The sequence below is a fragment of the Alternaria hordeiaustralica genome, assembly GCF_023758085.1.
Source record: "Alternaria hordeiaustralica strain BMP 2776 chromosome Unknown scaffold_42, whole genome shotgun sequence".
Classification (NCBI taxonomy): Eukaryota; Fungi; Ascomycota; class Dothideomycetes; order Pleosporales; family Pleosporaceae; genus Alternaria; species Alternaria hordeiaustralica.
The window spans coordinates 1-204,748 of NW_026056814.1; the positions used below are offsets into that span (position 1 = coordinate 1).

General features: G+C 49.6%; 67 protein-coding genes across 67 annotated transcripts; 36 read left to right on the forward strand and 31 right to left on the reverse strand.

Annotated features, from left to right (window-relative positions):
* Positions 1-45: 45 nt before the first annotated feature.
* On the forward strand, positions 46-944 carry J4E84_010489 (uncharacterized protein; the record flags this gene model as incomplete). The annotated part of the gene is made up of 2 exons (XM_049393044.1): positions 46-804; positions 855-944. The coding sequence occupies 2 exons, from the start codon at positions 46-48 to the stop codon at positions 942-944; spliced, it is 849 nt and encodes a 282-aa protein (XP_049239174.1).
* Positions 945-1,420: 476 nt separating this feature from the next.
* J4E84_010490 (uncharacterized protein) lies at positions 1,421-2,319 on the forward strand (the record flags this gene model as incomplete). Its single annotated transcript, XM_049393045.1, has 2 exons — positions 1,421-2,028; positions 2,097-2,319. The coding sequence occupies 2 exons, from the start codon at positions 1,421-1,423 to the stop codon at positions 2,317-2,319; spliced, it is 831 nt and encodes a 276-aa protein (XP_049239175.1).
* A 590-nt stretch (positions 2,320-2,909) lies between these two features.
* J4E84_010491 (uncharacterized protein) lies at positions 2,910-3,848 on the reverse strand (the record flags this gene model as incomplete). The annotated part of the gene is made up of 2 exons (XM_049393046.1): positions 2,910-3,219; positions 3,304-3,848. 2 exons carry the CDS (start codon positions 3,846-3,848, stop codon positions 2,910-2,912), a joined length of 855 nt encoding a protein of 284 aa, XP_049239176.1.
* Positions 3,849-4,569: 721 nt separating this feature from the next.
* J4E84_010492 (uncharacterized protein) lies at positions 4,570-7,326 on the reverse strand (the record flags this gene model as incomplete). The annotated part of the gene is made up of 5 exons (XM_049393047.1): positions 4,570-5,290; positions 5,338-6,661; positions 6,899-6,965; positions 7,015-7,085; positions 7,134-7,326. 5 exons carry the CDS (start codon positions 7,324-7,326, stop codon positions 4,570-4,572), a joined length of 2,376 nt encoding a protein of 791 aa, XP_049239177.1.
* Positions 7,327-7,833: 507 nt separating this feature from the next.
* On the forward strand, positions 7,834-9,219 carry J4E84_010493 (uncharacterized protein; the record flags this gene model as incomplete). Its single annotated transcript, XM_049393048.1, has 3 exons — positions 7,834-8,161; positions 8,213-8,987; positions 9,036-9,219. The coding sequence occupies 3 exons, from the start codon at positions 7,834-7,836 to the stop codon at positions 9,217-9,219; spliced, it is 1,287 nt and encodes a 428-aa protein (XP_049239178.1).
* Positions 9,220-9,700: 481 nt separating this feature from the next.
* Positions 9,701-11,494, forward strand: J4E84_010494 (uncharacterized protein; the record flags this gene model as incomplete). The annotated part of the gene is made up of 4 exons (XM_049393049.1): positions 9,701-9,853; positions 9,995-10,576; positions 10,636-11,370; positions 11,423-11,494. The coding sequence occupies 4 exons, from the start codon at positions 9,701-9,703 to the stop codon at positions 11,492-11,494; spliced, it is 1,542 nt and encodes a 513-aa protein (XP_049239179.1).
* Positions 11,495-13,089: 1,595 nt separating this feature from the next.
* Positions 13,090-13,496, forward strand: J4E84_010495 (uncharacterized protein; the record flags this gene model as incomplete). The annotated part of the gene is made up of 2 exons (XM_049393050.1): positions 13,090-13,255; positions 13,303-13,496. 2 exons carry the CDS (start codon positions 13,090-13,092, stop codon positions 13,494-13,496), a joined length of 360 nt encoding a protein of 119 aa, XP_049239180.1.
* A 989-nt stretch (positions 13,497-14,485) lies between these two features.
* On the forward strand, positions 14,486-15,864 carry DLH1 (carboxymethylenebutenolidase; the record flags this gene model as incomplete). The annotated part of the gene is made up of 8 exons (XM_049393051.1): positions 14,486-14,527; positions 14,581-14,772; positions 14,828-14,931; positions 14,983-15,119; positions 15,166-15,237; positions 15,287-15,505; positions 15,555-15,740; positions 15,797-15,864. 8 exons carry the CDS (start codon positions 14,486-14,488, stop codon positions 15,862-15,864), a joined length of 1,020 nt encoding a protein of 339 aa, XP_049239181.1.
* A 165-nt stretch (positions 15,865-16,029) lies between these two features.
* On the reverse strand, positions 16,030-17,555 carry J4E84_010497 (uncharacterized protein; the record flags this gene model as incomplete). Its single annotated transcript, XM_049393052.1, has 2 exons — positions 16,030-17,403; positions 17,460-17,555. The coding sequence occupies 2 exons, from the start codon at positions 17,553-17,555 to the stop codon at positions 16,030-16,032; spliced, it is 1,470 nt and encodes a 489-aa protein (XP_049239182.1).
* A 483-nt stretch (positions 17,556-18,038) lies between these two features.
* Positions 18,039-20,171, forward strand: J4E84_010498 (uncharacterized protein; the record flags this gene model as incomplete). The annotated part of the gene is made up of 2 exons (XM_049393053.1): positions 18,039-18,971; positions 19,020-20,171. The coding sequence occupies 2 exons, from the start codon at positions 18,039-18,041 to the stop codon at positions 20,169-20,171; spliced, it is 2,085 nt and encodes a 694-aa protein (XP_049239183.1).
* Positions 20,172-20,962: 791 nt separating this feature from the next.
* On the reverse strand, positions 20,963-21,356 carry TIM10 (protein transporter tim10; the record flags this gene model as incomplete). The annotated part of the gene is made up of 2 exons (XM_049393054.1): positions 20,963-21,161; positions 21,265-21,356. The coding sequence occupies 2 exons, from the start codon at positions 21,354-21,356 to the stop codon at positions 20,963-20,965; spliced, it is 291 nt and encodes a 96-aa protein (XP_049239184.1).
* Positions 21,357-24,182: 2,826 nt separating this feature from the next.
* On the forward strand, positions 24,183-25,877 carry J4E84_010500 (uncharacterized protein; the record flags this gene model as incomplete). Its single annotated transcript, XM_049393055.1, has 1 exon — positions 24,183-25,877. The coding sequence occupies one exon, from the start codon at positions 24,183-24,185 to the stop codon at positions 25,875-25,877; it is 1,695 nt and encodes a 564-aa protein (XP_049239185.1).
* Positions 25,878-26,320: 443 nt separating this feature from the next.
* On the forward strand, positions 26,321-27,270 carry J4E84_010501 (uncharacterized protein; the record flags this gene model as incomplete). The annotated part of the gene is made up of 2 exons (XM_049393056.1): positions 26,321-26,864; positions 26,918-27,270. 2 exons carry the CDS (start codon positions 26,321-26,323, stop codon positions 27,268-27,270), a joined length of 897 nt encoding a protein of 298 aa, XP_049239186.1.
* Positions 27,271-30,394: 3,124 nt separating this feature from the next.
* J4E84_010502 (uncharacterized protein) lies at positions 30,395-30,822 on the forward strand (the record flags this gene model as incomplete). Its single annotated transcript, XM_049393057.1, has 3 exons — positions 30,395-30,454; positions 30,506-30,624; positions 30,675-30,822. The coding sequence occupies 3 exons, from the start codon at positions 30,395-30,397 to the stop codon at positions 30,820-30,822; spliced, it is 327 nt and encodes a 108-aa protein (XP_049239187.1).
* A 288-nt stretch (positions 30,823-31,110) lies between these two features.
* J4E84_010503 (uncharacterized protein) lies at positions 31,111-32,370 on the reverse strand (the record flags this gene model as incomplete). The annotated part of the gene is made up of 1 exon (XM_049393058.1): positions 31,111-32,370. The coding sequence occupies one exon, from the start codon at positions 32,368-32,370 to the stop codon at positions 31,111-31,113; it is 1,260 nt and encodes a 419-aa protein (XP_049239188.1).
* Positions 32,371-32,604: 234 nt separating this feature from the next.
* On the reverse strand, positions 32,605-35,049 carry J4E84_010504 (uncharacterized protein; the record flags this gene model as incomplete). Its single annotated transcript, XM_049393059.1, has 2 exons — positions 32,605-34,871; positions 34,923-35,049. The coding sequence occupies 2 exons, from the start codon at positions 35,047-35,049 to the stop codon at positions 32,605-32,607; spliced, it is 2,394 nt and encodes a 797-aa protein (XP_049239189.1).
* Positions 35,050-35,908: 859 nt separating this feature from the next.
* Positions 35,909-37,689, reverse strand: J4E84_010505 (uncharacterized protein; the record flags this gene model as incomplete). The annotated part of the gene is made up of 4 exons (XM_049393060.1): positions 35,909-36,222; positions 36,284-36,769; positions 36,831-37,521; positions 37,579-37,689. The coding sequence occupies 4 exons, from the start codon at positions 37,687-37,689 to the stop codon at positions 35,909-35,911; spliced, it is 1,602 nt and encodes a 533-aa protein (XP_049239190.1).
* A 793-nt stretch (positions 37,690-38,482) lies between these two features.
* J4E84_010506 (uncharacterized protein) lies at positions 38,483-39,640 on the reverse strand (the record flags this gene model as incomplete). Its single annotated transcript, XM_049393061.1, has 5 exons — positions 38,483-38,744; positions 38,820-38,832; positions 38,882-39,213; positions 39,262-39,398; positions 39,458-39,640. The coding sequence occupies 5 exons, from the start codon at positions 39,638-39,640 to the stop codon at positions 38,483-38,485; spliced, it is 927 nt and encodes a 308-aa protein (XP_049239191.1).
* Positions 39,641-40,039: 399 nt separating this feature from the next.
* Positions 40,040-41,859, forward strand: J4E84_010507 (uncharacterized protein; the record flags this gene model as incomplete). Its single annotated transcript, XM_049393062.1, has 5 exons — positions 40,040-40,206; positions 40,251-40,544; positions 40,591-40,766; positions 40,814-41,184; positions 41,233-41,859. 5 exons carry the CDS (start codon positions 40,040-40,042, stop codon positions 41,857-41,859), a joined length of 1,635 nt encoding a protein of 544 aa, XP_049239192.1.
* Positions 41,860-41,933: 74 nt separating this feature from the next.
* J4E84_010508 (uncharacterized protein) lies at positions 41,934-43,018 on the reverse strand (the record flags this gene model as incomplete). The annotated part of the gene is made up of 2 exons (XM_049393063.1): positions 41,934-42,937; positions 42,988-43,018. 2 exons carry the CDS (start codon positions 43,016-43,018, stop codon positions 41,934-41,936), a joined length of 1,035 nt encoding a protein of 344 aa, XP_049239193.1.
* Positions 43,019-43,391: 373 nt separating this feature from the next.
* J4E84_010509 (uncharacterized protein) lies at positions 43,392-44,393 on the forward strand (the record flags this gene model as incomplete). The annotated part of the gene is made up of 2 exons (XM_049393064.1): positions 43,392-43,659; positions 43,711-44,393. 2 exons carry the CDS (start codon positions 43,392-43,394, stop codon positions 44,391-44,393), a joined length of 951 nt encoding a protein of 316 aa, XP_049239194.1.
* An 88-nt stretch (positions 44,394-44,481) lies between these two features.
* J4E84_010510 (uncharacterized protein) lies at positions 44,482-48,281 on the reverse strand (the record flags this gene model as incomplete). The annotated part of the gene is made up of 11 exons (XM_049393065.1): positions 44,482-44,810; positions 44,863-45,010; positions 45,061-45,257; positions 45,311-45,709; positions 45,765-46,301; positions 46,914-46,998; positions 47,046-47,504; positions 47,553-47,614; positions 47,664-47,920; positions 47,971-48,133; positions 48,185-48,281. 11 exons carry the CDS (start codon positions 48,279-48,281, stop codon positions 44,482-44,484), a joined length of 2,733 nt encoding a protein of 910 aa, XP_049239195.1.
* A 266-nt stretch (positions 48,282-48,547) lies between these two features.
* J4E84_010511 (uncharacterized protein) lies at positions 48,548-49,865 on the forward strand (the record flags this gene model as incomplete). Its single annotated transcript, XM_049393066.1, has 3 exons — positions 48,548-48,691; positions 48,739-49,376; positions 49,421-49,865. 3 exons carry the CDS (start codon positions 48,548-48,550, stop codon positions 49,863-49,865), a joined length of 1,227 nt encoding a protein of 408 aa, XP_049239196.1.
* A 294-nt stretch (positions 49,866-50,159) lies between these two features.
* On the forward strand, positions 50,160-51,587 carry J4E84_010512 (uncharacterized protein; the record flags this gene model as incomplete). Its single annotated transcript, XM_049393067.1, has 1 exon — positions 50,160-51,587. The coding sequence occupies one exon, from the start codon at positions 50,160-50,162 to the stop codon at positions 51,585-51,587; it is 1,428 nt and encodes a 475-aa protein (XP_049239197.1).
* Positions 51,588-52,036: 449 nt separating this feature from the next.
* Positions 52,037-53,751, forward strand: J4E84_010513 (uncharacterized protein; the record flags this gene model as incomplete). The annotated part of the gene is made up of 3 exons (XM_049393068.1): positions 52,037-52,331; positions 52,379-53,368; positions 53,420-53,751. The coding sequence occupies 3 exons, from the start codon at positions 52,037-52,039 to the stop codon at positions 53,749-53,751; spliced, it is 1,617 nt and encodes a 538-aa protein (XP_049239198.1).
* Positions 53,752-54,195: 444 nt separating this feature from the next.
* On the forward strand, positions 54,196-55,588 carry J4E84_010514 (uncharacterized protein; the record flags this gene model as incomplete). Its single annotated transcript, XM_049393069.1, has 3 exons — positions 54,196-54,204; positions 54,525-55,029; positions 55,083-55,588. The coding sequence occupies 3 exons, from the start codon at positions 54,196-54,198 to the stop codon at positions 55,586-55,588; spliced, it is 1,020 nt and encodes a 339-aa protein (XP_049239199.1).
* Positions 55,589-56,096: 508 nt separating this feature from the next.
* Positions 56,097-57,133, forward strand: J4E84_010515 (uncharacterized protein; the record flags this gene model as incomplete). The annotated part of the gene is made up of 3 exons (XM_049393070.1): positions 56,097-56,206; positions 56,260-56,430; positions 56,479-57,133. The coding sequence occupies 3 exons, from the start codon at positions 56,097-56,099 to the stop codon at positions 57,131-57,133; spliced, it is 936 nt and encodes a 311-aa protein (XP_049239200.1).
* Positions 57,134-72,079: 14,946 nt separating this feature from the next.
* Positions 72,080-74,795, forward strand: J4E84_010516 (uncharacterized protein; the record flags this gene model as incomplete). Its single annotated transcript, XM_049393071.1, has 4 exons — positions 72,080-73,258; positions 73,308-73,430; positions 73,480-73,530; positions 73,581-74,795. The coding sequence occupies 4 exons, from the start codon at positions 72,080-72,082 to the stop codon at positions 74,793-74,795; spliced, it is 2,568 nt and encodes an 855-aa protein (XP_049239201.1).
* A 408-nt stretch (positions 74,796-75,203) lies between these two features.
* Positions 75,204-76,706, reverse strand: J4E84_010517 (uncharacterized protein; the record flags this gene model as incomplete). Its single annotated transcript, XM_049393072.1, has 2 exons — positions 75,204-75,992; positions 76,044-76,706. 2 exons carry the CDS (start codon positions 76,704-76,706, stop codon positions 75,204-75,206), a joined length of 1,452 nt encoding a protein of 483 aa, XP_049239202.1.
* A 336-nt stretch (positions 76,707-77,042) lies between these two features.
* Positions 77,043-78,775, reverse strand: J4E84_010518 (uncharacterized protein; the record flags this gene model as incomplete). The annotated part of the gene is made up of 3 exons (XM_049393073.1): positions 77,043-77,845; positions 77,906-78,146; positions 78,197-78,775. 3 exons carry the CDS (start codon positions 78,773-78,775, stop codon positions 77,043-77,045), a joined length of 1,623 nt encoding a protein of 540 aa, XP_049239203.1.
* An 882-nt stretch (positions 78,776-79,657) lies between these two features.
* On the forward strand, positions 79,658-80,485 carry J4E84_010519 (uncharacterized protein; the record flags this gene model as incomplete). The annotated part of the gene is made up of 1 exon (XM_049393074.1): positions 79,658-80,485. One exon carries the CDS (start codon positions 79,658-79,660, stop codon positions 80,483-80,485), a length of 828 nt encoding a protein of 275 aa, XP_049239204.1.
* A 1,295-nt stretch (positions 80,486-81,780) lies between these two features.
* J4E84_010520 (uncharacterized protein) lies at positions 81,781-83,339 on the forward strand (the record flags this gene model as incomplete). Its single annotated transcript, XM_049393075.1, has 2 exons — positions 81,781-81,805; positions 81,853-83,339. 2 exons carry the CDS (start codon positions 81,781-81,783, stop codon positions 83,337-83,339), a joined length of 1,512 nt encoding a protein of 503 aa, XP_049239205.1.
* An 840-nt stretch (positions 83,340-84,179) lies between these two features.
* J4E84_010521 (uncharacterized protein) lies at positions 84,180-84,845 on the forward strand (the record flags this gene model as incomplete). The annotated part of the gene is made up of 1 exon (XM_049393076.1): positions 84,180-84,845. One exon carries the CDS (start codon positions 84,180-84,182, stop codon positions 84,843-84,845), a length of 666 nt encoding a protein of 221 aa, XP_049239206.1.
* A 90-nt stretch (positions 84,846-84,935) lies between these two features.
* Positions 84,936-85,994, reverse strand: J4E84_010522 (uncharacterized protein; the record flags this gene model as incomplete). Its single annotated transcript, XM_049393077.1, has 3 exons — positions 84,936-85,717; positions 85,773-85,842; positions 85,905-85,994. The coding sequence occupies 3 exons, from the start codon at positions 85,992-85,994 to the stop codon at positions 84,936-84,938; spliced, it is 942 nt and encodes a 313-aa protein (XP_049239207.1).
* A 527-nt stretch (positions 85,995-86,521) lies between these two features.
* Positions 86,522-87,175, reverse strand: J4E84_010523 (uncharacterized protein; the record flags this gene model as incomplete). The annotated part of the gene is made up of 2 exons (XM_049393078.1): positions 86,522-86,943; positions 87,040-87,175. 2 exons carry the CDS (start codon positions 87,173-87,175, stop codon positions 86,522-86,524), a joined length of 558 nt encoding a protein of 185 aa, XP_049239208.1.
* A 1,307-nt stretch (positions 87,176-88,482) lies between these two features.
* Positions 88,483-89,847, forward strand: J4E84_010524 (uncharacterized protein; the record flags this gene model as incomplete). Its single annotated transcript, XM_049393079.1, has 1 exon — positions 88,483-89,847. The coding sequence occupies one exon, from the start codon at positions 88,483-88,485 to the stop codon at positions 89,845-89,847; it is 1,365 nt and encodes a 454-aa protein (XP_049239209.1).
* Positions 89,848-90,954: 1,107 nt separating this feature from the next.
* J4E84_010525 (uncharacterized protein) lies at positions 90,955-92,666 on the reverse strand (the record flags this gene model as incomplete). Its single annotated transcript, XM_049393080.1, has 3 exons — positions 90,955-91,510; positions 91,563-92,522; positions 92,569-92,666. The coding sequence occupies 3 exons, from the start codon at positions 92,664-92,666 to the stop codon at positions 90,955-90,957; spliced, it is 1,614 nt and encodes a 537-aa protein (XP_049239210.1).
* Positions 92,667-96,389: 3,723 nt separating this feature from the next.
* Positions 96,390-98,023, reverse strand: J4E84_010526 (uncharacterized protein; the record flags this gene model as incomplete). The annotated part of the gene is made up of 6 exons (XM_049393081.1): positions 96,390-97,305; positions 97,362-97,479; positions 97,526-97,738; positions 97,784-97,863; positions 97,914-97,924; positions 97,970-98,023. 6 exons carry the CDS (start codon positions 98,021-98,023, stop codon positions 96,390-96,392), a joined length of 1,392 nt encoding a protein of 463 aa, XP_049239211.1.
* Positions 98,024-98,334: 311 nt separating this feature from the next.
* On the reverse strand, positions 98,335-100,410 carry PCN1 (DNA polymerase delta processivity factor; the record flags this gene model as incomplete). Its single annotated transcript, XM_049393082.1, has 6 exons — positions 98,335-98,352; positions 98,400-98,686; positions 98,751-99,180; positions 99,228-99,268; positions 100,055-100,232; positions 100,330-100,410. The coding sequence occupies 6 exons, from the start codon at positions 100,408-100,410 to the stop codon at positions 98,335-98,337; spliced, it is 1,035 nt and encodes a 344-aa protein (XP_049239212.1).
* A 2,867-nt stretch (positions 100,411-103,277) lies between these two features.
* On the forward strand, positions 103,278-105,277 carry J4E84_010528 (uncharacterized protein; the record flags this gene model as incomplete). Its single annotated transcript, XM_049393083.1, has 4 exons — positions 103,278-103,326; positions 103,386-103,567; positions 103,622-104,097; positions 104,149-105,277. The coding sequence occupies 4 exons, from the start codon at positions 103,278-103,280 to the stop codon at positions 105,275-105,277; spliced, it is 1,836 nt and encodes a 611-aa protein (XP_049239213.1).
* Positions 105,278-112,883: 7,606 nt separating this feature from the next.
* J4E84_010529 (uncharacterized protein) lies at positions 112,884-114,371 on the reverse strand (the record flags this gene model as incomplete). The annotated part of the gene is made up of 2 exons (XM_049393084.1): positions 112,884-114,257; positions 114,309-114,371. The coding sequence occupies 2 exons, from the start codon at positions 114,369-114,371 to the stop codon at positions 112,884-112,886; spliced, it is 1,437 nt and encodes a 478-aa protein (XP_049239214.1).
* A 590-nt stretch (positions 114,372-114,961) lies between these two features.
* On the reverse strand, positions 114,962-116,153 carry J4E84_010530 (uncharacterized protein; the record flags this gene model as incomplete). The annotated part of the gene is made up of 5 exons (XM_049393085.1): positions 114,962-115,154; positions 115,205-115,809; positions 115,861-115,940; positions 115,992-116,052; positions 116,109-116,153. The coding sequence occupies 5 exons, from the start codon at positions 116,151-116,153 to the stop codon at positions 114,962-114,964; spliced, it is 984 nt and encodes a 327-aa protein (XP_049239215.1).
* A 448-nt stretch (positions 116,154-116,601) lies between these two features.
* On the reverse strand, positions 116,602-118,554 carry J4E84_010531 (uncharacterized protein; the record flags this gene model as incomplete). The annotated part of the gene is made up of 5 exons (XM_049393086.1): positions 116,602-117,150; positions 117,197-117,754; positions 117,809-118,073; positions 118,270-118,400; positions 118,447-118,554. 5 exons carry the CDS (start codon positions 118,552-118,554, stop codon positions 116,602-116,604), a joined length of 1,611 nt encoding a protein of 536 aa, XP_049239216.1.
* Positions 118,555-119,132: 578 nt separating this feature from the next.
* J4E84_010532 (uncharacterized protein) lies at positions 119,133-121,173 on the forward strand (the record flags this gene model as incomplete). The annotated part of the gene is made up of 3 exons (XM_049393087.1): positions 119,133-119,290; positions 119,338-120,244; positions 120,304-121,173. The coding sequence occupies 3 exons, from the start codon at positions 119,133-119,135 to the stop codon at positions 121,171-121,173; spliced, it is 1,935 nt and encodes a 644-aa protein (XP_049239217.1).
* A 712-nt stretch (positions 121,174-121,885) lies between these two features.
* J4E84_010533 (uncharacterized protein) lies at positions 121,886-123,510 on the forward strand (the record flags this gene model as incomplete). Its single annotated transcript, XM_049393088.1, has 4 exons — positions 121,886-121,988; positions 122,044-122,101; positions 122,155-122,330; positions 122,381-123,510. The coding sequence occupies 4 exons, from the start codon at positions 121,886-121,888 to the stop codon at positions 123,508-123,510; spliced, it is 1,467 nt and encodes a 488-aa protein (XP_049239218.1).
* Positions 123,511-124,284: 774 nt separating this feature from the next.
* J4E84_010534 (uncharacterized protein) lies at positions 124,285-126,018 on the forward strand (the record flags this gene model as incomplete). The annotated part of the gene is made up of 1 exon (XM_049393089.1): positions 124,285-126,018. The coding sequence occupies one exon, from the start codon at positions 124,285-124,287 to the stop codon at positions 126,016-126,018; it is 1,734 nt and encodes a 577-aa protein (XP_049239219.1).
* Positions 126,019-130,122: 4,104 nt separating this feature from the next.
* On the reverse strand, positions 130,123-134,689 carry J4E84_010535 (uncharacterized protein; the record flags this gene model as incomplete). The annotated part of the gene is made up of 3 exons (XM_049393090.1): positions 130,123-130,602; positions 130,653-134,200; positions 134,251-134,689. 3 exons carry the CDS (start codon positions 134,687-134,689, stop codon positions 130,123-130,125), a joined length of 4,467 nt encoding a protein of 1,488 aa, XP_049239220.1.
* A 500-nt stretch (positions 134,690-135,189) lies between these two features.
* J4E84_010536 (uncharacterized protein) lies at positions 135,190-136,528 on the forward strand (the record flags this gene model as incomplete). Its single annotated transcript, XM_049393091.1, has 3 exons — positions 135,190-135,432; positions 135,480-136,084; positions 136,132-136,528. The coding sequence occupies 3 exons, from the start codon at positions 135,190-135,192 to the stop codon at positions 136,526-136,528; spliced, it is 1,245 nt and encodes a 414-aa protein (XP_049239221.1).
* Positions 136,529-138,981: 2,453 nt separating this feature from the next.
* On the reverse strand, positions 138,982-140,337 carry J4E84_010537 (uncharacterized protein; the record flags this gene model as incomplete). Its single annotated transcript, XM_049393092.1, has 1 exon — positions 138,982-140,337. One exon carries the CDS (start codon positions 140,335-140,337, stop codon positions 138,982-138,984), a length of 1,356 nt encoding a protein of 451 aa, XP_049239222.1.
* Positions 140,338-142,500: 2,163 nt separating this feature from the next.
* J4E84_010538 (uncharacterized protein) lies at positions 142,501-143,556 on the forward strand (the record flags this gene model as incomplete). The annotated part of the gene is made up of 1 exon (XM_049393093.1): positions 142,501-143,556. The coding sequence occupies one exon, from the start codon at positions 142,501-142,503 to the stop codon at positions 143,554-143,556; it is 1,056 nt and encodes a 351-aa protein (XP_049239223.1).
* A 1,832-nt stretch (positions 143,557-145,388) lies between these two features.
* On the forward strand, positions 145,389-145,857 carry J4E84_010539 (uncharacterized protein; the record flags this gene model as incomplete). Its single annotated transcript, XM_049393094.1, has 2 exons — positions 145,389-145,681; positions 145,731-145,857. The coding sequence occupies 2 exons, from the start codon at positions 145,389-145,391 to the stop codon at positions 145,855-145,857; spliced, it is 420 nt and encodes a 139-aa protein (XP_049239224.1).
* A 506-nt stretch (positions 145,858-146,363) lies between these two features.
* J4E84_010540 (uncharacterized protein) lies at positions 146,364-150,095 on the reverse strand (the record flags this gene model as incomplete). The annotated part of the gene is made up of 7 exons (XM_049393095.1): positions 146,364-146,625; positions 146,678-147,415; positions 148,142-148,373; positions 148,425-148,689; positions 148,738-149,919; positions 149,971-150,002; positions 150,071-150,095. 7 exons carry the CDS (start codon positions 150,093-150,095, stop codon positions 146,364-146,366), a joined length of 2,736 nt encoding a protein of 911 aa, XP_049239225.1.
* A 330-nt stretch (positions 150,096-150,425) lies between these two features.
* Positions 150,426-151,704, forward strand: J4E84_010541 (uncharacterized protein; the record flags this gene model as incomplete). Its single annotated transcript, XM_049393096.1, has 2 exons — positions 150,426-150,517; positions 150,573-151,704. The coding sequence occupies 2 exons, from the start codon at positions 150,426-150,428 to the stop codon at positions 151,702-151,704; spliced, it is 1,224 nt and encodes a 407-aa protein (XP_049239226.1).
* A 340-nt stretch (positions 151,705-152,044) lies between these two features.
* J4E84_010542 (uncharacterized protein) lies at positions 152,045-153,042 on the reverse strand (the record flags this gene model as incomplete). The annotated part of the gene is made up of 2 exons (XM_049393097.1): positions 152,045-152,570; positions 152,630-153,042. The coding sequence occupies 2 exons, from the start codon at positions 153,040-153,042 to the stop codon at positions 152,045-152,047; spliced, it is 939 nt and encodes a 312-aa protein (XP_049239227.1).
* A 435-nt stretch (positions 153,043-153,477) lies between these two features.
* J4E84_010543 (uncharacterized protein) lies at positions 153,478-156,984 on the forward strand (the record flags this gene model as incomplete). The annotated part of the gene is made up of 4 exons (XM_049393098.1): positions 153,478-153,565; positions 154,016-154,553; positions 154,610-156,144; positions 156,611-156,984. 4 exons carry the CDS (start codon positions 153,478-153,480, stop codon positions 156,982-156,984), a joined length of 2,535 nt encoding a protein of 844 aa, XP_049239228.1.
* Positions 156,985-157,667: 683 nt separating this feature from the next.
* J4E84_010544 (uncharacterized protein) lies at positions 157,668-159,923 on the forward strand (the record flags this gene model as incomplete). The annotated part of the gene is made up of 2 exons (XM_049393099.1): positions 157,668-158,154; positions 158,566-159,923. The coding sequence occupies 2 exons, from the start codon at positions 157,668-157,670 to the stop codon at positions 159,921-159,923; spliced, it is 1,845 nt and encodes a 614-aa protein (XP_049239229.1).
* Positions 159,924-159,966: 43 nt separating this feature from the next.
* On the reverse strand, positions 159,967-161,644 carry J4E84_010545 (uncharacterized protein; the record flags this gene model as incomplete). The annotated part of the gene is made up of 4 exons (XM_049393100.1): positions 159,967-160,194; positions 160,242-161,085; positions 161,136-161,404; positions 161,456-161,644. 4 exons carry the CDS (start codon positions 161,642-161,644, stop codon positions 159,967-159,969), a joined length of 1,530 nt encoding a protein of 509 aa, XP_049239230.1.
* Positions 161,645-161,899: 255 nt separating this feature from the next.
* On the reverse strand, positions 161,900-163,755 carry J4E84_010546 (uncharacterized protein; the record flags this gene model as incomplete). Its single annotated transcript, XM_049393101.1, has 6 exons — positions 161,900-162,059; positions 162,119-162,881; positions 162,927-163,176; positions 163,222-163,435; positions 163,487-163,614; positions 163,672-163,755. The coding sequence occupies 6 exons, from the start codon at positions 163,753-163,755 to the stop codon at positions 161,900-161,902; spliced, it is 1,599 nt and encodes a 532-aa protein (XP_049239231.1).
* Positions 163,756-164,616: 861 nt separating this feature from the next.
* Positions 164,617-166,109, forward strand: J4E84_010547 (uncharacterized protein; the record flags this gene model as incomplete). The annotated part of the gene is made up of 4 exons (XM_049393102.1): positions 164,617-164,680; positions 164,752-164,896; positions 164,983-165,515; positions 165,565-166,109. 4 exons carry the CDS (start codon positions 164,617-164,619, stop codon positions 166,107-166,109), a joined length of 1,287 nt encoding a protein of 428 aa, XP_049239232.1.
* Positions 166,110-166,796: 687 nt separating this feature from the next.
* On the forward strand, positions 166,797-168,178 carry J4E84_010548 (uncharacterized protein; the record flags this gene model as incomplete). Its single annotated transcript, XM_049393103.1, has 4 exons — positions 166,797-167,494; positions 167,545-167,615; positions 167,666-167,959; positions 168,018-168,178. The coding sequence occupies 4 exons, from the start codon at positions 166,797-166,799 to the stop codon at positions 168,176-168,178; spliced, it is 1,224 nt and encodes a 407-aa protein (XP_049239233.1).
* A 338-nt stretch (positions 168,179-168,516) lies between these two features.
* Positions 168,517-172,002, reverse strand: J4E84_010549 (uncharacterized protein; the record flags this gene model as incomplete). Its single annotated transcript, XM_049393104.1, has 3 exons — positions 168,517-169,962; positions 170,009-171,776; positions 171,845-172,002. 3 exons carry the CDS (start codon positions 172,000-172,002, stop codon positions 168,517-168,519), a joined length of 3,372 nt encoding a protein of 1,123 aa, XP_049239234.1.
* A 1,712-nt stretch (positions 172,003-173,714) lies between these two features.
* J4E84_010550 (uncharacterized protein) lies at positions 173,715-174,692 on the reverse strand (the record flags this gene model as incomplete). The annotated part of the gene is made up of 1 exon (XM_049393105.1): positions 173,715-174,692. The coding sequence occupies one exon, from the start codon at positions 174,690-174,692 to the stop codon at positions 173,715-173,717; it is 978 nt and encodes a 325-aa protein (XP_049239235.1).
* A 1,765-nt stretch (positions 174,693-176,457) lies between these two features.
* On the forward strand, positions 176,458-177,404 carry J4E84_010551 (uncharacterized protein; the record flags this gene model as incomplete). The annotated part of the gene is made up of 2 exons (XM_049393106.1): positions 176,458-176,571; positions 176,625-177,404. 2 exons carry the CDS (start codon positions 176,458-176,460, stop codon positions 177,402-177,404), a joined length of 894 nt encoding a protein of 297 aa, XP_049239236.1.
* Positions 177,405-179,216: 1,812 nt separating this feature from the next.
* J4E84_010552 (uncharacterized protein) lies at positions 179,217-185,109 on the forward strand (the record flags this gene model as incomplete). The annotated part of the gene is made up of 2 exons (XM_049393107.1): positions 179,217-179,753; positions 179,800-185,109. 2 exons carry the CDS (start codon positions 179,217-179,219, stop codon positions 185,107-185,109), a joined length of 5,847 nt encoding a protein of 1,948 aa, XP_049239237.1.
* A 1,204-nt stretch (positions 185,110-186,313) lies between these two features.
* Positions 186,314-189,062, reverse strand: J4E84_010553 (uncharacterized protein; the record flags this gene model as incomplete). The annotated part of the gene is made up of 4 exons (XM_049393108.1): positions 186,314-187,285; positions 187,352-187,877; positions 187,937-188,029; positions 188,083-189,062. The coding sequence occupies 4 exons, from the start codon at positions 189,060-189,062 to the stop codon at positions 186,314-186,316; spliced, it is 2,571 nt and encodes an 856-aa protein (XP_049239238.1).
* Positions 189,063-189,164: 102 nt separating this feature from the next.
* J4E84_010554 (uncharacterized protein) lies at positions 189,165-190,784 on the reverse strand (the record flags this gene model as incomplete). The annotated part of the gene is made up of 1 exon (XM_049393109.1): positions 189,165-190,784. One exon carries the CDS (start codon positions 190,782-190,784, stop codon positions 189,165-189,167), a length of 1,620 nt encoding a protein of 539 aa, XP_049239239.1.
* A 4,185-nt stretch (positions 190,785-194,969) lies between these two features.
* Positions 194,970-195,770, reverse strand: J4E84_010555 (uncharacterized protein; the record flags this gene model as incomplete). Its single annotated transcript, XM_049393110.1, has 1 exon — positions 194,970-195,770. One exon carries the CDS (start codon positions 195,768-195,770, stop codon positions 194,970-194,972), a length of 801 nt encoding a protein of 266 aa, XP_049239240.1.
* Positions 195,771-204,748: the final 8,978 nt, after the last annotated feature.

Below are 204,748 nucleotides of genomic sequence, written 5' to 3' on the forward strand. Positions count from 1 at the left end.
CTTCGAGAATTGACCACCCACACCAATGCCCAAACACCCGCGAAGATGTCGACCCCGCAAGCGAAACGTCGCCGGCTGAACGAAGCCACGAAAACGCTCCAGAAGCCGTTCAAATCGCCGTTCCGCACACCGTTGAAGCCCAGCATAGGCGACGACCCGCCATCCTCAGATCCGCCTGAGGTCCACACTCCTGCGCTTGATACACCTAGGACAACCACCGCTCCTGCTAGAAGTACCGCCCCTGCAGGCAATGGCGCACAGCAAGCGGCCACCTGTACCGCCTCTATGCAACCCCCCAAAACGCCAGCAACGTCTAAGGTGACACCACGTGTCTCGAAACCTCTCGTCTCACGTCCGAACCTATCTACCCCGTCACGTGTCGCGTCGAAGAAGGCACCGTCGAAACCCTCGGTCGCACGCGAGATCATGCAAATCCGCAATGAGATCCAGATGCTTACACAAGCTCAGACCCTGGCAACGTCTACAAAGGATGACGACCTGGTCGTACTGGTCGACAAATGGCGTACAGCAAGTCGTGCGGCGGCGGAAGAGCTGTTTGGTAGCACTAGAGACAGGGTTAACAGAATGGGCGGGGTAGGCGCATGGAAGGAACGTGAAAAAGAATCCAAGGAACGGCAGATGCAATGGGATAAAGAAGAGATGGAGGCGGAACGTGAGAAGATGGAGGAGGCGAAAGAGAGTGGTGAGGTCTCTGAAGAAGCGTATGATCGCTACGCCGAGATGGATTCGGAGAGGGACAAAGGAGAGGAGGAGAAGGAGACGTTTAAGGGAGCAGACGATGATGTGAGTGCACGGATGTGTACATGCAAGTCGTTATACTAATGTTGAAGCAGTCGTTCACGATGGACATGATGCTCAAGACCCTTAACATCGACCTCAAGCTCATCGGCTACAACAAAGAGGCGCAGAGGTGGGATGGTTGATGATTTCGATCGAACAGCCAACAACACTCTTCGATATGCCTCGACTATTTCAAGTCTAAAGCTCATAAGCATAAGCGACTGGAAGTTGCGCGCATCACAAGATACGGACTCGCGCTGCGATGGTAATGCCAGATACGAATTGTAAGTCAACGCCTGAGACCTTTGATTTGTTACATGACTGATGCTATCAGAATGATTGTTTACAGAGATACCCTTATGAACTATATTTACTACACACCCAATGCAACGTGTTATACACATCGGACACCATTCGTAGATGACAAATGCGATGCTGATGACGTCATTCTTGCTCCACCGAAAGCCTACTAGCATGTTCATCCTCCGCATATGTATTTCCTGTGTAATCATTGTCTCCTCACCGTCAGTCACGACAAAACAGTCCCGAGGTTTCACACGAATTGAACTATCATCTCAAACCATCCGTCTTACTTACCCTTATACAACTTACCCTTACCATGTCACTCAAAGACCAAACCGTCCTCATCACAGGGGCTTCGATGGGCATCGGCGCCGCTATTGCGCGTCGACTAGCCGCTGAAAGCGCAACACTCATCCTCTTTGCACGCTCAGACGTCAAGCTAAAGGCCCTCTCCGACGAACTCAAGAAAGAGCACAAAGACTTGAAGATCTTCACATCAGTCGTCGACGTACAAGACCACACATCCCTCAGCACCGCCGTCTCAAACATCGTCCAGCAAGTCTCCCACATCGATGTCCTCATCAACAATGCTGGTCTAGCTATAGGCGCGCCGTCACGCTTCCCTGACCTCAAGATCCAAGATATCATCACAATGACGAGCACCAACATCAATGGGTACATGTTCGCTGCTTATACGGTGTTGAACGAGGGAAAGATGAAGGAGCGTGGCAAGGGAACGATTCTGAACGTGACTAGCACCACGGGACTAGAGGTACCGCCTTTCCCAGGCGAGGCTGTCTATCATGCTAGCAAAGCGTGCCAAGAGGCTTTCACAAACGTGCTGAGGACAGAGTTAGTGGGTACTGATATCAAAGTTCTCGCGTTACGGCCCGGTGTTGTGGCAACAAACTTCCATGAACAACGGTATGGCTTCATTCCCTTCTTCATTATTTCAGCGCTGCGGTGGAGTTCCGAGCTGACAAAACATGCAGTGTTGGATACGAAAAGCAGAGCTACGACACTTTCATGTCGGGCTTCGAGCCTCTTGTTGCGCCGGATATTGCGGAAGCGGCTGCGTTCATGCTGAGCCAGAAGGATAGGGTTAGTGTGAAGGCGTTGGATGTCGTGCCTACTGCACAGAGGAGTTTGCAGGTTTTCGATCGGGAGTGGAATAGTAGGGATGAGGGGAGGAAAGAGGAGAAGATGGGGAGCTAAGCAAGAGTGGAGTTGGAATGATAGCTGGCTGGGTGAAGTCAACCCTGGTTTGGATCAGCTAAGAGTGTCTGATGTAGCGATTATAGCTTTGAGCTGGGCGTCAGCATCTTCTGAACGAGCTCAACGACGCGCTCGGCGGTGCCCCTGCAAGAAACATTAGTATCGTACTGTCGACACAGCCGAGCTTCAGGGTACTCACCACGAAGACTGGTATCCCGCACCAGCATGTCCATAGCAATGCACAACCGGAACCTTCCACTTGCCCATCTCCGTCTCAATCCTCGGACCGCCCTTACGTGACGCTAGATACTGTCAGCCAGCTCCCATAAAACCACTTCCACATCGATACTTACGCCTCAAGCCCACATTCCGCCCAATAACCTGCAGATCCTCCGGCTTCCCCAACTCAGGACACAACTCACAGCACCGCTTCATGATATCCTGACCGAGCTCTTCATCCCACTCTTCACTCCAATCGTTGTCCTGTCGACTGCCACCTAGAATCACGCCGCCGCCTAGCGGACGGGGGAAAACGTAGGTTGTCGTGGGATCGATTCTCTTCGGAGAGCGGAAAGACCTAGTTCGGTTCGTTAGTTAAATTGGATACACAGAGAATAGTCGGGTCTGGGGCGGAGGAAGGCAAGTAGAATAGCAGTTTCGTACTTGACTCGTTCCATTTCATACATTCTGGTGATTGGCGTTTTTGGTTCGGCGACGAGTAGTGTCTGACCACGTGTTGGGTACAGATTCGTGTCCTTGATGTCGGAGAGCTTGAGGGAGCCGAGACCGGTGCAGTTTACCAGGAGGGTGGTGGATGGGTGGTCGCTTAGGACCTCTGCGACGGAAGGGTAGTGTCGGCGCACGAGACTGATGCCTTTGCACAGGGCTTGAGCTTGGAGCCTGGTACAATATCAGTCTTGCGAAGTATCAATGGCACTGAAGCTAGGACTTTGCATCATGGGAATGAGGATCAGGAATACGTACCACTGCAGATAAACCTGGGTGTTGATCCTGAACGTACTTGGGAACTCGAATCCAAAGTTCGCTCCCTCGGGCAACTCACTTCCACCCAACTTCCTCAAACCCCCGACTAACTCATCATACCACACCTTACCCGTCGCCTCCGTCAAAACGCCCGCTTCTTCAATCGGCTCATCGAATGCAGCCCACATACCCATTCTCCCCAGACCCGCTTCATTCCCTCCTCCATTTACCCCATCGATGCCTTCCGTCTCACCAGCCTTCAGAGTCTGACAACCAAACACACTCTTCCCGTCGATAAGCTCACCGAATCGGTGGAAGGTGACCTCGTCGTATTTCTCAAGTGGCCCGTTGTCGTGGGCCATAGAAGACCAGTTGGCGCCCGCCCAGGGCGATGTGTATTCTATAGAGCGGTCACCGGGGAAGTGCTTCGCTACTACAGTTATCTTGGCAGTGGGGTACGTGTGGGATAGGACGAGTGAGGTTGTTAGACCGATTACGCCGGCGCCGAGGATGAGGATGTGTTGTTGGTCTTTTTGGGAAGCCATGATGGGTGGTTGGGTGAGAATAGATAGCTTGAATATGGGAGATGTTTGAGGGTGTTGATGATGAGATGCTTTGATGACAGTTAGGCTGAAGTGCGAGTTCTGCGTCGAACCTAGTTTGGATATCAAATGCTCAAGCGTTGCACGAAGCTATATACGAAGCTATATGAATGTCAATGACTCATCTCCATCATACATTCGGTACAGCGGAGTAAGATTCACCCATACCTTGTACGCTATCCCGAGTCTCACCAGCCTATTCCGACGGTAAACAGCGACTGTCTTATACACGGTATTGTACAAGAACCAAATCGACGCAAGCTCGATGGAGCATGTAAGTAGTCGCGTAGATCACACTGAATTGAATGACAGTATTGCTTGATCAGTGAGATGTGTTGTCAAGTGTCGATTACAGAGGTCGAGCGAGGATGCAGATAACGCACCGATGGCATTCCGATCGGAATGAGCGGTTCCGGACAAGCGTACACTACAAACCACGCCCAGGTACGGTCCTGAACGTCGAGCTGCTTGGACTCATTGCATGCATGGATCACTGGTGATGAGCTAGATAAGTCTGTTGGAGATAAAATAGGGTATCATTCAAAGTAGGGAGAGATTGTATGGACAAGACTATGAACAGGGTCCAGAACGCATTATTATGTACCGAAAGATCAGCCAACTTTTACAGTCCATTTTCCGTGCACCCAAGACACAAAAAGAAATATTATGCCGACTGCTTCATAAACCAATCTGAGCTCGCATCAACCATGTAATTGGTAATGTTCGACTCGTTTCCAAACCCGCCGTCTGGCAATTGGATGTTGCCGTCTGGCGCAGGGTAACTCATGGCTCCGTCTATCGACACAGGGAGTCGAGGCATGTTGAAGAAGTCGAACACATCGAGATACTCTAGCTCATTCGCTGCAGGTGTTCGAGCTGGAGTCACCGATGGTATCTTCAGATTTTGTTTGTTGCTGAGCTTGGGTTGGCGGGATATGAGGAAGTCGAGATCGAATGCACATCGTCGCATGTCGGCGAGGATCTTTACGGTTGAAGGTGTTACGCGTTCACCATTCGCACCAGCCGGAGTGTCCTGGCTCTCTTGATATTCGGAAAGTACGCGTGAAAGAAGACTTGCATAGCGCGTGCCTACTTCCCAGTACTGACCCATGTCCTGGAGAGTGCTGACAAGGAGGTTGATGGATTGATCGACTCGGTGATCGATGGTGGATCCGTGGACCAAGAGAACACGTGCGGCTACCCAGAGCGAGAATGCGAAGGGCGGGCCAAGTTTGCTCAGCAAACCGTTGTCGCGTACGGTAGCACACAAGGCTGTGATATTCTCAACAGCACTGAGACACCGCTGGCTAGCGCTGAAGGACGGTGTGAAGATGGGTGAACGATGGGTAGGGTACGCCGCAGATGAGTGAAGACGAATCACAGTGCTGCCAGAGTTAGTTTCTTCCTTAAGGCAAAGGGAAGACAAACTTACGTGTGGAAGGCCGCATGGAGCATCACCAAACCACTATCCAAATTCTGTCCCATACCCGGCTTTGCAAACAATCTCGCAGAGTTGCCAAATTCTTGAGGAAGATTGTACTTCCATTGCTCGATGGCATTGTCAAGCTCACGGTACTCGCTTTGCCAGGTCTCAACGTCGGACAAGGATGTAATGTCTACAGGCTTCTTGAGGAACTTGTGGATGCGTGTGAGAATCCCCAGGACTTCGACGTAGTATGAGAAGGAGCCCAGGTTTTCTGGTCTGTTCATGCTGTAGTCGGATCGTGTCGAAGTGTGGAACCATCGCGTCTCGACGGGCACGTTGCGCGCATACATGTCGTCGCGACACGGCAACCGACGGTCGATCTCCTTTTCGTCGAGAGCGAATTCGAAAGCCGTGGCAACGGTCGCGTATCGGTCTAAGACGTAGATCATCCAGAAAAGGCGGCGTCGGCTCTCTTCTTCGATCCAGTCCTTGGGCTCAGGCAGCGTCATGGCGCGCAAGGTGTATATTGACGCAAATTGTGGAGCGACGCTCGGTGAGTAGCTTTCGACTGATACTCCTAGCTGGACGACTGAGCGCGTAATTAGAGCCAGAAGGTTCCAGCCGGGAGGGCCATTGGAGCAGCCAACAACGTCCAGAGCGAGGATCACAAGCGCCTGCAACGACTTTACAGAGCTGTTCTCGATGCCATACAGCAAGACCTTCTCTTTGGAGTTCTTATGGTAGCGCGTGCGCTTCTCGGCAGTCAAGCGCTGGTCGGTAGAGAACTTGACAGTTGTCGCGACAACTGCGTGTAGTATGATTCGATCCGCCTCTTCTAGCGTCGCGTCTCCGAAAAGCGAGTTCAGGGTGCTCTGGCGGTGGAGGATGGGACACCAGGTGTTGATGTGCTTGAAGAAAAGATCGACGAGGCCATATAGAAGGTCGTACGGTGGGAAGTCGGCATCCGCGTGACCGAGAGTCCTCGATATGGCCGGCTGGTATTGCTCATTGTATGGTGTGTAGCCATCCCTGGACAAGCCACCGCTCATGCTCACATCCTCGGACTGGTAGCCATTCCCCGTGACCGAGGGGGTGGGTCTATTGTCCGTGACGCCGTTGCCATACTGGTTCTGTATTGCGCTCTGCGAAGGGAACGTGGGCTTCTGTATGAAGAGGGCCGTTTCGGGACGCGGTATATGGGGGGTTTGGATGACGGGCGGGCTTCGGAACGCGGCTACCTCTTGCGGTGACGGGCCGGACGTGGCGACTTGGGTGCTGGAGAGATGGTTGATTTGCGACTGCTGCTGGACGAGGAGCGCTTCGAGCTTGTCTGAGGAAGGCACGATTGTCAGCTGTGGTCGCGATTGCCCTATAGGGTCTCTGGCTGGCGGACAGAAGGAGCGCCCGCTTAGTCAAGGTGCGCGACAGTCGTGACCTCCATCAAGTCCCATCTGGGCACTGTCATGACTGTGGGCGCGCGAAGTTTGCCAGCGATAACGGCAAACTTCAGTCTGCTTATTCAGACCTCGGCTACTCCAGAACAGGGTGGTGAGGATGCGCGACTTACCAAGTCTCGACTCGAGCTCCCGTCCATAGCCAGCGCGCAGGCCGGGCTTCTTGCGCGGAAGGTAGACCTGATGCGATTGAGTATTGGGAGTGATGTCAGTGGATGGCGCAACTGACGCATGCTGAGTGGTTCTTCAAGCACCAGGAACAGGCAGGCGCGCCTCTGTCGCATTTGACTTTTCGCTGCTCTACGCATGGTGAGCCTCAACAGCCTCAATATGTTGTGTCACACTTACTGCATGTCTCACAACTCACAGAAAGCGGCCGCTTCCGCTTGTTCGACGTGCCGCTTTGGCTTCTGTCATGGGCTTCTTCGTCGCTGGAGCGTTCATCACCACTCCAGTCTTGCGCATCGCCAGGAGAGTGGTTGGAGAGCTTCGCAGTGCCGTTTGGACTTGCCGCCTGCTGGTGGGTTGTGCTGGCGTCCATGATGATGAATGCGAATGCGATTGGGGGCGTGCAGGTTCGGAAGAGCTACACCGAGGGTTCTACTCTTGCAGCCCCGCCTGCACGCTCTAGTTCCCTACCCCAGATATCGTAAATCGTATAGACCGGCAAGCGCGCCCTCCGCATCCTTCGATTGGTGGCACCGAGTGGGCCGCTGGCTTTTCGGTACAATACTCGTCAGCAAAAACACATGCTTCGGCCTTGTCCACATTCCGACCTGGGTGCCGAACGCCTCACAGCGACGCCTATTCACGCGTTCGCGCTCCACTTCTTAGCCCAGGTATCAATGGCTCTTCCAAAGTCGTCGCAAATCGTCGCAAATCGCAGCGAGATGGACCGAGGGACCCTCTTGAGCAGACGCGAAGCCTGGCACGCCGCTATTCCGCGGTTTAAATATCATTTCTGACCCTCCGTGCACTTATCTACCCCTCCTCTATACTCTGTGGTCTTCTGCTTTGTCGATTCCACACTCCTCTCCCTAACGTGATCATGCCCTCCACCGAAGAATCTGGCGCAGCGCGCTCCTTCCCGACCATCAAACACGTGCGAACATTCATAACACAGGGCCCCGGCAGCGGCGGAGACTACCATAATGTCGCTGGCGGACATTGGCTCATCGACAGCAAGATCTCCACCCCCATGAGCGGATATGAGCAGTACCGAAAGTCAAGAACTAGCTGGGGAATCAATGTTCTGGGATCTTTCTGTGTAGAGCTCGAGGCCAGTGACGGCACCAAGGGTTTCGCTACTGGCTTTGGCGGGCCGCCAGCGTGCTGGCTAGTCGCTGAGCACTTTGAGCGCTTCTTAATAGGCCAAGGTGAGTATCCAGTTGTGCGACGCTACGAGTCTTCATTCTGATCCAAGCTAGATCCCAGAGACACAAACCACATGTTCGAGCAAATGTACCGTGCGTCCATGTTCTACGGCCGCAAGGGTCTTCCGGTCGCCGTCATCTCAGTCATCGATCTTGCTATTTGGGATCTGCTCGGCCACATCCGCAACGAGCCCGTATACAAGATGCTCGGTGGAGCGACCCGGGAAAGGCTCAACTTCTACTGCACTGGTCCCGAGCCAGCGGCGGCAAAGGAAATGGGCTTTTTCGGCGCCAAGGTACCACTACCATACGGCCCTGGTGAGGGTGTCGAAGGCTTGAAGAAGAATGTCGAGTTCCTTACCAAGCATCGCGAAAGCGTGGGGCCAGACTTTCCCCTCATGGTCGACTGCTACATGAGCTTGAACGTACCCTACACCATCGAAGTGGTCAAGGCCACCGAGCACCTCAACTTGAACTGGTGGGAAGAGTGCTTGTCGCCTGACGACTCAGATGGCTTTGAGCAGATCAAGCGCGCTCACCCCCGCATGAAGTTCACCACTGGCGAACACGAGTACTCACGATATGGCTTCAGGAAACTCATCGAGGGCCGCAACCTGGACATTCTCCAACCCGATGTTATGTGGGTTGGCGGTATGACTGAGCTCATCAAGATCTCGGCCATGGCTGCTGCCTACGATATTCCCGTTGTTCCTCACGCCAGTGGACCATACTCGTACCATTTCGTCGTTTCTCAGGCCAACTCGCCTTTCCAAGAGTACCTCGCGAACTCACCGGATGGCAAGTCTGTGTTGCCCGTGTTCGGCAACCTGTAAGTTTCCCTTCCGCGTGCGCAAAGTGTTGTGCTAATACTGTGCAGCTTCACCAACGAGCCAATTCCCACCAAGGGATATCTCGACGTCAAGACTCTCGACCTTCCAGGCTTTGGTCTTAAGCTGAACCCCAACGCCGGCTTGATCGACGCCACTCGCATACTGAACCCAGCGCCGCAGAAAGCGCTCAAGCCTGCTGAGCCTGAGAAGGCGGAGGTCAACGGACATTAGTAAGATGGTTACACGACGTCATGGCGTTGCGGGAGTTGCATATGGCTTGCTTTTTGGATGGCCTGGTGTTAAGCATTGCGCTGAAGCGGCATATATTTTGCTCGTTGTTTGCTCAACTAGAGGCTTCTGGTTGGGATTGTGTAGTTACGAATGGCATTAAGCGACTGGCCATACTGCTAGCTTTACGATGTAGTCACAGCTCATGAAATACGAAGGGTACACAACAGGTCTAAAATTAGTGACGCGGGCGCTGACGATCTCGGGAGGCTCGATCGCACCCATGTGCAGCAGGGACGCACGCCGAGTGGGGCAACACGAGGCGTCAGTGCTATGCTGCAGTCGAATCTTCATAAGGACGCGGTGAGCCAGCAAGACTGTACCTTTCCACGAATTCAGTGTATATTCCAAGCATACACTTTCGAGATCAATTGCAACCTCTTTCTGCATTGCACGAATTACCCCGCCAATACCCCGCATCACCATGGACGCCATTAAGGATACCGTCAACAGCGCGCTCGAGAAGCTCAACATCACTGGGGGCGCACCCCAGGGCACACCGGCGAAGGAGCCAACAGAGGAGCAGCTGAACGAGCTCAAGGCCAAGTACAAGAAGGCTGGCCAAGAGCAGGTTTTCGTAAGTGCAGCCCGGGCGTTGGTGTTGCAAGTCTGGGAGCACCTCGCTGGACTGTGTGAGCACTGCATGGCTTGCTCAACCCCGCGACGTGCCCCAGGACTTATTCTCTTCACATGCATCTCTGCTGACAGACGCAATTAGGCCTTCTACGACAAGCTCTCCACAGCCGAGAAGGCGACCCTCTTCGAGCAGCTGAGCAACTTCAACCCCGACTACATCAACGAGATCACCGAGCGAGCCCTTCACCCCGCCGAGACCGAAGCCAGCGAGAACAAGCTCGAGCCCCTCCCCGAGAATGCCACATCCTCCGTCCTCTCGTCCTCCCAGGAGGATCTCGACAAATGGTACGACAGCGGACTAGACCTGATCGCCGAGAACAAGGTCGCGGTTGTGCTCATGGCTGGTGGCCAGGGCACCCGTCTGGGCAGCTCAGCGCCCAAGGGATGCTTCGACATTGGCCTTCCTAGCAAGAAGAGCCTGTTCCAGCTGCAGGGTGAGAGGATCAGGAAGGCCGAGATGTTGGCCGCCAAGAAGCACAACAAGGAGAGCGTAACCATCCCGTGGTACGTCATGACCAGCGGGCCTACTCGCGGCCCTACCGCCGACTTCTTCGAGAAGCACAACTACTTTGGCCTGAAGAAGGAGAACGTCGTCATCTTCGAGCAGGGTGTCCTGCCATGCATCTCGAACGAGGGCAAGATCCTGCTGGAGAGCAAGTCAAAGGTACGTTCGCTCTCATCCAGGGTACTGTTAGACCAGGACAACATACTAAGAATAACTAGGTCGCCGTCGCACCCGATGGCAATGGCGGTCTCTACCAAGCTCTCATCCAGTCCGGCGTCGTACAAGACATGGGCAAGCGCGGCATCCAGCACATTCACGCTTACTGTGTCGACAACTGCCTCGTCAAGGTCGCCGACCCCGTCTTCATCGGTTTCTCCGCCTCGAAGAACGTGGACATTGCTACCAAGGTCGTCCGCAAGCGCAACGCCAAGGAGTCCGTTGGTCTCATCCTGCAGAAGAACGGCAAGCCAGATGTTGTCGAATACTCGGAAATCTCTACCGAGGACGCAGAGGCCAAGGACTCCAAGGACTCCAGCCTGCTCAAGTTCCGTGCTGCCAACATTGTCAACCACTACTACTCATACAAGTTTCTCGAGAGCATTCCAGAGTGGGCAAAGAAGCTGCCTCACCACGTCGCCCGCAAGAAGATTCCTTTCGTCAACACCGAGACCGGAGAGACAGTCAAGCCAGAGAAGCCAAATGGCATCAAGCTGGAGCAGTTTGTCTTTGACTGCTTCCCCTTCCTGACTCTCGAGAAGTTTGCATGCATGGAAGTGAAGCGTGAGGACGAGTTCTCGCCCTTGAAGAACGCTCGCGGAACTGGTGAAGACGACCCGGATACCAGCAAGGCGGACATCATGACCCAGGGCAGGAAATGGGTGCAAGCCGCCGGTGCGACTGTCGTTAGCGAGGACTCCGACTCCTACGTCGAAGTTTCACCATTGATCTCCTACGTAAGTTCTCGAGGCTGTTTGAGATATGAGACTATATGCTAATCGAAAACAGGGTGGCGAAGGCCTTGACTTCCTCAAGAGCAGGACAATCAAGGCACCTGCGGTCATCGAGTCTGAAGACTAGAAGACCTACAAATCTCGATGCAACATGCAAACGCCCCGAGACTTTCTCTTCGGAACGGCACAGTAGAGTAAGGAATATGGCCACTCACTCTTACAACAGAAGCTCCACTACTGTTGGCATTGAATAATACATAGACACGAATACTTATGAATATATCGGCCACTTGCCTCTTCGGCGCCTCTAACATATCTGGACCTCCCAAAGGGTGATTACTAACTGACTTGTGGAGAAGCTAACTTTGTGTCCTAGCTCCAGACATGCGACTGCAGCCATGGTGTCATGAAGCGGGGCAGAGACATAGTTCACGAGCTGGCGGCAGCAGCGGAGGAATTGGAAAAGATAGGTCAGGGGCCGACGGCATGAGGAAAGCGCCTTTGCTGCACGAGGATAGGAGACAGAAGTTGTCTAGGGTGAAGAGGGTAAGGTTGCAGTCGTTTGAAACGTCGCATGATGCAATTGGGGGCCGTTTGGGACGCACTTTCGACCTCGGGAAGAACCAGATTGCGCATTTCGCTAGCGCACGGAGCAGGGACCACCGTCATGGGAGATGCATTTTGCCCGTTGCCCGAACATTCCACGATCCCCTCATTCTCTCACCACATACACCACTGGCAGGAGGTTGAAGAAGTGTTGCAGCGGGAAGAAGGTCTGGAAAGTTGAAAGAAAGTAGGTCGCGCCTGCCGAGGATTCCTCCGTCTCGAGGGTGCGCGCGAGGTTCCGCCCTGGCGCGTGCTCCGTCCGCAGTCTTTACCCCTCGACAACAGCCCCTCGAAAAATCTGCGACTGACTGGCGAACGCAGGTGAAGAAATTGAAGAAGTAAACGAAGCAGGTACGTGCGCCTATCAATCCTGCTGTTCGGCGCGCACTCCCTCGAGCAAACCAGAGGATCAAAGCACACGTCGCAGCAAACACACCACCAACCGCCCCTCATTCGCGATCCACTCCTCCTCGCTGCTCACACAACCACCGACTACATACTTATACGCTGCCCAGATATACGCAGAGAAACATCATCATGTCTTCTCTATCTCGTCGTGCGTGCTTCAAGTGCGGAAACGTTGGCCACTACGCCGGTAAGCGATATCCGCGCATCTGCTCGGCGCGCGCGCTGCAGTCGCATGATCGGGACATGTATCGCGAACATCGTCTCTGGCTGCGGTATCTGCATCGCGTGACCTCGCGCAACGAGGCAACTTCCACAAGATAATGCGACTAACAATAACGCGCAGAGGTCTGCTCTTCGTCTGAGAGGCTCTGCTACAACTGTAAGACCACACCTAACCACCACTTGCGACTATGGACTAACCTTTGCACAGGCAAGCAGCCAGGCCACGAGTCCAACGGATGCCCGCACCCACGCACCACCGAGAGTACGTCACCCCGAGTCCTGGCGCATGTCGAGAACAGAGGCGGCTATACATCCAGAGAATGAAGGACTGACAGAGAAACAGCCAAGCAGTGCTATCACTGCCAGGGTCTCGGACACGTCCAGGCTGACTGCCCAACTCTGCGCCTGAGCGGAGCCGGCACCAGCGGACGTTGCTACAGCTGCGGTATCGCCGGCCACCTTGCCCGCAACTGTCCCAACCCTGGAATGGGTCGCGGCGCTGGTGCTCCTCGTGGCGGTTACGGAGGAGGTTTCCGTGGCGGTTTCGCTGGCGGCGCTCGCCCGGCCACCTGCTACAAGTGCGGTGGACCCAACCACTTTGCCCGCGACTGCCAGGCCCAAGCCATGAAGTGCTACGCCTGCGGCAAGCTTGGTGAGTAAACTGAGCGCATCCCTAGTTACAATTCCTGACCAAACTAGGCCACATCTCCCGCGACTGCACTGCTCCCAACGGCGGCCCATTGAACACTGCCGGCAAGACCTGCTACCGCTGCGGCGAGACCGGTCACATCTCCCGCGACTGCACACAGGCTGAGGTCAACGGCGATGCTACCGCTGCCCCTGTCGCTGCTGCTCCCGTCCCGGCCGCTGCCCCCACCGCTACTGTCGCTTAGACGACTGTGAGCTAAGCCAGAGGTCCACCATTGAGTAACATCGCGGCGACCACTGGCCTACCCAGCATGCATCTCCATGCCTTCCCTTAGTTTGTCATTTCATCACAATCGTTTTCCTGGCCAATCTCAGCATCATATCGGCATATCTCACGCATTCACGAGTCATCAACGGATACGGCAAAAGTTCTTCACGATTCTTACACTGATACCCCACGAACATTGTATCCCTTACTTCAACCATTCTACCATTATTTCGACAGACGACGGCTTGGCGATTTGGACGGCGGCCTGTCTGTATGCAAGTGATTTGGATCGACTGCGGCTTCGGCAGAAGCGTTGTTGATGCGAATTTGCTTGGATAGATCAGGTTCGCTTATGGAGCTGGAGGCGGCTGTGGTGGTTTGGTGTGGAAAGAGTGCCCCCAGGGGTTGAGGGGGAAGAGTGAAGGAGACTGTGTGTTTGTCGGGAGCTGAGTCGGTATATCTGTCTGTTATCATGTTTATACTTCTTTGTGCTTGCATATGATAGATCTAGATTGTATCATCTATTTCGAATATATGCAATCTCATGAACAATTATTTTCAAGTTTTGACTTCAATGCCGACACTAGTCACGGCCGCAAGCATCTAAACTACCCAAACTTAAGATCTGTCGCGATGTCTGTTTATGAACATACCAGGCAGGGACGTACATTACTGTCTTTGTATTCGGACTCTTCCTACGATCGAGCCGGTGCAAGTTCAGCTATATCTCAGGGTTGAAGGCTATCGCGTTGGTGGTGGCTGCTCCTTCCTTCCTCTCATTCACACACGTGGAGTTGAGCCTAGTGCTCCTTCCCATCATGCCTTCCTTCATGATCTCACCTCCGCAGGATTTTCTCCGTCCTTTCCTCGCATTGTTCGCACCTTCACTCGCAAACGCATCATTCGCAATTCGCTCGTATCGTTTCTTTTCATCTCATCTCGCGTCAGTCATCACCAGCAGTTACTATGGGTGCTTCTTCAGTAGCCAGCGACGACTCGAATAACGATGTGAGTGACTGCCTCTTTCCACAGTAAGACTGATCTTGACTAACCTCACAAAGGACGGCTTCATTGTCGACATCGATGCGATTCAAGCGCACGGCATCGGCGCTGTCGACATTTCGAAGCTCAAGTCAAACGGCTACTATACGATCGCGTCGGTGCATTCGGCTACTCGTCGCAACCTCCTCAAGATCAAGGGCTTCAGTGAGATCAAGGTTGACAAAGTCAAAGACGCCATCGCCAAATGCCAGGTGCGTCACTGCAGTAGGCCAGCACTTGAGTGCGCATCACTGACATACGTCGCAGCCTTCTGGTGGAGGCTTCCAGACCGCTCATGAGCTCGGGCATCTACGCAAGCGTGTCATCAAGATCTCTACTGGTAGCAAGGCACTCGATGCAGTCCTCGGAGGGTGAGTGCACACCCAGTCGATTCTCTTTGGGTTGCCGCTGACGGTAAACAGTGGCTTCCAAACCATGAGCATCAGTGAGGTCTTCGGAGAGTTCCGCTGCGGAAAGACCCAGTTGTCACACACCATGTCCGTCATTGCGCAGCTGCCGAAGGATATGGGTGGTGCAGAAGGCAAAGTAGCATACATCGGTACGTTGGATGTCGCTCTCTTCGAACGCCGCTGACCACAATGCAGATACCGAAGGTACCTTCCGGCCTGAGAGGATAGCCCAAATCGCTGAGCGCTTTGGAGTCGACCCTGAGACTGGTGGGTACCGTTCTCACATCCCTATCGCGTCTCTACTGACCGTCCATAGCCCAAGACAACATCACCTATGCTCGCGCTGTTAACTCGGAGCATCAGATGGAGCTGCTCAACAAAGTCGCCGAGTTCTTCGTCAGCAACGAGTACCGACTACTCATCATCGACAGCATCATGGCCCTGTTTCGTGTCGATTATACAGGTCGAGGTGAACTGAATGAGCGCCAGCAGAAGCTCAACCAGTTCCTCTCCAAGTTAACGCATGTCGCTGAAGGTGCGCGATAGATTACTCCCAATCTTTGATATCTGCTAACATCACTCAGAGTTCAATGTCGCTGTGCTATTGACAAACCAAGTTCAGAGTGACCCTGGTGCGAGCGCTCTCTTCGCTGGCGCAGACGGTCGCAAGCCGATCGGTGGCCACATTCTTGCTCACGCCTCTGCTACGAGGATTCTGCTCCGTAAGGGTCGGGGTGAGGAGCGTGTTGCCAAGATCCAAGACTCTCCCGGTATGTCATCCTTCGTTGCTACTACTCTTGCTACCTCTACTGACAGACTGCGTTAGACATGCCGGAGAAGGAGGCGACGTACATCATTACCAACGGCGGTATCAACGACCCGGAGAAGGTGTGACAGATATGTAGTGATCTCGCTTCGGTGCATCTATGAGGGAAGATTTACGAACAGGTGGCGGTTTACGAGACGGAGTAATGTACTTCTATGATTCTCAATCATGAGAAGGCTTGAAGTGGATAAATTCCTTAGTAGTCGCATTGCAGTAGTCTACGAACAGCAAGTCTACAGCTTTATAGTAAGATTGTACATGTCTAGGCCCACCGCAACTGCAGTGACCGCAGCAATGTATGCGACGAGTATTGCCATGGACTGCACAACACTCATGTGCAAGGTCGGGAACGTCATGTTAACCAAACCCGTGAGCAGATTCGCCACAAGGAAGACTGCAAGACCATTGCGGTTGAAAGCATAAAGAACAGTGCTGGTAGCATCCCTGCTTCTCCGCGATTCCTCGCTTTTGGTCGTAGCTTTGTACAAGTTCGGAAAGAGGATACTTTCGATAGCGTAACAAATGGTAATTTGGTAGCTGTTGAACGACGAGACCCAGAGGAAATAGGGCAGATTGGCTAGGCGGCGCGATACAGGGAGTCGAAGACCGTAGTAGCTAGTTGAGAAGTAGAATAACCCTGTCCAAAGCATGGAGGTCATGATCAGCTTTCCGAATGTGGATTGCCGAAGCTTCGTCTGGAATGACGCATCCTTTGGGATCTGCTGTTGCCTAGGTAGTGCGGAGGCGCCCAAAGATTGGCCTGCAAGGAAAATGGCGAGATAGCCGAAGAAAGAGAATATGCCTTCTCGGTTCTGAGAGAAAAGATCCGTGCGTGGGGCTATTAGGATGAAGGACCCGAGGGAGGTCCAGTCCAAAGCGATCTCGTAGACGGCAGCCAAAGTAAACGAGAGGATGGCGTAAGAAGGTACCAAGTCAAAGGCTGTCTGGAAGAGGGCAGCGAATGGCGGAAGGAAGCCTAGGGTAAAGAAGAAGTTCCAGTGTACCCCATATTCCGTGACATGCTCGGCGTAGTCCAGTCCTTTTACAGAGATGAGCCTTATAACGCCTAGGACGAGAAGGGGAATCGCGTGTCTGAACGATGCTGTCAGGCGCCTTGACAGTGACTGACGGCCAGCTCCCTCTTTGAGAGACGCCCGGACAGACACTACACCAGCAGTAAAGACGAAAGATCCCACACCCATATCCATGAGCGATGTACCCCAGTTCTCCACTTTGGCAAAACGCCGAGGAAAGACGCGGAAGTCGACTGCCAGAATAGCAACACACGTTATAACCATCATCGCGCCCCGATAGTTCGTTATAAACGGCTTGACGGGCAGCGCATCGAGCTTCGTGTCCTTTTCCGACCTATCAATCTTCGGTGGCCTTGGAGCGTCCTTCACCGCGACCGGTTTCTCGAAGACGTATAGCGTGATTGCCGGGAGCAGCAGAAGGAGATTTAGGATCCATGGCGAGGAGGAGTATATGGTAGTCGCGAACAACGTGGCGCCGCAGTTGAGCAGGAAGTCGACGAGGAAGGCAGGCGGCGTGTACGGCGTGAAGAGGCGCATGCGCGACTGGATGACCGACCAAAGTAGAATGCTCAGCTGTGCATGCGGTTAGTAAGAGTGCATTGCTTGAGTAGTGGGTGTGTGTACGGTACAGGCATTGCGAGCGAGACGCTGTTCACGTCTGCTACGGAGCTCCCGGTGTGTCCGGACACCCAGGCCTCCTTCATTTGCTTGTATGTCTTCGCCATGATGCTAGAAAGAGCGTTGCGCGAGTTGGTCGTCTACTATACAGTGCAATGGTTGGTGCACATGTGTATCATGACGCGTCTGGCTGGCCTTTTCGCAAACAGAACATGGCCCGAGCTTTGATGACCTCACACATCGCGACTTCCACTCTCCTCTTCCATACGCTGCACAACGTGATGTAGAGAGTATGGCCAAAATCCAGGGACTAGCAGTTAAATTTGACACCGAAATCATGGAACGGTATGTGATTTTCACCAGGGATGCCAGAAAGAGCAGGAGTGCACTGCACGTGTCCGGACTTCCTCTTTCACCATCACTGCTCCTCCATGAGTAGACGCGTCCGTGCGCAGAACTCCAGATCTGGCAGCTACAATAGAAACTTCAGGCGCCTTCCCACCGCATCGCGACCGCCTCGCCCCGACACGTGCCGAACCTTTTTGCTGTGACCTCCTGACAGCTTGTCAAAGCTGTCAACACATGCTAACATGACGGGCGCTAACAAATCAAAGATACCCAGCATACGGCCGGCCTCGTTTGGCGTGAGAAGTCCGCTGCCTGAGAGGGCATTGTCGCCGGCAACGCGCGCGACGACGACGCCTACGGGCACTTCACGCCTCCCTCGTCGCCCTCAAAGCGAGAAACCGCTGCCGAGTCCGCCTGTGGCGCAGGTGGTAGACCCCAACTCGCCTCCCAAGGCTGCGCGCACCTTGGTGGATGCCTTTACGCCGAGCCCAACGCTGGAGAACTGGCCCATTCTCGCCCCGGAGAACATCCCCCCTCGCCTGAGTTCCAAGAGGAGCTCGCTCCCTACGCGAAGCGGGATCAACTCTGGCCGTCAAACCCCTTCCAATGGCAAGGAAGGCAACAGGGTAAAGCGACTATCATGGCATTCGACGGCGTCGGGCTCAAGCTCAGGAACCGGACCTATCCTCACGATCTCTGCCGATGCAGACGCAGTCATTCTCGGTCAGCGCGACTCCATCCCGGCAGTACCCGCCATCCCCGCGGTACTACCAGAGCGTACTCCTCAGCCGCGTTCTCTAGGTGCTCTTGCTAGTCGGCTCACTCGGGCGACAACGTCCAAGGCATCCTTGAGTATTGCGACTACATCGCCAGTACACAGCACGGCAGAACTTACGGCGAATGGCAGCCCAGTTGTTAAGATCAGCCCCATTCGGTCGATGCAGCCAGCGAGGAAGCCTAGTCTTGATGCTCATTCTCCCCAGCTGCCTTCGTCTCCGTCTATGATCTTCCCAGACGCGACAACTGTCGGTAACACACCTGAGGTAATTGTAGAGACTGAGCGCAGTGTATCGCCGATCTCAGATAGGTCTGCGACGCCTACACCTGAGCCCAGGTCTGTACCGTTGCTTCGAGACTCCTCTGACCCGCCTGTTGATTCCTGGGACGCCTATCAGGTATGTGAACTCGATTGCGTGGCGTGACGGTACTAACAATTGTTTCAGGAACAGCTTGAGGAGCTCTCTGAGCCTACGATTGTACCAGGACCCGACGACTCCCTCACCGTGAGCAAAGTCAGGCGGACAGCACCAGCACGCGAAAATGCGAGTCCCTCACCAAGCTCGATTTACCCTACTGTCGAGGACGACTCGACCGCAAACCCCAGTGCTGCCGAATTGAGTTCTTCGTCACTGCCTCACGCCGAGCCTTCACGCGAGACGGTCCGCACCCAGGCTCCTCCCAAGCCAAGGACCGCGGAGACTGCCAGGTCTATCAGTATTGATAACGCATTGGGCCGTGGAATACCTAAAGCCCGTCAGCCCTTTCGCCGCCACGTCACACCTGTAGTCTCTTCGTCACCTGCAGAAGATACACCCCCGGACAACCATGATAAGGAAACTGTTACGAGCAGGATCAAAGCCAAACGCAGCATTCGCAACCTGTTCAACCGTGAGAAGACAAGCCCAAAATCACCAGAGGCGGCGGCGTCCAAACAAGGATTCATGAGTAGCACGCGAAGCTCGCTCGCTAAGGTCTTGCGCGATTCCAAGAGCCTCTCGAAAGTTCATCTGCCAAGAAAGACTGAATCGAAGCTGGAGACTGAGTCTGATCACGTCTCTAACAAGAAGAGCTTTCAGCCAGGCATGTTCTCTGCATTTCCCAGCGGTAGAGCCACGCCGGCCGAGCAGCCATCGTCCGGAAGGCCGAGCCACGCAGATGAGATGCTTCACGACATCGTCGACCGTATAGATGCGCAACCTGAGAACTCACAAGAGCGTCTGCGTCACGTGGAGATTGCAGAGGTAAGTGAAGCCCTCCGAATCAACACCGTGGATGAAGCTCTCCGATTGAAAACCATTGCTGAAGAAGAGCTTGTCCTGACCGTACGAAATAAACAGTGTATCATTTCGGCCGCCGATAGTTCTCGAAAAGCCAACATCGCCGCGATGGAAGCGAGGAAGAGTGCTGTTGAAGCGGAATATCATGCCGATCGCGTCACGTCCGAATTCACACGCCTGCGCGAGCTACTCGACACCACGCCGATGGATGCTGAGTCCACGAGATACATCAAGAGTTTCCTACCTAAATTTGAACGCAAACGATCGAGAGAGGAGATTCGCCGAGGATTTATGCCGGGCTTTCATACAGCATGTTGAAGGTATGTTGGCATTTCTGATGTACCCACAGACCAACAGCTAACGAGGAATAGCGCGCCTTGAGCGACGCTTCGTATGCTCTGCTACCACACACACCCGGCTATTGTTCAAGGCTCGTTCTTTGCATGATCGACGCAAGATCATATCTACGACTTGATCTTGCTGCGTGGATCTGGGTTTTCCGGTTTTTACTGGATCAGATGACCTCTTGTACACTTCCATTTCCTTTTATCGACACTTCTTTCACATGAGAGAGACACCATGGCGCGACGACTGTACGATACCCAACGATTGCATGAGTTTACGGTTTCGCGATGCTATGAAAGCACACGCTTATGGACCGACCCGATGTCTTGCTCACTATTCAGCAAGGACATCACCTAATGGTTAAAAGACTGCACGACTGGACACTGAGTTACTGGATCGAACTGCACTTACATGCCAACACGTAAAGTGCAACATTGGGAGATACCCTGATACATAGACCGGTCGAATTGAAAACATAAACTTTGTATTGTACATGTCCTTCATGTCGTGTGATATCATTGCTGAGACCGTAACCACATCAACAGTCGCACGTCAAGAGGCTGGAGTGGAGTATGCAGAGAAACCCTCCAGCATCTCCAACTAGAGACACCTTCCATGCAATGACCCTATACAGCCATGGTCACCCGACGACATGGCGCCTCTGCTCCCAAATGCAAGAGCTATTGTGGCCCGAAGCAAAAGCCGCGAGGTTTATCCATATCATCCAGCCTCAGTATCCCGCACATTCCACATAGTATCCTTCTTTACATCCCACCACCGAACATGCCGCCGCCACCACCACCCTGCTTTCCTTGCGCCTCACCCTGCATCTTCTCGCTAACCTTGACATTGACCTCGAAGAACTTGGATACGCAGCGGTCGAGGCAGACGGATTCGCCCTTGTTGAGATCGGCTTCGCGGTACGATGTGTCTATGCATTTGGATGTGCAGGATTTGACGAGGCTGGAGCAGTGGGAAGTTAGTAAGTTGCTTGTTTCTTGAAAAGATTGAGGGAGGAAGGGAGGGTTGGGGGAAAGGGAAGGTTAGGGAAGAATGATGAACGTACCGACTGTACATGTCGGAAACCATGTCGATTTCCGCTTCGGCCTGTGCAATCTTTTGCTCCGAAGAGATTTGGGGTTTTTGACCGAAGAACATTGACATCTTGGGTGGTAGTGGGTGGTTGTTTTCTTTCTAAGATAGGTGAGAGAGGTGCGCAATTGGCGGGTTGGTTGGGTTGGTAGGTACGGTACGGTACGGGTAAGTGGTGGCTTGGTAGGGTGGAGTGGCCGTGGTGATGGATTTGGACATGGGTGACGGCGGGCGATGATGTCGCGCGAGCAGGAATTTGGAGCTGGGTGCGCGGTGGGGGACGTGCGGCGAGGAGGCTTGATGATGCGGTATGCTAACCACCAGTTTGTCTCTGCGTCTTTGGGCAAACTTCGCAGTCATGGCTACTCATCATGTCGCTTTACGTTTTCCATTCGCTCTTTCAGCCATTAGCCGCGTCTATCACTTCCTGGACCCCGGGCATCCGGCGCAATGACTAGATTCGCATTCGCTGTCATCAGCATGAGTATCCGGGATCCTTTCATCAAGGAGAGACACTGTTCATATCTCAATGAGATATCCAGAATCAACGACTTCAAGCTTTTCTTGTCCAGCTGAACGTATATTGCTGTTTGACAAACTTCAGATACCACAAAGCCCCCTCTCGTTGCTACTACAAGTATGCCTCCTCAAGATCGATTTCTGGTATCGTCTCTTCGTCTCTGTCACGATGACATCCAGATCACGTATTCGCAAGCAACTACCTTCGAAGAATCATGGCTTCCTAATAAGTTTCCCCCCTGAGGTGCGAAATCCGATCTACGAATACGTCTTCGAGGACTTTAATCATGCTATATTGGTCACGCACACGGCTGCTTCAACGGATGACGGAAGGCCAATGAACGCATCACCACGTATGGGAACCAACGATTCTGTGTTCTTTTGTAACATACCGTCTGTACAGCTGCTTCGGTGTTGCCGACAAATCTACCGCGAAGGCATGGGTGTGATCCTATACGGGACGACAGTCATGTTCAAAAATCGGCGTAACTTTTTGCCCTTCCGGGACAGGGACCACCTGCCATTTGTACGTTTCTGGCTGAAGTATTTTGGATCTGAGACTCCGCTCTTGCGAGCAGTCGTTGTTGATCTGTCTGTACCGACCCTTCCCAATCACGACGACCCCCACAAGCGTATAGATCTCCTGCCTTTACTAAGCAGCATGATTGGCTCGCCTCAAGAAATATTGTGGGTTGACTTCACGTTGAGTCCACAATTGCCGTCAATCCCATCGGTACCAGACTACACGAACGCTCGCCTACGTTTGGGTTACTCCAATTGGAGATCTCCTCCGGATCAAGATCCGGATCAAGACTTACTGGAAGGAACGTTGTACACACTTGTGAGACAAGATCCATTTGATCTTCGTAGACTTGGCGATTTAGGCCGCCGTCTTTCGTGCATCACCTTTAACAGGTCTGTGATCAAAGGTAACATCAGATGGCGCACCATCACTGGTTGTTTGGCGCCCAATATAAACTTCAAAGTTCCTGAAGACAGTTGGGCAATACACAAGAGACACATCCAATCGACCTCCAATCTCTTCTTCCTCCCACCAGATATCCTGGGAACAATTTGCGAACACGCACTAAGCTTACTTGGGAGCATAGTCATCGTCCTCGGCATGAAGACAAGCATATTTCCGGTATTTCACCTGCTCAACCTGGTCAAGAAGCGTCCAAGACTCCTCGGCGTTATCGTGCCCAGTATCTACACTTCGAACACGTTCACATTTATTACGAATATTCACACGAAACGCGCAACATATGGAGATATGTCACACCTGTTCTTTTGGCTGAGAATGGACGTGCTCGACATTCGAACGGCCGCCACGACAGCCCCAGAGGCGGTCCACAGAGTCAAAGAAGAAGCAAAACGGAGACCTGGCAAGAGATTAGCTAGGGCTACCGCCAGAGCAGCCGCCGGACAACGCAAACTTTTGTCGGTGACGTTTTCCGAAAGAGTGATCGATAGAAAGATGATGTCTTGGCGCCTGGCTCGCGAAGCTAGGCAACGACGTAATGACAATCAGGCGAAGGCGGCTCAAACAACGGCTACGAAAGACGCACGAACAGTTCTGCGGTGGATGAAGGCTGTCCAATTTGAGTTTCGATTCGATCTCTGCGAGAGAACGTCATTAGAGAGCTTACGGATCAGCATCATCGACTTACTCAAAACGACAACATGGGACGAACCTTTTGATGCCACCATCAAATGCGTACTCACTTGCCCTGGGAAAGATGGTCACACGGCGCACTCCGAAAGCGCCTTCACCCTCCGCCATGTACAGCTTAACGCTTTCATTATCCTGTCTCACGTACTGGAAGCCCAGCCCGGCAGGTTGAGATGGACTTGTCCAAACGTCTACATCAACGGCTGCGGCATCGCCGTAGAGATCACGTATCCAAACAAGCCCCGAGGGCCGAGGTTTCACGGCGCCACCCACGATATGAGCAACCCAACAAAAGCAGAGGAGCGCGGTAAGCATTACGCTAGGTGGCTCAAGCATTTAGTGCCTGTGGGCGGAAAGACTTGGGAGGGTAAGGAGATGACTGATGACGAAAATCGAGTTCCGGGTAGCTTGATCAGGGTGTGGGATGATCTGAGGATCGCGCTATGGGGTGAAGGTCTGAGAGCTGCGTGGTGAGTAAATGGGAGCCTTGACGAGGGCCCACTTCCCGACGTAAGAGCAGCGAATTTGCGTACGAGGCCGCATGCGGTAAGTCGCCGCCTGTGTACCTAGGTAGGTAAAGCGCAAAGCGCGTGACTTCTACTTACTATTTCTCCGCTGGATTACTACTGTTTGTCTTCTACTCTTCGTACTTTCCTATGCACTTTACACTCGATTGTCTCTTACGTTTCATCAGTTCTGCCATGGAGACACGTCTCGGCTCGAACGACCCCAACGGAAATTTTGGCCTTCAACAGCATACGGCCATATCAAGTCTCCTGTCAGCACATGACAGAGCCAAGCAATCAACCACCGCAATATCCAACAAGAAAGACAGGGCTAGGGCAATCCTAGAGACGTACTCATTGCCGGCGGACGCAAGCGCACGTTCTTTCATCTCGCTCCCCTCAGAGATCCGAAATCAGATATACGACCTACTGTATGTCTTGGATGAACAACTCTTCGTATGGGACACGGGCGCACGTTGGGGAGGTGTCGAATCAGAAGCGGCGCTGAATTTTGGGCTACTTTTCAGCTGTCGCCAAGTCTACTGGGAAGCTGCCAGCGTTCTATATCAACGGAACCACTTCTTCGTGTCATCCTGGTACGAACAGGCTTATTTCAAGAGATGGTCCGAACAACTAGGTCCTCGGGCGCAATTCCTGAGACATGTCACCATCGATTACACCGCTTTGTCTTCCGAGCTGGAGGAAGATCACGGCCCCACTTGGGTAGTCGCTCTCGACTTGCTGCCGCTGTTACGATTGCTTTGGACCGAGTCTGGAGCAATGCTGCAAGTCTCCATCGAGACTCCGAGTTATAACGATGCGCCCGCCATATTCAACAACGCTTTCAGATCCATCGCTCAGGAAGACCAGCTAAACCTCAGACGGTATTCAAATCTGCTTGCATCGGTGATCTTGAGGGTTGAAGGGACCATGGGCACAGTTACCTTCGCAAGCACTACCCCCGAAGCGAACGTGCAATCTACTTTCTCATGCTCAGATGAAGGGAAATTAGTCACTATGAGCCAAATTCCGCGGAAACCGGAGCTCTCAGCTTTACCTGCATCCGTTTATCATGCTATCATTGCATATGCAGTCCAGCCTACCGTAAAGCTCTTCGCTAGCCCGCTCTCTACGATACTGCCGCCGTGGAAGTCCCCTGTGTTCCGTGTCAATCGCAAGGTACGGTCAGACGCCCTATATCATGCGTATAGAACCACTTCGTTCGTCTTCATGCTCGCTTCAGAAGGTCTCCGACCCAATTTCGGCGGATTCTCATATATAGAGAGGTTGCGTATGGTAAGAGCCGACTCAGATAATGAAGCCCAACTCTGGCCACACGGTTTCGCCAGCGACGTCGATCTCTTGGCGAGAAACTTCCAGCTTTTGCTTGAAACTAGTGTTCGGCCAGAGGATCAAGATATGGATGATGTTCGCATCAACATAATCGAGCTGCTTCGAGCCACGTATCAATCGCGCCCTTCCATGGTCATAACTGTTCGGTTGCGCTCATCATGCGACGTTGTCAGCAGCAACACCCAGTCCTCATTCACACTCAAACAGCTGAGACTGAATGTATTCGTCGTTCTGTCGCAAGTCTTCGAGGACAAAGACTACAGAAAGCATGGGCGCTGTCCGGCTGTCTACATCAACGGCAAGGGTCATCCAGTGGAGCTCGTCTACCACGCGGATGATGTCATCAGAATGTTACCAGACCAGTCTCAGGTGTTCAAAAATCAAGAATCGATATTGAAGAAAGCGAAGAGATATAAACAAAGCTTGCGATATCAGGAAGAATTTCTTCACCCAGAAGGCTGTATATCGCTTGGCAAAATGTGGGACAGCTTAACACTCATGATTTGGCCTCGTAAGCCCAGCTACACCGAATGGTGAACGGATGCCAATTTCGCCTAACTTGGAATAGATGATGGATTGTCTTAAAAGAAATAGTAGCAGTAATCTATTATATTCAGGAATCGAAGGTACCGAACGCGTGACATCATCACCTCGCTTAGCGCCCCGCGTGTTTTCACTCCTCTCACCAGCTCGTACCCAAGTTCCATCATCAAATCACTAATTCCGTGCGAAACTATTCCATCTTGCGCCGCGCATCTCCGTGCCAATGCCCCGGGAAATGGATGAGTGGGGTTGCCGTTGAGGTTTTAATACCTTTCAGGCAGGTGCTGTCGATCTCCACCCAATTGGATCAAGACCCACGATGATGCGATGCCCAGCATCAACTATGTGATAAGATGCCGTCACTGACAGTGTACGGTATATGTAGTAAGCTTTCGCGTTGAGTGCTATCCATTCCGTCGGGTATCAACGTATTCATCATGCGGCTTACCACTTTCTTCTATACTGCCGCTCTTGCGGTTACGGCCATCGCGACTCCCATCTACGGAACGGATGGCACTAACACGACTTACGTCGGTCCAGAAAACGGCCACCTTGTAATCGTTGGAGGAAATCTGCAAAGCGAAAGCATCTACCAGCGCATCATTACCCTTGCTGGCGGCCCCAATGCTCCGATTGTTGTGGTACCTACGGCAGGCGGCGAGGAAACATACGACCAGAACTTCACGACCGCAGTGGCCTTTCGAAAGTATGGTGCCAACAACGTGACGGTTTTGCATACATACGATCCCGCGGTTGCCGATACCGATGAGTTCATTGCACCGTTGTTGAGTGCGAAGGGCATCTTCTTCGGTGGAGGTAGACAATGGAGGCTCGTGGATGCATACGCTGGCACCAAAACCGAAGCAGCGTTCCAGGACGTCCTCGATGCTGGAGGTGTTATCTCAGGATCGAGTGCTGGCGCGAGTATCATTGGCAGTTTCCTTGCTCGTGGTGACACCGCGAACAACACCATCATGATAGGTGAGTCTCTCGGATACATGTCACAGAAGAAAAAAAGCTAACGTGGTTTGCAGGCGATCATACTGTCGGCTTTGGATACTTGAAGAACTCGGCCATCGATCAGCACGTTCTTGTACGCAACAGGCACTTCGACATGTTCGAGATCCTGAACGCCTACCCGGAGCTGCTAGGATTGGCAATCGACGAAGACACCGCGCTGGTGGTCAACAAAAACGAGATGGAAGTCATCGGCAGCACGTATGCGTTGGTATACGATGGTGGTTTCTGGTCGAGAGAAGGAAGCTGGGAGAGGCCCCTGCCGCCGTCCAATGCGAGGTTTTACTTTCTGCGCGAAGGTGATAGGTATGATCTTGGGGCTAGAGCAGTCATCGAGCCGGAAAGCACTGGCAGTGGTGACGACGCATGAAAACGCTGGATTGATATGATGGAGAAGGCCCTGCCCATATCTATGATGGAACGTCTTGCGAGGCCCAAAGTCACGCTCTTCTTGGTAAAGCATACTGTTCATGGAGCTAGGGTAAAACTCGGTGACGACTGCGAAGGTGGATAGCTACCAAAGGGTGTATTCTTGCATAGGCTCGTCATCGAAAGCTCGAAAAATGGCCTCTTGAGCTTCAAATCCTTCTTCGTATCTCGACTGAATCTCCTTGTCTGACAAGCCATACTGCCTCTTCAGCTTTAAATATACGCGCGGCATGTATACCTCAGTAGCGGTACAATCCTCCTTGTTCCGGAATGGAAATTTTCCAAGGTGCAGTAGCCCAATCCGCTGCCATCGCTCTCCAGCGGTCTTGTCCTTGGAAATTAGGAGACATGATAGCGCCTCATCTGGATATGTATATGTAATCTTGAGTCCATGTTCAGGTATTGAATGCATCGCTACTCCATAGGATGTGATCTTCCTTCCAATTGGGACAATGATAACTTGCTGTAGAGCCTCCGCTTTGATCTTGGTTGTTCGTAAGCTGAACAGTGGACAAACATGATGATTCAAGCGAAGGGGGGCGTCGTCACCCGCACGGAAAGTTACAGTATATCCTGTCGGCGAGGTTGGGTCACGCTGGATGTTTGCGCGAACTCCTTTCGCTTTGATCCGGATATATGCAGAGGTCAGCTCCCCGTAAGGGTCCCTGCCCGCTGGTTCGACAACCGCTTCGACAAGCTCTGCAAGCGGCCGTTCGACCTCATGAAATTGAACCTCGTCTACCGATTGTGTAGACGCCCATGACCAGGATGGCGCTCTCCAGTGTTCTGCGATCATTTCTGCTTCTTCTAGACTCCTGAACCAGAGCAGATCTGATATGAGGAATTTCTTCCACAAGCCGGCTACATAATCGTCATCCATTGTTTTGCCGAAAACTTGAGCGATTCCAGACAAGGCTGGTAAGCAGTCTTTTGGGAAGGTAAGGTCCAGTGTGGAGTAGTCGGTCACGATAACACGCCACATCTCGTGGGGGTCTTTGGGGTCCATTATGTCAGAGAAGGGATCGCTGGAACCAATGCTGGTCTCATCGCTGGTCTCATCGCTGGTCTCATCGCTGGCCTCATCGCTGGCCTCATCGTTGGGTCCATCGGCTGCGGACTCTCTAGGTATCTTAGCTCGGGGATCCCAACCATGATGGCCTTCACATTCGCAATCTCTTTTCTCGACGCACTCCCAAAGCAGCTCCTCGCTGGTAAAGTAGATGATGCGAGGCGAAAGAAGGCGTTCCTGATGAACCCAGCCGCGCTTTAGCAACGGAAAAGAACCGTGCTCTAAAGCTTGTCTGCCAAATACAGGAATTTCGACTCCATTTACCGTAAGTTCGACAGGCATTTTCTCAAAATTACACCTCCGATCGCCGTGAGACAGGAGTCTAGAGTTAGAGTCCTCAGCCACAGCTGCTGCCAAGGTAACATAGGAGTTGCTGTAGATCTCAGCCATCGCACCGGATTGCTTCTGCCAGTCCACTGCATCGTCTTGGATTATACACACGCAATCGATCCATAGGTAATCGAGTCCAAGCCCACGTGTAAATGTAATCGCGTCTTGGAAAGTTTGTGGTATGGTTAGCCACGGAACATCCTGTTCAAACTTCTTCATTGTTACCGCGTTTGTCTGTAACATCAGGGTTGAGCCCCATCGGTGACTGAGACAAGCGTAGTGTCCACGCTTCCCCTCTGTTCGAGCAAGCCGTACTCTTCCATCGCGGAGATCCAGTAGCCTCTTCGGCAAAGGTGGGAGCTTATCGGTTCTGCAAGCATGCTCATTGTCGCATTTGTTGATCCAGTCTAATGCCATGGGTAGATTCGCCCCGAAACTCGGATCACATGGTTGTAGCATTCGCCCAACATCTGGCCCGTAAGTCCCCGTGCCACCGAACTTCACTTGTCTGTCATATATCTCAGACTCCTCGACCAGGTCGCTTTTTTCGACGACCCATTCGAAAAGCTTCTTATCAAACTCAAAGCTGTCGAATAGAAGGTCGTGATCATAAAGAACGAGGGCGGGCAAGTCCTGAGAGTCTTGAGACATTGTGTACCCAGAGTCCAGTACGATCTTGCGGCGTAGGATACATGCTGGACAGCCCGATCGAACGCACACCCCCCACGCATCCCAGCTCATGGTGAAGTCCGACCGCCGTCCAGCAGCCGGACAAACGTCAACATGACCTTCACCGACTGACGTTGTCACTACAATTTCATCTCCAGACTCGGCCCTTTCGGCTTGGGGATCTTCAAGCTGTGCGGCCCGTTCCTTGGACATTTCGTCTGCGAGCTGATCGAGCCTTGCTAAAAGTCTCTCTTTCTCGGACGACAACGATTCAAGTGATAAATCTGTCATGCTCATGTCTATTGTCGGTTTCGGTGTTTCAGACTGATCCATCTATCGAACTGTTATCGCTCCTGGTGACCTTGGTCAATCGGATGTAATTCGCAGAACAAGACCCTGGCACCGACAACAACCTTGGAAGAATAGATCGCGCTAAGCGTTGCCATATGAAAGCACGTACAAGTTCCCAGAGCTTATCTGAATACTATGCTGACGTATACAAGGATAATATGATTGTCAATGTATCTGAAAATGGTGATGACTAGAATCATAAGTACCTAGGTATTAGAGTGAATGATGCGGCACGGACTGGGTGCGCGTCTGCCCCGCACCTCGTGACCCCTCGATGCTTGCAAGCGAACTGCATCGGCAGAGGCGCGTGTGGAGTATGCAGCCGTATTGCCAAGCGGCAACTCTCGTCACAAAACCGCTATACATTGCGACCGTGATGTGACGGGTAGTAAAGTTAACGCGCAGTATGTGCTGCGACGCGTGGATGCCTCCTGAATCGTGCCTCGGCATCTTTCGGTTCGGCGCTACTTTGAGAAAGCGGAGAAAGTAAGCTGACGGCGACGAGCTCAACGATGCGACCTGTGGCTTGGCTGCGTTATCTGAATATCCCGTATCTCTTAATACTCCTGCATACTATAGCTCTTTTGCGCGCTCAGACATTTGCATTCTCCCAAGCCAACAATTGCGCGTCGAACATTACGTCATCATGTCTAGAGGTTACGAAATCATCGCCATCCTTAAGCCCAAGCCTGGCAACCAAGACAGGGTACGCGCGAAATTCGCACCCAGAAGTGTTCAAACCACTAACACCCTGCAGGTGGAAGAACTGCTCAACATTGCCGCCCAAGAAGTAAAAGCCACCGAACCCGGCACCACCCGGTATCACCTACAGCGCGAAACCAAGGGCGACGCGCCGAGCTTTGTCATCTTTGAAACGTATGTCATGCCGCGAAGTCTTGGGCAAGTTCAAAACTGATAGTCATCAGATATGCGGACAAAGATGCTCTGATGTTCCATGCCAAGAGCGCGGGATTGAAGAAGCTACAAGCGGCGGTCAACGGGGAGGACCTACTTAGGGAGCCGATGTCGGTTATGATTGTTAAGGATGTAGGCGGGTTCAAGAGCAAATTGTAGGCTAGGTCGAACAAGGCATATTAGACGATAATGAAGGAAGAGATTACATCACCAAGCATACGTAACGAGAGTGTGATCTGAGGGGATTCATGCTATATCGGTCGAGCTTTACTAACAACTAGCTAGGTAACGACCTTTCTCTAAACCATTGCTAACACCCCTGGAAACTGTGCACGCGTCGTCTGCTTCAGGTAATACAAGCCGAAATATGGACGCCAACTTCGACATGATAATTCTCTGAACGAGAAGACAAAGCCCACGTTGCCTGACGCCGAGCTCACAGCAGTACTAGAAGTCGTAAGGCGAGATGCGGGGCACCTCCTCTGAAATTCCCGACTTCCAAGTCATGTAGTACTCCTCGAACTTATCCTTGGTGATTTGCTCCATGATCCACGCCTTGTCGCGCTTCAGCTCAGGCTCCTCATCTGAATGCACACTCTCCCCCTCCGACTCGAAGACATCCATAAGACGATGCTGATGATAGTCGGCGAGGGCGAAGACATGTATAGGAAGAAGAGGTCTCTTGTCTTTGCGCATGACGACAACAGAACCAACGTCATTCTGCCATTCTGGTGGCGCGAGGCCCCAGTTGAAGGCGATGTTTGCACGCTCGGGCTTGCAGCCAATATTAAGGAATGTACCAGCAACATTGACCCAAGACGTGTTGCCCGACGGAGTCTCTGGTCGCTGTTTCCATTTGACGACACTTCCAGGAATGCGCTGAACAGTAAAGGGTTGTTCAATGTGCTTTGAGACATCGGTGGCTGCGTGGAAGAACGAACGGTAGGCCGAAAGTTCCACAGGCTCATAGCGAGGGCGGCCTTCAACTTCGACATCACCATCGCAGTTGATGCGTACGCCGACCACGCTACTCAACTCTTCTTTAATATCCTCAATTGTCGGACCAATAGCGTACTTGAAGTAGTAAGTGTTGAGCTTGTGCGCGATAATACGAAGGTCGGAAGGACCGAGATCTTGGCTGTAAGACGGGTCTTGACTGAAAGGAACGTCGTCGAAGGCATCAGTCCCATACGCAATCATCGGACCCCGCCAGGCGTGTAGGTGAGGAGAATGGGAGTCGATGATCTTGTCGATGGCCATGTTGTGCGTCGATCCATCGTGGAGAAAGTTCTCGCGGTAGGACAAAAACAAGTTGTACGGGAGACGACGGGCGAGCGCGTGATTATGTCGGATCTTCATATCTGTCATACCAATCTCTTCTGCAGACTCTGTTTCCTTCTCGTTGTTGGCGGCTAGCGCACCGGGGCAAGCTGTGAGGCAAGGGTGTCCGTACTCTCCATCTTTGGTCACGGTCTTGAGCCAAACGAATCGTGGTGCGCCCTCGTCGGGATGGAAATAGATAGCGCGAGTGTACTTCTCGCCAGGTCCTTCGGCCTCGGGGCGGTCTTGGAAGTCCTTGACGGATTTGCAGAGAATCTTGTGAAGAGGCCACGCCTTCTTCTGGCACTCTTTGGAACAGTACCAGCTTGAGCTGCAACCACTGCAACGCAGTTTGCTCTCGTTGTCGCATTCGTCGCAAAGCGTCATCGCTGTCTTGATCGGCCGTTCAGTATCGGGGCTGGGAAAACGTGTGGGAAGGAGCGGATGACAAAAGGTGGTAAGAGCCTCTCATCGTAGCAAACAAATATTGTGGTCCGAGCGCAGGTGAAGGTAAAGATGAAGAAGGAAGTAGATTCACGTGTTGCAAGGGTTTCAGTAAGAATTGCAATCACTTGTTAGATTGCTATATACATTTCATATGCATAGTATACGAAAGTCCATTTACATGGTGCTCTGGAACTCCGCAGGCTCAGCGCCATAGTCGCTGCCGTAACCTCCGTACCAGTAGTCACCAACGTACTCGACGCCCTGAGCGGTCTGGTTAGGGCGCTGGGGCCACATGTCTAGCATCGCATGCTCTCCAGTCAAGGTAAAGTTGACGCTCGCAAGCGGGTGGTTGTCGATCATCATGGTGTAGTCACCTGGGTACAGGACCTTGTTGCCCATCTCGTCGACCCTGGCAAGAGATGCGAGAGTAAGGTTGAGAGTGGCAGTGGCGGATGAGCCTCCAGCAATGTTGTGAAGACGCTTGTAAGAGACGAGCGACTTCTTGGGGTGGGGCGCAGGACCGAACTCCCCAGCAATGTAGCCAAGAGTAACGTAGTCAGAGCTAACATCGCCATCGTTGGAGACCTCAACATCGACGGATACGAAGGGGCAACGCTCGAGGAAACCTCCAGTGCTGTTGCAGTTCTGCGTGAGGGCAGAGATGGCGTAGCTCTGTTGAAGCTCGCTAGTGACTTCAGCGGAGAAGTTGGTGTAGTGCAGACCGTGACCGAACTCGTAGACGGCGGAACCGTTGTACCACTTGTAAGTGCGACCAGGGTTGTTCTCACCAGGGCGCATGTTCATGTCCATCATGGAGACCTGGGCAATATAGTTGGAGGGGTACTGAGTCGTAGGTAGACGTCCAGCGGGAGCAGTCTTTCCGGTGACAATGTCGATGATGGCGGAACCTCCATCCTGACCAGGGTATCCGGCCCAGAGGATGGCAGAGATGTTGGGGTTGTTGACGAGAGGAGTGTTGTCAATCTGTCCACCTCCAGTGACCACGACGATGACTGGCTTTCCGGTGTCGGCGAGCAGGCTGATAACATCAAGTTGGGCTCCGGTCCATGTGAGATAAGTGCGGTCGTCGTCTTCCGCCTCAACGCTGTTGTCAATACCACCAACGTACATAAGGACATCGCTGGTAGAGTATGCGCCGTAAAGGTTGGACCAACGGTTGGTCGTTGGGTCGCCCTGGCCACCAGGGTTTCCGCCAGCATAGTTAATGGTAATGTTGAGCTGCTCAAGAGCGTACAGAGGAGAGTGAAGGTATGTAGCAACACCGGCGTAGTTACCGAGGAGCTGATCGGTTGCGTTCGCCCAGTCACCGAAAAGTCCGATTGACATAGATGAATCGACAGAGAGTGGCAGCGTACCATCGTTCTTCAGCAGAACGATACCTTCGGCTGCGGCCCTGCGTGCGAGTGCCTGCGAAGCGTTGGTGGCAACCGCGTCAAAGCCGAGCTGACGGTAGGGCTGGTCGTCGGCAGAGTCGAAGTATCCAAGACGGACGAGCGAGGAGTATTGGCGGACAAGGGCCTGGTCAAGAACAGCTTCGTCGAGCAGACCTTGCTGAACGGCAGCGGGAAGGTGCTCCTGCATGTAAGTACCGCACGTAAGATCGGTACCGGCCTTCAGGGAGTCGTAAGCAGCGCCTCCACGAGATGATGACCATTGGTGCGGGAGGTAGACGTTCTGAACAGCATCACAGTCGGATGTGACCCATTGCTCTTCGTTTGTCCAGCCCCAGTGCTCACGCAGAATGGTCTGCAGCAGGTAAGGATCGGCACATGGTGGGGCACCATTGACCGCATTGTAGCTGCACATGAAAGCACCGACGTTCGCCTGGACACAGGCCTGGAATGGAACGAGATAGTACTCAACCATATCCTGCTGAGAGATCTCCACGTCGTTCTGGTAGCGAAGGTTTCCGTTCCAGTCTTCAACGTCATAACCTGCGAAGTGCTTGCAAGTTGCGACGACACGCTTGTACGGGTCAGACGCGTCACCCTGAAGACCGTGGATCAAGGCCTGGACGTAAGATGACAGATGGTAGGAGTCTTCACCGGGTGTCTCCTGTCCGCGTCCCCAGCGAGGGTCACGGAACGGGTTGATGTTGGGTGTCCAGAAGTCAAGACCAGTCCTGTTCGCGTTGTTGAAAGCACGCGCTTCGGTGGAAATGACCTTTGCAACTTCGGTGATGAGTTCATCGTCGAAAGCCGCACCCATCAAGATGGGCTGGGGGAACGAGGTGGAGTAGCTAAACTCCCCCTCATCGCTGAAGTTGGTGTAAGGGCCAGCAATGCCGTGAAGGCCCTCGTTCCACCACTGGTAAGGTGGTATGCCGAGACGAGCAACGCCTGGTGAGCCACTGCTTGTAGCATTGATCTTCTCCTCGAGAGTGTAGAGAGACACGAGGTTTCTCGCACGAGCTAACGGAGCTGGAAAGCGTTAGTATGGCCAAAATGTCGTGTGAGTGGAGATGAACGTACATGCCGAAGGATCGCAAATGGTCTCATTGCTCAAACGTCCACTGCTGCAGTCCGGGAATACGTATTGAGCATACGCTCCTGTCGCAGCGAAGGCCAACACTTGCAGCGCACGCGTCGAGGTAAACATGACGCCGGTTGTCTGGTTTGGTTCGGATGGTCCGGATGCAGCTCGTCGTCGTCCTCACTCCATGTCTTATAGCACAGTAAATAGCCGTAGTCACCGACCCTGCGTCAGCACGCGGTTGGTAAACACCATGGCCCACGATTCCTGTACGTCATGGTCTCGTCGGCCACGCGGTTGAGCAGCGGTCGCAAGTCCACTTATTTCCGAGCGCCGAGCCAGTCTTGTGTCCGAAGCCACTCCCGATGCTTGGCCCAGAGGCATACGGCAGCCAAGAGTGTACCCGAGCCGCATGCGGAGCCCCATGGTACTTGCAAAATCTGTGAGGGGTTCGCGCTATGTGGATCTCCCCGCCCTCCGATTGGCTGCGCGTGGCTATGCATTCAGGCTGAATGTAAATCTACGACTGTAAGCATCACACCCGAGAAGCGGTAAGTTTAAGGCACGGCAGCTACACGTACAAGACGTCGGTGAAATACTGGAATTGCAGGATGGTCTCGCATAAGCATCAGCCGAGCATCCGCAAGGGCTGCGCCAATGTGGGCTGACGGAAGACGGGATGGAACCTTGATGGTATTTGCTTATGCCTCAACAGCCATGCTTCCAACCTTGGAAGTTACCTACCCCAGGTTCCGTCAGTGTCGCGCGGCAGTTTGTCAACGTGCATCAGGCAACAAGACTTGACCGTATGACAGCCATGGCACATTTCCTAATTTCCCATGACACGTCGACCCCAATCCGCCATCCGCCCCTCCCGAGTCAATACATACACACATGCGTTGCGGAGCAGGAGCCCTGGGATGGTCCATACTAGCGACCGCCACTGATGTCGTCTATTGACCCGAACTGGCAGCCGTTGCCGCGCTTACTGTGGCCAGTTGGACTTCCTAACGGTCATCGGCATGCCATCTCGTGGTTTGGCCTCGAAAACAAATTCCTGGTAGGCGCGATCACCGAATGTCAGATCCAGATTATTCCACTCTGCTCGAGGCGTCTTGTTGGGTTTCAGATCCGCGCAAGTAAAGTCGAAATCGCGTATTGTCAGCAGGAATACGATCACAAACTCGTCCATAGCCAGCGGTTGGCCCAGACACGCACGCGGTCCTCTCTCGAACGGACGCCAGGCGTGCCGCGGATGGTCTTCGCGTGTAAACCGATCTGGGTCGAACTTGAGCGGATCTGGACGAAGCATTAGCCACCGGATGTGTGTTACAAAGAAGGATCGATAGATGTCACTTGCCTGGGAATATCGCTGGATCCATATGCATAGCCAGTTGGACGGGGCAGATCATGCGATCTTTGGTCGGCCATTCGCGACCCTGATACGTGAGAGTATCGATGCCCTTGCGTGCGGTATTTCCTATCGGATAGAACCTCAGGACTTCCTTGATGACGTTGTTCGTATAGGTGAGCTCATTCAGCTTATACGGCTCCCTCTTCAGCATCTCGTACGTCGCTTCGATACCAGGGGTGAAAACACGGTCGTGCTCTTCGCGCATCCTTTGTACCACTTCAGGGTGAACGCTAAGCAGCATAGCTCCGAAACAGATGGTATCCGACGTAGTTCCAAGTCCAGCGATCAAAAGAGTCTTTACTTGTGTGAGAGCATCTTTGGTGAATTGGGGGTCGAGCTCCTTTACGTCACCCTGTCGCTCTGCAATATAGTCTCGCAAGATGAGGTCCATGATCCCTAGTCCTCGCTTCTCCGAGAGATCGAGCTTGTCGCCTGCAGCTATGTGTTAGCCGCACGAAGTTCAAGTATGCAGGGACTCCATTGGATTTCTTACGTTTGACTATCTCGAATCTCTCTTTGATGAGCCCTTCCACAATAGCATCAAATTTTGCGCGTTCGGCGAAAACCGTCCGATTGACGAAGAAGTTGCGGATGTAGTTATGAGACTCTCGCGTGATCATAAAAGCACGGCACATCTTTTCAAAGTGCTGCAGAGCAGGGCTACCTTTGGTCTGCGCGTCAAGGGATCGGCCAAAGGTCATAGTCGATATGACATCAAACGTCATGCACAGGGTATGGTCCTCTAACCTGAAAACCTCCCCCGATTCAGCTTTCTCGGAAAGAATCGACCGAAATTTCATAACCTCGTCAGCAACCATCGGCCTCATCTTGGTGATGTGCGAAGTGGCGAAAGCAGGACTCAACATTTTATGGAGATACTTCCATTGTGGGCCGTTCGTTGTGACGATGTTGCCGCTTCCGATCAAGGGGTCGACCATAGTTGCCTCCATTTCGTGTTTGGGGTGGTTCCGGATGACTGTCATGTCAAGTGCAACATCCGGATCTGTCACCACAACTTGCTGAAATGAGACAGGCCACAAATCGAGGTAGAAGACACCTGGCATGTTGTACTTCCTGGCGATCGTAACCACCGCTGCCTGATAATGTACATCACTGGGTAGCGATTTGAAGGTCTCGCCGAGCAGTTTCAAATGGCCGAAGAAGAAGCTATGAGGCGGTTTGGGCTGATCTACTGTCAGTGCTGTCTTGATTATAGCCTGTGCCGGATGCTGCCAACGTACGACATCTTTATAGAAACGCCGAACTTGGATCAGTCTCATTACGCCATATGCGAGCGCCGCAATGATGCCAGAGAAGAGTATCGTCACCCATGGTAGGTCACGAAGGGCCATTGTGAAGGCTAAAGTGTAAGGTCTGCTAGGTGTGGAGGATCGAAGTACCCAGGTATATGAGGTTGTGCTGATCCAGGCCCCCCGATCGTGGTATCTTGGCACTTGAGTGGAGTAAATCAGCACTAGGCGATCCTGTGGCGCTTGGTGGTGGGATATCTTTAGCGTGTGTTGGAAAGGCGCATGTTTGTAAATTGCGGCCGTGGAAGCATCGATCCCGTATCGTCAGAGGCTTGCGGTGTTGGAGATGGACTTCAGGGTGTGACAAGATGGCGTTGCGTGCTTGAGCCATGGCCACTGCCGTCACCACGTATTCTCTATTGAACATCTCTTTCATCTCCTCCGTTGCCATTGCCTACCATGCGCTTTAGGCTCCTAGGTTGCGGTATTTCTTGTAAGGCTGGCGGGGCGTTGTCTGTAGTGTGGACGCTACAGCACCCTGCGACGCGAGACGTCATGATGTTGGTGTTCAGGGAGGCGCGTCTTTAGCGTGATGGCTAGGCACCTGGGGTGAGACAGCCAACTCACAACCTTGGAATAGACTATGCGCGAGCATCGCCCAGCAAAATGGACGTCTGCATTTACTTCTCTAAGCGACCTCGAAACAATTCACGTCTGGCTTGTTGCTTTACCGACATCTAGCAAGACAACGTTGACGCATCCCACATTCGTGCGTCCAACCTGCGGACAGCAATCGCGCCATGAAAAAAACGCGTAGCGAGCCCACCGACGCGTTTACTGATCATCAGGCCCCCAATATTCGGTTACTAAATCTGGTTCGTGTCTCAAACTCCATCTACGGTATCTCATCATACGGTATCTTTTCCTGGGCTGCAACTCGCATCTCGTCGTCCAGCAGTGACATGAGCACCTGGTCCGTGCCCTTCTTCAGCCAGCTAGCATCGTGTGCGAGCGCTGTATGAGCACCAAACTTGGTTTCAAGCAGTCCTATCTTAGCGATTGTTTCTTTCGCTGCAGAAAGGTCTGTATGCAGTGACATGCTCACTGCCCCTGGACCTTGGAACTCCGCGATTGTTCGCGTGCCGTCCAGCAAATCCCTGACCGGTCAGTAAACGCCCGATCGTATACACCATGCACGTCAGCAAACGCCTGGTGCAATCAATTCAACGTACCGCGAATGACAGCCTAGCATAAGATTAGCGCGCGCCAATAAAAATTCCAAGGGACAACATACAATCGCTGCCAAGTATTACCCACTCGCCATCTTGCAGTCTTGCTGCAGCAGCCAAGTTACCAGGCATATGGCCAGGTGCATCGAGGATCCAGAAACTGCCGTCTCCAAAGTAGTCCAGTGCTCTTTCGAACGGGCCAAAGGGCTTCCACACGCCATGTAGCTCATCCCATTTTTCTGTCGAATTCTCCGGATCAAAGAAGCGGCCGTCCCACTGTAGGTTTTGATCTCTCATATGCCCTGGCTGACATGCTGCTCTCGTGCCGGGACCAAAATACGCTATCGCATTTGGAAATAAATCGCTGATAGGCCTCGAATGATCCCAATGAGCGTGGCTGCAGGCTGCTCAGCGAACTTCATTCACGCCACCCTTGTATCCATACCTGAACAAGACAGTATCGACATCTTCCGCAGCCACGCCTCTTTGCGCCAACTGCTGAACGATAGTTCTCCTTGGTCCGACGTGATTGACGATATCCAACATGAACTTGTTAACCCAAGGGGTATAACAACTTCGGTCCTTCAAGAAACTAGTTAGAAGAAGATTGAGGTAGCCAAACCCGATATTGGCCCACGCACCTCATCCAACCCAAGATCCCAAAGTATGTGTCTTCCCTGGTGCGAGATGTAAAACGCCCAGTTGTACATGCGAAATGTGCCGCTCTCACCAGCATGCAGGCGGCTGAGATCTCCTAAAAAGCTGCCGCCATCGAGGAGAGCAAGACTGACAAAGGCATCAGTATGAGGGAGGCCGGCCTCCATTGTTGGTGTCATTTGTGCAAGCAACTGACTGCGTGTAACAAGTACATCTACCTAGGTAGCACCCTATCTAGCCGAGCACATGCTTGCTAATTGCCGAGCTCAGATATCGAGCGAATTACGATATCCTCATCGATGCGAGGCGCAGTCGCTGTAGTACCCCCACATCCCGCACGCGATGTTTGGTCGCGGGTGATTGCCCCACTACTGAAATGGCAGGTACAGGTGCGGGGTAATTGTCGGACCATCATTGCCCCCAACGTACCTGCTTCCAGAGAAGCAGCTCCAGGGATGCGCAACTTCCTTCGGCCAATCCAAACAGACACTAGGCAATAGTAAACAATTGTTAGTCTATGGAACGATCCTTTGCTTCCTACCATCCCATCCCACGCAGCAGCCAACATGTCGGAGACCCTCAAGCACCAAGACCTAGGTGAAATAGAAGGAAAGACAGTAGATGGCGCAGTTCAATTTCTTGGCCTGAAGTATGCTTCATTGAAAGATCGCTTGGCTGCACCCCAGCTCGTTGACAGCTATGGATCTGGAACTACGGATGCCACCAAATTTGGGTACGTCAACTGGTGACGCCGGTCACCATTTACTAATTGAATAGTCCTCCTCCAGTATCTCCAGTCGGTGCCATTGAACGCGAGTTCGGCTTCATTCAACATTCCCTGCCACTTCCAGAGGTTCCGACGCATTCCGACCTCGAATGTCTGAACCTCAACATTACTGTGCCGACTAACAAAGATGGAGCTATTGACTCCAACGCGAAGTTGCCTGTATTTGTCTTCATACATGGAGGCGGCTTTGCTGTTGGGAGTAGCTGGTACCCGCACTACGATCCAGCTCCCATTGTGAAGATGTCTGTCGAGAGAAAAAAGCCCATCATCGGTATCACTATCAAGTGGGTCTTACAACCTGAAGCACAAGTCGTCTACTAATAGATACAGCTATCGATTGGGTTTCACAGGGTTTGCGACTTCCGAAGAATTGCGCAAAGCAGGATACAAAGCGAACAACGCCTTTCACGACCAGCGCACGGCTCTACAGTGGATCAGGAAGTTCATAGGCGGATTCGGGGGTGACGCAGATGAGATCACAGTATGCGGAGAGAGCGCTGGTGGACGTATGTTGTTGACACTATTGACATAAGAGCTCGACTAACATATTCAGTATCTGCGACAGTATTGCTCTGCTCGGAGGAGCCGCTGATGAAGCGCTGTCTTAGTACTGGAGGAGCTGTGCTACTGTTCAAGCCCATCCCAGATTTTGTGGCAGAGTCCTCGTATCAAAAAGCCGTCGAAGCATTTGGGCTGACGGACAAGTCGCCAGAGGATCGTATCAAAGCCCTCCTCAATATACCCTTGGATGATCTATGGCAGAAGGTGCCACCCACAGCACCGATGCTGCCTTCAGTCGACAAAGATACCATGCCGGGCTCACCAGATTTCCTTACCGTCTCATCTCAAGAAGACAGCCCAGCTTTCATGATGCCGGGCAGGAAGTGGTGCAAGGCCTTCATGATCGGAGAGTCAAAGCTGGACGTAAGTTTCATATCGTGATTCTCGAAATGTGTGAGCTCATTCTTTTAGGCGAACATCATTGCATACCTTGGCCTCGATGCTCGCAAGCCGGGCGTCGCGCAAAAGTTCATCGACTCCTGCAACGCCACACTGTCCGCCAAGCCAGAGGTTGCGGAACAGCTTCTCACATCCTACAAAATAACCCCTGAGATTCCGGACGAAGAGGCTATGCTTTCAATACTGCGCTTTGGTTCCGAGATATCTTTCTACGCGCCCGCTCGTGCCTTCGCTCAAGGCTGGCCTAACACACCCGACTCGAAGTTCTTCCTCTACCACTTCAACGAAGGAATACCTTGGGAAGGTCGCTTCAAGGGCGAAGCAGGCCACATTCTCGATGTATCGTACCTCTTCCAGAACTACAACGAGCACCTGGACGATGCGCAACAGAAGGTAGCACGAGAGTACGGAGAAGACTTCATCAAATTCGTCAACGGTGAGGACCCTTGGCCGCCTGTAAAGGCCGACAAGTTGTGTGCCAAGGTTTACGGGCCCAGTGCCGATGGTGTCACGAGCAGATGGGTTCCAGATGGTGATCCAGCAAAGATTGGAAGAGATGAGAGGGTGCTTAAGCTGGGCGAGACGGCAGGCTTTGATGCTATCATGGAGGTCTTCCAGGACTTCTTTCAGGGGAAGTAGACGGTATGAAGACTACATGAGTGCATCAGAACGGGATCGCAATACCACTATGTATATTAAATATGACAGAAGCCTTACTCCGCAAACTCCCACGTTCCATCCTCAATCTTTCTCCCCTTGTCTTCGCATCCCTTCGGTAGAAGACCTCCAACATGCAAATATATACTGCTACCATCCCTATCCACACACCTCTCGTCTTTCGCCGCCTCTTCCCAAACCTCCAATGCCCTCTCCGCCATACTCGGCCTCACCCTAACCTGACCCGCGCTCTCGATACCCAATCCCAAATCTTTGAGCATCATCTGCGTCTTGAACCCCGGCTTATACCCACTGTTACTCGGCACCCAATACTCTTTCTGCACATTGGGAATGGGCATAACGTGATCGCACATCCAAGACTGACCAGTGCTGTTCTTGATCACGGAGTATAAAGCGGAGGGGTCGAGGCCGTGAGATACGCCTATCGCGAGGGCTTCGGCGGTGGCGAGGAGAATGGTGCCGGAGAGGTAGTTGTTGCATATCTTGGCGGTGAGACCGGCGCCGAGGGTGTTCAGGTAGAAGGCTTTGGATGGTGGGCCTAGCATTGTGAGGGTCGCCGAGATTCGCGTTTCCGGAGAAGCTGAGGAAGTTGGTGTTTGCTCTGGTGGTGGGTGGCCGATCAACATCGATAGTGTGCCTGCTTCTGCGGCTGGAACGCCGCCGGATACGGGGGCATCGATATATGTACCCATCCCCGCTTCTTTGAGCTTTTGGCCTACTTCTTTTGTGGTGTTGACGTCGATTGTGCTGCACTCTAGCATTACCCTGTCTTGGTCTTTCTTCGCTGCAATCACTCCGTCTTTCTCATCTAGATACACTTTCCTTACATCTTCTCCTCCTGGTACGATGGAGATCAGTACTTTCGCGTTTTCCGCTGCTTCGCGTGCTGTAGCGACGAATTCTATGGGGCCGTAGGACGAGTATTGGGTTTTGAAGCGGGAGCATGCCGAGGCGTTGATGTCGTTGATGTAGAGGGTCGAAGATGGGTCTATCTTCTTGCGGATGTTGGCTGCCATTGCGTAGCCCATCGCTCCGAGACCTTGTCATTGTTAGTAATGTCTACTAAAGGTACTGGGTAAGATTGCTCACCGATGAACGCGTAGTTATCTGCCGACGTCATGTTTCCAAATGATACCCTATCTTGAAACAGTAGTAGATTCAACCTTCTGATACTTTTTCCCTTCAAGACGCCTCAATTTACAACGCTCGTCGTCTTTCTTCCAATGTACTCATTTGATCGGCTAGCGTCATTCGCTCCTTGGTGTTTACCCAAGCCCCACATCATCCCCTCACTTCCCCAATTGCCTTTCCCCAATACAACAACCTCGGCGTACTACTCCGAACTCGTTGCCATTGAACACGCGTAACCTTGCATTTGACGGCATAGCATGGTAGTCATGTGAACGCGACGCGACATGTGCCCACCTGCTTCACACTCAAGTGCCAAAATCTGAGCGCAATCCCAAATAACTTCATTATTGTTCTATTCCATCATGTCATCAAAGCCCCTGCGGGTAGGCGTTATCGGCCCTGCAGGTTTCGGAGGATCCTATCTCACTGTCGAGTTGCTGAATCGAGGCCATACCGTGATTGGCATATCACGCAACCCCGAGAAAGTGGGAAAGCATCCGCGCTACATTCCTAGGCCAGTAGATGTCGACCAAGTCACCATAGAAGAACTTTCAACAGTTTTTGAAGGCCTCGATGTTCTAGTCAGCGAATTCGGGCCGCACACAGCTGGTCCTGGGGCTTTGTTGTACAGTACGTTTCAGTCTGACAAGATACCAGTAACCAATGATTGATCAACAACAGTGCCGTTCCTAGAATCCGTTCGCAAGATCCTGCTAGCCTACAAGCTACGGCCCGCATCGTACTTCGTCTTCGTCGGCGGCGCAGGCTCGCTTCACGTCCCTGGCACCAATATCTCCTGCGTCGACCACCCAGACTTCTTCCTCGCCTACCGCCGCGCCATCTCCACATCACTAGCGCACATTGCATACATGGAAGAGCGCCTCGGTATCATGGGTACCTCGCTGCGACGCTATCGTGAAGCCAGATTAGCAGAGAGCTCCGGAACCACCACAGAAGAAGACAAGACTGTGATAGCAGACTACGAGAAACAGATCCGCGCCAAAGACAACGCATCAGACTTCATCAAAGCAGGACGGACGGCGTACATGTTCTTCGAGGACCGGAAGAACTTCGATTGGAGTTTTGTTTCGCCGTCTGCTTTGTATCGTCCCGGGAAGAGGACTGGAAAGTATGAGACCAGCGTTGATGATATGGTGTTGCTGGGTGAGCAGCAGGAAGGTAAAGATGTTTTTGAGGAGAGGTTGACGGGGATTAGTGTCGCGGATATGGCGATTGCGATTGCGGATGAGATTGAGCAGAAGAAATTGGTCTGGAAACATTGGAGTGCTTGGGGTGATATTAGTGAGGATATGCCGGCGCCGGCGTATGTGTTTTTGGATGCTGTGGAGGGCGGTAGTCGATAGGCTCAGATTAGCAGAATCTTCGAATGAATGGGTAGAGATCTTTAGCTTGCGCGCTCAGTGTTGGTATCTTTTTTTTACTTCAACTCGCCTACACGCTCATCTCCTTCAGATTCTCACTGACTTTGAATGGCGCCTCTGTCTTGCTTCTGATCTCATCCACGGTGACGCCCTTGGCATGCTCCTTCAGGGTCAAACCCTCGACACGATCGCAGTCGAATACTGCCAGGTCCGTGATGATGGTGCTCACGCACTTTTGTCCTGTGAGAGGGAATGTGCATTGGTTCAGGATCTTGGGGTTGCCCTTCTTGTCGACGTGTTCCATGGTGATGACGACTTTGGTTTGTGTGGGGTTCGCGACTAGGTCCATTGCGCCGCCGATGCCTTTGACCTTTCCGGGAAGCATGAAGTTTGCGAGGTCTAGGGATAGTTAGTGGGATGAAAGGTATGCATTGAACAGTATAGTACGAACCTCCGTATTGGTTCACTTGCATGGCACCTAGCATGGCGACGTCTATCCGACCTGATCGGATCATGCCGAAGGACTCGTGGCTGCCAAACGTTGATGCGCCCTTGATGAGAGTTACAGTCTCTTTTCCGGCGTTGATAAGGTCGGGGTCCTGAGCTCATTAGCCACACTGTGGGCATCCCTTTGTTATCGCATTCTTACCTCCTCGCCAGGCTTGGGATACCTTCCCATACCCAAGATTCCGTTCTCAGACTCCAAAACGATCTCAGTACCCTCGGGCAGGAAGGCAGGTGCTGCCAGCGGCATGCCGATACCGAGGTTGACATACATGCCGTCCTTTAGTTCTTGTGCCGCGCGCTTGATGATCCGCTCGCGCTTCTGTGATGATTCGGTCGAGCCTAGTAAGACCGTTAGCCACGGCATTCCCATGCTGTTGTCTTCTTGAACTCACCACCCTCCAGCAGTGCCTTCTTCTGCTCCTCTGGGCTCTTCCAGAAGACCTTCCGCTCGATCTCCTTGCCCACTGTGCTCTTAATCACCCTCTTTACGTATATGCCCTGGAGATGAATGTCTTCTGGTGCGATCTCTCCATCCTCAACGATCTCATCGGCCTCGACGATCGTCATCTTCGCGTTCTTGCCCATGGCTTCGTTGAAGTTGTTTTGTGCTTTGCGGAACTGGCAGTTGCCGAGACGATCGGCTTTGGCGACTTTGACGAAGGCGTAGTCACCGAAGATGGCTTCTTCCATGACGTAAGATTTGCCGTTGAACTCGCGGGTCTCTTTCGGAGGGGCCATCTTCGCGATGGTACCGTCGGTGTTGTATCGTACAGGGAGTTCGCCGGTTTGCACTGGATGGTGTTAGCTATGCCTTGTAATTGTCCAATCATGGTGAGATCCGCATACCTATTGTTCCATAAGCCGCTGGTGTGTAGAAAGCCGGTACACCCGCAGCACCAGCAGCGCACTTCTCTGCGATGGTACCCTGAGGGGTCAACTGCAGACTCAATTGTCCCTTCAGGTACATTTGCTCAAACACCTTGTTGTCTCCGATGTAACTCGCAATCATCGTGCCGATTTGCTTTGTCTCCAGAAGCTGTCCAAGCCCGACACCTGGCATACCGGCGTTGTTGCTGACCACTGTGAAGTTTGTAAGGTCGCTTCGGTCGCGCAGAGCGTTGATAAGGGTGTTCGGCACTCCTGAGAAGCCGAATCCACCGACCAGAACTGTGGAATCTGACTTCATGTCCTTGATAGCTTCTTGTGCGGAGGAGACGATCTTGTTGATGGCTGGGCGAGAGGCGCTGGCAGAGAAGAATCGCATGCCCGTCGCTGGGCCGCGGCGGCGCGCCGAGAAAAGGAGAGAACGTTGCATCGTGGGGTTCGTAGTCGTGAGTCGCAAAGTATCGAGGAAGTGAAGTCGGAACGATGGGTTTCGGATCGCTTGGCTCAGCTTGAGATGGCACAGAGGTTGTCGATGGCGTTGTCCAATTCCAAAGTGTAAGCTCAGCTCAATCGACACCAGATTGAAGCGTCAAACTCTCCACAAACCTCAGTGCACAAAGATCGCGTGTAGAATTGTGGTGTACAGCGGAGATGACGCTCCCCACACGAGCACCACGAGGGCATGCATGACAGCAAATAACCGATTGGGTCAGACCGATGCAAATGCCGTGCCGATGGCGGGTAAGAGCAAAGCTCCACAATCGGAGGTGGATGAGGACTTAGCCGGCCAAGATGCGGAGGTTGCGGCCAAAACGCACGTTCATTGGGCGAAGCCACACGCGGAAAAAGGCAACGTGGAAAACATTTCCAAGGCCGAGCCATGATAGCTGGCTCACGTGCTGACGCGCCAACGCGTGTGCGAAAGGATGATGGTCATTGACGAGATGCGGGCACATTTGGCACGTCTGTATTGAAGAGTTGGTAGATATGTATTACTATGGACGCTACATGACAAACCCATCAAGTCGTTTAGTACAGGTCGTGCACGATTTGCTTCACTGCAGCATATGTCAGCTAGAGGATTTCCGGAGAAAATGCGCGACAACTTACGGCTAGCGAAGTCCTTGTGGTCTTTGCTGTGTAGCGCACGCGATGCGATAGCTTCTTCTTCCGCATCGCCAGTAGGCACATTGTACTATTGGACGTTAGCAATGGCCTCCTCGGCATGCTTCAGCTACTTACAGCTGTCAATGTGGTCTTGTGTCCCAGTTCTTCGACCAGTCCAGCAATGGCGTCAGCAACGACGTGGGAATCCTTCTCGTCGCTGCCAGTACTTTGCTTCCCGATGTATGGGATGATCCTAGCGATTTGCTTCGCTTCCTCTGGGTTGCTCGCCTTGAAGTGTACCGTCGGTGCGAGACTGAGGCAGCTGGTGATACCATGCGGAATGCTGTATGTTGCACCAATCGCATGGCCGATGCTGTGACTGAGGCCGACTCCGCCAGTGTACAGGAAGGGGAAGAGTGACGAGTAACAAGCAACGAAAAGCTTGGTTCGCACTTCGGCGTCATTGGGGTTGGCCTTCGATTGTGGTAGGTATGTGAAGAGATCCTTGATAGCTTCCAAAGACATGCGTTTTGTCGGGATCTCGGCGGCGAGAGGGTGGTACATCAGCTCCACTGCGTGGTCCAGCGATCGAATCTGCCAGTGTGTCAGAGACTTCATCGCCTGGGGAGATGATGAACTTACTCCTGTGCTTGTCCAGAGGTTCAAGGGTGTGTATACAGCAAGTTCACCATCGTATACCACAGCTGAATTTGATTAGCCTGAGTCTCTCCGACCATCCGACATCGTGCTTACCCTTGGGTACAAGTTCTGGGTTGCTCACGGCGATCTTGTGCTTTTCTTCGGTGGTGAAGCCAGCGTTTTGCGTCGTCTCAGCTACACTCAGTGTTGTTGGTACAGCGATACTAGGAATCCACTTTCCGGTCTCCTCGTGAATATTGTATGCAATGGCTTTGGCTGAGTCAATGGGTGAGCCACCGCCTATCGATATGAGTACATCGCATCCGGACTTTGTCATCAGCGCGGTGGCTTCTTTGATATCTTGAATCGGTCTTGGACTTGTCAGCCTGCGCTTGTCATACTTCAACAGCTCTCCACATACGCGTGTTGTCCGATCTTGCTGAATGTACCACCATGCGCAGAACCAAGTGTCTTCTCAATGTTCTTGATCACGGGAGTCTTCTCGTATAAAGATCGTCCGGTGATGATGAAGGCCTTTGTAGCACCGAGCTCGGCAATGACATCTGAAAGCTGGCTGCTCGTTCCTGTGCGAACATGTAAGTTTTCTATTCGATTCGTAACCGCAGTCTGCCTACCATTTCCGTATATCATGAGCTTGACGGGCGATGCCCTGTACACTCCCTTGGTAGAGGAGTCAATGCTGCCATTCTGGTACTTGTTCGGGAGCGCCATCGTGTAATGTCTTGTTGAGATCAGTTTGCGCGTGAAAATGTTCAAAGTAAATGGTCGCGTCCGCATGCAAGCTAGATTCGGCAAGAATCATTGCGTTGTTGCCCGAGTCGGCATGGAGGGGTCTCGCGCTCCTGCCCCACACATACACGTCGCCCCGCCACAGCTCTCGCCGCAACCACGATGCGGCACTTTCTCGGCCCTGTGAGATCATACAATAGGCATTCCTGGACCAATGCGACGCGTAGATTATCAGTTGTTGTGCCAAAATGGCGTCCTTTAGCAAAGCCGCGCGCAATGTGCTGCAGAAAAGCCCCAACGATGTAGTTTTACTTTCTGCGGTCAGGTCGCCAATCAATCGTAGTTCCAAGGGCGGTTACAAAGATGCTCATCCAGAAGACATCCTGATGCCGGTGAGTCTCGGCAGGAGAACGCGCTGCACTGTTGCTGAATACAACAGATTATGAAAGCTGCAGTACAGCGAGCTGGCATCGAAAAAGTCGACGTCAACGATGTTATGATTGGGAATGTACTCGCCGAACTGGGCTTCGCGAAGACAGGGCGCATGGCGCTGAATCATGCCGGCTTTCCAAACTCCACGACCTTCCATACAGTCAATCGGCAATGCTCGAGCAGTCTACAAGCCATCACCCACATCTCACACTCGATCATGGTGGGTCAGATTGACGTGGGGCTGGCTGGCGGTGTAGAGAGCATGTCGAGAAACTACAGCTCGCGGGGCATCCCAGCCGATGTCTCACCCACGCTGCTTGGGTCGACCGTCAAAGATGCGCGCGACTGTCTTATGCCTATGGGAATCACGTCTGAGAACGTAGCGGAAAGATACAAGGTTGACAGGAAGTCGCAAGATGAATATGCGGTGCGAAGTCATGGGCGCGCAAGTCGCGCCCAAAAGGAAGGTCGCTTTGATTGGGAGATCGAGCCCGTAACGGTTCAGAGGATGGACGAGGCAACAGGCCAGCCTGCAGGGCACGAAGTCACCAAGGACGACGGCATTCGGCATGGGTTGACCTTTGAGAAAGTGTCGACGCTCAAGCCTGTGTTCGGCGAGAACGGCAAGAGTACCGCAGGCAACTCGTAAGTAGACATGACTCAAAGCCCTCGCAAAGCTGACCTTTCAGATCCCAAATATCGGATGGCGCATCCTCTACCATACTCGCCCGACGTTCGTGGGCTGAAGAACGTGGATTGAAGCCACTTGGCCGCTTCGTTGGCACCCAGGTCAAGGGTTGCGCCCCCGACGAGATGGGCATTAGCCCAATATACGCCATACCAGCACTTCTAAAGTGGACAGGTGTTGAGCTGAAGGACGTTGATATCATTGAGCTCAACGAGGCGTTTGCAAGCCAGACCATTGCGTGCATTCGGGAGCTGGGTCTCGATGAAGACAACGTCAATCCGAACGGAGGTGCGATAGCTCTTGGGCATCCCACCGGCGCGACCGGGGCACGGCAGACTGCCACATTGTTCGGCGAGCTGCTGCGTCAGGACAAAGAGATGGGTATCGTCAGCATGTGCGCGAGTACCGGCTTAGGCGTTGCTTCGTTGTTCGTTCGAGAGTCGTAGTTCCATAGAAATGCGATAGGTTGTGTTGATGCAAATCACGAAAGTGTCGCGCGCATCACGTGCACAAAGAGTCTAGCCACTTCCAATTGCTAGCGCGGAATGCAGAGGCTGGCCGCTTCCGAGCCTGGAGGCCGGCATTGTCTTCCCCACACGATCCATGGATGCTGGCTGCACCCGCGTCCCACACGTCCACCGCTTCAAGGCCACTATGCTTGCATAGTGCTGGAGCTCCTTTTGGAGCTTCACCTCCCCTTCGTAACTCATTGAGGTGCTGCACCCACTGCAACACACATCATGTTCCTGTTTCGACGCGTCCCACTGCGTGCCATCCCCCGGCAAACCACCCTTCGTCTCCAACGGCGATCTCTCGGCAGCGTGAGCGCTATCGACTCAGTAATCTTCCGTACGCTGTTTGGAACCGATGAGATCAGAAAGGTCTTCGACGACAAAGCGTATATCAATCGATGCGTTGATGCTGAGACTGCTTTGGCAAGAGCACAATCAAAATGCAATGTCATACCATCTCATATCGGAGAGATTGTGACGGCCAAAGCTCGCGAAGTCGAACTGGACTACGATAGGCTACGCAACGAAACTGAAATCGTCGGCTACCCCATCTTTCCTTTGGTGCGACAGCTCTCTGCATCGTGCGGTGAGGAGGCTGGGCGATACGTGCATTGGGGAGCAACAACACAGGACATTATGGATCTGGCAAGCATTCTGCAGATGAAGGAGGGCCTCGAAATCGTTGAGCGCACACTCCGCTCCGTCATCAAAAACCTCGAAGACCTGTCAAGAAAGCACCGGGATACACCCATGGCTGGTCGCACCCATCTTCAACATGCTCTTCCTATCACTTTTGGCCACAAGTGCGCTATTTGGCTATCTGGGTTCCAACGACATCTCGAGCGTCTTGAGCAGCTCAAACCTCGCGCCTTGATGGTACAGTTCGGAGGCGCCGCAGGTTCTTTGGCTTCACTAGGTTCGGGCGATGATGGCATTCGTGTTCGAAAGGAAATGGCAAGAGACCTGGGTCTGACAGATCCTCCGATCACCTGGCACGTCGCCCGAGATGGTGTTGCAGAGATCACCAACTATCTCGCGCTTGTTGGTGGTACCCTCGGCAAGCTTGCCCTAGACATTATCATCATGTCTTCCAATGAGCTCTCGGAAGTGTCAGAGCCCTTTGTACCACACCGCGGTGCTTCCTCAACTATGCCTCAGAAGCGAAATCCCATCTCGAGCGAGGTCATCTTAGCCGCATCGAAGGTCCTGCGATCGAATGCTGGCTTGGTGCTGGATGGCATGGTATCGGACTTCGAGCGTGCTTCCGGTCCATGGCATCTCGAATGGGTGGCCGTCCCGGAGAGCTTCGTTATGGCTGTTGGAGCGCTATACCAAGCTGACTTTGCGCTCTCTGGTCTGGTAGTCAATTCGAAGCAGATGCTCACGAACCTCTACTCCACTAGAGGTCTTATTGTCGCAGAAGCTGTCATGATGGGTCTTGCTCCGCACGTCGGTCGGTCAAAAGCTCACGACGTTGTCTACGAGGCATGCAAAGAAAGCATTGAGAACGACACCAGCTTGTTGGAAGCTCTACAGACACGACCCGAGATTACCGATAAGATCTCCGGCGAAGAGCTGAGCTCATTGTGCGATGCAAAGAACTATCTAGGCTCATGTGGACTCATGGTGGACGAGGTCTTAGCTGCATCCAAATAGATCACATCCATGTCATTCATCAGGGAACAACAATCGCCATGCGTAGATATGAGGGAGAACCACATTCTGACTGGTTCATCTGAGTCAGCACTATATTCTCGATTGGTGCTCTTCTCAGAAGCAATGAAGAACCCCGCAAGTGCGCCACGTCCACATTACCATAACCTCCATGTGGGAAAGGCTATCATACTTTCATCTGACGAGTTCCACTAACCCGGTCGCGGCCACTATGTGGGCCTCTCACAGCTCCCGTAGCCCAGTTACCGAAACGGAAACCCCGCTATTATCAGGGTCGGGCCCCGCCACCACATACGATGCGCAGGCCGGACCACCCAAGTGCGGCAGATGTCGGCCTAGCATTCCACGGCCATGGATACTCCAATATAAGGCTGAAATCTTTACATGGTAAGCTAGATCACTCCTACAATCATCGTCATACGCTAAACACCATGCAAGACTTCAAAGAACGCCAGCTCGTTACCGACCCCCAAAAGGCATTTCACTTCACCGATCTCCAAAGACTGAAGCCAACGCGTGCAAACGATCCTTACGACTACCAAGCAGGATGGGGAAACCGACATCAGTCTGAGGTCATTCCTGGCACTCTACCTGTCGCTCAGAACAACCCTCAAGAAGTCCGGTTTGGACTTTACACTGAAGGCATTACGTATTCAGCGTTCGCAGCTCCACGTGCACACAACTTCAGCACTTATATGTACCGGTGTCGACCAGCGGCTGCTCACAGTACGTATTGCGGCAAGTTCTCGCAGATATTGGCTAACATGTGACAGAGGGTTACGTTCCTATCGAGACAAAGTCCAACATCACAAACTGCTTCTTGTCCATCAATCCCAAGGTCGACACGCTTCCCGAGCAAGCAGAATGGCGTCCGTTCCCACTGCCAAAAGACGACGAGAAGATTGACTTCGCGGATGGCCTGCATACTCTCTGCGGTAGCGGAGACCCAAACATCAAGGAGGGTCTTGCGCTATACGTGTATATGATTAACTCTAGTATGGAGCAGCGAGCGTTCTGCAATACCGACGGTGACTTCCTCATCTGTGCCCAACAGGGTAATCTAGATATCAAGACAGAGATGGGCAAGATTTTCCTACAGCCCGGTGAGATCTGTGTCATCCAGCGCGGCATCCGCTTCTGCCTCAATCTAGCCCCAGGCACGCCAGTGGCGCGTGGCTACATCACCGAAGTCTGGGGTTCTATGTGGGAGCTTCCTGATCTCGGCCCACTAGGCGGCCACGGTCTTGCCAACCCTCGCGATTTCCTCTACCCGGTAGCTGCTATCGATGATGATTTGCACGTCGATTGGCAGATTGTCAACAAGACGAATGGTCAGCTCGTCGCGATCCAACAAGACCACAGCCCCTTCGACCTTGTCGCATGGCACGGCAACGTCGTACCTTACAAATACGATCTGACGAAGTTCTCGTCACAGAACAGTACATCTATCGACCACACTGATCCTTCGATCTTCACAGTGCTCACAGCCAAGTCCCGTGATCCCATGACACCACTCGCAGACTTCCTCTGGTTCGGTCCAAGATGGGACGTTGCAACCAACACTTTCCGGTTACCATACTTCCACCGCAATTCCGCGTCAGAGTTCCTTGCCTGTTTATACGGACAAGGTCTTGGACGAAGCGACGACTTCCAGCCCGGTGGTGGTAGCTTCGAGGGTGGCCACACGCCTCACGGTGGATTCCATGAGGGATACCAGCACGGCATGCGGATACACGAGAGCCAGCCCGAGAAGATACTGACTGGTAAGCTAACCGCATCGCCGAGTGGTCGAATACGTACTAACAGCCTCTTAGAACAATTGACCATCATGGTCGAATCGAGCCGTCTATTCCTCTTTACTGAGTACGCTCGTAAAGGCTGCGGAACAATCGAGACCCACGGTACCGATTACAAGGTCTGGGATGCTCTTCCGGACCGCTTCTCCGCCAACAAGAGAGCCCAGGAGTTGCTTGCCCGGATCAAAGACGACAAGATCGCTGAGAAGAAGAGGCTTGCACCATACTACTTTGGTGGCTTCTCACATGGCGCAAATACCAGCGATACGGATGGTGTCCACGCGGAGGAGCTCAAGCAATATTTGAGCCCCGAGTCAAAGACCAACGGGACGAACGGCGTCCACGCATGATTGGGTATCTATTTTCAGGGTCTTGAGAGTTTGTAGGCGTTTTAGCGATGTAATTTTGCTTTCTCCGATACTACATGTACACGATAATTTCAATTCGACACAATGAGCATCGCAGGCTTTGGCATAGCGAACTAGAAACGTCTGTGCATTCACACTCCATACCCTTTGCCGACCCCACAAGCGTCATGTGGGGCAGGAACTTCAAGAAGTTATGCTCGTGTTCTTTAACATGACGGTGTGTTGGCATGGCAGGTCTGGAGTAAGATCATGTCGTATTCTTTTGGAGCTGTCGCGAAAGCGGCTCAACGCGCGCACTTTCGACACGCGGTTAATCGTATCTCAGGTCGAACGTCGCAATCATGGAGGAGGAACATTGCGACTAAGAGCGATGTAGACAAGCAGATGGTTGAGAAACTACCTTTGGCTGGCATCAAAGTGCTAGATATGACGCGGGTGCTTGCAGGTGTATGTGAATGTTTTCCCGACAGAGGTTCATGGTCGCTAACATCAAGTAGCCATACTGTACACAGATTCTTGGAGATCTAGGGTAAGCAATGAATGGAAAATTGGACATTACGCATGTTGACGAGCGTTCAGAGCGGATGTCATCAAGATCGAGCACCCTACAAGAGGTGACGACACGAGATCCTGGGGTCCACCAGATGCGCCCTACACCGATGGCATCGAGCGCCAATTCCCTGGCGAAAGCGCATACTATCTTTCTGTAGGATTTGCCGCGCGACCATGTCGTTTACACTGCTAACATGATGCAGGTGAATCGCAACAAGAAGTCTGTTGGACTCGCTTTCAACAATCCCACTGGTATCTCCATCCTCCATAGACTAGCCCAAGAGTGCGATGTCCTCGTCGAAAACTACCTGCCCGGATCACTCGCCAAGTACCAACTCGACTACGCGACGCTTGCGAAGCTCAATCCCTCTCTGATATACGCGTCTGTCACCGGCTATGGGCAAACTGGGCCATACCGCGACCGCGCGGGTTACGACGTGATGGTTGAGGCCGAGATGGGCTTGATGCATATTACTGGTGAGCGCGATGGGCCCCCAGTCAAGGTCGGCGTAGCGGTGACGGATATCATGACCGGGATGTACACTGCGATCGGCATACAAGCAGCGTTGTATTCGCGGAAAGAGACCGGCTTAGGTCAGTGGATCGACGCAAGTTTGAGCGACGTGCAGGTCGCGGGGTTGGCAAACATCGCCAGCAGCGCGCTGGTGACAGGGAAGGGCGATAGCGGACGATGGGGAACTGCACACGGTGAGCGCATACATGAGCTATTCGCCAGAATGGCGATGCTGACTCCACCACAGCGACAGTAGTACCCTACAGAGCCTACAAGACAAAAGATACCAACATCGCAGTCGGCGGCTGCAACGACCGCCTATACGGCATCCTCTGCGACAAGCTACAACGTCCAGAATGGAAGACCGATCCCCGCTTCCTCACGAACGCGCTCCGCGTCAAGCACCGTACGGAGATCGACACGCTCGTAGAGGCCGAGCTCATGACCAAGACAACGCAGGAATGGTTGGAGATCTTCGAGGGAAGCGGCATGCCGTACGCGGCTGTCAACGACATCAAGGGCACGGTCGAGCACGAGCACGTTCTTGCGCGTAATATGATCGAAGAGGTTGAGCACCCTGCTGTAGGCAAGGTAAAGCTTGTCAATCATCCGGTCAAATATTCGAGAGCAGAGCCGCGGATCAGGAGTCCGCCGCCGTTGTTGGGTCAGCATACGGATGAGATATTGAGGGACGTACTGGGGTACGACGAGGCTGGGATCAGAGAGCTGAGAGAGAAGAAGGTAGTCGCATAGACAGTGGCGTAGTATTCGCGTACCCAGTATTCCAAATCCCCCATCGCGAAGACGCGTCCGAAAACAAACAACTAGAGTACCAAGCGCGAGCACACACGTCCTCACATGATTCAGACACTTCATCTCCGAGGTCCGATTTTTCCGACGCATTGGGACGCAACTGTCCGAGAGTCAGCCACCGAAATTTCCTGAGCCGCGTGTCGACGGTCAGCAAAGTGACGTTTCGCGTAGGCCCCACATCTCACCGGAACGCCGAGCCCCACATGCGCCATCAGTATGCACCCCACAACGTCCTTCACGCGACACGCTCTTGGCCATATCGCGGGTGTATTGTGCCCTGCATGTGCCATGTGGTCTTGATATTGCAAGAGCCGTTCGTGTGGAATGATGGAGGTAGTGGGGATGGGAGGCGTACTGGTAGTGTGGTGGATGGTGGAAGGGCTGCATGGCTGGTAACGGCATGCTGAACGCGTGAAAGTCCAGATTGTATTGAGTACGTGTTTTCAACATGGCGACCAAGAAGGTTCCCGTTGGCAATGGCAACGATGCAGTACCACTGCCTTTTCGCTACCAATTTGCTGCCGGAGCTGTAGCTGGGATATCGGAGATCTTGGTAATGTGAGATTGTCTTGGTATCGGAGGTCAGAAGAGAGTGCTAAGAATGTAGATAGGTACCCGCTTGACGTAGTCAAAACACGAATTCAACTTCAGCATGGCAAAGTCGTTGATGGTGAAGGGTACAGTGGCGTTCTGGACTGCTTCCGAAAGATCATTCGCAATGAAGGTGTATCAAGACTATATCGTGGCATCACTGCGCCTATACTGATGGAGGTTCCCAAGCGGTACGACCCGAGTTCATGTCTTCGTCGATTGCGACTGATTGAAAACAGTGCTATCAAGTTCTCGGCCAACGACTCCTTCACGCAGTTCTATCAACGCCTCTTCTCAGCCCCAAGCCTGACCCAACCGCTCGCAATCCTCACCGGCGCCAGCGCTGGCGCAACCGAGTCTCTTGTTGTCGTTCCCTTCGAGCTCCTCAAGATCCGACTTCAAGACAAGACATCCGCGTCACGCTACAATGGGCTGCTTGACTGTCTCGTCAAGGTAGTCCGCCAAGAAGGTCCATTGGCGTTGTACAACGGCTTTGAAGCCACATTATGGCGACATATCGTATGGAATGCCGGGTACTTTGGCTGCATCTTCCAGGTACGGGCTCAGCTGCCTGCCCCGGCAACCTCGAGCAATCCAAGAAGGCAGAAGATGGGGAACGACCTCATAGCAGGGTTCGTAGGCGGTGTTGTAGGGACGACGTTCAACACACCACTGGATGTTGTCAAGAGTCGTATACAGAGCGTTGCCAAGACGCCTGGTGTAAGACAAAAGTACGCTTGGGCGTGGCCGAGCCTGGGGGTTGTTGCGAGGGAAGAAGGGTTCAGGGCGTTGTACAAGGGCTATGTGGCGAAGATCTTAAGGTTTGGACCTGGTGGTGGCGTATTGTTGGTGGTGTATTCCGCAGTGTTGGACATGTTCGCCAAGGTGGCATAGACATCCTCGTGTTCTGGAAATGGAAGTATCGGTGCGAATGATCTCCGACTTTCCGTTCGGCTCAAGATGATGTGCTTCGCTTGCCTATTTTTGATATTGATATTGGAGATTTCAATACACCGCCGAAGGCAGAGAGTATCTACCATACCGCTAAACCCGGGTTGCGCGATAGCGATCTGTGAGGCGGACAGAATAGCGACGTCGTTTAATATTAAATTGTAAAGTATAACACATTTTAAGAATTATAAAGCTTGTCTATTACTATAACGTTAAAAATATATATTATTTAGCATATATGTTAGGGTACTGTTAGATATTAAAGTATAATAGCATATTAGGCAAATATTAATATTAGATAGCTATTAGGCACATATTAAATAATAAAACGCGTCTAACGCCTAACTTACTACGCAACATTAACTACTAATATAAAAATATAATAAGTAAGTCTTATAAATTAATAAGTGTATAGTATATATTATTCTATAATATATAGCTATTATCTATAAAGTGCACTAATAGTAATTAAGGTTATAATACTATTTTATTATTATAATAAGAGCTAACAGATTTTAAAGTCTAATTTAATTTATTACATTACGTGCGTATTCTAGATAGCTACTTCTAGGCTTATTCTACTTAGAGATCTAGCCTATCTATAGGCGCGTATACCTACTAGCTCTTTTTTACTCTTATAACTATAATAAGAATAGTAATACTTCTATTATACTACTTTCTTTATATTCTAAAAGTTATAAAAGGCTTTACCTACGCTACTCTAGCTTTAGACTACACCTACTACTATAAACTAGCGCGTTCTTATTATAATACTATCTAACCTTCTACATTGCGTTGCTTTTATAATATTATATAATAATACACTAGTACTACTACGTTATACTATATAATTCTAAGTCTAGATAATTTCTACTTAAAGACGCGTAAGCCTATATTTACTCTTCTATTATACGCAAAGTAATATTATAGTGTACTTAGTACTAAACGCGTTATTAGAATTACTAATTTTATAGTAAGATTATAGTTATATCTTTAGTCTCTATAAAGCTTATTATATATATATAAGTAAAGGTTATAGTAAAAAATTATAAGTAGTAAACTATATAAGAATAGTAACTTAGCGTTAATATTAAGTGTGCGCTTTACTTTGTCTCTATTATTAGAGCTAGAAAATATTATTATACTAACTAGAGATAGAGAGCTTAGTGTACTGTAGCGAATATAAAACTAGTTTATTTAAACGTATTCTTAGTATAATTAAGCTAGCGTGCTTAGAATATATTAGCGTTATATAGTAGATTAGTTAATTTAAGATAGACCTTCTAGACAAAAAGAGGTTAGAGTAGTATTTTATAGTACTAATATTAATATATACAAATCTAGTATAGAACTATTAAAGTCTTAGTTTAGTTAGCTATGTTTATTATTCTACTATCTTACCTCTACTTACCTTACTTACATCTAAATAGTTACTAATAGCTACTATAGTAGCTAATTATAATAATACTATGCTTTGCTAAAACGCGTATAGTTACTATAGTAAATATCTACTATAGTAGAGCTTTTAGATTACTTATTAGTATAGCTTACTATTACTATTACTATTATTATAACGCTTTTCTATCTCTTTTCTTACTATTCTTATAGCTATTAAAATATCTACACTATAGTTATACTCTATTAGCTAGAAATATTACTTACTATCTAATTATTAAGTAACTCTATATATATTACTATAGCGTCTATAAACTATACTTACTCTTACTTTTATTACGTCTAGGTAATAGCTAATAATATAAGTATAGACTCTAAAGCGCTGTAAATCTCTACTTACTACTTACTTACCTCTATCTCTTTTACTTCTATATCTACTTCTACTAATAATAATAATAATAATAATAATAATACGCTTAATTATTAGATGCTTAGAAAGGTTATAGCTATCTAAAAAAGAAGAAGTTACCTACTTCTAAGGTTAAAGAGAACTTAGAGAATAAGACTATTAAGACCTATAAGTTCTTGCTCTTAATAACACTACGTGTATATACTAATAATATTTAGCCTTAGTAGCCTAGCTAAGCACACGCTAATAGTTTATTATTAACTACTAAATATAAGTTATAACTATAGAGTAGTAGACGCTTAGAAATAATATTCTTATATTATAGTAACTATAGCGCTTAATTATTATCTATCTAATATATTATAGTTACTTTAGCAGCTAAGGCTACTACTAATAAGAAGTAGTATAATATTCTATTTACTATGCGTAGGTAAGTAATAGTAATAATTTAGTAAACCTCTCTAACCTTTTATAAAGCTATAATACTTTATAAGTAAAAGGCTAAAACTAATAAAAATAGTAATAATACTAAGATTACTTTTAAGAAGGCTATAACACTTTATAAGTAAAAGGCGCAGCTTATATAAGCTTAATTACCTAATTATTATATACCTATATAAGTTGTAATTACTTTAGCTAGAGCTACTACTAATAAGAAGTAGTACCTAGCTAGCGTAATAAGAAGTAGTATAATGTTCTGCTATATATAGATAAGTAATAGTAACAACTTAATAAACTTTACTAACTTTCTATAGCTTACTACTACTAAGAAAGTAGCTACTTCTTATAAGCGTAAAGCTAAGACTAATAAGAATAGTAATAACGCTAAGGTTACTTCTAAGAAGAGTCTCTCTTCTCTAGCTTTATTCTTAATTAACATACTTAGTAAACTACCTTAACCTTAATAAGCGTAGTTTACTACTAGCGCAGCTATAAAGTCTATTAGTCTACTAGCTAAGAAAGTAAAGGTTTAAGACATATAGATCTATTAACACTTTAATCTTACTTATTAAGTATAATTATTCTTCTCTTTTTTATTAGTATAATATCTAATAAATAAATTATACTAATATTCTTTAGTTAGATTAATATCTACTTAATTAATCTAAGCTATAATTACTACGCTAAATTACTATTTACTTTATTAATATTCTTATTACCCTCTATATAAATCTAAGCTACACCTATTACGCTATTATCTAATACTTTACTATATTATTATTACTCTTTATATAAGTCTAAGCTATACTTATTACGCTATTATTCTATTTTTTATTAACCTATTTATATATAAGTTGCCTTTAGTATAGAAGCTATTACTAGATATATAAACTAGGTTAGAGATGTATAATATAAGATTAAAGTCTTAGGTATAAGATATTATAGTTAGAAGTTATACATATTAATAATATTATAGTAGAAAAATACTTATAGAAAAAGAATATTATTATTAATAACCTTACTTAAAGTAAGAGTTAGACTCTAGCTAGAGATAAAGAGATATAGAGTGCTTAAAGTTAGCTAGTAGAGTCTAGACTAGCTTAGAAGAGGTTAGAAAAGGTTAGAATTTACTATAAGATTATAAGTTTATATTAGTAAGAATACTAGTAGATAATAAGGTATATTAAAAGAATCTATAAGAGAAGTATAAGAGTTAGTAATAAGTAAGTTTAAGAAGACTAAGAAAGAGAAGACATTCTAAGCTAAAGAAGGTTTAGCTAGACTTAGAGAAGAGTAGCTTAGTTAGCCTTCTACTTAGATATTAAAATATCTATCTATATATTCTAGTTTCTAGAGACTTAGCTATTTCTATATTTTTAATATTTTAGCTATTTAAATAGACGCTGCTAAGTTAGACTTAGCTATTTTAAGCTTTATTTTTATAGGTTTTAGCTTAATAGTAATAGTAAAGGTGTATATTTTAGTTAATTTAAGCTATAGAAAATACAACTAATAATAGGTATTAAGTTAGACTTAGTTATTTTAATACCTATTATACTAGTTAATACGCTTATAGGTAGTAGTAAAAGCGCCTATCTTAGATAATTTAGGCCTTAGTTTAGCGTGTTAATAGCTATTTTACTAGATAAAGATCTAGATTTTATTACACGTTAGCTTACTACGCGCCTATATTTTCTTACTAGATATAGAATATTTTGCTACTTAGCGTAATAATTAGAATTTAGTAGTAGCTACGCTAGGTCTTTTACTCTAGAAGTAGTAAATTAGAAGAGCTAGGTTAATTAATATCTTAGCTTTGCTAGCTATAAAGTGCGTATTAGATTAATAATTAGGTATTAGCGTTACTATATTAAAAGATAGTAGATACATCTATAAGAAAAGAATAGAATAAACTTAAGTATCTAGAATATCTTTATTAGAGTGTACCTTTCTTAGCTATAAGGCATAGAGCGTAAGGTAGAATAGATAATAGAATTAGTATAAAGAAAAGAGTAGTAATAGATAGAATAGTATAATAGCACTAAATTATATGCTAGAGATCTAATATATTTAGATATATCTTCTAGTATTATAAGAATATAAATATACTAGAGAAACAAGGTTTTAGTCTTACCTATATAAAGTATAATACCTTATATTATATTACGTATACAAAAGATTGCGTAGCTATAAGTAGAGCGCGCGTTCTAACTACTACGCCTACTTTTCTTACTCTAAGTTAAGATAATATACCTAAAAGTTAACTAATATACTTTAATTATTAATTATTACTTTTGCGTGTAATTCTAGAGATGTAATAATTATTAGCTTATATTCTTATATCTTCTACTATAGCGCTAGTAGCGTAGCTCTTTCTTTAGCTATATATTATAGAGTTTACGCCTATAAAGCTCTAAATATTATAATAATACTATTATAATCTTAGAGATATTACGCTAATTGCGCTATAGTTTAACAAGTAATAATATAATATATTATAAGGTATTACGTATTTACTACTATAAGCTAAAAGCTATTTTATAATATTAGCCTTAGTAATAGTTTAGTTAGTCTCTAGTATTACTACTAAACCTCTATTATCTATAGTAGATTTTTAAAAATTAAAGGCTATAACTTTACATCTCTATTATAAAGACATACTATACTAGTTATATTAAAACTACTTTAGTGCCTAAGGCGTAACTATTACTAATAGTAGTTTCTTAAAGCTGTTATCTAGAGTAGAGAATAAGCACTTATTATTAAGCCTTTATTCTTAACTAAAAAAAGTCTTACTACCTAGGTCTATAGCTTATATATAGAAGAGTAAGATATTATAATAGATAATATAGCTTATATTAGCAGGCGCTGTAGAAGTAATTAGCTTAGTGTAGAAGGTTCTAGAAGAAGAGAACAAAGTTAAGAAAGAAAGATATATATTATATTAAGACTTAAGCTCTTGTATACTAGACTATTAAGTAGTATCTATACTTAGGTAATATTTAAGAGATACTATATATAGTAGATATCTTAATTAATTAACTAAAAGCTGTCTAGCTTAATTATAGGCGTTACCTAGATTAGAAGAGTATTAATACTTAGAAGACTAATAATTAGATAGTTTCTAGAGAGAGTAAAGGTTAGAGTAAATAAAATCTTATTACTATTAACGCTTAGACTCTAGAAGTTATTAATAATACCTTATTACGCAAAGTTGCCTTCTATAACGTTAAGAACTATAAATATCTAGCGCACGCCTTCTCTAAGATATATAAATATTCTAGTAACTTAACTAATTATGTCTCTTTAAACCTAGATAAACCTAGATATTATAGTAGTAACTATATAAAGGCGCTTTCTAAAGTAATATTAGTTTATATCTATACTATTATAACTCTAACTTATAAGTTATTAAACTTTAAGCGCTAAGCCTAGTAAAGTAGACTATAATTAAAAGTGTATACGTTTAGTTTATTATAGTTAATTTAATAAGCGTTTTATAATAGTTAGATAAATAGATATTTTAGTAGCAGCTTATAGAGAGTGTAGACTAAGAGAATAGAGTTAGCTAGTATATAAAGAGACTTTAGCATAATTTATAACTAAATAGTAGAAGTATTATAAGCTTTATCTCTTTATATATATTAACTATCTATATTACTATTCTCTTGCGCGCAATTAAGCTAAGTACTAGAAGTAGTTAGATAGTAGAGAAGTAATAGGTAATGCGCGTTAATATTACTTAAATAACTAGCTAGTTTAGAGTAGCTTATATTATATGCGCTGCTTAACACTAGATAGATAGTCTATCTACGCTACTTCTATTTAAGAAGCGTAACTATAGTATTATAATAATTTATCTTAGTAATTTTGTCTTTAAAAATTCTATTATAGAATATTAGCTATTATTTTTATAAAAGTTATAGTTATAACTATAGCGTAAATAATATAGCTAACAGCTACTAAGAATAGATAAAAGAGATAAGGTAGTAACTAAGAAAATACTTACTTATACTTATTCTCTCTACTCTATATTATTACGTTTCTTACTAAGCTAAACTCTTTAACTATAGACATAACGTATAGAATTATATAGATATTTAGTATAAACTTCTTTCTCTTAAGAGTATTAAGTTACTTTTTCTTCTAGCTAGACTTTATACTCTTTTTTCTTTAGAAAGTGTTACCTACTATAGTAGTGTATATCTCTTCTTTATCTCTAAACAAAGCATTATCTAAATTAATATCTCTATTACTAGTTACTATGTTAGAGTTATTATATTTATCTACGTATTAAGCTTTCTAGATTAGAGTTTACTTATATAAGCTATAGCAAGTTAGATTTAAAGAACTAAGAGATATAATAGTTAGTCTAGTAGCAGAAGTTATACTAGATATAGAGTAAATAGTCTTACTAGAAGTAAGAAACGTAATATTAATAAGGTTCTATATTCTCTGCTAGCTTTTAATAACTAGAGATAGTAGTTCTACTTAGTCTTTCTTTCTTATATATAGCTCTATAATAACTATATTTATTTATATAATAGTTATATAGTAGTAGATAATAAAATTAATACTAGTGTAAGAAGAAGTGTTCTTAGTGTACTTAAGAACCTACTTAATAGTAGCTAGAACCTTAGAGTAGAGATAAATATTCTTAAGCTATTACTATAGTGTAACTAGAGTAATTATACTAGCTCTACTAAACTCTTATATTAAAAAAGAGCTAATATACTAATAGATATTCTAGATATAAGTCTATATTAGAGGTAGAGTTGTAGCAGTAAACTGCGTAGCAAACGTCTTATAGAAAATAGGTTTTAATAAGTCTATAAAGAGAATATTAAGAACCTAGTAAGCTATCTCTTTAAATTTACTATAGGCTATATTACTAGAGAATATAATAGGTATACACAGCGCTTTATAAATATAAGATAATAAAAAAAGCTTATTATTAAGACTAAGCAATTAGAAAGTATTATTATAGTTTTTCTATAATATCTTCTCTACCTTATTACAAACGCGCTATGTCTTATAGTAGTAATAACTATATATAATAATATTATAGTTAATATTAATATCTTAGTTAGTCTTAGAGAAGATAAGACATAACTAGTAGTAGTACTCTATCTTCTAGTTCTTGCAGCTTACATTTGCCTACTATTATAGTATATTACTAATGTAAGTAACGTAGAGAGCGTATATTATAACTATTAACCTATTATTAAGTTTTATCTTAATACTAGTCTCTAGTTCTCTTAGATATATTATTAAATTAACTACGTTTTTCTACTTTATAGCAAAAGAGGCTAATAAGATAGAAAATATATTAATTTAATATTTATAGTTAAGCTTATTTATAAAAGTAAATTACGCGTAGATTCTAGATATTAGATAATATATATTCTAGTATAAACTAAATGCGTTAATAAATAAGGTGTATAGAAGAGACTATACTATTTTAGCTATAGTGTTAAGGTTTCTAGTAATTATATATTAGCTATATATCTTTAGTTCTAACTTTCTATAGAGTAGGTAAGTAAGTGCTAGAGATTAAATAGATATAAAGTTATATAAAATAATATATTAAATAATATAGCGCGTTAAGTAGAGAGAAGAATTACTAGGTATTAGAGTTGTATAGTAGTAGTTAAGATGCACAAGTAGCTTAGTACAGATAAGAGCTAATTATAGTATCTATATATTAGACTTATTCTTTATAAGAAAGATCTTATTATTAGTAAAGCTAATAGAGTTAGTTGTAGAAGCCTTATTTATAATAGCTTATAGCGTCTCTTTAAGTTAACTCTTAATATAGATTAGCTATATAGAAAGTTTTACCTCTCTATATATTCTATCTTATTTAGCGCTATTAGTTATATTAAGACTAATAAAGGTAACGTAGCTAAACTTTCTACTATTTAATATAGTGCTATAATACTAGACAAAATCTAAAACTAGAATAATCTATCTAACGTATTTACTACTTTGCACACAGATAAATTAACTACTTATAGTCTAGTTAGACCTACCTTAGAATTAAGAATACTAGAACTCTAATAGCTTATTAATAAAATGCGCTATACTAAAATACACGTAGCTTATTAAAGCCTAAAATTATAAAAGATATCTAAAGAAATACTTTATATTAAATAGTATTATCTTCTTTTTATTATTAGCGTAGGTTAGTAGAAGAGTCTAGTTAAGCTTTAGTTTACAGCTTCTTATAGATAGAAAAGGTAGTTAATTATCTAGTATCTACTTTATAGTATTAACCTACTTAGAGAGATAAGCTACTTTAGGCAGAATATTCTTAAGAAGACTAAGCATATTTGTAAGATTAACCTATTACTCTCTACTAATATTCTATTTATTAACGTAGAGAGTAACTACTACTTTAAATTTAGATATCTTAAAGTTCTTAGTATAATATAGAACTTTGTTTATTAGATTATTAGAGTATATATAGCTTTTAATTAGATTAGAGTTAATAAAAGAAGAAGTTTACCTTAGTGTAGCTAACTCTTTAAGTAGTGTTTCTTTACTAGAATCTTTATTATTAAACGTACTAGTTATATAGTTCTTGTCTTCTTCTATAGCTACTATCTCTATCTTATTAGTATCTAGCTTAGAATTATCTTTAGGTGTAGCCTTAAGTTTCTTCTTAGTTTTCTCTACTATACCTATTATATTAGAATCTAATACAATGTTACTCTTAATATAATTTACTAAACTAAGAATATCTTAAATAATCTATATAGCGTCTATAGTAACATAGCTCTTAGTTAATAGAATAGAATTATCTAAGCTTATATTAACGTCTCTCTAACTAAAACCTTTACTCTTATAACTAGATAAGGCTTCTAATTATTCTTAAATATTATTATATTTAGATTAATTAGATTTAAGGTTAGGCTAATAGAATAAAACTCTATAACGTAATAGAAGAAGCAGATTATAAAAACTAGTGCTAGGCATTATAAGAGTTTAAATATGCAATTTTAAAGGTTAGCTAAATACTTAGAAATAAAGTAAATAAATTATAGAATATAGGCTTAGAAGTAGACCTATAAACTATAATATAATCTTAAACTTAGATACTTAGAGCTAGAGTATAGACACTAGATTAGAGCCTAGAAATATAGATATAGATAGAGTAGAGAAGAGAGTCTAGTAGTTAGAGAGGTAGTTTAGAATAGATTTTATAAACTAGAAATAAGCCTAAAAAGGCTAAGTTATATAAGAGTATATAAGAGAATATTTAGCAATATTCTCTAGATCTAAAAAAAAAGAAGTAGAAAGATAATAAAAGTAGCTTAAGTAGAGAGTAGACTATCTAGAAAGACATAATATTCTAAGGTAGAGGTAAGGTAGCTAGTAATAGAGATAAGTAGCGCTAGTAGAGAAGACACTAGATATAGAAATATATTAGTATATCTTCTACTATAATTTCTAGTATTTTAGGCTAGCTAAATATCTCTATTTAGCTATCTAGTTATATTAGAAGTAAAAATATATGCGTATAGAGGTAGTGTTAATAAAGAAGTTACTAGTAGAGTAAAAGAGTTAAATTCTCTCTTCTAATATATATACTCTAGGCTAAATCTTAATAGCTAATTATAAATAAGATAGGTAACTAAGAACCTCTAGAGTATATTATATCTAAATAGCTAGGTAGGTGTTAAGAGTATAGAATAATATAATATTAGTGTAAATAGTAGACTAAAAGCCTAATTCTAGTAATCTTAATAGTAATAAGTAGCCTAGATACCTAGATAGATAATAGAAATATATAGTAACTTATAGCGTATAGTAAATAATATAGTTAGAGACTTCTTTATTAAGCTATATAGTATCTAAAAAATTCTATAAGGTTACGCCTATAACTAGAAGGTAATAGCTAGAGAATTTAGCTATAAGTAATAAAGCTAAGATATAAGAAAGAGTAGCGCTATATTACAACATGTAGAAAAGCTAAATATTATAATATAGAATCTTGCGCAGATATAGATTATAGATAGAGTACATAGTATAGTAATAATGTAGAAATACTAATAGTTTAAGAATTTAGAGTTAACGCGCTAGATAGAGTATAGAGCTACTAGCGCCTAGTTACGTTACGCTAAGTCTATATTTACCTCTACTACTTATAAACTTTCTCTACTTTTTAACCTTTAACCTTTTATCTTATTCTTACCTCTACTATTAACTCTATAACACTTTCTTTATATTTTACTAATTACTTTTTTTTATATCTTTTCTATATACTATAACTATATCTAGCTAAACGTATTTCTCTACTAGTAATACCTTTAAGAGTAGCTTAAGCGCTAATAAACTTAATAAGCGCTACCTACGCTATAATAATCTAGATAAACTTATAGAAGTTACTATTTAAGCTTCTTAGAGAAGTATATAATCTACTATACTATTAAAAAAGGTACGCAAGAACAGCTCTAATACTAAGCACTTAACTACTACCTTTAAGAAAAAGAAGAGCTATCTTAATACTTTATCTAAGTTAACTAAACTCTTATCTACTTCTACTAAGAAGCTTACTAAAGGTAAAGTAGTATTAAATTTAAAGGTACGCGCTTTATAGACTAGTTACGCAAAAACTATAGCTAAGCTAAATCTACCTATACTACGCGTTACTAAAGATAACTCTTAATAGATCTTATCTTAAACGCTATCTATAAAAGAGAAGCCTAGCCTAGAATATATATTTAATAATTCTAAGTAATAACAAAAACTCTTACCTAAGCCTATAGTAAAAGTTAAAAAGTCTAAGAGCTAAGAATATTACTACTTTCTAACTCTAGAGGTAGAAGATAAAACGCTATTTATTAAAGAAAAGAAAGAGAAGAAAAAGAAAAAGGCTAAAAAGAAAGATAAAGCTAAGAAAAAAATAGAAGAGCTTAGAGATAAGAATAAGAATAATAATAAGCGCGTTACTAAAGTTAATAAGTTACTAGATAAGATAACTAGATTAGCTAAGAGTAAGAAGAACTTTAGCGCTACTAAGAAGTTACTTAGACTATATAGTAAGAAGAGAAAGTTTTAGGCCTTTACTCTTAATAATCTTAAGAAAAGAGTAGTAGTAAGAATTTAAGCCTTTATTACTTTGTACTACTAACTCTATAGTAGTAATAAGTTTCTAGTAAGCGTAAGAAGCGCTTCTATAATAGAAGTAACTATAATAATATAGTGCAAGATCTTTAGCCTTAGATTAATTACCTAGCTAAGCTAACTAGAATCTACCTTCTAAATACTCTTAACCTAGATACTTACTAAGCGTTAGTAAATAGAGTATTTTCTAAGTACACGCAAAATTCTAAAGATACCTAGATTCTAAAGCTTAGAGCTTATAGAGTCTAGTAGAACACAACCTAGTAGAAATTCTACACTATTAAACAACTTTGTATAAGTTATAGTATTATATTTATTAAGTTATTACTAATTCTTCTAGGTATATATACTTAGAGTTTTTAAATTAGATAAAGAGAGCAAGCGTCTAAAGAGTAAGATTTTTAATACTAAGCGCGTACGCAAATTCTTTCTTAATATATATAGTATTAAAAACTTTAAGTTAGTGTTTATATTTACTTATTACTATATTAACCTTTAGCGTAGTACTTCTATAGCATAATAGTAGACTTATAGTAAGTTAGTATATATTCTATATATAGAACAATATTACTAATAATAATATAGATATTATAGTATTATTAGTAGCTTTTATAAAATGTATTATAAATATAGAGAATAACTACAGGCTAGCTTTACCTTAAGAAAAGAAGCAGCTTACTTAAGTAAAGCTACTAGCTACCTTCTATAATTAAGGCTAGAAGAAAGGCTTTATTAAGTATTAGCCTAGCTTCTATAAGTTCTTCTTTAATAAGAACTATATATCTAAGAAGTGTAAAGCTAAGAAGAAGTCTAACGCGCATAATTATAATACTAATTTACTTCTTAGTGTTACTAAGCTACTACCTAGCTTTAATACATTATCTATTAAACCTAGTATCTTTAATAATAGTTGCGCTATATCTAATAATAGAGTATTTATTATAAAGAAGAAGAGAAAGTAGAAGTTCTAAGACTACCTACTAGCTACTTAGTAATTTCTTCTTTATAGAGCTTTGTCTTCTTAAGTTAGCGCGCTTTAATTTAGCTCTACTAAAGATACTATTCTTATCTTTATCTATCTTTATATTTATAGCCTTATAGACTTTATTTTAGTGTCTAATTTACATTAATAGTGTTCTATCTACTTATATATACTAAATAATACTTTATTTTCTAGAGAGTAGAGGCGTTTAAATATATAGTAATTATACCTATAATCTTAGAGTAATATTTCTTACACTAGTAGGTATATTTAGTATATATAGATAGTTACTTCTTGTTACTATTTCTCTAAGTAGATATTCTGCTTTATTTTTTAGTTCTTTTCTACTATATAATACCTATTTACTTTAGATATATAGCTATAAGGCTATATTACAAGAGATAGAATACTAAACTTTACTAAGCTTATTTATATTAAGTGCTACTTATTTAATTAATATATTCTACTAAACTACAAAGTTCTTAGTAAACTAACTTAGAATTTAGGCGCTTAGAATATAAGGTTAGTATATAGAAATAGCCTAGAAACTACTTTTATAGTAGGCTATTAGGTCTTTACTCTATCTCTTAGCTACTATCTAGAAAAGACTTAAGATAAGCTATATTATATAGCAAATATCTAAGAAAGAAGTGTAGCTAACTAGAAGTTAAATTAATAGATTAATTACTATAGCAAAGCGCCTAGTAGATTACGCTATAATATATATATAATAAATAATTATAGAATATAGTAATACTCTAGGTAGACTAAAATGCAAAAATTAATATATAACCTCTAGCTACTAGTAGGTTAGAGCTATATTAAGATGCCTTTATACTTAAGCTATAATATTAACTAGTTAAAGTATAATAGCTATTATATTACAATATGTTTCTATAGCCTAGCATACATTATAATTAATTGCTAACGCAATTGTAATATATAATAGGCGCTAAAATATTTTAAAGGCTAATATTATATTAATAGCCTCTTAATATATAGGCAATATCTAACTATTATAGATAGATCTTAGTAGCTATAATATGCAACGCGCGTTAAAATATATTATAATTAATAGCTAATTACTATATATTTACTGCAATATGCATTAAGATTAGATATATAATGCCTCTAACACAATTATAGCATTTATTTTATCTTAACATCTATTAGTAATCTAGACATATATTAATTAATAACATCTAACACCTAGTAATAGCCTCTTAACATCTTTTAGTGTTTGTAAATACTTATTAGACAGCTATTTAACAATAGTATTGTAACATTACGTATTCTTAAAACCCCCATTACGCGGTACGGTAACCATGGCCGACTACATGCCCCTGCGTATTGACCAAACATTCAATACTGTACAGCCTCACAATCCCGTCGAGCTAGGCAAAGACATGTCACAAACTTGCTAGTACCTGGCGCTGTGCTTGTGGCGATTCAGTGTCGATTAGTTGATTACTTATCTGAGACGCCATTGTCTGATGTGCGACCCTCTAGCGGAAGATTGACGCAACGAAACGCAGCTAGCCGATATCCAAAGTAGCAATTGATTGATTATACGCACCAGATCAAGCAGAACTAGCCACCTTAATGAGGCGAATGAGACAGTGGATGATTCCAACAACGGTCAGCAGTCAGGGGAGGCCCCACTAGCGTACGCCTCATAGTCCCACATGCGAGTCGATCCGGGGTTGGTGTAGGACGAAATCCTTCGAGAAGTCTGGTAATTTGAGGGCGATTCAAAGGATCATTTACCTCGTCATCCAACGGCCGTGGTAAGGCACGGAGCGATCGGTGGTGCTAGGAGCTGGTACGGTGTTTGGCGATCAGATGAGGGTCCCGAGCGCCGGAGGTATCTCCAAGCGGCGACTATGGACCACCAACGTAAGGATCAGCTGTAGTCTTCGGATGCGCAGATGTGCGCGCGGCGCAATCTGCAGCAGCAGGATTGCAGGTTTATATGCATTTTGTAGATGAGTTGAGATGAGCCTATAATGCTTAGGCCGAGTCATGGTCTTGCTTTCCCCCGCAGCCGCGATCGCTTGGCGACCGACAGCACCTGCAGACTCCGGCCTGCGAAGGGTCCTCCGATCATCAGCCAACACATCAAATCTTTGCGACGAGCGACATGGCGTTAAAGCAGTGCAGCATGTGCGATCGCACATTCACCAAGTGTACGTGGCTGCCGCACGCGTGTAGAAAGTGTACTGACCCCGATTCCAGTAGAGCACGTGAAGCGGCACGAGCGGTCCCGTTCGTCCATCTCAAACCTCCATCATCAGCAGTGAGCTAAACACCATCTCAGACACACGAGAGCGCCCCTATGAGTGCCCGACATGCAAAAAGCACTTCTCGCGCAGGTGAGGCCCCCAATGAAAAACCTCCGTACTAGCGTCCAACCTCTTCATATAGCGATGTCCTGTTTCGGCACTGCAAAGGCCATGCGCAGAATGCGATGAACCGGATGAAGAGCAATGAACAACAAAACACCAACGACCAGCAAGAATTCCGGCACAACTCCATGGACGAGAATCAAACATCACGACCATCTGCCTCACGGAACGTAAACGGCCCGACTCCAGCAGCAACACCATTGATCCGCGAAGACTCCAACTTCTCACCCATGTCCAGGAGGAGAGAGTCGCAAATACCGCAGATCAATGTGAATAACCACTACAATGCGCATCTATCACCTCCCACGGATGGCCGTCATTCTTCATCGCGGTTACAACCGCCGTCACCCGGTGAGGACCGGATCGAAGCGCTGATCAACGCGGCCCAACATCTGGAGCCTGGAGCAGACACACCCTGGCGGTCGCCGTCGCCTATGATTATTGCGCGTGCCGAGAATGTCCAGATGTCAAATCGAAATCCTCATGAGAGTATGGGTCCACCCATTGACCCAGCTATGGAAGCCCTCTCATTCTCGCCAGCCGGCCATGTCTCGAGTTTGGACCAGTGGGCTTTCGAACTCGTTCAAAGCAACAACCCAGTCCCCAACCGCACTCCCGCCGATGCGTTACAAACGTGGCTGTTTCCGCTCGAGGGCGATATGAACACTCCCCAAGGATCGCATCACCTCGGCGTGGAAGGCTTTTTCGAGCATGGAGCATTCCAAGCACTCCCAGAAAACCAGGCCAGCCCATCGGGCAGCAGTGTTTCAATAGCAAGCAGAGTGCCGCGAGAACGATTCCAGCGAGTCCAAAGTTGTTGGCCCTCCCGGAATCGCAAATCATCCCGGCTTATGCCCGATCTGTGGCAGAACCTTGTAGCGTGTGAATGTACCAACATACTGTCGGAGGTCGGCTCTGGAGCTATGGAGACGCCTATGAGCGAAAGAGAGCGGCGGAACTCGCGATGGGGACTGGATGAGGAGTGCAGAGGCAGACTTCAAAGCGCCTTGCACAACTTACCGGCATCTAATCCACCAAGATCTGAATCATATGGCGACACTGCATCTTCGAGCGGGGATGCCGCAGGAAGTCCGAGCATCGAAGGCGTTCAATTTCCTCCTGCCGAGATCCTGGACATCGCTTTAGAGATGTATCTCTACTACTTCCACCCAACCCTTCCGATTATCCACATTCCGACGTTCTCTGCAAAGAACGCGCCACGGCCATTACTACTTTGCATGTGTCTCATCGGCCTGAGCATTCTTGGTACCGCAGGTGCAGCCAAGTTTGTCACTCGCACATTCCCGGTAAGCAATGCGATAGCTGCACATCTCACGTATACTGACCCTTGATAAGGCTGTGTTACAACTCGCGTTGGCCGAGCTACAGACCCTTCCAACAACAGATCATCCACCGCATCGGCAAATGCGGATCATTGCCACTAGCTTGCTAGCCTTGAATCTAGCGTCTATCACCGGAGTAGGTACTAATCATCGACCATGCAAGTCACGAGCTAACGTTCACGTAGCGGAAAAGTCGTATTGCGCAAGCTGAGAAGATGTATGCAGAGCTTATCGGGGTATGTGGCCATTTGTACTACGCTTTCGGACGTGAGACTGACATTCGTAGTTTGCGCAAAGTCAGGGTCTCTTCTCCGCCAACGAGGGCGTGAAGATAGACCCTCTCTTGGATGAGATGATCGATATCGACTCAAAGTGGAAGGCTTGGTCAAAGGTCGAATGCAGCAAACGCATCATCTTTGGTCTTATCGAAGCAGACTGCTGGTGGGCAGGCTACCTCTCGACAGCACCAATGATTCGCCCCGAGACAGTCCAGATTCTGCCGCCCTCAGATTACTCGCTCTACCACGTCAACAGTGCGGCGAAGTGGTTTCATCTCGTACAGCGCGGTGCGAGGATACACTCACAGAGGATAACACCATCGTTCCATCCGACCCCAGGCCTGAAGCTCGACGCGTCAAGTTTCCGATCATTATTGACTCTCCTCTTACTACGCATCTACGAGAGCAATGACAGGCTTGCTCCCGCGACAGGAAACCAGAAGCAGCTTGAGCCTTGGCGGATATACGCCGAAGATGCCCGGAGTCGAGATATCCTTCCCTTGCTGGTGAACCTCTCTGGCTCTTCAATCGACGCACTCCGCACTGCGGATCTGAACTCTGCCGTCCTTTGGCACGCCTCCTGTATGGTCCTTGGAGCGAATATACGCTACTTCGAACTCGCAGCTGGACGTTCCGGTCCTGAACCTGCCGTCAACGCCCTAGAAGATATCTCGATGTGGTGCCAAACACCAAGCGCAAGAAGGAGCGTATTGCATGCCGCACACATATACAAGCTACTCTTCGACCGCAAAGTCAGCGATATCGTCAACCCCCACAGCGTGGTAGCGCTCTTCCACGCCGCCCTCGTTCTAGGCCTATACATCTTCGCTCTCCCACCAACCGACAACAGGCCCATGAGCGATTCTTGCATTGAGCTGCTCGACCTTGTCGACTGGATCTCCGTCGGTCAACTCGGTTTCATCGATACCCCGCAATCTCCCATAGGCTTCGGCGACGCCACCCAAGTCGTCAACTTCATACACCGCGGCGGCAGCTTCAGCATAACGGGCATCGCACTGGAAGGCGGGTATCTTGCTGCTCGCCGCACTCTGCTGCATTGTTCAGACCTCATGGAGGGCATGGGCCGGTGGAAGAGCAGAACGTTCAGCCAGATACTACATATCATGAGCGACGATCTGACCGATTACGACGGTCGCGGCAACGACGATGGGGACGATGAGGTTGAGGGTGATGGGGAAGAAGGCGAGAGGAATTCTCGGTGACGGTTAGCGTCCTCTTCTCAGCAGTGTCTTTCAATTACTCAATTGCAAGGCCTGTGGGGAAGAGGATGATGGACATGACCGAAAAAAGATCTATTGGTGGTCTTTGATTGTGATCAGAGCTAGTGTGGGACGCTTCAACAGCGTGGTATAGAACAGTACGGAGGGTTTGTTGGTTCAGGAAGGTGTATACGATTTGCATTGGGTGGCGTTGAGTCGCATAGTAACGGTGTTGCACAGCGACAGGCAGAGTTAGGATGTGGATCCGAGGTCTCGAAAAGCAATGTGTTTCTCATGGCCATCTACTTAATATATCATACTTCATTCCAATCATGCAGCGCGCGATTTCCTCCTAGTGGTTCCTTTCTCTGGAAACACAGTAATCGTGTTGCACTGGAGCCCAGTGCCACTCTAGACCTTTAGCCCAGTCAGCTTCTCGATGAGCGTATCGAATGCTTTGCTACTGCAGTCGACGATTGATGCAGCAGTAGCCCAGAAGATAGCGGCTGGTATCATGCTGATGACAGTGATGAAAGTAGGGTATCGTGGGAGACCCGCGAGCTGCTGCTGTTCTGGATCAGATGTGCTATCTGACTCCTCAACATCGGCGTCATTCTCCTCATCCTGTTCGATAAGCAAGTTTGATCGACGTGGTGAAGGCAGCCTGGACTGCGGGCGTTGCAGGTCGATCCAATCTTCCATCTCGGAATCCGCGGGATCAGATGCGCTTTGGAGAAACAAGGTCTCATCTCTGGCCCTTGCAGGAGTTCCGCACATGATCAAGTCGCCAGCTGGTCCGCCCTCCATGACAGTCTCTATCGGTGCAAGATCCATGTCCCTAAATCGATCTAGATTTATCAGCTCCCTCTGCTCCGCCGCTTCCTCCTCTTTCACTCTGGCCTCCCGTGCTAGATCGACAATTTCTGTCGGCGAAGAGGCACTGCGGCGACTCTTGTGCGGCGTGTTATCTTTGACTTGGCGAGAATCAAAGTAACTGGGAGTGTTCGTCAAAGGCGTGTCTGGTGTAGTAGCTGAAGGCGCAAAGTCGATGTGTCTGCCGTTGGGAGTTTGCACGACGGCACGTGCAGGGGAAGGGAAGGCGATGAACGAGGTTGACACTGGTAGTGCATCTTCAGACGCACTGCGGACGTTGCGGGGTGAGACGTGCGCTCGAGGTCGGTCGCTGTAGGCTTCAAGGGACTGTTAAATATTCAGTATACGTCGATCAAGCTCTCCATGGTGGGTACTCACACCAAGCGCACTAGTGGCCACCTGTTCATCTTCCACAGGGTGCATCCCAATATCTTCTTGTAGATTTTTGAGATCACTGCCCTCATCGATAGCTAACGCCTGGCTTGACACACCGTGGTTTAGCGCGTCGGTGTCAAAGACGCCGTCTGTCGCAGCAATCGCTGATGCGCGCTCTTGCTGGCGACACTGCTCTTCCAAGTCTTTCTCGATCGAAGCGCGACGAAGCTGCAGCTTGCCAGGCTCATAAGGCGTGGGCTTATCGTGGGTATAGAAGCTGCTGTAGTCCTGGACAGGTACAAGTGGTGCTGTCTTACCAGGAAGATTCATAACATCCTCGATCGTGTCCCCATCTTTCTGTCCGCCTGTACTGAAAGCATCCTCTTCATCGCTTAGTTCCATACTGTCGTCTTCGTCCTCGTAACCTTGTTCTCGTTCATCGCCAGAATCGAACACCTTCTCCTTCTGGGCGACCCGCTCTTCCGCGAGGCTACCAGTAGGTGTCGCAGCGAGATTGAGCTTCCTTGCGGGTGTTTCGTCAAAGTATGACGTTGCAGAGAGAGGTGAAGGGCTGCGCACGTCATGGAGAATCTTTTGGAGGGTGCGACAATCGGCTGGGGAGAAGTTGGAACCCCGTAAGTTGGTGGGTGTTGAGCTAGAGCTCATATTGTCGTCGCCTTGCAGAGATTGGCTATCGTGTAATGAGGCTGATCGAGGTGGTGTCGAAGGCATCACGGTCGGCGGTGGCTGCGGATCATCTTGGGTCTTGCTGTTTGGTGACGACATGACAAACACGTGGAGTAAGATTCTATCTTGTTGTGGTAGTCGCGATAAAGATGGAAGGGACGGCGAGGTAGGAACGAGGCGCAGGACGGGAGAACGCTGGTCTAAGTGGACGCGACAAACAACGAACAAGCGCGATGACGAAATAAGGATAGGGCAAGCACGTCTGAACAAAGTTGAGATAAGTAATAATAGGCGCACGCGACAGCCAGATCATGCCTACAACCTAACACCTTCTTCACCAACGCGCACACCCCTCAACACGTATCCATCTCTCCTAGCTTCAGCCGCTTCTCCCGAGATCGTCTCTTTAGTCTCCTCACTACGCGCCTTCCATCTCACCATGTACGGCTTCGCCATTGTCGTGCTTCCGACAGCATCGAACGCTTTATCGCTGGTATCTACCAGCACTTCATTTCCATGTTGATCAAGCGGCGGCAGGATATCAAAAGCCCACAGCAGTTTCGCTAGCACGATGAACATACTATTCTCGGCCAGATGCACGCCCGAGCAGATCCTGCGGCCCGCACCAAAGGCCCAGTGGTCACGGTTTGAAGCTGGACCGGCCGCGTAGTGTCCACTTCCATGAGGGTGGTTGAGATAGCGTTCAGGTTTGAAGCTATGAGGGTCTTCGAACACGTTGGAGTCGTAGTGTATCGGGTATTGTTGTAGACACACGACTGACTTGGCAGGTATGTGGATGCCTTTATAGTTTATTGGTGCAGTCGTGTAATGCGGCGTACCGATGTTGGTGACGGGGCGTAATCGTAGAGTCTCTTTGACGATGGCACGAATGTAGGGCAGTCTTGGCTCGTCTTCGAATGTCGGTGATCGAGAAGGCGGAATGACACCTCTGATTTCGTCGATTGCTCTCTGCCGTGCGTCCGGGTTCGCGCTGAGGTAGAGAATAGCAGTGTTGAGTGCAGCGGATGTTGTCTCACTCCCCGCTTCGATCATGCTACCAGCTAGGAACGCCGCCTGCAGTTCACTTATACCTTGCTTCTCGTAATCGCTCTCGATGACTATAGGCGTAAGGGGTCAGGATATATCTCGCATGAAGGTCTCATAGCGACATCACTTACATTGCTTGACGAAGCATTCCGGGGCCTGTTTGGTCTCCATCTGAGTCTTGAGTGTACTCCAGAAAGACATCCACAAATTGGCTTGTTTGTCAAAGTAAGGTTTGACGCCCTTGCGCCACCATTGTAGTTGCGGGGGAAGCTTGCCGAGAAACGGAAGCGTGTCTGCTAGGTACGTCCCTGGTTTCGCGATCGTGGAGAAGTCGTTCATGATGTCGTAGATACCGTGCACTTCGTCGCAATCCTGCCACATGTCAGCATTGATATTCTCATGTGTTCAAATGCGCTACTCACCCATTCTGGAATGCGTCGCCCATACGTGCTAGTCATGATGACGCTCACAGTGTATCTTCGGATGGCCTTGTAGCTAACTCCATTCCCTTTCGCTGCATCTGCACCCTTCAGTATCTCTTCAAGCAACATCTTTGCCTCAAAATCCTGACTGGGCTTGAACGTCGCACTGACAGCAGGTGTCAAAAGCTTATGACTGATGCCTCTCAGCTTCCGCCATTCTGGTCCATATTCCATAAACAGAAATCGCATGCCACCACCAAGTGCATCACCAGATACCGGCAACGGCGTTCGAGAGCTTGTATGGGCAGATTGTTTATCCAGAATCTCCTTACATGCTTCGGGAGAACAAACCATGTACCAGTCGTTCCAGCCCAGACGGATTTTGTAGACTTCGCCATACTCGCGAGCCCACGCAGTGATTTGCTGGTGCGGTTGCTGGCCCAATTGATGGGCGTTCCCAAGAACCGGAAGGCCAGCGGGACCTGGCGCGGTCTTCGTGCCAGTTGGCGGTCTGTTGCTGTATCGCCTGTACAGTAGAAAGATCCAAAAGGAGAACAGGATGAAGGTGATGGCATACATGTGGGGCTGCGTGGAGACGATACTGCTCAAGGAGTATGCAGAAGAAATCTTGATCGGAAGTATCTAGACAGGGACGAGTATTGCGTCAAACAATACACCCATCTCAATGAACGGACATGCGCGGATATGCCCATAGTATATCAACGTATCGCGAAGCGCAGAGTGTTTGATGCATGATCATGCAGGTTCCCCACATGTTCGGGTGGATGAATCCTACCTAGGTACCCTTTGCACACCTAGAGCGGGAGAGGGGAATGCGGAGTAAGTCCTGGAGCGATGCTTGTGAGCTTGTTTGGACATGTACGTTACTCCAACTTCCGACGTATCCGGTCCGTGTACAAAGACTTTGTTCTGATGTTGGGGAAGCTGTCATGGCGCGTCCACGCGGTACTTCCAAGATCGCGCGCCGACGCAAGCTCGGTCGACACTCGTCATGTCGTCCTTACCAACAAGTAGTCGGGTATTGCTAACGTTGTCTGCACATTACCTACATTGCTATAACAAGCGCAAGATTATGTGATTCTTCAGAGTAATCAGAGTGCGCTATCGAGGCCGAGCCACTCTACGTCCAGAATTGTGGCAGTCCTTTAGTCAGCCGTCCCTGTCGGCTCTTCGTAGCCACCGAGCGCATCCATCGTTCCCCCAGGCAGCCAGAGAATCGTGATCCAGGCGCGCAACAAGCTCACGAGGCGCGTCATAGAGTCCATTCAGCTCTACGTATAAAGGCTTGCGCGTATAATCTCATAACTGACATCGTAGGATATGCTTACTCGTCTCACAGCTCGCACGCCTTTGCGCTTCCTCACATCCAGCCTGTATCTGTCCAGTCTACGCCCGTCGAACCTCCAATCGTGGAACGTCCCGAACACATTACCGCGCACGATGTCCACCTCTACTTTCTCACTCGACCCTGCCATCTTCAACAAGACACTGTACAAAAAGATAACAGACATATGGTTCCCCGGCGTCGACACAAGCGGCAAGGAGTTTGACATGAGCATCGCAAAGCGCTGGTTCGCAGGCAGTCCCGAAGAGCGACTTGCCCTCGACGGCCAATGCAGAGATGTCTGCGGCAAAGCCCTCGAGGCTATTGGCCCAGAAAAGTTCCCAGAAGCGAATGCGCAACCTTTCCTAGAGGAGATTGCGCGCGTTGCGGAGGAAGAGGACAAGGCAGATGGCGCGACAGGAGAAGACGCTGCGTGGACAGCACTCAGCTTCGCACTTCTGTTAGATCAGATGCCTCGCAATATCTACCGCACAGACGAAGGGCTGCGCCTGGTGTATGGGCATTATGATCGCATGGGCGATGCGCTCGTTCGCAACCTTCTATCACCCGCATCGCCTATTGGCCGCCCCGACAAACATCCTGCGCTTCGTTTCTCTGCCGCGCATAGGACATGGTTCTACATGCCGCTTATGCATTCTGAAGATCTGTCCGCCCACGATCTCGCCGAGGAAATAATAGCTGAGTTCGCGCAAGAACTCGAGGGGTTGGAAGGGTACAATGGCACGAAGATGTTGATTGAGAACTACCAGAAAGCTGCGAAGGAACATAGGGATCCAATAGAGCTGTTTGGTAGGTATCCGCATCGAAATGCTGCCTTGGGTAGGGTTAGTACAGAGGAGGAGAGGAGGTTTCTGGAGAACGGCGGCGCAACATTTGGGGTTGCGCAGAATCAGAAGGGTGATACTGCAAAGTCAAATGGGTAGTAGACAGCATAGTAGATTCTTTACCAGTGCTATCCTCGTCATGGCCTTTCAACGTGTGCGTATGCGTGTTCGAAGTTTTTCTAGATTAATTTCCTAGCAGTAAACACAGACGTAATACTAGATTCTAATCGCAGTGCAGGCATTCTCTCTGTCACGAGATAGAGTATCACATCGCTGCGCACCAAACATATCAAGTCTCAACACGTTATCGTACAACCAAGTTGATTTGCGTAAAGGGAGCATGTGTATCTGCCAACCCACCACTCCAACTATCTAACTAGTCTACCTAATAATGCAAAAAGAGTTTCTGCTGCCCTTCCTGGTCCTTCTGGCACTACCGAGTAGTGTAGAAGAGCAAAAAAGATGGGTCTTACCGCGACTCGAACGCGGGGCCTCTCGCAAGCTGTGCTTGGGTTTACCCCTAGGACTTGTTAGGATCTGAAAGTAGGGACTCATGTGTTGGTAGACTTACTAAGCGAGAATCATACCACTAGCTGTTGTATGTCAGAATTTGTTGGTCGGAAGACGAATGCTTGGTACGTACACCATAAGACCATTTTTGCTGTTACAGCTGTTGATGGAGAGACGAGCAATCAGTAGCTTTATAATCTAAGCACAATGGGTCTGGCCGCATCCTGCAGCCCCGCTCTGCATCAACAACCCACAATGATTATGAAGTAATTAGTTGAGTCACGGTGGAGCTACGGCTCAGTGTTGGGCGGCTGAGTTCGCATATGTGGGGACCACAACACGAACACGAACGATGGAGGGGTAATCTGACTAGCTTACGATGGTAGAGACGATGCACACTGATAGTTTTGGAGTGATCTGACCATTGGTCGTTGAGATGGTCGGAAGGTCAAGTAACTCAGGTTGTGAGCTTGACATGGTACTTTTATACACAATCTTCTTTTTGCCACTCCAAACAAGCAGCACACTAGGTTCAATCAACGATGCGTACAACAAGATACAATAGCCTGCAGATTTACAGAATAATTTCAAAACAATTTCACATGCCAAAAGCATCCTCTGGCGCATATATTGTTTCAAAAATCATCGCAGTGAAAACAATGGTAATGCAACGGTATTCAAGTACGATTGTCGCAGCGGATGCGCTATCGCAAGGGTCGCTGCATCTTCGCCTCGACATCATGGACGCGCTCCTCGGAATCTTGGAAGCGCGCGTACCTTCCAGCACCTCCATCTACGCCGCATCAACGTCGCAACATCAACCTCCGATGGCGACCACGGCTTTACCTCCACCTTTGCACACGTTGGAAAAGTCATAATCCACCATGGTGCGGTTGCTGGTTCCTGAAGGTGAGTGACGCGACCAGGTCTAGCTCCGGTATCCTAACATAACCCAGGCGAGAGTCAGCATGCCATCACCGGGAGACCACCTGGCGCAATTGCTACACAACGCGACCTTATCGCATCGCCATGGAGATCCTCAATCGCCGCTGCAGCCGTTACTGGCGGCTTCGCCCTTGTCGGCCGCTCACGACCTGGTGTGTTCCTCAAGTCCGCCGCCTTGATCGGTGCCGTAGACCTCACATTTACCGCATCGGGAATCTATGGGCAACATGAACTGCACCGGGGCGTCTTCAAGATGGAAGGGATACAGCCCAAGCCGGGAAAGCTATGGGAACGGACAAAGCACTGGACGTGGGAAGATGCGACACTTGGGGGAGGAGTGGTGGGCGCATTTTTGGCACTGAACCCGCGTGCTCTACCCGGCGTCTACGGCTTCGCCCGATTCTTCGGAGCGGCTACAGTTGGGTGTGCGCTCGGCTACAAGGCTGGACAATTCTACATTGTTCGCCTGCCCCCGCAACTCCTACAGCTCTTCGACTACCAGATCATGGCTAACAGGCAGCGAGAGTATGAAAAGTTGCAGGAGAACGAAAAGGCCAAATCGTCCCTTTCTCGAATCGGCAAACTCGCGCTCTGGTTTCACACGTCTCAGACGATGACTATTATTCGGAGTCCTCTACAACTTGGTGGTATAGGAGGAATGGGAGGATTTGGCGGTAGTCCTGGTGGTCAGCAGTCACCGCATGGTAGCCCGTTGCATGCATTGAAGGCTGAGATGGACAAAGAGACTGTCTTCCAGACCGAGTTCAAGGAGGGTGAACTTGCAGGACCCGATGTAGAGAACGGCTACCGCGCGTACAAGGACAATCTCCAGTCAAGAGATGTAAGCAAAATACAAGATTGGTTGGAGCAGGTTCGGGAGCTCAAGAACAAGATCGGTTCGGAATGGCAATACGTCTGGGGATACCTTGGGCAAAAAGAACACGAGTTCTATCAGCATGCAGAGGAAGATGGGGAGAAGGATCTGCTCCGACGAGAGATCCAGCTGCTGAACAACATGGCCGCTGATATAGTAACCCGATGTGCAATCCTTGAGTACCACGAACGCGATGCCCTAAAGCAACTACGGCAAATCGAGCAAACAGGATCAAGTGTTGAGTCCGATACAACATCCGAATCCATCACGGTGCCGTACGAATTTCCACACGATTCAGCCGAGGTTGCTCAGAGCAATCATCGTGGCCCACGCATTGCCACCGAGCGAATCCGCACCACCTGGTCAAGACAAAAAGAGTTATTGCGACACTTCGACCACGCCGCCGCCCGTGCTAGTGAGATATCCGAGGCCGATAGCGGTTTTCACGTCGCTGAGCACCTAAAGCGTCTGAAAGAGGATGCTGATCAGATGCGGAAGAACGTAGAAGCCACTGGGCGTTTGCTGCGACGGTTTGAGGATCGGATTCGCGAGGCTGATGAGGAGGCGAGAGAAAAGTCTCGCCAGAGCGGAGTTGATGAGGATAGTGAGCAGAAACCTACTTGACGTGGATCTTTGTTGCGCTTGGGTATGCTCTGCCTTTGCCATGAGCCAACTCGTTGAAGCCAGGCGTTATAGTCTCCTCGGTTGAATACATGCAACGACTGATATCATGAGACTATTGGTCTGTAGGTATGCATACCTTGCTTGAATACGGCGAGTAATGAACTATCAACCACGTCGCGAAGTGAGCCCGATGGCTCGAATACATCCGCGAACATACATAGCTAGAATAGCACAACAAGCCGTGTGGGCTGCGATACCTAGGCAGTAACGATGCTCTCTACGCGAATCCGCGGCGTTGTCTGTGGATGATCCTGTCAGTGTCGTTGAGACACTAGAAGGGGCTGCTCTTATTGCAAGAGACGCAGTCTATCCCTGGGGTACATTAATCAAGTCGAAGCACTTTGGAAGTTACTCTTGTAGTGAGCTTTTCTGTGTATGGTAAAATATTCAAAAGATCCAGACGCCCAGGTTTCACCTAGGCCGCGTGCAGACTATGACTCGAATTGTTCATAGTGCACGAAATGCCGTACAAAGCTCCTTGAACGTATCTAGTGCATATGCATCGGCATTCCTCAATATCGCCGTGGGTGAGAGACGGCGACGGATGACGTAACCATTCGGAACTCGACGCGGAAATCTCTCGCCGCCGCACTTCTAGAAGACTCACCCCGACCACGAAACTCACCACCGCATCGCGTATCATAATCATCATCCCATACACCTCCTAATACCTCAATAATGCGATCTATACGTTCATCTGCAGCGCGCAGAATCCGCGCATCCCTCACCGAAACCACCACTACTTCGCCATTCCGCACGCGACCAAGCGCAACACCGTGCATGCTCTGCGCACATCGTATACCGCCCCAGACGATATCACGTCGATTCCAGTCTTCATCTTCTAGCTCGAATAAAGTCGAAAAGCCATTCGAGACACAGCAATCCTCCACAGCGCAATCGTCCCAAGTTCCGCAAACACACTACTCCTTCTTCCCCAACTCCTTGCCATCCGGCCCGCCGCCAAACGGCCCCTTCGCCATCGACCTCTCCGCTCTCAAGAAGGAATTCCTCCAACTACAAGCCCGCGCCCACCCCGATCTACACCCACAAGCCGACAAGAAGCGCGCCGAAGCCCTCTCATCACGCATCAACGAGGCCTACAAAACACTCCAGAACCCGCTTCTAAGAGCACAATACCTGCTATCCTTGCGCGGAATAGAGGTAGCAGAAGACGAGACAGCGAAAGTAGAAGACCCGGAGCTGTTGATGGAGGTCTTGGACGCCAGAGAGAGCATAGAAGAGGCAGAAAGCGAAGAAGATCTGGTGGAGATGCGGGAGAGGAATGAAGAGAGGATAGCGGAGAGTACGGAGATTATTGACAAGGCGTTTAAGAGGGACGATTTAGAGGCTGCGAAGAGCGAGGCGGTCAAGTTGAGGTATTGGGTCAATATCAAAGAGAGCATTGAGAATTGGGAGAAGGGGGCGCCGGTTGTGCTGCAACATTAGATGGTGTGGTGGGAGGTTGGAAGGCTCTTGTACGATACTACGACTCGAAATGGCGAAGGAATACAGCCATCCATCGGCTGTTCATCTCTTCTAAACAGGAACAGTGATAGGGTTCATAACCCCGGCCCCGCCGTCAACCCTCAACTCAGCACCCGTAATATAACTACTAAACCCACTCGCCAGGAACCCCACCGTCCGACCCACCTCCTCCGGCCTACCCGCCCTCTCCAGCCCAATCGTCCTCTTCTGGCTCTCCTCTCCCTGCAGCGCAGCAGGCGGAAACTGGCCCTGCGCCATCTCCTTGACACCGCAGTCCTTCAAATCAACACCAACATCAATCTGCCCAGCTGTAATAGCGTTGATACGCACACCCGTCCCCTTGAGCACCAAAACCCCCGAGCGCACCACACCAAGCGCAGCATGCGACGCCATAGTAAAAGCCGGAGCCCAGCACCCACCATACGTCCCCGCAACACTAGTCACAACAATAATACTCCCATACGGAACATCCTTCGGCGCAGCATTAGGATAACTCCCTTTCGGCGTCGTCTTCTGCATAGCAGCCGGCGCGTACTTGAGCGCAAAGAAAGCCGGCATCGCATTCGTGTCGAACGCGGCGTACAGATCTTTTGGACCTGTCTGGTTGATGGATGGTGGACCGAGTAGACCGGTAGAAGACGTCCAGACGTCGAGGCGGCCCCAGGAGTTCAGCACGTCGTCGATGAGGGCGAGGGTGTCTTCTTCGGAGTTGATCTTGTAGGGGTAGCCGATTACTTTTGTGTTGGGGTATTGTGCATTTATTGTGTCGGCGAGTTCGGCGTAGGGTTCGGAGGGGAGGGAGGAGCAGGCGTATATGCATGCTGCGCCGTGGGCTGGTGGGGACTATTAGCAGGGAGCTGTGAGTGTGGCTGAAGGGGTGTGAGGTACCGGCGAGTTCAGCGACGATTGCTTTTCCTACGGGTTGTGTTGCGCCTGTTACTACACAGACGAAGCCGTACTATATCAGAACGCAATGTTAGCCAATGTTGCGTTTCGTCTCCGAGGATGACGACAACTTACCAATTTCCCATCTGCTCTATACGGAGAAAAATGCTCCGAATCCGTGATGCCCGCATCTCTCACTCCACTTCCATTTGTGTTGTTGGCCATAGCTGCAAATGTCCACGGTCTTTGATATGAATTCGCAATGAACGAAGGACAACGTAAAAAAGAAGACGCGCAACAGCGCGTCTATAGGACATCACATCATTGTCAATTATTGATTGACAGCTGCTTGCTTGGGCAGAAGGTATTATGTCAGTGTACATATCCACGGGGCGCGGAGATGCGGAATAGGCGTACGATTGCTGGCTGGGTTGGCAGCTTATCGGCATCTTATCGGGCTGCATGGTGGCTTCCGCGGGGCTCTCGTGGGGCAGGGAAGGGCAGGGAAGGGTCTAGGTAGCTTCGTTTACGGACAGCTCCAATGAGTATGCGCATGATAGGGATGCAATTGTGAGCAAGATTTTAAGATGTGCATTTGTGAGCTTTGAAGCTCTGTTGTATAGCATTCACCACCCGATTCTGACAGCCAGTCACCATCATATCCGTACACCTCCCGCCAACGCCCTTCAAGATGCCTAAACCCCTGGTATCTGCCTCACAACGCCGCCAATGCCTGCTTCCCATGACACACTCTATGCTGTCTTCGCTTTATCATCTTCCTGGTTCTGCCTCAGCTTTTCCCTCGGTGGCAGCACGTCAGGTCCAAAGCTGAGCGGGAGCAATTCGCCCATCGTCCTCACAATCCACTTTCCTTCCTTGTTGAACATGAAGATGGGTGTCTCTAGCGCCAGAAACTCGCGCAAGAATTGTCTGCACATCCCGCACGGCGAGCAGAAGTCGTCGATGTCGGTCGTAACGCCAACAGCCTTGAAACTTCCGATGCGGTGGCCTGCGATGACTGCGGTACCCATGGCGACACGCTCAGCGCATGTTCCAACGGGGTAGGCCGCGTTTTCTACGTTTGCGCCGATTATAGTGTGGGCTGCCGATGTGTCGGTTGCGGAGGAGGTGGTCAGGAGGAGGGATGCGCCGACGCGGAAGAGGGAGTAGGGGCCTAATCAAGCAGTCTATTAGCACCAAACTTCAGTCCGATAATTGCCAATATCCTCTACCATCATGCGCTGCATCATAAAAGCCTGAAAAAACATACAGTAAGCCCTCGCCCTCGCATCAAAGCACTGCTCGCCCAAAACCTGCAGCTCCTGCGCCGAAACGCCATGGATCAACCCATCTTTCTCGGTCACAGCTTCACCAGGGCTGAACTTTGGTACGGCGGTTGTTGACATGGTGGGAAAAGGAAAGGAAGAGAAGAGAAGAGTGCGACGCGACGCGGGGAGCATTTGGGGAAACTGGATGACGCCAGCCGAGGTTTGCCAGTGGGGCACTGAGCTATGGCGACAAAGGAAGGTTCGGCCACCTCCGATGCATTACGGAAGACATAAACATCATACAATGTGCTGACTGCTGTCAGATAACAAATATGCCAACCTATGGCACGAGCGTTGTGGTGCTGCTGATGATAGCAAACCTCGTGTTGCGCCCCTACCCTGGCCCATACTCAGGACGCTGCAATTGTCTCCTCGAGCTCGGTCGGTTGCCCTCTGCCTCACAAACGATTACAACACGCCGCATACACGCTGAGCAACGATGCAGTACAACAACAAATAATGCCCAGGTACTCAGTTCTCAACACTCAGCCATGGCAAAAGGTAACAGGGGCGACATTTCCAGATGCGTTCTAGAACGTGTTCAAACCACTCCACTTTCTTTGTCTCATTCTCTTTGTTAACCGTCTTCTCGGGAAAACCTGTTGTCTCGTACCATAGGAAGCTTATATCCGCTCTATAATGGCTCTAACATCCAGCAAGCATAAGGAAACATTTCCGATCCTCTGAATACCCAAGTCATACGCCATCCGAAACGTCGCAACTCACGCCCAACTCCATTCCGTTAGAAGTGTAATTCCATCTCTATTTTCGACCTTTGCCCTCCTTGTACCAAGACTCTTCTTCAAGTCTCTTTGCATCTTCGGTCTGCTTCCTCTGGTCTTGTCGCTGCTTGTGCTCTTCTCGATCCGCAGCGCTAGCTTCACCTATGCAGTGCTTGCATTTACCGTTGTCATAGTAGTCAACGTTGTGTTGTGGGCATCGCGCTATATGCTTCCGACACCGGCCAGTCTTACCGCACCAACAGTGGTGCGTTACCTTCGAGGTGAGCGTGCGTACCATATTCAGAATTGAGAAATATTCAATAAGTTATCCAGTTGACTGCTAGTGTGGGCTGGTATTCTACTGTTGTCTTGCTGAACGAGGGAGCACTTCACCCGCATTAAGTATTGACTGGATAAGCTGCTGGGCATTGAGTGAAAAGCAGTGTGCTCACTGCTGTCGATAAGTGCTCATTCATCATCTGCCTCGCATACAGAAAGCCTTTCGGACTCAACTTGGTCACAGCAACTACTCTGTGAAAGTCACTGTCCCGACATAATCGGCTTTCACACAACGTTCACGAAGACCTTTATATCGCCAAACTCAGCTATACCATTGTCTCCATCTGTCAGCTAGATCCAAGCAGACTCTCAATTCGAACAACTATGTCGGATAGTATTAAGTCACCTAGGGTCGTGGCTGAGCATGTTGAGCCTGCACCAGAGGCTGATAATGATGCGGCTTCCATCACGAGCTCTGAAAACTCGACCACTTCGACTGAGGAGTTCGAACACGAGCCCTTTGAGACCTTCCAGCTCAAGGCGGTGGAGCTATGCGAAAAGCAGTGGCCGCATCTCTCCAAGGACGCCTTCACAGTCACACGTATGGATGGAGGCTCCTATAACCGCGTCCTTGGCGTTCGAGTTGACGGCTCTTGGAGGCAGACGAGCTGGCTAAAGCGTCAAGCACAAATGTTTCTTCGCACGGTTTGCCCGGGTGTAATCCGCAAGACAGAAATCCGAGATTACGTTCTGCGTATACCACGCCAGGAGCATGCGTGGGTTGAACATGAAGTTTCTATCCTCAAGTTTCTCGCAGCGACAAATCTTCCGGTACCTAGGATTAAAATGTTTAGCCTCTCAGCAGAGAACCCACTCGGTAGCCCATACATGATCCAGCCACGTCTACCGGGGAAGCCAGTAACTGAGGTCTATCTTGAGTTGAACACACAACAACGTGTTTCATTCGCTAGAGATCTGGGTCGTGCGCTGAAGCAGATGGGCGAGATCCAATCCCCCTTTCCCGGCACACTGAATCCTGACAGCATACTCGCTGGATCATCAGACACCCAGCTGCTCCGCTTACAATGCCCGCCACGGAACGCATTTCGCCAATCTGAAGACGTCTCTGAACCATCTACGCCTCAAACTGTTTTCGAATTCTTCATGTCGCAATTCGCTCGTCAACGCGCATACGATCTTACCCTCCACCGCGACTATCTGAACCCATGGAAACCCTTTGAAGCTATCATCCGACATCTCCACACAATGGGTCACCTGAACCACAACATTTACGCACTAACACACATGGACCTGGAGCCCCGAAACATGCTTCTCCACGTCGTATCACCCACCACTGCCTCGCTGTCCGCAATCCTCGACTGGGATGAGACCGTCTTCGCCCCGGCTTTCACAAATTGCCGACCGCCATTCTGGCTCTGGGATCGTGAAGTCGATGAAGACGATGACGATGACGATGACATGGATGAGGCTGATGCTCATGTTACACCCAGCGATGCTGATCGCGCGGCTGTGAAAAAGGCATTTGAGGAAGGTGTTGGTGAGGATTATTGCAAGTGGGCCTACATGAAGGAGTATAGGCTTGCTCGAGGCATCGCGAAGTTGGCTATCACGGGCTTCTTCTCTAACATGGACTATGATGTCGCCGAGAAGATTATCAAGGAGTGGAACGAGATGTTCCCGCATTTGAAGGTGTGTGGAATATCTGATTTTGAGGAAGATGAAGACTAGAGTTGAGAAGTTGGGCGATATTGTCGCAATAATGGTATAAGGAAAGTTGCAAGAACTACTTTAATGACATACCACGTTGGTACTACCTGGCTGTTCTGGTAACTTTGAAACACATATCCTTCTTCTCTTGCCGTACCATTGCAAGTTTCCACCTGCAACTCATTCTAATTTATTTGCTGTCTGTTAACATTATAGATTTCGCCGATGTGGGCTATGATGTTAGTATATCTGAGTAGCATCACCATCCTCTCCAACTTGTACTGCCATATCGAATTCTCCTTTTCGCAAACACATGATGCACTTGATGCGTTGCAGATCAACCGTAGACCCACTGGATATGCTTTCTATAGTGAACAGCTTCAGTTCTGAAAACAGCTAAACACACGACCATCCTTTGTCGCACATATCCTACATGGATCCCCCTTATTAATCCGCAAATCCTTTGGCAGATCAAAAGTTACTCCATCGCTGATCCTGAAACAACGAGGGGTCATCACATGGATGTAGACATTCCACCACCCAAAAGCCCCATCTAGCATCTCTAGACAAGCCACATCCACTATTGATCACAACCTACGCGCATCTCCGCCGTCCATCACAATCGCAGATCAAACACCTGACCAAAAGCCATCGTATCTGATGCACATCAAGGTTGCGAGCGGCTCGATGCAAGTCCGCCGCTAGCTTAGCCGCAACACTAAAGTTGGGGTAGATCTGGGGAAGCGCGTGTGGCGCTGCGGAGTGTCTCCGGCTGGATATCGATGGCAGTTACAGTTGGGAGACGGCCCGCACGCTGGTTGGTCGCTTAAAGACATGCTGGGAAAATGGCGCACAAGTGGAGAGGGCCTATGCTAGAGCTGGACTATGAGCTATATTCGTTCTCGGTGGAATGGGTCCGATAGACACGAAGATGGAGATTGAAGACAGGTGGAATGCAAGAGGAAGCACGGCAAGTGGTGATGTAGACAAAGTGATAGTATCATAATTCATAGATGATGGATATATACAATGCTGCGCTATCAAGCGAAAATCAAACAGCTAGTCGGGTATTTACAAGTGTGGTAGGGAATCTCTCATAAGTCTTCATAAACTCCATGAAGTAGATGCTTAGACAACCGTCTTCTCAGGGTACTCAGTGTAGGTAGCGCTCCTCTTGCGGGAAGCATCAGCCTCGATATCGGTAAGGCTGGCACGGCGGTTGTCGGCATGCATGTCCTGGACGTCCTGGAAGGAGATGGAAGGAACGAAGCCGGGAGACTTCCAGGCCTGGGAGCACTTGCCGTAGAGCTCGTCGACCTGCTCGAGGGAAAGACCCTTGGTCTCGTAGATCATGGCCCAGACGAAGAAGATGCAGATGAAGCAGCATCCGCCCCAGACGAAGAAGACCTTGGCGCCCATGTTGGCGTTGCCGGGTCCGTCGTTGACCATGTAGGGGGTGGCGTATCCGATGGCAAAGTTGAGGAGCCAGTTGGATGCAGTTGTCATGGAGAGCGACTTGGCGCGGACCTTGAGAGGGAAGATCTCACCAGTCACGACCCAGGCGACAGGTCCCCATGAGCAGGCGAAGAAGAAGATGTAGATGCAGACGAATGCGATCAAGGCTTGCTGGGCAGCCTGGTTGTCAATACCAGCAACGGTACCGGTAATGGCAACAATGAATTGGCTGCAGAAAGTCAGTATATGTCTCATTTGCACTTCGTACATTCAGAACTTACCAGACAGCCATGCCGACGGCACCGAAGAGGAGAAGGTTGCGGCGACCCCACTTCTCGACAAGGTAGAGACCGGGGAAGGTGGAGGCGACGTTAACGCAGGAAGTAATCATGGTGACGACGAAGGGGTTGCTGATGCCCGAGTTCTGGAAGAAGGATGTTCCGTAGTAGAAGATGAAGTTGACACCAGTGAGTTGCTGGAGAGACTGGAGGGCGCAACCAGTGAAAAGACGCTTGCCCAAGTTACCACGGAAGCAGTCGAGGTAGGTGGCCTTGCCAAGAGACATCTCATACTCGTGGTTGGCAGTGATCTCAGCCAACTCCTCAACAAGAGCCGGGTCGTCAACGTTGAGGCGGCGAAGGGTAGAGAGAGACTTGGCAGCCTTTTCTGGGCGGCCCTTCTTGATGAACCAGCGAGGAGTCTCGGGAAGCCAGATGCAGCCGGTGAAGAGGATGATAGCCCAGGCGAATTGAACAGCGATAGGGATACGGTAGGAGCCAGTGTCGGTCCTGTCCTTTGTGGAGTTGTTGACGATAGCAGCAAGTAGAAGACCGATGGTGATAGCAAGTTGGTAGCAACCGACAATGGTACCACGGATCCACTTGGGAGCAGTCTCGGATTGGTAGAGCGGGATGGTGGCACTGATCATACCAACTCCGTAGCCAGCGAAGAAACGTCCAGCAACGAACATGGGGATGGCAGTGGCGACGGTCTGGAGAATGACACCAACACAGAAGACAATGTTGCTGACAACGAGACCGAGGCGGCGACCGAGGAAATCAGCAGTGGGTGCTGCGGTGAGAGCACCGAAGAAGGTACCGGCAGAGAGGATAGAGACGATCAAGGAGGTCTGCTCGGCGGTGACATCGAGCATGTTGTCCTTCTTGTTGACGTAGCCAGTGCTGAAAAGCTGGCGCCAGTGGTGCATTCCAAGAATACCACCGATGGTACCGGTATCATAACTATACTTGTTAGTAGAACTCTTGAGAAAGGATCAATCGTGCATACCCAAACAGAACACCACCAAAGGCAACGAACAGGCCGACCAAAATGGCGGGCGCGGTCGAGCCAGCTACGCCCTCAGGCTTCTTCAACATCAGACCCATGGTTGGCAACTGTCTGTGAAAGTAAAATGGGTGTGGAAGGAAGACTCAAGTCCAGAGAGATGGTTGAGTACTCGGATGAGGATGACTATCACTCCAAGGCGGGCTGCCCATCTTTAAGTACATTTGGGGAACTGTTCACCGAGCCTGGGGATCTCCATGGGCAGCTGTCTAGTCTGGAGACTGGAAGCATGGGGTCAGCGCGCTAGTCCCGCGGCTGGCCAGCAGGCTAGCGACAGTAGGTCCGAAGCGACTGGGGTAGCTTAGTGGGTGGTCTTAGCCACGATGGTGTTGGAGCTAGAGCTGACCAGACGCTGACCACTAGCACGTCGCTGGCCTGTGGATGCCATAGCGTTCAAATCATCGTGAGCCAATTCTAGTAGATTTGGAAATCATGGAGCCGAGATTCAGTTAGCGCAACGTTAACCAGCGGTCCCACGTTCGTGTTGCTGGAAAACGATGGCAAATATCGTCGGGTTACGTGACACGCATGGTCAGTCTGCTGGCACACGCACCCAACAGTGAGATGACAGTCGCGTGCCGGGGCGAAGACGGGGCGTAGGAGCAGCTAGCTGATAGGACACTAGATGGTAAGCGTCGCCTTTAGCCGTCATGACCTGTCAAGTCGGGTGCGTGTAAGCCATGAACCACTGACCTCATTCTGCGGGGATGCATCTTGGTATGCAGGCAGACACCGTTCATCGCCTCTGCTCGATAGACGTGGTTGCGGAGCAAACCATCAACTGATGTTCGTCTGCTGTTGATCGCCAGACGGGCACAGCACATTACTCAACGAATCCGTGATGTTTCGCTGGTCAATACGATCACCAATTGGCAACGCGTATGCAGACAAGCCTTTCCATGCGCGATTGCTTAGACGGACGGCATCCAACTGTTTGCAGTATGGTTGTAGAAGGATTCTGGAATATCGCGACTCCGGCGCTCGGTGTTGCTAACATTGGCCGAAGAGCTGGTACCAGCGGGTAGTCTGTGGGAAAGCAAGCGCATATCGAAGAGGTGGGGAGATGAGTAGCGTGCAGGATTTTGCTTCTGGCCGCGCCAAAGTCGCAGAAAGACCCCAGGGTAAACGGGGTGCATTAGTTCCCATGCCCTCCGTGAGGCTCAACAAGCATGCTAGAGCACGATAGCGTGGTCTCGGCCAACCAGATGGGGCGGCTACTGTAGCCTCGAACCATGCACCCAGCGCTTGGTCGAACTGTCGGGAGGATTTTCTTGGCCTAACCGATGTAGGGCTGGCAGTCCGGTAGTGTTTAGCTGCGCAATGCATCTGGAGGCAAAGATCTCGTATGCATGGAGTCTGGCAGCAACTCCGCTCAATAATCGGGGTCCACTCGAGACGTGTTCTTGGAACAGAACACGGCTGGTCATGTGGTCTGGATACCGAGATCCACCAAGGCGGCTCCGATATGGCGTGTCTAGAGAGAATCGCGGCACGGAGAGCTGGTAAAGTCGGAGTCGCCTCCACTAGGCATGGGGCGCGTCCCACCAGCGTGACTCCCCGTGGAGTACGAGTTTCATGGGGATCACGAGACTCGATTTCCAGCTGTCTCGTGACATTTGTGCCAGGATGATGGCGATTTTGCAGAGATGACGGGTTTGTGCCAAATTCGCAGGTCAGGTCAAGCTCGTCGGATCCCCGTTCAAGCTTGAGAGCCAAGACGGCTTGGCCGAGGCACGCTGGCGCCAGGCCGGATAGTCGCTTCCTCCGATCCGAGAAGTCGGAGGCACTGACCCGTAGTGTTCGCGGTATGAGCATGTCATGACACACTCTCATAAAGCACTCCTTGATGCATGGCTGGACTACGAAGTCTCAATCGAAAGCGATCTTATCGTAAGGGTCTCATGTCATAACCCTAGAGACATGACGACAGCATCTGCAGGCTGCGCAGTGCGAGCATCAATGCGGGGGATCGACGCAAGCCACAATGTTCCCGCCACTGTCTGCGAGGTCACGAGCGACACAGCATCAGCTGAAGGGCATGCGCACGCAGCACCAGGTCTACCACGGAACACAGTACGCGCTTGACATGTGAATGACGAGCCCTGCCCCCAATCTAATAATGGATACATTCAATGCGCATATACCCTCGCAAGCGACTGCGACCTTTCCTCGCCATTAGCAGAAAGCAATGATGGCCAGGCAAGCGACGTCCCTCGACCTGGCACCAATCGCATCTGCTCTTGGAGCTCTCTACTACCATTGTATCATTTCAAGCTCAATGTGGTACTCTGCAATGGAGGAGGATTCCGTCGACTTTTGAGACGTGTTCGGTACTTACAGGAGCGTTACAAGTAGTCCGAGGACCCAACACTTGATTCAAGCTCTAATCCAGGAAATGTCATGGTATCTCGTTCTAGCAAACATCAAGTTGATGCAGAGTAAGTCATAGAAAGAGAAAGGTGCTCACTGTCAACAGAAGCAAGTCGCACCTTCCTCGCCAACCAGCCAATGACAAAACACCCCAACGCGTCGTCTCTTCCCCACCAAACGCGTCCTTCGTCCACCCTCACCGCCCCTCCAAACAACCCAACTTCCATTCTCGAAAAAATTATGTCAGACACGCCAATTCCCATTCACGAGCCGCCGTCTCTACCATCGTCACCCCTCCCTAAGCGAACTAAGGTCATTGACCCCACTCCTCTCTCCCACGCCTCCACTTTACCACGAGGAACAGACTCGGGCGCCGCTACACCAACACCTCTAGCAGCTTCACACCTCCCCAGCCACGACAACATGGCAGCACTACAACCTTCAGCGCCAGTCGGTGCTTCGTCATTAGCTAGTGCAGCGGCGGCGGAGCAGCAATTGCAGGTACAATTGCTGAGCCCGAATGCCAAGGCGCCGACAAAGGGAAGCGCTTTTGCTGCTGGACACGATCTGTACAGTGCAGTAGAGACTATAATCCCTGCCCGGGGGAGGGGATTGGTAGCGACGGATATCAAGATCTCAGTACCGGATGGGACGTGTACGTGTTCTTTCCCGTACTCCAATCACTGAGGAGGCTGCTGTAGACATTATGCTAACCATGGTTCAATAGACGGCAGAGTAGCACCTCGCTCCGGCCTCGCCTACAAACACGGCATCGACACCCTCGCCGGCGTAATCGACGCAGACTACCGCGGCCCCGTCGGCGTCATCCTCGCCAACCTCTCCGAGAACGATTTCCCCGTCAAGATCGGTGACCGCATCGCCCAACTCATCGTCGAGCGCGTCGTCATGCCCAGCGTAGTCGTCGTCGATCAATTGGAAGACACAGTAAGGGGTGCCGGTGGCTTCGGCAGCACAGGAGGCTTTGGCGCAGCGGCGGCCGTTGCGACCCAGGCGGCGGAGACCGCGACAGAGGCTGCCGAGGTGGCAGAAGTAGCCGCGGACAGTGTGAAGGCTTAGGTGGCTGCACGCCAACTTACGAAAAACCTAAACACTCTAGAGCCTACGTTGACGTTAGCTCACCTACTTTGCAAGTTCTTGTTTTAATGTAGTCTGCAGACCTGTTCAGTTTTTATCTTGTTAAAGGCACGCCCACCTAGGGAAAAACTGAACACCCTAGAGCCTACATTAACGTTAGGTTACCCACTTTGCAGGTCTTTGTCTTGATGTAGTCCGCAGGCCTGTTCAGTTTTTTTTCTTGTATGAGGTGGTAGCCACGAACTGACGATGCTTTAGCATTCATAGAATTCAACGCGTAACGTCTATGCAACCAAATATCATGAATCGCCCGCCTCCTTCTTCTCTCCCTCTCCAACAACCCTGCCCTGAGTACCTGACTGAAGCACCTGCATCGCCCCACCATCCTTCGTGCCAACACCCAAATGCAGCACGTTCAACTCATCAGGCTTCCTCTGCCCAACATCCGCTGGTACACTCTGCCCCTCATACACCGCGCGTGGCCTGAACCGCTCCAGATCCGGTGGATCAATCATCTCCTTGACATACCGCGGAACAGTAACTTCACTCGCATTCATAAGCGCCAGATGCCTCTTCCTGCTAACCTCCTCATCCGCCTCATCACCCTCACCCCGCCCTTCCTTCGCAGCACGCGCATCATACGCAGCCATCTTCTCCTGACACGCAGACGTCGTGCGTGTAAGTATCGCTTGCATGGACGCAAGAACTTTCTGACACGCTTTCGCCAACGGCAAGTTCTCAGCTAGAACATCGTCTGGTGAGCGCCAGCTTGGTTTCGCATGCAGATCAAACTCGGGTGTAGACGCGTCGTGTACGGCTTCGAGCAACCGCGGGATCGTGAGCGCGGCAAACATGTCTCCTGTTCCTGAGAAGAAGAGCGGGAGTTGCGGGGTGTCGATGCGGAAGAGACGGGGTTTGTAGTCCGAGGTTGCGGTTGAGCCGATTATTGTCAGGTTTTCGATGGAGGAGAGGTCGATTTGGGGGGCGGGGAGTTGGGAGGCTGGTTGGGAGGGTGATGCGTCGGGGTGCTGGGGGTCTGAGGGGGTGTGGGTGCCGGTGCCGGCTTTGGATACTGGGCGCGAGGGTATGGTCTGGTTGTCGCGGGTCAGGCGGAGGGACGTGATGATTACGTGGGGGACTTGATAGGTCTTGTGGAGGACTTGGATGGCGGCGGCGAGGGACTTGAGGTCGGTGATGGGGGTGTCGGATAGTAGTCTGTGTCTCTGTCAGTAATTGCTGCGTGTGCTGGAGCGGTCTTCAGATTCACTCACTCGGCCTCGAACTGGTTCGGGAGTATGAGATCTGCCTCGCGCAACAGTCCCTTGTACTCTGGTACTTCATCCTCCGGAATGTATAACTTGCCGTTGTCGCCCATGACCGGATCGAGCACTGTCTTGGTCAGTCCTGCATCGTGCGACCTCGCACACGAACCCACCCCAGAAGAAGCTGCCCGGCTTCGTGCCAGCATTGAACTTGATATCTCTGCCAATCGTCCCTATCGTTTGTACGGCCTCGGCGCTGGGCATGTATCCGGTCAAGAGTACGTCGAAGTTGGTCAGGTTCGCCTGCTGTAGCCCTTCGTACAGTTCGAGGATTTCGCTCGCGGATGTCTTGGTGCCTTTGACTTGCTTGTATGCGGTGTGATTACCTGAGGTGTTAGCTATGCGCCAGTCGACGGGAATGGTCTACCTACTGTAGTGCACAGTGTTGATCGCAGAGACGTCGCAACCTAGCGATTGCATGACAAAAGTGGCCATTTTGTTCCCAACATAGCTCAGCTCAATGTCAGTGTACTGCATCTACCGCGACGGCACGCGACTCACCCATGGACCACCTATAGCATGTTAGCAAGAAATAATGTTCCGCGCGTGAGTCTCACATGACTGGCAATCGCGAGCACGCGCGTGTCCGGTATCAGCGTGTCAGAAGCCATGATGTATGATAGTAAGAAACAGTCAAGTAAGGAAGGTAGAATAGAGCGTGCAGGCGGGGTACGTTGTTGATTTACTGTTGATCTCCTTATCTGAAATTCCGCGACATGACGTGAACCCGTTGGTGGGGCAGTAGCTTTCCTTTTGTGCCTAGGGCGCGGAACACACCACGCGGCACCGCGTTTTCGCCAATGTCGCACGCCAGAACCTTGAACTAACAGACGCTCGATGCATATCAAAGCCATTGCGCCGCAAATCCCCCACATCTATCCTGGAAACATGCCGCTCGTGCGTGAATGAAGTCATGATGCGTTTAGTCCTCGTCGCCAATCTGTTCATATTAGCAATGTGTTGGTGTCTTACGGGATAGATACATACCTTGGGCGCGAGGTAGAACCTCAGGTAGCTGGACTCAAAGGGGTATTCGACAAGAAGGGGAACCTCGCTAGATAGACAGAGCTTGACTTGAGTTGACAGCCCGCTCGCCTTGCAGAAGTTGATCAGGTACTTGAGAGAGAAAGTGAGTGAGACAGGTTCATTCATCTCAACCGAAACGTTCTCCTCTGGCTTATCGACGCTGGTGGATGTCTTGAGGATGACGGAGCCCGAACCAATGTCGCCAGAGCATGCGAATTTGATTCCATCCTTGGTGCACTCAATCGAAACTGAAGCAAAGTTAGTTTGTTGTATAGTGTGCTGTCGCGCTGTCGCGTCTGATTCGGGACGTACCTGACTCTGACAATGCGCCTAGGTCCCTGCAGATGCGCTGGAACTCAGCCGATGGCATCGAGACTGTTGCCGCGTAGTCCGTCTCAGGAATACCGAGATGTTCCTGGTCGATATCCATGAGCTTAATGTCATACTCGCTCAGCCTCGATGTGGTGCTGGATTCGAAGAGCAGGTTGACGACATCAGGCGAGTCCTCAGCCTTGATGGTAAGGGCGTCATCGTTTCCAGCGGCACGAAGGACTTTTGTAAGAGAGCCGAGGTTGATTCCGAGCGCGATGTTGCGGTCGCAGCGGAAGGGTTCGAAGGCTTCGGATTTGAGCATCATGGAGACAAGGGCGACGTGCGAGTTGTCCATGGCCTGGAGCGCGATGCCCGAATCATTGCAGTCGAAGTTGCAGTCCTGTACGAGGTCCTTGATGGCGTCGACGACCTGTTGCTGTCAGAAGAGCTTTTGCTACGCTTCCTACGCGAACGTACCTTCTTGAGGATTTGGGCCTGGGGTAGTTTTGCCTCGAGCACTGCAGATGGTTAACTATGTTAGCCACATGTCAACGAAGATACATACTGTTGACTGTGGATTGAGATTAAGAGGGTACGATAACGCTGACGGGGGTATACAAAGCGCGGTGGTGCAGGAGACAATTGCGGTGGAGGCAACAATCAATGGAGGGGAACGCGAAAGTGGTTGGCGAACGCGTCGGCCACGCGCTAACTCAGCACAGGGCATAAAGTACCGCCAAGACCATACCCTTCGTGCTTGACTGGTTCCGGATTGCTGCTGTACTAATTGCTCCTGACAATGAATACATTCATTGTTATTTGAGTGTCTGACATGATAGTACGTTTCTACTAGAGGGCTCGCAACATTTCAGAACATGCGTTGTCATGTCAATTTGATTCAGATATCAAACATCGCGTCAATGTATTTAGGTGGGTGTCATGGTGAGGTGATGCAGAAACAACCCATCCGCATCCCGATGTTACTCCTCGCACCGTCGATTACTGCTCGCTCACTCTACCAGCTGCACAGCCTCTGAGCTGCCGCCGAATGCTTCATTCCATGGCCATGTGCTTGTTCTTCGTGCATCTGTCGCTTGCGATCATGTCCACCACACGAACATTGAAGTCCAGCGCTTCTCTAAGCCATCGATACCATACCATCCGTGGTATACATGCGCCCTCAGCCAAATAGTCCATTTATATCCCAACATTGCCTCCTCATGCTCTGACCAAACCATAGAACAGCGTCCAGGTAAGAACGAATCCACTCAACCCTCCAAACACATCGCCCAGCCACAAGTCACCCAGCGGCCGGTAAAAGTATGCGCCGGGCTTGCCATTTGTCTTGAGCGCAAATAGCAGCGCCGATACCACGAGCGATCCGAGGAGGTAGAATATGAAGCCTGTGTAAGACTCGAGGCCTAATGTGCCTGCGGCGACGCCGAAGAGTGATGCGGTGAGACTGCGGATGTTGGAGATGACCTGTATTGAGTCTGTGTCAGTACAAGAAGATCAAAGCGGAAGAGAGACAAGATTGATGTCGCGCAATATGGCTATAAGAGCTTGGCGGAGGGCGTACCTGAGTGTTGTGCTGTACGCTGCTTGCGACAATTGGGTGGATGGCGAGTTCTCGCTCTTCGTTCAGTGCCGATGCCGCCATTGTGTATGTCTTGTGATCTCGGACAATTGAAGCGTCAGATCCCGACTGGTTGTTGCGGAGATAGGTGTTCGGTCGATACACGGGCGATGAGTTCGGCCGTGTGATTGCTGCTTCGTCCGGAGCGCCTCAGTGCAGGATCGATTGTGACGTCGTGGATAGATGCAGGCGACGGAGAGGTCTGCGATGTATGTGGAATGCGCGAAGTGTCGTGTGAATGCGCGATGATGCTGTGCTGGCTGCTTGGGGTAGTCGCAGTGCTGGCTGGACCTTCCGACGGCAGTGGAGTTGAGTGGAGGGTGGCCCGTGCCTGGACCCTGCCTTCATCCATGGATGCGCCCGCGAGCACGAACGACCCACGAACACCTGTCACATCACCCTTTAATTTGTCTGACAGCACGAGTTCTATAATCTAGATTTCGCTCTAGTTATTCAATGATATTACTTCTCTCTACATGTACTCATATATCGTCATAAAGGGGACCATATCCCTCGAGATACCTTGATCTGTCAGCCCGATGCGCCGCTTCATCGTACAGGACGAGCACTCACCGTTCCAAATGTGGGGCCAGGAAGTAGTTTGGCATTTCTCTCGCGGCTCGTAGATACGCAATCGCATGCTGAAAATATCGACTGTTGGCTCTCGCTGATGTGACATTTCCCAGACTCATGAACGATTCGGCAGCCTGGTTAAAGTTAACGAGAGAACATATCAACTGTGGCTTTACTTATTGTAGACAGCAGGTAACCTGTAACCACTCCCTGTTCCGTCGCTACGTATACTGCACGCTGGAGATATTCGGTAGCTGGTAAAAGCAATCCTCTGGCTTCGACATAATCTGGCTCATGCAGTCGTTCTTCAGCTTTAACCGAAGCCCTCGTTGCCGATCCAGTGTTGCTTGTTTCGCTGCTCAAGGATGCCCTCTCCGCCCGAGAGATGCTTGACAAAGCCCTCTGTGCTCGCAGTAACCAGTTGCGGCCAATTACTGCAGCAGTCAGCGTTGCTCGATATCATCTGGAGAAAACTCACAAGCCTGGATGTCGACGTCGTCTGGGTATATTTGTAGAAGAACTAGTAGCTGACGCAGGCACCAGTCTGCTAAGTCTTTGACACCACCATGATCAGCATCGACAAAAGCCACACGCTGAAAGACGCTGATGAGAGGTACCTGCCAATGCCGGCGTGCTTCGTCGGAAGTTGTATCGTTTATCTCGAAGGAGGCAGTAATTTTTTGAATGGCTGGCAATTGGTCTTGCCACGAATCAGGTGATGTATCGAGATTGGTATTGATCAGGTCGACAGTAGTCAGTAAACGTTCGATCATACTGTTGTCCATGCTGATGAGAAAACGACGAATGCTAAGTGGGAAAAGCAACAATTGCTACACATGATCGTGACAAAGACAACACATGAAGTATAAAGTCAAGATACAGCCTGCTTGACAATCTGTGGCGTTTGTTACCCTGTCACGGTATGACTGTCCAGAGGCGCAGCCTTGTTCTTGACGTCCGGATAGACTGGAAGACGAATGGGAGTTGCCGAACGTTGTTCGTCATTGCATGTGTAGGTGTAGTGTAAGCTGACCGATTAGTCTGCAACCCAGTCACCCACCCGGACAAGTCTGCGCATCAAGCACCGAAGAAGGACTATTTCGCGACATTTTCATGCTCATGGCTGTAGCAGTTATATCCGGCCAAGGAAGCAGTGGCGGCGAGCGGTCAGAGGTGACATCTAGGCGATTCCGAGATGTTGTCGATACATCGTACTCAGCACGTTGCCTGCGGTTTTGTTCCGTCTGTAACGCCGAAGTTATCCACGGGAGGATATTCACCAGGCGGCCGTTCCATGCTTTGTAAGCTTGAGGCTCACACTTCCATTAGCTTCCGCGGTCAGCACGGAGAATTTTGATGCGACCTGAAGGTTGCTTTTGTGGGATCTGCAAGCCACATGCTTTTGTAGATGCGATGCTGCAGGTACGTCATCGATAGCGTTATCGATTATCCATGGAGAGAAACGGCTGTTTCTTTGGTTGTACCATACATTGCCGACTGCTCAGGTACCCGGGCAACGCTGTACCGATAAAGCATAATGCGGGTAAAGTTCACATTTGGTGCCCTATTCAGGCGGTTCCGCTTCTTCGAACATGGCAACGTTATTGTCGAAATGGAAGGCCGAGGGCATCGCAGCAACTGCGCAATTAGTGTACCGCCGGTGCCAATACAATGCGGCGGAGATGGGTATGGACAGATTAGTCCGGAGCATCAGTGCGAGGACTAGGATGGCATGTCGGAGGACGTGCGGCTGACTCGCAGCCTCGATATCGAAGAGCGAGTGAGCGACCCTTGGAAGTGATAGTTAAGAGTGCCATTAGATGAGTCGTTGTTGGTGTGTAGCCAGATGTTAGCAGGGAAACGACGATGCACACTGTGGCATGCACGCACATGCCATGGTCGTCATCCGCACGTCGGCCTCGAGGACAGAGCAGGCGCGCGTATGCAAGGAACCAGGGGCACGTTTGTCGAGGGGTGCGTAAACGAGCGAACGTTCCCCATGATTGTTTCACACCAATCACGAGTTCATTTCCGGACCCTGACCTATACCACTATTACTACCAGAACCACTCACACTCACCTACACCGCGCATGTGTCTCCCACGCTCCTTTCCTGCCACCAGCCGCCTCGTTCCCCGTTGACAGCGCCCACGATTGGATCCCACGCACAACACGCGCCGGCCCCTGCAGCAGCCATCCCCGCCATTTCCATATCACGGGCACCTTCCCTCCCTAGCCTAGAGCACCCGCAGTCATCACAAGCGTTGGAGCGGGACCCTACAACAACACTCGAAATCGCACCATGCGGCGGTAGCGACATGGAGAACATCATATCCGACGGCTCGCCTCTTGCGCAGTTACTAGAAGGTGCGACCCGCCGCACCACGACGATGACGATATTGCGGATGCTAACCGCTGTGGCTTAGGTCAAGGTACTGGGTCACCCGACAACTCCCCAGCGCAATCCCCATCGCAATCCGCCTTCCCCCAGAGCTTCGCGCCCCGGGGCCCTTCGACGCTGCAATCGCGGATACGAGACAGGCTGCCCCAGCCGCTGCGCATCCACGCCCGCCATGGCTCCATCGCTCGCATACACACGGCGTGTTCGGTACGACTGCGATATTCCCCCGGCAGCATATGGATGCTTATTAACGTGACTTAGAAAGCCGTCAACTCTCGCATTGGGCGCGCCGACAATGAGCGCTTTTTGGAGCAGTTCCGTTACCTCATCGTCGCTTCCCAGCTGCTCGGCGAGCAGGGAGGCCTTCGCGCATCCGCCATTCCCAGCTTCGCGGCCAACGGACGCCCTGGCCCTCACGAATTCAAGGTCGCAGCGATAAACCCCGTCGGCGCCGCTTTCATTGGCACGGCGACCTTCATACTGGCATGGCTGGTTCACTGGTCGCGACGCCAACCTGCATTCAGCAAGAGTAGGACCCTGCTGGTCATTCTCGTCTTCGCTGCCATTGCTACCGCCGGCTACACGTACCTGCGACGGCAATGGCTGCAGTATCTGAGGCAGGAGGCAGTCAAGGGCGCATCCGACCTGGTCGCGAACCTGCAGGCGTTCGAAGCCTCGACATCATCTGCCCTTGCATTGATCCAGGAGGTCGAGCTCGTCTCCCGCGGCTATCGATTGTACGTTCCCATCTAACCACGGTCCATGGTATCCACACTAACGTCGCGCAGGAGCAGTCCTCTGCCTCCCATCTCGCGCATGGAAGAGAGGGGACAGACCCGCCGTTGCCAGCGACTGCGTCGGAACCTCCGCGCTGCATATGCCGACATCGTCCCCATCCTCGCCGAACAGTGTCACAATCTGAAGCAATTGATACAAGAGGATGATCTGGAAAAGTACCTCGATGTGTACGAAATCAGCAACCCGGACATGCAAGAGGCCGCCTTGAGTTACAGCGAATCCGAATTCGATGACGCCGAAACGCTGAAAGCGCTGCGCATCCTGCAGTATCGATTGTCCATTCTCCGACGCGTATACCTGTGCTCTCTTCTCGCCATGGAGGCAGACGGCGGCAAGCCTGACTTTGCGCGGTGGTCCACAGTCGTAGATTCGATGCTCAATACGGCTCGTCCTGTGGGAGAATGGAGTGAGAAGTTCAACCGCGTGCTCGCCGAGGAAGAGCAGTTCGTACTCCCATCACCGGCCAAGGTTGCACCCACGCCTGGCCGAGAAAAGATACGCAATTCCGTGCGCAAACTGTCGGGCCTGTCGAGTGGCATCCGAGGATTACAAGCCAAGATGCAGGTACTTCGCGAAGAGACCAGCAAAAGCTTAGAGGACACGGAAGACGTAACCGATCTGGGCCACTCTCTCCTAGTGCAATACGACTCCATTGGCGCGGATCTCAAGAGTTTGGTCCAAGCTTGGGAAGCTGGCAAGAACGCGCTGGCTCTGAACATCGATCGCCACGAACGCAGAATCTCGCAGGCATCGAGCGGGTTGCGCTCGCCAGTTCCAAGCCTAGGCGGCCTGACTGCTGTAGATGAAGGCAGTCCGTCTGATGCTCTACGCGCCCTCAATGGTGACTTGCTGAGCCCCCATCAGAGTGCTCCGTCGAGCGATCAAGGCAGCAATTCCGACGACGAAGTGTTCGAAGCTATTGCTATACCCAAGACACGAGCCACTATGTCGAGAGAAGAGCGCATGCAGAAGATCCAAGAAGACCGCGTTCGGCAAGCTTCGCTACGTGAGCAGCGAGATGCGAGCACCAACATGCTGAGAGAATTAGAGTCTGTCATCAATCTCAGACCACATCGAGTCTCGGCGCCCCCGGCCGGCGCTCGAATTACGAGCCTTTGAGGCATCTTTTCCTTTTGTTTATACGGTTGGACTAACGACGGTCGCTAGATGCCGCGTTTCTTTCGCTTGCTCTACTTCTTGGCGCGCATCGGGTCTCAATTTGATTTTGGGCATTTACGCTATACCATTGCCGCGGTCGCATTTACTTTCCTACACATGTCTTGGAGTCGAAGGCTTAATGTCTATAACGCATACCTTGTGGTCAGAACATCCACACAGAATAGTAATGACAAATATCAATACCACCACAGCGAACCACAGCCGGGGTGCTCTCAAACGATCTGTCGTTCGTTCGGCACTTGGCTTCCGGGCCATGGAGCGTCGACGTGGCTGACGGGTGTTGGCCGCGGAAAATTGACCATCCCTGGACCTCACGGTAGCGAGATGCGGCTATTGGCAAACTATAGTATACGCCTTTTGGCACAACTTGCATATGCGAGGGCTTGCGAAACCACTTCATGCACTCAATACGTATTGTATTGACGTCAGGTACGTGGTACTGTATGACGATGCGAGACGCTGTCACTTGCTCTTGCGCAAATGGCATCCATCTTGGGCCAGTCTTACTCCACCAACATGGGAGGCAAGACGGATGACCTCAGCAGCGAAAGGCGTGATTCATCCGTGCGCAGAGTTGAATGGACAACGTATGACTCTCGGGTCGAATGAACATGAGATGCTTCGGGTGGCAGTTGCAAAAATGCCTGTGACATTCCGCTTCCAGGGTGATGAGGAGCAGCTGAAACTGGATTCACGATCGACTGCGACCCGTGGACTAACCGCTCTTGCCCAAGACGACCGGGTGATCCTTCCCGTTGGGCTGCCTGACGACTCAGTGCCCCTGCCATGAACCTCAGACGCCGTTTCTACTTTCCCCAAGAACCATCGTCACTTCACCCATCGCTTCACGCCAGTCATGGTGGGCCCCAACTGAGTCTGCCATATTCTACCATTGTTCTATAACTCTTGCCGATGACGAACGCCCCGACATGAGTGCCTTCTTCCGGGTCTCCGGCGGAAAGCGCAGCTAACGACCCTGATCTTTACCGATTACGCAGACCGCATGATTGCTCTTTCCGTCATCAACACCGACACATGCGCGCAGCAAACCCTCCAAGATATCGACAATATAACAGAAAGAGTCAAAATTGACAGATGAACACACAAAAGAGACGGATAATGAAAGAGCTACGACCAGCGAGCATACAAAATGTCTTCTTCGTGAATGGCTGTATCGGGCCGACTTAACCCTCCACACAGACGGCACCGCCAGGAACTCGTTCAGTCTTCATCTTCATCAACGACGCCATCGGTCCTCGGCACAGGTGGAGGCGCACCATGCCGTCTGCGCATATGCACTCTCAACCCATCCGAACGAGCGTACTGTCTTCCACATCCGTCGATGGGGCATGGATAACGAACCTTGGCCCGGCTGGACCCTGCGCAAGCCTGGGTTTTGAGGTGACGCGTTAGGTTTCCCAGCGCATGTACACCTGTCAGAACGGTTCCGCAGCGATACGGGCACGGTACGCTATACTCGGCGTCGATGTGGGATCCTTCAGGAACCTGTATCGGCGGTATCGGGTATATGGCAGTAGGAGGCGACGCCGGTACGCTCGATGCCGGAGCCACGTAAGGATATGTTGGGCCCTGGCTTCACAGCAACATCAGCATAAGCGAACGAACTTTGAGGAGACCACATACTAGCTAGCACTCATGGAGGTCGTCAAAGGCGCTTGGGTCGTTCCCATGGCATGGTATCCTTGATGCGTATTGTATCCTATTGGTGGAAAGGTACTTACGTAGCTATTACTCAGTCAGCGGGCGGGCGATATTGGACTTTATCCAGACACATACCGGTGCCCAACAGGGAAGGAGTTCGGTGGTGCGTACTCAAATTGCGCGATGGGACTACTCTGCGGAGCGCTTACTGCGTCAGTATGACCTTGATATGCACTACTCTCGACTGTATTGTGTCCTGGCGACAGAGGTTGTTGGTAACCACTGTTGGGATAGTGTATTCCATAAGGCTGAGGATACTCAGGCGATACCGGCACCCAGCGCTGAGGATATCCGCCGAATCCGGATGAAGGTGCGGTTACTCTCAAAGTCTGCTCAGCTCCAGTATCGCAAACTACTGTCGCTGGGAACGGGGCTCTTCTTCTATACGCATCGCTTCGCTGCGACCACGAGCCCTCGTCGCCACCCTGCGTCTGATCGTACGCCATGCGGCCAAAGCTACCCAACAACGTCCCGGACCAAAGTGGAGCAGGGTTTGGCCACGAAGAGATATGAAAAGGGATGATCTTTTCAAGAGAACGATCTTGACGACGCCCATGAGGTGACGCGAATTTCGTCCGAAGGCCTCCAAATTGTACTGAGTTCAGCGAAGCACCTCCGTGCGCTATGTCTCCGTCAGTTTTATCACGCTTCAACTAGAGACTACCCCACAAAAAACCAGTCTTACAAACCAGAGTCTTCCAGATGCAAAGAAACAGAATGAACGCAGGAGCGATTTCGTTAGTGACCTGGGGTCCGCACAGTGTTTATGCCGCTATCCGTATCCAACGGCGACCGATTCGATTGGGGAAGAAGACGCGCTGGAGCCGATGGAGGACCCTGAGCTGAGACACGACAGTCGGCAAAGTCGACGCCAGGGCATGTCGCGCCTCACCGCGTGTTCGAGTGTCGAACCGGAACGCGGATCAGCCCTGTCGACGTATCTGCGTCTCAACTTAAACGGCAAGGGATTGTGCGACATTCGTTAGTTTACAGTACACCAATCAGATACGCAACAGTAGCACCAGATGCGGCACAGCACATGACACCTGTTGGTCTTTATGCGATGGGCCTTGTCGCTCAATGTGTACTGCGGCCGCGGCTGCTGCAGCGGGACGCTTATCCTCAAAGACCACCCCAAGAAGCAGGCAGATATACCAGGAAAAGCATATACGCTTATTTTCTGCCGGGCTACCCTGAAGCCATGTGCGCGCATAGTCGTTTATCTCTGAACACTAGGCGTAGACCATCGGTTTCCCGCCACTAAGGCTCAAAGCGCATTGACAAGGCCAATGCTCATACGAGTCCAATCGACAAGCATATCCAGCTGTATTCTAGTCCTTGTATGCTCGTCTTAGCACCTTCTTGACTGGATAGGCGTAATGGAATGTCAGACTAGTACAAGATCTGATGGTCATATCACGGATATAGGTAACAGGACCCAGGACGGGCGGAACGGACGAGTATAATATACGTTCTAGCCTCGGTCGCCCGTGCCTGCCATCTGCGCGTCTTACTTGCAGCGGCACTGTGACGAATACCAAGCCGCATGGCGTTTCGCCAACATCTAGCGTCTATCAAGGGCTCTCCCGATCAGGTACGCATATTGCAGTATCGAGGACGGTCTTTTCGAAAAAGAGAGTGGGTTGACGGGACGGCTCGTGACCGGCGCAGCACCGGCTATTAGTGGAACACGTTCTCGCACAATCGTGCCTAACCGATCAGCACGGCCGGCCCGAGACCTTTCCCATTCGCAGGGAGCAACTTCCCGCATGATGAAGCATGTTTGCATTCACTGTCTGTCGGCAAAGGCGTCACTTCGAGGCACAGCAGGCGAATACATTTCTGGACCCATATGCTTACATTCACTGTCCCACTAGGGTCGCTACTATGGTGCAAGGAACTACGAGGATCCAGAAAAGGAGGAACGAGAGGGGTGCCCTTCTGGGAAAGAGTCAACCCATTGAAACAGTCTCTTTCACTGCCGCCGCGAAAGGTATACCCGGCTACTTGGCTCCATAGTAGTGGGTGCGACCCGGGCCTGCGGAACAAAGAAACTCTTTACGCTCTACCATACACCGACGTTTCGATTTGCCGTGCTACTAGGGCGATGACGAAGATGGCTACATAGCCACACGACCCGCGGCAAACAAGGTTTGGGAAGCGGGAGTGTACATACACCTGAGGCTTAGGTCGAAGAATGTATGACGGCCCGAATCACATCTCGTCGCGCTTTTGATCACCACTGCGTGCAGCTATTCGACAAAATGGCACTAATTGAACAGGGTTCTTACTAAATAGTGCGATATGTGCATGCATACTCTGCGCGCACTGATCGGCACTGGTCGAAAGGATTACACACACGAGCAGTAGCAACATGGCTGCATTACTCTTGGCCTTTCTCCGATGGTTCTCACCTACCAAAAGAGCCCCCACATTCGAAGTCCATAACCTTCGGTAAATTATGTCGGGGTGCGCATGCAAAGGACTTCGCGCAAGAAAAAGCGGTGAAGCTACGCAATCGTGGACATGCAAGTTTGCCTTCTCTGCAAGCTGCACTATCTGGGAGCTTCGTCAAATGCAGCAACTGCGAATCTCGAATGCTTGAAGATGGCGCCCCAACCAGCCATGCTCACCGATTAAGTCATTGAAGCTGTCAATGCGTCGGAGGATTTGGCGGCCTTCTGGCCCGAGGCTGCGCCCTCGCCACATTGGGCAGTAAATGCATGGGAAGACGAATCATCCATGCACGCAACGTGATGCACTGCATGTAGAGTTCGAGAGGGATATCAGCAAATTTACGAAGCATGGTACTCTAAAGCTGCTCGTAGCACGCTGCGAGATGGATTTGGAACCTTGCACACGCTGTCCGACCATCAGCATACGTCATCGCAGTGCCGTCGAAGGCTGGCAAGGCTTCTCCGCAGCACCAGCACGAAACGATGTCAGGCTTCGCGGATGGTATGGTTATGTCACATTCAAGACTTCCTGATATGCTGCGAGACTGTTCGTATATCCGCTATCGAGGTTATCGGCATGCAGTTTCGCAAGCTATGATACACAGCCCAAGGGAAGACCTTCTTACACGACAGACGTATCAAGTAGTGTCAAGTGCGCTGGTCGTACCATCAGTCGACAATCAAGAAGCAACGTTACGCTAACTTTATTCTAACAACGTGGGATTACAAAGTGGTAGTACGAATGACCAACTGTCCTGCGGAATCTATAAGCACGCATGTCTGTGCTTCGATGCTGAGATGCAAGACCAAAGCTTTAAAGAGCGCATGGGAACACTCTGTCTTGGAGGGACTTGATGTCGCCCTTGGACTTGACGAGAGATGGGCCGCTATTAGAGCAGGGCCGCGCCTTCCCTCTCGTCTTGGAGGCTCTTTTCCACCGCACCCACGAACCCGAAAGAAGGCCCCGATTGTAACGCCTATAAAAGATCTAATGAAGAAATTTTTGGTGGCGTCTTTTGATTTATTCTTCTCTCTTTCGCTTCTTCGCCGGTCGCGTATTGAGTTCTGGGTGGCTTCGCCTGAGATGAACGAGCAGTGCGTCCTCTCGTCCAAATGTCGACATGCATCCTGGCTGCCCGCAACGAATATGCCTTCGACTACTGGCTCCGGCGCACGGATTATGCTTTTCCATGTGGCGGTTTAAGTTCCGTTGCGCGTACTGGCCAGTAAAGGAGGTACCGTCTACGCATATTAGGCATCGTAGACTTGTCTTCTTGCTGTAGGCAAGTCAATAACGGACGTTGGGGAGGTAAGGCGGGCTGCTTACTTGGCTGCTTTTGTTTTGGCACATCCATGTCCATTGCCATGACCGGAAGCTGGAAGCCCAGCGTCGTCTAATGTCAAACTTGATCCACGATCTAGGGGACTCATCTCGAATACGCTCCCACGGTGTAGTTGACTCACACCATTCATCCATGACTGCACATGGCTCTGATTGTCCTCTCGGTGCGAGGGAACGATTGTGTTCGGTGATTGCCATGACTCTCCAGGCGGTGTCTCGCGATCTACAGAGGGAATATTGTGAAGTTGCCTCAACGTCAGAGACGCCGGATACGCATATTGCGCAGCTTGATATAGAGATGGCGGCCAGAGGTTGAGAGCGTACTCCGCTGATGGTAATGAGTCGGGATAGTAGTCTTGTCCGAGCGTGTGCTCGTCATGGAAGCCTGGATCGTCGAACGTCTCGTTTCGATCGTACTCATCTGGACTATGCTGCATCTGATTTAGCACAGTCACTAACAATTTGAGGTTTGCGTCGCTTTACTAACCATACCGCCAAAATCGGGAGACCATCTGTGCGGTCGATTTGTCCGTACAGGCATCATGGCCGCATCGTAGGCCTGGTCTACCTAGCAATCGGTTCAAGCTCAGGGAGTAAGGTCAGATTACCAAAGGTGAGGCGTACGATTGTAAGTACATGCAAATCCGAGGAGCCGGGCAGCCAACGATTTTAACCAGTCACATCAGGACCGCTGAACTAACTGTTGAAAGGGCACGAAGAGCCGCTGTCTTCGAAGAGACACTTCGGACACGACAGCTCATGCCTGCCTTGTGTCGTGGACAACTCATTGCCATTGAAATTTCGAGGCGAGTGATGTCTTTGCAAAGTAGCTGTCGGAACGGATGCCGCCCAACCCAAGCTGACGGCAGTGGTTGCCTCGCTTTTGCGATTAGTTGGCGACTAGTTGCCTTCTCCTTCACCGGTCCTCCAACCTACGTGGACGAATGACCGTCTCTGCTGCGCATTGCGGGGGGCGCTCATACCGGCATTCCGGACTCGAAAGGGCGGCCTCAGGAAGAAATGTCGACTTGTCTCGGCGCACGCTATGTGTTAGCAAGTCCAACGTGTCGCAAAACGATCTGATGTCGCCCTGAGGGCTATCCGGGATGACCCTGGATTGTCTGCCTACTCTTTTGCTTCGAGTCCACGTCGCACGAGTGCAGGTAGCGCTGTAAGTCCTGCAAGGCATACTAGATCGATCTAGGTCACTAGATCCATCGTTGTACTCTCAGTCAGCGAATAAGCATACTCATAAGTCCGACACAGCCAATCCGAGCGATGGCGGATAGCTCAACGCCTGACAGCTCCTCGACCGTGGCTGAGTGAATGTAATCGACGAATTGTGGCGGCGGTGCGACAGCACTTCGTTGCGCAAAGGAAACGTGCCCCACAGGGCACAACAGCAGCATGCGAGACGGGAGCTAAGGTGAACCAGAAAGCAAGACGATGCGCTATCTTGATATACGATTCGACCATGTTGGGCATCAGTTACAACTTGCCCTCGTCTCCCAAACAGTGAAGCGGACGATGCAAGTCAAAAACGTAAAGCCTTGCTATTCCTCCGCTGCAGCATCGAGGGCGACCATGAGGCCTGCTGCGTCACAGAAGACGAGGCGGAGTGGTCAGCCTGATGCGTGTATACCACTGCTGGCGTGCCACGTCTTTTGGAAGGCGGGAAATGAGAGCCTGACACGTAGGATACATCACGCACGATTTGGGTGCTTGGATGTTTAGAGTTCAAGGTGACTGACGTGGTGGTTCTGCCTGCTTGGCTTGTTGGCGTCAGTGACGATGGTGGCAGCATTGCGGCTGTGCATGGTGGTGGCGCTGATGCCTGCTCATAACAGACCCTGCAGGTTGTGGCGTAGATAGATACTTCTCTAGGCAGACACAAGGTATTTCGCAGAGACAAGTCAGTTCGACGCAAATTGGATACCCAGCGGATAAAATCTAGATGGTTTCATTACATACAGCTCTTCGTTAAACGTCGGCAATACGTACAACAACCCCATTAATCATCCGTAGCTTACAACACAGCCCTCACTTCACCATTACTTCTTGCCTCAGCCCTCGTCTCCCTCTCAAAATCTTTCCACTTCTTCTCAACATCATCTTCACAAACATAGGTGATGAGCCAGCTACCCACACCACCCCATCTCCACGCCAGAGGGTCATCACCAACCTTTAGTCCCTTTTCTTCATATTGCTCCTTGCTTATCCTTCCCTTACCATGAAACTCACCAAAAGCGCGAAGCGTACTATCGCGTTCTTCTTGTTCAGGACCATCGTGGACATGATAGAGATATTGCTGACGGTTGCCGCGCGAAACGACTCGTTCAGTGCGTTCGCGACGACAGCGTTCATAAACTGCTAATGCACGTTTCTTCTCTGTCGTTGACTTGCTCTTGATCTTACCCAAGCATAGGCCGAGAACATGTCCATCCTCCAAAGACATACCAGCGCCCGACGCGAGGTAGGGAAGAGTGGCATGTGCAGCGTCGCCGAGGATGGTGTATGCACCTGTTTCATGAGACCAAGTGGGATCGAGACCAGGCCGAATCATCAGCCGCCACTTGGCCACCTCCTGGCAGAGTGCAAGCAACTTGGGTATCCGTGGATCCCAGTCCTTGTACAGGGCACGCATCTCTTCGACATTCCCAGCAAGTGTGTTCGCGCCGGCGGGCATATCATCGGGCACCAACAGCACCATGTTGAAGAGCTTGCCGCCGCGGAGGACGTAGTTGACGGCGTGGGCATCTGGTCCTATCCAGTAGTTGACCTGCGGGTCTTCCACAAATCCCCTGAGCTCAGGATCCTTCAACATGTCCGCGGTATTGAGCAGTAGTCGGTAAGCCAGATCGCCAGTGAGTTGTGGGGGGTCCTCGTGGCCGAGCAGTATCTCTCTGCATTTCGAGTTGATGCCATCGGCGCCTACAACTAGATCGGCTTTGTGTCTTGTCCCGTCCTGACACACGGCGATGGCTCTTGTGGCGTTGTTCCCCACATCGGCCTCGTACTCAACGTCTACGACACGCGCCTTTGTCGTGAGCTTCGCGCCAAGCTCCACCGCTCTTTCCAAAAGTCCCATGTGCAGGTTCGCCCTGTGGAAGTCCCAGAAGGGTGTGCCGCATTCCTTCTCGTATTCGTGGAAGTCCATCTCGCTTATCTTATTGCCTTTCCAACCGATCATGTTGCACAGCCGTGGCGAGGTAGCGTGTTTCGAGAGGTAGTCTTCTAGACCCCAGGCTATGAGGACGCGCGAGGAGTTGGGGAGACATTGTATGCCGGCGCCGATTTCGCCTATCTCTGAAGTACACTCGAGGATGTGTACATTGTGACCGGCGAGGAGGATTGATATGGCAGCTCCGAGACCGCCTAGACCAGCGCCGACGATTATGACCTTGATATTATCATTAGCTGTCGCTCTTCTAGGCTCATCGGCGAATCTTACGTCGAGCTTGCTGGACTCATCTCTATGCTGCTTCAGGATAATCTGGGGTTTAACAACAACCATGATGTCACAAGTTTGAAGCTCTCAACGAAATAAAGTAAGTTCAGTATTGGATAACCAAGGAAAAAGCAAGGTCGATGCCAGCGTTACAGTCGATACGTATCGTCCATGAAGAGTGTAAACACTTCCAGCATACATTCAATACTCGAACCGTCATCACACACAGCCATGCTCACCCACCTATCGCGAATGATACGCGTGACAGCTAGTTGGCTGACAGTCACTGGACCGATGCAAGGAGATCAAGTCCATGGCGCTTATCGAGCTAGTCCGGCATCCGAGCTCTGGTGCAGTGGAGGTCCAAGATGGGGGAACGCTCGATTGGTGGGTATGAAGGCATAATCGCGTCTACGGATGGTCGTTTGGTGCATTGATGCAAGAGTGGGGGGAACGTGATGGTTGGAAGATGCACAAGTGGCTGGCGTGAGGGGTATGCAGTAACGCGGTGGCCATAGCTCCAACCCGCGGAATCCTGTTCCGATCATTCCGAGATAGGCATGCGGGTCTCATTCACAGGCATGGAGACGACGATGTCACGGTTAATGAAGGCCTGCGCATCTCTTGAATTATACAGCAATGGAACTTTCTGGTCGCTATTTTGGCATAGGTCCATCGTAATCAAGCAGAGAGTACGCCTTCCCTTCCTTCTGCAACTTCAGGATTTCACCGCGTGGCGACGGCATCATCGCATTCTCGGGTACCGTGTTATTCTTCTTGAAGTCGTCCGCCATTTGTTCCATGGTCACCCATTCCACGCCCTCGTGTTTGTTGATGTGCTCGATTATCCTACCACACTTGTCAGTGCACTTCATACTTCACTTGCTCACCGAACACACCTTTCATGCATGAGCACAACATGTGGTCTTCCACTGACGTCCGGGTGGATTGTCATTGGGAAGACAAACTCGTCGTACTCCCGATAGAAGTAATCGAAGTGATCCATCCATATCTGTTCCACGTCCCTCGGATTTACCCATCCATGGCTGTTCGCGCTCTTCTTCATGAACATCATTGGCGGTAGGTCGTCGATATACCAACTGCCCGGTATCTCTACCAGACCCGTTTCTTTCCCTTTCGTGAGAGGCTTCATCCATTCCGTCGCCTTCTTGGTATAGTCGATCTTGGTCCACTCATCGCCCGTACGTAGCCAATAGCAGCGATGGTCTTCGTGCGACATGGAGTGGTCGTATTCGATGCCGTAGCTGAGCAGTAGCTCGGTACCCTCTTTGGACGTCTCCCACCAGGGTGCGACGGAGCCTCGTGGAGGTTTACCATTGCAGAAAGCAGTGAGTTGTTTGTAGGTTTTGTCAAGAACGTCGCGTTGTTGCTCAAAGGTCATGTCGGCAGGGTTCTCGTGCGAGTAGCCGTGTAGTCCGATCTCGTGTCCTGCATCTCGTACGGCAGCGCAGTCTTCGGGGAAGGTGTCGAGAGAGTGACCGGGCTATAAACGATCAGTTCAGCAATCATGGCTTCGGAAACAGTTGAAGCTCACGATGAACCATGTTGCCTTGATTCCGTACTTGTCGAAAAGCTTCAGCAGGCGCTGAGTTCCTATTGTTCCAGCCCAGAGCCCTGCATCATGTAAGCAAGAGCCCGACCTCTAATGCCAGACAGCAAACATACCCCGACTGATGTCACTCGTGGAGTCTTCACCTCCATATGAACCAAGCCAGCCAGCAACAGCCTAGTATCGCCCAGTCAGTAATTGCGCAAGAACTTGCTGCTCACATCAAGTCTTACATCGATGTCAACTCCATAGCTCACGAGAACCTTCTTCTTTGCCATAGTGTTTGTTATTCCAGACGCGACAATGTTGCAGTATAATAGAAGTTGACGCGATGATTCGGTCAGGAAGAAAGACAGTGAGATTTACTGCAAACGCGCAGCAAGAGCGATCAATGGTCGCATAGCTCATGATAGCATGTGTAGCTACCCCGCTTATCCTTCGAACCGCCAATGCTGGGTAACCCGTCTGGTGGAGCTGATTGCTCGATTGGAAGGTGGGGTGATGCTATGATTCATCGTACCTGCCGACGGCTGCTGCGGAGCTTATCAACGCGTGCTCGCGTGGACACGTGCATTAGCGTCTATCCTGCGAACTCGGCAACTAGTATGGAAAACGCATTATCCAAGTTTGTACTTTTGCAGAGCAACGCACGTGAGTCGGACAGTTGCAATGTGAATTTGGACGAGTTATACGCGCAAGATACATTGGCGATAGCAGAGACCTATCCTAGGCTTGCTTCTTCAATATGCTGTCGATAACCGTGGCTGCACCTAGAGCCTTCTCCTCTTGTAGTCTTCTGGCAACGATTTGAATGCCTATCGGCATACCATCCATCGTGTCCAAATCGAAGGTCTTCCAGTTCCACTCATCTAGTGTATTCCTAGGCTCATACTCGCCCATCTTCTTCGCAGCCTCCCTGTCAAGCTCTTGCGAGACTTTGCCAGCTGGCAGGACTACTGCCGGGTAATCGACAAAGTTGAAAACTTTGGTGTATCCAACCCATCTGCATTTCCGATGAGGTACCGCCGAATGAGGCATGACAGGTGTGAGAAGGACATCAATCGGTTTGTCAGAGCTGTCAGACTTTGTCGAATTCCAGAGGTCGAGGTAGCGCTTCTGTAGCTCAAGCTTCTTCTTATTCAGCTGCCAGTAGTCGTAGACGGAGATGGCCTTTCCCCTGTTGACCAGAGCCTCTACATGCGGAATGAATGGCTCTCCACCCGCGGCAACGTCTCGCCTGATGTCTTCACCACCGTCTGCTGTGTAATACTGATCCTGATCCTGGTCAGCTCAGAGTATAGATTTCGTTCCGCGCACTTACCATGATATCAATACACTCTTGATGGAGGGTGCCGGGAGTCCACGATATAACCTCATGTCCGGCCTTCTGAAGCTTTACGGCGACTTCATCTAGAACGCGGGTGATGGGCGGATGGCATCTCACAACCCCATCATCTCGCATGATAGCAACTACTAGCGGTCGCGTACGTGCATCTTCGAAAATTTCAGATCGCCATGGTACCGGGCAGCACTTCGGGTCTTGTTCCCATGGTTTTGCGTCAATGACTGCTCTTGTGACTGCAGTAAGCGAACTCATATTGCGTGTCATCGGCCCAATGACCGAGGGAACGTGTTCTTGACCATCAGTTGATACGGATACGCCCTGGTACGGAAGGCGAGTGCTACTAGGCTTCAGTGCGTACAACCCGTTCATGTGTGAAGGTATTCGCACGCTGCCGCCAATATCAGTACCCCAGCCGACCACAGTGCCTTGGAGTGATAGAAGCGTAGCTTCTCCGCCAGTCGAGCCACCAGGCGTGAAGTCGACGTTCTTCGGATGAGTAGTGAGGCCCCACAACGGATTGTCGGTTTCGCACCACTGAAAGACATGAGTGTCATGCTATCATACGCGAAAGCTCATTGCAAGACGTACCATAATGCTCTGTGGCAGGTTGGACTTGGCGACGATGATCGCGCCCATCTCCTTCAAAAGCGACACCAGTACGCAGTCTTGCTGGGCAGGTTTGGAGGCGCGCCCAACATACCCAAGGGTACTATCGTAGCCTTTGACATCGAACTGATCCTTGAGGGTCATTGGCACCCCATGAAGGGGCCCTACCAATTGACCAGTCTTTTCGAACTGACCATCCAACGCTTTGGCCTGTCTGATCGCATTGTCAAAAAGGATCTCGGTAAGGCTACGTAGATCAGCAAGTACTCTTAAGCAGATTTATGAGTTGGACACGTGCCAGTTCGTCTTGGAGAAATGTTAGCAAATTTCCGCGTTCGCAGCTTAGGACACGGTGGTGGGGTCGTACTCGTTTGTGGGCGTCTATGGCGCTGGAAGATGTGGCGTGAGAATGGTACGATGCAAGAGCAAGCCGCGGACCTCACCGGTTGATGTAGGCATTGAGCAGCAGCGATGCCGTCACAGCACGCGACATTATGGCTTCTGGAATGAGTCGGACATCGTCGATGGCTGTCACATCTTGATTACTATGGGATCCGCCGGTTCCATTGGGTTGCTGGCGTCGTCAATGTGAGTCTTCGGCGCGTTCGAGCGTAAAGTACCTCGGGCAGCGGTACTTGTGCATCAATAAATTTCTGAATAGCGTCGTCCCGTAGCTTGCGCTTCTCAGTAGCAGTTTGCAGCCACTGCGGTAACTCAGATGTCGTCATGTTGGGCGTAGTTGAACGGCTGGGAGGTAGAGGCATGGAAGTCACTCATGTAGATACCCGTGGACACATCAACAATACCCGCATATCAGACGCATCGCACAACGTCAGCATGGTATAGATAACGGCGATTCCAGAGCCATCGGCTTTTGATCTCCCTCGCAGGCGCGTAGTGTTGCTGGCGTTTGGGCGCAGGTGGGGGAGATGATGCAGGGATGCCGAGGTGGACGGGCGCGCGCTCCCACCCGCCGGACTGAACGCGTCCACGGCGGAGTGCATGTGTCTGCTACTCCCCCTTGCCTCGCATCACCCCATCGCAGCAAACATTTTCGCGGTCAGCAGCATGTTGACGCACTCTTGCAGACGTCATGGCACTCTTCAATGGCATCAAAATGGGCAGATGTTTGCCAGAGAGTCAAACGATGCCCCTCCATCCTCCACACGTACATCCGGACCCCCATCTTTGCCCCTAGTGGCCCGTCATCAACGCAGACCATAGGCCTTATAGCATGGCTCCTTCGTTATGGAACCTAATGAAGCGCTCAACTTCCAACAGCCCGCCGTCATCGGTTAGACAGAAGATGGCTCCTGGCATCACGGCGCCAGACTCCGAGTCTCGTTCGTCGGGCAACAGCTTGGAGGTTGCGTCGCAGATCTCGTATACCAGAGACGATGACTACTCAAGCTTCATGAGTGATGTTATGGTTGTTGGTGCAGGACCAGCTGGTCTGATGCTTGCGTAGGTAGAATCAGGCCAATTGAGCAAACACCAACTGACAGTGACAGTGACAACCTGGTACGATATGGTATTAAGACGCGCATCATCGACGACCGACCCGACCGCACTTCGACCGGACGCGCCGACGGAATCCAACCAAAGACAATCGAAACTTTGCGACAGATGCGCCTTGCCGAGCCGCTGCTGCGAAAGGGTGTCAAGATCTATGACATTGCTTTCTGGAAGTCAACCGCCGACAAGTCGCTTCATCGCACCGGTCGTGAGATTCACTACCCGCCGGTAGTTGACTTACTCGATCCATACATCTTGCTGGTACACCAGGGCATGGTCGAAGGCGTCTTGGAAGACGACCTACGGGAAAGGGGCGTCGTCGTTTCCAGGAACACGGCTTTCGTCGACTTTGACTACACACCCATGTCTATCCGTCCACTGACGGTCAACTGTCAGCAAGACGTCAGTCACACCAAGAAGACCTTCGCCACACGGTTCGTCGTCGGCTGCGACGGAGCTCATTCGAAAGTCCGCCATTGCATACCAGGAGCGACGCCTATGGGCTCATCAACCGATGCCGTCTGGGGCGTGCTCGATGGTGTCCTCGAAACCGATTTTCCTGATATCTGGAGCAAGGTGGTCATACAGTCAGACGCTCTAGGATCTGTCTTGATGATCCCTCGCGAAAGAGGTCTGACCCGTCTATACATTGAACTGCGGCCGGATTCGACGGAGGCAGTGGGAGCCCAGCAGACTACACAAGAGTTTGTTCAAAAGCGGGCACGGGCTATACTGCGCCCATATCGACTCGAGTGGAAGACTGTTGAGTGGTTTGGACGCTACAAGATCGGACAGCGAGTCGCAGCGCGTTTCACTGACCACGAGCAACGAGTGTTTATTGCTGGCGATGCTAGTCACACTCATTCTCCCAAGGCGGCGCAGGGCATGAACACAGGGATGCATGTGAGTTCGAACTGAACAGAATGAACATGGAATATACACTTACTTCTCTTTCTGTATAGGACGCGTGGAACTTGGCCTGGAAACTCAACTTCGCGACGCGCGGCCTTGCGAAGCCTGCTCTTCTCGAATCGTACGAGCAAGAACGACAGAAGATTGCCAAAGACCTGATCGACTTCGACTACGAGCACGCCAATGCTTTCCACGACGGAGACCCGGTAGCGCTTGCGGCAAACTTCGCGAAGAACGTCGCGTTCATCTCTGGCTACGGTGTCAGCTACGACCTCAATACTCTCAACGTGCAAGCGAAGGGTTACAATAAAGGGCATCTGAAGCCGGGCTACCTGCTGCCACCTGCGAAGGTCACACGCTACATCGATGCCAATCCGGTCGACATCCAGACCGACATACCTGCCCTCGGTCAATTTCGCGTCTACTTCTTTACCCACAATGTTCATGCGTCCATGCCATTCTTGGAGAACGTGTGCCACTCGCACATAGGAAACAACTCATATGTCGGCCGCGTAACAGCTGCTGGCAACGCCTCATACACCATGCAGCCACCTCTCGCAGCACCCCACGATCAGTTCGTCTTGCCTGAGCGATACACTCCCGTCAGTGGTGTCTTCACGTATGCCTTAGTGACCGACGAGGATCGCAACAACTTCGAAATCCGAGACCTACCAGCCGTACTTCGCGAGTCCGCCTTCACATTATACCTTGATGATATTCCAGACAAGGATACTCGGAAACAGACATGCATGGACAAGTGGCTGGACGGTCTTGACGAGAAGGAAGTCGTTGTTGTCAACGTACGTCCAGATGGCTATGTCGGAACAGTGCGGAGATTCGCCGACGGCACCAGGGAGAGTGGGATGGCTGCTGTACAATGGATGGACGAATACTATGAGCAGTTCCTGCGAGATACGTAGAAGCAGACATTTTGGGTTATCTCGACAGTTTCGAGATTGAGGTGCATGGCTTTGGAGTTTGAGGGAAATTCTAGGTATCAACCTGGCAGAGATAGATTCATGACTATGATTACCGTTGTTTCCTACCATCATGGTAACAAATCACGTGTCGAATGTAAGTTTTGGCTTTAGTGTATCGCAACCATGGCTATGGTAACAAAGCTCCCGTCCACGGACACTCGTATACAACTTTGGCAAGCCCTTCTCTTGCGGGCTTGGCATTAGCCAGACGTACGCCTATCTCCAGCATATGTCCGCTGCACCTAGTCAGTCTTCTGCATGTGTCTCTCCCCCACTCTTATCAACATTTCCTCTTTCAGACTTCCGCTTTATCAATAAAGGTCGCTTGCAGCGCGATCCTTCGGGCCCCAATGTGCTGCGCGCTCGGTTCACACCGTTTATGCGCTACGCTGCTGATCTGTTCGGTGGCGATAGGCAAGATAGACGCATGTGAACTGGGAGCAAAGATGGGAGGCTCAGTGGCGTTGTACATGCATGAGTAACAGCTCAGACGTTACATGACAGGATGCTACTTAAAGCCATGGCGCTTTACTGAGCAAATACCGGTATAATAGCCAGCCATCATCTTTTATAGTATTTTCGACCATCTCAGGTCTACCCTTGCTTCGGTGCGCGCGTTGCAATGCCGAACGAGCAGCACAAGGACGCCACCATGATTGAAGAGAAGCCCCGAAGGCTATCCGGTTCGAGCACATCGAAAGAAGAAGCTGGTATAGTCATTGACACTTTCGATAAGAATATCGAGAGCGCCTATGGTATGTTCTGACTTGTCGTTACCAAACAATGACCACATATTGATAGATCATGCAGTCCAAAAGCTCGACTTCTATCTGTTGCCATTCCTCTCGCTGATGTACTTCTTCAACAGGTGGGTTCATTCACCTTGTATCTTGACCTTACGGCAGACTGACCCGACACAAGCGTTGACCGATCGAACCTGGGCAATGCGAAGACAGATGGGATGGACAAGGACCTTGGCTTTACTGGCGAACAGTATAGCTTGTTGATCCTGCTATTCTACATCCCGAACGGACTGTGCGATCTTCCACTCAATATGTTGACAAAGAAGTGGAGTGGGAGAGTTATGCTTCCGACTTGTAGGTCCATCTTCTTAGATCACGCAACATGAGCTGACGATAAACCACAGTGATGGTAGGGTGGGGCGCGATGGCTCTCCTCCAATGCGCAGCACACAACTTCGCAGGCATGCTCGTCATTCGTCTCCTTCTCGGTGCCTTCGAGGCCGGGGTCTTCGCTGGCGTCGTCTTCTACCTCACGCTCTTCTACACGCGCGGCGAACTCGGCTTCCGCATCGCACTATTCTTTGGCAGTGCACTTCTTGCCGGTGCTTTCAGCGGCCTCATCTCCTTCGGCGTCTTTCAGATCGAGCATATCAACATTCCCGGCTGGAAGTTTCTCTTCATCATAGAGGGCGCTCTTACTGTGGTCCTCGCTTTGATAGCGTATGCCTGGTTGCCAGCGACTCCTCAATCGGCGTGGTTCTTGAACGAGGCTGAACGCAGCGTTGCCGAACGTCGTACACTCCGCGATCTATCCTCATCCGGCTCCCACGAGTTTAACATACGAGAGTGTTTCAAGGAATGGAACACGTGGAAGATGCTTCCTTGGTGCATCATCGCCTTCACTTACCCTGTAGCTTTCAGCACGACCTCGAACTTTCTGCCTCAGATCGTCCAACGACTAGGATATTCCGTCATCAAGACCAATCTCTGGACCGTAGCGCCAAACGCGGTGGGCTTCGTCGTCTTGCTCTGCATAACGTACAGCAGCGACTTCTTCCGCGAACGCACGTTCCACATCTGCGGCGCTCTTTGCATTTCTCTCGCCGGACTGGTCGTTCTCGCAACCATTGACGTTCTCAACAACAAAGCCGTCGCATACTTCGCTTGCTTTTTGTTATGTGCAGGCGCGTACGTACCTTCCTGTCTCGTACACTCTTGGCACAACAACAACAATCTCAACGAGAACGCTCGCGCTGCTACGACCGGCCTCATGGTCGGACTAGGCAACCTTGGAGGCATCGTCTCCGCTGCGACCTTCAGACAGGAGTACGCGCCAAAGTATCTGCCGACGCTTTATGCAACTGCGGCTTGTAATGTTACGTGTATCTGCTTCACACTGTGGCTGGGAGGGTGGATGAAGCTGGAGAATCGACGGAGAGACAAGGTGCAAGGTGTCAGACTGAGGGCGGATGATGTTAGAACTAGCGAGTTGGGCGATGGAGAAGAGAGTGAGATGTGGAGATACTTCACTTAGGCAGTGCTGCATTCTTTCATGTCAGCGGATCGAGTGGCTTTGTGCGGATCAAATGTATATATGAATGCAACCTCAGTTCTACGCAAGAGTTACCACTTGGATTGCTGCGTTCCGCCCTCGAGCAATGGCGTAGACACCGCCCAATGCGGTAAGCGCAGCCACTAGCACGCACGGCCTTCTTTGGTTCACATTTTCCTTCGAGATAGCAGCCCCAACTGTCGTCGCGTTGTCATCCCCTCTACGCATTCCTTCCGCTGATTCATCGCAATTTTCTTATCATTGATGCATTTTGACACTCTCTGGCGCAGTCTTGCGCTCGGTTTGCACGCAAGTTGCCGAGCATGGCTTGCGTCACGAAGTACAGCAACGTCATCGCTCGGACAAAGCTGGAACAGCAAGGCCCTAGTTTCGCTCAGGCCAGCAGGCATACAATTCTCGTCGTCAAGGTGGTCGTCGCAAGGGTTGCAGAAGCGAGATGATGAGGAAGAGACGCGTGCCACCCAGCAACACGACCCATCAATGGGCGACGGGGCAGTCCTGGATACAAGTACGAAGCACGATGCAGATGTTGTACACGAAGTGACATCAGAGGCCAAAGCACGGCATGAAGCTGCAATTCAATCGATTAGCGCTGCGATCGATGACGACAGAAGCTTCCCGATCACGATGCCATGGATGCATTACGTTAAACTCTTGCCCACACCCTCTGATAAGAGAGCAGCGGCTCTTGCATTGTTGGAGCTTTTGCGGCCTCATATCATACTGACGAGATCAATGTACAAACGCACAGTGCCAGGACAAAAGGCACCACGGGATCGCTTAAGGCGCCGACTCCGGCTCTTGTGTAAGCACAAAGATCATATTGTTGAATTTGAGAAGCAGATCAAAGCAAGTGACGAGACTCCTGGCACGGATCCAGAGGGGGAGAAGGCGGAGCCCCGAAAATCTTTCACGGATTTCGTTGAGAGGTCGCTTGCCAATGATGAGTACATGGCAAAAGGTTGGTTTACGCGCGTTGCCCCAAGGCTACCGCGGGATGAGCAAACAAGGCTCTTTCGTGAAACGACCGCGATACTGTTGGCGAAGGTACGAGAATACGAAACTAGGGGCTCAGCAAAGAGCCTTCAGCAACGCGAGATTTCTGCACTCCTGCACCACATCGACCGATCGTACCGACAGCTTCGAATACTGGGGCATGCATCCATCGATACTGCGACCTTGGGGCGGCCCTTTAATCCGTTCACAAGAGTCTCTCACTCTACTCTACAACAGGAGATCAAACAGATGGAGCGTTGGCGCGCAGCTCAGAGTTCGTCCTACAATGAAACACTGGAATACCTGAAGCCAACCACAAAGCTTGATGGGATGTCAAAACATATCCTTGAAAAGCAAAACAAGGTTACTAGCCTTAAGCTGCTCTTTTCCGGCGACTATCTTGAGAGACTCCGTGCAGAAAAAAGGTCTGTATTGTCAATCGAGCCAGAGACAGACACGACAGGTCAGCAGTTGGGCTCTAGTCCGGAGTCCACTCAGACCCGTGGAGCTTCGAAACCCGTCATGGTCATGGTGCCGTACCAAGTCCAATACCACATTCTGGGTGATGTTCACGAACGGTTCAAACGAGCAATTTTCGTATTTGGCCGACGTCAGTTTCCCGATGTAATGCAAGAGAAGAACTTGAATGACCCCGAAGGTTTATCTATCAAGGACTTTGAAAAGCTCCTGGACGAGGACGAACATTGGCGCCACCTCTATAAGATCATCCAGAGAAGGCTTGAATCTCTTCGCTTCATCCGCAATGCGTATGCACACGAGTTCACGGAGGTGAATCTGGACCGTCTTGAGGAGTTGCTTGCTGATGCCCAGAGCATTGCTTGGCTTGTCGAAGATAGCTCCCTCGTCATTCTGACGCAAAAGTACAGAGATCTGCTAACAGTATATGGCAAGAGGTATTCAGATGAGTGCGCTGGCCCAAGGCAGTTGGCCGCCCAGAGATATTCGGCCGCAAACAAGCAGCTCAAGATTGCGAAAACTCGATTGTATCACTCCTGTACATCAACCCACACGAAGCGGTATCGGGCAGAGAAATCACGTATCGAGCGCATACAACAGGAGTCAAAGGCCGCCGCTAGAGCAGAGTACGTTCAGTTTGAGCTGAACTTGGCTAGCGAGCTAAAGGCCTTTGCGCTCGGTTCGTCCATTCGATATCGCTTGGGGTTAGGCGACTCGTCCTGGGCTGCTCGTCTGGTGAAAACACTCTATGAAGAATACGCAACCACGCACGATAGCCCGACAACTGAATCAACTGCCGAGGTCACCAAACACGCAGGGAACATGCGCACGTCCATCACTGTTTCGGGTACTTCAACCCCATCCTCGACCGCCAACGATGACAGACCGGCCAGACCAGCAAAGGTGGACAGACAGTGGCCATATAAAAAGCCTGCGAGGACTCTTGGTCACCGTCATAGATGGCTTGGGATTACACGGGGAGAAGGAAGCGACTAGGTGCCGAAGAAATAGATGTCGCGATTGAATTTCTCGATCTTGGCATTTCATAGGCCACCACTACCGCCAACTAAACGCCACTGTACAAGCCCTCTAAGAACCATCATACCATCATGCACGACAGCCCACCGCACCTTGCTCAAACACTTGCTTACTACAGCTGCAAGCCCATTCGTCCCCCTCTTCCCCATGCCGCCAGCGAAAACGCCTTCACTGCCAGCTTCGAGCAGCTTCTCAGGCTGAGCTACAAGAATGGCGCCAAGCAACGTCTTCATTTCCGCAGCAGGATCCCAGATAATCTCATCCTCATCGTCAAGATGCTGAAGATGCTGCGGCAACTGATCGCCAGAAGACAGTGGCGGAGTTGGCCGAGCATACCATACGCCCCATACCACCAACGTACCAAGGTACACGGCCCAAGGGTGGTGCCAAAGTCTCCCTCCACTAATGTCTGAACAGCTCAGGTCCCCGTCAAGAACTTCCACGCCTTCGCTGACGAGAGCGGCGGCGTGCCAGACTGCTTTCCCGGCTTCTTCTGTGTTCTCCGCTACCCATTTTTTGACTACACGCTGAGAGCGTGCGTAGTCATGGCGCGCGACTGGGCGGCCAAGAATATGCCGTGAGCCAGCGTAGATTTGGAGGTCCAGGAAGGGTGTGTGAAGCAGGATGTGGGCGGCATGATAAAGCGCCAGTGTGGCGGTGCGGCACACGTGGAACTCTTTAGCGAGGAAGAGTGTGGATGATGGAAGCGACGAAAGATATGCCGCACAGAAATTAATGTAGTCTGCATGCCACGCAGAATATGAGGCTGCGAGACGAGCTTGCCAATTGCCGAGTGGGTTTGACTCAATGACGCCCAGCGATGTCTGGTCGCGCCGTTGCATATCCCATGCTACAGACATTAGGCCATGTAGAAGCAACGACCGGGACAACGCGTTCAGGTTCTTGGGAATAGTCGCAGCATCGGGGTGCAAATACATCTTCAGGCACGACAGAAACAATGGGGTCGTTGGCTGCTTCTGTCGCAACTGATGCCATGTCTCGGCTGAGTCGGCCTCCCAGATTGCCTGATCGCAGGGCATGTTGGAACGGAGTTCAAAAGCGGACATGCAGAGCGACTGGCAAAAGAGCACTGCGTGTTGCGTATCCCACATGAAGCATAGGAACGCCAGCCTGCGCACTTTGAGCTAGGTGCCGTGAGGGTTCAATTGATGAATACATACCTCTTCTTTTGCTCTGCTTCGCACCATGTCCGCCAGTCATCTTCGAGATCATCCGTGGCTTCTTCCGGTGTTGGTGGTCGAATACTTTGGCAATCACTGCGGCGAATGAGATTGATGAGTAAGCCGTGGAAAAGATGCGACATGTCGTGTTGCTTTTGTCCAGCTCTGCTTTTACCGAAACACTCGACCAATAGGATAGTTTGAAGAACCCAGAGATCTGGCTTCGCCGAAAAGCCGGCATTGGCAAAGATTTGTGGCCGCAGCACGTCGTGGATACATACCTAGTTCGAGTCAGTTGAAGCTTGAAAACTATATTGCGTGTTCACTTACCGCGAGCTGGTGTGCGTCTTTCTCTCCATATGTTGCGCCTAACAGCAAGACTGATACAAGGAGAAGTGTGTCGACTTCTGATGGGTCAAAAGTAGACATATGTATCAACGGATATGTGGTGTTGAAACGCGTGAAAAATAAGTCGCAATATGTTTGCAGACATGATAACGAGAGCAGCGGATGGTCTCGCATGACTATACTGCCATCCGGTACAGTAGGCTGTACGATGTCAATGAGGTCAAGTAGCTGCTGACGAGCTAGCTCATCAATGATCGGTAGGCTTCGTGATGGTTGCAGCAAAGACAGTGGTCGTTCAACGTCGAGAGAAGCATTGTTGTCTGTCGCTGATCCGGAGGGCTCGTAATTAGACGGCGAACCAACCGTTTTGTTTGCTTCATCAATTGGCGGCGTGATCAATTGTGCAGTTGGTGAGTGATGGTGCCGGTGGTGAAGAGACTCATTTGGCTGGGACGGAAGTGAGCCAAACTGGCCGACTGTCGATAGCGGCCCCTCCATGTCCACCTGTTCCAATTGAAAATCTAAACCCTGAATCGATTGAGACACCGCATTATCCTCAAAGGGTAGGGCAGGGAATGGGTCTTCTATGATCGGTTGTTGGGCCTGATCGTTCCTCGTCCAGTCCATATCAAAGAGCCAATTGTAGTTACTCATGGTTGTGAAGGGCGCATTAAAAGAACTCGCTGTATCTGGATTGAATATCTCGTCAAATGGCGCATTGTCGTAAACCGCAGAGTTAAATGGCTCGGTTGATGACTGCGTGGTATTGGCGGACCAGAAGCGCTGATCTGTGGGCGAGTATGAACTAGATGAAGGAATGCTATTTGGATCGAGGTTTGTTTGGGGGTAGTTAATTCCTATGCCGGAGTCTCTATCGTCCAATGAATGGGGGAGGGATGGCCCATTCGATGTCGGTGGTGATATAGGAAGGCCCTGATGTGTTGCAAACTCGGCGAAGTCTGACATCGACTGCAAGAGGTCCTCGGTTTGCGATAGCGACAGCGACCCGTTCTTCTGACCGTCGTTAGATAAGGTGGGCTTTTTCGTTACTATCTTGCCCTCGGCATCTTTCCACATTCGCTTTCGGGTATTGAGCACTCCACAACCCTCAGCGCCGGCTTCTTCGTCTTTTTGCCGATGGCGACTGATGTGCCTCTCTGCGCAAATGGGTTAGTGACCACGATCAATACTAGAGCAACGACGCGATAACTACACATCCGATGCGAGACCCAACAAACAGGAGTCTAGATGCGGTATATGATAAGAAGCTCTTCCATCTTGTGACACGAAAGGAGCGCGGCATCTTGTGGGCATGTAGTTCCGTGCGTCTCAGCGAAGAGCAGCTCATGGGCAAGAACTGCCATGCATTCTCGAAGCCAAGGAAAAAGTGCACCATTCTTACCAAGAAGATCTCTCCGCTTAAAGTGAGCCCTGCATCGATCACAAGTGTATTCTCCCGTCGAATGATTCAGCAAATGCCTTTGCAAATGCTCGGCTCTAGTGAAAGACCGCCCACACCCGTCATTCGTGCACACAAACTTCTTGCCTTCATTCTTGCTCAAGTTCCTTCTCTTGCGCCCGCGGGTCCCTGAGCTCGCACTGTCGACAGTAGTGGATGCCATAGCGCAGAATCCGAGAGATTATTTCGATGATCTGATCAAAGGATGGGGGCACTGGAGATGAAATGGGGTGAAGAGAGGCTCAAGACTCCGCTTCACGGAATGCTATACGGTATCGCATCGGATAGAGGCCATGCTTATCGGGGTCGACAAGTCCGACTATCGCGGCCGAGTGTGGAGTTGAGTCGTGCCGCTAGTGGGCGGGGTTGGGCGTGGTGGCGTAGCTTTGGGAACGCATTTCCAAGAGTGGGGGTGAGGTTTCCCAACGCCATCAACATCCATCGTCAAGCGCGTTCATTCCATCTTGGTTTCCGTGTGCCGACCTTGCAAACGGCAGCAGATATGTGGATTGTGGCTGACGATGCTGCTCGATTGTCGGGCGCGTCAGCAGCAAGGCGCCGAGGATTTGCGGTTATCTCCGCCGCGCGTGGTTCGCATGGAGATAGACCATGGTGGCCTCATGTGGAGCTGCTGTCATATTGGAAGACACGGGAATTCTAGGAACCTGTTCAGGCAAGCTGCATTGATGCAAGGGATGCGGTTGGTGTTGGTAGCTGCTCTATCATGGCCCGACGCGACTTCCTTGACACACTGCCGCGCGACCATTAGTCATGCCACCGCTGAGGTCATCGCTACCGGCTTCGCTTTCCGATAAGCTTTGCGATAGGCATTTCTCAACCGACGGGATTGTAATTAAGGCTATCGGAAAAGGACCAGTGTATTCGCTGTAGGAGGTGTTGAAACGGGCGATAGCATCAACTTATGTTCTTGCCAAGCAAAGAGCAGCACGCGTGCGGGACGCGTCAAACCTCGCAAAAAGAGCAATGCGCAAGAGAGGCGCCGTGTATGAAAGAATACCTGCATTGAATGAAATTATACATGGAATGGTGAACGCCATTTCCTCATACCCGTGATCATGCTACAGCAACCAAGAAATTCGTCTCACCCTCTTTCTTTACCGTTCTTGCCCGGTCAATAAGGTCATCTCCAACCGCCAACCTCAGCCTCTCACAGGTTGCCGGACTATCCAAATTCCACCCCTCGTCTTTCTTCCCGTTCATTTTCCTCGCTGCCAACACAGCCTCTCTCAGTGCGAAGAAGACCGTTGATCCCAGGAAGAGCGGTGGCTCACCAATACCCTTGGAACTTTGAACACTCCTCAAGTGGTTCCACGACAGCGGGTTGCCGTCGTTATCGTGGCGAAGCATACTGGCGTTGAAGACTTGCGGAATGTCGCTGAAGCCGGGGATCTTGTATGTTCCGGGACCCCGAGTGAAGAGCTGGCCGTTTCGAGTCCAGAGTGTCTCCTCGATGGTGAAGAGACCTTGGCCTTGGATGAATGCGCCTTCAATCTGTCCGTAGTCTATCGCTGGGTTGATGGAGTTGCCGACATCCTGAAGCTTTGTTAGTATGTTGAAATGGGTGCGTGTGCAGTAGCGCTCACCATCATGATATCTGCTCGTAGCACGGTGTGGTCGCCAGTAAGTAGGTCAAGTTCGACTTCAGAACAACACGCTCCTTGGGTCCAGTAGTAGTACATGGGCTTGACAGTTTTCAAGTTTGTGTCGCCCCAGGTGTATCCAACCTTTGGCATCTTCCAAAAGCCATTCGCAGCAAGGTTGACGCGATCGACATAAGCGGCATGAGCGAGCGCCTTCAGCGGCGCATCTTTTCCCAACTTCTCGCGATACGGTCTCAGGCGTTCGTTGATCTGATCGCATGCATTCTTGACAGCCATGCCGTTCAAGTCGGATCCGGATGACGCGGCAGTAGGGGATGCGTTCGCAATCTGGTACGTCTGACTATCCTGGGTGTAGATAGCGTCGAGCGGGGTGCCAAGCTCTTGCGCTGCTATCTGACACATCTTGGTGTAGAGACCTTGACCCATCTCTGTTCCTCCATGATGCAAGAGTACACTGCCATCATGGTAGATCTTGATGTAAGCGCCAGCTTGATTGAGATGTAGAGCCGTCGCAAAGCTAAGACCAAACTTTGAAGGAACAAGGCAGATGCCGCGCTTTCTCCACCGATTGTTCGAGTTGAAACCTCTGATAGCAGCTTTCCGATTCTCGTAGTCGGCAGACTTGCTCAGCTGGTGCAAAAGCATAGGAACATGCCAATCTTCGTCGATCTTTTGGAAAAATGGGGTGTGCTCTCCAGGCTTATAAAGGTTCTTCAATCGTAGTTTGTCGACGTCCATACCCAGACCTTCTGCAATTTTGTACATGACGGTTTCGGAAAAGTACATGCCTTGAGGCGCTCCGAATCCTCGGTAGGCAGTGTTGCTGTGGATATTGGTCCTGCACACGTGACCACGCAGGAACACATTTGGACACTCGTATGAGTTGTCAAAGTGAGTCAGGCATCGATCCATGACTGCCCCGCTCATGTCTTGAGAGAAACCAGCGTTGTTGTAGACATCAGCTTCAAGCGCGATGAGCTTGCCTTCTTTCGAAACACCGACCTTCCAACGAGCCTGGAAAGGATGTCTCTGGCCGCTGAGCAGCATGTCTTCATCGCGGTTTAGCATGATGCGCACTGGCCGCTTTTCCTTCCTAGCAGCTATCGCTGTGTATACGGCGAACGGCACGCTGCGAGACTCTTTGCCACCGAAACCGCCTCCCATGCGCTTCACGCGGGCGTTGACGCGGTTGCTTGGTACACCCAGTACCGAGCTAACAAACTCTTGAGTTTCCATGGTGTTCTGTGTCGACGACCAGACCTCCATAGCCCCGTCTTCCCCGGAAGGTATAGACAGCGCTGCATTCGTTTCGAGGTAGAAGTGCTCCTGCCCACCTAGCCGGCTTACACCTTCGAATATCTTGTCGCATTGGGCGAAAGCGTCACCCATCTTGTCATCGATTGCAAGACCTTTCCTCAGATTCTTCCCATGCGGAAAGTAGCTTCGGGCCGCGATAGCTTCGTCGATAGTGAGAATGGGGGGTAGTTCTTCGTATTCGACCTTCACAGCCCGCGCGGCCGCTTGGGCTTCCAAAGCTGACTCTGCGTAAATCATGCCAATGACCTGACCATGACAGAGAACCTTGTCTTCAGCAAAGAACGCTTCATCCTTCTTGATCGAGCCCCAGATGTTGACATCCGCGGGTATGCTATGTCGATCGATGTAGCCAACAACACCAGGCAGCTCAAGCGCTCGCTCCCAATCGATGTTCAGGATTTTGGCGTGGGCCTTTGTCGACATGACGAGTCCACCGAACAGCTCACGATCTAGTCGTGGCATGTCGTCGATGTACTCCGCCTCGCCAGTGCACTGCTTCAAAGCAGATAGATGCGCCACCTGCTTACCTACTACGCGCTGCTCGTAGGGATTGTAATCATCGCGAGCACCACTGGAGATCTCCCGGTGAATCTCATCAATCACCTGCTCGTCAACGTTGCCAAGACCAAACTCAGCAGCAGACTCGTGCCAGAACCGAAAGAAAAGTGACAGGGTAAGCGTTTTCCGGTAGTCTGCCATGCCACCTGGAACACCGTATGGAAGATCATAATCCTGTAACAACGCCGTGAGAGCTGCATCAAGAGTTTCCGAATGAAACCAGGGCTTACCCAAGAGGGCAGTCTGGGTTTTGGGTGACTCTTTCGTCATAGGCGCCATGCCGCCGTATACGATCGAAGCATCCTCCACTAGGCCGTCAGGATTTAGACGCACTCGGAACGCAGCCGTGACGATTGCGATGTCGTCGTCTTTGCGCTTGGCTTGCTTGTAAGCCTTGAGAACCTCTCGTGATCCTTCCGGTGGCAAAGGGATTCGAATTCGATGTAGCGTTGCATCAGGCGGGAGTGATGTGGTTCTGTAGGCGATGAAGAAACTTGACATCGGGAGATCGACGATGCCATCTTTCTTGTTTACAGCTTCCAGGGTAGCACCAGCCGCAAGCAGCACAGGGTTGGCGTCTGAAATTGGCGATGCTGTTGCAATGTTGCCAGCTAATGATGCAACGTTACGAATCTGACGACCCGCGAAATATCGCAATTGTTTGCGAAGGGCCTCTAGCACCATCGCACGCTTTCCGAGCATTGTGTAAACCTTTTTACAAATCTCCTCAAGCTCAGTGAGCGGGGTGTTCGCTGCAACGACGAGTTCTTTGGCTGTCTCAAGCTCAGCATGCTTTGGTATCCGCGTTTGCTTCAGTTCTGGTATATCTGAGATGTAGACGGAAACAGCAAAGTCGGAGTTCTTGAATCGGACTTCCACTTGAACTTCACTGGCACCGCCGATGAGCTTGGCTGAGGGGTATGCGTCTTTCAAATGCACAAGTTGCTCGAGCTTTGTAGGACGAAACCAGATCTTCTTGTCGTTACCGTAACACAAAGGCTGCGGCTCGTATTTCCACAACGCAGGGGGGAAGATGAGCTCGGTATCCGGAACGTATTCAGAGAACTCGATCTTGGGGACACCCTTCTCTGAAGCGGCCGCCGGTGCCTCGATAGTGGATGTGACAGTCTTGGATTCGGCAGCCGCACCATGCTCTTTACTCTTCAGCGGTTTTGCGTAGTCTGCGCCGCTAATCTCGGGATCCGGTTGCGGCTGTTTTTTTGCATCCAAAACGGCAGTGATGTGCTCGTCTTCTGACGCCGATGTTGGCTCCGTTGGAGGTGACGAGGTATCTGACTTGGTGTCTGTTGAGCTGCTGTCGGACGGGCTATCCCTACAGCAGCCACCCGGTCGCCCGCAGGAGACCTTGGAAGGACCTGCACAGCCATTGCGAGTCAGATCAATAACATCTTTCTCAAAGTTCTCGGCATCGGCAGTCGTTGGCTCGTCTTCTTCTGCTAATTGACCTTTCAGATCCTCGGTGACGAATGTCTTTGCAGCTTGAAGTATTGGCTTGTAACCTGTACAGCGGCACAAGTTGCCATCCAAGTGACCTTCCATCTCGATCTCTCGAGCGCTGAGATGGAACTTCTTCGTCTCCGGATTGTACGCGTTGCGCACCACTGCGTACAGACTCATCACGATACCAGGCGTACCTATGGAGATAGTCAGTTTTAGAGCAGGAAACAACGTCAGGTTGACTCACAGAAGCCACATTGGCTGCCGTGTAACTTCGCGATCCTCTCTTGCAGAGGATGCGGTCTGCCAACATTCCCGATGCCTTCCACGGTGATGACATGCTTGCCGTCGATACCAACTAGAGGGAATAGGCACGCGTTCACTGATAGATGCTTGATTCTCTTCTTTTCAGAATGCCAATCTGCAACCTGCAGAACAACAGTGCATGCGCCGCATCCACCCTCGCCACACCCTAGCTTCGTGCCTTTGAGGCTCGGCTGAGCGCGGATGTAGTCCAGCAGAGTCCAGTGTGGGTTCGGATTGGTGATGATTGTTTTCCTTCCGTTGATCCACGTTGTTATGTCTGGTGTTCTGAATGTCGTCTCGATGAGAGGTGTAAGGGCTTCGGTAGCGGAAAGGCCCCGCGGCGGATCTGCACTGCTTTTCGGCGGAATCGGCAGAGACATGACGGGTGTCAAACCTGAGCAGACAGGTAATGAGGCCGAGGCGATAGAGAATGCGATGTTCTCTTCATAATATCCTCACCCAACATCCGTTTCCGCAGTATTCACACCCTTCTCACGTAATGCGATCGCTGATTGGCCTTTCTGCGCGAGACGACTGTTCCGATGATAGACGATTTCGCCTTTCCATTGGCCGGGCCCACAGTACCCCACTCTTGGAACAAAGCGCAACAGCGTCGTACAGATGGCTGTTGGTTCGTACTCCGCAAACACCAGCCTCGTCATACGCTTTGCTGTATCTGCCCCTCCCCCATTTCTGTATCTGCAAACACCACTCACCAACATGGGATCTGCGGCGATGGTGACCACCGTTTCTGGCACTAGCGCCAGGTACATAGGAGACCCTGAGCAGCAGCCATGTAGCTGTTACAACTCTTTTGTGGCAGCAGCGACTTCATTCTCTCCTTTTCGCAGCCATCATTGCAAGTGCGATACCAACAAATATGCCGAAAGCAGATAGTCCGACAGGCTTCAAGCCACTCAAAGAGACTGCGCTTTTCTCGCCGTTCAAACTCGGCCCTCTGGATCTGGAGCACAGAATAGTGCAGGCGCCATTGACACGCATGCGAGCAACCAAAGAGGGAGATGGAGTGTTCGTACCGGAAGAGCTACACGTTGAGTACTACAGCCAACGCGCAAGCAAGGGTGGATTGCAATTGACAGAGGCTACTGACATTGCCAAATACGTGGGTAGTGCGCGGCCAGTCGAAGCAAACGTGCTGACTTGTACTAGGCCAGCGGATACCCAGGTGTACCGGGTGTGTACTCGGACTCCCAAATCGCCGGCTGGAAGAAGGTCACGGATGCTGTCCACGCAAAAGGCGGGTACATCTTCTGCCAGCTGTGGCATACCGGGCGTGCTAGTCCACCGTCCTTCCGGGCCGGAGCGCCAACGGTTAGCTCGAGCGACGTGCCTATGGAAGGTAGTTGGCTTGACGGTGTTGCGTGCGCTGATCATCCACCTAAGCCATTGACGGTTGAAGAAATTCAAGGGTTGACAAAGACCTGGGCAGAAGCCGCGAAGAAGGCGGTTGGGGCCGGTTTCGACGGTATCGAGATCCACGGCGCGAATGGGTACTTGCTTGATCAGTTCCTACACGACAATGTTAACAAGAGAACGGATCTGTATGGCGGGTCAATCGAAGGACGCAGTCGCTTTCCGCTTGAAGTCATCCAAGCCTGCTCCAAAGCCATCGGTGCTGACAGAGTTGGCATTCGTCTCAGCCCATACAACTATTTCCAGAACACCAAGGATAGCAATCCCAACGATCACTGGGAGTACCTATGCGAGAAGATCGCGTCGCTCCCGCAGGGTGAGAGGCCGGCATATGTCCACATGTGAGTTGATTCACTTCAGTTCCCAGGCTGATGCTGACGATAGCCAGGGTCGAACCGCGCTTCGATGAAGTCCTCGACGAGCAAGCCAAGATGGACGCTCTGGCCGCTTACACCACACAAGGAGGCAAGGGCGTGGAGGCGGAGGCGACGGTCAAGGTCAAGGGCAACACGCTCGTCAACTTCCGAAACATCTTAAAGAAGGGTGGCGTGAAGTTCATTGCGGCTGGTGGATTCAATAGAGACAATGCCGCGCCCAAGGTAGAGTCCGGAGATGCTGACCTCGTCATCTTCGGTCGGTGGTTCATAGCGAACCCGGATCTGCCCAAGCGCCTCGCTGAGGGCCTAGAGCTGAATCAGTATGATCGCGACACCTTCTATGGCGCTGATCCGCCGCAAAAGGGGTACACAGATTATCCTTTCCATGTACAGACGGTGGCTGTTTAAGGAGGACTTGATTCTCGATGCATCAGCGGCGCTGGAAAAATAGCTGTGTTATTCTCTTCTTGATAAAATAAGGTGCAGATGATTTGACCGCGTCCAAAAGTGAGTCTCGTATCTACTGTTGAGTGTCGATGTCATGATCAAGTGTCGCCAAGATACGCGTCGCAGCGAACGCGAAACCGACGCGTCGGCGGAGCAGCCGGGTGGGGTCAAACTTGGTTTTTAGCGGCAACCGGAGCGACCTCGGGAGCTTGACCGCCGGGGCCCGCCTTCGTGCGATCCATCCCATCCTCTCCAGGTACATACGTCTCTACAACGACCCATACTTCGAAAGTCCCATCAATCATCATGGTCAAGGCGACGGACCGCGAACGGCCGACCACAAGGAGCCTTGCCAGAGGCGGCGTTAGGCCGTCAGAATCCCTCCCGCTTTCGAAGGACACATCGACAAACAAGGGAGATTACATCAGTGCACTACCGGACGAGATACTACTGAGAATCCTGGAATACCTCCCCGATGTTGTGCACCCAACGAGTAAATTTACAGTGACAGACCTCGAAGGCGACGCAATCCGGCCCCGACGGCCGATTCTCGACTACGCATCGGTAGCTCTGACATGCCGCTCTCTTAACCGCGCCGCCACAACCATGATGTATAGAAAATATGATCATTGCTACGATACCGAACCATCAACCCGATTCATCAGGAGTCTGATCACCAACCCTGCGCTAGGTGCGTTGGTAAAAGAGATGAAAGAGGTTGGCCAGGTATCTATCGGAGACGAGCACATGAGCTCTCGCATCCGCAGCTTTCAAGACATACAGATGATTTGCTCTAAGATTGAGAGTCTCGGCATTCCTAACGAAGAATATGCTACACTTTTACGCAAAGGTGAAGACGCATTCAGTGCTTTGGAGTCAGCCTTGATCCTATGGCTCACGCCCAACATCGAGACCGTCGCCCTGAATTGTTGTCCAGGAGCAGCACGTGCCGAAGGAGAGAATCAGAGTTGGGTCCAGCGCCAGCCACAGGCGGCGTTATTACCTATTTTCTCCGCAAGCCTAGGGATACCTTATGGTCGTGTGCACCAGTTCACAAGGCTGAAAAGACTGAGTATCCGAATGCTAGGATTGCACATCAACTGGCTAGCGCCCATCCTTCGGCTAGACTCTCTACGGGAAGTAGTCCTGTCAGACCACGATTATCTTGAATCCAGTCTCAGCGACCCCCCTTTTTCCTGGGGATGTCCCCCGAAGAGGTCCAAGGTCGAAAAAATACGACTGGAAAACTTCGAGTGTGATCTTGAATTGTTGGAAAATCTTCTTGGCTCATGCAAGGCACTTACATCCTTCTCTTGGGGGTCGTCAACACATGCCACAGGCAATACCCAGTGGCAGTGGTCTGAGGCTAAGGCCTTGTTGGAGACGCTACAACCCGGACTTCAAGCTCTGGAGTTGTGCGAACGCCGTGAATACAGCGATACGAGGTTGGGTACACTCCAAAAGTTTGCCAGTCTGCGGTATCTTGCTGTACCGTTTGAACTCTTGATTAGTATGCAATACCCGTCATTGATCTGTAACTTGCTGACCCACGCTAGGTCCTCTCGACAAGCCGGAAGAGCGGAGTCTCGACAAGCTTCTGCCAATGGGTCTGGAAACACTCGTACTCAGCAAGGGTTGGGACTCTTGCGGCGGGCGAGGCGTATTTGACGTGCGGTATGAACGACCTCAATGCGATCCACAAGTCCAAAGCCTACTTGATGCATGTCAGAGTGGCAGCATTCGTCTTCAGAAATTTGGCATCATAATGTATGTGCTGGGCGAGAATCATGACGTCTCAGAGAGGGAGATTGACGCACACTTCAACTTCCACGAATATGCCATCCAGTGCAGGCAATGCGGGATTCATTTTGACTTTGTCATCAAAGTTCGCACTTGTGGAGATAGTAAGGCCAACCCCACAACTGGCATGTCTCGTTCCGCGTACTGACTATACGCGTACAGTTCTACCAGCTTTTATTGAAGCATGGCCTACAGCGAATGAAGAGATTGCGAATGAGTACATGCAGCACCTCTATTGTCCAGATGGCTGGGTATCGAATGGCTGGCAACCTTGTGGCCACCAACTACAGGGTATCTCAAAACCCGCTTTCTTCGATACATACGACGACGCGTATGATCTTGATCACAGAACTTCTGTCCTCAAGGAGCGCGATGATGACTGACTGTAAGTATGACAATCTGAATGCCTGTATATGGGGTGGAAGCGATGGCATAGCGAACTCGTTGCAGAGAAGGAAGTCTCTTTGTCTTTGCTGCCGAGTCAACACCTAGTACAATCACAACGCGTTACTGTTAAACCACGAAATTGGGGGTTTTCTAAACGGCTACCACCGTATCGACGAACAATTTGACCCTACGTCACGATAGCTCCTTACTGCTCATCCAGACCCAGCCTACGCTGATGAATGTGAACTCTCGAACTCGTCCACAATCTCCTCCGCAAGAAAGATATCCGCACCATTCGTGAAACCATTAACCAGAAAACGCCACAACCGGCGCGCGAGAACCAATGCTGGGGAGTACGCCTCCTTCAGGAAGCTCTCGCCCACAACACCCTCAAAAGCGCGCTTAGCCTCCAACAAATCCGCCTCCTTCGGTTCGACCAACGCACCGCCTTCCTCGCCTTCGCTGCCCATATTGCCACTCCATAGGAAGAACGGGGCGCGCGTGCTCATGAAAGCCGGCGCGAATAGCGCGGAATCCCAGCCTACGAATCCAGTAATCGCTATTTCTGACTCCGAAGTGACAGAGGCGAGAAGATTGCGCGCATGGAAGTCGCCATGGTAGAAGTGAAACGGTGAAGAATCTGGGATGAGGCCGGACTCATGTAATGTCTCAACCACTTTGGCGATCCTAACCCAGACTTCTTTGCCACCAGGTTGTTTCGCAGCAGTCGCATATGCACGCTGGCGAGCACAGAGATCGAGTAAGAAGTCTTTCGTGCTTTGCGGCTCTGAAAGTGCGACGTTGAAGGTTACTTGGTGGGTGGTGTTTCGGAAACGGGGAACAGGTATCGGCTCCGTGGTGACGAAATCGCGTTTGAGATCGTAAGTAGTATTGCGGATGCCGAGGAGACCAGGGCACTTGTTTCTTATCTTCCTTACATCTAGCAGAACTGTGGAGATGGCTCGCACGGCACTGAGTCGCTGGGCTTGGTTCAACGTTGGCCAGAGAACGTCCAGGCGGTGGCCAGGTAGCCGCTTTTGGAGCATGTAGGATCGACCAAGCGCGTTATGTGCGGTCGGATCAAAGGTGACAATCTTGGGGACTGGATGTTCGAGCTTCAGGCCCAGATACGCTAGCATGACAGCTTGATGGTGCATGTTTTGATCAGGATTGTGTGGTATGCGGAGAACAAGACGCTTTCGCTTGTTTTGACGTGTCGGTCGACCTGTAAGACATGGCTGAAGTAGTTCGCGAATTCTCTGGGGAGTGTACCATGGCGCCTTGGGTGGGATCTTGCAAAGCGTGACGCTGAGGAAGCGATTGTTTTCTCCGTCTTGCATGCGCTCGATTTTTACGTCTCGGGCGCAGTAACCAGGAAAAAGATCGAGCATGAGCTGTGAAGCTTTGTTCTTAAGTGTTTCGAAAGGCTCATCTTCAGGTCCGCGTTCGACTTCTGGTGGTAGCGGGACATCTTTCCGCGCGTCATCGCCAATGTCTTCATCATCGCTAATGACGGAGACCGCATCAGCTTCAGTCTGGTCGCCTACGGCATGCTTGTTGGTCAAGGGTTCATCAGGCGCCATCTTTTCCACTTGATGGAGGCGTGTCGATAGTCAATTCGTCCAATTTCGAATCGCGCACCGCGAATATTGACGGGGAGAGATGGTGTTGTCAGATTTTGAGCAAGGCTCCAACGGGCATACATTGTCAATGAAATATGTATTGGTTTCTTTGTTCTGGCTTACATGATGCGAAACCTGAACTCTCTGTTTGTCGCACATGCAAAGACTATGCAGTCATCTAGACACAGTGAAGAAGGCGGTCTTGCTGATGTCTCGCAGCCGTGGTCATTGTCTCAATCATCTGAAGACATGGACTCAGATGTTCACATTGCTGCCCGCCTCACCTCATCCATACTGAGCCCATCATACTCGTTTCCGCGTGGACTCCAAACGTCACACGTTCGAATTCGGGACTGTAGAAGGGCATCGTGGTTTCTCCGGAATCGTCTGCCATCGAGAGTTTGGGCCAACCATGACGACTGCCAAGACACTAGACGTCATCTCCGCTTCGGCCCATGTCTCCCGAGATCTCAACACCAACAATCTTCACGATGCAAGAGCTGCAATTCAACATAGCCATTGTTCTTCATCGCCACATTGCCAGCAGCTTGTAAACTTCGTTGATATCTTTATATTGGTACCTAGATTTCACCACCATGCTTCACATACCCGCGGACGCAGCGCCTGGAAGTGCTACGCTAAAACGCCTCGTGGTGCAGTCGTGGCGCTGCCCAACTCACGCCTTCAAAGATTCCATCAACTTACATATGACTTGTCATTGAGCGACTGTGAAAGGTTTTTGCACGGTCACTCTAACCGCAGGCGTGACTTCAGCGCAATCTTGGGCTTGCTTACTGGTAAGCAAAATACACAGTACCTAAGATCCTTGTCATCTGCGCGAAGCGACTCACATTCAACTTCTACACATATACCCTGGCTAGCTGATCTTTTATGTCTCTAAAAAAGCTTACAGTGTCTATGAGGACAAGTGCGCTCAAGGCCCTGGATGAGGCGTTATACGGCTCCGAACATGGTTTCGGAGAACGAACACTACCCCTGGAGATGAGGTCTCGCACCTCCGGATTCTCCATCAAGCTGCCATTTGTCTGTCGATACGAAGATAACAAACCGACACTCTTACTCGACAAAGTGACGAAACATGTATGGGATCTCCTTTGCGGTCACGTCGAAGAGGAGCGCATCATCAAGATCAAACTCGATGATGGCGCTGAAACCTATGACGCAAGGCTTTCGATACCCGGCCGCGAACCGCTTGAACGTAAAAGGGCCGAAGTGAATCTTCAGTGGCAAGAGTACGAAGAAGCGAAGCATGTGCTGAAAAAAGGTCTTGGTTGGATAAAGGAGAAACTTGCATGATGAGAAGGAACGTCTCCCCGCTAATAAGACTGCAGTGTCTTTTCTCGAGATCTGCGATTACTTCCATTGGTTCTTGATATGCTAACTTGTTATGATGCAACTTCCGGTCACACGATCTTGTGCATGACAACCCCGGCCCTTTCTGAGAGATATAACAACCGGTAGCATTAGGCCAAGCGCATGAGACAATGGCATGAGGTGGGTTGTATGTTGAAGATGGCGCGCGTGTTCAGCTTGGCGGTCAACGCAAAGGGATATATCTGAGATGTTGACATAACAACACGACTAGGTCTAGAAGCATAGAAAGATTCGAACCGATTCTAAATCCCGACACGTCAACGGGAGCTAGATTAGCGCTGCGCAAAAGACCTTCCTCCTTGAGCTTTCCACGTGTCGCGGCAGATCGATGATACACGTTACGGGACTGGCCCCAGATTGACGTCTTCACCGCGAGCCTCGTCCGAGAGTTTTGCAGTCTTGTCGCCTCAGACCCATACCCTTATCGGACCGGTGAGGGCGGGTTTAACGGATATGCTGTGCACGTACCGCTTGAGGCTCAAAAACGTCGTCAAAGTGGGTCCGATGCCGTCGGCGTAGATCGGCGAAAGAGCAAAACACTAGGATAACGAAACGGCAACCTCATACCGTCTGTTGATGTATTACAAATGCTGGAAAACTTCTAGAAAACGTGTATAGGTATAAGACTGACGTGAAGTAGTAGTAGATTCTGCATCTCATCAAACCATCCTAACGTCTCTCACAACAATTCATCCCTTCCCCTCCATTCAGTAACGTCAACAAACAATCATGTCTTCCTCACCAGACTTCAAGGGATGGGTCGCCCATGACCCCTCCGCCGCCGATGGCAACATGCAATGGGGTGACTACACCCCCAAGAAGTTCGAGTCTACCGACATCGAGATGGAGATCAGCCACTGCGGTGTCTGCGGCTCCGACATCCACACTCTCCGCTCCGGATGGGGCCCCTCAGACTACCCTCTCGTCGTCGGTCACGAGATCATCGGAAAGGTCACCCGCGTAGGAGACGATGTCAAGGACCTCAAGGTCGGTGACCGCGTCGGTGTTGGTGCTCAGAGCGACTGCTGCGAGGGCTGCAGGCCCTGCAAGACCAAGCAGGAGAGCAACTGCAACAACTTCGTCATGACCTACAACGCCAAGTACAGCACTGGTGACAAGGCCATGGGTGGTTACGCTAAGAACTGGCGTGGACCTGCCGCTTTCGCCATCCCCATTCCCGAGGGTCTTCCTTCAGAGTTCGCCGCTCCCCTCATGTGCGGTGGTGTAACTGTCTACAACCCTCTCGTCTCATACGGTGCCGGCCCAGGAAAGCGCGTCGGTGTTGTCGGTATCGGTGGTCTCGGTCACTTCGCCCTCCTCTTCGCGAAGGCTCTCGGATGCGACGAGGTCGTTGCCATCTCCCGTTCCTCCAGCAAGAAGGCCGATGCTCTTGAGCTCGGTGCTGACAAGTTCATCGCTACCGGCGAGGACCCCGACTGGATGAACAAGAACGCCGCCGGCCTCGACATCATCATCTCCACCATCTCCGGCGGTTTCCCTCTCGACCAGTACCTCAACCTCCTCGACGTCAACGGTACTTTCGTTCAGCTCGGTGCCCCCGACGACCCATTGCCCTCTTTCTCCCCCATGGGTCTCATCTTCAAGAACTTGAAGATCGCTGGTAGCTTGATCGGTACCAGGCAGCACATCCGCGACATGTTGGAGTTGGCTAAGAAGACCAACCTCAAGGCTTGGGTTCAGGTCAGGCCTATGTCGGAGGCCAACGATGTCATCGTTGACTTCGAGAAGGGCCTTCCCAGGTACCGTTACGTGCTCAAGAACTAGGTGTTTACGATTAGATGAGACGATACCCTTTAGTTGTAGTTTGTGTAGTATAGACGAATTGAGCCTTTAGTTTCTCAGTTGTGCAGTGTTCAGCGCATGTGACAAACTTGAAAGCGCATTAGAGAGACCGGTTCACGAGATGCCATCATCGGATACATCACATTGAAGGCTGAACGCATGCTAGTCAGACCATCATAGGTATTGCCAAGTCTCGATTCTGTCCCTCAGCTGACTTCTACTCCAATTGTGCCCGGTCTGGGTGCTGAGATCTAATATGCCTGTTCAAATTGTCCCTGCGCGGCATACTCTTTGCGCACCATTCAACCGGACACACAAATTGCGATGTACCAAGCGGTAGACCAAGTTTCCTTCGATGAGCCTTGGTTTGCTTGTGGCGCTCCAAATCCTTTTTGGCATCCTTGCTATCTCGAAAGTATGCGTCGCAAGGCTCACATTTGTACGTCTCGTGTGTACGCAAGTGCAGTCTATCAAAGCTCAGCGCTAGTAATTGAAAAGGGTTTTGAGTTCAACCTGCACTCACCTTAATTTGGAGGGCTGCCGAAATGTTTGTCCGCATGTCTGGCAAGTGTGGTCCGCTTGATGCTCTTGGAAGGCCGCAGAAGGCTGAGGTTGATGCGAGGTTGACGATACCGCTTCATATTCATTACGCGATAGTGGAAAAGAGTGTTGTGGCCGTGGGGAATATACTAAGCAATCGGGTAAAGGAGGGAGTCCATCTGTCTCGGGTGGTTGCTGCTCTTCTTCGCTTTGCGGGTACTGGGAAGGCTGGTTCGCTGGCGGAACACAGGTCGGGTTTACCCGAAGGTCAAGCAAGCGCGGATCAATAAAAAGGTGATGTTCGTGTAAATCTTCGTCTCGAAAGGTGCTTGCTCTAGATCCGGAAATTAAACGCTACGACGAGAGTGTAGCGGTGGCTTTCCTGTGTTCCGAGGGTACGCTCCAGGCTCCCAGAGAGGCAGAACAGACGAAGAAGAGCGATGCGAGAAGATGGAAAGGAACAGGAAAAGAATGGACGCTCTGGCGGCCACAGGCCCCACGGTGAGGAAAGAAAGCAAAAAGAACTGAAGAGTTGAGGGCAGTTATATGTTCGATAATCAGACCGACTGAGCGCTGATTAGCTAAACACAATTTGGTAGGCCTCGAGTGATCAGAGCCTATCGATGATTTTCTGATGCATGCGACAATGCAGTAGAAGTGGGGTCGCCGTTGGACATCCCCGACCCCACCTTTCTCTCGCGAATCACAGCCCTGTCTCCGCAAGGTATCATCAGGGTTACTACACTCCGTGTCACATTTTACATTGTAGCCACAAAGTTCAAAGTATACATGATCTTGGGGATTACTCACTTCTTAAGGTTTAATACCGTGTATGCAGCATGTCACAGCAAGATCCACTCACATTTGATAGCATGGATGAGCAACAAGTACGCAGTGACGGAATGCCGCTAGTCGGACCACATGGAAGACCTAGTAGGCTCCATACATGGGGGCTTCATGTTGAATATCCTAGGTGTTCAGAGGAATGTGTCGACGCGCAAGACCCACCTGCAACCAAATCGCTCACCCAGAAGTTACCTAGGTAGTTTCAGGCTCAGTGCGACCAAGCTCATGCAAGATGAAGTCAAAGAATTCCTCTCAAAGGGTCAGAGATCAGTAGCGCAGGCGGTAGGCCTCAAGTGTGCATATATGTCGTTGATTGGTCCTCATCGAACACTGCACAACCATAAATGCAACAGGTTTCTCGCGAAGCTCATCATTCCACCACGGGCAAACACTCACCCACAATCTGATCGAGACTCATATTGCCAGTCATGTCTTCCATCTTCTGTTGTGCGAACACTCAGGGATACAGGAACCGCATTCTGTCCCATGAACCCAAGTTCAAGACCTTCATGGCGTGGGCCACCTACCCCAAGGAAAGCGACATCATGTCATCCGACACAGCGCCGTCTGCGACCGACATTACATTTGCAATTCAAGTTGTCAAGCAAACCAACTACGGCTCACTCGACAGCAAACGATACTTCGTCACTGGCTCTGATGGTGCTTTCGTCGAGGTGACTGAGCAGTGGCTTGTCGATGCGAACTTCGAAAAGCTGAACACGTAAGAACAAGGAAATAGGCGCAAAAGGCCATTTCTAACACTGCCATAGGTTCAAGAACTTCAAGTGTGCGGCTCACAATAAGTTCTTCGAAGTCAACGTCTACCAGAAGAACGCGATAAACGCGCACCACTGGCGTGCCAACATTGCTAGACCTGCGACTGAGATCGATCTTTGAAGTACTGCAGCTGTCAGAGAGACCACTGTAAAGTGCGACTAAGCAGGAGTGTTGATAATTTACATGTAGTGATCGGTAGCCGAGTGCAATACATGAAAGCCTTCGTTGCAAGACTTCGGCCCTACAACATACTTTGCACTAATACCGCTAAGCTCGAAGACTGTATGATTACTCCTCGAACTCCCAAACAGGCCTGTGCGTTCGCAACCGATCAAAGTAACACCTAACCCACTTCTCCACCCCATCCAAACGTTCCAACCAGCTCATTTCCTCCAATAAGTACCCGATGGTCAGTATTCAGACCGGTGGCCATAGCTATAGACCTGAGCTCTCAGTTGAGCGTGTGTGTGCGTAGAACTGGTGAATGTCAGGACTTAGCAAGGGGGTTAGCTCAAAAACACAGGCGAAAATACCCAACCAAGAATGTCTGTGCCAGTCGAAGTGAGCTCTGTACGTCACTGACTGCAGCTCATGTAGTTCGAAAGTCAATTCATTGTATCACCGCCCTAAAAGCTCTCTGTAATCCCGGCCTTGATACCCTCCAATTTCGCCACCAGCTCTTTCCAAACCCTCTCTTGATCTCTCTTACCCTCCTCACTCCGCACATAAGGACTCGGCTCCGTAATCTCACAATCACTGAGATACTTGCCGTGCGTCTCAACACCTGAAATACCAGCGTGCGTGAGAGTCCTCGACCCGACTTCCGTTTTCCGCGCAAGCAAAAAGCGTCCAATTGCGACGGCAATTCCATTTTCGCGACCGAATTCACTTTAACCGGTCAGCATAAGACAATTAGTGAAGGGGTGTACGGTAGACTTACGAGTGGCAGAAACCAGGGTTGACAAGGTTGACGGTGACTGGGATTTGCGACTCGGGGTATCGCTCGCAGAACGCGCGGACAAAGAGTACCTCGAGTAGCTTGCTAACTTGATACCGGTTGTTCAGGCTAACATCCTTCCCATTAACAACCTTCTCGTTCAACCTCTCGAAGAGCTTGCCCTCGGGTGCTTTCCTCTCGTCGAAAGTCGCCCATTCGTGGACCTCGGAGCTCACAATGGTAAGCGTGGGTCTGGTGTTGAACTTGCTTGCCGTCTGCTTGAGCTTCGGCAACAACGCAAAAGCCAACAGGAAGGTAGATACGACGTTCACGGTGATGGTAGACTCGTCTTGTTCGAAGACTTCCCACGCGGCGCGGGTTACGCCGGCGTTGAGAACTGCGATGTCCACCCTTTCTAGCTCTTTGCTTGCTTTCTGGGCGAAATCGAGAACGGACTGGTAGGATGACATGTCGAGTTGCATGACTTTGACTACATTGTTGCGGCCTGTGGTAGATTCGATGTCTTTGCGCGCTGCCTCGCCTTTCTCAATGGAGCGCACGGCGAGAATGACGGTGGAGGCGTTGAGCTGGGTGAAGTGACGTGCGGATTCCTTTCCAAGACCGACATTAGAGCCAGTGACGATGACAGTCTTGCCAGTTAGGTCGCCGGTGGGCTTGGGTGGCGTAACAAAAAGTTGGGAGTAGAAGAAGCGCCTAATACTAGCCATGATGATTGACGGGCTACGAGCGTGGGAGGTATTGGTCGGAATAGGTGATGAAGCTTTTCGATGTTGAGGGCGCTCTTGCGCTTTTAACGTCGTGATATCACGGTGGGCTTGAAGGTCGCGCTTGACTAGGGCAAGCGCGCACCTTGACGGCACGCGGGGGTTCGCTTTCAATCTCTCCGTCCCGCACCGAGAGGGTGTATTCTTGGGATATGATATCACCGAGTTCCAGACCTTCCTAGGCAGCATCCTTGAGACTCACGCCAAAATAAGCTACTGTGGAGTGCGACGAACCACACAGGACCGTGACGGACCAAACGATTCTGTGATCTTCAGTAGCGTCGGGCTTAGTGACGGCAGCTACGGCATTAACGCGGAATTAGCCCCAATTCATCATCATCTCACGGGCGGTCCAACAGTGCCCCAGCGGTTACGGCCACCACTTTGCTTTATCGGTAAACAGTGTTCACATGGCAAATTCATCGAGTGCAATAACAATGCGGTGTGATATCTAGGCAAGCTACTTTGAGCGCAACTGGCACTCTAGCCTAGGTATTCAAGATACGATCACATCCTCGTACCATCTCAGCGATGGGCATGCTAACATCCCCTGGAACCAAATTAGTGTACAAATGCTGAGCTTCACTCTCCCTTTTTGGTACTCCTCAACGCGGCAATAATGGCGTGCAACTGCACAGACCCGAAGAAGTCGAACGCGCAACTCAAACAATCTCATATCTACCAGGCATCAACGTCAAAGCCCTCCTCAGAGAACTCTGTCGCGACAACCGTTCTCCGGGAGAACTGACGACCGGCAAGCGCCTTGATAGCTTTCTGCGCAGACTCTGTGTCCTTGTACTTGATGTAGATCTTGCCAACACCGAGGTTGACGCGGGCACCAGCGGGGCGGGGGATCTTGGTCTCGATAATGGGTCCGTACTTGCCGCACTCCTCTTCGATGTCTTCCTTGATTTCTGTTTGATGTTAGAAGTGCGCAATGTTTCATGTGATGTTGCCGAGCTTACCTTCGTATTCATCATCGTTGAGCAGCTCGTCCGAGGTGACCATGTTCATCAGGCAGATGACACGGCTGTGCTCGTGGTTCTCAGCAGCGCTGGCTCCTGCCAACATTGAGATGGCTCCAACTCCACCGTCGAGACCAGTCGTCTGCTGAAGTCCGACAGTTGCGCGCGAAACCTTGAGGTTACCATCGCCGAGTGGGATGTCGTTGAGACCCTCGATGACGGCGTCGATGACTCCGTTGTCAGCATACTCGCAGAATGCAATACCCTGGGCTGTGTTAGTTCAGTAGGTTCAGTGGGTTAGGAGGATGCCTACGCGGTGCTGGTCGGTACCAGTATCCTTGACCAAAGTGAAGGCCTTGAGCTTGCCCATAGTCTCGACGAGCTCTCGAATCTGCTCCTCTTCGATGTATGTGGGGATGTTGACGATGCTCAGCTTGTTCGGGCTGTCCTTGACAACAGATGAAACCTCATCGCCAGGTGGGTATGCGTTCTCGTCGGCGGTGGGAGTAATATAGTCCTTGGGACGGCGGATAGACAGACCCGACCTATCAGGTGCGCCTCCGTCATCGCGCATGGAAATGCCATTCATAGCGAGCGCGAGGGTCGCATCTTCGGCTGCCTTGAACTCCAATGCAGCGTATTCCTTGCTCGTAGCGATGTGGGCAGACAGGCAGGGGTCGTTGCCAGATACGACATTGAGACCGTTGAGCTGGTTGTTGAAGAACTCCATAATCTCTTGGGAAGTGCAGCCCTGGGGCAGGTTGTGGACATAGAGACGCTTCGATTGCTTCGCGCCGGATGTCGCAAGGGCAGCAGCGGTGGCGGTTCCTGCGGAGGGCGAAATGAAGGCGGCGAGTTTGGACGGGTCCATGGGTGCAGCGCGAGGAGCTCCCGGCAGCGGGAACATGCCCGACAGCTTGGCCTGCTCGGCGGTGATGTTCTCGTAACCTGCAGGCTTGATGTCCCATTGCGTCATGCGACGCTCGCGCTTCTGGATGTTGGTGAAGGTAGTGAGATCGGGGGTAGCCTCGCGCGGCTTGTTGAATGGCGGAGACTCCTCTTTTTGCGCACGCATCCTATCACGTCCGCCGCCAAAGCCTCCATCGCGTCCTCCTCGTCCGCCTCTGCGCTCTTCGCCTCCGAATCGGTCGCCGCCCCTTTCGTTGCGGTCTCCGCGTTCCCGTCGGTGGCCACGGTCGTCGTCGCGGTCGCGGTCGCCTCCTCGAGGTCGGTCGCGTCGGGAGTAGGAATCGCCCCAGGCACCGCGCTCGGCACCACGCTCTGCTCCACGCTCGCCCCGGTCATCGCGACGCTCACGGCGGGCGTATGTGTCTTCGCGCTCGCGCTCGCGGTAGTCGCGGCTGGAAGAGTACGTGTCTACCTCGTAGTCGCGGCGGGAGCCTCCGCCATGGCGTGGGGAGCGAGAACGACGGCGGCGCCTGTCGCCACCACGGTCGCCCCGTTCGCCGCGATCGCGATGGTCATCTCTCGAGGACTGTTCTGTCAGCGTACGCTCGCTTTTGTCGCGACGAGTGTCGGCACTCACGTAGTTGCGCGATCCGCTGGATCGGCCACCGTCTGCTTATGTTAGTCTTGGTTCTGGGAGCTGTGCACTAGTCAGTACGTGTACTGATAGACTCGCTTACCTCTGGAATAGCTATCGCCGTTCATGGTGGGCGGGTGTGGGTGCTAGGAGCTCTTGCGCCGTCGGGTGTTCAGCCGCGTAAGATGCTGCTGCTGACGGGAGTGAGATGGCGGGAGAAGCTGCAATTAGCAGATCTGATCAAGGAACAGTGGATGAATCAGCAGCTCGCAACTGTCCGGGCTCTAGGACGCGATGCTTGTGCGGTGGTTGCGGTTGCCGTCGCGGAAAACGTGTGAGAGAAAGTCGGGGCCTGCCTTAGCGTGCCGTTCCCTTGGCGCGGCTACCCCTGTCATCGAGGCTAGACCCAGCCCAGGATGCATCATTCACTCCTGGCGCAGACCACGACTATAACGACAATGGCATTACGCGCCGCTGAATGGCACAAGTTGCCTACAAGCCTCACTGAGCTATGCATCAACACTACCTTGCGATGTGGGCAATCATTCAGGTATCTCCCCACGTCCCCAGTACTCGAGTCGCAACACTTCCTAACGTGCGACCAGATGGCGCAAGTCAGCTGATGACGTGTGGTCCATGGCCCTTCATGGTCGCATACTGTCCCTCCGTCAGGATGCCGAATATCTCCACTACCGCGCGACCTACCCACCTGTCACCACCGCTCTCCCTACTCCGCCTCCGTCTAAAGCGCCCTCAGTCGCCCCCGAAGAAGACGACACCGCTGCTCTCATAAAGCACTACTTCAACTTCGCGCCCAATCTTGGCCAGCTGTACGAGCAATGGGCAGCCTCCGACGCCAACTTCAAGAAGCGCGCACCCAAGTTCACGGGTATCAGGATTCTGCGACAAGACGCTTGGGAGGCCCTGATCGGCTTTATATGCAGTAGCAACAACAATATCAGTCGCATATCGGGCATGGTACACAATCTCTGCTTGCACTACGGACCACATATAGGCACCATCGACGACATACCCTACCACGACTTCCCCACACCCGATGCCCTCTCAGGCCCCGACGTCGAAGCGCATCTCATGAAGCTTGGGTTTGGATATCGCGCCAAGTACATTGCGAAGACTGCGCGCATGGTTTCCGAGGACAAAGGCTTGGAGTGGTTGGAGGACCTGAGCAATCCCGAGTGTCCGCAGTTTGGCATGGAAGAGAAGCCCGCCGGAGAGATGCTCGAAGGTGGTCGAGAAGGATACCGTTCAGCGCACGAAGAGCTTCTTGCCCTCCACGGCGTGGGTCCCAAGGTCGCAGACTGTGTGTGTCTCTTTGGGCTCGGCTGGTCCGAGTCTGTACCCGTCGACACCCATGTCTGGCAGATTGCACAGAAGGACTACAGGTTCGGCAAGGGCAAGCACAGCAGCCTGACCGCCGCCACATACGCTGCGATTGGAAACCTCTTTCGGAAGCTGTGGGGTAAAGAAGCTGGATGGGCGCATTCCGTCTTGTTCACTGCGGATCTGAAGGCATTCTCGGATAGGGTCGTTGCGAAGGTCGAGGTGAAAGAAGAGGAGGTGATGATAAAGAAAGAAGAGGAGGACATTGTTCTGCATAAGACAGTCAAGAAGGAGATTGTCAAGCGAAAGCGCATAAAGAAGGAGCCCGAGGAGGAGCAGCCAGTGGTCACGGTAAAGCAAGAGGCCACACGTAGGAGCAAACGACAACGGGCTTAGTCTAGCCTTCAATCGAGACGCCAATGGCCTCGCCATGGTGCAGTTCATGATTTCCATTTCCAGTGTCGCGTTCCACAAGTATCCAGGGTTACCGCTCCGGCGAAAAAGGACGTCTTGCTATCTACAAACAGAAGAGAACAACAACATACAACTACGAGGATTCGCTAGTGGTCACATATATCACTCTAATTGCTATCCCATTCACATTGGATCTAGTAAGACAGGGCGCATCATGGAGAAGAATAAGCAAGCTTGTATGATATCCGCCATTTCGTCCCGCCACCGAAACACAAATGAACACCGAAGCACACAACTCCATCATATTCTGATCGATGACACTCTATCCGCGACGATCCACCGGCTTGCCACCCAGCTCGCAGACGTCTTGGATAGGCGTGCTGAACCGAGACTGATTTTGCTGAGCTGTCGTTCGGTCCGAACCAGTAGGTAAGAAGCTAAGTGTTCGCTCGAGGTCAGCTGATGACATTGCCCCCAGCACCTGACTGGCATCCACGGCACATTTCACTCGCCTTGCCGTTAGCTTGCCGCCTGTCGTGGACACGATGATCTGTTTTCCTGCGCGATCAACGATCACGTCTTCATACTCATGGTCCCCAGCTTGCTTGAGACGCTCCGAAGCCTTTGAGCATACTGCGAGACAATCCTTGATGCTTTGAACCTCAGCGGACTGTCGTTTCTGGTCATCGGAAACGTCTTCCTCTGCGTTCTTCCCTTCGCTTGCGAGTTCCAGCCTCGATGTCATGATCTGAAGTGCATCATTGAGCTCGTTTCTGTTTTCCTCAATCATTCCCTCAAGCTGCTTCCTCACGTCTTGAACCTCGACTGTGGTCGAGGCAGTGGTGCGTCTGTCCGCCAAATTGTAAGTGTACGAATAATATTATGAGACCGATTGGAGTACACTTACAAGGTCTCGCTGGTAACAGCCATTGTGATGGTGCTCCTGTACAAAGCGAGCTTTTCCTTGAAGTCATGGATGGTATCTCCCTTGTATTGTAGCCTGGCCCAGTCTCTGACGCTTGATCTCGAGTCTTTTGAATGCTTGGAGCAAGTTTCGATGAGCTTTTGGTATTCTTGGCAAGTCTCACCGCAGTAAATTAGGGTGAGACTGAGAGCACTGAAACGCGATTCGTACGTGGATGCAATGTTTTGGAGGGTATCTGTGGCGTTCTGGAACCCGGTCAACTCTTCCGCCAGCTCGCGTATCTCTTTTGACGATCTTTGGAAGCTTTCGACAACTTGATAGAGTGAAACGCTGGAACGGAAAGCAAAAGCAGCAAGAGTGATAACACCAGATGCGATGCTGATTGGATCGGCCATCCCTTCAGTGCAAAGTCGCAACCTCAAAAATTGCGTAGGTCATCGTATGAAGGATAGGTGCTCAGACATATACTGATAAAACGGACCTTGGAGTGGCCTGATGACATTCACAGTTTTGGAAGCAGAGCAAAAATACGCCGCGCTTCACCGGTTCGGTGCAGAAAGCAGCCCAGGTGCGACCCAATGATGTTCGTCCACTCGACAAGAGGACAAAGAATGCGCCTCGCTTCGTCAGCCCGGTGCAGGAAGCTGCTCAGCTGCGGCCCAATGGTATACCTCATATCTCTGTTAACAATCACGCCACCCACCGGTGAATCAGGACGCCACTTCTTCCCCAGCTGATCATGAGATCATCAGCGCATTCTACAATACCAGCTTCTCGTAGACGATTTGAAACGCTGGCGACAACGTTCAACAGCTCACCAGCTCTGTGCAATGGCGGCGGCTGCGCACATCGAAGGTAACACCGCAGAGGCCAACTCGACGCAAATCATCCTTGTGTCACAACCGACGAAAAATCCAGGTAAGGCTGGTAGAGCATGTTAGTCCTACGAACGAAATCAGTGACTCGTCAAAGTTCTTTTCAGGAAGGTTATGAAATGGTTGTCTTCCGAGACATTCCTCGAGAAGCACAAGCAATGCACTGATCGCTACTGTGAGGGTACAAACGAAGACTTCCTCCAATCACCAGACTTTACGACATGGCTCTCCGCCACCGGTTTATCCTGGTCTCGAATCTTGTGGTGTTATGGTAATCGTAAGTCGTCTAATCTTATTCGTTTAATATGACTTCGGCATTACTGATCAGATCTGTTTGTAGCTGGCGTTGGAAAGACAATCTTAACGTAAGCGAGACTACCACACAAAAGATGCGAACCTAAAAAAGCCAGCTCTCAAGTTATCACCCACATAAAACTCGAATGGCAGTCCCAAGCGGCGGTGTTGCTGTTGTATTGTGAGTACACAAGCAGAGTCAAGCAGACGCAGGCATTCTTGTTGAGGAGCCTCATAAAACAGGCTGTGTGGCTTCTGAGTGGCCCAGAAGAGGAGGATGTGCCTAAGGAGATCGAAAAGACTTACCTCACACAAGATGATGAGCCCATGGACACAGGGAAGTGCCAAGAAGTACTCCCAATACTCCTCCAACAGCTCGCCCAAACTTACGAAAAGACCTTCATCGTTGTGGACGGTCTCGATGAGTATGTGCATAGCAAAGGAGATGAGAACTTTCTCCACGATACCATAGAGATCTTTGATACTCTCAGGCTTGCACTTGAGAGCGTCAACACCTGTCGCATGTTCGTCACATCACGTCCGAATAGCTTGGCTCTCTATAACGGAGCCGAGGCTATACATTTGAAGTACGAACTCATACCAACCGCGAAGGATATCGAACTGTATGTGGGAAATTCGCTACGGGAAGACGACTTCGCATTGTCAACGCTGCTAAAAAACGACAAACCTTTGCGAGTTCACGTTGTCAAAGAAATCGTAGAGAGGGCACAAGGACAGTAAGATACAGGCTTTCGCTGAGGGTGCTTGAGATCTTTGCTGACCTTACTCACAGGTTCCTGCTTCCGTTTTGGCATCTACAGGAAATCCGGCGATACGCTACCAAAGAGGAACTTGAGGAAGCTCTAGAGAATCTGCCGAACAGTGTCGTAGAAGTGTATAAAACAGCCGTAGAACGAATAATCAACATCACGAAATCCAAGACCTGGAAACCTAACTCAAAAGTCATACCACTGACTGGAATGGACATCTTGGGTACTGTTCTTCACGCTAAACGCCGTTTGACGCTCCGTGAACTTCAATATGCGCTCGCTTTTCGCTTGGGCGATGCTTCCCTGGAATCACTTGGTCCTAGAATAGCACATGGGGATGATCTGAGAAAGCGCACACAAGGACTTGTGGTCATCCGGGATGATGAGGTTCAGCTAGCACACCAAACAGTTCACCAGTATCTTTATCACGAGGACGTCTACGCGAAACGATTTCAGGGAAAAGAGAAGCATCTCACCGAGATCTGCTTGCACTACATTCAGCTGCCGAGCTTCCAGGACACTTGCGATTCTGAAGCTCAACGAGAGAGCAACTATCCCTTCCTTCATTATGCAGTGCGGCATGTTGGGGACCATGCTGCAGCATGTGTTGGAAGAGACAAAGATGCAAGTATCCTGCCGCAATTACTGGAGCTGTTAAGCAAGAAAGACCAATTACCTCTCGGTACCCTTCAACTCGTTGCGGCGAAGGTGTTGCAAAGGCCGGTCTCAGTACGCATCGATGGCTGGCGGAAAGCTATCTCGAATCTTCATCTGGCAGTCATTTGGCACATGAACATGGCAGTTGAAAGTCTTCTGGATGCCGATCCATCCCACATTGATCTGAGATCGGTGAAGGAAAAGAACGAAACGCCTCTTCATGTTGCCGCCAGATCTGCTAATGTAGTGGCTGTCAAAATGCTCTTGGAAAGGGGTGCGGATGTGAATGCTACTAATTACAGCGGAAAGACTGCCTTGGACATGATCTTGCTCAGGCCGTACATGAAGGTTCAGATCAAGTTGGACAAAAGATCTGCTTTCGGAAACATCCTCGTGACACTGTTGATGTTGCGCATCAAATCAAACGATCGTAACAACGAACCGCCCCCACAGAGCAGAATCGACAGAGTGGCATTCGAACACGCCCGAAGATCCGAGGAGAGATTCCTGGAGGAACTATTACAGAACAGTGACTCAGAGGAAAGCAAACTCAACAGGCAAAGATCCTCGGCCTTGGTCCTCAGCAATGCAGTAGAAATGGACATCACGAAAGAAGAGGAGGAGATTGCCTTGATGCTCATCGAGAAGGGTATCGATGTGAATGGTATGGAACATGCGTCAGAAACCCCCCTGCAGCTCGCCGTGATATACGGAAGACTTAAAATCGTGGAAGAGCTACTTCAGAGAGGTGCCAATCCTTTCATAGACAGAACAATAGGTTGGACAGCAGTGGAGCTTGCTGAGCAGCTTGGTAACACTAACCTGTCTCGGATGATCAAGGAGAAAGAGAGTGAGCTTATACGAGTCGAAAACGCTCAGGCCAGTTTTGAAGCTAAGTTGGGTACGCGTTTTTAGTCTTATTTCCCAATTTGACCACGGAAGTCTTACAACTACTCAGGAGTCCGCGGGCCCGTCGCCGCCAGGGATGTAGAGGAAAGAGCTCGGAAAGGCGTGGTGCCGAAAATTGGACGTATGATGCAGCACGCCCGTTACATACAAGTAAAGATAAAGATGCCCGCAGAAGAAGGGCCGTCTAGTCAGTACAAGACTGGTGAAACTTTTGATATACATTGCTGATCCAAAGTAGCGCGACCAGCCCCCCCGACAGAATTGCCGGCACGTTTAATTCTTGCACTGATGGTTTCTCAAGGTAGTTAATGCTAAACATCCAGCACTGTCGCAAATTGAGAAACGCTGACCATACCTAGCTTTACTAAGAGTCCGACAGTCGGATACCACGGAAGCGTCACGAACCGACTCTGATGCTGATCCACCTGCGGCACCAACCCCTACTAGTAGCATGTCAGAGTCTCTCACTACTAGGGCTCGCGATCACTCAGATGCTCGGACGATGAGCGAGCTCACCGATGCCGAAACCCCCATGTCAGCTGGTGATGGGTTCAATGAGCTGACGAAGTCCACTTATCGTCTTCGGGTGGAGCCTTCGTCTTCTGGTTCTTCTGCAGCATCTGCATCACCTTCTGATGAAGCCGACTCACCAGTCCGGAATGCACATCAGGATCATTTTCCCAATATAGGAGGATTCGGAACACCGCTGCCTGCACCCGATACACCTCTAGTCGGGGGAGAACTAGAAAAAGCCCTATCAACAGGTCCCGAAGATGTCATCTCGGAGCTAGCGAGTCGATTGAAAGCCTGGGAAATAAGTATGACAGAATAGGTACTTCAGTAACGGCAAAGTTTGGACGTGTCGCGGAAAGCAATGGTGGTTCAGGTACACTTATTTTCCTCCAATCAACTCGTTCCGATAAACCGTTGTGAGAACAACTTCGATCATAGATGTAAGCCTTTCGCTGACGACGTGTCTGGTGAGATCCATGCAATGGCCGTGAGCTTTGCTGGTGCTGTGACCTTGTCAACAATGCGAAAGCCACGACAATCTTACCCCTCTCCGAATCCGCACCAGTAACATCATTTTGCGTCGCTATAACGGGGCGTACCGTATCGTCAAGGTTGCCGGATAACTGGAAGTAGAGGTGTAAGAGGCACGGGTACCTGAAGGCGCCAGTAGTGCCGCGCTAACCGCCCCCGCTCTTGGCGCGCACCCAGGCGGCGATGCACTGAGACATCAAAGGGTGATTTTCTGTTGATTCTGCCTTATTCTGTCTTGGCTATGTACCAAGGTTCCGGGTCGGTCGGCTTCCAGTATGACAGATGACGTTGCGTTTGTTGCATCGCTGCTACCTACCTAGGTATACTTGAGCATTACCACGTATCGTGCTCTTCCTGTTCGCCTTCTTACTTCGCTCATTCCAAATTGCCGCTTTCATTACGGAGACTAAATCTCTCATCAACATCATGACTTCAGCATTCACTGTAGAGACTGTACCTCTCCCCAACACCATGACTTCAACACCCATTTCGATCGCATCAGAACTCGTTCCGATCCCATCGAGCGTAGCCCTGCCCACACCCACCTCTTGTTCTCCAGGCATCGCTCCCAATGGTCTCAACACTACGGGACTCACAGGTCAGATCTGTCAGGTCAACGTTCCTCCGAACGATGTCAACATCACATCCTGCTGCAACAGCGATGCCGAGGTCCGTGTCATGAATGACTGCACTCAGTGGTGCGAGGTGGACGACGGAAACGAGTTCTTCGACTGTGTCAATGACATGGCCCCCACGTCCTATCCGTTCCTCGGTGGGCCGTGTCTAGTCTTGTCTGCGGCGAGTTCGATTTATACGATATCATCATCCAGCACCGGAATCGCATCGACACCGTCTAATTCCCAAGAGACTCAGACGCCCGAAACCACTGAGGCGTCGCCTTCCACCACTGAGTCTGAAGAGGATGGCGCTGAAGCAACGGAGACTCCCGATGTCGAAGGTATGTATCCGTCTCATCTAATTCTGTACTGCTACCACAGCTTGCTAATTAAACAAGACGCGGCCGCAAACAACTTGCGTGAACCCGCGCTTGGCGCGACAGTTCTAGCTGTAGCTGCAACGCTCGGCATTTTGGTGTGGCTTTAGTCAGGAACCTGTTACGGATATAGAAGGAGACATTTACCGATCTACACGCATATAAACCTGGTATAAAGACAATATTGCAATGCAAATCAGTAGATTGCACCCAGGCATTCAACATGCACGATTTTTCAAATCCCTTTCTTGTCATGTGACGTGGCAAAATGAGCTGCTGTAGAGCAATCATCGAATTCACTCTGAGTAGGGTAGCACATGAGGCCCACGCTTTGCTAATAGCAAGCACGTACCATATCATACTTAAAGCATCCAGAAGAACGTAGCGAAATCGTTCGTATCTCATTACCCATGCACGAGTTCAAAGGCCATGTCGATGATGTGCGCGAAGAAGCGGTTCACTATCTACAAGAACAAGGCTTCTTCAATGTCACTTCAAGTACAAGTAGTCTCAGCAACGAGATCGCACCAATCTTCGTTCGCGACCGGTTCATTGGCGTCTCACAGAACATGTACGATAATATGAAGCCTGCTCTACAGCTTGCCAGTCGATTCGTAAGCGATGAACGAGTTCTGCAATATTTCTGGCATCAAATGAGAAGCACGACCTCACCTTCCAAAACCTTCGCAGCAGACTTCCCGCCACCACTTATCTACACCTCGACCTCTCAGAACGAACACCCATCCGTCTTGATGGCCGACTGGAAGGAGAAGCTTCGCAACTTAGCTAGCGTTTTGACCTGGAAGGTGCAAGCATCCGACCGTACACCGAAAGACATGGATATGGGATTAACCTTCGCGTTCAAAGACCTTCGAACGGCGTACACAGCGTACGCGACTAAGGACAGAAGCCATAACGATATCTTGGGGCTTTCCAACTGGCCTAAAATCGATCTAGAGACCAAGATACGTTCTTGTATGGTAGCTTGGTGCGATGATGCGATGGGTTCGGATTGGCGATATCGCCCGGGAGGCTTGAAACAAACCAGCCCTTGTGTGCTATTGCACTCATTATTCCGCAACTTGCTCGACCCGAGTCCCAAAGTCGCTACTCCAATTACTTCTGAGCCTGCGGCACCACCGATTGTACAAAACCTGGGTCCTCAATTTCTTCTCGCTGTCGTCCTGGTTCATGAGCTGGCACATTGTCTCGACAAGTTCCCGGACTTCAAGTGCGCGGACCTTCGAGGTCAAACGCGCGAAGCTTTTGCTAGTGAGGAAGAAGCCAGGGTTCTTCCATCTCCCGAATGCGGTCTCTCTTGGGAGCGGTCAGTCTTCGGCGAGCGTTCTGTCCGATTTGTCCAATTCATTGCTGACCAAGGCAAGGCACCAATGAGCTACACAGATGTCAGCGGTCTTGCTGTTCCAAAGTTTCTCCACAGCGACGATCCTCCCGCTGTTTCATCCCCTATCTTTACAATCGGTGAGAAAACCTACAAGGCCACGACTGACTTTACGAGCTATGAGAAAGCATTGATCCCGTGGCAATGGATTTCAGACTGGTTCCAGGAGTCGCATTGGCATCCCGATCGGACTCATGAACAAGTACTGGCCTTGCCCTCTTTGGGATGGAAAATGTCCTATGAACTCCCCGCGCCAGACGACCCGTCCACGATCGCTGATGAGATTGTGAGGGTTCGGATCAAAGTACCTCACGATGATGAGCAGGAATAGATGCGTAGTAACTGATACCTACGAAAGACATATATGTAGTTTGTCAAGCAGCTTGCTTTGTTGTCTCAACAGTCTCCTTCCCATAAACATCATGCTTGGCATCCTCCACAATCCTGCACTCATACAGCTTGAACTTTCGTGCCGCCACTCTAGCTTCGAAGATCTCATCCAGCTCTTCTAACGATCGCGCTTTCGTCTCCGGAAGGAAGAAGTAGAACCAGGCCACACAAATGAAGTTGGAAGCTGCCCATATGTACGTGTATTGCGGGCCCTGCGATCGTGTTAGCGTCATAGAGAACAGAAAACATGCTTACTCACCCAGTCAAGATCCTGAGGGTTAATAAAGTATGGCGAGCAAAAGCCGATCAACCAAGCGAGGAAGTATCCAAGCGCATTCGCGCTGCCAACCGTCCAAGCTCGCAGTCTTGAACTAACAAGCTCTGTCGCCAGGGGGCTTGTCGCAACGCCCACCCCGGCGTTGTAGCAAAACAGGAACAGTGCCGTAAAAGCTACTAGCACATTTCCAGTCTCCACTGAGTTAGGTTTGACACTACTTGCGATCCCGCAAGCAAGCTCGCAAAGACCGCATGCTATTGCCCCAGCGATCATGATCGTCCTTCTGCCAAACAACTTGTTCATGGAGTAAAGACCAAGGTGAACGCCCACGAAGCCAATGCACGAGTTCATAATGCTGTACTCGAAGGCTTTCGTAATACCAGCGATGGCGAGGAAGTAGGTCTGATAACCGATGAAGAACCAGACGCCACTCGCAGACTGGCTTGCGATCGTGCCCCAACAGAGTAGCGTGCGTCTCAGGTCGTTGCCGCGGAAGAGATCCAAGAAGCCTGAGCTTTGACTCAGTCTGCGCTCTTCTACGCCACGAATCATTTCCGCCCACTCCAACTCTAGCTCTTCGCCGTGGTCGAAACGAAGACGCTCCAAAGACTTGCGCGCCGCATCATGTTGGTCACGATGTAAAAGCCATCGCGGACTCTCGGGGACGAAGAAAAGCGCTGTGCCGAGTAGAACCGGGACGATGAACATGCAGGCGAGGGGGACTTGGTAGGAGAGTTTCGAGAGGTAGCGTGAAGTGTAGTTGTCGATGATAGAGCCGATGATGCTTCCAAGGTTCACGTAGAAAGAGAAGAGCCCGACCATGATTCTGCCAACTGTCAGTATATCTATCGTCCGCAAAGACACCCGAAGACTTACTCCCGGAGATGCGCCGGTGCTGCTTCGCTACAGTAAACAGTCGAGAATACGACAAAGAAGCCGTTGGAGAAGCCTAGCAACAGACGACCCACGTATAAACCGGCCTTGGAGGTAGAGCCAATCTGTACCGAAACTGCAGCCAGACATATGATGCATGCGAGCCACAAGGCCTTCCTGCGACCGAAGTAGGCACCAAACACACCAGCAGCAATGGCAGATACGCACGAACCCAGATTTAGCAAAGAGGTCATGAGCTGCTGCACCGTCGACTATCTTGCGCGTCAGTAACTTCCGCGATGTCATAGGCTATGTGGACTTGCATCAATACCATAGCCAAGCGGGCTTGTCGGGTCCTCATATCCAAACACCATCAAAAACCCAGGCATCGCCTGCAGACCGCCAACTGCAGCAGTATCAATCCCGTACTGCATGCTAGCAATAGCGACGGCGGAGCATGTTAGTAAGCATTTGCGGTTCGCCCACAAGGATGTCTCTTTAAGCTTTGCCATTATTGCTCACGCAGGGACTGACCGGTGCTCATCTGCGAAAAGAAGGGTTCGCAGCCTTATACGGCGAGATATGCGAGTCAGGCGAGGTTAGCATCGTGGGGCAGTGAGGAGAAACCCATGTCTTCTCCGCACTGGCAGGGGTGTTATGCAAAGCTGTATGGAGATGCCCGACACCTTGCCATTTCGAGAGTTGATCGACCTCGCGAGTCGACGCATGCATACAATCCATGAATGACATCGTATCTCAGCCAATTTCTACTCGTAGAACGTGCTGAACTTGTACTTGGTTTCGCGGTCATACTTCGCCAGATCTTGCCGTGCTTGCTGCGCCTCTCGGATAACGGTTTGCTTAATCTCTTCGTGTCTGGGTGTAAACTTGACTTTGAATGGCTGGGGCCGCCAGTTCGATCCGCTCCTGCTAGTCGTCAACACCAATGAAGCTGAATAGCCTCGGATCCTGGCAATGAAACTTACGTGAAATTGAAGATGTCAACAGGCACTTCTTCTCCCGTCGTTGGGTCCACTTCTGGCTCCACCTTGTATGCCCACACCAATCGCGCGATACTGAGATGCGTACCCTGCTCTGCCAATGCTTGACCAGCACAGCTTCTTCTACCCCATCCAAAAGTCATGTATCCTTTCTCTCCGGGAAACGGTCTCTTATCATCCGTATCGAGGAACCTCCTAGGATTGAAGCGATCAGGATCGGGGAACTCGCGCTCGTTGTGATGTATCGCCCAGACGTTGCCCTGCACCCAGGTCCCCTTCGCTATATAGTAGCCGTTGTAGTAGTCATCTTGGGTAGGTGCATGAGCAGTACCTCCTATAACCGCCACTGAACGCCAGCGAAAGACTTCTTTGACGAAAGCGCGGAGATATGGAAGATCATCATCGAGCGTCGGACTTCGTCTTCGACCTACTACACGGTCGAGCTCTTCCCAAGCGGGTTCAAGGGTCTCAGGGAATGCGCGCATGGCCAGAACAGCTGTCTGTAGAGTGCTACTTGATGTGTCCGCTCCAGCACCGAGTAGGTTGGCGGCGAGATTGGAGATTTCGAGAGGATGAAGATTGAGGTGAGGTGCTTCGCGAAACAGGTACTTGGAGTAGTTCTCTTCTGGACATTGCTTGGCTTCTTCAGCCAAAGCATAGAAGAAATCATTGCGGCCGTATTTGGGCTTTGCTGAACGGCGAGTATCACGCTTCCAGGGAGCCATCCAATCCGGAAACTTGGCCAGCCCTGCCTTTGTTAGTATGGATTTGAGTAAGTGGCTTCGAAAATTACATGGGAAGGTTTCCATCAATCGCGGGAAATCCTTGGCGACGACTGCCATCTTAGCAGAGGTCTGCATCTGAGCGATTACTTCAGTGATCAATGGATCTTGTATATCTCCAATCCGGCGTCCAAAGCCGATGATCGATACGACGCTCGTAGCGTATCGCTCGAAGTGTGATACGAACTTATCGGGAGTCTCGAGGAGGTCGCATACCACTATCTTGTTTTCGTCGTCTTGGAGGCTTCGGTGACGTTTTATCTGGTAACGTTAGCAAGAACACAATGAAAGCTGCGTTACGCTGACCTGCTGTATCCCAACACCTTGGTGGGTAACTCTCCTGAGGTCGCGAAACCTTTCACGCTGTACTTTTGTGTAGGTGTATTTATGCAGCAGATTCATTTGGCCGGACATAAGCTCAGCGAACATCAGCATGCGAGGCCTAGAGTTGTAGATGTTCGCTCGCTTGACAAGCAGCTCATCTGCAGTCCATGCATCATTGATCCAGACTGTCGGTCTCCTGTGCTGTGTTATTCACTGTTCAGAACGGCAGAACTGCTGCGGAACTAACCGTCCGATCCAGAACGTGATGAGCGGTGACTTGTATTGTTTCGATAGTTGTTCCATGAGATACCAAGGCTTTTCCTCCGGTAGACTGAAGGTGTTTCCAACAATAGGCCAAGGCAACGGTCCTGGAGGCTATTGGCGTATTAGTGACATACCCGACATGAAGCTGGCAAAGGAGTAAGCAATTACCATTCGCCATCGTAGGTACAGCATGCGGCTGTAGTCTAGTATAAGAGCGATGATGCCTGACAGAAGAAGATAAGTAGCCCACATGCTCGCAGTTACAGATAGGCGAATATCTCAATAGTAGACCGAGAAGTTGGTGGGTGCAGAGAGCTTGGTGCCAGCAATGGTCATGATGTTTAGATGAGAAGCTTACACACGCGCCTTCACGTAATCATACCCGTTGCTTCGTTTTCGAATGCTACGGCTGGGGATCATCCCCACATTACCGTGGTGGGGCAGCCCGCTTTGGCTGTTCGCGGGAGAGCCGGAAATAAAGACATGCGTAATCCGCAGTATGTGTATCGCGCCGACGTATCCAATTCGCTGCGAAGGCTACGAGACGCGTAGATAGGTGTTGACGGGCTGGGGGAGAAGCGGGGTATGTGTAACACAGTCCCTGTCATGTCTCCTGTCCTGGATCCTGTTGAACTACAAATGCGTGGAACAGAAACCACTGATCGGCCGGAGAAGATCCTTGGTTTGAGGTAGAAGAGTATGCGCCTTTCGCTCAAAACGATGCATAGCGTTGTTCGGCTCGACTTTCGGTGATGCAGATATGGTATTTACGGAGCCTGAACGGCTGGTCTTCGCTCAAAGAAGCTCCGATGCGTGGTATGTATCAAGGCCTAATGATTCGTTGTGTCGGGATGCGGGCATATGCGGTGTTGATGCAGGGTTCTCGCCCAGCTGGTGTTGAGCACCTAGGCAGTTTCGCCAGATCTTGATGACGTAACGCGTGATGGCGGATGCGTCTCCGTGTCGGGTTAGTGCCGTATCGCGCTCGTGCTCGAGACACGCGGCAGCAGCGCGCGCATACGTGACCAGTACAACTTATTGTATGTTAAACTCGAGCATGTCAAGCAAGCGTTCGACGACTCTTGGTAGATGACGACAAGAGCTTCCACCACGATGGGTCCCAGCCAAGACTCTGACAGCGCCCACTATGTGCCCAATGGCACCAATGGCGTAAAGCGTGAGTCTCCACCTGGGCACCTGCACGATGCAATGCAAGGCACAGTCCAACCCCGACGCTAACAGCACCAGGCCGGCGAAGGTCAACCGTTCTCAATGCGAGATCGCATGTCAAGCAGGAACTATGGAAGCAGGCGCCGATACTCATTGGCAACACCAACTTCGAGCCTCTTCCTGATGCGAAGAACATCTTGATAACTGGTGGAGCTGGCTTCATGTACGTTGCGACGAGAGCACGGGAAGTTGTGAGCTGTGCGTCTCTTGACCTTTCCTTATAATGCATCGCAACTGACCAACAAGTAGAGCTTGCTGGTTCGTACGGCATCTGGTGCTCACATACCCACACTACAATGTCGTATCATTCGACAAGCTGGACTACTGCGCTGCGCTGAACAACACGCGGATTCTCGATGAACGACCCAACTTTACCTTTGAACAAGGCGATATCACGTCACCGGCGGACGTAAAGCGCGTTCTACGAAAACACAAGATTGACACGCTCTTCCACTTCGCGGCGCAATCGCATGTCGACCTCAGCTTTGGCAATTCGTACGAGTTCACGAACACCAATGTATATGGCACCCATGTTCTGCTTGAGAGAGCAAGGGAACATGGCGTCAACAGGTTCATACACATCTCGACCGACGAGGTATACGGCGATGTACCCGTCGGGGCGGCAGACCTGGGCGAGACCAGCATACTGGCCCCAACAAACCCATACTCGGCGAGTAAAGCAGCGGCAGAGATGATGGTCAGCGCATACAGGAGTAGCTTCAAGCTGCCGCTGATCACCGTTCGTGCGAACAATGTATATGGGCCGCATCAGTTTCCTGAGAGTAGGCAATCCCAATCCCCCGAGTGGATGTAGATTACTGACTTGTGCAGAAATCATCCCAAAGTTCATCATGCTTCTACAGCGAAAACAGAAGCTCTTACTCCACGGCGACGGCTCACCCACACGACGATATCTGTACGCAGGGGACATTGTAGATGCGCTAGACACCATACTTCACAAAGGCGACATCGGTCAGATCTACAATATAGCATCAAAGGACGAGATATCGAACGCAGACATATGTCGCAGGCTGTTGGATGTCTTCAAAATATCCCATGACTCCCCTGTCGAGCTGTCGAAATGGGTCGAGCACACGGAAGACCGTCCATTCAACGACCAGCGCTATGCGACGGACGGGACCAAGCTGAGCGCGCTGGGTTGGGAACCCAAAACGAGCTTTGATGAAGGTCTGAAGGTCACAGTGGATTGGTATCGAAGGTTTGGCGAAGTATGGTGGGGAGACATTAGCCGTGTCCTGACTTCGTTCCCGGTGGTGACTGGGAACGAGATCTGGACAAAAGAGGAGCACGAGGATCTACCCTCTTCGGACGGCGAGGTTACACACGAGGAGGACAGCGCGATTTGGACGACGTAGCATCGTGCATGCTTGCTATTCACGCTATAGATTGCAGGACGAAAGATACCCAGTAAATGTCGGAGGGCTCAACCTATGCGTACGGGTGGACCTTAAAAAGGCCAATTTAGGTGCGGTGCCTGAGTGCGGCTGCAGGGACCAAATGATGTGGGCCCAACCATGCGACAGCCCTACCAATCTTCGCATTCAAGTTTGGAATGCGCTGCTCAGGACACACTCTCGAAGCAAGTTGCAGATTTGTTCTTCGTGCTTTTACTCGAACCCACGGTTGGAACGCCTCTTGTAGCTATTTCGAGCAGTTCCTTGCAAGCGGCCCTCAGCCACAAGCGGTGGCGTACTCACCCCAGGGCTCCGCCTTCACTAGCGGCATTGGGCGCTTCGAATGATTGAAACACCAGATGCAGCAAAACATTCATTGCTCAAACGCGACTTCCTCTACCTGTGACATTCATATACTACTGCATCGCCTCTTCATCTCGTGCCTTCCTTCAATCACTTTTCGCGTTCCCGCCGCGAGACCCTGAACCTTGGCTCGCCCAATCGATAACCTTGGAAACGCACCCCACAATTCCCTTGGTGCTCCCCGACCCGTCAGCCCTCACCGCACCCACCCCTGACGTCGACGCCTACAAGACGCGACTCATCTCCTCGTCTTCTTCACCACATCGAAAACTCTACACCTGAATCATGGGTCTATTCTCCAAGAAGAAGGACAAGGGCGGAAAGGAGAGCCCAGCCGCCCAGAATCCGTATGCCGCGCCTGTAGGCAAGGATCCATACGCACAACCACCCCCCTCGTACTCGAACGACGGCCAGGACAACTCCTTCCGCCAAGAGAAGACGCCGGCTGTCACCGGCCCGGGCCAGAGCTACGGACAGCGACCAGGCGGATATGGCGCGCAAGGAGGCAGCTACGGCGCACAGTCAGGCTATGGAGCTGATCGCTATGGCGGAGGCGCACCACAGCGGCCCGGCGGCTACGGAGGCCTGGGCAGAACTGCGTCCAACGACACCATGAGCACCGAGGCAGGCCGCAACGAGCTGTTCGGCAACGCTCCCCAACGCCAGCAAGCGCAACCGCCTCAGCAGCCCAGCGCCCTGGGTCAAAGCGGTGCCTATGGAAGCACGCCCGGTGGCGGATACGGAGCTGGTGCTCCCGGTGGCTATGGCTCTGCGCCTGGTGGCTACGGAGCATACGAGGACCGCCAATTGACGGCTGAAGAACAAGAAGAGGAAGACATCGATGCCACAAAGCAAGAGATCAAGTTCATGAAGCAGCAAGATGTTGCGAGCACCAGGAACGCTCTTCGTTTAGCTGAGCAGGCCTTGGAAACTGGTCGAGGAACTCTAGGCACACTAGCAGCACAGGGAGAGCGTATCCATAAGTACGTTGGACACATCTTCACACGCTGATACACGGCTAACTCGTTTCTAGCACTGAACGCAATCTCGACCTGGCCTCTATCCAGAGCGACAGAGCAAATGGACAGACCAAGGAACTGGCCCGTAAGGACGCACCCCTCACCACGTATCATTCATGACTCACCCGTCTCCAGGCATCAACGCAAGCATGTTCTCCATCGTCCCCAACCCCTTCACAGGCAACTCCAAGCGCGAGAAGCAAATGCAACAAGCCATGGACCAGCACGCACGCGACCGTGACACCCGAGAACAAACTAACCGGGCCAAGTGGGAGTCCGGAGCCCGCGCAAACGAAGCTCAGCGTAAGCTGGCGACAGGCGGTGGTCCCCAAGGCAACAACAAGAGCTCGCTGGCTGCACGTTCCAAGTTCCAGTTCGAGGCTGACGAGGAGGACGATGAGATGGAGAACGAGATCGATAACAACTTGGGTACGTATTCCCCGTCTATTCCATTGACGCGTGCATTCTAACAGACTTGTTTTAACAGACCAACTTCATGGCATGGCCAAGAACCTGAACCAACTCGGTCGCGCGATGGGCGAGGAGGTCGATAACCAGAACACGCACATTACACGCATAACTGGCAAGACAGATTCGGTCGATGACAAGATTGCCAGGAACAGGCTCAAGTTGGATCGCATCCACTAGGTCTGCACTCCAGCAAGGCGAGCGGAATGCTTGTCCTCGAGTGCAACTAAGCTCGTACTAGGATCACGGTAGCTTGATGGCATCAATCGAGATATAGAGCTTGGGATACGGCATTATAGGCGTTTTGGACACAATGACACAGTTTTCATCTTGATCTCAAAAAGCAGGTTGACCGTACTGGATACGATCCGTAATATTGCTTATGCCTGAAGCTCAACTATGTATACTCGACGCCCGGACAGTATTCCAAGATGACCCCCACTGCTCGAAGGACCGTCCATGTTATACCACATCCTTTCATTACTCATTACCCATCAACCGCGTCCCCTTAACCATACCTACGCCAACAACAGCTTGTAACTCGCCACTTCGAATGCGCGAACCTCGATTGGCACACCCTTCTCCTTCACTTCTTCGGCTCCTACCCTCATGTCGCTTATGTCCAGCGGCTCTCCCTCTTCGTCCTCCAGCGCATTGACCTTGATCACCTTCTTCACATCGACATCTCCCCAGGTAAGCACACCCTTGCTCTTTCCGCCCAGACTGTCGTAGATACGTAGGATGATTGAATGGCCCTTCTTGATTGGCAGTTCACCGCGGCTTACATCCTCGTCGTCTTCACCGCGCTTGATGGTGTCGAGCACAAGGTTGGGTGCGCCGTAGATGTGGAAGGGATTCAGAAGACCACTGTGCATGGCGGATGGTGGGGCGTGCAGGCCCTGGCGGCCAACGATCTTGAGAGGGTTGTTGAATTCAAAGGCCTTGCGCACTGTGCGTTCGTCCAGACCGCCCTTGTGAGGGAAAATGGCGTAGCGAGTCTTGTGGCTTCCCATGTCGGCATGGGCGTCGGGGGCCTTGGGAGAGCGGAGAAGTGACAGACGCATAACGTTTCCGGCGACTGCGAAACCGTATTTGCTGTCGTTCAGGATCGAGACACCGTAGGTAGCCTCGGAAAGATCGGCCCACTTGTGGCAGCAGACTTCGAATTTGGCCATGTCCCATGTAGTGTTGTAGTGCGTGGGTCGGCGCACAGTACCGAACTGCGTCTCGTAGCTGGCTTCTGTATTCACAATGTCGACTGGGAACTCGACCTTGAGGAACCTCATGGTCTCGTGCCATTCAATCTCTGCGTCAAACTCTATAGCACTAGGTGTGTTTCCTACGGCTGCAGGTAGACTCATGGTCGTCTTAACCCACGACTTGTCTGAGACCTTCGTCTCAATCACCAGGCTCACACGGTGAACGCTGTTCTCCGCAATGGTCACCTTGCTGGGCTCGAGTTCTTGGCGGGACTGGAGGTGGTAGACTTCAACGTCCCACGCTTGCCAGTAAAGTGGCTTGTCGTCGTAGATTACAAGCTGACCGGCTTTGGCACCCTTCGGAATCAGTTCGCGATCGGCGCCAATATCGAAGAGCGAGGTGATGGCACCGTTGTTGACCTGTACGACAAATTGCGAGTTGCGGAGTTCGTAAACATTGGGATGGATCTCCTCAATAGTCGCCTTCTGAGCAGGGTACGCAGAGTGGAGTGGGAATACGTCCAGAGCGCCCAAGCCCTTCTGAGATCCGTTACGATGAGCAAGACCGTACTCCGCCCCTGGGGGACTATACTTCGTTCGACTTGCCTCACTCGGCAACTTGATGATCTCGGTACGGCTCCATGGCAGGGTGTTTATCGCAAATAGCTTTGTGTCTTGATCCCAGCTAGTCTCATCGTTGAAGCCAAGTTCAGCAAGGGCGTCGGAAAGCAGCCTCTCTCCAGTAGCAAACACTTCGGCGTAAATCTAAAAAGGTCAGTCATAAAGTCAAGTTTGGGGATCAGCAACATACCCGATCGGAGTCGTCGTAGCACATTTCGATGGAGCTTCCAGGCAGACAGTCATGGAACTGACACAAGAGCACGTTCTCCCACATGTCATCAATGTCCTTCTTCGGGTACTTGTACGAGCTCTTCTTGCCGAAGCCGTTCTTAATTGTCGCCAGAGTCGCCAGGTACTCAATGTCTCTTAGCATAATCTCAGACTTCCTGTTGTTGCGCTTGTTGTTCGACTGTGTAGTGTATGTACCACGGTGAAGTTCGAAGTACAGCTCGCCATACCATGTCACGAGCTCAGTACCATTCTCGACCTTCTTCTCTAGGCGGTCGAAGAAGTCGTCTGCTGAGTCGCCTAGCTTGACGCGAGGCAACAGACCAGCAGTGTCGCTGATACCGCGGCATCGCCTGAGTTTCTCAAGGTGCTGCCATGTCGGGCCACCGCCTCCGTCTCCCTTGCCGAAGACAATCAGCGAAGACTTGTCTTGGTCGAGCGACTTGTGCTGTGTGACGCTGCGCTTGACGTCACCGAAGTTCGCTTCGCACGTGTACGTCTCAGATGGGGGCATATGGCAGATGACCTGACTGTTGTCCAACGCGACCCAGTTGAATGTTGTATGTGGGAAGTTGTTGATGTTGTTCCAGCTCAGCTTCTGGGTGAGGAATCTCGTCATACCCGAGATGCGACAGATTTGTGGTAGCTGCGTTGAGTACCCGAAAGTGTCCGGTAGCCAGAAAGTGCGACACCGCTGGCCAAATTTGCTCTCAAAGTAGCGCTGGCCGTACAAGAATTGCCTGATGAGTGACTCTCCGCCAGGAAGGTTGGTGTCATGCTCGACCCAACTACCACCGATAGGCTGGAAGCTTCCTTCCTTGACCTTCTTCTTAACGCGATCGAATGTGGAAGGGTAGTACTGCTCGAGCCACTTGTATTGCTGCGCTTGTGAGCAGCAGAAGCGAAGCTCGGGGTATCGCTCGATGAGGTCGCACTGGTTCGACCAGGATCGGTTGACCTTTCGCTTGGTCTCGTCGAATGGCCAGAGCCAACACGTGTCGATGTGGCAGTAGCCGATACCGTGTACGATAGCCTCCTGGTCGGTCTCGTATACTTTGTGCGAGTCTACGTCCTTGCCGACGTACTCAGCCGCAATCTTGCGGCATGCTTTGATGCTCTCTTGGCTTCCATTGCCCGCAATGAAAGTGTCGATGATGCGGTTGCCGATCTGCTGGGCATCATGGGCTTGCGTCGAGTCCCCAGGGAACTCGCGAGCGGCATCTCCAATCTCCCAGAAGTCAAAGTATAGCCCTCTCGCCTCCAGGTTGACCGCCTGGACCTCAGCAGTGTGCAGCGTGTAGTATTTGTCTGGGTCTGGTGGCTGGATCGAGTCGCCGCCGGGGGCATTGCCGAACATGCCGTTGCAGGCCATCTCGATGTAGAAGGTATGCTCTTTGCCGTCTCTAAACTCCTTGGGCAGGATCCATTGCGTGCGTTCGCCGCCACCTGTCAGCCCATGAACAGTGTGTCCATCCTCAGTCCAGATCAAGCCCTCGTTGTTTGCATCCCAGACGAATTCGAGGTGTTCCTTGTCTAGCATGTGCTTAGGCACCGTGAGCTGGACCTTGAACCAGTGGGTCGACCAACTGGGGCCAAATGACTCGCCGACTTTGGTGGGGTGAAAGGCATGGGAAGTGGCTTCCTTAAAGAGCGGGCGCGATAGGTTTGGGGGCGAGTAGACGGAGAGCTTCACCCAGTCGGTACCGGACGCGACAGCTTCGGTGAGCTTGCTGTATGACGTATGAGCATCTTGGAGCTGGGGATGGAGGAGAAGGAAGGCGCGAAGCTCGAGACTCACCCAATAAGACTCTGTTCCCTGTACTGTCCTGCATCGAGGAACTGCCTCAGTCGGCTCTGGTAGATGCTGTGGATCTGCTTGCCAACGGGACCAGCCGCCAGCTGTGGGTAGTCTTTGGCCACGGGCACGGGCATGTTGCGGTGCGATTCTCCTCCCATGGTGGATGAGGCTGGAGATGGGGATTGGGACTCGGTCGAGGCGGTGTGGAAATGTCGACAAGGTCAACAGCACGCTACAGCAGCTGTGGTACCTTGCATGGCTCCGGCTGTGTTGGGGAGGAGCTCTCCCCGCATCTTGGCGATGGGGGCCCATGCTCCCTGCCCCATGATCCATTACCCACTCATCTCCACTTGGTCCCATCCTGCAGTCAAACTTCCTTTTCCACCCTTTGCGGATAATCGGCACCTCAAGGCGGTGAATCTGCCAATACTCGTCCATCTAGACTGAAGTTGTAGCGTATTTGGGTGACATCGGGGTGATCATGCAGGCGCGACATGTGGTTTCACATCGCTGTACTCCGTCTGCGTCTGACTTGTCTCTTGTATGCCAGGTCCATGTCGTGTTCATCCGGTATGTCTGCTGGCTAGTAGTCGATCTTTCTTCTCTGTCTGCATCTTCAATATGCCCCGAGGCATTGTTCGCGTCCTCTTGGTACTCTTATCATCCGTGACCTCATCTCCAATGTCTTCAACACTTCGTTTCCTCTTCTTCTCCTTGCTGTGCAGGAATTCGTGCATTCTTCGGTGCCCGTTTGTACCAACTGTCCCTTTTCCCATTGTGTGTTCATCTTCGGGTAGATATCCCACCTCTACAGCCCCTAGATGTCGATTGATAGAATTTGCCAGCATCGTTTCACCAAGCAAGACCGCCATGCGATCATCCCAACGTCGCTTCTTGTTCAAGATATTTCGTATACTGTAGACGTCTTCGATTTCACGACGCTGGGCCATCGTATCGGCCTCTACCTGCGGTAGTCTGCTGGCCACCAGATTGGCCGATGGACCTCGATAGTTTGTATCATCCTGCTCGACTTCAAGCGATTCGCAAGGCTCAGCTATCAAGCTGTCATGGCTGACTGAGGACGACGTTGGCCCTTGTGAGCGTGGTGTGGTGGAGTCGCGATGCATCGAGGGACTTGTCGCCTCACCATTGCGCTCGTCTGGCCATGACTTAGGCAACATGTATTCGGCTCGCAGCGGGCTGTGGCCATATATGGGAACGTATGGGTCGCGCCATGGTGCCCTTGGGCGCGGATATGAGGTGAGCAGGGACGACGTCAAGTCCGAGACGTCCAGAGGCGGCGTGTTACTAGCCAGAGGTGTGAGAATTAATGAAGATAGTAAGTCAAGCATGTCGCTGATATGATGTGCAACTGGGCTTGTGGATGAGGAGGTGAGTGTCTTCCACAGCAAGGGTCTTCACATCGTAAAGGTAACTGAGCTTCTGCTATTGTCTCTATCAAAGCGGAGCGCGCGTCAAGCTAGTCTAATTCAGGGATCAGTATTCACTGTGCGGCTTGTCAATAGCAGCGTCAGTGTAGAGTAAGAGAAAGTGAAGGTGCGCACGAGATCGTCACGGTGAAAGTGAAAGGGGACCGGGGCCGGTTCCCCAGATAGCAAGATATGAAGATACGCAGTAGAGAGAATAGAATGATGTTGAAAATCTTGTGGTAGTTAAGAGGGTATGTGATTATGTTCACACAAAGGCAGGAATGATGAAGTGAAACGTCCATGTTTGTTGCATTGTGATATATATCGCAAATTTCAAGACATGCCATCCAACTAAGTGAAGAGTCAAAACTAAGAAGATACAGCTATACTCTTGCCTGAGCTCTATAAAGCCTTTTGAAGATCGAACACCCACGACACATCTAACACTGACTCTTACTATCCGCAACCCTCTGCCCACCAACCGCACCATTAAACCCCTTCAACAGCGTATACCTCCCCTTAACACTAACCTTATACGTCGTGCTCTTCGTCTGATCTGTACTCGTCGCCCCGTTACAAGTAACACTACTCTTCACGCCCGTCAAACTAGACTGACTCCCCGAACTCGAACTACCTCCCTGATTCGGCGAATCAACACCCGCCGCACACGCCGCATAAGCCGAGCTCTTCAGCCATTGCGTTTCCTTGCCGTCTGAAGAGGTGCCAATGGGAATGTAAAGGCTGTTAACTTGCTCTGCTTGCGCGGATGCAGCAGGCCCGGAGTCGGCGGCGCATGATGAGGCTGCTTCAGCGCCTTTGGCGTTCTTGATCGATTGCGAGTTTAGGGCGTTGGCGGTGTTGGCGGAGGTGAAGATGAGGACTTCGCCTAGGGCATTGGTTGTAGCGACTGCCGTGCTGTTTGCGGCGCCGGATGAGGACGTGGAATCTGAGTTTGTGCCGTCGAGGGCGGCGGCTGCGGCGGATGCGGCGTTGCCTGAGGAGAAAGATGTCGTGATTACGCGAGCTTGTCGTCCGTCTGCCAGTGCTGTGGCGTTTGAGACACTGTTTCCACCTTGCTGCGAGGTGGAGTCGGAGTCCGTAGTGATGTTCCTAGGCGCCGAGGGGTTGATGGAGGTGAATTGGGTGTTGTATGCCTTTCCGTCTGCGTAGTTGGCTATCCATGAGACGAGAGTGCCTGAACTGGCGATGAGTGGGATTTTGACAGTGTAACCGTTCACAAGGAGTGCCAGAGGGTTAGATGATGACGGGTTGGAAGATGTTGGTACCCGCACGCCGAAAGAGTAGTCGATTGGGAGGGATATTTCGGGCAGGAGGGCGTCTGCAAGAGTTGCTCGGGAGCGGAAAATGGCGGGAAGGGCTGTGGCGGATGCCACGAAGAGGAATGGGGTGAGGTGCATTTTCAAGTCTGGAGGTGAAGACAGTGGAATGAAGTCAGTATATCTTTGTTCCTGTGATATCATGCTCACGGTTTTATATGGCATCGTCGCCTCCCATTATGTCACACTGGTCGCGTTGCGTCATCCACAAGTCGTAGTAGTGTTCAGTATTTGGCAGACCTTTTCCGTAGACACCTGTTGAGGCAAGTCAGGCGCTCCTCCTCGGGCCTAGATACTCCTACCTCATGGCCGAAAGGACGCCGGCATGTTGTAGTGTGCCCTAGGACTCGACCGGAAGCCTTCATCGAGTGTAGAAGATGTGGATTCTAGTAGGCATATGGAAGCCATCAGAAGCCGCATGGAAGAAAGGCGTCGCTGTGACTTCATCGGTATCTTAGCCTCTCCATCACATCTAGATGAATCCGATGAACGGAACGACGGTCGATCCTCTTGCACTCCTGGCTCCAGTTAAAGCGCGCCCAGAATGCCATGATGGAGGGGTACCTACAGCTCTTGCTAAGGTAGTGTGTACCGTACTTCTACTAAAACGTACATTAGCCAGCCCACATTCATTGCATCGAAAGATGTGAGCCAATCGGAAAAGTCGCAAAATCGAAAATGATTTGACTTGCTTTGGCACTAGTCACTGAGGTATAAGACGTCGGCTACTCGGAACGTAGTGACCTCTTCTAGCACGACTACCAAGGCAGAGGTATAAGATGGACGCTCTCCCATGCGCCATCAATGGCTCTGGAAGATGACGGGAGCGTTGTCTCATTGTGTAGGGTCTCGCTGGAGTGTCTTCCATTTCCTCGTGAGATGCGACCGACATTTTCACAAAAGGTACTGTCATGTTACACCATTAATGAAGAGATTCCAGATGACGCCATTGTAGAACGAACGATGATGGTGTGCGATAATGCCCTGCGAATTCTGCGGCAAGTACTTTGGTTGTTTGTGTGGCCTCGCTGCGAGAGGGGCCATCGGCATCGGTATCGCGATGATACCTTTGAGAGTCGCACTGATCACGGCTTCAGAGCCTTTACCTACCAGACTCACGATCATGGGAATTCAGAATTGCTCTCACGGGCGGGTCTAAGAGAATGTGCAACATCTGCCGGGCGGTGGCTGCACTTATGCTATAGCATACGCCGGTAGCACGCTACTTACGGACCGGCCCATATCGGCTTGGGGCAGACATGGCTCAAGGAGCATTTTGCATCCCACAGTTGACGCACGAGCAACTTCCCGTCAAAGCAAGGAAATGAGAAGGGTGGCTGGGAAAAGCAGCAGCCTGCGCACAAATGTTGGGTCGCCCTTTCCAAGGTAGTCCAGAAGGCATGGACGTCTGGTGGGTGATCTGGCAGACGCACGCTAGCTGGCTTCTCCTCGATCTCAGCGCACGATCAGGTCCGAGCGCTCACACCAACCCGAATGGGTCTATCGAGAGGTCATTGATGTCATCCCGGCGCGCGTTTGAGAGGAACGAGACGTGCTCTACCAGCTTCCAAGGTGCTCTGGCCGCCATACGGAATCGTGAAGACTTCATGATGTAGGTGATTCAGGGTGGCTGGCTGTTTAAGATGAGAACGGTTGAAGCTTGCGCAGGTACCTGTACGTCAGTGGAGGGAATCTGGGGTGGTACAAAGATTGTTTGCTGGACGCTTGTTCTTCTGGAATGTATCGCACGCTTCTCCCCCGACCGTTTTTGCTTGTTGCTGCATATCGCGCACCTCGTGTGACTACGACTCCTCTCAGACTTGCTCTTCGTTCAGTCTCATCAAAAATGCCTTCCAAGACCGACGACAAATACACGGATCCGCAACTGCGTGATGAAGTCAAGGAGGAGATCCAAGCTGGTGACAAGGGAGGTGAGCCCGGCCAATGGTCAGCCAGAAAGGTAGGCTCCACCAGCGCGGAACATTTGAGCAGCACTGACGTAGTCAATTGCAGGCACAGATGATGGCATCCGAGTATAAGAAACGCGGTGGAGGATATACCACGGACAAGAAGGACGAGAAAGCGAAGCATCTGGATGAGTGGACGGAAGAAGAGTGGCAGACAAAGGACGGCAGCGGAAGCGCAAAAGACAAGAACGGCTTGGAACACCGCTACCTGCCGAAGAAGGCATGGGAGGAGATGAGCGAGAAGGAGAAGGAGGAGACAGATGCCAAGAAGCAGGAGGGAGGCAAGGAGGGCAAGCAACATGTCGCCAACACGTCGAAGGCTGCACAAGCGAAGAAAGATGCTACCAAAGACGGTGAGAAGAATGGCTTCACCAAGATCGAGAAGAAGAGCAAGACGGACTGCACCACGCAATGGGACGACCCGGACCATATGGAGGAGGATCAACGCGCATACCAAAAGTTCTTGGAAAGCAGCCGGAAATCCAAGAGTCCCCCGCAGGACGATCATCCAGGTCAAAAGCGAGGACGTGGCGCAAACATAGAGGCTCCCAGTGCCAACAAGAGACAGAAGAGCACAGTCAACAAGCACGATAAGCCTATTGCAGCTGCCGGCGACATAACCCGTGTGCCGAAGAAGGGCCAGGAAGTTCAATGGCATTCGCTCCCTGGCTATGTTGACGGTGAGGTTGTGGAGGTTCTGTACGAAGAAAAGCAGGTCGATGGCAAGAAGGTCAAGGCAAGCAAAGAGGATCCCAGGGTGGTGTTGAAGAGCGACGCATCGGGGAAGATTTGTGTACACAAGCCCGAGGCAGTGTACTTCGATTAGAGCATGGTAGTGTTCCTAACTGGAGTTGGAAGCACGAGTTTACGGACGTTCGGAAGAGCACGTGACAGACTCAATCGTCCACGGGTGTCATCTTCGTTATTCGGCGTCGGTGAATAGGGAGGTGCCGTAGCATGTAGCATCAGTGCTGTGTCAACAAACCCCATTCTATTACTCCAGACTCGATGCACGTCGTGGCCCAGGTGGCGATTCCCAGTAGCGCAGAGCTAGTGTTGTGAGGGTGTGATGCGGCACTCAAACCCAGGTAGTTGCCTGGATGCATCCAACGTCGAGGTCTGGACGTGGTTCACCAGGCGAAGGTCGAATAGGAAGTGTACGGAGCGGGAATAGCAAGCTGTTCGCTCCGCTGTGTGTACGTCTATATGACCGCCGACAGGACGGGCTTAGTTGCAGACGTAGCGGGCCTGGGCCGCATCCAGGCAAGACGGGGAAGGAGCAGAGGTGCATGCGACGAGGGTGTGATTGGGCGGGCAGGAGCGATCTGCACGTCTCCCCAGGTGGTGTATCCACGGCGACGCTGCAGGTCCTGGCGAGGGGCTCGTCTGTTGTCGCGCGCAATAACGAGGGCAGTCGTGCAACGTTGGGCCGTCTTGTCGAGGGGGCAGCGGTCATGGTGCTCGGCTGATGATGGCGTGAACATGCGTTCGCGATGCTGCACAGCCGTTCGAGTTATTGTCCGACGGGATTAGTCGTCCTCTGGCTGTGTCGTAGCCGGCCTTGGGGAGGGGCTGGCGATCACTAAGGGCTGATTACACACAAGCGCTGTTTTGCAGAATAGTGTTTAGGTGCGCGCAGGCTGTCTGGGAGTGCGCTGCCCGTGGTTCGTCTCGTGTTGCCCAAGCTGACCAAAGACATGGGCGAGCAAATAGCACAACGGCCTGCACTCGTCCAGGGATTACCGGGAGCATGCAGCGAAGCGGTCAGTAGAGGGGGAGTCTGCGGCAGGTCATGACAATGGGAGCAGAGAGGGACGACTGCTGCCGTGCTGTACCCCGCCTTGTCGACAGGCCAACGGCCGTCTCGATTGATTCGCGATTGATTGCCAATGCCGCAGCACTGTGGCCGTGTTGTTGGACAAGCCCGCGAGAGGTTCTGCCGTTGTGTTGGCGGCCAGGATGTGCCGTCACGGTCGGGCGCTCGGGCCAGTGAATGCACCCTCCCTACACCAGCATCATGCATACCCTTTAGCTCCGCGCGCACCAGTGCACGGCTGTTTTGCGTGTGACTTTCTCTCGACGCGTGCTTGGGTGCTGCGTGGGGACTTTTGCCAGCTGGATAGCGTGCCGACGAGGCCCATCCCATGCGTGCAGCTGCTCATCCGCCCGCCTGGCGTGCTTTCTTTTTTGTCAACGCCTTTCTGCCGACGCCTTGTGCTGCCGGCTGAGACGACGCCCATTGTGTACCCCTCTCGCCCCGTCCACCACCACGACGGCGACGACTGCCACGGCCGCCGCCTGCTGCCCACCGCCCTCATCCATCCCCAGCCCGCGACGCTCATTACATCGCCCAATTGCTCCCCTCGCCTTCTCGCACGCTCGCACTACTATGCAGCTCGTCTAGTCCCCTCATCCCGGTTGCGAGACCCACTCTCGTTGCAGTCAGCAAGCACTACCGCACTGCTCGTCAACGCGTACCTTCCCCAGCTGCACGCCCGACTCTCCCGGACCGTCGCTTTTTTCCCACCATGGTCCTGGCAGCTCTCTGCGCATAGCTCAGCACCCGCCAGCCCTCGGGCACCCGCCCAATCCCCCCCGGCGACGGGCTCTCGCGACGATAGCACCACCCACCGCACCCATGGCCGACGAGAAGAAACCCCCGACGCTGGCCCCGCCCGCAGTCACTGCCCTCAAGCAGGAGGCTGTCGGCACCAGCGGCCACCGACAGAACATGGAGCGCAGTGTTAGTCAGGACATGCGCAACGAGCGTGCAGACCTCAAGGAGGCCGCCGAGCACAGTCTGAACATCATCATGGACCTGGACCTCGAGGGCAAGATCCGCTATGTCAGCCCCTCGTGGACCGACGTCATTGGCTCCCTGCCCAAGGAAGTCACGGGCAAGCCTGTACTCGAAATCATATGCGGCGGTGCCGACGGTTTCGCCGAGACGATTGAGTCGGTTAGGAAAGACGACTCCCGGAGTCACATTGCCCGTTTCACCGTACGACTGGGCCCCCATTCCATCCTGCGCAAGCAGCGACCGAGGCACGCCGCCGAGGCCCCCGAGTCAATGCCAATGTCGCCTACCCACGTAGAGGAAGAGGAGGAGCAGCTGTTGAACCTCGAGGCTCAAGGAATCATGGTATACGACCGCACGACTGGAGCGGAGAGCCATGTACGTCCCAATCCATCCTGACCTTGGACTAGACTAACCGCAACAGACTATGTGGATGGTCCGGCCATCGATCATTCGCGAAGTGACAATCGACCTCCCGGAAGTCCTCGTGGAATCTCTCGGGGTCGGCGCTGAGGTTCTCGCCCATTACCTCACTGGCCTCGCCGAGCAAAGCGCAACCAACCCGGGCGAACACGCACCGCCGCTACCGGTACTCTGCCGAATCTGCGAACGGCAAATCACACCTTGGTGGTTCGAGAAGCACTCTGAACTCTGTCTACAAGAGCACCGTGCGGAAATGGATGTACAGATGGCACAAGAGACTCTTGCTGAGCACCGAAATGCCATCGTCAAGGTCCTCGATACACTGGAGTCTCACAGCCAGCGTTCAAGAGCTGCGGCAGTAGACTCGGTACAGCCAATCCAGCCCGCCGAGTACAAGGGCCTCATCATCCACGCGACATCGACGCCATCGTCTGGCACACCCTCTGGACGCAACTCTCCTGCTTCGCCGCCATCAAGATCACGCGAACGCTCGGAGCGCTCGTCTGGTTTTGGTCATCACCGCGCGCGATCATTCGCCGTTCGGAGGCCTCTAGCCCGCATCGTTGAGTTAGTTCTGGACTTGTGCGACACCGCACTCGAGATCAACACACCAGCAGTCAAAGACAATGGACGTGGTCAAGCAGCCACGGAGATTCGCACACAATCGCCACAGTCGGAGAACCGCATCTCGCAAGTCCTCCAATGGCAATCGCCTACCACAGGCTCGGTCGACCACACCGAGGGCCTGAAGCTATTGTGTGAAGATACCAGCAGGCTTGCCAGGGCCAAGATCGATGCAGTCACTCGCCATAGGAGGGTGCTTGAGTACTCTGAACGACTGCGCATTGAATTCGACATCTTGGTTCAGGAATGCATCGAGGCCGCGATCCTGAAAGCTGCTCGCATCGCTGCCGGCGAGGACAGCTCCTCCGAAGACGAGCGGCCCGAAGAAGAGGTTCAATCCGACGCCAATGACACCGATACAGCTCCCGGCGAAGAAGGCATATTCCCTGGATCTTTCGATGCGCCTTCTTCCATGGCACAAGCTCTCCGTAACACTTCTGACGCCTCGTTACCAGCACGAGTCGGACGGCGTGAGTCTTCTGTAGCCGGTTCAAATCGATCTAGCAGTCCTAAAGGGGGTTGTCAAACACCGCGGTCGCACGCGGGCGCCATCAGTATAGCGACCCACAGCAAGCGCCAATCCATGCATTTCGAGAGCGATGCTGGTGCTGAGAGTGATACCAGCATGCGTTCATCGGTGCTTTCTGGCCCTCGCCGAGCTGATTCACCAGCGACATCCGACGTAGGACTGAGCAGGGTAGCCAGTTCACGTGAACGCAAACGCAAGAGTCTGATCTTGCCGAGCGTCATGTCTAGTCGACAACATTCGCCTGCTCGTTCCATGATACCCCCGCCATCTTCACCTCTGCGAACAAACAAGCCGCGCCTGCCTAGTGGCATGGAGGCCTTACAATCACCAATCATGTCGCCAATCTTGCCGACTACCGAATTCTCTTCGCCAGCAATGGTGCATGCTCTAAATCATCACCGGAGACAGTCGTCTACGGCTGGTTCAGACGGCCCAAGACCCGTCTCTCCTCGTTTGATTCCCACCACTCAGCCACAGCCACGCGCAGTTCCACCGTCAATAAAGGATTTCGAGATTATCAAACCCATCAGCAAAGGCGCCTTCGGAAGCGTTTACCTAGCCAAGAAGAAGTCCACTGGAGAATACTACGCTATCAAAGTCTTGAAGAAGGCCGACATGGTAGCCAAGAATCAGGTCACCAACGTGAAGGCTGAGCGAGCTATCATGATGTGGCAAGGCGAAAGTGATTTCGTTGCCAAGCTGTATTGGACCTTTTCTAGCAAGGACTATCTCTATCTCGTCATGGAATACTTGAACGGTGGCGATTGTGCCTCGCTCATCAAGGTCCTGGGTGCTTTACCAGAAGACTGGGCGAAGAAGTATCTCGCTGAGGTGGTACTTGGTGTCGAACATTTGCACAGTCGGAGCATTGTCCACCGCGATCTCAAACCGGACAACCTGCTCATCGATGGAAAGGGTCATCTAAAACTGACTGATTTCGGTTTATCGCGGATGGGTATGATTGGCCGACAGAAACGTGCACTCAAGTCTGTCGAGCCTGCGCCGGACCTGCTCAAGACCGGCCCATTCCATCGCGCTACGTCTGTAGGCTCTTCACGATCTGCATCCTTCGACTTGAACCACTCGCCTTCACAGACGCCATCCATGACACCTGCTCTCGCTGGAGACATCGGTCAACCGTCGTACTTTAGCCTTAATCGGGACGGTTCCCAACAAAGCCGTGAGCCTTCAAGGCGCACTTCGGGCACTCGGAGCGACAGCCAAGACAGTGATGCGCTACAAGCCATGTTCCGTCGCTTCAGTATAGCTGACGATTCCTTTGGTCAGCCTCGTGGACGGTCACCGATAGAAGAGGAGGCCTACAGCGACGATGGTTCTCCCGACCTCTACCCCGCCACACATTCTCTGAGTCACTCTGCAGTAGCTCAAAATAGTGCGTTGGCGCCTTCGTCGTCAGCAATGCCACCGCCACCTATGGCTCTGTTCGACCCAGAAGATAGCGACCGCAAATTCGTCGGGACACCGGACTATCTTGCCCCTGAAACTATCGCTGGTAATGGCCAGGATGAAGTCAGCGATTGGTGGTCTTTAGGCTGCATCCTCTTCGAATCTTTGTACGGATACCCTCCATTCCACGCTGATACGCCCGATGAGGTGTTCCAAAACATTCTCGCGCGTAGAATCGATTGGCCAGAGGATGATGATGAGCTATACGATATATCAGACGATGCGAAGGATCTGATGAATCGGTTGATGTGCTCTGATCCTGCACACCGTCTTGGAGCGAACAAGGACGACAAATACGCTAGTGGTGGAGAGGAAATTCGCAGCCATCCGTGGTTTGCGGATGTCAACTGGGAGACCTTGCGGGATGACGAAGCATCCTTCATTCCTGCTCCTGAAAACCCAGAGGACACGGAATATTTCGACACTAGAGGAGCCGCCATGGCAAACTTCAGTCCTGAGTTTGAAGACCAAGCTACTACACCAGCAGGAACCCCAAGTACCGATTATCCTGACCGACCACACGATGCGTTGTCTAGAGTACGCTCTCAGGTGACTGTCTCAACTATGAAGCGAGGACTGATCCCTCTCCATATCCCAGCTCATGTGCGGGAAGGCCGGTCTAGGAGACTCAGTGAACCAATGGCAACTGACGACTTTGGTAATTTCAGTTACAAGAACCTGCCTGTTCTGGAGAAGGCAAACAAGGACGTCATCCAGAAGTTGCGTGCAGAAGCTATGCTTCCACAAAACAAGCCCGCACCGCCTCTGCAGTCGCCCAGTGTCACGTCGCCATCGCCATCGCTGGAGAACAGCCCGATGCTACCCGGCCCGCTCAAACGTACGCTATCCTCCAACAGAGCCACCGGACGGCCCTCTTCTCCCTCGATGAGCGGGCCACATTCTTCGCCAAGTCGTGGTTCACAGCCCTCATCTCCTCTGCTCGTACAGTTCAGCACGGGACAACATGACCGACGCAAGACGTCTAGTAGCTCGTCTACGTTGTCGCATTCGACCAGCAACCCATCCTCGCTACAACCTGGAAGCTTCTTCGATCCTTCCCGTGTGTCAGGCTTGCGACCATCGCCAGAAGCTGTCTCACCAAACAGGCTTTCAAAGACACCGTCGGCACCTCCCGTGGCTTCTCAAGAGAAGCCCGTCACTGGACAACGCCAGTCATCGGCACAAACCAATGCTTCTTCACCACGTGCTCGGTCCCAAACGCTTGGGTCTCAAGAGGACGATGTTGTGCGCGATCTCTTACCTGGGCACTACAAGCGCCGGAGTCAAGTGCTTGATGTATCTCCATCGTCGTCGGACACGGAAGACTCTCGTGCGAAAGCGCTGCTTCGTGTCCAGCGACGACGTCAGAGTTCTCGAAGACTCTCGCAGATCAGCTTTGGCGACGGTCCTTTCTTCCGGCCATTAGACGTGTTGATTTGCGAGGACCACCCAGTGTCACGGCTTGTCATGGAGAAACTACTCGAGAAGTTGCGCTGCCGCACTTTGACTGTTACCAATGGCTCAGAAGCTATACGATATGCGATGGGCGAGGTCAAATTTGATGTGATCATGATGGAGTTCCGCCTTCCTCAGGTCAATGGTGCAGATGTCGCTCGCATGATCCGAGACACCAAGAACGCCAATACGCACACTCCGATTGTCGCTGTTACTGGATACCTGAAGGAGCTGCAGGCGCCTCACTATTTCGATGCACTTATCGAAAAGCCTCCTACTGTGGCGAAGCTTACGGACACATTGAGCAGACTGTGCCAATGGAAAGCACCCCCGCCAGGCTGGACGCCGAACCAGTTGTATCCATCGATGATGCCCTCTGGGCTTCGACAAGAGTCTTCGCGCCAGGAGGACAGCCCCACGACCTCGAATTCTTCAGGATACCCGCCCGTCCCTTCTGCCAGTTACCGAGGTTCGAGCCGCGAAGACTCTATTAGTTCTAGCTTCTTCGGTGACAACGACAGTCGTGCAGGCGAGGATATGCCAGTTAGAATCCACAACGCTGACGATTGGCGGGAGCGCGACATCGCACGAGCTATGAGTGGCTTAGGAATTTGCGACGATGCAGCTAATGCCGATGCGAAAGCAGCTGTCCCCAATCGTGTTGGTGCACCTGACCTGCCCCACGGGGACTCCGCGCCAGCCGTTCTCGAGGAGGCAACGATCCGCCGCCAGAGATCGACAGAGCAAGTCGGCGCCAAACGTCGCATTCTGGAGACCCGCAAACACGAGTCGGCAGAGTCTGGGGACGATGAAGACGACGAGCTGGGTCATGCTCCAGTGCGCACTCGGAGTCCAAGGTCAAGACCAAAGTCTACGTCGAAACTTGGAATTGAGATGATGCGAACGAACAGCAGAGGCAGCGTCATCTCTGTCGAAGACCCTGGGCAGCCAGATTCAACCCTACCTTCTTCTCCGCCTCCAATGATCACAGAGGAGCGTGCGGCAGAGGAATATGAGGGTAGCCTTGACGTACCTGCAGTCGCGCCTACGTCGCTCACACCGCCAGTCCTCTTTCCCGAAGAACCCGGCGATGATGTGACTGACTTTGTCATCGAAACTCCCAAGGCGCAGAAGGACGCGATTAGTCCGGATCCGGATCCCACGCCCAAAGCAAAGCCTGCCACGACACCCGACCCAGACCCAACCCTCCGAGCGAACAGTCCAGTGGACCCCTAGGCAGCATCGTGGCAGCTGTTCCGCACATATTCATTAAATTGCGCACTTGATATTACATTTTAAGCACGTCTTTCGCAGCATGGCGTTGGCGGTGTTCCTACCGGGAGGTGCGCCAATGACAGCGAGTTTAGGAAGCACTCGACATAGTTCCTTTGTCTCTTCGCGCTGTCCAACTTGCGTTGCTTCGCGACTGCGTGTCGTTTTGAGAGCCCTTATTTTCCAAGCAATGTCCATATAGTCAACATCTTCTTCTCTTTACCACAGCTTGGACGTTTTTTGAGTTCGTATCATGTGCCTTGGGAGGAGGCACTTTTGTCATTCCTTTATTGAAGTTGTTACCCAGTCCACACACGAAGTGCTCGTTGGATTCAGACTGTCGCTCGCTTCTTCTTTGGCTGCTGCCTGTATCAGGTGTACTATTATCGTATTGAAGTTTGCGAAACTTTTGTACTTCCGGGTTTGAGAATCACCGATATAACAGCCGTAAATAGCTGAATGGAGATCACCTTGTACACAAGATCATTTACTGAAGTCTTCTCGCTCACCGGAAACATGCCTATCTCGGCGCTGCGACCATGCCCGAAACGAAGTAAGCCGGCTCTCTCTTGAGATTGTAAACACTATTCGCTGAAGCAGGCCGCAGTTTCACCCAGACCCATGGAGGATGATGGCACATAGATTCGCTGGGGTTCCTGCACACACCGATCTCGATTTGCACAACTGAGAAACCGTCTACAGCCTCGCTACAGGTACTACCAGCTAGTGCGGTCGGCCCATGCTCGAGGGGTTCGCGGGATATTACGGATCATCTCTACTTACTCCCGCGCTGCACTCTTTTTGAAAAATTGTCTGGTGCAGGCAACCTCAGAGAGAAGTTACGACTCCCTACCTTGATGAAGAGTTCGAGTAGAGCCAAATCGCAGATAGTCGCGCATGTGGATGATGCGATGAGCCAATGGCAGAGCACAGACGGCAGGAATGGCACGAGCACGTATCGCTGGGCACGACATAGGTACGAACCGTCGCTTTTCGTATGAGGACATGCGCCCCTCGACCAGCGATTGCGCGCAGGCGATCGATTCGAATACCCGTACGGCTTCAATACCTCGTTAACTATCGACTATTGCATACTACAAAGGAAACATAGACAGCCCATGTTACAAGCTCGCGACGGAGCAATTGGCTAGAGAACGGAGCTTTGCGATTAGAACGTCGTTTGCGGATCAATCCTCCACTCGTAGCAGTCGTTATTCAGAAACCCACCCTGCTTCCCGTTCACACCCCCACATTGACAGCTGTTGACAGGAACCTCCAGATATTTGTGGCACAAGTCGTAGTCATACTTGAACTGGCAGCCTGGGTCGACGCTGAGCGATATGAGGATTTGGACACCGGTTCCCGTGCTGTGGTAGAATGTGTAAGTTAACGACTTGAAGTAATTTTCCTTGAAGACGTCACCCGAGCTACCTATCGCAATGCAAAAGTCGTGGATGGCGCTGTCCATGCGCGTATGCTCCGTCTTCTGATCCAGGCCACCGTAACAGTCGACTTCATTCTGCATTGGATCGCCTTCGCGCGGAGACGCCGTAGGCTCCGGCGGGTCTTCACTTGTTGTCGTTTTCGTCGACGTCCTGGAAGAGGTCGAACTAGACGAGGAACTGCTCGGTATTGGACATACGACCCAGCTGTCTTCCCAGTTTTCGCCGAAATCGCCGTTATCCCCATCCGAGTTGGTGTTGTTGTCGCCGAAGATCCATGGTTCGGTGAAGCAAACCCAGTCTATGAAGCCACACTCCTTGACCAACGGCTCCTCGATCTGACCAATGATAGGCTGAATTTGCCTCTTGGGCCAGCTACCCGTCGGTGGAGGCTGCGCATTGGGACCGATGGATTGAGGTGGCTTTGGAAAGGATATCTTAGGCCCTACTGTGGTAGAATCACCATCTGGACCGGCGTAGATCACCGAAGGCCAGTGGGGTGTGGTCGCGGTTTTGGGCCAAAAAGCCTCGAAGCCCTGGCGCTTCTGGTTGACGGCTTGTCCAGTCAGTGTCACTGGCTCAAACACCCACTCCGATATCGTCATGGGCGGTTTCGTGATGGTGCTCGTCCATTCGCCATCGCTGACGGTGATCAGTGGATAGTTCAGTGTGCTTGTAGCACGGGTCCACGGGGGAATCTTGACATTGCAAGGGGGTGAGCAAGTAAATGCTGGCTATTCCATGTCCCAGATTTTGGGGTCTACCCAGATGTACTCGTCGTACATGGAGCCATTGCTGCTGACATCCAACACAGATATCTGCGACCAGAAGGGGTGGGAATCGACATTGAGATTATCCTTGGCTAGTATGCCCTTGCCATCCATGACTGCCATATACTTGGCGCCGATGGTAACGAGGTGCTGAATCCTGACATTGGAGAAGTTCTTTTCAAGCAAAAGCAGGGCTTTCTGGCATAGTTGCTGGTCGATGCAGGTCTGCGCGTACGTCGAAAACCACGAGTATAGGCCCGCGCTTGCGATGAAGACATTCTGCGATTCTCGCATTATGATCGCCCACGACTCGTCACACCCACTGAACTCATCGCCAGCCGCACATTCGTATGTTGGGTCACCTGAAAAGACGCCAAGAGCGGACTTGAAGGGAGTGGGTGGAGATGGCGTGGGTTGATAGTATGGTGACTCTGTCTGGAGTAAACTCGCGAAGATGTTTTGGGCTCGGTGAAAGTTGAACTGATAAAATACAGCATGCTCGGATGCAACACCGTAAAGCCTAGTATTGATTAGCCCTGACTGCGACGACCGCGGGAGCGGAGATTGAGCTGAGCCTACCATGTCGGCTCGGTGCTTTCGGCCAAGAAGCCACGCGCAACATAGACCGAATTTTGTACCATGTTATTGGCACCGCTTTCGAGATCGGGATCACTGCAGGCGGGTTAGCCAAAGGCACTGGCCGAGGGAAAGCAGGTCGTCCTTACTCAATCATGTGATCTGCGACCCAGAACCACGCGTTTTCGAGATACGCGGAGCCAGACGACGTCAGGTGAAACATCAAGCTCGCGGCACTGCAGCCTTGATCAACACCACTGGTGACTGGTGGGCATTCCTTTGGCGTCAACTTGGTCCCGGTGGCGCCTCCAACACGTGCGTGGCAATCCCACAGCGCAGCCGATCCAGCGCTCGATGCTTTCAGATTCCACTCGACCAGGATGGCTCCAGCCGTTGCCCCGACTGTGGTGAAGAACAGGTCCTGCATCTCTACATCTCCTACTTGGCCGTTGGTACCGACCTTGAGCAGCACCTTGGGATGGAGCGCATCTTCGAAGTAAGACCCAGAAGCAACCAACTGAGACCATGTTTCGCCAACAATCTTGGAGCCACTGGGAACCGTCACTGTCGACGTGAGTATGTAAGAGCCAGCATCTACGAAAAGTATTCTTCCCAGACTCGCATACAGTGCAGCTTGGAACGCCGCCGTGTCGTCAGTGATACCGTCGCCTTTGGCTCCAAGGTCCTTAATGTGCACGAAGTCGCCCACTGAACGGTCTTCGTACTGAGGCTTGGGACGCTCAAAGTACGCCCCATCGTTATCGACAAGTGTTGAATGACGACGGAAACTTCCGACCTTCTCTCCTGTGGTGAACTTGCGGTCTTTCTTATCAGCCGAGCCTTTGTAGACTGGGCCCATGGCCCATTCGTCGATCTTGGATGAGGATCCGGCCAATATTGTCTTTCCTCCTGTATCGGCGACGGTAGTACCCACACCTGAAAGCTTGATATTTGCGAGGATGAGACCGGTACTGCCTGACCCGACCGTCGAAGTGGGAGGTGAAATCTGTACCACTGTCTTAACATTGTTGAAAGATGAGTCGAGGAAAGACGCTGAGCCAATGTTGCCCGCCGCTGCACCAGAAGTACTGTCGGGTACAAGTTTGAAACCTGTACCGACGTTGTTCATGGTAATGGACTTCCAGACCCAACCCCAATCCCAGATGAGATGAACACCGATCGTGCAGCCCTCGAACTCCAAGCGCTGCGCTGTGAACTGCTGGCTGCCACCCTATAGACCAATAGCTCCACCTTGGAAGGTTATATCTGATATCTGCCCACCGCTGCCATTCTCAGCATACATGCCATTCTGTGTCGGGCCGGCGATCAGGAGTACATTCTGGGTGCTCGTGGCCTGAGCAACCTGGTAATGCAAACAGGAGACCTTCTGTGAAGCACGGGTCTGTCTAACGTCGATAATCACATTGCGAATTTGCCGGTAGAAGTTTGCCGTGTTGATGTAGTACTGCTCATCTAGACCGTCCGCGCCAGTCCCTCCACCAGTGTACTCGTCTGTCGACAACACTCCCATACCGATGAACGACTTGGATGCCAGAATGGTCGGTCTATCGTTTGCATCTCCAATTACTTGCGTTCCAAATGGCATCTGAATGGTAGTCGAGATCAGGTACGTGCCTGGCGGTATATACACAATGGCATTCTTGAGGGTAGAGCCGTTGCAGCCCTTCCCGCAACGTTTGCCGTCTAGCATGGCGGCTTTGAACGCTTTGGTGTCGTCGGTAACACCGTTACCAACTGCACCATAGTCGAGCACATTCCGGAAAACTGCGTATGTCGCGTTGTCGCCCCATGGTACCGTACCCTTCCTGTCGATACTGCCCATCCAGTAGGTGCCCTTGGCAGCCACAGTGCGCTTAGTTAAATTTCCGGGTATGCCAGCTGCATCAGCTTCAGCGACTAGAGCTGCAGCATCCGCGATGCTGTCGGTGATGTTTAGGAGGGGTGGTACTGGTGTGCCGTCTTCTCTTGCACGTAGACGACGCTTGACCTTCGATTGCCCGATGAAAGTGCCAGGCTTCAGCCCATAGTTGTTTCGCATAGGGCTCAACAACCGAGCTTGGTTGAGCTTGGAAGACTCCGCGATAGCGTTCTCAACGATGATTCGCGCTTTTGCCAGGTCGGACAGTGAGGCGTTGGTCAAGAGAGGAGTGACATCAGATCCGGACATGGTTCTAGTGTCAGATTCTCGTGCGATTATGGGGTACGATGGAGACACCTGTTCGTTGCGGGGCTCAGTTTGAACATTTGTAGACTCTTCACGAGATTCAAGACGTTCCATCGCACTCTCTTCATCGATATCGTAATGCTCGTCGAAGATGTCGTCATCGTTATCGTCCTCCTCATCCATCCAGCGAGTGGGGTTCATGTGAGACATTGGGATCGTCGTGCCGGTCAGATCAGCATCTGACCATGAGTCGTAACCGTCGGAGTCATTTGCTGGGACAATGTACTGGCTACCAAGACCGGCGTCAATCAGCTCTTGGATACGATCCATGTCCAGTACCTGTCTCGAGCCAAAAAAATTGCTTGAACTGTTTGCATAGTGTGTCTCGGGTGCATCTCGTCTTTGCTGGTTGACGACCCTCTCGTCAGAACGCACATTACCGGCTGGGTCGTCAAACGTCCAGACCCTTGCTGCGACGCCGTCCGCCGAATTGATGGCTCTGAAGTGGAAGAATGCTACGCTATCCTTGCTCTGATATGTGGGATGTAGACGGAAACCAGAATCCCGTCTCTGCTTTTCGATGATAGATTTGAGCTGACGCTGTAGCTTACCATGCGCATCGGCCTGCCAGTTCTGTTCGGCTTTACATCCTCGTGCACAACTCATGGCAGCACAGCGTGTCTGTGATGCTACGTTAGGATCGCTGCGATCCCCTCCGCCCTCTACCCATGTAGCTGGTGGAAATTCGTCGCACGTATACCGCATTTTGGAAAGTGTTGTGATCGCGCCCACGCGATGGTTCCTGATCTGATTGATAGAAGTGCCAGGCTCCAAATCTTTGTGCCACCACACACCGTCGTTTCGCATTACGTCTCGCTGGCTCGTCTCGGGGCAAGGATGAATGTTTTTCCAAGATCCAGGGCAGGATTGTGATCGACGCTGGTATGACCGGAATCTGGCTCTCTTGCCAGTGTTGAAGTCATAGCCGAAAATGCTGTTTGGCAAACGAGTTCGACGTGTACTAGAACTACCAGTTTGTGCTCGTGGTGAAATGCTGTACCAGTTCATGGCATTCTCGCAGATGTCCCTCAAATAGTTGCAGTTATATACTAGCACCACTTGTTTTGGCGAGACATCGATGACGCGCTGCTCGGCCGCATTCGGATTGGGACGGCTGCATAGTCTCTCGTTAGTCGCCGAGTTTCAAGCTCTCTAATGTCATCCCAAACTCACTAGAAGTATCCATCCACAAAGTTGTTGGTAATCGGATCGATCACCCGTCTGACATTGTAATCCTGGTCGAGCTGAGCGAGGGCCAGACGTTCCAGTAGCACACCTTGAAAGGCCAGAAGACACGTCAAGAAATACAATGAAGCCATTCTTGGGATGACAATGAGGAGCAGAGAGGTCTGTTCTCAGGGTGCAATGTCGTTTCCTGAGCGGTATATCCACCTTAGGTAATAAGGACAATACCGTGTAGCAACCAGAGAAGCTATCACGCAGGAGACTATACTGGGAGCGAATGAAATACATTTGACCCGTGGAAGCCGTCGTATGGCCCTACACCACCTTGATTTTCGACTTTGTGAGACTAGAGTTTAGCCAAAGTCCTTGCTCAACAGTGTACCAGACTCATAGACATCTGCCAGGTAGATTGGCAATATACCTTTCAATCGAAACCCAAGGTATCCCTACTCATTGCTTATGAGAATACTGTAAGTAGAGTGTCCGAAGCCCAAGCATTGATAGTTACTTGTACATCCAGACGAGCACACGCAGCCACCAAATTGTTGCGCAAATGAACTATATGTTACACGTCATTTGGATCAAAGCTTGTACCCCCATGTTTCTTAGACAGATGCAGCAAAGATTTGAATGCCAATAGACAAGGGCGAATGCATATTGCGCGTGCAAGAGTCAGGATAGAGCCATGCGTAGGACGTGGCTACGCGGCTTCACCACGTTACTGTGGGACCAAAACGTTCTAAAGCAAGCAGAGCGCCAAATGTTGCAGAATACGATGAAGACATAATTCATGCTGTTTGGTCCACCTTGAAGCGGACACAACGGTTAATGAAATTCTTCATGCTAACCCAAGTAGATCAAAGCTCTCCAGTGACAAGTCGAAGTAGAAGATGCTCTGCCTCAGGACGAAGATGAACGCAAGTTGACTACACTCGTTGACGGTGCAGAGCCGCATTGCCCAAATTGAGGTTGACTACGTGTTTATTGATGTCAGTTTCAGCTAACACGAATTTTGGGCAGGTCTTATGGAGTTCGGAAGGGAGACTCACCAGCCGGCACCGCAGTCAACCGGAAGTATCCCACATTGACCATTCTTATTGCAACAGCCCCCATAAACCACGTTGCAAGTGTATTTGTTTGGGCCTCCACAGCTACCATCCGGTGTAGTTCCAGTCTGCCATGGTAACGGAATAGTCGCAGTAGGGGATGCACGCGTACAGTTCCCCGACTGACAAGAATCAAAATCGCAAAAAGATGCGCCATCGCCGCACTTGCCGTCAAGGTTGCAACAATGTCCCCATTTTCCTGCGCAAAGCCGATCCCTGTGTGCAAAACCGCAGGTACCGTCGGTGCTGTATGTTTTGTCCCCCAAGCAGCCGCCCTCGTAACACGTGCCATCAGCGCAATCTTCCCTAGATGATTGTCAGGCTGAATTCGATTTTCCTACTTCTGTTTCTGCTAAGATTCTTACTCAGATGCGCCGCAAGTAAATGTATTGGCATTGCAGCACGGAAACTCGGTCCCAAGACAGGTTGCATTGTTGTGCTTTGGGCCGCAAAGACCATCCAAGGCCCTCACAGGCTCGATATCTAGCATCTTTCGTGTCAATTCTTGGCACCTTGATCTTGCTCGAAAGAGTATGTAATTGAAGACTTACAGCCATCGTAACAGTACCTCGATCTTGGCTGGATATCCGAGCAATCCGTCTTCAGCGTTGGGTTCAACCAGAAGAAATAGTCGGTCGTGATTTGATACTTGTCGCAGATTTCTGTGCAAGTATAATAGTTGACATGCTCGTGGGTTCTGGCCCAAGCTCGACAATTGAGTTCGCCAGGCTTCACTTCCAGAATCCTGATTCTGCCACCAGTGTTCCTCACAGGACTCGCGATTGGCGTCGACAGCGTAGCAGTCCCTGTCATCTCTGCAAAACGAGCAATCTTTGCATCGTTGGACCACGTAACGGGTCGGCAATCATCAGCGATCGAATCGGTTGGGAAGAATGCCAACGTGAAAAGAATGGTGAACACTGTATGCCTTCTGAAAGAAGACATTTCTGAGGACAGAAGGACGTGACTCTTTGGACTGAATGAGGTGGGAAGTTAGTGCTTGTTGAACGATGCGCTGAGCTACATGGACTGGTAGAAACATACTAGTAGGTGCACGCCCCTACAAACTCGTCTGCCTCAATATCGGGCAGTCGTCGGGACACTAGTGGCATGCGCACTGTGGATTCGGGTAAGCCTCTGTGGAGCTCGGTACTAAAACCGTTGAGCGATCGACAGACTGCTGCATTCAACATAGCCTGAAGTCTACCTCGTGTAACGCACGGCAGTGTTGCCTCTGCGTATCGCAATATAATCATGTTGTCGTGGGATTGTCTCCCACTGCCACCGAGCCACGATGCATTGCTATTAATTGTACTTATCAAATGATTATGGATAAAAAATGAAGAGTTTAACCTCAGGGAGGTCTCTGTGCTGCTGAATGGTTGTGGTAGCGGTTGGTGGCACAGTTAGGGTTGCATTCGGCAAGCGACGTGGTACCTAGGTAATTGACCGTGATTACGATCATGCTTGTTATCGACGTGCAGACACGAAATCACTAATATGGAGGCTATTTGCGTACATTAAGGCTATGTGCATGTATTTGAGGCTAATGTCATTTTTGCACTCATCTCGTGGGCTGAAACATCCGCTGCGAGGAACTTGTTTCTGTCCAAGCCAGTTCAGGAATTCCTCGAATATCGTGACATTCATAACATCACTGCAAACTCACTCTGCTGAACCGCCAGCGCAGTCATGCAGATACTCGGACTCCTCCTTATTTCTGTCTTTCCCGCTCTAGGGTCCAGCCTCAAATCTAGAAGCTCTCGAGATACCGTACCGAACTTGAGAGGGGGAACAAAAGCCACAATTCAAAAGAGAACTTGCGGCGAAACCAACGGCCGTGTCTGCTACGGGATTGGCGGTGGTGAGGCGCAAAACATCGACGAGGCCGACATCGCATACGCCGCGTCGTACTTGCGATTTCTGGCCGAAAACAGCAACAACCCACTATGGACAATGCCGCCCGAGTTTGACTGCTCGGAGTGGGGATTACCAATAGCCGACGCCGGGACTGTGCTTGTGCTCGCCAAACACACTAAACCACGCACCAACTCCTCGGTCACCTATTATGACCTTGCTCGCACTATCGACGGTGGTGCACAGGCGACATCCGCTCAAATGGCAGAGTCTTTGCTGGGAGCGTGCGGGTCTGGAGGCGGTATGATGGGAGTCACAGTTGATGACAAGGACCCGGCATACAGCACTTCTGCTTACAAGGCCTCAGGCGCAAAACATCAAGATATCATCGTCAAGATTGTGAGGGCTCCGGTAGCTTGATGTTAGACGATTGCAAGAATGGATTAGGTAGCAAGATGCAGACTGTAGCTACGCCAGCCTAGCACTTCAAAACACTGTCTCAACGGAAGCGTGTTGATTGCAGCTCTTACGTGATTCACCACACACTTGATCCTATCTTTTTCATTAAGCAAATCAAACGTACCTCGCTGGACACAATATTTTCCACTGCGCTCTCCATGTTCACCCGTATCAATGGGAAATTTTACGACGGGGTCGGTCCGTTGAATCCGTCCATAAACGACCAATCGAGAGGCCGCTGAAAGACGGAGGAGCGCCAGTCCGCGGAGTCAATCTTCACAGTATCTACTGACATGCTCTTTCGCCAATCCTCCACTGTCTCGAAGTTCACTTGGTCCGGCAAACCATAGCTAATCATCAACTTGGTGTCTGCCGCCAGAGGCTCATTCTTCTTCAAGTCCCCCTCTGCCCCAAAGATGTCTTCACGTCGGCCTAGCAACCAGGGGTGCACCGCTGAGACGTAGTCGTGAATGGTAAGGAACGCGCCACTGGCCTTGACGAGGAGCGTCTCACCCTTCTTCCGTGGCCGATTAGCGCGACAACACCTTAATAGATGCGGTTCCTCCACCTCGTCTGAGTCCGAATCGTAATCTTGAAGCTCTCCAAAGAGAAACTCATCGGGGTCCTCTCCATTCTCCTCAGGATCATGACAAAAGCGGTGCATTTCGAGCCACTGGAACTCCCAGTCTTCGAGAACGTCAATATGAACGATGACGGAGGAAGTTTTGGGTTCGGTGAGGGGCGATTGAGATACCGGATGCCAGGTGGTATTCGAGGCTGTCTGGTCACAATATGGCTCTGTCGCGATGTTGGGATCGTAATTGATGGCCTGCATGACCTCGATCGCGCGGTTCAATGGGCCGTCGAGCGCCCACTTTAGACGCTGGGCATCGAAACTGAGACCGATGGGCTGCTGCGCTTCGCGATAGACTTCGTAGGCCGGTGGTTTTGCGCTGTCCGTTGGTTCAGAGATATCTCTGGACATGTCGGAATGTTTAGGTTGAAGGTGACCAAAAAGCGCGGGACGCCGAGACGACCTGCCTTTGTAGCTGATGCTGACTATAGTAGCCCGCGATTAGGCTGCAGGTTGCGGCGCAGGACCAACTTAGGCTAAACCTACACGCCTAGCGATATCAGACAATCGCACGTCTCTAACCCTTCTTAGAGCAAGATATTTTTACTTTTTTTTAGTACAACTTACAATTATAGATTATAGTAATTAGTAGACTAATAGCTATATAGAATTAGCTATAGTACTTTTTATCTAACTTTAAAGTCTCTATATAGTAAAAAGGTATTAAAAAATACTTAGCTTCTAGATTATTTTAGAACTACTAAAAATTAGATATTTCTTAAACTTTATAAATTTTATATATATTACTATTACTATAAAAGCTTTTATATAGTCTAATAATAAAGTACTTCTAAAGCTCTACTAAGAGAAGAGCTCTATAACTAGTAATATTTATACTAGTATATTACTATTTTTATATATAAAGTCTTTACCTTTAAGCTTAATATATTTAAAACTAATATTAATAACTATTTAGTATATAATAGCTAAACTTTTAAAAAAAAACTATAAGATTAAAATACTAATAAAGCTAGTATTAATTTAATAATATTATTAAGCTTATAAGAAATAAACTCTAGAAGTATATACTAGAAACCTAGAAATAATTAAATTACTTAGAAAGAAAAGGCTTTCTAAAGAGCTATAAACTTTAAAAGTTATTTCTTAAACTTAGCTAACTCTAGACTAAGGTTTTAAAACTTTTAAATTAAAACTTCTTTTAGTATAGTCTATTATAATAGCTTTTTTCTTATCTAAACTAGTACTATATAATACTATTAAGTCTATAATAGTATTATCTTCTAAGTAGTAATACTATATTTTCTTTTTTAACTAATAACTAGACACTAGTATCTTAGTAAAACAAAACTAAGAAAGCTAAGCTATAATAATAATTTATTTATTATTATTACTTCTTATATTAAAATATAAGAATAAGTAATTTTAATTAATATAAAATACCTTACGTACTTTATATCTTACTTTTATTTTATTTTTTCTTTAATATTAATACTACTTATACTATAGTATCTTAACATTTTTAATTTCTTACTTTAACTTTAGAGTAGAACTTATACTACTAGTAGAGTAAGCTTTTTTTTTATATATTATAAATTAGTATATAGATATAAAAATTTATTATATAGTAGAAAGTTCTTTCTTATTTATAACTTATTCTAGTTATAGCTAACTTTTAATAGTAGTTATAAGCTTAAAAATACTACTAGTAAGTTCTATTTACTTATATCTAAGAACATATTTATATATATATATTTCTTTTCTATAATTCTAATTTTACTTTCTTATTTTATTTTAAAACTATTAAGAATTCTTTTAGATAATCTAAGCGTAGCTAAATTAATATACTAGTTCTAGGTACTACTAATCTTTTCTTTTAATTAATCTATTCTAGTTTTAAAGCTTATTCTTACGTCTTAAAATTAATATAATTAAATCTTTTTTTCTTAATAAGGTTTAAGTTTTTCTTTTACTATACTTTACTAACTCTTATAAAGTATTTTGTAATAAAACTTATATTTAAGATTTCTACTATTAATTTAAACTCTATACTACTACTTTTCTACTATTTCTATTACTATTTTTCTTTTTAAAATTACTCTTAGAGGCTAACTTTAAAAGTAAATACTAGAAGAAATTAGATAAGTTTAATAGCTAAGAAAGAAAAACTTTCTAGATAGCTATATAATTACGTCTAGAAGTAAAGAAAAATAGAAGATAAATTATTATATTATAATCTTACTTAGAAAGCTCTTTTAAATAGTAAAGTTTTTAAAAGCTTATTTTTATATATACTAGTATAATTATATATAATACTCTTTAAGAATATTAAAAAGTATATTCTATATTATACTTTTTAAGTAATTTATATAAGTAAGCTATATAGTTATAATAAGCTCTTTTTATTATAGTAAAATATACTAATTATATACTTAATAAAGTATATATAGTACTAAGTACTTACTTAGTATATATAGACTAGTTATAATAGTACTAATAATTAACTTATTAGCTAAATACTTCTTACTTTTTACTCTAACTAAGATAAGTATTTTTATTATCTTATTAGTAGGCTTACTAACTATAGTAGTATACTTACTTCTATTATATATACTAAGTATACTATCTTCTAATCTTTTCTTAAGTCTACTAATACTTTCTAATATAGTAATAAGTAGAAAAGAGCTTACTTTATCTAAAGCTTTCTAAATAAGAATCTATCTAACTTTAGTACTATAAGCTTTTCTAAGCTAAAAGCTATAAACTCTAGTACTTTTAATCTTATTAATTACTTTATTATATTCTTTAAGTAGCTTAAGTATAACTAATTTAATTAGCTTTTAAGTTATATTAGTAGTTTCTCTAAGTAAAGCTTTTATAATAAAAAGTCTAAGTCTACTTTTATAAATACTTTAACTTTTAGTAATAATTTATTTACTACTTTAATTTATACTTTAATAACTAAGCTTTTTAAATCTAATAGTAAAATAGATACTTTATAGTAAACTAATTTAACTAAGTATTTCTTTATTTAATATACTAGTATAGAAATATAAGTATAATATAGTTAAGTAATATAGTATATAATTATAATATAAGTATATTTTCTAAATATCTTATTTTATAGTAAGTAGTAGTATATATTCTTTTAAAAGTTTTAGAAATAAAAACTAAGCTATAGAGTTTAATACTACTAAACTTTATATAAAAGTATAAAAGTAAAAAGCTATAATATAGTCTAAATTCTATAAAGAAAGAAAAAATATAAGTATCTTATATATTTTATATATCTTAAGAAAGGTATTTAAAAGTTATATATATAACTTATTACTTCTTAGAAGCTCTACGTAAAAGTAGAGAGTAGAGAACTAGGTTAAGTATAAGAAAATTATAGTAATTAAAGTTTTTACTAAAAAGTAGAATCTATATTATCTTACTAATAAGAATTAAGCTTAGTAAGTATACTAGAATAGTCTTACTAAGTAGTATAAACTTAAGAGTATAGCTAAAAAGAAGTAGAATTATAAAAAGTAAAAGTTTATAACTTAGCTTAAAGCTAACTTAAAGTATAGTAATCTTACTACTTAACCTTAGTGCTAGTTAAAGTAGAAGTAAAGCTATTATATAAAATAGAATATAAAGTTTACTAATAAGCTTTATCTTAAATAAAGTCTTATACTTTATATTTAGAAGTTTTCTAATTCTACTACTTCTTAAGAATTTAACACTTATCTTAATAGACTTAATTAAGTTACTACTAGTAAATACTTTAGTTATCTTTATAAAGTTTAAGCTTCTACTTATAGTTTATTTTCTATAATACTTAAGCTTTATTTTCTTAACTATCTAAAAAGCTTTTTAAAATTCTAAAGTATAAAAAAGTTTATACTACTATTTTCTTTCTAAATTTTATTTCTAGTATAAAAAAATTATTCTATTATTATAAGTAGTAGTTAAAGCTATAGATCTAAAGTTTACCTACGCTACCTATAATTCTACTTATCTACTTTTATAGCTAAGATCTAATAATTTAGTTTTTTAGCTAAAAGAAAGACTATATTATACTACACTATAATATCTATTTTAACTTTTACTCTTTTTACTAGTATCTCTACTAAAAGCTTTCTTTTAAAAAGCTTCTATATTAAAATTAAGAATATTTTAATATTTTTTTAGCCTAATAGCTTTATAGCTTAATTATTACTACTTTTAAGTTTACTTTTATATTTACTAAAAATACTTCTATTAGTATTACTTTTTATAAGTATATTATTACTATTTATATTTATAGTAAATAATAAAAAGAAAGTTTTTTTTAATTTCTATAGTTATATATAGTAAGTATAAAGTATTTAGAAAATATACTTATAATAGAATTTCTATATAGAGTTACTAAATATATATTATTACTCTACTCTATATTAATACTTTACTATAATACGTAGTATTAACTAATATATCTTTCTAAGTAAACGTATTATTTTTAGTAAAATAATCTTAATATTTAAACTAACTTTAGAAAGAAGTATACTATTAAGAAGTAGTTTACTACTAAAGAGCTTAATTTAGAAAATAAAGAATCTATTTTTAGATCTACGCGTAAGCGCGTATAAAAAGAACCTTTTCTACCTACTAGTATCTATAAGAATTTAGATCTATAATATCTTTAGTTAGTTACTAATAGTTATAGTCTTAACTCTATTTATAAAAAAATTTATAAGTATTAGATCTAATACTTTATTAAACTAATATCTTAATAATACTCTTAATAACTATAGCTATAACTTTATATATATATACTTAGTTCTTTAATATTTATAGCTATTTCTCTATAGATATAGCTCTTTCTACTCTATACTTTTATTAGAGCTAGAGATAATTAATTATTAGAGATATTTAAGTATATTATAATTATTATACTTCTAAAGATAGTTAGAATAAAATTCTTAGCTATATACTTAAGAGCTAAGTAATTATATATCTAAGATTATATAGTTATAACTATACTCTAACTTTAATATACTTTATAAAGTAGTAAGAGTATTAATCTACTTTACTAAAACTAATTCTATTAAATTTACTATAATTAGTATACTTTAGCAAAGTTTAAGCTTAAAAATTTAGAATATAGTAATAAGTTATAGTTTAAATAAGTATTAAAATATACTTAATACTAATAGTAGTAAACTTTTACTTATTTAAATATAGCTTAATAGTTTAAAAATTAACTTTATTAAATTAGAAATTACTTTATAATAGTCTAGAATTAAGCTAGTAGTTATAAGAATCTAGGTATTTTACTAGTAAAAAAAAATATTAATAGTAAAATCTAAGCTTCTAATCTTTTTTAAGTAAAATTTATAGCATAATTAATAGCTTTATAAGCTATAATAGCTACTTATATAAGTATACGCTTAGACTAGAATAAAAAACTTTATTAATAATAATAAGTTTTTTAATTTTACTCTTTTTTACTATAGTTATCTATATTTCTATCTTATTAAAATACTTAAGCTTTTAAGATAATAAGCTAACTATCTAATTCTTTTATTAGCTTAAGATCTACTACTTTTAAGTTTTTTAACTTCTAAGCTTTACACTTTTAAGCCTCTACTCTAATTAATATACTACTTTACTTACTTTATATTTTTTTATTACTATAGTAAGTTTTTACTCTTATACTTAAATTAGTAGCTAACTATTTTAATATAGTCTAAGAAATAAACTTCTAACTTTAATAGTAGCTATAAGTAATAGCGCTTTAGCTTCTACTATAATAGTATATTATATAATAATTCTAGTAGTAGTAATTATAATCTATATTTTAGTAGTTAGTATAATAGCGCTCTATATAATAGCGCTTTATAGTTAAGCACTCTATAGATAAGTTTTCTACTTTTATTTTATAATTAACTTCTTAAGTCTACTAATTAAGTACTACTATCTTCTTCTAAAATAATAATCTAGCGTAATAATATATCTAGCTTTTTTTTATAATATAGACTTTAAGTACTTTAGTAACTTAAAACTTTATAGTAATTAATAAAACTAAACTATATTAAGATTATAAGTACTTAAAGTTAAATATTAAAGCTCTTTAATTTAGCTATAAGCTTTTTACTTTTAGTAACTTTAATAATAAGTAAGTCTATAAAACTATTAAGTATAAGTCTAAGAGTAGTATCTATCTTAGAAATAATACTTTTTATACTTAAGAGTTAGACTCTTAGTAATCTAATTATTCTAAAGAGTAAAGTATATAAAATTAAACATAGTAAGATTCTATAAGTAAAAGTTATAATTATTATTATAGTTATTTTTATAAGTAATTAATAAGTAAGGCTTCTAAGCCTAAGACTTCTTAGAATTAGTATCTAGAGTATACTAGTCTTTTATATAAGTAAGATAGAGTAGTATCTAACTATAATACTTTTTAATATCTTTAGTATAATTATTATATTTATTAGTAACTTTATAATAATATTCTAAAGACTAGTTACTTTAAGTAACTTTGTAAAGTTAAATATTATTTATATTATAACTTTTATAAGTACTACTTATATAATAAAGATCTATATAAGTACTATATAAGTATAGTAGATTACTATAGTTTTAATATAAGCTTATAATCTTTTCTTTAACTCTTTTAATTTTTTACTAACTAAATAATAGCACTAAAGTATAAATAAAGCTTATTAATATTATAGAAAGCTTTATTAAGATCTTTATACTTATAAAAAGTAAAATAAATAGTAAAAAGCTCTAAAACTCTATCTAAACTATAAAATAAAACTTCTAAGTTCTTAAGTAAGAAGAGCTTAAAAGCTAATCTATTAATAACTTTTTATAACTCTAATTAATATAGTACTTATTCTATTAAAGTGTTAATATAGAGTAGAGTAATAAAATATAGTTAGTAACTCTATATAGTAATCTTATTATAAGTATATTTTCTAAATACTTTATACTTACTATATATAACTATACAAATTAAAAAAACTCTTTCTATAATATTTACTATAGATATAGTACTTTAATAATAGTAATAATATACTTATAAGAAATAATAGTAATAGAGGCTTTTTTAGAAAACTTAAGAATAAACTTAGAAGTAGTAATAAGTAAGCTATAAAGCTATAGGCTATAAAAATATTTAAATTCTAAAATTATATATCTAGATAAGCTTTTAAAGCTAGATAAATACTAATAGTAATAGTAGGTAGCTCTTATTAGTAGAAAGGCTAAAAGTTAAAAAGTAGTATAGTATTAAATAAAAGCCTCTCTATTAGCTATAGAGCTAAGTAAATAACTATAGTTATAATACTATTATAAAGGTTAATACTATAGTTTAGAGAATAGTAGCCTATAAGAGATTATATAAAACTTTATATATAGAAAATACTTCTTTTTATTCTAAATCTTTTTTAATACCTCTATATATATCTAAAAAGTCTACTAATATATCTACTAAATATAAAGAACTTTCTCTACTAAACTTTACTTCTATACTTATAATAAAGGCTTTAGTTTTTATAATAATAATAATAACGCCTAGTATAATAGAAAGTACTACTTTAGTAGTTCTTACTAGTTATATATATAGCGTATTTAACTTTCTAGTCTATTTTAAAGAGACTTTAATAAAAAACTTATAAAATATAGCTATAAAAATAAAGCTAGAAAAACACTTTTATTAGAATAGTAAGAAGTAGATAGAGGTAGTTACTACTAATAAAAGATATCTTATAGCTTTATATATTATAAGTATATACTATCTTTTTTAAATAAATCTTTTTTTAAATATTTTAGTAATTATAAAGAAATAGTTTAACTAGCTTAGTATATTAAATAAGAAGCTAGCTAAGTTAGTAAAGAGGCTAGTAATCTAAAATAAGCTTAACTTTATTAAGCTTATAGTAAGTAATATTTTTCTTAGCTAAAGAGAAGTAGCGCTTTACTAGCTATAAAAAGTAGTATATATATAGTATAGTATTAGACTATACTAATAGACGCGTAATAATAGGTAGAATAAATAGTTAGTATACTAGAGAATAGTGTAATATAGCTACTAATATAGCTAGCTTATAAGTAATTATATATAGAATATAGATTACTAGTATTTATATAGAGTTATCTTAGAGGCTTTATACTAGTAATAGACTTACTTAGTTTTTTTTTAGTATTACGTAATTATATAAAGCTAGTACTAGTACTACTAGTTAATAGTCTAGATAGCTATTAGTAATATATAATAAATATAAAGTAGTTAGCGTATTATAATTACGCGTATAGTAAATATTATATTAGTAGTAGTATAGGTATAAGTATTATAAGTTATAAATCTATAAAGAATAGAGAGGTAACAATAACTATTCTCTAATAATAGAATATAGCTTTGTTAGAACAAAGTAGTTAAATACTATAATAAATAGTATAACTAATAAAGATTTGCAATAAAGTAATTGCAGAGTAGATAGTAGGTAAAAGGTAATAATATTATTACTAGGTAAAGAATAACTATAGAGAATTGCTATTTCTTTTATAGAAAATAGCTACTAGAATAATTACGTAAATATCTACTTATTTCTGCCTAAAGATAAAGATTTATAATTAAATCTACTTAATTTCTAGATTTATAATCTAAGTCTGCTAAATTCTTCTTATCTTCTAGATTTATAATCTAAACTAGTACTAATTATATTAGTCTATACGTTGTATTACATATACTAATAATTAGTTTATTACTAGATCTTTTAGTAATTGTAGAAAGAGAGATAAGAAGATAAGAGTTATTAAATTACGTAATAACTCTAATATTAACTAGGCTAAGATAAATAGAGGTGTTTTAGAATCTTCTAGTGTAGCAGATTAAAACTAGCTACTAAAATCTTAATTACGTAAGCAATTAGATTTACTAGGAATCTTTCTAATTTGTTAAGAAATTATAATAAGTGCAATCTTAACAAAGCTTAATAATAATAAAAAGATAATAATAACTAAGTTATTATAATCTTTACACACCCTCTTAAGCTACAGTTTTTAATAACTAAATAATAAGAAAATATAAGTAGTTTTTATAACTAACTTATTAATAACAATTTCTATAAGAAGTTTTAATAACTATCTTAAAACTAAAAATTTATTTCTATTTCTATTTCTATTTCTATTTGCTAATATAAATAGTTATATAATAATAACTAAATATAAAGCCTAGACTAGAATCTCTAAGGTATAAGAACTTAGGGGTTAAAAACCTAAGCCCTATAATAGTATTAATATACTATTTTTATTATTATAAATAATAATAATAATAACTAGTTATAAATAATTAATCTAGTTTAACTAGACTAATTCTATTTATAAAATCCTTA